General features: G+C 39.5%; 9 protein-coding genes and 3 long non-coding RNA genes across 25 annotated transcripts; 8 read left to right on the top strand and 4 right to left on the bottom strand.

The window, feature by feature from the left end:
- Window positions 1-378: 378 nt before the first annotated feature.
- sona (SON DNA and RNA binding protein a) lies at window positions 379-15,093 on the bottom strand. 2 transcript variants are annotated; one of them, XM_057851739.1, is made up of 10 exons: window positions 14,948-15,093; window positions 13,094-13,187; window positions 12,780-12,984; window positions 5,962-6,020; window positions 3,990-5,852; window positions 2,933-3,899; window positions 2,331-2,857; window positions 1,784-2,262; window positions 1,625-1,717; window positions 379-1,537 (listed from the first exon to the last, which is right to left on the bottom strand). In XM_057851739.1, the coding sequence occupies exons 2-9, from the start codon at window positions 13,119-13,121 to the stop codon at window positions 1,643-1,645; spliced, it is 4,203 nt and encodes a 1,400-aa protein (XP_057707722.1). In that variant the 5' UTR covers window positions 13,122-13,187; window positions 14,948-15,093; the 3' UTR covers window positions 379-1,537; window positions 1,625-1,642. The 2 variants fall into 2 exon arrangements, with proteins under 2 accessions (XP_057707722.1, XP_057707723.1); XM_057851740.1 differs by having other exon boundaries at window positions 14,944-15,089.
- An 8,073-nt stretch (window positions 15,094-23,166) lies between these two features.
- On the top strand, window positions 23,167-27,344 carry ercc1 (excision repair cross-complementation group 1). The gene is made up of 10 exons (XM_057851749.1): window positions 23,167-23,338; window positions 23,438-23,510; window positions 23,587-23,943; window positions 26,040-26,143; window positions 26,248-26,347; window positions 26,424-26,500; window positions 26,607-26,706; window positions 26,786-26,857; window positions 26,946-27,014; window positions 27,100-27,344. Exons 2-10 carry the CDS (start codon window positions 23,454-23,456, stop codon window positions 27,163-27,165), a joined length of 1,002 nt encoding a protein of 333 aa, XP_057707732.1. The 5' UTR covers window positions 23,167-23,338; window positions 23,438-23,453; the 3' UTR covers window positions 27,166-27,344.
- A 2,759-nt stretch (window positions 27,345-30,103) lies between these two features.
- On the top strand, window positions 30,104-41,092 carry prmt2 (protein arginine methyltransferase 2). 6 transcript variants are annotated; one of them, XM_057851744.1, is made up of 9 exons: window positions 30,104-30,343; window positions 30,767-30,955; window positions 31,046-31,207; window positions 33,359-33,523; window positions 33,618-33,793; window positions 36,193-36,322; window positions 36,403-36,539; window positions 40,531-40,687; window positions 40,781-41,092. In XM_057851744.1, the coding sequence occupies exons 1-9, from the start codon at window positions 30,263-30,265 to the stop codon at window positions 40,811-40,813; spliced, it is 1,230 nt and encodes a 409-aa protein (XP_057707727.1). In that variant the 5' UTR covers window positions 30,104-30,262; the 3' UTR covers window positions 40,814-41,092. The 6 variants fall into 6 exon arrangements, with proteins under 6 accessions (XP_057707727.1, XP_057707726.1, XP_057707729.1 ...); XM_057851743.1 differs by lacking the exon at window positions 40,781-41,092 and having other exon boundaries at window positions 40,531-40,741; XM_057851746.1 differs by lacking the exon at window positions 40,781-41,092 and having other exon boundaries at window positions 33,449-33,523; window positions 40,531-40,741.
- LOC130926682 (zinc finger protein ZFP2-like) lies at window positions 39,748-55,022 on the bottom strand. Its single transcript, XM_057851750.1, has 2 exons — window positions 54,968-55,022; window positions 39,748-45,977 (listed from the first exon to the last, which is right to left on the bottom strand). The coding sequence occupies exon 2, from the start codon at window positions 45,967-45,969 to the stop codon at window positions 45,085-45,087; it is 885 nt and encodes a 294-aa protein (XP_057707733.1). The 5' UTR covers window positions 45,970-45,977; window positions 54,968-55,022; the 3' UTR covers window positions 39,748-45,084.
- A 7,985-nt stretch (window positions 55,023-63,007) lies between these two features.
- sacs2 (sacsin molecular chaperone 2) lies at window positions 63,008-99,956 on the top strand. 3 transcript variants are annotated; one of them, XM_057851731.1, is made up of 9 exons: window positions 63,008-63,099; window positions 68,034-68,095; window positions 69,454-69,499; window positions 75,803-75,890; window positions 76,014-76,125; window positions 76,258-76,404; window positions 76,494-77,925; window positions 82,549-82,637; window positions 85,470-99,956. In XM_057851731.1, exons 3-9 carry the CDS (start codon window positions 69,471-69,473, stop codon window positions 96,230-96,232), a joined length of 12,660 nt encoding a protein of 4,219 aa, XP_057707714.1. In that variant the 5' UTR covers window positions 63,008-63,099; window positions 68,034-68,095; window positions 69,454-69,470; the 3' UTR covers window positions 96,233-99,956. The 3 variants fall into 3 exon arrangements, with proteins under 3 accessions (XP_057707714.1, XP_057707717.1, XP_057707715.1); XM_057851734.1 differs by lacking the exon at window positions 63,008-63,099 and adding an exon at window positions 64,800-65,968; XM_057851732.1 differs by lacking the exon at window positions 63,008-63,099 and having other exon boundaries at window positions 64,800-68,095.
- Window positions 96,608-197,135, bottom strand: dip2a (disco-interacting protein 2 homolog A). 4 transcript variants are annotated; one of them, XM_057851735.1, is made up of 40 exons: window positions 196,622-197,135; window positions 149,474-149,545; window positions 148,263-148,382; window positions 148,076-148,195; window positions 144,046-144,303; window positions 140,609-140,746; window positions 140,049-140,090; window positions 136,208-136,327; window positions 133,293-133,490; window positions 133,053-133,144; window positions 132,264-132,374; window positions 131,029-131,152; window positions 130,832-130,941; window positions 129,171-129,273; window positions 128,983-129,047; window positions 128,774-128,867; window positions 127,857-127,976; window positions 127,606-127,720; window positions 125,491-125,630; window positions 125,268-125,404; window positions 125,075-125,155; window positions 124,342-124,469; window positions 122,314-122,428; window positions 122,042-122,243; window positions 121,866-121,966; window positions 120,346-120,426; window positions 120,019-120,136; window positions 119,819-119,940; window positions 117,172-117,283; window positions 116,976-117,085; window positions 116,772-116,902; window positions 116,432-116,600; window positions 112,168-112,338; window positions 111,904-111,933; window positions 106,550-106,611; window positions 106,327-106,384; window positions 106,190-106,264; window positions 105,945-106,119; window positions 101,148-101,271; window positions 96,608-101,071 (listed from the first exon to the last, which is right to left on the bottom strand). In XM_057851735.1, exons 1-40 carry the CDS (start codon window positions 196,743-196,745, stop codon window positions 100,819-100,821), a joined length of 4,821 nt encoding a protein of 1,606 aa, XP_057707718.1. In that variant the 5' UTR covers window positions 196,746-197,135; the 3' UTR covers window positions 96,608-100,818. The 4 variants fall into 4 exon arrangements, with proteins under 4 accessions (XP_057707718.1, XP_057707719.1, XP_057707720.1 ...); XM_057851736.1 differs by lacking the exon at window positions 111,904-111,933 and having other exon boundaries at window positions 196,622-197,134; XM_057851737.1 differs by lacking the exon at window positions 140,049-140,090 and having other exon boundaries at window positions 196,622-197,133.
- Window positions 197,136-199,455: 2,320 nt separating this feature from the next.
- On the top strand, window positions 199,456-200,316 carry LOC130927542 (uncharacterized). Its single transcript, XR_009066449.1, has 4 exons — window positions 199,456-199,579; window positions 199,667-199,710; window positions 199,775-200,184; window positions 200,255-200,316. It is a non-coding gene; the product is annotated as an uncharacterized LOC130927542 (long non-coding RNA).
- A 3,485-nt stretch (window positions 200,317-203,801) lies between these two features.
- LOC130927514 (uncharacterized) lies at window positions 203,802-204,582 on the top strand. The gene is made up of 3 exons (XR_009066447.1): window positions 203,802-203,923; window positions 203,995-204,038; window positions 204,101-204,582. It is a non-coding gene; the product is annotated as an uncharacterized LOC130927514 (long non-coding RNA).
- A 3,903-nt stretch (window positions 204,583-208,485) lies between these two features.
- Window positions 208,486-214,248, top strand: LOC130926502 (zinc finger protein 615-like). 3 transcript variants are annotated; one of them, XM_057851420.1, is made up of 3 exons: window positions 208,486-208,791; window positions 211,336-211,377; window positions 211,456-214,248. In XM_057851420.1, exon 3 carries the CDS (start codon window positions 211,497-211,499, stop codon window positions 213,438-213,440), a length of 1,944 nt encoding a protein of 647 aa, XP_057707403.1. In that variant the 5' UTR covers window positions 208,486-208,791; window positions 211,336-211,377; window positions 211,456-211,496; the 3' UTR covers window positions 213,441-214,248. The 3 variants fall into 3 exon arrangements, with proteins under 3 accessions (XP_057707403.1, XP_057707401.1, XP_057707402.1); XM_057851418.1 differs by lacking the exon at window positions 211,336-211,377; XM_057851419.1 differs by lacking the exon at window positions 211,336-211,377 and having other exon boundaries at window positions 211,459-214,248.
- A 4,516-nt stretch (window positions 214,249-218,764) lies between these two features.
- On the top strand, window positions 218,765-220,359 carry LOC130926503 (gastrula zinc finger protein XlCGF64.1-like). The gene is made up of 2 exons (XM_057851421.1): window positions 218,765-219,086; window positions 219,205-220,359. Exons 1-2 carry the CDS (start codon window positions 218,960-218,962, stop codon window positions 220,086-220,088), a joined length of 1,011 nt encoding a protein of 336 aa, XP_057707404.1. The 5' UTR covers window positions 218,765-218,959; the 3' UTR covers window positions 220,089-220,359.
- A 1,763-nt stretch (window positions 220,360-222,122) lies between these two features.
- Window positions 222,123-234,215, bottom strand: LOC130927432 (CASP8 and FADD-like apoptosis regulator). The gene is made up of 8 exons (XM_057853253.1): window positions 234,043-234,215; window positions 233,515-233,857; window positions 229,997-230,102; window positions 229,755-229,890; window positions 227,980-228,023; window positions 227,824-227,902; window positions 227,089-227,596; window positions 222,123-226,794 (listed from the first exon to the last, which is right to left on the bottom strand). Exons 2-8 carry the CDS (start codon window positions 233,847-233,849, stop codon window positions 226,668-226,670), a joined length of 1,335 nt encoding a protein of 444 aa, XP_057709236.1. The 5' UTR covers window positions 233,850-233,857; window positions 234,043-234,215; the 3' UTR covers window positions 222,123-226,667.
- LOC130927433 (uncharacterized) lies at window positions 233,971-234,909 on the top strand. The gene is made up of 2 exons (XR_009066427.1): window positions 233,971-234,578; window positions 234,703-234,909. It is a non-coding gene; the product is annotated as an uncharacterized LOC130927433 (long non-coding RNA).
- Window positions 234,910-241,136: the final 6,227 nt, after the last annotated feature.

The following is a 241,136-nucleotide window of genomic DNA, read 5'->3' on the forward strand; positions in this document are numbered from 1 at the left end:
AATTATGGGGAATAGTACAGTATTCTTATTTGTCACCCAGTTTCTGATCTTGCTGCTCGTCTTTCATACTGGTCACATCTATAGAATCCTGCAATTGTTGGATTTGACCACATGATGGCGGTATGAATATGTGGCGACGCAGCCTAATAGTTGCTAAAAATGGAAGAATTTATTGGATTAACAAGATTGCATTCGCAGGGGCCATAAATATTTCAATATAAGAAAAAGGAAAATTTTACCAAAACAACAACAAAAAAAAACCTTATGTATATTTTGTGGCACTTAAGGCTCATGGTACTTCTTTTAAACTACAAAATACACGAATGGAAATATGCAGTCACATGTTGACAATTCAACATCCAAGGACATGAGAATGTGTACAGATCATTGAAGTTTTTAATAATCATTATCACATTTATATACAACGCAAGCAATGTCATATTCAAATGAGCCCCCCAAAAAATCTAAAATGTTTTCTCCTTTTATCTTCCCCCATCTTTAAAACAGCTAAAGATAACCTCGAGGGATTCCGTGTTTGATAGAGAAGCAGTTAATTTGACAATCAAGGTAGGAGGGGAAAAGATCTTTGCGTAATCTTCCACAGTTAAGACAGTCTTCTTGGTCACAAGAGGATTGCAGCATAAACAATTCCCACAACGCTTATTAACGATATTAATAGGCCACCAAAAACAAGAAGCAGTTGTCTGACCCACCCGTTGAAATCTCAGCTAGCTTTATCTTGAGCTTTTCAAATCTACTATCACACCAGATAAGCAGTCTCAAAGCTTGCAAAAGGAATTGTTTCTTGCGCAGATACATCTCTCTAGTTAAATTTCGCCGCCACTTTAAAATAAAGATAATCCCAACTAGGGCAGAAACAATTGAATTTTTATACGTTTTGTGGTGAGGGGGAGGTTCCCCCGTCTAATCTGCCTCTCTCGGTTATCCCAGAATTTTCACAACCCAACGTTACCCAAGCTTGTGTCAATCACGTAGTATAACAAACTAAAACAATGTTTAAAAAAAATAACTATAACTGGGGAGTACAGCAGAACAAGGAAGCGGTGTCCACTTAATGGAGTCCTTAAGAAAAGCTTTAGAGGAAAAACCAATTGAGACAAACTAAGCTTTTACAAAAACAGAAAACAAAAAGCGCCATTAGTAAGTTTGGTTTCAGTCTTTTCAACAGTGCCTGCTTCCATAAACAGCGACACTGAGGGGGATGTTTTTGAAAATCACTATGTACACTCATCTACACACACTCGCACTATATTCTTACAATCATGCACACAAGATGTCAACGTGTCCAGTTTTTCAAGCGTTAACCGGCCGCAAAAACAGAAGCAACGAGAAGGGAGAGTTGAAAGCAACTACTCTGCTCTTCTTTTGTGTGAGGCTCGGCCACGCCACGCGACTTCCAAAGGAACTAGCGTCCGCATCATCCTGAAAAAAAATCCTTAGATGTTCCTGTGTGGATCCTAAGAAGGGAAAAAAAGGTATCTTCACAGAGTTTGTCTAACTTCTAGTCAGTGAGTGCCTGCAGAAAAAGAAACATATTCAAGGAAATCTGAAAAAACAATAAGAAATTGGTCTGAAAAGTTGGAATAAAAGTTGGAGCCTTTACCTGGAGGGCTTGAAAAGTTTAGAATTCATCATCAGAGACATGAGGTTTAGCTACAGCCATCTCCTCCTTGCTGTTTGCAATCATCTTACATTTCTAGAGGGAGAAAAATGTTTTAGGAGTTCTCCAACGTTATACGCGTCAATCTCTTGCATCTTTTACCTCTGTCAGCTCCTTGATGGTGTGGATGTTAGCTTGCTGCGTGACCTTCCTTTTCGCTTCTTCGATGTGGTCCAGGTTCAGGGATGGGGTCGGCGGTGCCAGACTAGGAGGGGGCTTATTGGTGATGGTGGGAAGCGGGGCGAGGGGAGGCATGGCCGCCAGGGCGCCCATGTTGGTCAAGGCAGCCGTCATAGTGGCCGCCGTCATACTCGCCATGGCGGCGCTCATGGTGATGTTGGACATGTTGGGCATTCCCGGAATGCCGGGCAAGCCCATTGGACCCATGTTGGGCATATTCGGCATCCCCATGCCCATGGGGAGGGGCAAAGGCAGCGGGAGAGAGAGGGGGCCTGGAGACGGGGTGGGCAGCGGAAGTTGGAGGATGGCTTTTGGCCGCAGACTCTCGGGAATGGGCACCCCAGCTTTGGCACACATGGCAGCAGCGTTGGCCTTGGCGATCTCCAGTAACTGGTCTTTATCTGAAAGAGACGACAAAACAAATGTCATACGAGCTGCTCTCTTATAATGCTAACGTGAAATGTTTTACCCAGATCGGTCAGCCTCGGGGGCGACTTGCTGGCGCTGCGTCGCGTCCTGGACCCCGAGCGGCGCTGTTTGCGGAGAATCAGAACGGGAGAGTGGCTGGGTTCTCTCTTCCAACGGTCCCTTCGATCAAACGAACGACTGCGAAACACGGGACGTTTCCCTCGACCTCTGGACCTCGACCTGCGTCTTCGGTCAGAAGAACGAGACCTGGACCGCCTACCCCTATCGCCCGAGCGAGACCTTTTCCTGCGGGCAGCGGATCGGCTTCGAGACCGCTTGTTCCTATCCGCGGATTTGGATCTTTTCCTTCCCCTGGCGTTGGGCGTGCGGGAGCGTCTTTTGCGGGCCGGGGAGCGGGATTTGGATCGCCGTGCCCTCGTTCGAGACTTGGAACGGGACCGCTTGCGTCGAGTGGCTGACCGAGAAGGGCTGGATCTTTTGCGCCGGCCGGGACTTCGAGATTTTGATCGCCGTTTCTTTTTCTCTGACGGGGACATAGATTCCCTCTTCTTCCCTGGAGACTTTGACCTGAAGGCAATGAGAACAATGACATTGATTATGATTTTGCTTATAATTGGGTTAGACCATACTCAAAGCACAAACCTCCTTCGAGGTGAAGGTGAGCGGGAGGGTTCTCTGTGACGTGCTGGTGAAGGCGAAAGCTCTTCGCCAGTAAGAAGGATTGACAGATCCCTGAGAAGCCGATCACGTTCAGCATCTGCAGAAAGGCAGGGCAAAGGAGCACTTTCAACTTCTTCAGCTGAGGCCTCCGAACATCCAGAACCGTCTGGGTGGCCAATGTCAGACTCCTGGGGGGCGAAGGCGGGTGCTTGGGGGCCGAAGGCGGGTGCTTGGGGGCCGAAGGCGGGTGCTTGGGGGCCGAAGGCGGGTTCTTGAGGGCCGAACGCGGGTTCCTGAGGGCCGAACGCGGGTTCCTGAGGGCCGAACGCGGGTTCCTGAGGGCCGAACGCGGGTTCCTGAGGGCCGAACGCGGGTTCTTGAGGGCCGAACGCGGGTTCTTGAGGGCCGAGCGCGGGTTCTTGTGGGCCGAGCGCGGGTTCTTGTGGGCCGAGCGCGGGTTCTTTTGGGCCAAACTCGGGTTCTTTTGGGCCAAACTCGGGTTCTTTTGGGCCAAACTCGGGTTCTTTTGGGCCAAACGCAGGTTCTTTTGGGCCAAACGCAGGTTCTTTTGGGCCAAACGCGGGTTCTTTTGGGCCAAACGCGGGTTCTTGTGGGCCAAACACAGGTTCTTGTGGGCCAAACACGGGTTCTTGTGGGCCAAACACGGGTTCTTGTGGGCCAAACACGGGTTCTTGTGGGCCAAACACAGGTTCTTGTGGGCCAAACACGGGTTCTTGAGATCCAGTGGCAGGTTCTTGAGATCCAATGGCAGGTTCTTGAGGGCCAAACCCAGTCCCAGAAACCAACTGTTCGTTGGATATGCTGGCCTGCTCACTCTGTTCTTCTTTCTCGTCTTCAGCAGGGATCGTATCAGACACTTTAGGTCGCTCCTGCACCTCATCAGCTGAACATTTGGAAGCAACTAGTGAGGCCACTGGTTTCCAACCACCTGCAATGTGGACAAAATATTTCAAGCGAAAATACATTTAGTATTTCCACATTTATCATACAGGTAGTTGTAAAATAAAACTAGTGTCACCTGCAGTAGAATCGGGTTCTGCTTCTGCAGCCGTCCTTTCTGGGGATGCTTGGTCTGCATGGGGAGAAATCGTCTTCTCCTCAACAGGGGGTGATGCGGATCTGGCATGGGACGACCTATCAGACGGCCTATCACTTGACTCAGACGGGGTTCTGGACTTGGATCTGCGCAAGCCAACAGAGACAGATTTTGACTTTGACCTTCTAACGCGGCTCCTTGGCGATTTGGACTTCTTTCTGCTCAACAGAGGCGAACGTGACTTCGACCTGCGCCTTCTAGGCAACGAGCGGGATTTCGAGCGTTTGCTAGACCTCAGTGGAGACCGTTTTCTCCTTGCAGGGGACCGAGAACGCCTTCGGAAGGGAGACCTGCTTTTGGAGCGCCGGCGGGAAATAGGAGTTCGGGATTTGGTCCGTTTACGGGGAGTCCTTGATCTAGAGCGCCGTTGACGTTTGTAGGACAAGGGGGTGCGCGAGCGGCTCCGCCTGCTCCTGCGCACAGATCTGGAGCGTGAGCGGCGTGCTCTGGGAGGCGGAGACCTCCTATGTCGCGACAAAGACCGACTCCTTGAGCGCCGGCCACCAGTGCGCCTTGCCAAGGAACGCGACCTGGATCGGCGGTGAGGGCGTCGTGATCTGGAGCGACGGACCCTGCCAAAAGAACGTGAGCGTGACCGCCTGCCGCTTGTGGCACCGCGTCTAGGCGAGTGGGTCCGAGAGCGCCTTAAGCGCCCTCGCGAGCGGGACTTTGATCTCCGGCTTCTCCTCGGAGACCGTGATAAAGAGCGTGACCTACGCCCGCTGCGTTTTGGCGATCTCGAAGATCTTCTTCTTGTAGACAGGGGACTTCTATGTCGCCTCGGGGACGTGGACAAGGAGCTCCTCCGACGTTTTGGCGACTTGGACCTCCGCGGGGACCTTAACGACTTCCTTCTGGGGGTACGTGACCGAGAATTAGATCTTGAATGGCGGCGAGCTCTCTTGGGGGACTTCGAGCGTGGGGAGACAGATTTTCTCCTAGATTTAGGAGATGGAGAGCGAGAGATTGAACGCGAGAGCCGACGATTTTTTCGAGGAGTGGGTGATTTCTTGTCCTTTGAAGCCGATCTCGAATGATTTTTTGACGGTTCTTCTATCGCCATTACTTTTTGTTCATCATTTTGCTGCTTGGGAGGACTTGATGATGGTGACCGACTATGCCTTGAGTCAGACCGCTTAATATGTGTGCCTAAAACAGGGAGCGGAGACCCTGACTTTGGCGAGTCAGACTCTTTTGCTGTTGTTTTTTGTTGTTGCTTTAAACTGGATTTATCTATCTCTAATGGCTCATCTCTAGGTGTGTTACCGTCCGCTTTAGGAATAATGTCAGGAAGTTCATGGGCATGACTGAAATTGCACTCTCCTAGATTGGCTTCTTCCTTCACCTGAACTGTTCCTGTATGTGCTACCTCATCCAAACTAGGCGATGGGGATTTGATATCCTTTTCGGTTCCATTTGGATGACTATCATTTGTCGTCTTCTCTGCACTTTGTGAAACATCCATATCAGGTAGAACCTCTTTCTTCTCTTCAAGTGGTTCCGTTTGCGGCAGACTGGAAACAAGGTTCTCATCCCCTTTGTTGTTTACTGTTGAGATTTTGGATACTGGCTCATGCTGGTTAGGTGCTACCGCTGGAGAGGATTTGCAATCTCCTGTCCCTGCACGCCCCTCCGTTTCAGTATCCGAACCCGAACCGGAGCTGCTATCAGATGAAGAGCGAGATTGGGATTTCTTTTCATCCTTCTTCTTCTTCTTTTTCTTCTTCTTAGCAGCATGTCTTTTGTGTTTTTTAGATTTTGCATCTCCCTCCTTGTCCACACAATCTGACAAGACAATTAATGAGCTTTTTTTATTCTATTTTTCTTGTGATTTATTTGACATATGAGAAATCAAATCAAACAAAAACAAATCACCCTCTCAAAAGAGTTCTACCTGTTTTAATCTCTTCCTTCTGGCCGACCGAATCTCCAGCTTTCGCAGCCAGCCTTGCACTGTGAAAACAAGGGAAAGTCTGGTCAAAATTTGGCACCAAAATATTTGAACAAGACACAATAGTAAAATTCGGCAGATAATTATTCATACACGAGAAAACCGCATTCAAAAAAATATTTTCGACAGCATTTTCTAATCACTTTATCTAACTGCACATTATTTTCCAGTCTAATTTGCTCTTGTGTATAAGAACTGTATTTTCCAAAAGCGCTATCTAGTGGACTGTTACATAATTTTAGTTTTGTAAATGTTGGCCACAAGAGTCCTAATCATGGCATCGTATGTTAGCTTTTCCAGTGCCATCGACGATGATAGGCGTCAAGTCATGTGGCTGATCATCCTTTTGCACTGAATTTCAATTAAATTTTCACTCGTAGACATTTAATCCATTCGAACTGGAAGGGCTGGCAGTGAATGAACATTTGTTGATTTGCTGCCAGCACTCTCAATTTGAATGGATTGGACATCTATCGAGTTCAAAGGCGGCCAATGAGTTAAGACTGCTGCGCATGTAGTGATGTTGACGGATACGAAATAAACTCTCGTTCACCATGCATGGTTTGAAAAATATTTAAACATACTACTAAAACGACTAATAGTAAATCATATTTTCAGGTGCATTCATTAGATTCACATTTAATAGCACACACATGACGCCCACTAAGTTGATTCAAAGTGAGAAGTGAAAATGGCTATATATCTTTTTAAATATTAGGCATTACATACAATATATTGGAAGAAAAAGTCCCCCCCCCCCACAAAGTCTAGCTACTATTTAACGTCTCTATAGAGCTGTCTCAACTAGTCGACGTCATCAATGACGTAAGTGCGTCAACGAGCACACCATCCTGTCAACTGTCAATAAAGGGTTAAAAATATATATATATGCGTAATAAGTTGAGAAAGGCGGACGCTCGGGATTCAAGGGGCACAAAGCCAAAAAAGCGCACCAGAGTGACCAAAGCATGGACTTAATTCAACAAAACAAAGGAGCCTACACCGTTGTGTGCAGTCTCTTCAATGCAAAGCTTGCATTGCATGGCAGCACGTCAGCCGTGAATGAACACCTGAAGCACCATCACACAGGTATAATTTCGGAAGACGACAGGAGACAACAAGCTGGCTGATCGTAAGTCCATATAACGACATTTTTTATTGCAGTTGCCTTCATGTGGGTCGTACAAGAGAGTACTAGGGGCTTATGTCGGACTAATGTAGCTGAATAAGCAGCTACGTACTTTACGTAGCGCGTTTTCACCTCAATTAAAATCAACAATATTGAAAGGATATTTTTAGTATCGGTTTTACAAATAAGGATATCATTATTTTGCATCATCTACATCAAATTAAAATCAATAGAAGAATTTATACTAATGCTTCTTCGCAGCTCCCAGCAAACGTACATGTATGTAAAGTGTGTAGCGGCTCACAGCTACATTACCCCTACGTAATAATGCGACTTTGGTTTCTCGTAGCAATATTACGACTTTAATCTCTTTTTTTTTAATTTATTTATTTATTATTTATTTGGCCCTAATACTCTGTCATAGAGTCATATCGACGTCCATCATAAGCTTTTTAACTCCAGTGATACGTGACATTTATTTATCTATTCTGCTGGTGCTCACCCTAATGCAGAGAACAATATAGAGATATCACAAAAAGAGAAAGTAAGAATTGTTTTGAATCCTGTCGGAAAAGTGAAGACAGTATTTTGAATCAGTTTACATTTTATTCTTTTGCATTAATTAATGCCATCAGCGTTTGTCCTCATTGTTTGTGATTTATTATTGTTATTTACCGTAATATTCGCACTAGAGCTGAAACGAATACTCAAGCAACTCCAGTAATTCGAGTTTGAAAACTGTTCAGAGTAATTTTATTCACCCCGAGGAATTGTTTAATTTTGGTCTAAGCATCACGTTTTGCTCGAAGTACTTTTTAATGCGGGACAACGCGCTGATGTCATGTGCGTAGAGGAAGAAACAATTTTTAAAAATACCCTACTGCAGCCGACAGCCGCTACAGACTACGCCGACGTTGCTAAAAACTAGCCTGCATGATGCCTCGCAGAGCATGCTAAGGTGGTAGCAGGTAGCATCTGAATCGTCCCATAGATATCACGTGTGTGTTGAACTAGATGCGAAACGACAGAGTCAGCGGCGTTAGTAAACAGCTGCCATCTTAAAGCAGTAGACCTCTCAGTGCTAATAAATATGATTAATATTACTGTCACTCCCTCACGTAATGTTAGCCCTGCGGAGAGCTAGGTTTCTATTAATTTTTACTACTGTCGATGCGTGGCTAACGTGTCTTACATGCAGGCTTTATTTAATCTGTGAAAACATAGCGCTGTAGAGTGATGAGGGTGTAAAATAAAAACTTAATAATGCTAACTGTCAATTTTAGCTCGGTAGTCATTGCTAGATAACACACCAAGTAGCACTGGTCCCTAATGTGCTCCAATACACCAGGTATCATACTGTAACGTTGACAAAGAGTCACCCGCTTCGTTAAGTTGCAATTATTTATTTTTGGGGAACTTGTGGAACAACCAACACACAACTGCTGTCTGCAGCAGCCAACGCACGCGCACCTACCAGGACGACAACAACAACAGGAAGGCACATCTCTCGCTCTCCCGCACCTCCCTGACCTCCGCACGTCACGCGGTGCATTCAAGAATGCATGCAAATATCCCCGCCATATTATAACCTGATATTTTGAACCCTGCAAAAACTCAAAATCCTATCAGGACTTACAGTTTAGATTAACTTAAAACTTAACTAGAACTTAAAAATAGCTTGACACAAATGGAAATTCAATTGAAACACGAGGGAAAAACACCAAACTTTTAAGTGATGTGTGTGATCAAGCATAACGGCATTTTTAGGTAAGAAATATATTATAAGATCTAAAGGTTTTTTGAGTGAAAGCAGTGAATTAGTCTTTTTTTTTTTTTTTTTTTTGTAGTCACATCGGAGATGCAATTGTTGGCTGTTTTCAACAATGTACATCGAAAATAAAGACATTGATTGACTGAAAAAGGTTCAATATTAGACGAAATGTCTTGTTTTCTCATGTATATGTATAATTGCTCTGGACTCTTGCACTGGACGATAAGCCGCAGCTGTCCTCACTGTATTAAGGGATGTTTACACCAAAAGATATTAACCGGTAACACTTTATTTGACAGCGGCATCATAAGACTCTCATAAGACCAAATGAATCTTTGAACTAATTAGCTACAAAGCTTCATTGCTTCAAGAAGCTTCATTTGGCCATCACTGCTCCCTTGGGGGAGACAGTCAACCTCTTCTGCTACCTACTGTCTAACACTGTTTTTGTCCAACATGCCTACTAGCATGCACTGCAGTGCTATGGTTATACATTGTATCACAAAAGTACACCCCTTGCATTTCTGACTCAAAATATAGTCATTAATATTTAAACCCCTGGCAACAAAAGTGAGCACACCGCATGAGAACTATGTACATCTCTAAATGTCCAAATTGAGTACTGCTGGTTACTTTCCCTCCAAAATGTAATGTGACTCGTTACAGGAGTGCTGTCAGCATTGCTGCAGACATTGAAGAGGTGGGGGGCTCAGCCTGTTAGTGCTCAGACCATACAGCGTACTCTACATCAAATTGGTGTGCATGGCTGTCACCCCAGGAGGAAGCCTCATCTGCAGACGGTACACAAGAAAGTAGGAGTGGGAACCTCTTGGTACCTCACGATACGATACGATTTGCGATACAAAGCTCACGATAACGATATGGCTATACAACGATTATCGATATTTTGGTCAGGAAATCTTTCTAGAATATTCTACAAACAACTAATAAACAGAAAAACAAGCTTCTGCTTTGAATTAGAATGAGTTTATAACTAGTAGACATCCAATCCATTTGAACTGGGAGGGTGGCAGCCATCCCTCCCACTTCAAACGGATTGAACGTCTATGGCCGTCAGTGGCAGCCAATGCCAGGCAAAGAGGTAATTTTGGGTTATTTAATGTCATTTACATGTTAAATTTCAGTTACTGTCTGTTAATTTTGGGGTATTTTACAGCTCACTTCCTATTTGTTTTGAGTTACAGAACAGGAAGTGACCAGGGAATCACCCAAATGAATAGGCAGTGACTCAAACTCAACAGGAAATGACCTGTAAATGCCCTAAAAATCGGACAGAATAACTGTGAATGCTCTGGTTTCGAATTAACGAATGTTCCCAGTCTAAATGGATTCGGTGTCGTGCACCGCCAATGCAGCCTTAGAGTTAACTGAGACACTATTATGGTTGAAGATTTGGGTAGCAACTTGTTGGTTCCTTTAAAAAAAATTTTTTAGACACCTTTTTAAAACGATATCTCGATTCTTGGTAGGACCATATCTAACCTTTCGTGATACAAAGTATCACGATATATCACCATTTCGATATTTTGTCACACCCCTACAAGAAATCCCACAAACAGTTTGCGAAGACATGTCAACAAAGCACATGGATTACTAGGACAATGTCCTATGGTCTGATGAGACAGGCGGGCTCTCTGTAACGGGTCACATGACATTTTGGACTGAAAATGGGGATGTGCATTGTTTCATAACTTTTGTTGCCAGGGGTTTAGATATTAATTAGGGCTGTCAAACGATTAAAATTTTTAATCGAGTTAATTACAGCTTAAAAATTAATTAATCGTAATTAATCGCAATTACTCGCTGTTCAAACCATCTATAAAATATGCCATATTTTTCTGTAAATTATATCTATATTCTGTAAAATAAATTGTTGGAATGGAAAGATAAGACATAAGATGGATATATACATACAACATACGGTACAAAAGGACTGTAGTGGGCATTTCACTCTACTGTCATTTAAATCTGTGTATGCTGTCCTCACTCCGAAGCGTCAACTTTTTCCAAAGCTAGACAACTAGTGAACGATGCCTTAATAATTAGACTTCTTCCTTTTTCATCTGATTTATTAATAAAATGGCCTCAAACCATTGTCCTCTTTAGACCGTTGTAAAACTACAAAAAAAAGTACACAAGCATTGCATTAGCAACAACGTTAGCTTAGCACGCTATACAGGTTCACTAAACATAAACAAAAAGCGTCTTATACAAAAAATATAACATTTCGCTTACTAACATAATATGTACATTCTTTACAACAACCATACTTACGGACAAATCTTGTCCAAGGATCATATAAGCACAATATTATCAGCCCGAGACGTCGTGCAGCCATAATGAACTGGAAAGAAAACAATAAACCATGTCGCAAAGCGACCACAAGAGTTCGCTGTTGGACAGCACAAAAAGTCTTGCTGTAAAACTTACACAAAGGCAGAATACTTTCTGAGCGGGACATGTGCGTTAATTGCGTCAAATATTTTAACGTGATTAATTTAAAAAATTAATTACCGTGCGTTAACGCGATAATTTTGACAGCCCTAATATTAATGGCTATATTTTGTGTTATTTTGAGGGGAAAATAAATAAACTATTATATAAGCTGCAAACAGACTACTTTTCATTGTGTCAAAGTTTCATTTTGTCAGTGTTGTCCCATGAAAAGATATACTTAAATATCTGCAGAAATGCGAGGAGTGTACTCACTTTTGTGATACACTGTAAATAACAATCAGAATTCATGTTCTGTGCTAATTATTTCTTCAGTTGCTGTTGTTTCATTCATTGCTAGTTATGGTATTTGGTAAAACTTTATTTGGCAGTGGCGCCTTAAGAGTGTCATTAGCCAATCATACTTATGACATGACATCATCATGAGTATTAATGAATGCTTGTAACAGATGTAATTTAGTGTCTTCCGGCAAATTATCTCACTTTTGAATGGATGTAAAAGATCCAAGCTGGATATAAATAGAGTTAGTAACATACTTTGCTGGATGACACTTAATGACATCTGTCATAAGCATTCAGTAATGCCCATGATAGTGTCATGTCATAATTATGAGTCTTACGACAGTCTTATGAAGCTGCTATCAAATTAAATGTTACCAAATAGCATAACAAGCAATTAATGAAACAACTGGAACAGTAACTGAATAAGTAATTAGTACAGAACATGAATTTTGATTATTATTTACATCTGTAGCACTGCAATTCATGCTAGGAGGGATGTGTCACCTATTAACACAAATAAATCAACAAATAAGCCGCATTAGACTATAAGCCGTAGGATTCAAAATGAAGGAAAAATGTAGCGGCTTACAGTCCGAAAATTACAGTATGTGTTTATTTGTACTTTATTAAGGAATTTAACTGTTCCAAAATGTTTTTGTGAATTAATAATCGTCAACAAAACTGTAATTGCAAGATTAGTTAAAAAAAAAAATAAAAAATTATTAGACTAGTCGACTAATCGTTAAAGAGTCTGCAGACTAGTCAGGAGAAAAATATTCGTTTGGGACAGCTCTACGTCTCTACAACATGAACGATGCAATTTTTTGTATTAACGTTCCCCCCAAATCATAATGACATTTTTGCAAAAAATAATTGCACAAGAAATTACCGTAAATGATGAAAAAAAACAGTAACAACTTTTCGATGGTACTCTTATTGTGATATAATTATATATTCAAATCCTTTATAAACATACGCCAACTGAACGTTAACTTTCTCTCCATTCAGCATGGCGCGCACTCATCTTTGTTTGTCTAGGCGGACCCACCCAGCAATTACCTGAATGTGTCCACAAAGTATTACAGTAACATAATGTTGTCTGACCTGGCTCTAGTAGTCCGGACAGGTTTTGGAGGAGCTGCCTCTGCCTCAGACTCAGGACCAGACTCTGAACTGCTGTCTTTTTCACCCTTCTTCTTCTTTTTCTTCTTCTTGTTCTTGTGCTTCTTATGTTTCTTGTTTTTCTTTTGAGGTGTTTCAGTCCCTTCTTTACAGTTCACGTCATCTTTTTCTGTAGTCTCATCCTCGCCTGAACATGACAGCCAGAATTTGACGTGATGAAAATTATATTACTATGTCATCTCATAAACAAATGCAGAAAAGAAAGCTGTCATTTTTTAACCTCTGACATCACTCACCGGCAGGAATGTCCACTGCACACTCCATTTGATCTTTTGCTGGTGCTGAAAAGGTTCCTCTTGATGTGAAACAGCTACCTTCTTTTACACAACACTGAGGAAGAACCGGCACGGTTATTATTAAGGGCTTTCAATAATAATGAGTACAAGAACAAAATTCTAAAAATGAATTTTTTTCCCCCTTCTGCTTTAAATCCATCGACATGCAAGGTCGTAGTAGTAAGTATAATTCTTAGACGTTTTAAATTTACAGTTAAATGTAATCCACAATCGAAAAGAGTTATGTTGCTTTAATTTAATAAATGTGGTTAGCTACTACTAAAGGTGCTCAACAAATACATTAGAAAGGACGCAGAGGAATGTACAGCGATACATTGAAATCAAAAAGCCATTTGCAAAAAAAAAAAAAAAAAAACTTTATAAAAAATTTTGCAATCATTGCTGTAATTGTTATAAACTTTACAGAGCATTCATAGGCTGCCAATGAAAACCATTTCGATTGGGACAGGCAGCCTCTACCAGTCAAAACGGTTTGGCCCGGTCAATAACACTGAAAGATGAGCATTCACAGCCATCTTCCTAGTTAAAATGAATTGTACATCTATCGTTGTCAATGTCAGGCACAGTGAAATATATATTTGTCTAAACTTTACAGTTATTTGGTGGGGGCATTTCCAGATCTGTTTTATTTCCATTTTAGTAATTCTCTAAAAATACTGTATTCATTTATACATGCATATATATTTTTTTTAAAAATACAAATACAACAATGATTAATGAGTTTAAAACATAACAATAATAATTTTGGATAGTTTAGGCCACACTTGTATAGCCAATGTTAATATTGTGGCCTACGATATCCACCTATGTGGACGCAAAGTGTTTATCAGGTTGCTGTTGTTTTTTTTTTTTGTTTTTTTTTGAATGACCGAAATTAGTCACTAGCTCTGTGAATACTTAAAGCATCATTTGCAATCAAATCAAATCGAAAGCATTTACTGTCAACCTATGCAGTGCATTATGCATACAACGAAAGTGTCTAGTTAATATTCCAGACAACAAAAAAATGCATAAAAGTTTGAAGTCTGGAAATAATGAAAGGGCAATTAAATCCCAATGGTCAAACCAGTGCGTCAACATCTTGATAAAATATGGAGAAACCGCTAGTATGAAATTTACTGCAAAAATACACGTCAAACATACGCTTTTATAATACAACTACCATACCCACTACAACTTGACTGTTTGAATCAACATGCAAATGTTTCTGCTGCCTCCGGAATTGAATCAGGATGGGTTTTACTATGCACATGAATGGCGATAAGTCAACGTTGCCGCGCTACCGGCCAGCCAGCCATGTTGTTTTGACACTCAATTTGCCACATTGCCGAGACGTAACGGCATACAGATGCTTGATTAGGAGTGGTAACATGCATATACTTTGGACAAAATGAATAGAGGAAACGAGAAGTATAACAAGGATAACTAAAGGAACTACGAAGTCCTTCATCGGCAGTGGGCCTGCGTGGCTGCAAGCTTGCTTGAACATTCATTCAAAAATCAACGGAGGTCATGCTGCCATGGGACAAACACATCATTTACAGTTGGATTTTTCCACGAAACAAATGCAATTCGATTTGTTTCTTAAGCAATTTACGATGCAGGAATACTAAAATAAACAAGAAGTTAGATGATTGCGGCCTCCATTTATAAGCAGCCCAAGGAGCTAATACAGCTAGCTGGCTTAGCATGCTCATAGTTATTTAACAAGCGAGCGCCAAGTCCGCTTTCCGTTTTGACAAAGCATATTGGTCAATTTGTTACATTCGTTTAATTTGAGTGACGCGTACTTGCCCCGTTTGTGTTTAGAGGCCCGTGCAAGAGAGTAGAATTTGTCCAAGAGCCGAAAGTCGTAGTTTCCAAAACGTGCTAAAGCGAACAATCGCGCACTGACGACGTTAGCCAGCGAACTCTTCCGCCATGATAGGACCGTATCCCAGCATGCACTGCGGGGGCGCGCGTTGAGCTGAGTGGTAGCGTCACAGTTGCCCGGGCAACTGCCGGACCAAACGTATTATTATTATCAATCAATCAATAAATGTTGTTTCCCATTCATTCTGTGTGGTGAATTACAATGGCAGCAAAACTACAGGTGCAGCACCTGCGATTTTTTTTTAACAGTTTCACGCACGAATTATTTCTTTTAACTCTTAAAGAGCACTTATTCAACTCATTGGCTGGCATTGACAGCGCTGCACCTCCAACTCTTTTTTACAAGGGCGTAAGTTTGGTCTCAACATTGGGAGGGACAACATAACAGCATAACCGGCATGTACACTTTTTGCTGGGGACGGGACAGTTATAAGACCAAACAGACTGGGTGAACGGGGGTCAGGGCTACATTTCTCACCAAAATTAACCTACAGTGGGGAGAACAAGTATTTGATACACTGCCGATTTTGCTGGGTTTCCCACTTGCAAAGCATGTACAGGTCTGTAATTTGTATCATAAGTTCTCTTCAACTGTGAGGGACGGAATCTAATTTAAAAAAATAAATAAACAGAAAATCACGTTGTATGATTTTAAAATAATAAATATGCATTTAATTGCATGAAATAAGTATTTGATACATCACAAAAATGGAACTTAATATATGGTACAGAAACCTTTGTTTGCTATTACAGATACCAAACGTTTCCTGAAGTCCTTGACAAGGTTTGCACACACTGCAGCAGGGATTTTGGCCCACTCCTCCATGCAGATCTTCTCCAGAGCCTTCAGGTTTCGGGGCTGCTGCCAGGCAACACAGACTTTCAGCTCCCTCCATAGATTTTCTATCGGGTTCAGATCTGGTGACTGGCTAGCCCACTCCAGGACCTTAAGATGCTTCTTACGGAGCCTCTCTTTAGTTGCCTTGGCTGTGTGCTTTGGGTCGTTGTCATGCTGGAAGACCCAGCCACGACCCATCTTCAGGGCTCTCACTGAAGGAAGGAGGTTGTCAGCCAAGATCTGACGATACATAGCCCCATCCATCCTCCCCTCAATACGGTGCAGTCGTCCTGTATCCTTGGCAGAGAAGCAGCCCCAAAAAATGATGTTTCCACCTCCATGTTTCACGATTGGGATGGTGTTCTTGGGGTTGTACTCATCCTTCTTTTTCCTCCAAACACGACGAGCCGAGTTTGGACCAAAAAGTTCAATTTTGGTCTCATCCAACCACATGACCGTCTCCCATTGCTCCTCTGGATCATCCAGATGGTCAGTGACAAACTTCAGATGTGTCTGGACATGCACTGGCTTCAGCAGCGGGACCTTGCGTGCGCTGTAGGATTTTAATCCATGACGGCGTAATGTGTTTCCGATGGTTTTCTTCGAGACTGTGGTTCCAGCTCTCTTCAGGTCATTGACCAGGTCCTGCCGTGTAGTTCTGGGCTGATCCCTCACCTCCCTCATGGTCAGTGATGCCCCACGAGGTGAGCTCTTGCATGGATCCCCAGAACGAGGCAGATTGACCGTCAACTTGAACTTCTTCCATTTTCTAATAATCGCTCCAACAGTTGTTACCTTTTCACCAGGCTGCTTGCTTATTTTCCTGTAGCCCATCCCAGCCTTGTACAGGTCTATTATTTTATCCCTGATGTCCTGACACAGCTCTTTGGTCTTGGCCATTGTGAAGAGGTTGGAGTTTGTTTGTTTGAGCATGTGAACAGGTGTCTTTTATACAGGTAACAAGTTCAAACAGGTGCAGTTACTTCCGGTAATAAGTGGAGAAAAGGAGGGGTTCTTTAAAAAAGAACTAAGAGCCGAAATATTTACTAGTTGATAATGTATCAAATACTTATTTCATGTAGTTAAATACAAATTTAATATTTAAAAATTATACAATGTGATTTTCTGGATTTTTGTATTAGATTACATCCCTCACAGTTGAAGAGAATTTATGATACAAATTACAGACTTCTACATGGCTTGCAAGTGGGAAAACCAGCAAAATGGCAGTGTATCAAATACTTGTTCTCCCCACTGTAAATGATCAATGCAAAATAAATCTGGTATTGACTAATACTAACTTTCATGTGTATTGGTTCAGGTGATACACCGTTCAATTCAAACCTTTGTTTTAAAAAAAATACTAAAGAAATATTTTTGAAAACTTCCAGAATAAATGTCTGGAATTTATCAGCAAATTTAAATTGCAATATTTGAACACAATTTGTATTAACATACACAAGAAATACTAATTTGTTAATCATTAATTAACTATCTATAAGGAGGTAATCCTTAGTTCACTACATTTCTTACAGTTTAATTAAAGTTAACGGTAGAAAACAAACAGGAAGGTATTTCTCTCAACGCAACCTCCTCCTTGAGTTCGAGAAATTCACACAGATTAATGTTATACTAAGTCTGATGCAGGTCGGACTTTCAGTAGCAAAATTAGTGGCGTGTTCCCCACCTCCACAACACTGATGTCTTTTTAGATTACTTAGAGTGGCTGCTGCTGGCGGAAAAAAACTTCTAATATCCCTCGTCTTCGAAGGGGGCAGAGGAGGCGGCATGTTGTATTTCTGTCGGACTGTGAATGCATGTGTGTGTTAGGTTTTGTGTTTGGTTTCTCCTTGTGTGACTTGTCCCTGTGATTACCCATTGCTCTCACCTGTGTGTGTTTTCCCAGTGTATCCTGCAATCTGCATCCACCTGTGTTACCCAGCTGTTCCTCGTCTCGTTACCCCTTGTCTGCGTATATAATGACCCAGTTTCTTGTCACTCCTTGTTGCGTCATTGTCTATGTCAATGTCAGTGTCTGCGTCCAAGTTGAAGTCCTTTCCAAGCCCTCGTGTATTAGTCCCTCCGGTAAAGTAAGTTTTGTTTGAACCTTGCCTTTTTGATCCACAGTCCTTTTGTTTGTACTTTGTGCTTTTGGTTAGTTGTTATTAAAACGTGTTTTGAGTTCTCCTTCACCTGCCTCGCTGCCTCTTTTGTTTCCCTGCAATTGGGTCCACACAACCTACCTGCCTGCCCGCTCATTCCTGAAAGAATGACGCAAACACTAGTGGACCCAGCGGGAAAGATTCATTTTCGGCCGGCACGTCGACACCCTCAACCCACCCACAGACCACAACACATTTTTTTGGACTCTGATTTTTCAGATTTTGAGGAGGATCACAATTTATATGACCTCCTCTATTCTGACTCTGACTCCGACCCAGATTTTTTTCCCATGCCCTTTTCTTCACCCTCTCGGTTTTTTTCAGGCCTCCCTCATTCCATACCACCCAGTCTGTCAATGAACCCTGTCCAAAAGCCTCGGCGATCTCGTCCACGCCGACGTTGTGGGCACGTCTTGACGGCTCGGCTTCCCGAGGCTCCCCGCAGTCAAGTTCCTCCCGCGCCGGCTCCCCGCAGTCAAGTGCCTCCCGCGCCGACTCCCCACAGTCAAGTGCCCGCGCCGATTCCACGCAGTCAAGTGCCCGCGCCGACTCCACGCAGTCAAGTGCCCGCGCCGACTCCACGCAGTCAAGTGCCCGCGCCGACTCCACGCAGTCCTGTGCCTGGGCCGACTGCACCAACAGACTCCTGCGACCAAGCTGCTGTCCCGCCAGCAGATTCCTGCGACCAAGCTGCTGTCCCGCCAGCAGATTCCTGCGACCAAGCTGCTGTCCCGCCAGAAGATTCCTGCGACCAAGCTGCTGTCCCGCCAGCAGATTCCTGCGACCAAGCTGCTGTCCCGCCAGCAGATTCCTGCGAACAAGCTGCTGTCCCGCCAGCAGATTCCTGCGACCAAGCTGCTGTCCCGCCAGCAGATTCCTACGACCATGCTGCTGTCCCGCCAGCAGACGACCCCGCTGCTGTCCCGCCAGCAGACGACACCGCTGCTGTCCCGCCAGCAGACGACCACGCTGCTGTCCCGCCAGCAGACGACCACGCTGCTGTCCCGCCAGCAGACGACCACGCTGCTGTCCCGCCAGCAGACGACACCGCTGCTGTCCCGCCAGCAGACGACACCGCTGCTGTCCCGCCAGCAGACGACACCGCTGCTGTCCCGCCAGCAGACTCCGAAGTTCCTGACCCTCGCCCCGACGATGCTGCTCCCCGTTTCCTGCCACAACGTGGCGGTATGGACGACCTAGCACTACCTAGTCTGGGACGCCCGCCTGATCTGCCCGTGCGGTCACCCAATGTCTGGCACCCCGGGCGCCCTCCCGATCGACCCGTGCGATCGGCCCACGTCTGGCGTCCTGGACGCCCGCCTGACTGGCCGTGACGGGCTGGTGTTGCTCCCTCCTCCGAGCAACCTTCTGACTTTTTGTTTCCTCGGGACGTCTGGGATCCGTCCCTTGAGGGGGGGGTACTGTTAGGTTTTGTGTTTGGTTTCTCCTTGTGTGACTTGTCCCTGTGATTACCCATTGCTCTCACCCGTGTGTGTTTTCCCAGTGTATCCTGCAATCTGCATCCACCTGTGTTACCCAGCTGTTCCTCGTCTCGTTACCCCTTGTCTGCGTATATAATGACCCAGTTTCTTGTCACTCCTTGTTGCGTCATTGTCTATGTCAATGTCAGTGTCTGCGTCCAAGTTGAAGTCCTTTCCAAGCCCTCGTGTATTAGTCCCTCCGGTAAAGTAAGTTTTGTTTGAACCTTGCCTTTTTGATCCACAGTCCTTTTGTTTGTACTTTGTGCTTTTGGTTAGTTGTTATTAAAATGTGTTTTGAGTTCTCCTTCACCTGCCTCGCTGCCTTTTTTGTTTCCCTGCAATTGGGTCCACACAACCTACCTGCCTGCCCGCTCATTCCTGACAGTGTATGTGTGTGTTATGTCATCAGCTAATCAAACGTGCGTTTGAGGGGGAAAAAATGAGGTTATGAGAAAGGCAAAGGACATACTTGACCGTGCAGATCATCCCCCTCATTGTTCGTTTGAGGTTCTCCCTTCAGGCAGGAGATTTAGAGTCCCTTGTTTTAAGTCCAACAGGACAAAGAACTCCTTTTTACCAAGTGCGATTAGGCTGCTAAATTTGCACAATTCTTGCACCGAGATGTGAAGCTGTCTATAGCATGTGTTATCTGTTGTTGTGTTATCTGTGTGCTCACCAGCTGCAAGATAAGTTTCCCCGCCTTAGGGGACAATAAACTTGAACTTGACTTGACTTGACTTGAAAATGGACTGGCACATTTAGCAAGTGAAAAGAGGTGAATGTAAGTCTGAACGTAATGAAAGCACTGTAATGCACTTAATAATGGTCGGGTCAATTGTATCCTTACAACATAATGAAAGATAATCTAAATGACCTACAGTATATAACTGAAGTCATTATTTAATGCAAACAAGGTTGCTTAAAAGTTGATGAGGACAATTTGAGCATCCTGAAAAGTTGGTAGTGCTATGTCCCTACTGTCCTTATGCAAAGCTACGCCCTTGCTTTTTGATGAAATTCACTGTCAACCCAGCTACTGTATAGGTGTAGTCTGTGGTGTGGTAGTTCGTAAAAGAAAGAAATACATTGAAACAAGGGTGGAGGTTTGGTAGGGCCGAAATGGCATGACCTGCATGTACTCTTTTGCTGCTGAGGACGGGACATTCTTTGTGATCAATGCAAAATAAATCTGTATTGACTTAGACTAAATTTTATGTGTATTGGTTCAGCCTACACAATTCAATTCAAACCTTTGTTTTCAAAAATTACTAAAGAAACATTTTGAAAATTTCCAGAAAAAATGGCCTGATTGTATGAGCAAATTTAAATTGCTTTATTGGAACATAGATTATACTAACATAAACAATAAATACAAGCTTGTTAATCATCTCTTAACTATCCAGGAATTCAAAAAATAAACATTCGTCTTAAGGCCACTCATGATAGTCTAAATAAAGAAATTAAATTTAATTGAAAAAACTTCTTTCTCATGGAATAACAACAAAAAAATAAAAATGGAGCTGTCCTTCAGGTAAAACGCTACTGCTTTTGTCCACAAGCACAGGCAAAATCTTCAAAAAAGGCCAGCTCCTGTGGGTTGACCACATTAATAAAATAAAAAGTAAAATTGGTGAGAAGGGGCTAAAACTCCGTTCACTACATTTCCCACAGTTTAAATAACGTTAACAGTAGAAAACACATACAGGAGGATACTTCTCTCTCAGCAGCTTCCAACTTGAGTTTTGCAGGTTAGCAAGTTCACACAGTTTAATGTTATGCCAACGCTGATGCAGGTGGGACTTACAGTAGCAAAATGTGTGGTGTGTTCCCCACTTCCACAACACTGACGTCTTTTTACATTGACGTCTTTTTACATTTCTTACAGTGGCTGCTGCTGGCTGGAAAAACAAACAAACTTCTAATATCTCTAATATCGAATGTCTGTGTGTGTGTGTGGGGGGGGGGTCAAGTCATCAGCCAATCAAATGTGTGTCTAGGAGGAAAAAAATGGAATTGCACATTCAGCAAGTTAAAAGAGGTACATGTAAGTCTGAACATCATGAAAATAATTCACTTAGTATTAGTGGGGTCAATTATAACAATTAAAACATATGGGAAGACAATCTAAATGACCTGTATAACCAGGGGTGCACATAAGTGGTTCGCATGCGCGCATGCGTACTGGACGTAGACAAACGCGCTGGCCCTCAACGTCTTCCATACGCTTTTGCGTACCGATGGCTGACCACTGTATTTGCGGCGGACACGAGAAAATCGCTTCTCAAAATGTCAAAGAGGTAATTACTTCCGTGTTCCCCCACCCCCGTCAAAAGACAGGCAGACGACAGAGACGTCACCGGAGCTACCGAAAAAAAGGACTTTTGCTGAAAAGTGGCTGCAGGAGTTACCATGGCTAGAAGCAAATGATGCTCGCACGGAAATGTGGTACAAAATTTGCCGTGAGAATTCCAATGTCGCTAATAAGAGCAGCGCGTTTTATGTAGTAGGGTCAAAGAATTTCAGCCATCCAAACTTTGAAAAGCACAAAAAAAACAGAGCATGTGGCACTTAAGCAAACTATCGATGTCAGACAGCACTCCACTCGCCCTGAACAGCGCCATGCACTGACAAACGTGTTTTTGCTCGCATTTCACAAAGCTAAACATGCACGTTCAATGAGCTCTTATGAGGAGGAGGGCATCCCACTTTTACAAAGGCTTGGAGTTAATGTGGGAGCCGCATAATGCCCTTTATTTTGAATTAGTGCTTTTATGTTTATTTCTTTACTTTTCACTTCGAAGTAATGGCAATTTTGTTGTACCAGTTGATGTTAATCGAGCATTAATTGTTAATATAATTAATTAAAGGTAATTGGTTCTAAGTAAAGCTTGTCATAATTTTATCGCATCAGGCGGGTCGGCTCTCAAGCTCAATGAGGACCAAGTCACATCTCCAGGTCCTCCTCTGAGAACCTGGGCAAAAAAATTATGTGCACCCCTGTGTATAACTGAAGTCAATATATAACGCAAATAAGGTTGCTTAAAAGTTGGTGGGGACAATTTGAGCATCCTTAAAAGTTGGTAGTGCTTTGTCCCTACCATCGCTATGCAAACCTATGCCCTTGCATTGAAAACATCCATTAACCTTTCCATGCACGAATTATGACTTCATTTTTACCCTTATAGGGCAGTTGTTTAATTCACTGGCAACTACTGAAGGAGCGAGATGTGCAATTATTTTAACTGGGAGGAGCGAATAACCATTCCATTCGCAGATTCCCAGTCAAAATGAATTTGGATGTCTATCACCGTTGATGGCTTGCAGTGAGTTATACTATGAAAAAAACCCCCACTACTTTAGTGTTACTTGTGGTCATAACCAGAATATATTTCTGTTTATTTTCATTTAATTTAATTAATTTAGTTGTTATTAACATTAGGTTAATTCATACATTTATTTATCATAATATAGAAAATAAAACAGTAATGATTGGCTGGCAACCAGTTTACAAATTGTAAATTTTTAAGTTAAGTTTATAGGTCTAAATAAGAAAAATACAATTACTATTTTGCATGGTAAGTTAATTAATATGTATAACAATGACATATAAACTCTGACAAGACTACATTACCCATAAGCCCTCTGGGGGGCAGGGCTGGATATTACCAGGAAGTTAGTGCGTTTTTGGAGATGCGGTTGGAAACGGTTGTAAAATTGAAAACTTGTCGAATATTCTTTTTCTTTCTAGGAGTTTTACAACACGCTTTTTATGAAAACACCCATCTGCTAAGTTACACTTAGTTCTCAAGATCTACTAATCTAAATAGAAAAGGTTTGTGATCTTACAACGTGATACATTAATATGCAGAGTTCTGCTGTACCACAGCTCGCATTTTTAGTAAGATTCTTTTTTTTTGTGAATTGTTGAAAGCATTCCTTCTTGGGACATGAAGAGGTTTCATATCAATTTGGATGATTCTGCCTTTACAAAAGAGAGAGCACCAGTAAGTGGTTTCAATCACACGTTCTTCTATCATCTATGTTAAACAATCATTTTGAGTCGGACGTGTTTGTTTTCAGCCAAAGCAGCTCTTTCAGCCATCAACAGCTGGGGGACAAAGCAACACCAAAGCAAGTGAATCTCCAGCAAAGGAGGACCAGCCTTTGTCATATGCGCAATACATTATAGCGACTAAAGCTCAAAGTTCTCTTCAACGAGATGGCACCTCTGAAATGCTCCTCTCCGAAAATTGTGGTGCGCCCATCATTGCCAGTGTGAAGCAAAGCGAGCCTGTAGAAGGAACGAGTAAAAGTGACGAGTTGACTGAAACAGAGGAGACTCGGGGGTCCGATATGGGTCAGAAAGATTTAAACTGTCCAAGCCTTGGTCCGAAACCGGCAGGGTCTGGGAGCAGCATTGTTGTCAGTCCAAGACAGGTGGGCACTAAGATTTCCTTCAGTAAGAAATGTTAATGCATAAAGCTGCCACGTTTACCTGATTAATTAAAATTAACAGATAATAAGACAACTATTTTGATTATTGATTAACTATTGACATATCAACATTGCTGATCTAAAAAATGTCCAAATTATATGTATGTATGTTGTTCTTTTTTTTTTGTAAACTTTTGGATAAAAAAACAATAGACATGGGGTCGGCGTGGCTCAATGGTAGAGTAGTTGTCTTCCCAACCCAGAGGTTGTGGGTTCAATTCTCCACCCTGATGAACTTGCCTAAGCAAGATACTGAACCCCACATTGCTCCTGGTGCTGCATCACCAGTAGGTAGATGGCTATGTAGTGTAAAGCACCTTGAAAGGTGGAAAAGCACTATACAAGTGTAACACCATTTACCAAATATTCAAATTGTTTCTTGACATATTCTCTGAGTTCTGTCCTCCATTGTGCCCAAAATCACATCACATAATTTTGGTTCTAATGTTCATTTCCAGTTAAAATGTAAGTCCCAGAGTAGGGGTGGGCAACCCAAAAATGTTGAAAGAGCCATATTCGGCCAAAATAACAAAAAGCAAATATGTTTGGAGCTGCAAAAAAATTAAAAGCCTTATAGAAGCATTATAATGAAGGCAACACATGTTTTATGTACAGTATCTATATTAGCCTACTATCAAAATGACTAAGTTAGCTATAAATACATAATGAGCCTTCATAATTACAGTAAATGTTTATTTTCCTTGCAGTGCATTCTATAGAGAATGACGCAGCACGTGACTACTTCTTGTTGTCCGATGCAGCCTCAAGTTTAACTTCATTACAATAGTAATGAATTATGTTTAATTGCCTTGATAAAATTTAAAGAAATGCAATAAAGAAATCCGAATTTTGATGTCATTTGTATTTTGAAGATTTGAAAAAAAAAACAACAACAACAAAGAATGTGCATAACATGCCCCTTATCTAGGCAACAAACATAGTGCGACAAAACGCAGCCTGCATTTATAAAAAATAAAACGGCACCCTTTTGAAAAGGTAAAGAATATAATCGGAGTTCACGTTCCTGCATAAAAGCGCAGGGTGTTCAATATCGATCGCACGACTCATCACAAGGTATGCTGCCGCTGAATTAATGTCCTTGATTTGCTGATAGGTGATGTTGCCTGCCATTTTATGGCTCTTTCCTTAACTGTCTTTGTGCAAGAGGCATTTATTTGATTTTCTGTATTATCTCGGTTTTCGTTTTTGAAGTCTGCAAATAGATGTTCTGATATGTTGATGAATGCCTCCTTCATTTAACAGTCACCATCTGTGAATGGTTTTTCACGCTTTATTTCCCTGGTTGCAATAACAACTTGCAGCAGTAGTGGAGTTTGGAGATGCAATCCACTTTTTAAATCTATTTTTGCACTCCTATAATTTCTCCAGAAGTAATGCAATAGCACTTACTGGGTACTCGGCTGCAAAAGTAGGATGCCCTCCCTGGAATTGTCTTTCCACATTACTCCTTTTGTGATTTGACAAGTTTTCGCTACAGAGCAAACATTCATAAAACCCTTCCGGATTGGCAATGAATGCAACTGATTCGGCCCAAGAAACGTTGAATTCTCTGTTCTCAGTTTTTTTCTCGTTTCCCATTCATATAGCCGCCGGTTTGTTTACAACAGCCGCCCTGCTGATAGAAACGTGTGTCGCAGGCTGTAACTTAAATCTTGGTTGACAGAAATGTTGAAAAGTAATATATATTTTACACATTTTTACAGCATTGGAAAACGTTAAGATTGTTTGTCATGTTCATCCTACAGAAACCATTTTCAAACAAAAAATCAATTTCCTTCTTCCATCTAATTTCCATTTGCAAACATTTTTGAAATGCTCCAGGGAGCTACTAGGGCAGCACTAAAGAGCCGCTCTCGAAACACTGGTTGCCGACCCCCGTTCCAGAGTTATATATAAAAGTAAATAACACGTGATTTATATATGAACCGATTAGTCAATCACGAGACTCATCAGTGATTCATCAGCTATTAAAATAATCATTTGTGGCAGCCCTATTATGCATTTATTCATGCTTTCAGAGGGGAAATCCTATCCTAAAGTTTGTGAGGAGCGTCCCATGGGAGTTTGGAGAAGTTGTGCCTGACTATGTCCTGGGCAAAACAACTTGTGCGCTCTTTCTCAGGTTGGTGTTCATGCTTACCAAGTACATTGTTTTAAAAATCTGCAATATATTTGACTATCTCTCTGCCTTTTTTAATATTTTTATTGGGGGCGCATGGCTCACAGTCTGAGGTACCACAACCTGAATCCAAACTATATTCATGATCGGCTACAGCAGCTTGGACATAGCTTCACCCTTCGAGTTTTACTAGTTCAAGTGGATGTGGTGAGTGGTTTTCTGTTATTGATTTGTTAAACTGGGTCAATTTCTGTGTAAACGTCTTTGTTGTTTTACCACAAAGAAAGACCCCCATCATGCCTTGAAGGAGCTGGCTCGCATCTGCATCATGGCTGACTGCACTCTTATTTTGGCATGGAGGTAAGTCTTGAGAGTTAGTAGTGAATTATTATGTTTCTGTGCCAGTGATGACATTAGACAATCCAATCCAAATTTTTTACTGTTTTCGGGGGGGGTGACCTGGCAGTCCAGAGGAGGCAGGACGTTACCTGGAAACATACAAGTCATACGAGAAGAAACCAGCAGATCTTCTGAAGGAGCAAGTTGAAAAAAACTATTTGTCAAAGGTAATTTTGTGATTAAGGTTGTGAAAGTCTGGTGTACTTTATGTCATCTGCCACGCAAAATTGTTTGTTTGTTCTGAAGGTGACAGACTGCCTGACCACTGTGAAGTCCATAAACAAGACAGATGCCATGACATTGCTGTCAACATTTTCTGTGAGTGCCGAAAACTCTTTGTCACTGCAACAGGAATGTTGACTTTTGTCATTTCATGATTATTTTTATTTATATTGTTTCATGACAGTCTTTGGAAGGAATCATCAGCGCGTCTAAAGAAGACCTGGTTCTCTGTCCAGGTCTTGGTCCACAAAAGGTGAACATGCATATCATCATATTGTTAAAGAAGACTAAAATGGAATGTACATTAATTTACAGTGTTTGGGATTTTGTACTTGCAGGCAAGACGTCTTTATGATGTGCTTCATAAACCTTTCCTGAAATCCAAGACAAAATGTGACAGTTGAGGACCTTGGCGGGATAAATGTGGGATGACGGGATGGCTGATTTTTTTAAATACAAATTTACATTTTAAACTGTTGTCAACATGTGGATTATTCAGTGGCACAAAGTTGTTTTTTTAAACATTTTTTTCTTGTCTGTTAATGTATTTTCAGCATTCTAATAAAAAAAAAAAAAAGTCACTTAAATAAAATGAGTTTCGTAAAATGATTCGTGAAACTATTATGTGAAGTAGACAAAGTACTGTGCAAGCAATGTTTTGTTAGGTACAGCAACACAATGCAAATCTGATATGGAAAAAAGTTTTCGAGATACATGGGGTCACACGTTTTCATTTCTAGGGAACAAGAATTGTACTTTTTTTTAATAATTATTATTTCGTACCTAATTCAATCCATCAGTTTTCTTACACCAAAAGCTGGCTGCTGCCAACAAACACTTTTGTACTCAAATACACAAAACAATAAATGTGACATTCCTGACGGAAAGTGCAGAAAGAACCTAAAAGTTACCAAATGTATATGGTGGAAAACACTCAGGCGACTTGAAATGAATGTATGTGTGGCAGCTTAGCATTTTTTTTTTTTTTTTTTTACATAGTGTTTTGACGGTTGCCGTCATATTTTCGGAATGTACTGTGTACTGGAACAGCATTCCGGCCCGGAATCTTATACCAGAACTGCATTTTGGCCCTGAATCTTATACCGGAACTGCGTTCCTGACCGTTCTGGCTCACTTTCACCCCTGCATGTACAGTGCCTTGCAAAAGTATTCGGCCCCCTTGAACCTTGCAACCTTTCGCCACATTTCAGGCTTCAAACATAAAGATATAAAATTTTAATTTTTTGTCAAGAATCAACAACAAGTGGGACACAATCGTGAAGTGGAACAAAATTTATCGGATAATTTAAACTTTTTTAACAAAGAAAAAACTGAAAAGTGGGGCGTGCAATATTATTCGGCCCCCTTGCGTTAATACTTTGTAGCGCCACCTTTTGCTCCAATTACAGCTGCAAGTCGCTTGGGGTATGTTTCTATCAGTTTTGCACATCGAGAGACTGACATTCTTGCCCATTCTTCTTTGCAAAACAGCTCGAGCTCAGTGAAGTTGGATGGAGAGTGTTTGTGAACAGCAGTCTTCAGCTCTTTCCACAGATTCTCGATTGGATTCAGGTCTGGACTTTGACTTGGCCATTCTAACACCTGGATACGTTTATTTTTGAACCATTCCTTTGTAGATTTGGCTTTATGTTTTGGATCATTGTCCTGTTGGAAGATAAATCTCCGTCCCAGTCTCAGGTCTTGTGCAGATACCAACAGGTTTGCTTCCAGAATGTTCCTGTATTTGGCTGCATCCATCTTCCCGTCAATTTTAACCATCTTCCCTGTCCCTGCTGAAGAAAAGCAGGCCCAAACCATGATGCTGCCACCACCATGTTTGACAGTGGGGGTGGTGTGTTCAGGGTGATGAGCTGTGTTGCTTTTACGCCAAACATATCGTTTTGCATTGTGGCCAAAAAGTTCAATTTTGGTTTCATCTGACCAGAGCACCTTCTTCCACATGTTTGGTGTGTCTCCCAGGTGGCTTGTGGCAAACTTTAAACGAGACTTTTTATGGATATCTTTGAGGAATGGCTTTCTTCTTGCCACTCTTCCATAAAGGCCAGATTTGTGCAGTGTACGACTGATTGTTGTCCTATGGACAGACTCTCCCACCTCAGCTGTAGATCTCTGCAGTTCATCCAGAGTGATCATGGGCCTCTTGGCTGCATCTCTGATCAGTTTTCTCCTTGTTTGAGAAGAAAGTTTGGAAGGACGGCCGGGTCTTGGTAGATTTGCAGTGGTCTGATGCTCCTTCCATTTCAATATAATGGCTTGCACACTGCTCCTTGAGATGTTTATAGCTTGGGAAATCTTTTTGTATCCGAAACCGGCTTTAAACTTCTCCACAACAGTATCTCGGACCTGCCTGGTGTGTTCCTTGCTTTTCATAATGCTCTCTGCACTTTAAACAGAACCCTGAGACTATCAGAGAGCAGGTGCATTTATACGGAGACTTGATTACACACAAGTGGATTCTATTTATCATCATCGGTCATTTAGGACAACATTGGATCATTCAGAGATCCTCACTGAACTTCTGGAGTGAGTTTGCTGCACTGAAAGTAAAGGGACCGAATAATATTGCACGCCCCACTTTTCAGTTTTTTATTTGTTAAAAAAGTTTAAATTATCCAATAAATGTTGTTCCACTTCACGATTGTGTCCCACTTGTTGTTGATTCTTGACAAAAAAATTAAATTTCATATCTTTATGTTTGAAGCCTGAAATGTGGCGAAAGGTTGCAAGATTCAAGGGGGCCGAATACTTTTGCAAGGCACTGTATCACATCAATGCAACAGTAACAGAAAAAAAAAATACAATTATGCCATAGTTATGAGGTAGATATCCTTGACTTATTTACAGACACCAATTTTTTCATTGTTACTTGATTTGTTTAAAAGTTTAAAATATGCGAATGAATAATTTTTTAAAGTTTTTTTTTAAAACAAAATATTAGACATCAATTAAGGATTCTAAGCTAAAAATGACAGATATTCCGAATAATAAATATAATTACTTATTTTCATGGCTGGGTTGAAACAAAACGCAAAACGGCGACGTCTGTAAACGGGGTTTCCAGGGTAAAACGGAACGGATAAATTAAAAATAGTTTGGGGGCTTAATGCGCCATGAATCTGCTATGGCAGCATATAGACATATTGTTCTATCAAACACAACAGTTCATTTGGCTTAAAATACAGCAGTTTATTTTAAAGAGGGGTGCAAGAGCAGAAACTGCTTTTTCAGTCTTGTCTGTGTTTTCCGCCATAAACATTTCACGTGAATGTGTTATCCATTATTTCCGACTGTCTCTGAACGCAACACACGTGACGTTGTCACTTTGTCAGCAGGAAGTAATCGTTGCAGAAGAGATTTCCAGGTTTTCGAGCGACAAGAAGCATTGCAGTTTGAGTTTCCATTTAATCTGAACTTAATTAACATAGCTATAGCACAAATGTATCATATATGTTTAGAGAGTAACATTCATCCACCGGATTCATGTTCGTAGAGATGGAGGAGGAGGTGCCACCTGAGGAGTTCAATGTTCTTTGGAGCTTTGCTGGTCGCTGCAGTGAAGAGGTTATCGATTTGTCAGTGCAAAATTTACAGTAATTCATATAAATATTATAAAAACTATAAAGAGCAAAATGTAGTCGCAACCATACGTTTATGCAGACATGCAGAAAACATGAAATGTCAAATATTGTAACCTGAACATTATTCTTGTGGGCTATGTGCTCAAAGTAGGACTGTCATTATCAATTATTGTATCGATTCGATTAATTTTCCGTTAATTAATTGTGGGAAACACTTTGCATCAATATTTTTTTGTTACTGTTCATCAATCATTTTTTAAATATATTTTATATTTGTTACTAGTGCCATTGCCACATTGCCACAGAAACATGATAATCCACTGGTAGCCCTCCCAGTTCAAATGGATTGGACATCTATCACTGTCTATGGCTTCCAATGACATACTCTTCCTTCTTATGTGCTTAGCTTAGTATCAGAAGAGGAGATCAAGTGAATGTCCATGCCAAAATTTCCCCAGAGTGGTGGTGGGCTGAGCTGCGAGGGGTCTTTGGTTACGTCCCTGCTAGCTACCTCCATAAGGGATCTACTGAAGATGGGGAGGAAGAAGAGGACATGTGGCAAAATGAGGAGTACTATGATATATACGGAACACTGGTTGGTCTTTTTAAAGCACCGTAGTGTTGATATGACAGTCATTATTTGAGGAAATTTGTTTTGAAATGCTGTACTTGTACGTCATACTAGAATCTTCACTTGGAGATGTTGTCAGACAAGAGCCGCACGGAGGCGTACAGGCAGGTCATCGTCAACAACAGCGCTTCTCTTCACAGGAAGGTGGTGATGGACCTTGGTTGCGGAACGGGCATCGTGAGTCTGTTCTGTGCTCAGCTAGCAAAACCGACAGCGGTGAGATAGCATGGCTTATTTGAACTTAAATTTTTGAGTTAGCGGGGGCTTAATTCGTCGATGGAGTTGATTTCAACCACCATTGACTCAACCTAGCTTAGCCATTCCGGAGCCCTAAAACTAACAAATAACTGACAAACTGCACGAAATTTGTTTAAATCGACGCCAACGACTAATTAAACCCCCGCTAACTCCAAGATTAAGCCTAATGTAAAAAAATTCTGAACTTCCCCTTTGAAATAAAGACCTAGTCGTTAAAATGTTGTCTATAAAAGTTGTAAAGCAACAAAACAAAAAATAATGAAATGAACAAAAATCCTATAACGTACAGTTTTCATAATGGGTCAAAATCATTTTTCGAACAGATCATGTGACTAGCACCTTGGAGACTATCCTTCGCTTTGCTTAGCCAAAACTACTCCAGAGGAGACAAGATGGATATTTAGGATTTCTTTAAATCTTAGCTTTCAACCGCTACCAACAACAACTTGAACAGTTGATTGAACTCGAACAGTGTCAAGATGTCTATACATAGTACTGGCCAAAAGTTTGGAGACACCTCAAAGGTGGATACTTTGAAGAATGTAGACTACAAAACCTGTTTTCAGTTTCACTTTTTTTCGCCATTCCACATGTTCGTTAATAGTTTTGATGTCTTTAGTGAGAATTTACAATGGTAGTGAAAATATATAAAACACAAAAATGATGAAGTGTGTCCAAACCTTTGACTTTTGTTTCAGTCTTCAACATGCTTTTCCCCCAGTCCCACAAATGTAAAACTCCGCCTATGATTACAAACTCTTAACTATAAAATGTACATAATTACACATATTATAAAGGCTGGTTACAAGCTGTAGAAGTGCTGGCTGTCTCGTTACGGCTTTGTTTCGAGTTTTTTCGCGTTGTGCTGTAATTCCAAGTGCTTCCTTGTTGAATTGGATGTCGAGTTTTTAGCGGTTGACAGTCTTTCTGAGCCAGCGCAAAGTTTGCAACGCACAGAGATATTTTTGTCATCTTTACTGGACGGATATGTGAAGAAATGGCTGTATCTCCAGTGAGCAAATGCAGCAGTTTGTTGTATCTCTCCGGCGCCTTTACTGTTAGCATCCTGATTGGTAGCCAGGCTATGTTGTTGACCGCCGTGGCAGACGGCGCGCACACAGCATGGTAATACACGTGACCCGTTTTTTTTCCGATGAGAAAACGTGAGATGTGATGTCACTCCCAAACTCAAGAGCAGTATTTTCTATTCAAATGCTCTTCGTACATGAACACAGTTTTCTTCATTCTACATACAGTATGAGGCAACAACAAAATAGAAACGCACAGGCACTGAGGAGACTAACTTTAATCAGATTACTAGCTTAGAAAAATGAACGCGTTAGATTGCTCGTTACTAAAAGAAAGTAACCAGATTACAGTAATGCTTTACTTAGTAACGCTTTTCTGACAACACTGGCTACGGTGGACAGTAGCCGTGTTGTTGCACAAGTTCCGAAATAAATTAAAAACCTGACAAAGCTGGCGACATCCTTGTAATGTACAATAATAATAATTGTCACCATACCTTATAAAAACTGGCGAATGGGCGTCGGAGGAGGACCGTCGAGATCGTAGACATATTCTGAGCCAGTTCAATGACGCGCACACCGCGCTCACATTTTTCTACCATTTCCATCTTAATTTCAATGGTAAGCTTCACCTTTTTTCATCACCTGCACTAACCTTCTTGGGACCCATGTTGATTTCTCTCACAAGAAAATCTGCCGTGTTTCAGTCTTGTGGGAAAACAAAGAAATTGCGACGCTGTTCGAGCATGTCGTCATATGTCAAGACAAACGACAAGCCGAATTTTATGTCAGATATCGAAAGGATCGTGTGTGAGGTGTTCGTATGTCGAGGTACCACTGTATTATGCAACAGAGCCCTCTAGTGGTCGAGTTATAGCAATGAAACAAAGAACTCCAGCCTCTCCAAGGTTTGGTATCTACAGGAATATATGTATGGGTAGTAGAGTACTGTATTTGTTGCAGACATGAAAAAAATTATGGAAAATGAAAAAAGACCAATGGAGTGAGTCAGTGTCACTCTCACCAGCACTTGCTAGCTATTTGAACAAAGAATACGTGAAAATACACTGTACTGCTGCAGGTGTACGCCGTGGAAGCGAGCTCAATGGTGGAACACACCAGAGAGCTGGTGAAACAAAACGCTTGCGAGGAAGTGATCACTGTGCTGCAGGGCCGTGCTGAGGAAATCCAACTGCCCGAGCAGGTGGACGTCCTGGTGTCCGAGTGGATGGGCAATTGCTTGGTGGTAAGAAAACCACCCTGATTAATGACTTATTAACTAACCATTATGTGTATCATATTTTGAACCTGACCTGATCCCTTTTTCATTTTTGGTTTAGTTTGAGTTCATGGTGGAGTCGGTCTTGCTTGCCAGAGACCGCTGGCTAAGGGAAGGTGGCACGATGTGGCCTTCTTCTGCAGCTCTCACTTTGGTGCCGTGTCAAGCCCATAGATACTACGCAGAGAAAATGGCATTCTGGGAGAAGCCTTATGGCTTGGACTTCACCCCGCTACAGTAAGTAAAGAGTTGGAGAAACCCACATAAGCAAAAGATCAACAAACGGAACTCAATGCAATCATGCTGAGGGTGTCTTTTTTGTCCAAAATGTGAACATGTGAGAAATGTCTGTATTTTGAAATTGGTATGAATCTCAAGGGATACATGCTAGGGTTGTTCCGATCATGTTTTTTTTTGCTCCCGATCCAATCCCGATTGTTTTAGTTTGAGTATTTGCCAATCCCGATATTTCCCGATCCGATTGCTTTTTTTCCCCCTCCCGATTCAATTCCAATCATTTCCGATAATTTTTCCCGATCATATACAATTTGGCAACGCATTAAGGAAAAAATTAATAAAACTTGGACAAATATATACATTCAACATACAGTACATAAGTACTGTATTTGTTTATTATGACAATAAATCCTCAAGATGGCATTTACATTCTTAACATTCTTTCTGTGAGAGGGATCCACGGATAGAAAGACTTGTAATTCTTAAAGGATAACTTTGTATAATGTGACTAAATATTGCCATCTAGTGTATTTGTTGAGCTTTCAGTAAATGATACTGTACTATTTAACTGTTCTGCCCAAAAGCATGATGGGAAGTGCAACCATGACTGTGCGTAGAGTCACCAATTGATATATCTTCTCTGCATTGGGAAATAACATTGGGTGTTAAGAAAAAGACCAACTACTACCTTTCTTCCCCACGTTGCTTCCCATGATATTTCTAATTGTTGAGAGAGGGATAGTAAGGCTTTAATCAATTAAAAAAAAGACCCAAAGATTGCCTAAATTCACTCTACTCATTTTACGCTGCCTTTTAGCTATATATATTGGTAAAACGGCGCCATTATAGATTGAACGCGACGATGCGTGAGTGGGTTGTGCAGCGCATTCGTTAATTGCGTTAAATATTTTAACGTGATTAATTTTTTAAAAAATTAATAACCGCCATTAACGCGATAAATTTGATAGCCCTACTTTAAGCCAAAACTAAAGACTCTGAATGAGTGTAAGACAATTTGTCTGTAACGTTAAATGCCATTAGAAAACTGTTTATTTAAAATATATATATATATTAAAAAAAGGCATGTCCAATATTTATTTGCCGCTTCCGATACTTTGAAAATGACGTGATCGGGATGCCGATCGATCGGGACATCTTTAATACATACCATAATTCTCGAATTATACGGCGCGCCTGACTATAATCTGCCACCCACCAAATTAGACACGAAAACGGTATTTGTTCATAGGTAAGCCGCTCTGGACTATAAGCCGCAGCTGTCCTCACTGTAAGATATTAGCAAGTAACACTTGATCTGACAGCACCATCACACGACTGTGATAAGACCAAATGAACCATCATGAAGCTTCAAACCAATTGTCTGCAAAGCTTCATTGCTTCAAGAAGCTTAGTTTTGCCATCACTGCCCCCTTGGGGGAGACAGTCAACCATTGCTGCCACCTGTTATCAACACTGTTGTTTTCCAACATGCCTCCTAGCATGCATTGCAGCGCTACTGAGTTAAATAATAATCAAAATTCATGTTCCGTGCTAATTATTTCTTCAGCTACTGTTCCAGTTGTTTCATTAATTGCTAGTTATTGTATTTGGTAACACTTTATTTGACAGTGGAGCCATAAGACATTTGAACATCATAATTATGACATGGTACTGTCATGAGCTTTAATGAATGCTTATAACAGATGTCGTTTGGTGTTCAGCAATGCTCATGAAAGTGTCATGTCATAATTATGACGGTCTTTTGACAGTCTTATGACGCTGCTGTCAAAAGTGTTACCTATTAACAAAAAAAAAATCAACAAATAAGCTGCACTGGACTATAAACTGCAGGATTCAAATGTAAGGAAAAAAGGAGCGGCTTATCGTCCGAAAATTACGGTACCTGGTATTTAAATGTGTCGATGGGATTTAAGGGGAGGTTTTGGTCAAAAATGTGAAGTGTTAATTGTTTTGGGTATGTTAAAATGGAAATCTAATGAATCACAAGAGAAATAATGGCAATGATGTCAGCCTTGTATTTGAATGGGTCATAGGTCTTAATGGGAGGTTTTTGTGTGAACTTGGTGACCTTTTTGTCAAAAATGTGAACATGTCAAAAGTGTCAATTGTTTTTGGGTCAAGTTGAATGAAAATTATGTGATTCACAAGAAGAAGGTAAAAATATGATCTGGAATAAAAAACGGTTAATTTTTGTCCGAAAATTTGCTAAAGGAATTGTGAGTGGTGAAAAACACGTTAAAAGGAAATGGATGGATGTGAAGCTGTAATATTATTCGATCCATTGAAAGTTATCAATTTATTTAGTTTGGGGAGAAAAAACATGAATTTCAGCCAGGGTAACTGGATAATTGAAACAAGGCTATTCTTACTTCCTGCAGGCCACTTGCTCTACAGGAGTTCTTCGCCAAGCCAAAGTTTAGCCACTTGATGGAGCCAGGCGACGCCCTCGCCTCTCCCACCGACGTAATCTGCTTGGACATGCATACGCTGCAGGTGGCAGACCTGGAGGTGAATCGTCATCATCCAATCGGCGGCTATTCGTCATTCTTCCAATCCTAAACTAACTGTCACGTTTTTTCATTTCTCAGGAAATGCAAGGCGGGTTTCAGTTCAGCCTGGAAAAGTCCGGCATTTTCCACGGCTTCACTGCTTGGTTCAGCGTTTCCTTCAAAAGCCTGGAGGAGGGCGGCGCAGCAGTGGAATTGAACACTGGACCTGAGTCTGAGTAAAACTCATCCATTCATTCACTCCATATAGTATAGTGACTACTTTGGAACCTTCAAAATGGAATTTGGCAAAATTTGAAATGGATTCTTAGCTCTGTGAGCATCTGAAGCACAGGTGGGCAGAGTATGGCCAAAATGTTAGAACTGTCTTTTTAGTACTTGATATATTAAAACTCAATTTTAATTTTAATTTTTTTTTATATAAATGGTGAAAAATTTGGGGTGCATTCAGTATAGAAAATGGATTAAAGACTAAGGCTACGTTCATACTACAGGTCTTAATGCACGAATCCGATTTTTTTCGTGTTTTTCCGACTCGAGTGAGGCATTAACTTGACGGTCTGAACGTGACAAGTCGCATAAAACTGGACCATTTCAAATCCGATCTGGGTCACTTTCGTATGTGGTTCAAATCCGATCTGGGCCACATTTTTCCAGACTGTCGCGGTGGTCTGTACTGTCCAGTCTCTCAAATCGGAATTCATGTCGCAATTACGTCATCAAAAAGCGAGAGAGACGCCACGGCAGCGGTGCAGCTGTGCGTTATTGGCGCCTAGCTTGCCTTGAAAACGGCTTTTTAGGAAGAGTCGGACTTGACAACAGTCATTTAAAAAAATAAAAATGGGTTGAGGATGAGCCTGAGAATGATCGGTTTTCGGTCTGCTCCATATAAGCAATATTTCTCCATTGCTTACATGACCGAGAGTCGGGGCAAACTGCGCGTATGTGTGTGTGACATTCACGGACAGTGCGTGCATGCTATTGATCCATATACTTTGAATATAAGCCTAAACTGGGATTATTTATGTCTTATTTGTGTCCTCTTTTTAAAAAGCAAAATATGATATCCCTGGAATAACGGATGACAGCCAGCATGTGTGGTCATTTGTTTTGATGCTTCTGTGCATGCGGGTCGTCTTGCTCAGCGCTTGTCGGACTACGAATTAGTACGCATGCATAATACTTGAATAATCTCAATGGACAAAGGCAGTCTGAACGGGCACGCCAAAAAAACAGATATCGATAAATCGGATTCGTGCATTAAGACCTGTAGTATGAACGTAGCCTAATTGACTGGCCTACTGTAAGTAATAACATTAGTAAAATAAACGACAGAGTACATTTAAATCAGACATGTCCAAAGCCCGGCCCGGGGGCCAAATGCGGCCCCCAGCCTCTGTCATAAAATCAATAACGTCTGGCCCGCACACAGACTTAATAAATTGGTCAGCAGGACTGCTACCAGCACATGAAGCAGCTTACACACTAAATGCTGCTCCTCATTTACCCTCTAAAAGGCGGCAGCACTCTAAGCAACATTACCCCGAGTGACCCTTTAGTTCAAATTTTCTAAAATGGCGACAATCAACCAAAAAAAAGTTGACGGCTGACGCCTCAAGGATAGGTGGACATTAGCAGTGCAACGGTTCGCGGTTCAAAACCGAACCGAACGGTTCGCCCTGTTCAGTTCAATACGCCTTTATGAACCGCGCCTTTTTGGTTTTGCAATTACAGTAATTTATTCCGAACGCTTGTGGAATTAATTGGTCAAACTCTGTGTGCCTGTGTGTGACGTGAAGCGCAGCTGTGGAGAAATTCCCGCCCCACAAGTAAATGTCCAATCGCTGTCAAGCACCTGTGTAATAGGAGCCGAGTAACGCCCTCTCTCGCTTACGATCGAGGTGAAAGTGAAACAAGAAAGAAAACAAAAAAAGTTATGGCGAGCGGAGGAGTCGACAGACCGAATTTTGAGGAAGCACCGGCTTCTTTCAAATCTGCGGTGTGGCAACATTTCGGTTTCCCCGTGGACTACAATGCAGACGGAGAGAAAATATTGAAAAAAACATAAAACAATTTGCAAGCATTGCTCAGCGCTTGTTCCCTATGCTAACGGCAAGACTTCTAACATGACTCAGCAGTCAGCACTTCAGCCGGCATCACCCACAGACATCGTTTTCTCAGAGCAGGACAACCCCGAAGATGACAACAGTGAAAACACATGGGTCTATAGAAGAGGCGTTCCAAAAGCCTTACAATATCAGGTCAGAAAAACAAGAAAATAACCCACGCAGTGGGGATTTGCATTGCAAAAGACATGCAACCATATTCCGTGGTTGAAGATGCGGGCTTCGTTAATTTAATTACAAAGCTTGACCCGCGTTGTATTGTTCCCTCGCGGACATATTTCGCCCACAACATAATCCCCGACATTTAAGAAATGGCACGCAAAGCCATTGAAGATGATTTCACGAAAGCACATAGTTTCGCCCAACCCGCTGATAGTTGGACGTCCCGTGCTACAGAGTGCTACTACCTAACTGTGACGGTCCACTATAATTCATACCTGTCAAGTTGTACGGTCTCGTCGTAATTTGTACACGTGAGCACTGGTTTTTAAATGTGTACGCCGTCCGTTACGTTCAAAATCTGCACGTTTTTCGTGCATTGCGTTATTGTTTTTTTTTTCATCCGTACGGATTTGGTCACCGTTTCTGCAAGGAGCCAATGTTCGTTAATACTTGAATGACACGAGAAAAGTCAGACACGGAGAGGGAAGAGTATTTGTTGAGACGCTGTAGCAAACGCGATGCTAGGCTAGGTGGCTCCAATTTCCTGACCGTGGCCGACATCATACAATCTACGCCTAGATATCTCATGCATATAGAACTACAAGCGAAATGACACTCGGTAGCGTTCGTAAACAGCCGCCATTTTAGAGCAGTATACTTCTCAGAAAGGCTCTGTTGTAGTAAACCTTCCGAGCGAACCTAAGCAACTTTTTGTCCAAAATACTCCTAAATCGGCAAAATCTTGACTTGAGTCTATCTTTAAAGGATGAAACAGTTATAAAATTTTCTCATGTCGAAAGTAGACGAAAGGGAACTAAGGCAAAAACGGGAGCAATTTTATCAACTTTATCGGTTGATTCACAACATTAAATGACCTCCAAACATAGCAAAGGTTACTATGTTTTTTTTTTTTTTTTTTTTAAATGAAAAAAAAACATGAAAGGTATCACCAGTTACTTTGCCAAGTAACTTTTTTACTACTGTGTGTGTATTTCAGTAGTCAGTCACTACACTTGCCAAAGAGCTAAGAGGCATTTTAACAGTCTAAAACATTTTAAGTGTTTATTTCATTTTTTAAAAAGCAAAATAAAGGCAGTTTAAAAAAAAAAAAAAAAAATGCAAAACGAACCAAAACCGTGATCCCAAAACCGAGGTTCAAACCGAACCGTGGGCTAACTGAACCGTTGCACCCCTAGTGGACATTGGACTATTTCTTTACTAAAATATGCAACAACTGTGTCTGACTCATTTGCAAAGAGACAGTCGCTGTTTTTAAAGAGTTCAATGTGAGGCGATATTACCAAACAAGACATGTACGACAAGATTACAGGGAAGAAACGCAGCGAGAAATTGAAGCAACCTGAAGCTAGTTCAATTTCACAGCAGCAGTATTTCGCAAGAGGCCGAGAGTCAAAAGAGAACGCCACAAAGGCTAGTTGCGAGAAAAAATAAAGCAAATGTGACATACAGAATGACTTGGTAAAATTGGCTTGAATATATTGTTCTACGTAAAATAAGATTAAAGAAAAGATAGCATTAAGAACAGGTCAGCTCAGTAAACAGAATACTTTATTGTGATTAAATAATATCAATTATATAACAATAATTTCACAAACAGTCACGTGGAACATGCAATGACTTCAACAACACATATTTCTGAAGCAACTACAAAGCACATTAAATTATATAACTCTTGCAATACCTAAAAAAAATAACCAGTCGCTGTCACCCCTCCCGGACAAAACAGATGAGACATCTATCGCAGTCAATGCCAGCGAATTAGTTACCTTAGTTCTTTAACAATGCATGTAGCTAATACTGTAGTGGTTTTAAGTGAATTGATTAAACTCTTTTAAACTTTGGAAGTTCCACTGTTCAGAGTGAAAGCGAATCTAGACCCCCAAAAATGTATTGATTCCAGGCCAACCCACTGGAAGCAGACCCTGTTCATGCTGGATGTGCCCATCAGTGTGCACGCTGGCGACGCAATCAGTGGAACCATTATTCTGCGAAGGAACCCCATCTGGAGGCGCCACTTGACCGTCACCCTAAACTGGGAGATCAGTGGATACACACAAGTAAGGCAAATGAAACATTCGTTATGTATGATCATTTGAGGGCAATGGGGCTAAGCTAATATGACTATGTGCTTCCTCTTCTTTGATTTTTAGGCTGGGACAAAGAGCTTTCCTATGTGGCGCTAACAGCCTCTCATCAAACTAGATCGATACATCGACTGGTTAAGCAACGACAAATCGATCGAAATGCAAAAGTTCTATCGGCTTCACCTTTTTTAAATAAATATGCCGTTTTCTTAAAAGAATGGATTTCATTGAAATGTTTTAGCAGCAAAACTGTCAAAATTGCTTTTTACTTTTTTATTTCGGATGAACTGTTTTCCTTTCAGGGGTCGCCACAGCAAATCAGTTGGTAACTTTAAATGTGTACATATATTAAACTGTTGTAACAGCAGCAAATGGTGTATTTTTGTCTAAAAAAAAATCGATTTGCACCCCAAATGAGCTGTTACTTACAATGTTTCCTTTCACATATTGAATTTTTTTTTATTTGAAATTGAAAATTGAGTGAATAATACACTTCACAATACAATATTCAATACACTTCAGAACTTCCAAAATTGAACACAATCCAGCTTAATCTCTGATTAGCTGTTTTTCCACTCCACTGTAAATTAGGGTTTTTAAATCATACATTTTAAGATTATTATTTAGTTGATTCACTCATTCCCTGCCATTGACAGCAATAGACACCGAATCCATTCTAATTGGGATTGCTGGCATTCAATGATCATTTTTCAGTGCCGCATACGACAATAGACGTCCAATCCATTTTGACTGGGACGTAAAAGATTGAACAGTCACCACTGTCAATTTATGACGTGCGCTTTTAGTTTGTGTATTCAGTGTGCCAAAGTTACTGTGTGAGTTAATATTCCCCCCAGTGCTTTATAAGTCTGGCGGACTGCCAGGTTTTTCACCCCACTCCCATACTAAAACAGTACTATAAACTAAAGAATTAAAAGTAGAGTGGTACTTCGACATAATAGATCGCATCGCCAATCAATCCATTCAATATCCGACGTAAAATTTGATTGGTCTTATGTCTCGACTAGACATGTGCCATTACCGGTTTCAAGATATACAGTTGTGGTCAAAAGTTTACATACACTTGTGAAGAACATAATGTCATGGCTCTCTTGAGTTTCCAGTTATTTCTACAACTCTGATTTTTCTCCGATAGATTGGAACAGATACTTCTTTGTCAAAAAAAAAACATTCATGAAGTTTGGTTCTTTTATGACTTTATTATGGGTTAAACAGAAAAAGTGATCAAATCTGCTGGGTCAAAAATATACATACATGGATCTGAAAAAGCGAATCATTGACTTGAACGAGTCAGGAAAGTCACTTGGAGCCATTTCAAAGCAGCTGCAGGTCCCAAGAGCAACAGTGCAAACAATTGTAAGTATAAAGTGCATGACACTGTTTTGTCACTGCCACGATCAGGAAGAAAACGCAAGCTATCACCTGCTGCTGAGAGAAAATTGGTCAGGACGGTGAAGATTCAACCGAGAATCACCAAAAAGCAGATCTGCCAAGAATTAGAAGCTGCTGGAACACAGGTGTCAGTGTCCACAGTCAAGCGTGTTTTGCATCTCCATGGACTGAGAGGCTGCCGTGCAAGAAGGAAGCCCTTGCTCCAAAAGCGGCACCTTAAGGCTCGACTGAAGTTTGCTGCTGATCACATGGACAAAGATAAGACCTTCTGGAGGAAAGTTCTGTGGTCAGACGAAACAAAAATCGAGCTGTTTGGCCACAATGCCCAGCAATATGTTTGGAGGAGAAAAGGTGAGGCCTTTAACCCCAAGTACACCATGCCTACCGTCAAGCACGGTGGTGGTAGTATTATGCTGTAGGGCTGTTTTGTTGCCAATGGAACTGGTGCTTTACAGAGAGTAAATGGGATAATGAAGGAGGAGGATTACCTTCAAATTCTTCAAGATAACCTAACGTCATCAGCCCGAAGATTGGGCCTTGGGCGCAGTTGGGTGTTCCAACAGGACAATGACTCCAAACACACATCAAAAGTGGTGATGGAATGGCTAAATCAGGCTACAATTAAGGTTTTCGAATGGCCTTCCCAAAGTCCTGACTTAAACCCCATTGAGAACTTGTGGACAATGCTGAAGAAACAAGTCCATGTCAGAAAGCCATCAAATTTAACTGAACTGCACCAATTCTGTCAAGAGGAGTGGTCAAAGATTCAACCAGAAGCTTCTGGATGGCTACCAAAAGCGCCTAATTGAAGTAAAAACGGCCAAGGGACATGTTACCAAATATTAGCACTGCTGTATGTATATTTTTGACCCAGCAGATTTGATCACTTTTTCTGTTCACCCATAATAAAGTCATAAAACAACCAAACTTCATGAATGTTTTTTGTGACAAAGAAGTATCTGTTCCAATCACTCTATCAGAGAAAAATCTGAGTTGTAGAAATAACTGGAAACTCAAGAGAGCCATGACATTACAAGTGTATGTAAACTTATGACCACAACTGTACTGTGGTATGAAAACGTCAAGGTTTCAAAATCGCAAAAATTTTCCGTAATACCGTCCCTAAGGTATTAGCTATTTTTTTATGTCCCAAAAATGCATGGAGAAATCCCCCTCTTGCAGCTGTAAGGCTTAACCCTCCCCCACCGGTTGTTGCTCAGTGTCAGTGAGTGAGCTGTGCTCCACGATGGCTGGAGGAGGTGAAACCCCAGAACTTCCCCCTCCCCATTGAAGAAAATGAAATCGCTGGTATTGGAATACTTCGGCTACAGAAAAGTTACAGCTGGCCGCGGCTTGGAGAAGGGCAAACCGACATGTAAAACATGTTTGCGGAGGGTGGCTGCCGAGGAGGCAATACCTCCAATAAGATTTCACAATATACAAACTTAAAGGTTAGTAAACAAGGTCATGAATGTTTCCCACAAGCTACGAGAGTTAACTCCAGCATGTTTAGTGTTTATAGTTTTTTTCTCTCCGGCAACTGCCTGTGTTGAGAAAGAGTATGTGTGTATAATGTAAACATGATACGAGTCATACACACATGCTTTTTATGGAAAATAATTCAATTATTTTTGTTGTGACGGTAATAATCGAGCTGTGGCTGTGGGTTTCGGCTCACCTAAAGGACTGCATTATTTTCATTTTGTTATTATTTAAAAATTTATTTTAAGATTATACTTATGTTCCAATTTGCGAATGTTTTGAATAATAAAAATCCTGTTCAATGGGAAAAAGTTTGTTTTTTAAAAACCCAGATATCTCAAAGTAACACATTTCAGAGCTGTAATTGCGATACCGTGAAATGATATTTTTGGTTAAGGTTATCATACCGTCAGTATAATCTACCGGCGCATGCCTAGTGTCTACAAATGACTGAATGCTCGAAATACGATTTATGAAAGCATCGCAAATTCATTTTTTCCCCTGCAAGACGGACGCACGGCCGATTTTCTTGTGAGAGAAATAAACATCGGTCCCAAGAAGGTTAGTGCAGGTGGTGAAAAAAAAGTTTGCCATTGAAATTAAGAAGGAAATGATAGAAAAATATGAGCCCGGTGTGAGTGAACTTGCTAGACAACGCGGCTCACCGGCCCCCTCCACCTACACAAACGCTGACCTCTGCTCACCAGTAAACTGACCATTTTTATTTTTTCACAATTTGTTTTACATCTTATTTAATGCATTTGTTAAATTAGACAGCGATGTCTCACCGTATCCACATGTACCCGTCGTCCCCTCCCACCTGTTTGCTAGTCAAGTTAAAAACGCTTTTTAAAATTTCCATTTATTATTATTTGTAATTCATTTGTTTTGCAATGTGTAATTGCTATTAGTAATTGTACCCACAGTATTTATTAAGGATTTAGCGTAGGTTTTTGGGCTGCGGAACAAATTAATCAAATTACTTATGGGAAAATCCCGCTCGACATACTACTATTTCGACTTACAAACCACGTTCTGGAATGAATTCAATTCGTATGTAGAGGTACTACTGTTTACTTATTTTGACTGTGTATAGTGATACGTTTGAAAGAGTATTGGCAACATATTAAGGTTCATAATGTGAACAAAGCTGTCCCAGACCTCTGCCATTGCATTGAATTGCATTGTATTGTGTTATGTTATGACCGCCAACTGGCCTCTGTCAACTTAACATTTTTACATTTTATTAATGTATTTCCAAAGGCCCTCGTGACCCTTTTGAGCATAAGCAGGATGGAAAGCGATTATTTCCACCGGTCGGCCACTGTACCCATGAGCTTTGCAAGTTTCATGAGGGAAACCCTGTAGTCAGTGCAAAAACATTTTCAAGCAAGTCTGGTTCGTCTATCACTGTCAATGGCATGTGTATACTTTAGTTTTATGAAATGTCCAAGATATGAACACATTTGCTAACCCTAATGAAGACATGCGCTGGATTCTGAGGCCACAGTGACCTCATCGGACACCTGTTGGGAGACCTCTGGCAGTTGCGGCTTTGAGAGAGGGATAAACAATGGCGGTTTCAACACACTGTCCTCGTCGTCTTTTTCCCCTTTCTGCCTCAAATGTTTATTGCAGTGGTTGATAAATGTATCCAACTTGGCAAAGGTCTTGTTGCACACTTTGCAGTGATAAGGCCGTAGCCCTTTCTCAAGTCGCACGTGCAATCTAATATATGAGGACCGGATGAAAGTGCGGCAGCAAACGCCACACTTGAGGTCGTCCGAACGGGAGTCGGGCAGAGGCGTGGGCGCCGCTTTCACCCACTGGCCCGATTCTTGGATTTTGTCGTCGCCTTTGTTGGTTCGCTCGCTCGTGTGGATTCGGACATGCGATAGCAGACCCGCTTTCTGCGTGAAGGCCTTGTCGCAGAAGTTACACTTGAAGGGTTTCTCGCCGGTGTGGAGGCGGCGGTGAGTCTTGAGATGTGCGGCCCGTCCAAATGTCTTGCCGCACTCAGGACATTTAAAGGGCCTTTCGCCTTTGTGGATGGCTTCGTGGGCTATGAGGTGGGAAGACTGGTGGAAGTACTTGCCGCAAGTGGTACACTGGAACCTCCTCTCCTTATTGTGGGAGGCCAGGTGGAGGGTCAAGTGAACCGGGGAGATGAAGGTTTTGCCACACAGCGAGCAGCTGTGCGAGTCGACGCTGACGCCGCCTGGGGTCTGTCCACCGTCTTCCCGGCAGGACGAACATATGGACCCGCTGTCGGTTTTGTTCGTCTGCTCAAGGCCAAAGCCACGGCCACACACCGAGCACTGCTGATGCTGCTGACTTTCTGGGCAGCTTTTTTCCTGCATGGTGCCACCTTTTGACAGCAGAGACAACAGCATCAATTCCATAGCAAGTTTTTTCGTAAATCACAACAGTAGCACGTCTGCTTGACAATTCTGAGGCCTCCTCCCACATTTTCAAACATGCACACATTAACTCATTGGCTGTGCTAGACGTCCAATCTATTTTGACTGGGAGAAGCTTGCAGTGAATAATCATACTCGCGGAAGCGAGTGAAGGGGACGAAGAGGATTCATCAACTTCTGTGGAAAAACATGGCGGATGAACTACTAATTGCAGAGGTTCGCAAGTATAAATATTTGTATGATTTGGCCAATAAAGACCACTGGGATGAGAATGCTATTAGGGCTGCAGCTATCAATTATTTTGGTCGTCGACTGTTTAGTTCGAACAATCGAGTAATCTGATAATACGAGAAATTAAAATACCTGAGCTGAGCCTCAAACGGTATAAAAAGATAAATAAGTATTTATGTACAACTAAAGAACAATTGGCTAACTTAAATAGCAGAAGTGCGCTGGCTGAAATGCTATTAAACGGTAACATTTTTTTTTTTACAATGCTCTTAAATGGTTTAGACACATATCCCCACAAAAATGGCTAAATATACCTAGAAAACTAAATTACGAATGTATTAAAAAAACATTAGCTCAAACAAAAACTTATGTTGGTCTTAACATGGAGCAACTAGATTCAGCCATGTGAAATGAGGCAAACTAGAAGGCAGTGTATCTCCCCAAATCAATAAAACTAAACGCAAACTTTCAAAATAAACCATTACAACTTTAATTAAACGAATACTCGACGCAGCAAGATTTAATTCGAATCTTTTTTTCCTAATCGAATACTCGAGTTAATCGATTAATCGTTGCAGCACTAAATGCTATCAAACAATAAAGTTATTTTTCCTCCTTGATGAGAGCCGCGAGCTTTCCCCATGTTGCAGATAGGCAGATTCTACTTAGGCCTGTTGCGATAACAAATTTTAGTGAGCGATAATTATTCTCATAAATTATTGCGATATGCGATATTATTGCGCCCCCCCAATTTTTTTTTAACCAATTTACAATAACACAGTGAGAATAAAGTATATATTAATAGATTAAGTACACCCATTTAAACGCGATATTTACTCTTAAATTCAAAAATACTTTTTAAGAAATCACAACTAAAAACAATAGACCATGCCTCTTAAGTAAAAAACAACAATATTGATACCGCACAGAAACCCAGAATACATAAAATGTGTTTAAAAAATAAAAAATAAAAATGCACTTAATAACTTAAGCATTAAGGCAAATGAAAACCTTTCCCGTCATAGCTTCTGCAATGGTTTTCCATAAGGATGCAACGATACAGTTAAGTCACGGTTGGCTACGATTTTTGATACGGGGGACACGATTTTCGATCCGATTCAATATAACAATGATATTTTTTGTTTCGTTTTTTTGTTGTTTTTTTGTTGTTTTTTTTGCTAACGAGCAAAAATTAAATTGCCATTATATAAACATGCATTTTAGTGCATAATATTTATGTGCTTACTTCTTACTGATCTGAAAAAAATTTGTATAAAAGTGCTGAGAACAATCTTTACTGTTTGTAAAGTGAGGCTAGGGCACACTGTTGATTGCTACAGCTTTCTTAGCAGCTAAGTTTAATACATGAGCAAGACATCCTATTTGTGGTCTGAATCCATCTGTGTCACGTACGGAATTAACAATATTTGCAACATTATCTATAGTCACTGGCATGGATTGATTTGGCCTTCTTAACTTCCATTCAGTCATGACAGTTTAGAATTCATCGATGTAGTATATGGACTACTTGTCCCATAATCACTCTGGGCTCACGTAGCCAATGGCATGGGACGTAGCACATCTAGTTTGTGTTTTCATGTTATCTAGTGTGCGCGCGCAAACGCCGCGCATTAAAAAAGTTAGCAAGCGCCGCTGAAGTCACGTCTGCTCATTACTACACAACACCAGCATATGACAATCGACTTTCATAAACAGGACGAGTTTGAAGCACAGCGCTCTTAATTTCATTCAGGTTGTTCGTACAATCGACTTTCATAAACAGGACGAGTTTGAAGCACAGCGCTCTTAATTTCATTCAGGTTGTTTGTAGCAGCCAAGTCGGTAACAATGTTTTGGCGGACTTCGTTGTAAATATCCGGCGTTGTGCCGAAAAATAGCCGCCCCGCGTGAAATGTCACTCCTGATGAGAGCGCCCACACGTCAACAACACCGGCGCGCCGTAGATGGTCCACAGTCACTAGGGAGCACTGACGCGGCCGGTATAGGTTGAACAATAGGATATGATGGGAACGATTGGCTCCGGCACTAGTTTTGTCGGACCTGGAACGAAGATGCATTTTGCGCAGTTGGTAACGAGGAATCCGAACTTTTAACAGCACGTCTGCCGCACGCGCGCACGCACGTGCACGCGAGGCGATAAATCGCAGCAGAAAAATTACCGCCTTCGTTTTTATTTATCGCGCGATAAATAGAATTATTGCGACAGGCTTAATTCTACTATGAGTGTTATAGTATGAAGTTGCTTGTATGCTGTAGACACACGTTTTGCTGCTCGATGTAGTTTGGGAGAATATCGGTTTCACCAGAGAGACAAGCCGCACAGAGCTGTAAGGAGCAGCACATACATTTTAAAAAACGTATTCCGGATGGACTCTGTGCGTCTTTTTCCATGTGAAACGTTCAGCGCGTCATGTATTAACCAGCCTTAAAGCAACAATAGGTAACTTTTCAGTTTTGGTGGATTTAATCACGCTGGTAGACATAAGCGGTAGTGTTTTGCCTTAAGGAAGACCGTGTTTCCTATGAGGACCGGCGCACACCCACACAATGTCGTAAAATCATGACCTCACTGTCGCCTGCAGATGGATTAAACAACATTTCTGTTTCCAGCGGCTTTGTGAAGGATGAATAGTAATAATTAATCCAGTTGTGGCTAAACAATAGTATATGACAGTTAGCAACCGTGTGGCTAACATATCACATCACAAATGTTATGAAAATATTTAATAAAGGTTTAAAAGTTACCTAGTGTTGCTTTAAGTCTTCCCAGTTTAAATAAATTGGACCTCTACACTTGTCAATATCAGGCCGTGAGTTAAACACTCAAAATCACAGATGTCAAACTAAATCCAGAAGATTATGTGAGAGTAGATTGTGGTTTTCAGTGGTGTAGAACTGCACCAACATTAAAAGGGGGGAAATGTGTTTGTTGGGTTGTCAATAGTATCAAAAAGTATCGAAGTACTGATACTGAATTATTGGATTCAATGTTATATTCATTGCAAAAGTATCGATACTCAGTGAATTTTTTTTTTTTTAATCACTACCACAGACTACCAGAGATTATTTTTTTGTCATGGGGTAAATCTGATTTTGGCCTACTCTTTATAGTAATGAAAATAGGGGACATTTTTGCATTTTCTTTCTAAACTCATTGGTTTCCATTGACCGCGCTGGATGTCCAATCAGTTTTAACTGGGAGGTACGGCAGCAAATTAACCAATGTTCATAATGAACAATCATTTAACTAATTGGTCACCATCGATGGAGCTAGATATCCAATCCATTTCGACTGGGAGGATTGAAAATCTAGAGCCATCAAAGGCACTGAACGTTAAGATTTCATGGCCAGTCCTCCCAGTTTAAATGAGTTGTACATCTACATTGGTATGAAAAAGTATCTGAACCTTTTGGAACGTCTCACAATTCTGCATAAAATCACCATCAAATGTGATTGGATCTTTGTCAAAATCAAACAGATGTAAAAACAGTGTCTGCTTTAACTAAAACCACCAAAACATTTATAGGTTTTCATATTTTAATGAGGATAGCATGCAAACAATGACAGAAGGGGGACAAAATAAGTGAACCCTATGCCTAAGGAGACTTAAAGAGCAATTGAAACCAATTTTTACCAAACAATTTCAGTCAGGTGTGTGCCCAATCATTGATGAGTGGTATAAAGCTGCCCTGCTCACTATGAAACACACACCTGGTAAGAATTGTCTCGATGAGAAGCATTGTCTGATGTGCATCATGGCTCGATCAAAAGAGCTGTCTGAAGACCTGCGATCAAGGATTGTTGATTTGTATAATGATTGGAAAGGACAAAAAAACATTTCTGAAAGTCTGGATGTTCATCAGTCAACAGTCAGAGAGTTTGTCTACAGATGGAGAGAGTTTGGCATTGTTGCTTCTCTCCCAAGGAGTGGCCGTCCACCAAAGATGACACCAAGAGAGAACCGTAGAGTGTCTGCTAAAGACTTACAGAAATCACTGGCACAGTCCAATACGTATCTCTGTGCACACATCAACTATATGTAAAACTAGGGCCAAAAATTGTGTTCATGGGAGGACTCCAGGGAGGACGCCACTGCTGTCTAAAAAAACATTGTTGCTCGTTTAATGTTCGCAAAAAGGCACTTGGACAATCCACAGAAGTTTTGGCAAAATATTTTGTGGACTGATGACACCAAAGTTGAATTGTTTGAGAGGAACACACAACACCATGTGAGAAGGAAAAATGGAACAGCTCACCAACATCAAACACCTCATCCCCACCGTGAAGCATGGTGGAGGGAGCATCATAATTTGGGGCTGTTTTGCTCCCTCACGGCCTGGACAACTTGCAATCATTAATGGAAGAATGAATTCAAAAGTTCATCACGACGTGTTGCAGGAAAACCTGAGGCCGTCTGTCAGACAGTTGAAGCTGAAAAGAGGATGGATGCTGCAACAAGACAATAATCCGAAACACAGAAGTAAGTAAGTTAGTAAGTTCTGGAGAGGCCAAGTCAGAGTCCAGACTTGAACCCCCATTGAGATGCTGTGGCATGACCTAAAGACAGCGATTCATGCCTGACATCTCAGGAATCTGACTGAACTACAGCAGTTTTGTAGAGAAGAATGGGCCAAGATTAGTCCTTAACGATGTGTCAGACTGAACTGCAGCTACAGAAAGTGTCTGGTTGAAGTTATTCCTGCCAAGGAGGGGGGGGGGGGGGGGGGCGCACAAAATAGTAATGTGATGGTTCACTTACTTATTTTTCCTCCATCTGTCATTGCTTGCATACTATCCTCATTAAAATATGAAAACCTATAAATGTTTGGGTGGTCTGAGTTAAAGCAGACATTTTTTTTCATCTGTGTGATTTTGACTTATGCAGAAATGTGAGAAATTCCAAAAAGTTCATTTACTTTTTTATACCACTGTGTAGCTGTCAATGGCATGCAATCAAAAAAATAAGTCACTGTACTATTAAAAAAGTCTAATATTGAGTGTGTTTTTATTCCTTTTAATTTAAATAATTTAGATTTTATTATTAATCTTTTAAATGTATTCATAATAATATTAAAAAAAAAAAAGCTATTAAAAAATGATTACCGTGAATGCCCATAGTTAGCTAGAATAGGCTCCAGCACCACCGTGACCCTTGTGAACATAGGCATGAAAGAGCAGCATGAAAGATAATAACACTGATCTACAAGCAAAATGCTTCCTGGATTTATGTAGTGAGCCTTTACAAAATTTGGGTCACTAAAAAAGAAAGATGAGGTCAAAAGTGTCAATTTCTTAAGTTTTGAGATTCTGTATGTGGCAAAAATGTTAAAATCTAAGCAGTTTATGCAAAATGTATTGCATAAATCCTGTTGTTTTGGAAGTGGACAAAATGCATTAATGTCGACACATTTCATAAGCAGTGGCAAACACAGATATATCCATTTCATGTCAAATGTAGCAACTTGTAAAACAGATATTATACAATTACACCAATGTATGTTTGTAATAACTAACATTAAATATCTTGAATACTTCAGCCAACCAGCAATAAAAATCATTTATTGTCCAATTCATGTCACCACAGCAGGTACAATTTAGCCATATTTACCTCTGAAGCAGATATTTTCCAAAGGTTTGTGGACCAGTGTAATAATTGCTCATTTTTTTGTTTTTGTTTTAAGTGACCAAAAAATAGTCACTTGCCCTATAGGGTTAATGGTCTTAAGTGAAAACTTTTGAACAGGTGTCCACTTTAGTGACCAGTCCCTGAAAGGGTTAAACAATTAGTTTATATATGGGGAAAAAAACTCAGGTGACTTAAAGTTCCGCTCTGAGACCCCCAATTTGGCCAGATTTCAAAATTGTTCTATATGCAGGTGTGATACATCATTGGAAAGCTTAAAATTAAAAAAATTCTGGGGGAAGAAAAATTTTGAACAGGAGGGCATATTAAAAAAAAAAAAAAAAAAAAAAAAAATCAAACAGCGAAACCGTAACTGTAGGTGAGAGCATGAGAGAGTGTAATTAAAGATGCCATGATTTTAATGAGATATTGTCGAATACTAACCTTGTTTCGATACAAAAACTCCATGTAGCATATATCACTGAGTGTCAAGACACAGAATTGAATGGCCACAGCTGTTTTTTGGGGGATTTTACGGGTGAAACATGGTAATATAACAAGGGTCGCGATGCAGAAATCACAGACATCAAGGAGTGGTCGAGATTTTCTTTTTCATATATTTATATATATTTACCCTTTTAAATATTTTTTTCCCCCAATTTTTCTTTGTTTGGACCGAGTACTTATCATCTAAAATATTGGGGAAAATGCCAGTGACAGTAACAAAAAAAAAAAAAATACAATTAAGCGAGAGTTATTAGGTAGATATCCGTTACTTATTTACAGACACCACTTTTTTCATTCAAATTCAATTCACATCAATTAATGATTCTAAGCTAAAAATAACAGACCTTTCGAATAATAAATATAATTATTTAGCTTCTTTTTATAGCTGGTTTGAAACAAAAGCCAAAAGCATGGTGTCTGTAAACAGGGGTCTTCAGGGTAAAACGGACAAATTAAAAATTGATCAGGGGCTTAATGCGCCATGAAACTGCTATGGCAGCATATAGAAATATTGGTCTATCAAACACAAAAGTTATTTTGGTTTAAAATACAGCAGTTTATTTTAAAGAGGGCAAGAGCAGAAACTGCTTTTTCAGCCTTATGTTTTCTCCGCCATATGTATACAGTGATCCCTCGCTACTTCGCGCTTCGAATTTCGCAGTTTCACTCAATTGCAGATTTTTTTTTCAGTAAAAAAAAAAATATATATACATGCATTAAAAATTTAAATAATGGAGAAAATAGGATGTAAAATCTGCCCGTTCCCTAACAGAAGGCAAGGAGAGCCCGCCCAACTCATATTCCGCCGCTTCGATTCGCTGGCCAGCATCACTCGGGAATATCGCAAGCTGATTGGCCGAGATATTTAGCCTTGTTGCTATCGAAGGAAAATGGCTCCAACGCGTCCTCCATCCGCTCAATCCTCTAACGAACCCAAGAAGCAAAGAAAAACGATGACGGCGCACGAGAAAGTTCAATTATCGGACATGCTTAAAGTTGGCCACAGTTATGTGTCTGTTGCACGCCATTATGGACTAAACGAATCAACCGTTTGTTACATTAAAAAAAAAAACGAGGTGAAAACCCGAAACACCGCCTCAAAGCCGTTTTCCAGGGACACTAAGAGAGTCATGACTCCTCGCAACAAGACGACTGTAAAAATGGAAAATGCACTAACAGTGTGGATATCGGACTGTCGGGAAAAGAAGGCGAGTCTTGAAACAAACATGATCCGGGCAAAAGCCAAAGCGCTTTATGATAGCCTCATTCCTGAAGGAGAGTTGAATGAAGGTGGCGGCTATACCGACAACGACGAAGATGAACCACAGCCTAGTACAAGTGAAGAAAATTGTGGTTTTGTTCCGAGCAAGGGCTGGTTCAAAAAATTAAAAAAGAGGTTTGGACTTCGCAGCGTTACGTTGCATGGGGAGGCCTCCTCGGCAGACCATGACGCAGCTGTACGTTACTTCGAGGACCAATTTCCCAAATAAATTGAAGAGGGCGGCTATCTCCCGGAGTTAACATGGACGAGACTGGCCTTTTTTGGAAGAGGATGCCATCCACAACGGTCACAACTCCCCATCGCGATGTTCCTTGTGCGCAGGACACCTCCTACAGAAGCTTCTCAGTAAATCATCCTTAGCTTCATATCCATTGTTCTGGAGTTTTTTTCTTCATTTCTCAAATTTATCAATATCAGTGTGGTGAGTACATTTTATTCATCTTATGCATGTTATTGCATACAGTATTGATATTGCATTTACATTTCAAACTAGTGTACTGTATACACAAAAAAATATAAAGAACGTAATATATATATTTTTTTAAAATTGTCCTGTATCCAAGCAGCTGAACAGGGCAGGTAAATGTTTTTTTTTTTTTTGTTTTTTTTTTTGAGGGGGGGGGGGCGTACCTACTTCGCGGGTTTTCACTTATCGCGGTGGGTTCTGGTCCCCTTTAACCGCGAAAAACGAAGGATCACTGTATATCTTATTAATTTATGTAGTATCGAAAATGGTGTCGAGTATTTTTCTTTTAGTACCATTATCGAGCTGTAAGTACTAGTACCATGAAAACAACAGGTTACTAAGAATTTGGAACGCATCACGTAGCGATGTGTGATACAGGCACGGTAAAGAAACGGTTACTGGCAGCCAAACATTGACCTAACGGCCACAGCTGGAATCTGCAGCTAGTTCATTTAAAAGTCAGTCGAGTCGTACACCAGCATTACTGCAAATACACCATAATAATTGAGCTTTAATAGGGGTATACGTCATCATACTACTGGAATTTAAGTGTCATTAGGACGCGTTGGTGTACCCCATATTGTTTAGTTTAGCGAATAATTAGCAGTGAAGTAGCAAACGACAGAAGCTATACACCTTGTCATTTCAGTCATTGTCGTCTTAGAACACAATGCAAAGCTATTAGGTCGTCTAATAATCAATCCACGACGCACGGAAAATACAAACACCTACGAGCGCTGGCTTGTGCTAAATGCTACGACCTAGATATCGACTACGATGTGTTTAAACGAGTGATTTCCAACATACCTGTCAAAAGGCGACAAATTGTCAGTTCGCCCTGGGAAAAACTAAGGGAGGCGGAGTCACGTCACCGCAGCATGCAAGGGATGAGAGCACCATCTAGTGGTTGGAGGTCTCACAAATGCTTGAAAACACAAAATCGACAAATTTTCTGATTTGGTTTGGCATCACTTTTTAAAAGCTTACTTTTTTATTATTATTATAATTGTTTTTTATATATTTATTTTGGTTTTTAGTATGTGAAATTTAAGGCAAATATATTTCTCCATCCTTACGTAAGCGTAATGCTGCATTCAGGGAAGGTGGGAAGTCGGAGAGTTCCAATTTACGACCAGGAAAAATATCATTGGAACGCCATTCGACAGACCCGTCGAAAAGCAGACCTGCATTAGTAATGTTTTACCATAGTCTGCTTTTCAATGGCGCCACCAGGGGGTGGCCAGGGGGGCATGTATAAATATGTTGGCCACCCTACTCGCCATGTCAGATTGTAGTAGCTGTGGAACTCAAAATGTTGATTGGACTGTTATGGACTATGCACATTAAATCAATATTAACATGAAATATAACACAATAAACCAAAGGAAATCAGTAGGTGTGTCCTAAAGTTTTTCAAACAGTTTTCTACTAGTTTGTTTACTACAACAACATAATAAAAACCTGAAATTATGGCTTTTAGTTTGGGTGTGCCACTCCAAGATTTTAAGTTGACATTTTTGGCTCCCCTATAAAAAATTTCTGGAGGCGCCACTGGACTAAAACAAAAATTACACGATTATGAAAATACATTTATCTGTATCAAGGGCGTAGGTTTGCATAAGGACGGTAGGGACAAAACACTACCAACTTTTCAGGAGGCTCAAATTGTCCCCACCAACTTTTAAGCAACCTTATTTGCATTAGATAATGTGTTCAGTTATGTAGGTCATTTAGATTGTCTTGCCATATGTTGTAACGATAGAATTGACTGTACCATCATTAAGTGAATTATTTTAATTATTTTCAGCTGATGATTTGACCCCTTCCCCCTTCCACACACACACACACACGCAACTCTCACTGTACAGAATTACATGGGAGGGATATTAGAAGTTGTTGTTTTTTTCGGCCAGCAGCCTGCTGTAAGTAATGTAAAACGTAATTATTGTGAAACGCACCACTAATTTTGCTACTGAAAGTCTGACCTGCATCACAATTTAGCATTACCATTACATTAAACTGTGTGAACTTGCTAAAGAGTAGGAAACTGCTTAGGAGAAGTGTCCTTCTGTATGTGTTTTCTACTATGTTAACATTAACATTAATTAAGCAGAGAAATATAGTGAACTCTGCTCAGCTGTAAGAAATTTAGTGTACCAAGATTTACCCCCTTCTCCCCAGTTTTCATTTTTATTATGCTTATGTGTTCTTAAAGCAGCCCGAAGGAGCTTTCATTTTTTGTTGTGTTGGCTGTGCTTGTGGACAAAAGCAGTCATGTTTTTCCTGAAAGAAGGCTCAATTTTTATTTATTTTTGTTATTCTCTGACTAAGAAGTTTTTTCCTTTGTATTTAATCTATTTAGACAGACAATTTTGAGTGGTATTAACACAAATCTTTATTTATTTATTTATGTATTTATTTTTGCATTCCTGGATACTTAAGAGATGATTAACAAGTTTGTATTTCTTGTGTATGTTAATATAATTTGTGCTCAAATAATGCAATGTAAATTTCCTAATAAAATCCAGACATTTATTCTGGAAGTTCTCAAAATGTTTCTTTAGTAGTTTTTGAAAACAAAGATTTGAATCAAACGGTGTATCACCTGAACCAATACATATGCACTGCAAAAACCCACCTCCTTAAAACTGAAAAAAAAAAAAATATATATATATATATATATATATATATATATATATAAAATAACAATAATAAAATGAAATAAATAAATAATAGATTCCCTTGTTTTTAGTGTAAATCTAGTAGAAATACTTGAAATTATCTGTCAGTGCTTCAAGTAAATTTTACTCAGATTTCTTGAAATAAGAAAAATGGCTAGCTGAAAATAAGCTGAACAGACTTATTTTAAGCAAAAAGTTTGTATATTTAATCTAAAAAAAAAAACTTCAGAAATGTTCTTAATACAATAATACAACTAGCTAACGATAGCACCAACATATTCATAGTTAGTGTAGGTGTTGAATGTATTTGTTGTTGTTTGTGCTTCTTTCATTTCTCTCCTTCTTTTCTTCTGTTCCCCCATAACCCTTTCCTGTTCGCTGCTTTCTCCAAATAAATGAGGTACGTTGAATGATCACAATGGGAATATGTCAGACTCTCATGTGATATGTATTAAAACTCTTTAGACCAATCAGACACTCAGATCTCCATTCTCTGTGTCAATCAGCTGAACATGAGAGGTTAGAGAAAAAAAAAAGAAAGGAAAAAATGTTCTTAATTCAAGAATAACTATTGTTCAAAACATTATTTGCAGACATTTTTTTCTTGATTTCGGTGAAAAAATGAACGACTTTTAGATGTGTAGGCTTATTAAGAACAAATGGTAATATTTACTAAAAGTAACGCATTAATCCGTTAACTAGCCTTCAAAACTCAAAAGATGAAAATTATTCGACTAGATTTAAGAAAAATAAACAGATTAAGACGTTATACTGTAAATTTGTTGTGTGAAAGTTAGAAGGCTATAGGTCAATACAGATTTATTTTGCATCAATCATCAAGTGTATCAATTAATTAGGTTCTTATTGGAGAGAAATGTAGCCTTGACCGCCGTTCACCCAATCTGTTTGGTCTTATTAACGTCCCGTCCCCTGCAAAATACGTACATGCAGGTAATGCTGTTATATCGTCCCTACCAACATTGAGACCGAAACTACGACCATGATCTGTATCTATTTATTGTTAAATTCATTTAGTCATTCTAAACAACTACCAGTAACACTATATATTTTTTACTGCCTTTGCGTGAGGATAAGCTGCCATCTCTTTGCATGATCGAGCTGTCATCATCAAGTTTGTCAATAGAAAGCACAAAACCGCACTGTTAAAACAAGGAAGGAAACTGAAGGGAACCAACGTATTCATGAACGAGCATCTGACAAAACAAAACGCTGATATCGCAAGAAAAGCACGACTAATGAAAAAACAAGGGAAATTTCAACAAACATGGACATCGAACTTGTAAAATATTCATCAAACTAAATGGGACACCTGAAGAAGCTAAAACATTGGTCGTCAGGAGCATGGAGGAATTGGGCAGGTATGAATAAGCAACACGGACTTGTGAGGTATGAAGACACACACCATCATGACACACCCTTCACCATCTAGAGACAATAGGGATGTATTCCAAAGGATCATCAACATGGGGAACTAGAGCTCAGAACATTTCAACATATCAAACATAAATCATTCGAGCTGGAGCATGATATAGATCCGGGCAAGAATTTCTTTTTTAATACCAACATCAACTGCTGCTATTACACCGAGGAACAGTACAACTCTACCATTAAAATGAACAGTAAATTATCAATAATACATCTCAATAGCAGAAGTATGTATGCTAACTTCAGTCATATAAGAGAGTATCTGAATCAATTTATAAAACCATTCAAAATAATTGCCATATCAGAAACATGGCTCAAAGCAGATAAAGGAATGGATTTTGAACTGGATGGTTATGAATTTAACTGTGTAAACCGAAAGAACAAGAGTGGAGGAGGTGTCGCTTTGTATGTGGATAAAAATCTGAACTACAAAGTTGTAGAAAGTATGACGACTGTGGTTGATAACCTGTTGGAATGTATAACAATTGAATTAGATGATGAAAAAAGCAAAAATGTCATAATCAGCTGCATGTATAGAGCACCTGGCTCTAGCATTGATGCATTCAAGGACTGGATAGGAGAAATCTTTTTAAAAGCTATTCAGAAAATTGTGTTCATTTGTGGGGATTTCAATATTGATTTGCTCAATCCAAACAAGCACCAAGCGGTTGATGAATTTATCAATACCATGTACAGTTTGAGTTTGTATCCAAAAATCACCAGACCGAGCCGAATCACAACCAACAGTGCTACTTTAATAGATTATAAATATATTCTCCAATGACATTGAAAGTAATACAGTAAGCGGACTGTTAATTAATGATATTAGTGACCACCTACCAGTTTTTACAGTTTATGAAGGCACCCAGTTTAGAAATTTGCAAGCGCAGAATGTCAAATACAGGCAAGTGAGGACAGAGGAAACTCTGAACTCATTTAAAAAGGATTTACTAGAACAAAACTGGGAAAATGTATGCAATGGAAGTGACATAGACTGTGTATATAAAATATTTTTGAATATATTCACATCATTATATGATAAAAAAACTGTCCATTACAACAGTACAGAAGAAAACAAAAGCACAAAGATCGACTATGGTTCACGAAAGGATTACAGAACGCATGTAAGAAGAAGAATACACTGTACAGAGAATTCATAAAAGAAAGAACTACAGAGGCAGAAAATATATACAAAAAATATAAAAATAAACTGACTAATATCATAAGGGTATGTAGGAAACAATATTATAGTAAAATTTTGTATAACAACAAAAACAATGTTAAAGGAATATGGGATATATTGAATGGAATAATTAAACATGGTGCTAAAAAACAGAGTTATCCTCAATACTTTGTGGATAATGATATGAAGAATAATAATATGGATGACATTGTCAGCAGCTTCAACACGTTCTTTGTACATATTGGACATAATCTGGCAAAAAAAAAAAAAATCTAAATATAAGTTTATCTGATGAGTGGAATGACAACCTCATCAAAAGGAATCCCAGCTCAATGTTCCTTACAGCAGTTGTAGAAGAAGAAATAATCCATACTGTAAATAATTGTAAATGCAAAACATCCACTGACTTAAATGACATTGACATGACAGTTGTGAAAAAGGTCATTGAGGGGATTTCAAAACCACTAACATACATCTGTAACTTATCATTTCAAACGGGTACATTTCCAAACAAAATGAAAATAGCTAAAATAGTGCCATTATACAAGACTGGGAATAGACATCACTTCACAAATTATAGGCCTGTTTTCTCTACTTCCACAATTTTCCGAAATTCTGGAAAAATTATTCAGCAAAAGATTTGATAATTTCATCAGTAAATATAACTTACTTTTTGATGGTCAGTATGGATTTAGGGCAAACAGTTCAACATCACTAGCCTTAATAGAATCAGTTGAGGAGATCACTAACTCTCTTGACCACAAATTACATTCAGTTTGAATATTCATAGATCTACAGAAAGCATTTGACACTATTAACCATGACATTTTAATTAATAAACTTGAAAATTATGGGATCAGGGGGGTGGTACTACACTGGGTGAAGAGTTATTTAAGTAACAGAAAACAATTTGTGAAGTTGGGTGACTATGCATCATCATGCTTAGACATTGCGTGTGGCGTCCCTCAGGGTTCAGTGTTAGGTCCAAAACTGTTTATTCTTTACATAAATGACATATACAAAGTTTCAAGCAAACTAAAATTAGTTTTATTTGCAGATGACACTAGTATCTTTTGCTCAGGGGGGGACTTACATGAACTCCTGTGTAGGGTTTCTGATGAGATTTGTAAACCGAAAGCATGGTTTGATAGAAACAAATTATCATTAAACTTAAGTAAAACTAAATTTATGTTATTTAGCAGCCACAATAAATATAGTCAAGTACAGATACAGATAGACGGGGTGAATATTGAAAGGGTCCATGAAAATAAGTAACTTGGCGTTGTAATTGATGACAAGGTTAATTGGAAAGCTCATATAAAACATATACAAAGTAAATTAGCAAGAAGCATTTCAGTTCTGAATAAAGCAAAACACCTTCTTGATAAAATCACTCCACATTCTTTACTGCTCTTTGATCCTGCCATATTTACACTACTGTGCAGAGCTCTGGGGTAATACTTATAAATGTACAATAAATTCACTATCCATTTTGCAAAAAAGAGCCATAAGAATAATACATAATGCTGGTTATAGGGATCATACTAATATATTATTTTTAAAATCCAGAACTTTAAATCTCACGGACTTGGTTCATTTTCAAACAGCTCAGCTCATGTATAAGGTTATCCACATGTTACTTCCTGGCAATATACAGAAGTTGTTTTCTAACAGAGAAGGTCATTACAGTTTGAGAGGGGAGTTTCACTTACAGCATCAGAGAGTACGGACTACATTAAAAAGCTTTTGTGTTTCTGTTCGTGGAGTAAAGCTGTGGAATAAGTTGGATGAGGGGTTCAAGCAATGTCCAAGCATGACCCAGTTTAGGAAGTGGTACAAACACATGATTTTCACAGGGTATAGGGAAGAGGAAGGGTTTTAATATAGGGGGTTTTCGCATATCTGTTATTGGCTGGTACTTTGTTTTTGTCTTGCATCATATGTATATGGTTGCATTATTTCTTTGTTGATATGAGGCCTAATTAAATAAGGCGGACTGATATTATTGAGGAATAGAAAAGGGGGGTAGGTTTTAATAAGCAAATGCTTCATCCTACTCCTTTTTGGACACAATGAATAAATTCTAATATTTATTATTATTATTATTATTGTCTTAAATATTGTTGCTGTTATCTCAAGTATTATAATTGGTTTGTCTATTTTGTTTTTGTTTTGTTTGTTTGTTTATTACTTTTATTTTCTCATGTCCAAAATAAAGCATTCTCATTCTCATGATGTTATCCTGACCCCAGGGGCACCGTATAGGGGTGAAAAGTGATATTGATTCTAAGGGCCCATGCCGTAATGGGGCCCACTCAGAAAATTACGTAGAACATTAGTAATCGTTTGCAAATTTTAGTTCTATCAGGAATAAAACAAAATGTTTCTTTTTCTTGTTTTGTTTTTGGCAAAAGTAAACACCCAAAGAGCATATGTATTGCCAGCCCAAAAAAAATGAATTCCAAACAATAACGGCATTTTTTGGTCTCCTACAGATGTTAAAAGTTGGTGTGGAAATGTTCTTTTTTAAAATCGGCTTGAATCCAGTTTGTCAAGAATTTGTTGAATTTAGTTTGTCATCAATTGAATTTAATTTGTTAACAAGGAACCTCGCTTCGGTGTCAGGACAGGCTTTCTAGTCTTGCCATGCTGTCCATTGAAAATCAGTTGGCTAGGAAGCTAGACTTTAATGATTTGATCATTGATTTTGCTAACAAGAAGGCTCGGCGCTGGGCTCTTGGTGGGCAAGGCTGAGCAAGGGACCACGGATCATGCAGTTAAATGTATGGCTACATTAGATCAATACACTTGCTACAGTATGTATACAAGGTCAAAAAATCTGCTTCTCGCTTTGTTTCTTATATCATTCTAAAGATGATGTTATTTTAATTGTGGTTAATGTATACTGTTGTATAGTTAAGTTAAAACAAAACATTTATTCTAAGACATTCATTATGGTATTTGCTTTGAGAATATTTCTAATAAAAATATATTTAGATTGTAAAAGATGGCATTCAGTACATTTCTTATAGATGATATCAGTCTATTCATTATTGCTCTATACGCTGTATGTTTTCATAAACATATTTTCATCTTAAATTAATGCAGAAAATGCACAAATTAGTATGTAAAGATTCACCAGAATACAGGAAATTCCGTAGTTGATAATCTAAATGTGTGTGTGTGTGTGTGTTTCCCGGCACTGATGGTGGGGCCCAAAACCCCTGGCAGCGCCCCTGCCTGACCCTTTAGCAAATTATATACCTTACAACAGTACAGTTGCATATTTACAGGAAGGCAGGTTTGCTAGAGGTCAAAATGTCTTTTGATGGCCAAAATAAAAGATTTTGTCGCGATCACCTATCTTTGCGGTTTACTTTCGCTTGGAACGCTTTAGGGTCGACACTGGTACCATCCGAGTGGGATAATTCCGAGTGGGATAATTCCGATTTCCCACCTTCCTCGAACGCAGCATTATTCTCTAGTTTTTGTTTCTGCAATAAACGAAAGTTACCGTGAAATCGAAACCAAAAAATGCAACGTGTCGTCACTACTTTTGTTGTGGAGCCTTTAAAAACCGAAGCAGGCTCAAGAAAGCACCATTCGAGGAGGAAGAGAGCACGACTGAGGTAATGTCTAAATTTTCGTCTTCATCTTTCTAATCACTTAATCAATGTTAGCAACTAGAAAAGCAATTACTTTGCAACAATAACTGCCATTTCAGATCCATGATGCAAAATTAACAAGTACAAAAAATGTGATGATCCAGTTTTCTTTCCTCTTTAGATTTATACCAATAACGTTTTAGTATGAGGGTAGAAACAAATTCATTCATTCAAATGTTCTACATTTCCAAAGTTAGCTACAAATCTTATTTCACTTTTAAATGTGTTTTTAAAAAACGTATTGAGTTAAACTGGACGTTTTCAGCACTTATAAAATATAATGAAAATGTGTTATTTTGATGTACGATCGACCAAATGTATATTTATTGGACGTATTCCGAATATTGATGGATCAAATGTTTTCTATTAGGAGCTTTTCTGTGCTTTTATCGATCTTTGGAATAAGTTTCGTTTCTCCCGTAATCGAAACTGATCCTGCAACAGCGTCCCCCGTGGCTACTCGGAGTAGGGGTCTTTGGATCTCCATACTACATTCGTGACTTTGTACAAGTACTGTACTGCTCTTGATTTACATGGTTCAAGTCGTTCAAAAGTCAAGCACATAACGTAACTTGACCTCTCAAATTAATTATAAGTTCTTTGAATCAGCCAAGCCAATTATGGACCTGCACTGCCGGCCAAAAGTATTGGCACCCCTGTAATTCTGTCAGGTAATACTCAATTTCTCCCAAAAAATGATTGCAATTACAAATGCTTTGGTATTCATTTCATTTATTCATTTATTTTGCTTGTAACTAAAAAACACAAAAGAGAATGAAAAAAAAAAAAAAACTTATTATCATTTTACACAAAACACCAAAAATGGGCCGGACAAAAGTATTGGCACCCTTTGAAAAATCATGTGACGCTTCTCTAATTTGTGTGAAAAAAAAAAAATTCTGGGTGAAATTGAGCATTGTCTGACAGAGTTGCAGGCATGCTAATACTTTTGGCCAGCAGTGTAAATCAAGGCCAAAAGTATTATAATCTGGAAAAAAAGAAAGATTGAAACTGAAAGTTTTTTTATTTTGTTATTTTTTTTAAAATGTTTTTAATAAGAAAAACTGTTTAAGCTTGCTGGTTTACAGCAAAATGTACGATGTGCACCACATGCACGAGCATGCCAAATGTTCTTTCATCGAGTGTAAAGTTTACAGTAAAGACTTTCGTTGAACATTTCCAAAATAAAGCACATTAAGTCTGCAGTTACACGCTGCACCTCATGGGAAGAGTGTGTGTCCTTGTGTGTCTTGAAGAAAGTCGATTTGTGTCTTTATTATTCAATCAAAAAAAAAAGCTGCTTCAATCAAAATATATGATTTCAATTAAAAAATGTCACTTCAATCAAAAACAAATTTCAAAGAAAAAACAGTGAATGCAAAAATAAATTTGAGACTCAAAAAATGCATTTGAACAGTACTTTTTTTCAATTAAAATGTTTTTTTTTTTAAATTTTTTATTTTTTATTAATGAAGTTAAGTTATTTTTGATTGAAAAACTTTTTTGTATGGGAATGATGTTTTGCATTTGGGCCACATTTTGGGTTGGGAATTTGTGTCTTTATAATTCAATCAAAAAATTAGTGCAGAACCAAAAAAAAAAAAAAAAAAAAAAATCACTTTCATTTAAAAAAAAAAAAAAAAAAAAAAAAAAAAAAAAAAAAAAAAAAAAAAAAAAGGAAAAAAATATTTAAGACTCTATTTTTAATTAAAAATGTTTTGAAAAGCAATCCTTTTCGTGTTAGGGCCATATTATGGGTAGGACATTCAACCCCAAAAACAATCAAAGAAAAAACTCATATGCAAAAAAAACACCCACCCCCAAAAAACATTTTTTTTAAATTTCAAATGCTATTTTTTTTCTGATTGAAGTGGAAAAAGTTTTGAACTTCCTTGTGTCTTTCCCCTTAGCATTACATTATTTACAAATATCAAGAAAATAAAGTGTTTGGTCATAATCTATAAAGGTGCTCATATTTCCTTAATTCAAATTCATTTATATGGCCCTTTACAAAAACCAGAAAGGTCCTCAAAGTGCTTTACAACAATGCGAAAAATAGTACATAATAAAGGAAACATCATTTGGGGATGGTTTGCTAAGCTCTCTGTCAAGGCCACGCCCCCCACGCCATTACAAGGCTAAAAGTTTGAAGCTGAAAAAATAAAAAGGTTTGAAAGCGGGGGGATACGAAGGTTGAAAAAATAACAAACGGAAACCAAAATAAAAATATTAACTCTGTAACTGTAAAAAAGTGTTTTTATGTTTTATAAGATTCAAGAACAAACCTTCAAGTTTCAGTTTGATTTTTTTTTTTTTTTAGACTACAATACTTTTGGCCTTGATTTAGCTCCAAATGACAGCCAATCAATGCACAATCTACAGTGTAAATGCAGAAGATTATTTAATTACTATCATGGATACCTACAACACCTTCATATCATCATAATACAGCAGATGAATACAGCACAGAGCCTAAAAATGACAGCATTGTAATAATTCAAATAAATAAATGTTCAAATAAATCAAACTGAAATATTTGCATAAACATTGATAAAAATTTACAGTGGCATGAAAAAGTATCTGAACCTTTTGGAATTTCTTACATTTCTGCATAAAATCAGCATCAAATGTGATCTGATCTTTTTCAAAATCACACAGATGAAAAAACATTGTCTGCGTTAACCTATAAATGTTTGGGTAGTTTCAGTTTTCATATTTTAATGAGGATGGTATGTGTACTGACTAGACCCTGTTCCCAGTCAAGAGGAAAACAGCCCCAAATTATGACGCTCCCGCCACCATGCTTTATGGTGGGGATGAGGTGTTGATGTTGGTGAGCTGTTCTATTTTTCTTCCACACATGACGTTGTGTGTTACTCCCAAATAATTCAACTTTGGTTTCATCAGTCCACAAAATATTTTGCCAAAACGTCTGTGGAGTGTCCAAGGCCTTTTTGCGAACATTAAATTTAAATGAGCAACATTTTTTTTTTAGACAGCAGTGGCTTCGTCCGTGGAGTCCTCCCATGAACACCATTATTGGCCATAGTTTTACATATAGAGATACATACAGAGATATTGGACTGTGCCAGTGAGTTCTGTAAATCTTTGGCTGACACTCTAGGGCAGGGGTCCCCAACCTTTTTTGCACCACGGACCGGTGTTATTTGGGTCTTTTTTTTTTTCACGGACCGGTGTTCTGACAAATTTTGCAACCCATTAAAAATTGCAACGATGCGGTTCTGCGCATGCGCGTAACATTAAACATAGCCGCAAGATGGATTCGGGCCACAAATAGGATGTTTTGCTCATGTAGTAAACCTACCTGCTAAGAGAGCTGTAGCAATCAACAGTGTGCCCCGCCTTACTTTACAAACAGTAAAGATTGTTCTCAGCACTTTTATACTAAATTTCTTCAGATCAGTGAGAAGTAAGCACATACATAGATATTATGCACTAAAATGCATGTTAATATGATGGCAATTTAATTTTTGCTTGTTGCAAAAAAAAAAAAAAAAAAAAAAAAATACAGTTGTTATTTTTTTCCCAGAGCATTAAATGTATTGAATCAGATCGAAAATCGTGTCCCCCGTATCGAAAATCGTATCGAACCAAGACTTAACTGTATCGGTGCATCCCTATGGAACACCATTGCAGAAGCTATGAGGGGAAAAGTTTTCATTTGCCTAAATGGTTAAGTTATTAACTGCAATTGTATTTTTTTTTCTTGAAGAACACATTTTATTTATTCTGTGTTTCTGTGCGGTATTGATATTGTTGTCTTTTACTTAAGAGGCATGGTCTATTGTTTGTAGTTGTGATTTCTTATCGCGTTTAAATGGGTGTACTTGATCTATTGATATATACTGTTTTCTCACTGCGTTATTGTATATTTGTTTTGAAAAAAATTGGGGGAGTGCAATAATATCGCATATCTAAAATTTGTTATCGCAACAGGCCTACGAGTGACTTCCGGTCTGCCCGATCCTAGCTACCGGTAGTAGTAATGACGCAGGAGGGTCGCGTGTCGCGTCAAATAATAAACTCTGGCGTTCTTTACGCATGCGTCATGTTGAGCGGCTTCTGGGACGCGTCTAACACGCGGCCGCACTGCGACTGGTGTGCATTGGCTGATTGACTTTAACACCCGCGTTTCACTGCGTTCTCGCGTTGGCCACGTTGTCGCGCCGTTGACGTTTCTGGGTTATACTGTCCTATCGTGTTGGTCCTCATTATAGTAGAGAAGACGAAGTAAATATAATCTACACAAAGAGACTGTAACCGGATCGACTCACAGCCTCGAAAAGTAAGGTTTACATTACGTCAGAAGCTCGTTCGGTATGCCTCCGTTCCAAACCAAGCACCACGTACCGAAACGGTTCAATACAAATACATGTACCGTTACACCCTTACTACCCATAACAATGACTATTTCATACATGAAAGCACTTTGTAAGCTGCCAAAAATAAGTTACATCAACAAAGTTTTATTGAAATTACTACACATTATACTTTACAAATGTGCCATCGGGACATCCCTAGTATTCATATAATACAGTTTAATTCCAGGCTCAGGGGGTTTATCTTTGAATGATGTGGATGGGTGTATATAAAAGGGATCAAGGAAGCCATGTCCCTGCACATTTGCTGCTTTTATGAAGAAAAACAAAAGTTTACATGAAAAAAACATAAAAATCAACCGATGGGACTATTGCGCATGTGTCAAACGATTAATTGTACAGGCCTAGTTTGTTTCTCGTTCAATAAACAGCTGAAGCATATGAGAGACTGACTTTTTCTTTCACTTCACTCGAGCGGCAGCGTAATCTTAAACTCGAAATTTAAACCTTTTACATACTCTAGACTGACACTTTTTCTTTTTTTTTCCCTCTCTCCAGTTATCTTCTTATCCACGTCATGGTTTTCTCGATGACACAGGAATGACCAACTAGATTCTTGGGTAAGTCTCTAAACACCAGTTCAACTCAATTTGTCACCAGCAGTGTTGTTAATCACGGCGGCGATACTAACGGCGTTAATTTTTTCAGTTGTGAGTAATCTAATTAATTACTTTTCTCATCTTGGCAACGCCGTTAGCGTTACTGAGGCGGGAAAGGCGTGCGTTACTATGCGTTACTATGTTGGTTGAATGACGCGAGAAAAGTGACGGGCTCACGGAGACGAGAGAGCAGAGTGGGAGTGGGGAGGATGCAAGGGAGTTGGGACGCTGTTGCAAACGTGATGCTAGGTGACTCCAATAATGCCTGACTGTAGCCGATACCCTACAAACTACGCCCACATGATGCTATGATAGATATCACATATTATAGAACTAGATGCAAATGACAAACACGGCGGCATTAGCAACATGTATAAAGAACTAGATATGTTAGTAAACAGCCGCCAGCCATCTTAAAGCAGACTTCTCAGGAAGGCTCTGTTGTAGAGAACCTTACTAGCGAACCTAAGTAACTTTTTATTTAAAATGCTCCTAAATCGGCGAAATCTTGACTTAAATCTTTCTTGAAAAGATGAAACCGTTTTAACACTTAATGCAATAACGGAAGCAATGTTAACAACTGTAACGGTTGATTCACAACATTAAATGAATTCCACACACAGAAAAGGTCACCATCTAGTTATCGCACTATCCGCAATACCCCTGTGTCTAGCTAAGTTTGGGGTAAAGAATTGGGCTAGGGTCAATTGTCCCAAAAACCCTTCAAACTTCACATTATGTGACCCGTTTTTTTTTTTTTTTTTTTGAGAAAAAAAAAAAAACATGAAAATTATCTCCAGTTACTTTGCCAAGTAACTAATTACTCTTACATTCAGGTAACTGAGTTACTAACGCAATTACTTTTGGGGAGAAGTAATTTGTAACTAATTAGTTTTTTAAAGTAAGATTAACAACACTGGTCACCAGTCAGCGTAGGGTATCAGTTCTGATTGGAAAAAAAAAATGTTCCCGAGCCAGCCACATTTTACCTTTCACAAAAGTCACAAAGGTTTGAAAAAAGAAGTGAATTACTGTAAAATATAATAAGATATCGACGCAACAACTCGTACTCACACTTAACTTGCTTTTTATGACTTAGGCTTTGTACTTACCTTTTACCATTCTCAGTTCCATGGTTATCTTTTTTTTTTTTTTAATTCATTGGCTGTGAAATGCAGTGAAACATGATTACTCAATGCCAGCCATCCTAGTTGAAATGGATGTGATGTTTTTCATTATCAATGGCAGTGAATGAGTTAACATCCAAACCACTTTAAAAAATAATCCCAAAGACAATCTTGTGTCTTTTTTTTTAACAGAAGTCGTCTAACAAAAGATGAGCATGAGCTCCAAGAAAAAAACACGGTAAGTGACACAACGCTTTGTTTTGAGCCTTTTGACAGGCGTAACAATGTTTTGCTGAATTTTTATGCATCATTGTCGAGATACAAAAACAACAAGCTTTTAATGTGAATGGAATGCGACTTTGAAGTGATGCACATGCGCACAAATCACGATATCGTGTGGCGCAGTGTTTACTGAGGTAAACAAGGCACTCCCATGTAAGTCTGGTATTTTTTACACTCATATCTCAAGTCATCTTTCCCTAATGAAATGAATGGAAATGGCATTAATCCAATCCAACCCCCTGAACAAAAACAATCATACCTGAATGCGGCCGACAGCCGCTACAAACAACGCCCAGTTGCTAGTTGCTACAAACATACGGCTACAGTAGATATCATATATATGTAGTACTAGATGCAAAATGACAGACGATGGCGGTGTTAGAACATGTATTATTGAACAGAGATGCAAAATGACAGACTTGCCGGCGTTAGTAAACAGCCGCCATCTTAAAGCAGTAGACTTCTCTAGAAGGCTCTTTTGTATCGATCCTAATTAACTTTTTATCTAAAATACTCCTAAATTGGCAAAATCTTGTCTTGAATCTATCTTTAAATGATGAAACAGTTTTAAAACTTTGACATATCAAAAGTAGACAGAAGGGAAATTATGGAATGACGGGAGCAATTTTAACAACTGTAACGGTTGATTCACAACATTAAATTAATTGAATGTAGTTTAAAGCTTCTGATACAGAATGGGGACTGGAGTATTTTATTTACTGTTATTTTTGTATATTTGTTTACTGTTATATGTTAACTTGATACTGAAATAGTAGTTTGGTTTAGCCTGAGCTGAACGATTTTGAAACTAATGTACAAAACATTAAAAAAAAAAAAAAATCGTTAGGTGCCCAAAGATTCCCAGCTCTACTGAATAGTGTTCTATTTTATAAAAACATGGAGTAAATAATGTAATTAAATGGCGGACTGCACGTGACACGTCACTTTTGCTCATTGATATTCATGACATTAGCAATTGTTGCGAGGCAGGTCAAGCTCGCATTTGTCACTAATGCTAAATGCATGGAAATAGTGTACAAACGAGATGTTTACTGAGCTAAACATCACTGGTAAAGATGTGGAAGAACATACAAATGTTCATTTAAAGAGATGGCTTGAGTGTCGAGGGCTGAAAAAGATGGGGAAAAGAGCCGACCTGATCCAGAGGTAGCTTTTTTTATCAACAACTTTTTCTTGTGTGCATTGACCACGCCACTGACAATGATATTCTCCTGTTTCAACAATCTATCCTTTACCACCATATGCCCGTCTTTCTTATATATTATATCCTCTGGTTGTCTTACGTCTCTGACCGTTCTTAGGGGTAATTTACATTGCTATTTTTGTGTAGCGATCTTGAATTGAATCGAATTGAATTAAAGTTTTTCATTAATAACAAATCTTAATTCTATAATTTATCTACACTCCCCCCTTACTAAAGTTGTTTTTTACAACAGGAAAGGTAACAACAGTGGCAGTCAGATACCATTTTAATTTTTTTCAGGCCCTTCATTGTCAGACAGAGGCAGCATGGCAAAACGCCAAGCTAAAATATAAGTAAAAATACCGAAATGGCTTCGCTCTTCGTCCTCTGAAGGACCATGGCCCCCAAGAAAATGTTTACTGCATGTGAAATTTGAATGGCTTCACCTTGCTGGTGTTAAACTGGTCTTTTGAACTTCATTTTTTCCTCCCGAGTTTTTGGCTTTGGGAAACAGAAGAAAACATCCTTCATATGTCGTAATGTCTGGAGTCGTTTCTACAAGTTCCATAGCAGCAGTGTTTCCTCGGCATGTTCTTTTTTGAAAGCTTATAGGCAGAAAACAAGTAGTAATGACATGGATTGTATGCGAAGGCGTGTCCATGTTAAATCACTTCCGGGTGACGATCGCGACGTCACGGTCTAAAAATAGATTCCGTGCAATACGCTATTGCTCTTCTTTCGGGTGTGCCGTCCTGGGCACTGTGAGTCAGTACTATATAATACAGTGGCAGTGAAATTCGTGTCAATGGCAGTGAAACTTGATCACTCAATGCCAGCCTTTCCAGATGAAATGAATTTGATGTCTATAACTGTCAATGGCAGTAAATGAGTTAAGGGATTCAAGCAATAAAATTACCCAGAGGTATAAGGATATTGCAATATATATATATTTCACACTAATGAAGCAAGCTTCGCAGAACATTGAGAAAATGTCCAGCGACAGCAAAAGAGTCGAGAATCACTGGTCAATTTATCACATTATTAAGTTTATTCATTTAAAAAAAATAATAAAATACTGCAATTCTACCGTTTCCTACATTGATTTCAACATGTTAGGTTTTGATTCCTGACCTAATGCAAAGGCACTGTTTAAGTCACTCGCTCCATCTTGTGTTAAAGCTAAGAAGTGGAACAGAATGTGAGATTAATATAAGCAGCTTTTGCAGGCTTTATTCATGGATATTTTCATAATTCGCTGTGAGCTAAGAAAAAACAGATGTGGGTAGAGTAGCCAAAAATTGTACTCAAGTACAAGTAAAAAAGTATTTGGTGAAAAGAATACTCAAGTAATGAGTAAGTAACTACTTACAAATTTGTTTGATTTTTTTTTCTCAGCGCAAAGTTATCTACATTAACTGTTAAACAACAATACTGTACAATAACCCATTACATAATCACATTAAGCCAAAGACATACACACACACACACAAAAAAAAAAAAAAAATCATAGAATTCCGACGAGAGACGAGAGAAAAAAAAAAAATGACAGAAATAATGCATTATTCGTCCAAAGAGCATAAGTGCCCTCTAGTGGAGAAAATTGTTCCTAGTTTGAATAGTGAATTGCTCCTTCATAGTTACAATTATGAAATTAAAAGGATCATATATCCGGTTTTCAACGGTCAATCCTTGCCAAATTAAGACTGGGAGAGAGGTTAAAATCTTCGCTTTTGAGTCATGTTAAGGGCAGCGTTCAATGTCAAATACTTAATTTTTTTTACGGCGCTTTAAAGACACCACGTGATTGAACAGACTGGCGTGATCACAGAACATAAAGCTTACGTCGGATTGGTATAATGGAGTCATGTGATTATTGTTGCGGCGTCGCATTGGTGAAATTGGTAGAGCTACTCTTGGCATTGCTGGCAAAAAAAATAATACATCTAATATATAGAATAAAGAGAAAAAAATTTAATGACTCTTGTGTAACCCAAAGTATCGGAGTAAGAGTAGCGTTTTTTTCTTCACAAATCTACTCAAGTAAAAAGTATGGATCAGTAAAACTACTCTTAGAAGTACATTTTTCACAAAAAGTTACTCAAGTAAATGTAACGGAGTCCATGTAATGCGTTACTACCCCCCCTCTGATAAAAACTGAGCACCAGGCCGCAGTTTGGTACATGTTTTGTAGCGTTTGCCTTAAAACAACTATTGCGGACACTTTTAAAACAGTGACTAGTTATGCTAATTGTTAGCATGTCTTGGGGCTTTTTGTTGTATATTATCAATATGCTAGCAGATCTTTTTTAGGCTGTTTGAGGCTTGTGCTGTTGTAGGAAACAGGAGCAAATGGTTGTTGTTTGTATAATGAATATAAGGAGTAAAAATGTTCGTTTTAGATGTTGTTATGAATGATTACTTCAAAGGGATCCACGGATAGAAAGACTTGTAGTTCTTAAAAGGTAAATGTTAGTACAAGTAATTATAATTAGATATTGAAAGCCCTCTTGATGTTTTCGTTTTTATACAATTTGTAAAATTATTTTAACTAGTAGGTCGACATTGTTGTTGACGTTGCAGGGCGGTGACGTCACAGGGCCACGTTGCCAGAATTCCACTAGTCACTTAAAAAAAAAAAAACTCACTTTTTAATTTTGTAAGGTAGTGATTTAAATACGCCACAAGATGTCAATGGCGAGTTATACATAAATTAGGGATGAAGCCAATGAGTGCATTTCCCCCCCCCCCTTGACTGACGCTGTTGTTTCTTTAATCCACAGTGGGAGAGAAAAAGGAGAGTGGACACAGGCATTCAAATTCGTAGCTCGGACAGCGCCGTTTATTGGCATAAGCTTCGGCAACTCTTTCACAACACACATAAGTATTATGTAGTGAAAATACTACAAAACTAATCCCTCTCAAAAAATGTCACCAAGAAGAAAAGTGCTTCAATCTGTATTACTGAGGCCCTATTCTATTAATGTGTTCACACAACAATGCAAAGAGAACTGGCATTCACAATCAAAATAGATGCGCAAAATACACATAAACCTTACTCCGACTTTGGTCAAACTATATTTAACCATTTTAGCAACTCCTTTAGCTCAACAAATACACTGGATGGCAATATTTAGTCACAATACACGAACTATGATGCTGGGAGCCATTTTCAGGAGTCTCGTGAAAACAACACTCAAATAAAGTGAATCACATTGGACCCAGTCTAAAAAAAACTGGGAGCTAAGTCAGTCGAGGGACAAAACGCACTCATTGGCTTGATGTCTTATTAAAGAGAATTACAATACTGAGGGGCTGTGAGATATCAATATGGCAAGATAACAAATATTAATAAAGTTAACAAAAAAAAAAATCACATTCATGACCAATTATCGAAAACAGATCGAAAATTACGAACATTTCCGAATGTAGCCCGGAAACAGCCGAATGGGGCTGTGACATCACAGCGAGGAAACAAAAGGTCGAGGCAGGTGCCATCGTTGTTTATCGACGAGAGAGTTGCGTTCGTGTTTTATCAAAAAATCGCTAAAATGGTTCAAACCTGTCGTGCTATGTGGTGTACAAATAGCCATTTGTCGCAGTGTAGTACCCATGAGTTCCCGAATGCGAGAAAAAGAGCTGGACTACGTAGACAATGGGTAAAGTTCGTCGGTGCAAAGAGGGCTAATCTTGCAGACCCGACAGTTTTGTGTGGTGTGCATTTTACACCTAAAAGCTATTCGAACTATGGACAAATTAAATCAGGTTTTGCTAAGAAATTGCTGCTGAAAGCAGATGCGGTGCCCGCCATACACGTGCAGCCACCTAAATGTCCCGAGTGAGTACTCTTTTATAATAAAAAACATTATGCATTGCATATAGGACTGGACACGTATAAATTATCGCTTGTAAAATATATACAACAAATCCTTTAATCCCATTCATATTTGATTCTGTTGGCAGAGCGAAAACCTATGATAGCACAATAAATGATAATTATTCTATATATTACTTTATTTTGCGGTCATGGTGTATCAGCTTCACAAAAAGAAATGCAAAACAAACCATTCGGTGTTTCCCACACGATCTGTGGCCGGTGTTTCATCAGTGTGATTGCTCCCCTCAATGATCGTTTCATTAGGCTACATTGGCTTTCGTTTGGGCTCAAAATGATAGCCCGAAACACCAAAGAAAGGTTCATAACTCTCCTCGTCACTATTAGAAGAACGTTCGTTATGTCGCATTCGTCGCTGCAACTAGAAACAAAATTGTCCGCCATCATCGCTGCCATTCAGTACTTTGTCAGGACCCAAGCACTGGGCCATGTGTTTCCTAGTTGTGATGTCTCGCACACAATAGGCTAGTTTCGGGGATATCGGGCGCCAGTCGTTTTAGCTTTACAATCGATCCAAATTTCTATCATTTTCTTGGTGTTGCGATGTGTGTAATTACACGAAGTGGCATGATATGAATCCAAAAGGCATGTGTTTATGGATAAATGATGGAATATTAGCATTTCCCCAGGTGTTGTAATACTCTTTGATGTAAAACTCGCCATTGACACCTTGTGGTGTATTAAAATCACTACCTTACATAGTTAGACTGACTGTGAAGTACGGCAGCGTGGCCCTGTGACGTCACCGCCCCGCGACGTCAACAACCATGGCGAGCTACGAGTTTAGTTTTTAATTTAAAATTGTACAAAATGTATTCAAACGAAAACATTCAGAGGGGTTTTTATATCAAGTTATTATTACTCGTACTAACATTTAACTTTTAAGAACTACATGTCTTTTTATCCCTTTAAAAAAAAGTCATATATAGCATTATGCTTCCAACAATGAGGCACAATATCGTGAGGTAATGTAAGTCAGTGAATGTCTTTTGTCTTGTAAGATCACCGCATCAATTAACGAGTGTTTTGGTGGTTTGGTGAAAAAATGCAATCAGTGCTTTCAGTATTTTGACTTAAAGAGACATTTTACCCACAGGAACAGATTTTATATATGGAATAAATGTGCTAAATGTCTGATTTGAATTGTTCAATGTTTGGTGAAGGACTTCTTTCGGGGCCACAGCGCCACCCTTCATTGACTACTTGAAAGATATCCTACGTCGGTACCCAGACGGCGGACAAATTTTGAAGGTGGGTGAGTTGTATTAATCAAGGGTGAAATATGATTAGCACTTGTCATTTTTCATGTAAATTTTTGTAGTTCTGTAGAAGGGGACATGATTGATTGCTGATTGGGTTGTTTTTTTGATTCAGGAGCTGATTCAAAATGCAGATGACGCTCAAGCCACTAATGTGACTTTCATCCATGATGAGAGAAGCTATGGGACTCAAAGTCTTTGGACAGATGCTTTAGGAAAATTCCAAGGTAACCTTGATGAAGATGCTCACACTTTAATCCATTTTTTTCTGTATGACATGATGTTGCTTCCATTTTTTATGACCTTAACTTTTGATTTGCAAAAAAAAAAAAAAAAAAAAAACGTTTTTTTTTGCACAGGACCTTCTCTGTACAGCTACAACAATGCGCCATTCTCTGATGAGGATTGGGAAGGAATTCAAGCCGTCGGAAGGAGCGTCAAGCGTGATGACCCCGCCACCGTCGGGAGGTTCGGAATTGGTTTCAATTCTGTTTACCACATAACAGGTAAACCTCTTCTCAGATGTTTGGGATATACCTCCATAGATATTTTGTGGTAAGTAGACTAAAGGCACAACATATGTTTTTATTGACAGATGTTCCTAGCATATTCAGCTCTGGCTACCTTGGCTTCTTGGATCCCCAAGAAAAAATATTTGGAGAAAGACAAGGCGGATTCCGTTGGGCGTTGGATGATACGGAGCACCAAGAAGTTCTGACGAGTATCTGTGATCAGTTTCAACCATTCCGGGACATTTTAAAGCTTGTGAGCGGTCAAGAGTGGTCCAAAGTCATTACAGAAGATCAGCACTTTGAGGGGACAATTTTCAGATTCCCTTTGCGTGCAGAAGTGTCGGATATTTCCGATAATTTGTACAACGCAGATAAAGTCGTTGAGCTTTTTGAAAGCTTCATTGCAGATGCAGAATTGAGCCTGCTGTTTTTGAGAAACGTCACCACGGTGACATTGTTGCATATTGACGTCGACGGGTCTGTGAGTAAACGACTCGAAGTCAAGTCCTCAGCCTCCGCAGACGTCGTTTTGGAACCTCGAGACAACATTCCAAACGAAGGGTCGACGAGACTCAAAGTGATAACCATTGATTCCGAAGACCACATTGAAACAAAATGGCTCGTCACGACTTACACTGTAAAGGAAGGAACTACGGAAGAACTGGACATCCTTGCACAAAAGTTGAGCTTCGTCCCGCAAGTTGACTTGGCGTTCCCTTGCGGTGAGACGAGAGCCGCCAGCGGGAGCCGGCTGAGCTGCTTTCTCCCACTGCCCAACAACGAAAGTAACAAGACAGGATTGCCGGTCCAGATCAATGCCTGCTTCGGCCTCACGGATAACAGGAGACACATCAAGTGGCAGGAGGAAGATCAGCTACATGATGAACACGCCATGTGGAACGAATTGCTAATGAAAGAGGTGCTACCGCAAGCGTACAAAAAGATCATAGGAGACGCCGTTAGACATGTTCAAAAGGGTTTTCTTCCTGTGTCTTCTGTGTATGAGCTGTGGCCAGATCTCACTCGCATTCAGCATAAGGAAAAATGGCACGCCATTGCCGTAGACATCCTCCATCAGTTGTTCCTAGAAAATGGTGCCAGACTGTCCCTTGCCAGAGACGAACGAAAGTTTATCAGCCCAATGGAAGCTGTTCTCCCCTGTCAAGGCCCAATCAGGCCTGACATACAGGCTGCCATTCATACAACTTTGCTTTCCGGCGGGGAGAATCTTGTCATACTCCCAAGCAATGTTGCAACGGCCATAGAAACAGTTCACCCGCATGCCAGCATCCTAATATATGCCACGCCAGCCTTCCTCAGGGATGTTCTCCATCGTGTCGACATGAAGAACATGTCTAGAGATGACAAACTCTCTATTCTGGAGTACATTCTGAGAGATGGAGAATACAGCGAGCTCCAGGGTCTTGAGCTTCTCCCACTTAGTGATGGCTCTTTTAGAGCATTCACAGATGAAGAGGAGGACACTGCCTTGATTGACAGCGAAGAATTTCCAAGGTAATTTGAGACTGTGCTTTTGAAAAGCCGCTAATGCAAGGGTCCCCAACTTTTTTGCACCACGGACCGGTGTTAGGTCTTTTTTTTCACGGACCGGTGTTCTGACAAATTTTGCAACCCATCAAAAATTGCAAAGATACGGTTCTGCGCATGCGCGTAACGTCAAACATGGCCACAATTGTAGCGATTCCAAAGTAAACACTACAAACTTTCTTTAAAGAAAGGAATATTAACTTACGTTTGATCATGGAAGGACATGTAGAAAAGTTCTCCTCTGATACATCCTACCATGTTACACCACCACACCGCTCTCTCGCCATTAATGACTTCGCCTTGTCGTTAAGCATTAATTAAGAAGCTCGCTTCACAAAGATACGATGATGGAAATTTTGGCAAGGTTTTCAATGCTCTCGTAGCGATGTCAGGATATTCCGGAATGACTTTAATCCAGAGCCTCGATTGAGTTGTTGTTTCAAATGTACGTTTCAGGTCGCTGTCATTTGCTATCTCTACAAGCTGATCCTCCTGTTGCACAGACATGCTCGAATCACTCGGTTTATTCACAAACGGGTCACGAATCCACTCCTTCGCAGTTCATGGGTCTACGAGGTTGTAAGCTCATCTTCTGGCTCGTCAGGTGCCCTTTTTTCCGTAAAAATATATCCAAAGATGTCTGTTTTCCAGTCATATTCGCTCGTGTGGGGGCTAATTATTTCCAGGAACAAATGTGCAGCGCCCGCGGCCTTGTAATACGTTATTATCGAGGACAAGCGCCCATAGATATATTACATACACAAAACAAGATGTACTGCTTGCAGTCCAATCAGTGGATTTCTATGACGACATTCTAATCTATCCTGTAGTATTATATCTAGAGTAGACAGGGATATCGGTGTGTTAAACAGGGGCACAGGGTTAATTCGGCCAGAATGCGGTCATTAATAAATTATTATTTCTGTGCGGCCTGGTAGCAAATGTGCCACTGACTGGAACCGGTCCGCATCTTGGCAGATGGGGACCCCTGCGCTAAAGTATATAAATTTGTGCATTCACTGAGAAAATGTTCATTTTTGATTGGTTATGAAATTAAAGTTCGGGTATCGCCAGTGGTATGTAGACTCCCTCTTGCGGTATACAAAAATTGACTGAATTTGTTATTTTACCCCTTGATATCTGAATTTAGATGTTCATAAAGCATTGGAGGAATACATAAGCCTTAAATAAGGTATTAACAGAAATATATATAGAAAATACAACTAAATAATTACAAGATCCTAAAGTTAAAAAAAACAACACAATAATATAAAACAGAAATAAAAGTAACACTTTCATAAATATTTCTCCAAAGTAAAACAGAAGTAAGTTATTAACGAAATTTCCCCTTTTGTTCATTCTGTATACGTTCCCCTAAAATATTTTCTTATTTTAGTTACGTGGAAATACTCGTTTTATTCAGTTTTTTGCCCCACTGTTACACACCAGAAAAATGAAATTCAGTGTTTAAATTTTCAATTTACTGAAAAGACTAGGGTTTGACATGTCGCTCAGTCAGTGACAGCCAATAAGTTACATGTAAATTCAGGCATCAAGGGGTTAAACAACCTTTTTAACTCATCGGCTGCCATTGACAGAGATAGCTATCCGATCCGTGTGAACCTGGAGGTCTGGCTGCAATGAACAAAATCGAAAATAAAAACACTGGATCATGTTTAATAAATTGAAAAAAGAGACAATTTAATTTTTCTTATGTGTAATAGAGGGGGGGAAATAGTAAATAAAAAGCAGTATTTCTGGGAAGCCGCCATCGTAACTGGTGGTAACCATTTCAATGCTAGTATCAGTGCCAGTATTGTAGCCATTCAAATGCGAGTATCCCAGATTGCTTGCCCTTTTTTGCGATGTCAATAACATTTTTCACAAGCACAATACTTTTCTCAAGTACCTGTGCTCGTTTATGAGTAGGTATGTGCGTGGGTATAAATCTCATGTCATTTTTTGTGTGTTAAAACATGTTCTTAACTATCGGAGGTCTAATTTGCATTTTACATCTTTAAAGCGGAAGTTCAGAATATTTGACATTTTGACGGAGTGGCTAAGCTAGCGCGAATCAATGGCACCTTCCTAGCATGCCACTAAAAAAAACAATACAGATCTACGAACAGATCCAACATGGTCAACTAAATTCAAAACATAGATCATTGTTCCAAAACAACATGATACCAAACTGCGGTAATTCATTTCATTCTGCAGGACAATTTTTTTAGATGCGTTCTACAACCGCAGTAAAGAGGAGTGCTTTGGCCACTCGTGCTAACGCTGCATTCGAGGAAGGTGGGAAGTTGGACTTATCCTGCTCGAAGCGTACCAGTTGTGACCTCAAAGCGTTCCAAGCAGGGGTGAAAGTGGGCTACAACGGTCAGGAACGCAGTTCCGGTATAAGATTCAGGGCCAGAACGCAGTTCCGGTATAAGATTCAGGGCCGGAATGCTGTTCCGGTACACGGTGAATTGATTCCGAAAATATGACAGCAACTGTCAAAACGCTATGTAAAAAAAAAAAATGCTAAGCTGCCACACATGCATTTCAGCTGCAAGAAGAAAAACAATCTACCAACATCAGATTTACATACACAAGTTTTGACAACAAGCATAATAAAGTGCTTGTATAGCGTAATCAGTTTCCACCAATATTTATTATTGATTTTATTCCACGGACGGCATGGAGGTTTCCCCAGCTGCTGCAGTTATCTGAGTCTGACGATGATGAGTCACGTCAATGTGCAAATGCACGCAGCAAAGCAAAACGCCTGGACTCATTTATCTGTTCAATTGGCTGACATACTGACAAGTGATCAGCAGAGATGGTTAGCTCTGATTGATTCAAATGTGCATGTTTTCTTGAAAAGCAAAAAAAAAAAAAAAAAAAAAAAAAAAAACTTGTTAAATTGATCCGACAAAAAAAGTAAGCAATGCAACATAAAATGGATCAAATCTTTAAGAGCAACGAAAGAGTTGAGGAGGCTTATTTATCATATTTAGTTTTATTTGCTCTGATGGGGAGGTTCAGAACATCTTGGCTGTCAATGTGGATTTTGGACTTATATTTGTTCATTTATGTTAGGCTACTTATTCATTTCCTTATGATTTCAAAAAGTCAATGTTTGCGTGATCTTCAAGCTATATTCCATTTAATTCTGCATAATATAAGTCATTTGTACTTATTTTTCTGAATGTATCTTACTTATATCTTTATTATTAAAAAAAAAAATTAAGTTAAATGTTTACATTAACTTCAATTTTAATATATATCCTATGTTGTTAAGTAGTTAAAATTGAGATTTGGCATTTAGTATGTGAGGAAATGAGGGAAAATAAAAATTAGGAGATAAAGGTTGGAGTTATTGCTGTTTTTTTTAAACTTTTATTTTGCAAATCATTGAAAAAACACAATTTTGAATGAAAAATAAATAAAATTTCTGGCTCCGTGGCGACCTTTAATCGGGGAGTTCCGGCAAGAAATTCTAGCCACTTTCACCCCTGGTTCCAAGCGAATATAAACAACAAAGATGGCTGACTGCGACAAGTTGTTTTTTATTTTGGCCATCAAAAGACATTTTGACCTGCAGCAAAGCTGCCTTCTCGTAATCGATCAAATAGTGGAGGCGTTACAATGATATATTTCTAGATTGGAGTTAGGAAATTTTGACTTTCCACCTTCCTCAAATGCAGCGTCAGTCTGCTGAGTTGACTGACGGCCAGCAACATGGCAAAATGTGCATTTAGAGGCTGTGGAAAACAGAAGAAATGGGCAAAGGAAAGTTTCCACAAATTTCCCATGAAGAACGGGGAACAACATAAACTGATTACTTGCTGCTGGTTTCGACATAAAAAATCGGCGGTGAAAAAAACAAACTGTGATATCACTCCTCCCTGCTCCTCTGCAGAGCTTCTGCACATGTTGCTGTTCAAACTGCAATTATTGACATGCAATGATAAGTTTTAGTAACTTCATCCTCAAAACAAAGCCAACACTATTCATTGCATGGGTCATCGATGATTTTCATGTGTGCATATGTTGTTTTTTATTGGCATGCTAAAACAGCCCAATTGACTCGCACTAGCTTAGCCACTCCGGAGCCCTGATAATAACAAATAACTAACTACACAGAATTTGTTGAAATCCACTCCACCGACTAATGAAACCCTCACTAACTCGAAGATTAAGCCTGATGTCAAAAATCCTAAACTTTCCCTTTATAACTCAAACTGTGGTTTAAAAAAATAACTGAAATGTAAGCCTTTTTTTTCCCTGAACATTTAGTGTACTGCACTAACATACACACATTGCCATTGACCCAGTTCAATGAATGTTGACTGGGAGCGTTGGCAGCGATCATTCCTTCCCGTAAAAATGGATTTGACGTTTTTAGTCTACCACTGTCAATGGCAGCCAATGAAGTAATCCTGGCCCTGATGGTTGTACTCTTGCTGTAAAATGTTTGAGGACAACTGCGGCATTACAATGAGTGGTTCTAAAAATGTGTTTTACCGTCATTAGCGCATACTGAGAAGTGAATTCATTCTTCTTCAATAGTGATTATAATAAGTTTAATTTTCTCTGCAGAGTCCTGCTACCATTTTGCAAACACCTTTTCATACCAGAAGATCTAAGCCCAGCCTGCACTGCCCACTTGAAACAACTGGCTCGTGAAAGTAAGAAATGATTTGCCTAATTTCATATCAATCCTTTATATGGCAAGTCATTATTTAAAAAAATAGCCTCATAAATACCTGGCATCCAACATTTGTGGACTTCACATTTTTGGTCATGTAGGTCAAACTTGTACTACTATACAAAACAAAACTGTTTACGTTATGCTTTTTTCAGCAGTTCTGGCAGAAATACATTTTATATTATTTTAACTTGATTTCTTTTCATAAATACAATATGAATATAATGCAGTTGGGTTATTATAAAATACTGTATATATTTTGAAATATTTGATACATTTCTTAATCAGAATCATAACATGTATATTGCCGAAAAAAAATAAAACAGGTTGAAAATACTTACCATGAGCCAATAATCAATAAAGGTTAATACAGTGATCCCTCGTTTTTCGCGGTTAATGGGGACGAGAACCTGCCGCGATAAGTGAAAAATCACGTAGTAGCGCCCCCCCACCCCCCAATTTTTTTTTTTTTTTGTTCTTAATGTTTTTATTCAGATTTAGCATCGGAAAGAGATACATATAAGAAATGTTTTTTCACTTTTTGAAGTACATATAATTTAAAAAAAAAAAAACATTCAGTGAGGCAAATAAGTATTTAGTCAACCACTAATTGTGCAAGTTCTCCCACTTGAAAATATTAGAGAGGCCTGTAATTGTCAACTTGGGTAAACCTCAACCACCTCAACCATGAGAGACAGAATGTGGGAAAAAAACCCAGAAAATCACATTGTTAGATTTTTAAATAATTTATTTGCAAATCATGGTGGAAAATAAGTATTTGGTCTATGCCAAAAGTTCATCTCAGTACTTTGTTATGTACCCTTTGTTGGCAATAACGGAGGCCAAACGTTTTCTGTAACTCTTCACAAGCTTTTCACACACTGTTGCTGGTATTTTGGCTTATTCCTCCATGCAGATCTCCTCTAGAGCAGTGATGTTTTGGGGCTGTCGTTGGGCAACATGGACTTTCAACTCCCTCCACAGATTTTCTTTGGGGTTGAGATCTGGAGACTGACTAGGCCACTCCAGGACCTTGAAATGCTTCTTACGAAGCCACACCTTTGTTGCCCAAGCTGTGTGTTTGGGATCATTGTCATGCTGAAAGACCCAGCCACGTCTCATCTTCAATGCCCTTGCTGATGGAAGGAGATTTTCACTCAAAATCTCTCGATACATGGCCCTATTCATTCTTTCCTTTACACAGCTCAGTCGTCCTGGTCCCTTTGCGAAAAAACAGCCGCAAAGCATGATGTTTACACCCACATGCTTCACAGTGGGTATGGTATTCTTCGGATGCAATTCAGTATTGTTTCTCCTCCAAACACGAGAACCTGTGTTTCTACCAAAAAGTTGTATTTTGGTTTCATCTGACCAAAACAAATTCTCCCAGTCCTCTTCTGGAGTAGCTAAATGCTCTCAAGCAAACCGCAGATGGGCCTGGACGTGTACTTTCTTCAGCAGGGGGACACGTCTGACAGTTCAGGATTTGAGTCCCTGGCGGCGCATTGTGTTACTGATAGTAGCCTTTGTTACTGTGGTCCCAGCTCTCTGTAGGTCATTCACTAGGTCTGCCCGTGTGGTTCTGGGATTTTTGCTCACCGTTGTTGTTATCATTTTGACGCCACGGGGTGAGGTCTTGCATGGAGCCCCAGATCGAGGGAGATTAACAGTGGTCTTGTATGTCTTTCATTTTCTAATAATTGCTCCCACAGTTGATTTCTTTACACCAAGCGTTTTACCTATTGCAGATTCAGTCTTCCCAGCCTGGAGCAGGTCTGCAATTTTGTCTCTGGTGTCCTTCGACAGCTCGTTGGTCTTGGCTATAGTGGAGTTTGGAGTGTGACTGACTGACATTGTGGACAGGTGTCTTTTATACCGATATTGAGTTAAAACAGGTGCCATTAATACAGGTAACGAGTGGAGCCTCGTTAGAAGAAGTTAGACCTCTTTGACAGCCAGAAATCTTGCTTGTTTGTAGGTGACCGAATACTTATTTTCCTCTCTAATTTGGAAATAAATTCTTTAAAAATCAAACAATGTGATTTTCGTTTTTTTCCCCCACATTTTGTCTGTCATGGTTGAGGTTTACATGTTAACAATTACAGGCCTCTCTAATCTATTCAAGTAGGAGAACTTGCACAATTGGTGGGTGACTAAATACTTATTTGCCCCACTGCATATATATTGTTAAATGTGTTTTAAGCACTTCAAATTTAATAATTATGATAAGTTTTAAACATGTTAGTGTCCCACCGAATTATTTTAAACAAGAATAAAGTAGAAAAATACTTGTCTTTATTAAATGCTTCATTGAGTGAGTTCACTCAAATCCGCTTAAGCTGTTCACCTACTCACAATGAGTTGCCACAGGAACTGTTTAACAAGTTAAACGTTGATTGACGCATGCAGCGCTTTGAAGCTTCAGCTTCCAAGCATCTGTGGCAAGATCAAACATTAAACGTCTGTCAATCATCGTTAATTTTAATAAGCAACTCCATAAATTGGGGGTGGGGGGTGGGGGGGGGGGATCCTCGATGGATTGAGGGCGCGAAGTTTTAAGCAAAGGGTCACTGTACATGCCTATTAGCATCGTCTTGATCAGGTGCCTCTTCCAACAGAAATATTTCAATAAATTTATCTGAAAAATATAATCAGCAGTTACATATTAATTAGCATGTAGATATTAACGCTATCCTGATGCTATTAGTTTACTCACATTACGCAACTGTGTTGGCGCCGCCAATGACAGCAAATTAGTTAAATGAGTGCTCTTTAAAATGCATATATTTACATTTCTTATCACTCTCCACAGATTTATTCAAGATAATGGACATTGACGCCGAGGAGGTGGCAAAGTACACCAGGAGATATTTGCCGGAAGAGTGGACAGGATTGAACACAGCGCTTGTCAAGTGGGACCTCAACGAAAGTCTGCATCCGTCTTTAGATTGGCTCCAAGAATTCTGGAAATTCCTCAACAATCACTTCACAAAGTTAAATTCTTTCATTGGCATTCCATTAATACCAGTGGGCCCCTTTGATTCCAATCAATCTGTATTACTTGCGAAAATGAATGCAAACACAACTCTGGTATTCCACCAAAGGATGCAAGCCCGTTTGCCGGATAGAATAGCCGAGTTTGTGCAAAAAGTCGGCGGCACAGTGGTGTGGGGAAATAAATGGCTTAAGCATGATGACCTTGATTCTTATGTGCTGTATCCATCTGCGAGAAGTGTTGTGACCATCTTGATGAACGTTGAGTATGGCCGCCTCTTTGAAAACCTTGAGACAATGAGTCCCGAGACTCGAGAAGAGCTGAAAGATTATCTGTCGTCTCTGGATTCACTCTCGAACAGTGAGAAGGAGCTCCTCTTAAAGATGCCTCTGTTTCAAAATACAAAAGGCGTGCCTATCCCAGCGCAATCAAAAAAGGGTGTGCTCTTAGGATGCGGTCCAAAAATACCGACGGATCTTCCAATGCCAGACTCAATAGTGCTATGTACCACAGAGGCTGATCGCAGACTGTTGCGTTTGCTTAACGTTCATCTTTTGGACACAGCTGAAGCAGCTCATCTGCTAATTGACAACATTGAAGGCAAGGTATGCAGCAAGGAGGACACTACAAAGATTATGACTTGGATTTTACAGCATGGCAGCATCCTTTTCTCCCAAAACAAGACCTTGAAATGCCGTTGTCAAGAATTAAACTTCATGGAAGCAAACGGTGTCCTGAAAAAGGCCTCACATTTCCTCCATCCAAGGATTCCAATTTTCCAAGTCATTTTTGATCCCAGTTTCTTCCCACCTTCTCCATACTTGAAAAGTGAGCAGATGCTTGACACCCTAACAGATCTTGGTGTGATTAAGAGCGAAGCGGATGTGTCCCCTGAGCACTTGCTGCATGCTGCCACTGAAATAGACTCGCTGCATTTAGTCTCACAGCCTTTGAAAAGAGCTCAGTCACTCCTAAACATGCTCGATGCTCACTGTCTCTTGCCCAAGTTTTCCCAAAAACAACTTGACGTACTCAAAATGCTGAAATGGGTTCCATGTGCTAACCCTAGTAATACCACAGAGCAGATTTCTCTCTTCTGCCCAAATGAAATAAGACACACTCAGTATAAGGATGTTGTTGGCCATGTTATGCCTCTCATTGGAAGCCTGAGTGACAGAGCTAGCAACAAACTTGGTTTCAAATGCTGTCCCCCACCAAACAAAGTGATGGAAAATTTGTATTTCTTGATTGCAAGCACGGACAAAATGGAGGACCCTGACACAAATGGAGATTTCAAAAGGAAGTTGCATAGCATTTACAAATACATGCAAGATCAAATTTCCAATTTTACAACGTTGCTGGATAAAAACGCGTGTTGGCTGTGGTGCGGTGACCAGTTTGTCTCACCCGGGGATTTGGTTCTCGACTACCCACGTAATCTAGATCTGAGCTCCTGGGTGAAGAATTTGCCAAAGGAATTCCTACCATACAAGAAGCTCCTGACAGAATTTGGCATGAGATTATCTCTTACGGAGCATGATACAGTTGACATTCTCCATTCCATGATGAAAACAATTGAAGGAAAGAACCCGCCCATTGCGAGTCCCTCTGAGATCAAAGCCTCAGTAGAAATTGTCAAATGGATATGGAAGGAAAAGATGATGGTTCCGAAGGACATACCAGTGCCAGTCACCGCACAAGGGGGTCAGTACACCCTCAAATCACTGTCGACAGCCATTTTCTGTGACATGAGCAAAAAAACTTTAGAGGCTCTTCAATACAGCAATGAGCAAGTGTGTTTCCTGCATGAAGAGATTCCAAAAGCAGCTGCTGAATATCTTGACATCCAATTCCTGAGTATGCACATACTCCGACCTGAGCTTGTGGGGATCGAGCAGTGTGGACAATCTGAGCCCATAACAATGAGGATTAAAAACATTCTCAAAGAGTATGATGATGAAAGTGATCTCTTTAAAGAGCTCATCCAAAACGCGGAAGATGCTGGAGCAGGCACTTGTAAATTCTTAGTGGATTTTAGAGTACACAAAAATCCACCTGAAAATCTCATAGATCCTGGCATGATCCCGTGCCAGGGCCCTTGCCTTTGGGCATTCAATGATGAAATGTTCACCAACGAGGACTGGGAGAATATTGTGAGAGTAGGCTCTGCCTCAAAAGAAGACAAGGTGGGAAAAATTGGCAAATTTGGACTTGGGTTCAATACTGTGTATCATGTGACAGATGTTCCTTCCGTCCTAAGTGGAAGCAAACTCCTCATACTTGATCCAAACGTGACTCATCTTAAAAAGTTCATCAGAAACAAATCAAATCCTGGAATCAAGTTGGATCTCTCCAATGAGAATCTCTGTCATTGTTTTCCAGGTCAGTTTGGACCGTACGAAAACATTTTTCAATGTAGTTTCACTACACAAAGTCCTCCAGACCCTTATCAGGGTACTCTAATCAAGCTTCCTTTCCGAACTAAAGAAGAAGCTCTCATGTCAGGGATAAGTACCAAAGTATATGACAGAGAACGTATTATAACTTTACAGCGAGAGTTTACAAACAATTCTGAAATGCACATCTTGTTCCTAAAGAACATCAACACATTGTCTTTGCTAAATATCTCAAAAAAAGCAGCAACTCCTCCAAGAGATGAAGAAATAGAAACCCTCCTCAAGGTCACCAAAACTACTTTGCTTCCAATCCAGATTCCAGGAGACAGTCATTCAAGGCAGATTCAAGCTGAAATGTTATTGCTGAAATGTGGTAAAAATTGCAAGGATGTCATTGACTGCTCGACCGTCAACATTGTCCAAATAAGCAGTGAACAATCCAGCAAAAGAAAAAGCCAGTCTTGGCTCGTATACAACTGCTTCGGGACAAATCAGTCTTTAAAAATGACCCTGCAAAAGGAAAAGCAAGCCAATTTCTCCTTGCCCATTGGGGGAGTAGCTGTGCCTTTGAAAAAAGATCAAGAAAGTGTGAACTTTACCACATCGGATACCAAGCTAAATGGTCAGGCTTTCTGCTTCCTACCACTTGCTATCGACACTGGTCTCCCAGTCAATGTCAATGGAACGTTTGCTGTAACAAGCAATCGTAAAGGCTTGTGGGAAAGTGGCGTGAAACACTACTGGAACAAAGCACTTCTCCAGGATCCCATAGTAACAGCCTATGTCACATCACTTTTGGTATTAAAGAAGCTGTGGGAAAACGGGCAACTGAAAAGTTACTCCTACCACACCTTTTGGCCTGACAGGGAAAAAGTAAGTGACGCATTCAAACCGTTAGTTGATGAATTGTACGCCACCCTCGCACAGAAGGGCTCTGCCCCAGAGCTCTTCTGTGATGGAAAAAACTGGTGTTCCATGAAGAATGTCGTATTTCTACATGAAAGCATTGAAGAAGATGAAAAGTTGTATCCCCTTGTAACACAGGTCTGTCAAAAACATGTCAGGGAGCCAAACCATGTTGTTCCTCTTCCACGCTGGTTGAGAAATAGCTTCATACAGGCTGGCCTTGGAAATGTTTTGCAGGAGAAAACATGGCATTGGGAGAGATTCTTTCAAGAGGTAGTGTTTGAGAACCTTGCCACCTTGGACATTAAGACTAGAGATACTCTTTTGTTACATGCCATTGACCTTAACGCCGAGGGCATTGACCATCTATTGGCCAGGTATCCGTGCATTCCAACAAAGGATGGACACCTCCAGTATATCAAGAAACTTGTGAATCCTTCAGGCAAACTGTCTTGCCTTTTTGAAGATGAGATGGGGAGATTGCTTGAAGGCACCAAGAATGACTTTTGCTCCCCAAAGAGGATTCAACGTTTGCTTGAACATGGGATGTTAAATGACCATCTTTCACTAGAGGCTATTGCTGAGAAAGCGGAAACAATCCAAACCCTTTGGAAGACTGACAAAACAAAAGCATATAGGCATTTGAAGTGCCTTCTTGAACTCATGAAGGATCACATCTATGACACAGTCTCCTGCCACTGGAAAGCATTAAGGGAGATCCCATTTCTCCCAGCATTTTACCTCAACGTTGCAGTCTTGAGAAAGCCAGTTGACATCTTCAATGAAAGATGCGCACCACTTGTTGACAGGACACAACCTGTGCTTGACCATTCTGGCTTGAACATACATGAAACAGATCCCATTCTACAAATTCTAGGAATTTGTGACAAACCAGCACCTGACATTGTGCTCCAGCAACTGCAAAAAGCAGCTGAGCAATGTCAAGATATGGATGGATCCAAACTTCAGAAGATTGCCTATGAATGCTACAGTTTTTTGGATAGATGTGTCTGTGACTCAGAAATTTCTGAATTCGTTACAAAGACGGCCAATTCATTTCCATTTATCTTTAATGGCAAAACATTTGTCAAGGTGGACCGTGTGGCTCTTAAAGGGCAGCAATTGGAAGCAAAGCCCTATCTCCATGTGCTTCCACCCGCATTTGCTTGTTTTAGGAATCTCTGGGAGAGTATAGGTGTTAAAGACACGTTTACTCTGCCGCAATTTCTTAATGTTCTTCAGGAAGTCAAGTTAAAACATGGTGACGAACCTTTGTCAAATGATGATCTCAAACTGTGTCTCATGATTTTATACAGAGGCATATATAGTACCAGTGAGACCCCTACAAAAGACTGCCTCATTCCCAATGAACATGGGGTTTTGGAACCTGCCTCCCAGCTTGTCTTTAATGACAGTCCATGGATGCCAGTTAGTAAGGATCTAACTCTTTGCCACAAGGATATCTCACGTGCTATGGCACTCCATTTTGGAATCACAACAACCAGGCACCATAGTCTGGAAAGGTATGCAATTAAAAATCCCTCACCGTATTCCTTCCCGTTTGAGCAAAAGGAGGACCTCACTGTCAGGATCAAAAATATAATTTCTGCTTATCCGTCAAAGAAGGATATCCTCAAAGAGCTCATCCAAAATGCTGATGATGCAGACGCAACAGAGATCCACTTTGTTTGGGACGGACGACAACATGGCACTGAGAAAACCTTTGGCGACAAATGGAACAAGCTACAAGGCCCAGCACTCTGTGTATATAACAACAGTGTGTTTTCAGACGCAGACCTGATTGGCATTCAGCAGCTGGGAACAGGAGGAAAGCGCCATAATCCAGATAAGATTGGAAAATATGGACTTGGATTCAATGCTGTTTTTCATCTGACTGACTGTCCCTCAATTCTCACTGGGGATGACAGACTGTGCATTTCAGATCCCAATAAAATTTACATTGAAAGCCACAGCGAGCATGTGGGTGCGGGCATTGGCTATGAACTAGATGACACTTTCAAGGAGATGTACGAGGATGCTTACAAATCCTATCTTCCGGACAAGTATTCCCTTAAAGATGGAACCATGATTAGGTTGCCTCTAAGAACTCCTTCCATGGCAGAGACCTCAAAAATATCGCAACAGAAAGTTAGTGAGCGTGACATCAAAGAGCTGTGCTCCGCCCTCTCTGAGGACCTCGAAGGGCTCATTCTCTTCCTGAAAAATATCCGAAAAATTGAGGTCTTTCAAATCAATAATGACTCTGATGAAATGACAAAAATCTTTTCAGTACAAAAAAATCCACGACTAGCAGAAGAAGATGTTACAGTTGATGTCTCAGTCTTAAATGGAGTATTTTATAAAACCATTATTTCAACTTCAGACAAAAGACGGAGTGAATGGATCATTGCAGAGCAGTTCGACACATCCCATTCCGCTGCAGGAGAAGGAAAATCCACACAAGCAATGATAGCAGCACGAGTAAAGGCAAAAGGACAATCCAGTGATTTCAAAGGAGAAGCCTTTTGTATGCTTCCTCTACCAGGTACCACTGGTCTACCTGTGCACATCAATGCAGACTTTGAGGTTGACTCAGCTAGGAGAAGCCTTTGGAAACAAGATGGCTTATGTCTGAAAACAGACTGGAACGAATCCTTGAAAAACAAGGTCATTGCACCACTCTACGCTGATCTTCTTTATTACATCAGCCGAACCATTTCGGTGAAGACAGCCAGTAGGAAAGAACTGGACACATGTTTTACTAACTCATACTTGCATTTTTGGCCAACAGTGTCAGAAAATGTGGATCAGGAATGGCATGAAATGATACATGAGGTGTACAGATCAATCAGCAAAAGAAGACTTAATGTTATTCCAGTTTTAAGGCGCACAACACAAGTAACTAATAAAAAGCCATTAATCACGATCACAAAGTACTCTATTGACTGGCGGGATGCAAAAGTAACCTCACCATTGACCGAACCTTATATGGAATCACCCAGTACGGAGATAAACGACATTTTGATGAAACTCGGCATGGATTTGGTTCCCATCTTCAAGGACATGAAGAGGATATGGGACAGCTTCAAAACTGCTGGCGTTGACGTAAAAGATGTGAATCCTCCAAGTGTGCGGACTTTCTTAAAAACAAAGCCTGTTCACAATCCAGAACAAACGAGAGATGGGTTACCGCTTCCAATAACTGACACATTAATCAAAAATCCAAAAATCTGCTCAGAGCTTCTGCAGTTCTGCCTAAGTGATATTTCCCAGGAAAAGATCACAGATGATCCAACTCTACTCAACGGACTTCCTCTTCTTCTCACAGCTGATGAAGTTTTGAGGGTGTTTGACGTGAAAGCACCAAAGATGATAACCATATACACTAAACTTTTCTCTGGTTATGAGCACAATTTTGTGCATTATCAGACTAACTGTGAGCATTTGAAGAAGCTGGAAGCCCTGAGCCTCGCCAGCAAATTAACAGTTTTTGACGCTTACAACTGGCTGAAGGTCTTAATTAACCAGAATCTAGCAAAGTGTGAGCTTGACCCACTGTGTGGTCTTTATGTTCCAACTGAGGAAATGCTAGCCTGGCTGAAATTGCTGTGGAGATTTTTATCAAGCCATATTAAAATCAAAAGTGGTGAAAGTAAAATTGAAACCAAGAGTGGTGATAAAGATCTGATGTTCAGTGATTTTAAGGAGCTCTTCAGTGATTTCCCCATTTTGCCTGTCGTGTGCCCGAGGTCAAAAAAGCACCTCCTTAAAAAAATTAAAGACATGCCCAGCGTCATTCCCTATAACCTGGACAATGATATATCAGGACTCTTGTCCAAACTTGGATTCATGACGCGTCACAACGTTTTTTTCACAGATTGTGACCAACAAAGATTATCCTTTTTACTACCGGAACTCATGAATGTGAGAAATAAAAGTTCTGTGCTTGACCAAGTCGTCAAGGTAAACCACTCAGAATTTTCCCGGCTATCTTCTGCTGACATGAAAGAACTTCAAAACTACCTGCAATCTGGAGAGTCCATAAAGTGTCCCACATATCAGAAAAAGCTCCGGTCATTGCCAATATTTGAAACAATAGAAGGCAATCACGTTAGGATTGACGACCATCAAGTTGTTTACATCCTCGATATGAGCACACAGTCATTGCTTAAATTTCCAGACTTGTTTAAACCTCCCGAGAACAACAGCATTTTTCTCAAATGCAGTCATGAGAACAACAGTGTGTCTCAAACTTTGAACATTGAGACCTTGGATGATCTGCAGTATTTCATGAAGATCCTTCTGCCTGTTGTGCACAAACTCAGCCAACATCAGAAGATTCAGTGCCTAAAGCTGTTAGTGTCACTGCAAAATCACGACTGTTATGATCAGCATAAATCCAACATAATTTCCAAACTAAAGAACGTGCCAATGATTGTTAATGCTAACGGCCAGGTGAATCCTGCCTCCTACTACTTTGATGACAAAGTTGCCTTGTATCAGGCAATGTTACCTCCAGAAATGTTTGTCCCTCAGGTAGTTTGGACTGAATTGAGTGAAGGAAAACAAGGAAAACTCCAACTGGCACAGCAGTTACTCAAGGAACTTGGAATGAAGCATGTTGTGTCAAAAAACGATATCGTAGACTTCGCAAAGAAGTTAGCGTCCGAAGCTGAGTTAAAAGGTCACTCCAAGGAGCTGGAAGAGAAATCCAGCTTTGTTTTCGAAGAAGCCTTGAGAATTGCAGGAGATGAGGAAACAATGCTGGAGAGCATCACCAACATTAAGTTCATTTTCCCTGTCAAAGTCAAAAAGCAACTGTACGATTACCATTTGCCATTTGCACAAGAGACCACTGCTGTTCAAATCAACGGTTCTTTAATTGACAACATTGACTTCAATCAAGAATTAATTTGGTCTTCAATGCCAATCATTCACGTTAAAGGAAGTAATCAGTTGCCTCTGGATAGGCTTAAGCAAGCAGGAGCTCATTACCAACCACCTACACATTGCGTTGCCAAGAACATTGTCAACATCTTCCAGTCACCCTGTGACACCGACGCTAAGATCAAAACCCGCGCCACGGTATTTCGACGTTCTTATGCCTACTTGCAAAACAACAATTTCAACAGGCGATGGCTGGCAGGTCTTCCAATTGTGCTGGTTGAGAAAGACACAAAATTGGTGAGAGCAGACGAAGTTGTTTTTTCACTCCCCGATGAAAATGACTTCAGGCCGTACTTGTACCGTATTTCACTAACAGACCTTGAGTATGTCCGATTCTTCGAGAACATTGGTGTGAACAAAAAACCAACTGCACCACAGTACTGTAATGTTCTGGCAGCAGTTAACGCAGATTCCAGTGCTAAATCCCAACTAAACCAAAACCAGCGAAAAACGGTTCAGCGTGCCGTGCAGCATTTGTTTCTGTTACTAGAAAACGCCAAGCAGTCTCTAATGGACAGTGTAGAGACTCTTTACCTTCCTGCTGTAGATGGAAAACTCTACCCATCATGTGATCTGTACTTCAACAACACGACATTTGACCCCCAACGGTTGGAAGAGTCTCTAGACAAAGAGTTCATTTTGCTTGAGAAACTATCCTCGTGTCATCTGGGCACAGACATCTATGAACTTTCTCAACTGCTGCAATTGCTGCCTCAGAGACTCCAACCTAAAATGTTATCACACGTCACTGAAGAAAAAGTCGTACAATCGCAAATGCAACTTTGTGAGGTTAGTCCGGCCTGTGAATTTCTTGACTGGTTTAATAAACACCTGAACTCAGCTGCATTCTTACATGGACTGATATGTCTTTTGAGAGAGCAGTCAAACGGGAAAACAACTCCAAAGGAGGCTGCAGACATATGTAAGAAAATATTTGGCAGCATAAAGATCGTGTGCTGTACGAGCCTGACAACAGAGCTGCGGCTGAAAGATCGAGCTCTGAAGAACACAGACCGTGAGACGGATGTATTTGTCGAAAAAGTTGAAAGTGGTTGCGTCTTTTATCTGAAACACAATGACACCATAGTCCCAAAAGTCATAAGTGCAGTGAACATGACTTTGACAAAAGAGATCACGTCTCTATTAGGTAACAGAATTTTGTCAAAGCATCTTCTCATCCTCGGACAGCTGCTCATGTGTGACGACCTACAAGATGTTCGTAAAACTCTGGCCAAGAATGACATTCACGACAGTGCTGAGGTTTGGTCCGCCAGCCAAGAGGCCCCAAAAGGAGAGATACCAGAAGAGTGGCTTGATTCCTTAGACATGAACGTCCTCAACAACTTTGAAGAGGGAGAATACGTAGGATACTGCATAAACGACAAATATGTTTATGGAGTAATTGTGGAGGAAATACCTGGACAATCGGGACCGTACTCAAAGAGATACAAAATAAGAATTGGCGAAGACGAGACCATCGAAGTCAGTAGTGTGGATCTGTATCAGTTCAAATCTGAAAGCGTGGCCAAGCCCGAGTTAGTCTCACCCATAGAAGACAACGATTTGAATTCACAAGAAACGACACCACAATACACTTCAATTAGCTCAATAGCAAGAGGCTTACCGGCAACTTACGAAGAGGCAGTGAAGGAAATTGACCAAAGCTTGGAAGAGATCTGGAGTCTTCCTCAGGAGGAGAGGTTGAAACCCAGCAAGCGACTGTACCTCAAATGGCATCACGACAAAAACCCTCAGTGTTACTATGCAACAGAAGTGGTTACGTATGTGAGAAGTAGAAATTGCTTTTCATTTGGAGATTTCTACCAGCAATGGGATGAGGAGGCTCAGCGCCACAGAAGTGGCCGGGAACGTGTTTTCCGACAATACCATTCCTACAACTTCTGGGAGCACAATGAATTTATCCCGAGGCCTAACGCAGAGGAGGCGCGGCGCTGGTATCGGCAGGCTCGCTGCGATCTCAATGCGGCGCACAGTGAAAGCAACGGGAGCGCGGAATGGTGTCTGTTCAAAATCCACCAGGCGGTGGGAAAGTCCCTCGTAGCCATCGAGTACAAAACAAACGGCCGGAGTCTCAATGGTACAATTGTAAACATGTCTGGGAAAGTCTCGCGCTACAGCCCCCTGCTAAGTGTCCTTCCTCGAAGCATTGCCAATCTGCAGGCCTTGGGCGTGGATGGTAAAAAGACCCAATACCCCAACTGCCTTCCTTTCCCCAGCATTCCAAATGAATGCTTCTGTTCGGCTGATGTAGGTGCAGCGCTCGAAATAGCTACTGAGCTTCTCGCTGTGGTAAAAGCATATGTGAAATAAATCACTAGAATGAACTGTACCGTCTTAAACACCAGTTTTTGTTTTTCAATTCAGTGGACCAATCCCATTACCCTTTAATACAGTCGGGTTTGATAGCATTCTTTCATCTTTTTTATATGACTACAGTAATGTTGTTATGCTTTACTCTTCAAATATGTCACCCTTAGGTTATAAACAGTAGATATTACGTGACTGTCATTTACATTAGCATGCATTTACTGGTTATGCTTAAGTCACAAATGCTAAAATTATATGCCACACTGTTCAAATATTGAAAATTTTGTGAAAAATGACCAAAATAAATCATTCTTACATTAATATTGTCTTTTTTTTGTGGAGAGTTTCCCTAAACATTGTGATTGACAAACAACCATGTTAAGTTAAAATCATTATTTTATTCATTAAGAAATAGTGTTATGAAAATAATGACACCTTATCGTATATCAGACAAAATGTATTTCCACGTTATACAACATGTATCTCATCACCTGAGCAGAAGGGTCGTCTGCTACTTTGCTAGCTTCCTGTATGTTCGTCCTATAAAAAACACTTTGTATCCTTTCCTCGAATTGGGATTTTGTTGTGGACATATTTACATATTCGTTCAGTTTGTGTTACATCTCCCCGTGTTGATTAGCCATTTACGTCAAACTTGTACATACTTGGCGCATGCTCGAGGCCTTTTCGAAGTCACAGCAGCAACAAAGGAATTTTTACAAAGAGGCAGAAGGAGGCACATGCAACGTGACAATCGCTCGACCTTCATGGCACTGAAAACAAAGGCTGTGAAAATTGTGCATCAAACTGCCTTTCACAAAACAACACACATCGCAGTTGGTAGTAAAAAACAAAAGTACACTACTTGGAAAATGTTCAGGATTTAGAAAATGCTGCTTAGTCCAAATGAATTGGATGCCTAGAACCGTCAACAGATGCCAAAAAGTTAATATATAATGCTGTTTCAACAGTAGCCCATTTCCTTAGTTAGTGTTAAACACAAAAAATAACACCGCAGCCATTTAATGTCAATCCCAACCACCGGGGCCCGGTATACTGTAGGTCCGTGGCGCCTTTGCTACCGAGCTGCAGAGAAATAAATAAATTTGTTAACGACCGCAATCTGGCTTGTGCCTCTCGACTAATTCTAGTAGAGATTTGCTTGCATCGCCCTCTAGTGGTTGGTCGCCATTACTGAGGTGTTTGCACATCTACAGCAGCCCAGTGTCAATGTAAACTGTAACGTTAGCTACTGTTGGCTGTGTGCTGCAGGCGGTGACGGCTTTGGACAGCTTTTTGACGGGAAAAATTGTGCCTGCGACCAAGGATATTTGCTGAAAAGTTTTAGGAGAGGCCGCTGTTAAAAAAATATGGTGAGTTACATTTTTCCTGCACTTAATGTTACTTTTTAGCCCAGTTGTAGCCCGGATTTACGGAGGAAAGGCGGGCAACTTGGGACACGCATTTCATTGGCTAAAAAGGTAAAAAAAAATGGCTGCCCACGTGTCGGGTGGCCACCTGGAACTACTTATTTTCACAATGACATAAAAATGAAATTGTTATAGATTTTTTTCCGTTGGGATGGACATGAAATTTCCCCCCTCTAATGTAATTTCATATTGGCTGCAGTCAGTGGCAATGAATGAGTAAATTTCATCCTGAAATATCACCACAAAACATGAAATCCTGAACCATTTGCACGTAGTGTAATGCATATAGTTTTGCATGTAGTGGCTGACTGAGGATCAAGTATGCTCACATTTGCATGATTGTACACTGCTGGCCAAAAGTGTTGGCACCCCTGCAATTCTGTCAGATAATGCTCAATTTCTCCCAGACAATGAATGCAATTACAAATGCTTTGGTAGTAATATCTTCATTTATTGTGCTTGCAATGAAAAAATACAAAAGAGAATGGAGAAAAAAAAAATGAAATCATTATCATTTAACACAAAACTCCAAAAATGGGCCGGACATTAATATGGACACCCTCAGCCTAATACTTGGTAGCACAACCTTTAGACAAAATAACTGCGAACAACCGCTTCCGGTATCCATCAATTATTACCTGGGTCTTTCCGAAGTTGTTAGTTGATGTTAGTTTCTTACAATGCTCTGCTGGAATTTTAGACCATTCTTCTTTGGCCAACTGCTCCAGGTCTCTGAGATTTGAAGGGTGCCTTTTCAGATCTCTCCACAGGTGTTCTATGGGATTCAGGTCTGGACTCATTGCTGGCCACTTTAGAAGTCTCCAATGCTTTCTCTCAAACCGTTTTCTAGTGCTTTTTGAAGTGTGTAATGGGTCATTGTCCTACTGGAAGACCCATGACCTGTGAATGAGACCCAGCTTTCTCACACTGGGTCCTACAGTAACAGGGTCCTGCTGCAAAATTAGTTGGTAGTCTTCAGACTTCATAATGCCATCGGTCAAGCAGTCAAGTACCAGAGGCAGCAAAGCAACCCCAAAACATCGGGAACCTCCCCCACGTTTGACTGTGGGGACCGTGTTCTCTTCTTTGAAGGCCTAGTTTTTCCCCCCTGTAAACTCTTATCTTGATGCCTTTCCCAAAAAGCTCTACTTTTGTCTCATCTGATCAGGGAACATTCTTCCAAAACGTTTTTGCTTTCTTAGGTAAGTTTTGGCAAACTCCAGCCTGGCTTTTTTATTCCTCTGGGTCAGAAGTGGGGTTTTCCTGGGTATCCTACCATGGAGTCCCTTTTCATTCAGACGCCGACTGATAGTATGGCTTGACACTGTTGTACCCTCGGACTGCAGGACAGCTTGAACTTGTTTGGATGTTAGTCAAGGTTCTTTATCCACCATCCGCACAATCTTTCGTTGAAATCTCTCATTTTCTTTTACGTCTACATATAGAGGGGTTAGCCACAGTACCATGGGGGTTAACACTTATTGATGACACTGCGCACGGTAGACACAGGAAAATTCAGGTTTTTGGAGATGGACTTGTAGCCTTGAGATTGCCCATGCTCCCTCACAATTTTGCTTCTCAAGTCCTCAGACAGTTATTTGGTGTTCTTTTCTCCATGCTCAATGTAGTATACGTGAGGACGCAGGACAGAGGTTGAGTCAACTTTAATCCATTTTAACTGACTGCAAGTGTGATTTAGTTATTGCCACCTCCTGTTATGTGCCAAATGTAAGTAAAAGGTTCTGTTATTTACATCAATTAGATAAGCATCACATGATTTTTCAAAGGGTGCCAATACTTTTGTCCGGCCCATTTTTGGAGTTTTGCGTAAAATAATAATGATTGAATTTTTTTCCCATTCTCTTTTGTGTTTCTTCATTGCAAACAAAATAAATAAAGATATAACTACCAAAGCATTTGTACTTGCAATCATTTTCTGGGATGAATTGAGCATTATCTGACAGAATTGCAGGGGTGCCAATACTTTTGGCCAGCAGTGTAGGTGCCACAGGGGCAAGCGTTAAATACAGAGGGTCCTCATACATAGAAAATTTCAAGGTTCAAAATGAGAAGCGAAGAAAGAATAAGGTCACGAGGGGAATGGAGGCCTGCTCATTTGCTGCCAGAAAACCAAGAACCCCCTGTATTTCTTTTCTGCATACGTCGTCCTCGCTAAACTGGACAAAATCAAATTCAAGCAGAACTGGGGGAGAAGAAACACTTCAGGCATGGCTGGTCCTTGCCATCTGGACACTGCGTCATTCCAAAGCCACATACTTTTTTTTTTTTTTTTTTTTTACATCAGTCATATTGCATTGAGTGTACAATAAAAAGGAACAAACAAAACTATATCACACAGATTTGAGTGAGACCACATCTGTCACAGGGATGGGCATAACACACAAGGTATTTATTCCTAAGAATTCAGGCAAAAGTGGAGTGTGCGGTAGTGCTGTTGATCCATTCTCAACTACTTTGCATCCTGAAGAAGGGAAAAACTTATGTTGAGCTAGGCCTCCGCTATGGCACAACTCCAGGCAGCGTTAGTCTGTGAAAAACTGGCATGGAAACAGCAGCAGAACATTCCGAGTCATACTCTCCTATCCCAATACAAATAAAAGAAAATGTAGTTAAATGCCCATCCCTACGTTAAACTCTTTCCTCATTGCAATTGTCGGTGATAGACGCCCATTTCATTTTAAATTGAAGAGTGGTGCTAATGGATTGGACGTCTACTCGTGAAATGAGCCACGATTGGACGTCTGTCACCTTCAAAGGCAGCTGATGAGTCAAACACAAAAGTCTACATACTGCTGTTACAGAGCCTGAATTTGGTGATAAATTCAACCTTAATAGATCTTTTCATATAATTTTCACCATTAGCTCAATGCTACTGAAACATAACTCTTCACTGACTGCGATTCAGCCTGGTTTGCTGGAGGAGTGTTTTTACTTCCCCTCCTTAAAAAATAAGAAGTGTTGTTACAGTTCATATACCGGCATTCAACAGGGGTGTGTAGACTTTTTTCTCCACTGTACCTGGCAGACAAAACCCTAAACAATCCCACGCAACATTGTCGCCAGTGTTCTGTTAACTAATGAATGCAACCGTTGTGGTTGCGGCGTCATCCACGCTTGGGTCTTGAGGAATCACTGGCTTCACATGTTGTATGCAACATAAATCGGGTCCAGTTGGTCGGCTAAGAATCCGTCCCGCAGGTGCATGCGTTGCTTTTCCCCTCTGGAATTAATGGGGATGACGCCGGGGTCAACCACCACCACCACGCCCACGATGAGGTAGTGCTCCTCCAGCACCACGTTGGTGACAAGAGCTACCAGGTCCAGGGCCTCTTGCTCGGAGCCCTCCAGCTCCACCACCACCACTAGCAGGTTGGTCCAAGTGAACACAGCGCTTTCACACATAAGATTGGAAATGTTTAAAATGATAATTCATTAAAGAAACATGCACTAAATCATTTTAGCCTCACCACTCAGCGATGCTCTTATGGGAGCGGATGACGGAGGTCTCGATGTCAATTGGGTGGTACCTCATTCCTCTCAGTTCAAGCGTCTCGTCAACAGAGCCCACCACGTAGAGGGCGTCGTGGCGCTCTGTGACATGTCCGCAAATAATATGTAACAGCCTACCTGACTTTCAATACACACTAAAACAAGTTGAGCACAAAGCTGAGACACACATGATCTTTAATACAGTGGTACCACTACTTATAAAACTAATTGTAGTTTCTTAACTTGAAAATTCTGTAAGTAGAGACGCCTTTTCCATGTAAATCCCCTAATCTGTTCCAAGCACCCCAAAATTCAGACATACATTTTTTATAATGCATCAGAACATGTCTCAAATACATGTTGCAATTAATATTATTGAACAATTCACATAAAATATGAATTGTGCCTAATGTAAAAAACCAAGAATAGACTAAAGAATAAAAGTTAATATACTCGTAAAGCAAGGGGCGAATGAAGACGACACTGGGATACAAACATACAATAGAGGTCCCTCTCAGTCAGGATGCCAGGAATGCTAGGCAATAGCTTCGACTGACTTTTGACCAAGCCTGGGTGTCTGTTTTAATGGTCCCGGCATGTGAGCAGTGAAGTTTGCCCCACCTTTTTAATAGGCTATGTTTTGGGGAGGCCATGAATAAGCATTATGAAAAGAATTGACTTAAATAATTAATTAATAAAACATATATATAAAGGGTGTAACGGTACATGTATTTGTACTGAACCGTTTCGGTACTTGGTCCTCGGTTCGGTACGGGGGCGTACCGAGCGAGTTTCTGAAGTAATATAAAGTGCTGTCAAATTTAGCGCGTTAACGGAGGGTAATTAATTTTTTGAATCAATCACGTTAAAATATTTGACGCATTTAATGCAAGTGCGGAATGCCCGCTCATGCTTCCCATAATCCCACTGTTAAATCCCCAGGACAGCTGCTAAGGGCGTAACATAAAACGAGCCACGCACACAAGTTGCAATCGGACACAAATTTATTCACACAAGTCGAACTCGCAATGAACAAAATGTACAAAATGCGGAAGAAGCTGGCTTCAGCGTAAACCCAGGCCAAAACAACAAACAAAATGAAACTACACTTGAACCCCACCCGCTAAGTAAACCCTGATCGTAAAAAAGAAAAACAATACAGCCACTACCCTGGCTTCTACACTAAACAAAACGGGTTGAACGAAAACGGCAGTTTACCTCTACTGCTGCGATGCGCTTATTTACAGCGGTGAACAAAAACGATCCAATAACGAATGAACACAAAATACCTCACTGAAAAAGCGGGAGTGTAACAAAATAGCGATCAAATGCACAGGTGAATGAATGGCGAGCAAACAGCTGGCGAGGAGGTACGCGGCACGTTTGCTGTCAAATGCAAAGTTGCGAACTCTGAGTGTTGACTGTAAAATAACAAGCGGTCAGATGACTTTTGTAAACGCTGCCTTTATTTGGTTAACAAGACTCAGCACAATACAACACACACGCAGGTATGCAAGCTCAAACAACGGCCTAATAGTATTACCCAGAGCCGTATTACCGTGTATCAGATTAGCTGCCGTAGAGCAAGTGTCGTTATTGCCGCAAATGTAAACAAAGCGCTGCATAATGGATACATGTCAGACAGCTGCTAGTTCGGGTGGCCCGTCAGCGGCAGTGACGTAGTCTGCCCGTCCGGCGTCAATCAGAGTACGCCACGTTGGGAGGGGAGGCAGCCAGCTGGCGGACGAGGTGATCAGATGACTGACAGTCTCAAAAAAGATAAAACAATTAAACGGCCAGGGCCGTCGCACCACTCAGAAGTGCAGTGAGCAGCGTGGGTAACGGTTAAATGTTAACATGGAAAAGGTTGGCCCTCTGGGTGGGGAATTCAAATAAAAAAAGAATATAGATGGAACAACTCTTCACTTCAGTGTTGCAACTGTTCAGTTTTGCACATAAGATATCTATCTTAAAGAAAAGGTCTTAGCCAAAGTTATTTTTATTTTGTTTTTCAAAATATCTACATTTCAGAATATTGTATTTTCTATTTTTGAGCAGAATTTTAGCTTTGTGTAGGCTAATGTTCCTATTGTTGAAAGCACAAAAGTGTAATAAACAACTAGCACATTTATATTTTGCATTTTGTTTTCTTACTGTACCGAAAATGAACCGAACCGTGACTTCAAAACCGAGGTACGTACCGAACCGAGATTTTTGTGTACCGTTACACCCCTAATATATATATATATATATATATATATATATATATATATATATATATATATATATATATATATATATATATATTTATATATATTTATATATATATATATATATATTTTTTTTTTTACATTTTTCAGTCTGTCATATTTTCTTTTTATTAAATACAAAATAAATGAGAGAAAAACACAAAAACAAAAAAAATATATATATCCCAAAAGGTAAAAAAAAATATACATACATACATATATATACAGTGGGGAGAACAAGTATTTGATACACAGTCAATAGGAAAACCCATTGGCAGTGTATCAAATACTTGTTCTCCCCACTGTATATACATATATACATACATATATATATATATATGTACATGTACATATATGTATATATATGTATATGTACATATATGTATACGTATATGTACACATATATATACATATATGTACATATACATATATACATATATGTACATATACATATATATGTACAGTATATATGTACATATACATATATATATATGTATATATATTTAATTTTAAATCTTATTTACTTTTTAGAATAAAATATGTTAAAATATTCCCTTTTTTTCTGTGGTCCGCAATTAAAGATATTTAAGTAAGTATTATAAAACAGATACTAATATGCATGTTTTTCTTTCTTTCTTTCTTTTTTTTTTTTTTTTAATTTGTTTATTAATTTATTTTTGTTAAATGGTAAATACAGTGGTACCTCTTCATACTAAATTAATTCAGTTCTGGAAGTAGTTTTTGTAACTTGAAAATTCTGTAAGTAGAGGCGCGTTTTCCATGTAAATGTGCTATTCCGTTCCAAGCCCCCCAAAATTCCAACATAAATCTTTTATAATGCATAGAAAGGCATCAAAACATGTAACAAACACATGTTACACTTAGGTTATTGCACAATAAACATAAATGAATCAGAGTTGTGCATAATGTTAAAAAAACAACAATAACAACATTAATAGAGTTAGGAATAAAAGTTAATACACTCATGTAAAGCTGTCAGAACACGAGGTGGGGCGAATGAAGAGGACGCTAGGATACACACAGTAGAGGTCCCTCTTAGCCAATTGGATGCCAGGAAAGCAAAGCAATAGCCAATAGTAGAGCAGCTATAAGTATGTTACCTTCAGTAAATTCTAGGAGCTGCGAGTACCAGCCATACTGTCAGTGCTTAATTTGTAAATCATAAGGTGCCGGAACGCAAAGTACATATGAGCGCAGGGATGACGAGACGGGCACAGGTCCCGTAACATACCCAGAACATGGTGCTGAAAACGACACACAAATGCCTACTTCCCATGCTGTCGGACTTACAAGCCTCAGTTTCAGATAATATCCATGGTATAAATATTATTACAACAATTTACAATTATTTAGGCTATAGTCTACACAGCATGGGCAATTGACCAAATAACCACAGGTGGGACTTATAGTACACAGTCAGCAATTAGTTTCTCAACAGGTCTAACTTGTAAAACAAAACAAAAAATCTGAGATTACAATAAATAACACAACTCTCCCATTATTATTATTTATCATAATAACAGGTGGGTGTGAGGAAGCTCTCTGATTGGTCAGTTGCCGTGCATTGACCACGATATGACATGGCTAGATGATTAATACATGGCTAGGGCCTCATCACCAAATGTATCAGTACGCCGTTATATTCATGCTTTGAGTCTGTGGTTTACAAACATATTTATCCGTTAATTCATTAAACTTCTATTATAATTTATTCCAATAACACAGTTAGAACTATTGTATAGGCCCATGTACAGTATATCCTGGCTGCTTGCTCCCCAGATGCCGCAAATTTTCAAAGGTTTTTTTGTCAGGGGCAAGATTTGTTGGTCCAGCTTTTCAGTGCATCAACAAATCTCCGACTCTTTCAAATTAAGTTTTTATAAACAACATTTGTTAGCGTCATCCCCAAGGGGCTGCTGTCCCGTTTCAGTGTGACCGGCATTGCCAATTTGGCGTAGAAGACGAAGTGGGCGAGCGTAAGGGGGAGAGACAGGGAGCGAAAAGGAGAGTTGCGTGGAAGCACAGTGTTGACTGGCTGACTGTCCCCCGCTGTTTTTTGTTTAGTTGATAAAAGTCTCCATGCAACAGCCATCCGAGGCGTCTCTGTGTTTTTATACACTACTTCCCCGAAGGAAGAACCGGACGTAGGAGGGACGACGAGCGAGCAATCACATATTATTATTATTATTATTATTTTCTATACACGAGAGGTGCCGGATTTGCCCAAATAAGTCCTGGAACACAGGGAGGCCAAAATCAAGAAGTGCCGGATCTTGTTCCGGCAGGATCCGGCACAAATTAACCACTGCATACTGTATTTTTGCCTTTTGTATCCTAAAATTTCTTTCTTAACTAGAGGCAATATTTTCCCGTTGAGGCGTGTCTTAACCTGAAAATTCTGTATGTAGAGACGTTCGTAAGAAGAGGCACCACTGTACTTTAACTGAAACTAGATAATTTACCACTGATCGAAGATGAGAGTCAACAGTAAGTAGTGGATCTTACCTCCGCTGGCGTCAGTCAACTCTGTGCGCCGCAGGAAACCCAAATAGCCCGTTCTTGCCCACACGGTGTGCGTGTCCCCAAAGCTTAGCTTGGTGTTAAAGTGGTCCGCGTGCAGCGCCTCCTCTCCGTAGACGGTGTAGTAGCCCGTCGCGTTGTGAGGACTGCTCACCCAGATCTAGTACAAATATGTGAAAAAACAGCATGAGTATTCGAGTATGTCGGCAATGTGTCAAGTTGCAGCTCACCTCTCCAAGATGAGAGTCTCCCAAAGGCCCCTTAGTTTCAGTGTTGGCGATAATCACTTTAACTCCAGGAAGGATCTGCAATCACAGCATGAGTAAGCTTTCTGTAGTGTTTCAATATATTTTTTGTGACGCTTTACCTTGCCGGATTCCATTAGTGGTAAACTGTGCGGAGACCCCCTCTCAACTAGACGAACTCTACAGAAGATAAACTCAATAAAAGGCTTTTTTTCCCCTAAATGTAGGTCTGGCATTGACGGCGATAGACGTCAAATCCATTTGGACAGGGAGAGGCTAGCAGCGAATGATCCCAGTCCAAATGGATTAGATGCCTATTGCCGTCAATGGCAGCCAATGACTCACCTGTCGTGTCGCAGAGCCCTCATGTCCACGTAAACTGTAGTGGGGTCCGGACCGGCTGTGCCCTACGGAACAACAAAGATGACAAATGAGCTTTCATTCAAGTTTGACGTCAATAGATGTGAATGGTTTGTTTCCATTAACACTTTAAAGCACATTCACTTATCTTGTTAGACAGGGGTATTTTAATGACGTGTCTTTATTCATTAAATGCCATTTGGAAATGAAAGACGTCCAGTCATGTGACTCTTTTCATCCTTCTGCTGTGAATTTAAAATGAGTTTGTCACTAGTAGATGTCCAATCCATTTGAAGTGGGAGGGTGGCCGCGACCAAATGTTCACTGCCACTTTCCCACTTCAAATGGACTGGACGTCTAGGCCATCAATGGCAGAATGAATCACATGGTTCTATAGCCCAAAATCTTAAGTTACTTTTTAAAAAGATACACTGAATACAGTACATACATATTGAACATAATACAGTGGTAACTCTACTTATGAAATTAATTAGTTCGGGAAGTAGTTACTTAACTTGAAAATTATTTAAGTAGAGATGCATTTTCCATGTAAAAGCCCTAATCCATTCCAAGCCCACACTGGTATTTTGGCCCATTCCTCCATGCAGATCTCCTCTAGAACAGTGGTGTTTTGGGGCTGTTGTTGGGCAACACAGGCTTTCAACTCCCTCCACAGATTTTCTATGGGGTTGAGATCTGGAGACTGGCTAGGCCACTCCAGGACCTTGAAATGTTTCTTACGAAGCCACTCCTTTGTTGCCCTGGCTGTGTTTTTGGGATCATTGTCATGCTGAAAGACCCAGCCACGTCTCATCTTCAATGCCCTTGCTGATGGAAGGAGATTTTCACTCAAAATCTCTCGATACATGGTCCCATTCATTTTTTCCTTTACACAGATCAGTCGTCCTGGTCCCTTTGCAGAAAAACAGCCCCAGAGCATGATGTTTCCACCCCCATGCTTCACAGTGGGTATGGTGTTCTTTGGAAGCAATTCAGTATTCTTTCTCCTTCAAACATGAGAACCTGTGTTTCTACCAAAGTGTTATATTTTGGTTTCATCTGACCATAACACATTCTTCCAGTCCTCTTCTGGATCATCCAAATGCTCTCCAGCAGACGGGCCTGGACGTGTACTTTCTTCAGCAGGGGGACACGTCTGGCAGTGAAGGATTTGAGTCCCTGGCGGCGCATTGTGTTACTGATAGTAGCCTTTGTTACCGTGGTCCGCGCTCTCTGTAGGTCATTCACTAGGTCCCCCTGTGTGGTTCTGGGATTTTTGCTCACTGTTCTTGTTATCATTTTGACGCCACGGGGTGAGGAGGGAATTGAAAGTCCGTTTTGCCCAACGACAGCCCCAAAACATCACTGCTCTAGAGGAGATCAGCATGGAGGAATGGGTCAAAATACCAGCAACAGTGTGTGAAACGCTTGTGAAGAGTGAAAACCTTTGGCCTTCGTTATTGCCAACAAAGGGTACATAACAAAGTATTGAGATGAACTTTTGGTATTGACCAAATACTTATTTTCCACCATGATTTGCAAATAAATTCTTTAAAAATCAAACAATGTGATTTTCTGTGTTTTTTTCCACATCCTGTCTCTCATGGTTGAAGTTTACACATGTTGACAATTACAGGCCTCTCTAATATTTTCAAGTGGGAGAACTTGCACAATTAGTGGTTGACTAAATACTTATTTGCCCCACTGTAAATCTTTTATAATGCATAAAAATGCATCAAAACATGTAACAAATATATATATTACAGTTAGATTATTGCACAATAAACATAAAATCTGAGTTGCGCATTATATAAAAAAACAAGACTAGAGTAAAGAATCACAGTTAATAAACTCATGTAAAGGTGTCGGAACTCGAGGGGCGAATGAATAGGATGCTGGGATACACACATAATCATACAGTAGAGGTTGTTCTTAGCTAACTGGACGTCAGGAATGCTAGGCAATAGCCAATTGCAGAGCAATTATAAGTATGTTACGCTCAGTCAACTCTGGGAGCTGCCAGTATCAGCCATACTGTATTTTTGCCTTTCCTATCTTGAAAATTCTTTCTTAACAAGAGGCCAAATTTTCCCATTGAGGCGTGTCTTAACCTGAAAATTCTATATGTAGAGATGCTCTTAAGTAGAGGTACCACTGTAATACATTTATATATTGCAACATACAAGTTTTCTTTAGGTGCAATTCATGAAACATTTTCACTGGGTTTATTGACGGGGACAAGTCACATGGTGAATTTACATTGGTGAAAATCACCACTATACGGTAATTTTCGGACTATAAGGCGCACCTGACTATAAGACACCATCCACCAAATTTGATACGAAAACGGCATTTGTTCAGAGATAAGCCGCACTGGAATACAAGCCGCAGCTGTCCTCACTGTATTTTGGGATATTTACACCAAAAGATATTAATTGATAAAACTTTATTTGACAGCGGCATCATAAGACCAAAGGAACCACCATGAATCATTGCTTCAAGAAGAACTGTTCCCTCGAGGGACATAGTCAACCTCTGCTGCCACCTGATGTCAACACTGTTGTCGTCCAACATGCCTCCTAACATGCATTGCAGCACTACAGATGTAAATAAAAATCAAAATTCATGTTCTGGTTAATCATTTCTTCAGTTAATGTTCCATTTGTTTCATTAGTTGCTAATTATTGTATTTGGTAACACTGTATTTGACAGTGGTGCTATAAGACTGTCATAAGACCACCATAATGATGACATGACACTGCCATGAGCATTAATGACTGCTTATGACAGATGTTATTTTGTGTCACCCGGCGAATTATCTCACTTTTGAATGGATGCAAAAGATCTGAGCTGGACATCAATGGAGTTAGTGACATAATTTGTCTGTCATAAGTGTTCATTAAAGCCCATGATAGTGTCATGCCATAATTATTACAGTCTTATGGCAGTGTTATGACGCTGCTGTCAAAAAAAGTGTTGCCTGTTAACCGAAATAAATCAACAAATAAGCCGCGCTTGACTTCAAGCCGCAGGATCCAACATGAGGGGAAAAAAGTAGCGTCTTATAGTCCGAAATTACGGTAATTTTATTTACAATGTCACGAGAATATATTGTTTTTTACCGTGATTATTTTTTTCAATTCATATTTGAAAATTTATTTATTCAATGTACACATTCTTCTCAACTTTAATGGCAAATTGCCTTATCAAAAATTTTAAATACAATTGCATTTACAATAATTCATTCTCATTACTATGTATTTTTCTTTCAGTATTTATAATTTGTAATTATTCTTATTACCTGTCTTTGCTAAATGCCTGAATAAATCACGTGGTTCTACTGATTAAGAGTGTTGTTGTGTAAGATGTCAATTTTGAGGGTATCATTACCCACTAGCGCTACTAAGACTAACAAATTACTAATCAGCTACAGTATAACGTGAAAAATAGAGATTTCCGATCAAGGAATTGCATAAATTGAATTTAGCAAATCATCTTTTTTGATCAATGGCTTTTGCTTTGGATTTTTCGTGAGAAAGTTCACTCCTCTGCCAGAGTTAATGCAAAGCACCAGTTAGCCATGAGGGCAAGTGAAAGCCAGCTGCAGGGTGAAAGCCAACACACACAAATAGAGCAGAGCACTAAGCTTAGCATTCATTCAGTATGGCATTGGCATCACTTACAGTTTCTAAAGATTAGGCCGTATCATCAACCCATGCCAAGCGCTTTTGTGTTCATGATCAACCAAAAAGACCAAACTGTGTGTGCAATGCGCTAATGGGAAATTGCTGTAACATTGATATGCTTGCAAGTATTTATTAATTCATTGGCTGCCATTGACGTCCAATCCATTTTGACTAGGAGGCACCGTCATCCCCTTAGCCTGGCAAGTCAGCCTGGCAAGTCAGCCTGACTTTCACCATGTACGATACCTTCCAAATCAGTCTGATGTAATGTGGTTTAGGCTTGATTTCATAATCGATGGTTGAGGTGGGGCTACCTAGCACGGACCGAATCAGATAGAATTCGGTCTGACTGTGCAAATCAGTCTGCATAGTTTGGTGTTCTTTCGCACTGAGCTTTGTACGAGCGAAAATAGGGCCATCGAGTCACCTACAGCAGCTTATTTGTCAGGAAAAAACATGAGAACGCACAACACTTAGTAAAACCCCCAGGAATGTAAAAATGATTCAAATTTGTTCCCCTTCAAAACGCATCACCAAGTCCCGTATCACCTGCTGTGATTTGTCGGTCCATATTGGACTGGAGATTAAATCCAATTGAAACCACAGAAGACCAGACGGTCATGCCATGTATTTTGTACTTGGTGAAAGTAAGGCTAACAGCCCCTCCAAATCAAAATGGATATAATGGATGTCCATCGCTGTCAATGGCTGTGAATGAATTAATGTAAAATACCTAGATCTACACATAAACATTCATTGACAAAACTGAATCAATTTTGGAATTGACTGACTCTACTATAAATTTGTCAAGGATAATTAGTAAATAGGGAAATGCCAATCACATATTTTTCATCCAAATCCATGTCAGAGACACATAATTTTAAGGATTTTCTCAATCTGGTACAGCGTGCGACAAGAAAAGCATTTTTTATTTGATCTTTTCTGCATTTGTTACTTTTAATTAAATAAATGACGGGGAAAAGGGCAAACCTTTTTTTAAAGATTAGATTTAAATAAAAACAAAGAAATAAACCGTAAATATTCCATTTAATTTTTAAATTCTTTTCATTAATTTTGATAAAAATGGTAGAGAAAAAAAACTATTCAACGATTTATTGACTACGGATATTTTACTTTTATTTTTTGAAAAGCATGAACTCTATGCACATGATTTACACCTGCAATCAAAAGTTTTGAGACACTTCACCATTTAGTCGGATGAGTCTCATTGTGGGTGTACTTTTGCGGGGCATACACTCTTGCTGTTACGTTACTGAAAACACTATGGTTTCACGATAGGAGAGTCATTCAACGCCCCATGTTGGACCAAATGGGAGGTTGCAAAGTCTTGGGATTTCCCATTAACGAACACAAGTCATTATATTTGCCTCCAAGTGCAAATCCCAGGTAATGTTTTGACAGGGTGCACACTTTACACTAGGAACCGTCCTCAACAGCCATGCGCCAGGCGTCCATGAAGGGCAGCCGATGCAAAGAGAATAGCAGACTTGGGCGCAAACTGGTTTGTGCAAAGATGGTACTGAAAGCTTATCACAAAAAACCATGAAGGGGCAAACACACACAGACTCACACGGATGAGAAAACAGCAACAGCCCCCCCAAATTGCAAACAACCACTCTTGTCTGACAGTACCTGCTCCACCAGTTTCCCTAACCTGTTGGGCTGACGGGACACAAAAATAAAAGACATTTTCATGTGTTTATGTTTACATGTGGACATACTCTCCAACACATATCATGCACAGAAAAACTAAAAGGGAGAATTCAAAGGTGAAAAGGAAACGAAAATGTTTGTACTCCCAGAACAATCACATTCAAACATTGGCACAGAGAGACAGTGACTTCATGAGGCAAACCTGCACAATCTAGTGATGCGTGCTGAGCGACGGATGCTTACCTGCAAACAGATGGCAACGTTCACCCTGCAGCCAAAGGTGGTGCTGACAGCACGCGCAGAAAGCCCGAGGTCCTTAAAGATTTTGGAGAACGACTGTGTGAGCGCGATGCGAGGACGCTCCTCTGCGACCACCATGCACGTGCGCACGCACGACAGGTTGACATTCCGCAACTGTACATGGGACAAAAAAAAAGTAGTGTATAAAGGCTTCAACTGATGGCAACAAAGTCCATGTATTATTTGGACAAATATCCATTTCAAAATTGAAATTGAACACAAATGAGAGATGTTAGCATTCTCCATGTAATGAAATGAAATCGCCCAAATTGCTTTGATTTAAAATTTTTCAATCTTTTGCTTTTACTAAAGAATATTATTTAAAAGAAAAAAAAACAAAAAAACAACAGGCTTTCAAGCGTAAATTTAACAAATTTTGGTGTGCGTGTCGTTGTTTGGGTTGCACTCGTAAACTATTTAATGCAGTTAAAGGGAGAGACAATGCGTTTATAATGTGCATCCCAGTGGAAATAATCTTTTTTAATAAACTGGTAGAAGGAAAAAAAAAATATACAAAATTTCACGTTTTCTATGTTTAAAGTGGAGAAAAACTTTAATGCAGTGGTACCTCTACATACGAAGTTAATTCGTTCCAGGACCTTGTTTGTAAGTCGAAATTGTCGTATGTCGAGCAGGATTTTCCCATAAGAATACATTATAATTCCATGAATTGGTTGCACTGCTTAAAAACCTACACTAAATCCTTAATAAATACTGCTATTACTATTGCAAATATCAATTACAAAGAGCAAAACAAATAAATTATGAATAAAAATCTGAATATAATAACAGCAATAACAATAATACCTGTAATAGTGTAACAAACCGGGTTCTAATTTGGCGAATGTGTTTGCATGTGGTAACTGAATGCATCGCGTGGCTGACGTGATAGAATGAGCCTATTTAGTTTCACTTTCTTTACTTGCTGTGGGGGACACTAGGTGTGCTGTGTTGCTCAAGTTGATAGAATAAATGATTAAAAACCTGACGAAGCTGGCAATGTTACCACAATAATAATTGCCACCTTAACTTGTAAAGACTGGTGAACGGAGGAGGACCGTCATAGACCGTCTACAGCTGTATTGTTGAGCGAGCCATATCACGGATGCGCACCCCACGCTCACATCTATCTTCATGTCAATGGTAACGGTAAGAATCACCTTTTTTCCACCACCTGCACTAACATTGTTGGAACCCATGTCTATTTCTCTCACAAGAAAATCTGCCATGCATCCGTCTTGTGAGAAAACAAAGGAACTGCAGTGCTGTCATAGATCGTCATATTTAGAGCATGTAGTCGGATGTAGAAACAAATATCGAGTCAAATTTTACGTCGGGTGTCGAAGCGATCGTATGTCGAGGTACCACTGTACAAGCAATTATTTTCAGGAAGAGACAAGCCTCAGTTAGTTAGCCTTAGTACATTTTATCAATGCTGGGACTCTTTTAGCCAATAAAATAAGAGTATCCCAGATTGTGTTTTGTAATTAATCCCCATTATCCAGTGACGTGCGGTCAGGGGAGGCAGGTGAGGCAGAGCCTCACCTGTCATCATGACAAAAAAAAAAAAAAATAGCATCAAATTTATATTAATATTTGTCCATTGCTCTTTATTTATGACTCATTTCAAACATTTTTTATAGTCAAAATCGCTGAATTTGCCTATTTCCTGTTCAAATAAAGAAATGAAACGAGAGGTGCGGCAGCAATGAGTAAAGCCTCACCTCTGATTGCGCAATCCTTAACAAACTGGGTTGATACATGGAATTGGAGCGTGCTGGTTGCCGTACATCTGCATGTCGCCATTATAATGTTTCCAGATACGTTTATTTGACCTGATTTTCCTCAGTCTGGCTAATGTCTTTAACCCTTAAAGTTTAATGTTTGTTAGCGACATATTTAGTTTTGCTGATGGGAAATAAAACCGCAGTGAAAAGACACAGGCTGCGGCAGATAGTACTCTGCCGCACTGCAAGGGGGCGTACGTGAAACTGGACTTTCCGTTAAAAGTGGATGCGGTTAACACAACGCCGGTGTTGTCCGGAGCTAAAAGGTTTGCTTCAAACTACGGGACCGAGGATAACTCGCGCTTTTCAAACGGACTGGTACACCCGAAAAGACTGTCTATGTGGCTGTCCTTCGAAAAATCGCCTTTGCTGCTTTCCCTGCCTTTTCTTCTCAACTTGTGCCAATGTCTGGACTAACACGAGATATTGTGACATTAAAAAACTACCACGAAGCCTCAGCAAACATGAGAGCTCGACCACTCACATTCAAAGCCTGTTTGCTTTAAAAACTTTTGGAAGCTCAAGGATCGATTTGGCTTTGACGAACAGCGGAAGCTCAACGGTAGCATCCTCAAAAGCTAAGGTAAAGAAAAAGAGTTTGAAAGACCTCATTAATGCAACCTGCATCCTAGCTAAACAGGAGTTAACATTTGGTGGTAACGATGAGCGTGTAGCTCTTCTAAAAGTGGCATATATGTAGAACGATTACATGGTTTTGCTGAGAAAGATGAAAGGTTAGCTAGACATTTGGACACATCCACTGTGTTTTCTGGCTTGTCAAATAGAACATAGAACGATCTAATTGAAGCAATCCTCTCCATTGAGGCGGAGAGATTTTTTTTTTTTTAAAGTAAAGGAAAATAAGGAGGACTTTTACTAAAAGGGCGTAGGTTTGCATAGGGACGGTAGGGACATAACACTACCAACTTTTCAGCATGCTAAAATTGTCCCCACCAACTTTTAAGCAACCTTACCTTTTTTGCATGATATAATGTTCAGTTATATAGAGAATTTAGATCTTTCAATAGTTCCGTATGTTGTAAGGATAGAATTGACCCTACCATTATTAAGTGAATTATTTTCACTATGTTTATGTTTGCTAATAAAAACCAGACATTTATTCAGGAAGTTTTCAAAATGTTTCTTTAGTATTTTTTGAAAACAAAGGTTTGAATTGAACAGTGTATCATCTAATGCACGTAAAAGTTATTATCAGTAGATAAGGATTTATTTTGCATTGATCATTTTGCCAATTAATTAATTAAGTTCATATACATTAGAAATGTGGCCCTTTGCCCCCTTCATCCAATCTGTTTGGTCCAATTAATGTCCCGTCCCCAGCAAAAAGTGTACCTACATGCAGGTTATGCTGTTATATCGTCCCTACGAATGTTGAGACAAAACCTATGCCCTTCCAAAGTAACGCCGGTTTTTGTGGTGAAGGACAGGCGCAAGACCACAAACAGTTTTCATTTCAATCTTATTAAAATTTTTTTTTTAAAAAAGAGCTTGGACCAAGAAAAATACTGTACAATAGAATATTTAAAAACTAAATTTTGGCCTTAAATAAAATATTATTTTTCTTTTCACACTTTTTGTTTAGCAATCTGTAATAAATTGATTAAAGTTTCAGAATTAAAAGTTTTAAAAACAACTGAATATTTCACTAAAGGTCAGAATTGAATTCTGTGGTTTTGTACACCACTCTTTACTCTCATTTATGTTGCATTAATTATAGAATGGTGACGGCCAACACATTGAGGGTGTAGAGCAAATGCATGTTATTTTCTTACTTTTACGTATCGATAATATGTACCGTGTGTGCCTGTTTTGTGAAGAATGCTGATGAGATATGAAATAACCAGTAGCCAATTGAATAAGCTACCCTTTTTGGTTTATATATTTGGAAATCTGACACTAAAGGAGTCAGTGCCTCACCAACCATGAACCTCACCGCACGTCACTGCCATTATCACATACAGGTAGTCCCCGGGTTACGATCGACCCGACTTACGTGATTTCGACTTTACGACGCCAGAGTTTTTTTTTTTTTTAATGCTGCCATGTCTTGTTGACTTTTGTTTTGTGATGCATGCTTTTATCTTGGCGCAGGAAGCATAGAACAAGCGCATGCACAGACGCGCTGCCCACCCCCCGCACACATACAGCAGCCGAGTGACAGGCGTTTACAGCCTGCGCACACATTTGTCGCTTGTGAAGCATCCATATGTGACAGCTGTATATAACGCCTTTTGTACTATTAATTGTGTGTTTTCAATAGTGGTCGAATACTTGGGGCGAGTTTGCGTAGGTCAAACAGTCGCTGCTAACCCTCCAAGGCAAATGAGTTTGGACATCTATCACAGTCAATGGCAGCAAAAGAGTTGAGTCCATTGTTAATCTCCTTAATAGTCACTTACCCGCAATGCTTCCGTCTGCGAGCCCAGGCCTTTTGTGCACATTTCCATAACTGAGTAGGAACAGAAGGTAACGCGTACTTTGTACTGGCTGACTGCCGCCAGCCACACCGATACATTGCTTTCCAGCTCTAGAGGGGGAACCAAGATGGACTGGTGGCCAGAGTACACACTGTAAATCACCAACATATGAAATTGGTAGAAGTTACATTTTTCAAGTTAGAAGTGCCAAAACTTAAATTATAAAAACTGCGATAGCAGTCCATCAATTGCTGTCAATGGCAGTGAATCAGCTAATGAGCTGACACAAAAATAAATGATAAGATGTATGAACAAGACACACCTGCACAGGCACCAGAGTGCAAATCCCAGGCCACAATAAGGGTCCAGACAGATGGCTATCTGGCGGGAAGGGTAGAGCTCACACTGCAGTTTGATGGAGCGGCACAAGGCACCGGTGGCCGCATGGGACATCTATGGCATGGGAAATATTCAATATCAATCCAGCAAAATCAGAAAGAACAACTCTTAATATCTATGTACACACCTTGACTCCTGCCAGGATGCCTGTGGTGGAAACGCTAAAGTCCAAGTAGGCTAACATCTCCGGGGTTGGAGGCTTATAGATCTGAGGACTTTTTTTCCTGGGGAGGTCATCTGAATGGATAGATGAGACGAAAAACCAAGTTTGGTCCGCATTAAAACTTGACATAAAGGGTTAGTGGGTGCACAGGTGGTCTCACCTGTGTCCAGCACCATGGGCCAGCTCTTTACGTCTACTGCAGCAGCAGCCTCTTTGGATTTCAGCAGCTTCATTATTGCTTGAGTAGTCAAAATACATACCGACTTACTGACCTGGAAAATGCAGATAGCATATTACCTGGCTTACTACATCATGCAATACTGTAACTGTAGCTTCAATTGACTTTTGACCAAGTCCGGTTGTCTGTTTTAATGAACCTGGCCTGTGAGCAGTTAAGTATGCCCCACCTTTTTAACAGGCTGCGTTTTGGGCAGGACACGATGAAGCAATTATCAAAAGAATTGACTTAAATAAAGACTTCGAAAAACACACACACACACGCAAACACACACATATACAGTCCCTGACAAAAGTCTTGTCGCTTATCCATTTTGTAGAAACAATTGCTAATAACCTGACTTTTAATTATTTAATTGGTTTTAGAAATGGCTCATATGAAAAAGCTAAGACCCTCTCAAATGATGTTGAATGTACAAAAATATATTTGTTTCACTGAAAAAAGATTTATCATTTAATGAAGACATAAAGGTCCTCCAAGATCCTCCTGGACTGGCCAGCCCAGTCACTAGACAATAACATCATTGAAAATGTCTGCGGTAGGATGAAAGAGGAAGCGTGGAAGACGAAACCCAAGAATATTGATGAACTCTGGGAGGCATGCAAGACTGCTTTCCTTGATGTTCCTGATGACTTCATCAATATATTGTATGAATCCTTGCCAAACCGCATGGATGCAGTCCTTCAAGCCCATGGAAGTCATGCAAAATATTAAATTTGGATCTCACAGCACCACTACTTAATTCGCCTATGTTATGTAACATATTTTTGTATTTGAAGTATATTTTTTGTTCAATTTTCACACACTTTCTTTAGGCGACAAAACTTTTGTCTTGCCAAAATTTGATCTTTATGTCTTCATTAAATGATAAATCTTTTTTCAGTAAAATAAAATTATTTTTGTACATTCAACATCATTTGGGAGGGTCTTAACTTTCATATGAGCCATTTCTGAAACCAATTAAATAATCAAAAGTCAGGTTATTAGCAATTGTTTCTACAAAATGGATAAGCGACAAGACTTTTGTAAGGGACTGTATATATACACACATAAAAAAAAGTTCTTTTTTTTTTATTTATTTATTTTTTTAAACGTTTTTTAATCTTTAAGTCATATTTCCTTTTCATTAAATACAAAATTTAAAAAAATCCGTAATTGCCTCATTCATTTTAAAAAAAAAATCCTTTTATAAAAGATAATAAATAAATCAAGAAAGGTAAAAAGTAATTATATATACAGTGGTACCTCTACATACGACGTTAATTCGTTCCAGGACCTTGTTTATAAGTCGAAATTGTCGTATGTCGAGCAGAACTTTCCCATAAGAATACATTATAAGTCCTTTAATTAGTTCCACAGCCTAAAAACTCACACCAAATCCTTAATAAATAGTGCTAGTACCATTACAAATGGCAATTACGCAAAGCAAAACAAATACATTATTAATAAAAAACGGAATAATCAAATAATAATAACTCCTGTGATAATGTAACGAATCGGGTTCTAATGTGGCAGACATGTTTGCTGTACCTAAACGCACCACGTCGCTAACGTGACAGAGAGAGAGAGCGGTGCGGTTGAGAGTTTACTTTCATTTTTAATGTTTTGTTGAGAACACCGTCAACTGCGGCGGACAGTAGGCGTGTTGTGTTGGACAAGTACTGAAATAAATGACAAAAACCTGACGAAGCTGGCGATTTCTTTGGCAATGTTACCACAATTGACACATTAACTTATAAAGACTGGCTAATGGAGGTCAGAGGAGGACTGTGGAGATTGTAGACATTCTAAGGCTGTAATGTTGAGCCAGGTCATGTTCATGTTCATGGATGCACACCCCACGCTTACATTTTTCTATTGTTTGCGTCTTCATTTCAATGATAAGCGTCACCTTTTTCCTTGTTTCACCAGCTGTATCAACCTTTTTGAAACCTGTGATTTCCCTCACAAGAAAATCTACCATGCATCCGTATGCGGCGACGTCATGTCGTCGTATTTCGAGCATGTCGTCTGATGTAGAAACAAATGTCGAGTCAAGTTTTACGTCGGATGTCGAAAAGAGCATGTGTTGAAGCGATCGTGTCGAGGTACCACTGTATATATATTTAAATTAAATCTTAATTATTTTTTACAATAAAAAAATGTTAAAATATTCTCTTTTCTGTGGTCCGCAATTAAAGATATTTATGTGACTATTCTAAATTAAATACTAATATGAATATGTATTTTTATTTCATTTTTATTTTGTTTCTGTTGTCCTCAATGAAAGTTTATATTTGTAGTTCATCTAAATTATGGTAGATACTTGTAAACGTCCGATTTTTTTCTTTGGAAGTTAGATATGTACTGTTCATAACATTCAACATCCAAAGTTTCTTGCGAATGTTTTTTTTTTTTTTTTTTTGCAAGCACATTCCAAGCTGTTAATGTAAAGCATTAAAAGGCGATTTAACACATAAAATGAATAAAGTGATTTTTATATGAGCTGGTTAGTCGACTAATCACAAAAATAATCAGTGATTAATCAACTATCAAAATAATCGTTTGTGGCAGCCCCTCTGTGTATTACCTCAACAATCATCTTGACGGTAGGAAGGGTGGTGGCAAGGTTCTGTGGATGTGGAGGTCTGACCGTGACCGGTACACAGCCGGCATACAAGCAGCCATAAAAGGTGGCAATTAAGTCAATCCCTGTCAATAAACAACATCAATTAGAGTTTTCTTCCCATCTGTAGGTTGCTGAAATAATAGAGGCTTTGTTGTGAGTACCTGGTGTGTAAACAAGTGCAACATGATCCCCTGTGTTGAGGCGTCCCATCAGAGCCGCAGCCACGCGTTCGGCGCGTTTGTGAAGCTGCAGACAGGACGCCGCACTTGCCACCGTGCCCTAGAGAAGCACACATGAAAAAATATGTTGTGTCATAATCACACCCCAATTCGTTGACCAGTCCAACAGAGGCCATCTAATTCCACTAGATGCCAGAAGCCATTAAGACCGTGTATTCACCTGATGCCATTTGTAATATAAAACAATGACTATATGTTCATCCGTCTTCTTTTAATAACTGAGATAAGTAAGTGGACATGATAGAGTACCTTCGCATTGAGAACAAGGAATAGAGGATGGTCTGGAGTGGCCTGCGCTCTCCACTGTAGCACATCTTGAATGTAGAGGAACTAGCAGAGACAAAACAGGGACATGTAAAAAGTATAGGTGGGACTTTAAATTATTAACTGGAATTTTTAATAGAGAAATATGTAACAAGTAAAAAAAAAAATTCACACATTTTAATCACAGGTTAAATTCCAAACACAGGACCTTTGTCATTGCACAATTTTCTGTTACACCGACTAAATTGACGTACACTAAATTAGCTCAGCTAACAGTTATCGAAATAGAGACATCTGATTAAATGAGCACATTTCATCTAAAAGAAGATGCCTTGATGAAAGAGAAATGTAAAATTGTGCAATAATATATAATGTGCTAGTCTTTACATAACTCAACCATATCATTTTTGTGAACTCTTTCAGTGCCATTGACAATGATTAGCATCCAATCACGTGGCTCTTTTCGTCCTTCAGCTGTGAATTCAAATGATTTTGCCACTAGTCGGCGTGCAATTAACAATCGCTGCCAGCCCTCCCAGTTCAATGCTATAAACCAGCAATTGTTTGCCCCAATTTTTAGTATATATAGCATAAACCTAAACCCATGAGGCAAGGGCATAGTTTTGCATAGGAACGGTAGGGACATAACACTAGCAACTTTTCAGGATGCTCAAATTGTCCCTACCAACTTTTAAGCAATGTTATTTGCATTATAGAATGAGTTCAGTTATATAGGTAATTTAGATTGTCCTCCCAAATGTTTTATAGATAGAATTGACCCTACCATTAGTATTAAGTGAATTATTTTCATTATGTTCAGACTTACATTGACCCCTTTTCACTTGCTGAGTGTGCCGGTCCATTTTTTCCCCTCAAACGCACCGTTGATTGGCTGATGACTTGCATTTATTTAAAAATATATTTATTTTCTACATCATTTATCTAAAAATACTTTTATTTGCAGCCTATACAGACATTTTTGTCAGATAATCCTACTTTAATCATAATCTAGGTAAAAAGTTTTCAGTTTTTGTTGAGTTTGGCTGTGCTTGTGCACATAAGCAGATGCGTTTTACCTGAGGATGCTCGATCTTTATTTATTTTAATGTTAATACAATTTATGTTAAATTATTGTAGTTTAAATTTTCTAATAAAATCCAGACATTTTTTCTGGAAGTTTTCAAAATATTTCTTTAGCAGTTTTTGAAAACAAAGGTTTGAATCGAACGGTGCATCACCTGAACCAATACACATGAAAGTTAATACGGATTTATTTTGCATTGATCATTTATCCTATCAATTAATTAGGTTCATATTCGTGAGAAATGTTGCCCTGACCCCCCTTCCCCCAATCTGTTTGGTCTTAATAATGTCCTGTCCCCAGCAAAAAGTGTACGTGCAAGTTATGCTCTTATATCGTCCCTACCAATGTTGAGACCAAACCTACGCCCTTGCCATGAGGACAAATTCGATAAAACAAGAACATTTTGCCCGCCTGGTGATACCTGCTCATTGTCTTCCAACTGGGTTACGTCTCTCCCACAGGCCTGCGCTATTCTCTTCCCTGCCACCAGGTTGCCAACAATCATAGAAGCGGGGCCGACCTCTGCGCAGCACAAACACACCCAGTCGAAATAAGACAAACTCATTATTTTCCCACAAACGTGTTACGACTCCATACCCGGCTGCTTTTGCCTCGGCTTGGGCAGGTTGGTGACGCACGTGTGAGGGCACATTAGGACGTTGCAGGGATGCAAGGCGCCCTCCAGGAAGCGCTGTTTGGTCTCCGATATGTGGATGCCACCCAGGGGAGCCTTGGGAAGTGTGTTGGCAGGCACCAGTGCCAAACAGTACACACCCACCTGATGGATGCTATCTATGGCCTGGAAGCAGCACAGACAACTGTTTTTGCAGTCCAAACATTGTAAAAAGATTAAGAAACAGAGTAGGCACCTGGAGCACACGGCTCATCCACTGGAAGCTATCTTCCTCTGAAGCATCCGGTCTCTGCTCTGCCACGACGACAATTCTCTCGTCGTGCAGCACCGACACGGAAAACACAGCTATTCTGCAGCACACCAGGTGAAAAATATTTAAGACAATTTCTGGATTATAAAATTCACCTGCCACAATGAACGATCATGCGTAGACTTCACTTTCAGTTGACGAGAAAGCTCTACAGATATTGCGCCACAGCTTCCTGTAGGGGGCCAGGCAGGCAGAGCGTCGTGGAGGCTTTCACTGCGATAAACTAAAACAAGCTGCATTCTAACGCTGAATTTAGGTGGAAACAGGACAAATGCATACAAGTGCATACAAGCAGGCAGGAGTGTCTCGAGTGATTTGGTCGAGGATTCAAGGTAATTATTATATAACATATCACCATGCATGCACTTTTAAATGTTGTGAAAGAAATGAAATGAATGGAAAAAATTTAACTCTAGCTTGAAATATTTACGTAAAATGAATGATAAATGCCAGTTTTTTTGGCTTTTAACCAAGAATCTAGACTGTTTTATGTTCATTTCTATAAAAATTCCGGGATTTACACATTTATTTACAAGAATTTTCAACTTAATAAGCTCTTTTTTGTAATGGCCACCATGTTGGATTTTGTATCCATACAAAATAGCGTAACTTTACATTCAAATAATCAGGTCATTTTCAGCCAACTGCCCATTTTTTTGGCAAAAAATTAGTAATTTAGACATTTCTGCATCCATAAAAAAAAAAATCGGCTTTTACGTGTTTTATTTTATGTAACATTTCAATCTAAAAACGGCGAGAGCCAGCTAGCCGGGCAAGACGTGCTGAGGCAATAGTGATATTGGAATTCAACCTAAATAAATTGTGATTGTATATAGGAAAAATGCAATATTTGCTTTTGTTGAGTAAAATTAAAATGATTCTGCAAGCTTTCCTAAAGTCTTAAGTTGCTGATGTAAAAATTGAGTGATTTATTAGCTGTTGAAAAATTGCACTAAATAAAAACAATTTAGATCGCTATTTCGGTAAAAACCTATTATGTTAAATATTTCTATTGATCCTGAAAATATAGGGGATTATCTCTACAGTTGGTGTTTTTTTTGTGCATCTAGCATAAAATCTGAGAATTTTATTGCCATTTTATGTTTCGTTATTATTAGGGAACGACAAGTTTTTTGATGCCGATGCTCAAAGAGACACCTCTTCTGAAGACTGTACACAAGAAAGCCCGCCCGTCTCATCAGACCATAGGACATGGTTCCAGTAATCCATGTGCTTTTTTGACATGTCTTCAGCAAACTGTTTGCAGGCTTTCTTGCACACTAATTTGATATAGAGTGTGGCGTATGGTCTGAGCACTAACAGACTGACCTCCCCCACCTCTTCAATCTCTGCAGCAATGCTGACGGCACTCTTGTAACGAGTCACATGACATTTTGGAAGGAAAATGACAAGCAGTACTCAATTTGGACATTTAGGGATGTACGTGGTTTCTAAGGGGTGTACTCACTTTTGTTGCCGGGGTTTAGATATTAATGGCTATATTTTGAGTTATTTTGGGGGGAAAATAAATTAATTCTATTATATAAGCTGCATTCAGACTACTTTTCATTGTGTCAAAGTGTCATTTTGTCAGTGTTGTCCCATGAAAAGATATACTTAAATATCTGCAGAAATGCGAGGGGTGTATTCACTTTTGTGATACACTGTATATATGCCTAAGGGAGGCGCCTGTTTTGGTTTTAGGTCACTAGCGGCTTTGGCTTTGAAAATATTTGAATTTTAAGTTTTTGAAAATAGGTCCCTTATGGAGCGTCCCCGTTTCCCGTCAACTGATAGTGAAGTCTATGGATCATGTTTTAGTGCCATTAATGGTGATAGACGTCTAATCCTTTTGAACTGAAAGCTGCTGGAAGCAATCCTCCCAATTCAAAAGTGTTGGACGTCCATCGCCGTCAATGGTAGCCAGTGAGTCAAGATGTCGCATTGTCTAACCTCCCTCTGTAAACAAATTTCATGGGTTCCACCGCCAGCGCTGTGGCAACCACGTCATCAGCGTTATGTCTCCGCCCACTGACCACCATCAATCCATCCATCTTCCCGACAACAAACACGAGGCTGTCCTAGAAAGAAAAGACAAAGTTTGGCTCAATTTCTCAAAATTATTTGTCAAAAACATAAAAAATATTATGACACGCTCCAAACACCCATCATAAGTGTATGAAAACTTCTGGTCAAAGCTCATTCATTTTAAACTTGAAAGTGCCATACTGTGTATACATCAAAGCAAACGGACGCCTGGACCCAAATCAATGCACGAAATCTGATTCTCGGCGTCAATGACTTGGAAAAAGCCAAATGGTGCATTGATCCTCCTGAGTTATTTGCATATTCCATTTCACAAATTTTCAGGAGCACAACAAAGTCATGAGCGTGCTGCTGTCAGGGCTGCCCAATTCAATTACAGGTCAACTGAACCATGAAAGAGGCCTTTTATAATCAGCATGCAAAAGTAAGGCTTTTAAAGTGTTTTGGGAATTCAATATCAGTGCATGTTAGTGATTTAAAAAAAATAAAAATAAAAAAGCTACAATTGTTGAAAACTGGAAGAATATGAAGCAACACATTGGGACTTTTAATTGAGTTAAAATTACAACTTGTCAGAGACACTATAAGTTTGAACATTAAAATGTATTGTGAATGTTTCAATTTGATTACGACGACTTACTGGTCCCACAAAACCAAGCAGTGATGTCCTGGTGAACGTTCGGTCACTGACTGGAATGCCAGCCGACGTGACTGGAATGGTCTGCAACAAAGGGTTTAGTGCTTTAATGACACACTTTTTGATTGCTACTGATGGCATGATATAATATGATATGATGTAGAAGCACATTTATGGCATATCGATAAACACTAACCTCAAATATGTTCTTGGTCATGCCCTGAAGGCCGTAATAGGCCGCACCCGTGCACTTCGAGCTCACGCAGATTTCTCCTACCTCGTCTGTCTGACACAAGTATGGCGTTCCTTCCGCCCGCACCACGCACACCAAGGCTACAAAATATGAATCAAGCATCACCAAAATTTCATGTTACTTAACACATTTATAGATAGTGTCAACACACGACTGCGTTCCACACCTCCAGGCATGACCTGCCCAACGTCCTGCACTGTCAGGACAGAGAGCTTCTCCTCGGTGTCCACGCGGATCACACTATGGCTCAGCCCACCCATAGACAGCACCGCCTTGCCTGGTGAAGGGACGCTCATCTCTGGAGGTCTAAAGATGCAGTATATTCCAATAATTTATATCAAAGCAAACAATAAGATTACAGTATTTTCCCCACTATAAACCACGACTTTTTTCTGTCCCTTTGAACCCCGCTGCTTTACTGAAATACCTAATTTCAGAAATTTTGGGGGCTAACTAGCATCATGATTCCTTGTTTCATTCATAGTTTTTGCCTAGCTGCCTAGAGCAATATGGTGACATTGTCACTTTGGCTGCATTCAGTTTTTACTAACTAGCGGCAGTGTTAAATTATCCAAGTGGAGCAGCGCACGCTTGGAGTGCATTGTCGAATGCATCTTAAGAGAGCCGACGGCATCATTCAAGCTTGGTCCCATTACAGAAGAACTAGTTAAAGGGACATTTGACATTAGGCTTAATCTTCGAGTTTGGGGGTTTAATTAGTCGGTGGAGTTGATTTCAACAAATTCGGTAAAGTTAGTTAGTTATCAGTTTCAGGGCTCCGGAGTGGCTAAGCTAGCGCAAGTCAATGGGCCCGTCCTAGCATGCCAATCAAAAACAACATGTGCACGCATGAAAATCACCGATGACCCATGCAATCAATGGTGTTGGCTATGTTTTCAGGATGGAGTTATTAAAACTTACAATTACATGTCAATAACTGTAGTATGAACAGCAACATTCGTAATCCAGCAGTTCTGTAGATAACAGGCTGCAGAGCGAAGTGATATTTTTTCCACCGGTGTGTTTATGTCGTAGCCAGTAGCAAGTATCCACAGTTTGTATTGTTGCTCGTTCTTCATAGGGAATTTGTGGGAACTCTCATTTGCCCATTTCTTCTGTTTCCATAGCCTCTAATGCCGTTCTTCAGTCAAGACCCCGTAGAGTGCATTCGTGGAAGGTGGGAAGTAGGAGTTTACTAAACTCCGACCAGGAAAAATATGATTGGAACACCACTCGAACTGGGAGGCCTTAGTCGCGAAGTCAGTAAAAAAAAGGTCCCCGACTTTACGAGTTGCTTCCGTTGAAAAGCAGACCGTCAATCGTAAAACTAAAGAAGGCAGTTTACAGTGTGATCTATTTCCCTTAGCCGTCATTTTTCCTCCAATATTTGACCGCTTACGAGAAGGCAGTTTTGCTAGAGGTCAACATGTCTTTTGATGGCCAATATAAAAAAACGGTTGGAACGCTTTGAGGTCGCAACTGGTGCTTTGGCCTCAATGGTATTTTGAACAACGATCTGCAATTTTAATTTACTTGACTATGTTAGATTTGTTAATATAGTTTTGTTATTGACATGCTAGGATGGGACCATTGACTCGTGCTAGCTTAGCCACTCCAGAGCCCTCCGGAGCAAATTAATAAATAACTAACAAACTACACGGAATCTGTAGAAATCTACTCCATAGAATAATTAAACCCTCACTCACTTGAAGATTCAGCCTGATGTCAAAAATTCTGAACTTCCACTTTTAGGTTAAGGCTAGCCATGAGTGGTTTCAGTGAGCTATGACAAAGCTGCTATGTCAGGGATAACGCTGACAGTAATTAGCACCAATTCATAAAGCACTAGGGTGATTTTAAGATGACACTGTCTGTTGCGAGCTAAGAAATCATGGTAAAAGAAGATTAGATTTTTTTTTCTTATTCAAAATTTGCAGTTTTTAAAGTGAAGTGCTTTTGTTTCAGACTGGCTGTCAACACACCTCTAGGACTATGACACTATATCATTGTTTGGCTGTTCCTATGGGCGTCTGCAAATGAGTGACAAGGACGCAACTCGGGGTGTTGATGCTTATTCGGTTGATAAAGTGTTTTTTGATCGATTTGGTAGAACATCTTTCGATGTTTGTAACCCATATTAAAATATAGGACGTCTGGCTTTTAGTTGGTTGCTGCTTATATCTTGAATTTTATTGAATTTAGCTGGTGGTTTAGAGGGGGCTGATTATTTAAAAAAATTTTTAAAAAATAAAAAAAGTTACCTGCAGTAACGTCATCTCACCTGCGGATGGCGACAGTCATAGCTTCTGAAGAACTGGCACATGGACAGATCACTTCAGGTCGCAGCCCACGTGCCTGGAACACGTTGAGAAAGGCATCGCAGGAAGATATTGACCCTGCAGCAGCATGGCATCGTTGGCAACATGACACACACAGAGTATTGACCCACACAAATCCATTAAGTCAGTATGTACTTATGGACATTATGACAAATCTTGTGTGCTATTCAATCTTTTTTTGATACACACTCACATGGGTTGGCTCCATCAGCGACAATCAGCATGCGGAGTGAGCTCAAGCTGATATCTCTCTGGTCCCTTTGAGCCAGCAGTGACCAGTGCATATCCCTTGACTTCACTACGGCCACCCGTGCTGCACAACAGATACAAAAACACCACGTCAGACACATTGCGTAATCCTACCATACTTTTTTGTGTGAAAGACTTCATAACACAAGGTCATCTTTATTAGTGTCCAGGGAACCTGTTTACAATTAATGGGGGTAAGTCTCCATTTCATTTAACAAACTACAGTGAGCCTTGCTAGGGACTGCCTTTTTGATTAGCAATGCAGGTCAGGTCTGTCAGAGGATTTTTTTCCCTTTATTGTGAGGAAAGAATGCACTTAGTCTACTAGTACTAGTTTTAAGAGGTGCATAAATCAACTAGGTCAAATTGGGAGGAAGAGCCAACACTTGCATGAATATGGTATCAATGACGACTTAATTTGATTGATACTGTGTACAAATCTAATATTACGAATAACACGTTATCTACATAAATGTATCTGTTCTTACTGTTTGCTTTAATATTTTATTTGTATGGACTTGACATCATTAAAAGTAAGGGCTTGCCCTCAAAGTGCTCTCGAGATTTCAATAATGGTTTTGAATTGATGTGAAAATATGTTTTGGATACTTCAATAAATATAATAACAGAATGTTTTTTCACTGTAGCCTATTACATTTTTTGGGGGATAGATGTTTATTATATTTCTAAATTGGTTTGTTCTGAACATATTTGCTGCCATTGACAGAGATAGACGTCTAATCAGTTTTTTTCACTATTCAATGATTGCTAAATGGCAGCTAATAATGAATTACCTGGATGTCATGACTCATAATAATTTAAGCTTTTATCAAAAAATGGCTCACACGGGTCAAAACTCACCTTTATACGCATGAACTTTCTGTATCCATGAAAGGGGGTTAACTTTCATCAGAGAATAAGGAATGCTGATCACATGCATCCTATTCATAACGCTCTGCAACAAGAAAATAAGAAACTAATTCGGCTTCATGCATATCATCCCTGTAAACAAGCTTCACAATTTCTAATCATACAAGCAGACTAATAACACAAGATTTTAAAGCACTCACAGTGAGAACCCCATGCCATAAACCTGCTTCTCTTTTGAAGTCCAGCACATTGGTTATAGTTTCCGCTACAAGTCAGAAAATGACATTCCATCATTTTTATGTACATTAACAAAGATTTATTGTTAGTGCAGCTGAAGCTAATGCAATTGGGGGGGGGGGGGGGCATTTAGGGTGATGTTGGAGCTTACCTTCAGTGTAGCCGCAGGCTTGTGTGAGAGCGTGACAGTGAGCGAGCATAGCTGAATGGCTCACTGTGATCCCCATGGTGCTTCCCTCCTTGCTGGTTTTATACTGTACAAGAAAGAACACGTCAAAACAGCACGCCAGTTTGCATCCGAACTACAGTAATCCAATCCATTCCTTCCTCTGCACCGAATATGCTTTTCAGTAAAAATTATCTTCAATGTCAGATTTTTGAGCAGACGTGGGCCCAAAATTAACCCGAAAGCACGCAATCAACAAGCGTCCCTGTGGATACTGTGTGAATTCCAGGTGTCTAAATCACCAATGATACGATATTTGCCGATATTACTAAGTCTGCCACGATGCAATTTTATAGGTTTATATGTACACAATTAACACAATAAATTACAATTCACATTACAAATACAATTCACAAGAAATAAAATATAAAGCAATTTTTTTTTTTTTTTGCTGAAACATTCAAATGAAAACCACTGTTTTTAACCCTTTAAAAGACAATTGACTATTTCTGGCAATTAAAAAAAAAACCTTAACTTTAATATTATTAATTATTGTTTAGTTATTTTATTATTCATTATTATCATATTTTTTATATTCGTACAAATATCCAGTAGTTTATTAATAAATTTATTATAAAAAATATTATATTATTATAAAATTATAATATAATATAATATAATATAACATTAAAATGGTCAGAAGAAAATATAAATAAAATTATAAATGAATAAAAAACAACTTTGGCCATGGCTCCTGGTAAAAATCTAAAGTAGATTATTATGAATTTCATAGTGTTCAAAGCAACAATAGGTAACTTTTCAACCTTTATAAAATATTTTCATAACATATGTCGACTGACAACTAGTTGAATGACACCTCTTTTATATCTTGAGACGGTCTTTATCACTTTCACCGGCACTTATTAACTTTGAGGAGGGACCCTGCCACACAAAAAAACTACAAATAAGCTGACTGTTTTACCGCATACGTTACTTCCCCCTTTCATCATTCATGCAGCAATAGATGAGAATGCTTTTGCGCGAAATTTGCAAAGTTGGCAGAGCAACAAAAGAGACAAAAAGTTTTTTCTGGGGGGGGGAAGGGATAAAAGGACACTCAAGAATAAACATTGACCCCCCCCCAACCGAACTCATCAGCGCTGACGATTTCGGGTAGGGAGGGGGGTATTATCCACACGGTTGCTAACCATCATATGCTATTGTTTAGCCACAAATGGATTCATTACCTTATTGCTATTCATCCTTCACACAGCTGCTGGAAACAGGAATGTCATTTAATCTATCTGCAGGCCACTGGTAGATGAGGATTTTATGATACTATGCGCTCATGCGCTGGTCTTCATGGGAAACACAGTCCTCCTTAAGGCAAAACACTACTGCTTTTGACCACCTGCATCGCTAAAATCGGCCAAAACTGAAAAGTTACCAGCTGTTGCTTTAAAGGACAGATGATGAAAAGATGACCATGTTGATCAATGTTTTGCGTTCGGATTTATTTGATTGAATCTGTTCTTTGTACAGCAATACAAAATTCGCCAATATTAAAAAGTCTCCCAATACTCAATTTGATACGGTAGTTCTGATGATGTACCGTTAATAAAAACTATTGTAATAAATTCCCTCACTTCTATGTAGGCTATGTCATTGCTTGCTTCGCGTATTGGAGGATGCCAGTCTTTAGGAGGTTTCACAACGTGTTTTCCATCTGTCACAAACCACAGCAACCTCGGCCAGCCTGAAGAAGCCAAGATGAGAAATCGGTTGAAAAACCAAATTGTAGCAAAATCAAATTGGGAGTGAAAAAAAAGCGAGCAGGCTGTACCTTTGAATGTGGCTACCTCTCCCGTTTGTGCTTTGGGTAAACCTTTCTGACAAGCGTCAGTAGTAAGAGCCAGCGTCACCCCGCAGCTGCCAAGCAGAAAGCCAATTTGTTGACTTCCAGCATCCTGTAAGACGAATATATATAAAAGGTTAACACTCACATGTTCAACTCTTGGAGAAGAAAATGAAAAGTTTCAGAAAGGAGAGGTGCTAAGACCCAAAAATGATTTATAAAATAAATAAATTCATCTCAGGAACTGTGGGCGTCTGATGACATAGCTGGAGTGGAATAACAATCCTTTCACTTCACTTCAATCTCATTTGTTAGTGAACAGCTTCCGCAAACAGCATGCTTATAAAGGGCAATCAAGTACACGAATTAACATGCAGCACGTACAACTCATGATGGTAAATTTGCTCGCGATTGTTGCGCTAGCTGACTCTCAATGCATTATAATGCGCTTGAAATAGAACACCAAACAGATGAGGCGACTTTGACAAATAACAATGACGTGGCCCCAAAAACAAGATGTTCTTTGCAACAAATTGTACAAGGGTATTAGAATTGAGACCAGAATAACAATAACAAGCAGTAAAAAGGAGAAGTCCATGTGATCTGAAGTAAACCAGGTCTGCAGCTATCGATTATTTCATTAGTCGATTAATCGATGAACTAGTTAGTTCGAATATTCGAGTAATCGGATAAGGAACATGGAAAATAAAAACACTTGATTTGAGCGTCAAAACGTATTAAAAAAATAAATAAACAAGGATCTATGTACAACAAAAGAACAAAAGTCCGCTAGCTTAAATGCTATAAATGCTAACTTTTTTATTTATTTTTTTATTTTTACAATGCTCTTAACAAATGGTTCAGACACATATTCCCACCAAAAAAACGGCTAAATATATCTATAAACTAATTTACAAATGCATTAAAAAGCTTAGCTTACATTGGTCTTAACAGGGAGCATTTGGATTCAGCCATGTGAAATGAGGCAGACTAGAGGACAGTTCACTTTTAAAAGAAACCATTCCAACGCCACTTTAATTAAACGAATAATCGAAGCAACAAAATTGAATTTGAATATTTTTTTTCTAATCGAATACTCGAGTTAAATGATTAATCGTTGCAGTACTAAAGTAAACAAATAACCAATAAATGCCATTGATTTAAATATACAATTGTTCTCTCTCTTGATTTTAAAATGCCAAGAAGTGTCTTGTGACCATTACCTTTCTGGTTAACGGCACTTCAATGGGTACAGGCACCAACTCTGCCAGTAGACAGCCATAGAAAGCCACCATGAACATCACAGGGTCATTGTTGGGGAACACAAGTGCAACCTGTGGATAAAAATCCAAATCTGGTAATGTTTTGTGCGTCAAAAAGTTTAATCTTTCCTCACAGAGATCTGATACTGGCTTTTGAATGAATGATAAAAGAGAGGACAGATCAACTTTAGAGCACAGATGTTAAACCTGCGGCCCAGGGGCAACATCGGGCACGCCACAATTTACGTGGACCTCGAAAATTCATGTTTCTCGCTGAAATCAAATTCAAATAAAAGTTCGGTAGCCATTCATCTTTCATTTAGGACTAAGTAGACGATATCTAAACAACTAAGAGACTATCAAAATAGTTGTTGATTGATTTTATAGTCTATGAGTTGTCGATTAGTCAATGAATGGTAGCAGCACTTGTTGACATATATAATGGCCCTCCGAAGAAAACCAGAATCAGGATGAAGCCCACGACAAAGATGAGTTTAAAACCCTGTTTTAGAGGTCGAAAATGAGACCAAAACATGAAGAACACCAAAATAATACAGAGAATACATTCTTACGGTAAGATTTTTTTTGGTTAATGCTCATGGTCTAAAACAGAACACTAAGGCTATATCCAGACTGCAGGTCTTAATGTACAAATCTGCCCCCATATCTGATCTTTTCATAAGGGCCTGCGGTCCGGCATTTTCAGATTGTCAGGAAAAACTCAATTGTCTCTGCTGTCTCAAAACATACCCTATCTCCTGGCATAAGCAAAGGTTCATTCCTTGTGCTAAGCTTGTTGAGAAGGGTGTAGGCCAGTTTTTGACTGCGTGTCCATAGTTTACCTGCAGTGAAAAAACAAAGTGCAACACAAATATTTGAAGATTTAATGTCAGGTGTGTTACGAATGCATTATGTTCCACATAAAAACACTCAAAAAAGCATGTAAAACAGTTATCAAAGACATTGGACAGTTTAATTAACAATACCTACCATAGGTGAGAGTGTAGACAGGTTTGCCGGCGTTATCGAGCGCCGTCAGACAAGGGCTCTTGGGCTGGGTGGTTCCCCATCGTTGCAAGGCTGCTGTCAATGAGGGTGGCCAGTTGGTGACCACTCCAAGATGATCTCCTTCAAGGGGGCACATCAGTTGTCCTTCTGGCTTTGGCTGGTTTGGATTGGGTTGTTGGACTGAAAAAGTAATATTCATGCTGGAAAATCTAGCAGGAACACAAATAAACCCACAACCACTTGAAGGCAACAATGGTGCAGTGTCCCAAGCACATAATTGCTTTGACAGCAGATACCATTGCTCTGTGCAGCAATTCTGCAGGAGTGTTTTATAAGGTAGTGGTAAATCAGTGATTTATACATTCCTCAGAGGGAGGCAGGGATAGTTTGATGGCAAGATAGCAAGGACTGAAATAAGGCTAGTGGATTGAAGCCGCATATTCATTCCTTAACACTTTTTGGGGGTGCCCAACTTCTTTAAAATTCCATCTCATTTGTGCTTTCCAGATAAAACACTTCAACCAGGAAAGTTCTCCTCGCACACAACACTCATTCTGCAGAGGTTCACTCTGCTCTGCCAGAGTTTAGAGTGCTTTACAATGACCTGCTGGTGTGGTACTAATCCTGCTGTGTTTTCATTTGCACAGTGTTTATTCAGCCTGGCAGAGTACCACCCAAAAGTCACGACGGGCCGATGAGGAATGGAGGAATTCCACGAGAAAACAAGACCGGTCCACAATGTGTGTCTGTGTTTCTGAGGCCTGGCTCTGCCTTACCACTCCCTGAGCACACCTGGTGGTCTCTGATCCACAGTAGGAGGTGGGCGGACAACAAAGAAAAATAATTACTTATCTAAACGCTTACTTGGACTGTTTATTTGCAAGGTGTGGCAATGGGCTTGGTACAGCAACAACAACAATGGCACGCAGTCGACAAGTTTGGGCGAGATGGTAAAAATCTTTTATTACGATATGGGCCATTTAATATCATATTAACGATAAACTACGACTTAGTATATTTTTAATTACCTAATGAAAAAAAGGTTATTAATAATTCTGTGTTTGTCTTTATCAGTGGCTGTTTCTTTGCCATCGTAGTAATGATGGCTATATGTGTCCATTTTCATTAACTGTTTCATTAACAGTGGTACCACTACATACAAAGTTAATTCGTTCCAGGACATTGTTTCTAAGTCGAAATGGTCATATGTCGAGCAGGATTTTCCCATAAGAATACATTATAATTCCATTAATTCGTTCTGCAGCCTGAAAACCTACACTAAAGCCTTAATAAATATAGCTGGTACTCTTACAAGTGGCAATTACACATAGTAAAACAAATAAATTATTAATAAAAACCGGAATAATAATATAATATTGATAATAATTCCTGTAATAATGTAACGGTTCGGGTTCCAATGTGGCAGACATTTTTTGCATACTGTACTTGAACTCACAGTTAGAGGGAGAGGTGCGGTTGAGATTTACTTTGTCTTTTAATGTTCTGTTGAGAACACCGTCAACTGTGGTGGACAGTAGGCGTGTTGTGTTGCACAAGTTCTGAAATAAATAATAAAAACCTGACAAAGCTGGTGATTTCTTTGGCGATGTTACCACAACAATAATTGTCACCTTAACGTATAAAGACTGGCGAGGTCAGATGAGGACCGTGGAGATCGTCAACATTCTACGGCCGTATTGTTGAGCCAGTTCACGAATGCGCACCCCACGCTCATATTTTTCTATCATTTCCATTTTCATCACCATCTTAATGGTAAGTGTCACATTTTCCTTGTTTCACCACCGGCACTAACCTGCTTAGAACCTGTGTTGATTTCGCTCACAAGATAATTCACCGCGCGTCCATCTGCGGCGCTGTCATGTCGTCGTATTTCGAGCACGTCGCCGGATGTAGAAACAAACGGCGAGTCAAATTTTACGTCGGATCTCGAAAAGATCGCGTGTCGAAGCGATCGTATGTCGAGGTACCACTGTATTTATGCACCACGTGCTTGTGCTGTGTGATAATTTATCACACAACTGGTTTGCTAGTACAGGCATCTCTAGTAGCCGTACAACATCACTGATTTACGAAGTATCAACACTGGAGAGTTGAGCACAGTGTATTTAGGTTATGTATTCGGTTCCGAATTTCTGTATGTTTGTGTTCAAGACAACTCAAGAACAAAAAAAGGAACTACTGTAAAACTTGCAGGATATGTTTTTAATATGAAACGAAAGAGGTGATTACATTTTGATGTAACAAGGTCAAAGGTCGCAGTGGTCAAAAATATGTGTTAAAGATAACCAAAAACAAATAAAGAGATTATTATCAAACTTGCAGGATGTTTGTAATATGTAACGGAAGACGTCATTAAATCAAGGTCGCAAAGGTCAGGAAAAGACTTTCGCGATACCTTAATAATAAATTTGCCTATTTAAAACAAAATAGAATAGCTGAAATGATGACAAGAGAAAGAGTGATCACACTTTGGGGCATGAGGGAAGGGAGCGCCCACTCTCACAAATATGGGGATGCTTGGAATTTGGCTGCTTAGGTGGAGGTCTTCTCTCACAAGAGTGCTCCTCTAGGTCCAATATAGTATTGAAATTTACGTTAGAGATGACAGAAGAAATTCATGATTATACATAATTTAATAACATCATATTGCCCAGCACAACAGTGGACCTCAGAAATAAACCAAGCTACTGTTCACTGTGCACCAACCTATATTGTAGGGTGTGCCGAGGCAAATATGGATTTGCATTACCAAGGCAAATACGGAACCTGGACTATGTCGGAAACCTAGTATAATAATAATACATTTTATTTCTAGAGTGCTTTTCACGCCACTCAAAGACGCCTAAGTATAGTGGCAACTGTGAGTATAAACTCACCATCCATGAGCTCCTCGAAGTCGTCCACAAAGAATTCTCGCAAAGGTGGTCGCTTCGGTCTTTTCAGTGTGTTGAGCAATTGCTGGATTTTGGAGGACACTCGGCTGTTGACTGGAACACCTAAACAATGATGTTGCGAAGAGGATGGCGTGTGAAGTCAAATTCGTTAATGAGGAGAATGGATGAGTAAGGAGAAAACATACAGAAGATCAGAAGACTGCTTCAAGGCATTGAGGCACACTGGTGTGCCAAAGTTAGTGTTTTTAAGTCAGCAAACTCTCCAATAACCCTTCCAGGATGACTAATCAGGTTGTGAGGATCTGCCTGCTGCCTAGCAACCATCTGTCGTCTCCGAACCAGCATCTGAGACTTGAGGTCTGTCATTAGGTGTATGTGCTCAGCTCACGGCAAGTGGTTGGAACTTAAGTTGACAATAATGCAGTTCGATTTTGGTACTGTACACAGATAAATCGAAGTGTTAATATTACCACTTAAGCTGGTATTATAATTGTCTTTGACTATTGCATGGATGAAAAATAATGTTGATTTTAACTGATAATTATTGCGTAAAAAATTGTGTTGTGGATTAGGTATTTTTGTATTTAAAAAATGTGTTGTTGTTTTTGTAAGTGTACATTCTTACATTTTTGTGTGTGTTAATTTTGGAACCATCAAAAAGTGGTCATTTTGGCCAAGTTAAGAAGTGACGTGTCAAGCATGATGTGGCATTGTTAACAACTGGGCATCCTCAAAATATATATTAATTTGACAAATGAGCGAGCACTATTAGGTAACATTGCCTATTCTGTTAACTCAGCTAAGATAGAAAATATCAGTGGTGCTCTGTCAGGGTCTTCAAAACCTTATATGCTAGCCAAAACAAAATGTACAATTTAAATACAGTATATCATTACCCGTTGGAAGACATTTGTGATGCTTATTTATAGAAATCATTATGTCCTTGTCGTTTAACTCACTGCCATTGACAGTTGTCCAAGCCATTTGAACTGGGAAGGTTGGCAGTGATTTGAGGCCAGCTTCTCCCGGTTCAAATGGATTGGATTTCTATCACCGTCAATGGTACTAATTGACCATAAACTCAACTGGTCTGAACTGCCCAGTAGAAACAGGCATTTGTTAGCTATTTGTAACATGGTTTTGTCCAAGTGAATTGATTCTATGTTGGGGAGGGGCAAGTGTCAGACATTCCAGCCACAGGAGACGGAGACCACAGCTGCACACAGCTTGCCTGATGCGTTTTTGTTCTATAATAAGGTCGGCTCAGACAGCCTCAGTCTGCTCATAGAAAGGCAAACACATATTGGGCTCGCACATGTTAAGGGGCAGCGCAGCACCTGGTGGGCCAATTAGACAAGTTCGACAACATCTGATCGCCCTGAGTCCCATGCACTCAAAGGCTTCGATAAATTAATGGACTTTAATTGCAGATGAGGACTTGGTTGTGATAATTAACATATTATGGTTCTGAGAATCAGGCCATTTTTCTCTACAACCGAAACATCCCATCCATTACATTGCATCACTGTCATGCAACATTTTTGCATTTTATTAAGTGGAAATTTGACTTAGCATACAATTAATCGGATATCTATCTGTAGAGCGTACTTGAATGCTTATACGCAGGAGAGCTGATGATGAATTGTTATTGTTTTATCAAATTATCATCTTACTCATTCGTTAAAAGACTAATGATTAATAATGAAAAATATAAATATCTGATAACAATTGAGACTAGGCATCTACGTTAAAGAGTATTACAACACCTGGGGAAATGCTAACTTTCCATCATCTATCCATAAACGCATGCCTTTTGGAATCATATCATGCCACTTCGTGTGATTACACACATCGCAACACCAAGAAAAAGATAGAAATTTGGATCGACTGTCAAGCTAAAACAACTGGCGCCCGAGATCCCGGAAACAAGCATATTGTGTGCGTGACGTCACAACTAGGAAACACCCGGGTCAGTGCTTGGGTCCTGACAAAGTACTGAATGGCGGCGATGATGGCGGACAATTTTGTTTCTAGTTGCAGCGACGAATCCGACGTAACAAACGTTCTTCTAATAGTGACGAGAAGAGTTATGAACCTTTCTTTGGTGTTTTGGGTTATCAATTTGAGCCCAAACGAAAGCCAATGCAGCCTAATGAAACGATCATTGAGGGGAGCAATCACACTGATGAAACACCGGCAACAGATCGTGTGGGAAACACCGAATGGTTTGTTTTGCATTTCTTTTTGTGAAGCTGTGACCGCAAAATAAAGTAACATATAGAATGATTATCATTTATTGTGCTTTCATAAGTTTTCGCTCTGGCAACAGACACAAATATGAATGGAATTAAAGGATTTGTTGTATTTATTTTACGAGCGATAATTAAGACATGTGTCCAGTCCTATATCCAATGCATGATATGTTTTTTATTATAAAAGAGTACTCACTCTGGCCATTTCAAGCTTGGCTGCTCCCCTCCTTTGCTTTAACTGGGGTGGTGGGGTGGTCTCATCAGTGGCAGTCATCGTCCTCTTTCTTGATATGTCGGGACATTTAGGTGGCTGCGCGTGTATGGTGGGCACTGCATCTGCTTTCAGCAGCAATTTCTTAGCTAAACCTGATTTAATTTGTCCATAGTTCGAACAGCTTTCAGGTGTAAAATGCACACCACAAAAAACCGTGCCGGAGGCTGGGTCTGCAAAATTAGCCCTCTTTGCACAGACGAACTTTACCCATTGTCTGCGTGGACCAGGTCTTTTTCTCGCATTCGGGAACTCATGGGTACTACATTGCGACAAATGGCTATTTGTACACCACATAGCACGACAGGTTTGAACCATTTTACCGATTTTTTGATAAAACACGGACGCAACTCTCTTGTCGATAAACAACGATGGCACCTGCCTTGACCTTTGTTTCCTGGCTGTGACGTCACAGCCCCATTCGGCTTTTTCCGGGCTACATTCGGAAATGTTCGTGATTTTCAATCTATCTTCGATAACTGGTCACGAATGTGATTTATTTTTTTTGTTAACTTTATTAATATTTGTTATCTTGCCACATAACGGTTCTATTGATATCTCACAGCCCCTTAGTATTATAATTCTCTTTAATGAACATCACATTTTGAGTCATGTACTACTACTGTACCAAATGTTAATATAGTGGGCTATGACGCATAATATGATGTCCACATATGTGGATACAAGATTTTTATGAGTTTTTTTAAATTACCAAAAATAGTTAGTTGCCTTATGAAAGATTAAACAACATAAAATATATACACGGGTTTGCTATTGTCACGCACATTTCCACCACCTTTCATTTTAATTTCAGTTTGACAAGTGAAAGTAGAGCAGGAAAATGTTGCCTCTGGTTGGCTCTTATCACTGAGATCGACCTCAATTTTTTCACGATAAACAATCACAGTCAAATTATTAGACGGCCTTATCTAATATATTGTCCCACATTTGATGTTTTGAGATGACACTCAAAAAAACTCCAAAAAGAAACATAAAATACTCATGCACATATGACACGTAATCGGCCTTTTTACATCAACTGTTGTGTACAACAGTATCGAGCACGCAGATCAGGAAATAATAATCACAATGCCACAGATGCAAACGCACTGACCTTGTCAGCAAGACTTTCAACAATATGAACAACATCAAAAACAGATGGATCAAATGAGTGACTTCACGTCTCTTTTTTTGGGAGGAACATGGCTGGCGGAGGGGTGCAACACCTGACAGTCGTCATGTCACATGCACAGAAAAACGCACAGGCTGCCATGGTAGCAATGGTAGCAATAATAAATACCATTTATCAAACTGAGGGATCCCTCACCTCTCCATTCACAGCCTGGAGGAGAAACAAATGAGGACGTCAATGAATATAATCCTCCACCAACGCAGTTTCTAATCAAAAAGAGATGCTAGCTTCATCTTTTTTTTATCCTCTCGATTGATTCGACAAACATGAATTAAAACACTGTCCTTGTGATCCAGAGCCCTAAGACAAATGTTGCTTGAAGGCTGTTTTTATAACCAATAAATAACATTGCAATTTACCACGGAGTTAAATGTTTCACACTCAAGAGTCCAAAATTTATCAGTAGAATGATAATAAAACATTGATTAGTATTGAAAAAAACTAATAATGGAAACTGTTTTATCACAGAGTAACTTAAGAGTCTATTGGAGATTTTTTTTACAAGGGGCAAAGGAGGAGAGGTGTTACCATAGCAACACATAGAGGGTTCGCCGGCAGCTTGTGCCAGTCTGATTGGAAGACTGACTAAAGAGGAAAAACAGAGGGACAAACAGCAGGGGAGGCAAACCGGAAGGAAGCGCGTAGCAGTGTGCTTGCAGGACACTAACCATCTGCCGTCTCCATGATGCTGGTGTGGTGGTTGTAGCTACGGGACACGCCCCGTATCGAAGTGACGTGAGACTGCTCTGCGTGGATGGATGAGCGCTCCGAGAGGCCCGTCACATCTGGAGGAGCTATGTGGTTATCTGTGATAGAAGGGGTGACAAATGATGTGTCAACTAGCAATCTCTTCATTCATTCATTTTAAAAGAGACTTATCCTTAGATTCTACATACTCAGAATTTTACCAGAGAAACTTTACTTTGTTTTTGGATGATTCACTATGGAAAGCAGTACAGCGAGAATACAATTAAAACTATATGAATTAGAAGATATGGAAAACTAACACACATTATAACAGATTTCTCAAACTCTTCCCTTTTGTTCTTTTTTTCCTGGATGTTGCTGGAATGCGTTTGTGTCTAGAGATGTCAACTTTGAATGTCAAGCAGTGGTCGCACACTGCCGCGTGAAGATTGAATCTAATTGGACTCAGCAAGAACTGTAATTTTCGGACCATAAAGTGCTATTTTTCTCCCTGCTTTGAACCCTGTAGGTAATAGTCAAGTGTGGCTTATTTATGGATTTTTGCATGTCGGCAATGTGGTCTATATGTTAGCAAAGAAATTTCTTATAAATTTGGTGGGTGCGGCTTAGGCCTGCAACTAATGATTATTTTTATAATCGATTAATTGAATAAATGTCACTTCTTTCAATTATATTCACAATTTTCCTTGAAGTTGTTTTCGGCATTTTGTTAGTTGCAATGAAGACAAAATGGATGACTATTTCCTTCAACTGTATCGATTATCAAATCCGTTGGCAAATAATTTATTAATCGATTAGTTGATGCAGCCTTATTAGGAAGCTAGTTTAAACAGTAAGATGTCCGAAAATTGGCAAAAATGTGAAGTGTTGTTTTCCAAAGTAAAAGCAGATATTTGTTCAAGTAAGAATTCGACTTAACGAAAGTATAATGAAGAAATCTGTTTCAGTTGAAGGTCCTAGACGATTAATCGTTGCACCTCTAGTGTGGCTTAGCTATTGTAAGAGGGCTAAGTTATAGAAAGCTATTGTATTTGTATGTGTAGAATTTTAAATAATCTCTGATCAGAAATGCATAAATTGATGTAATTTTGATGATGAAAAATATTTTTAACTGTATGGAATGAATGAAAATGTAAAAAATAAATAAATAAATAAAAGCCTTATGAAGGCATTTAGTTAAAAATATGGAAATTGAATTAATAAAATTGTAAATATATATATATACAGTAGGACAAATAAGTATTTAGTCAACCACTAATTCTGCAAGTTCTCCCACTTGAAAATATTAGAGAGGCCTGTAATTGTCAACATGGGTAAACCTCAACCATGAAAGACAGAATGTGGAAAAAAAGAATGTCACTGTTAGATTTTTAAATAATTTATTTGCGAATCATGGTGGAAAATAAGTATTTGGTAAATACCAAAAGTTCATCTCAATACTTTGTTATGTACCCTTTGTTGGCAATAACGGAGGCCAAACGTTTTCTGTAACTCTTCACAAGCTTTTCACACACTGTTGCTGGTATTTTGGCCCATTCCTCCATGCAGATCTCCTCTAGAGCAGTGATGTTTTGGGGCTGTCGTTGGGCAACACGGACTTTCAACTCCCTCCTCACCCCGTGGCGTCAAAATGATAACAAGAACGGTGAGCAAAAATCCCAGAACCACACGGGGGGACCTAGTGAATGACCTACAGAGAGCTGGGACAACAGTAACAAAGGCTACTATCAGTAACACAATGCGCCGCCAGGGACTCAAATCCTGCACTGCCAGACGTGTCCCCCTGCTGAAGAAAGTACACGTACAGGCCCGTCTGCAGTTCGCTAGAGAGCATTTGGATGATCCAGAAGAGGACTGGGAGAATATGTTATGGTCAGATGAAACCAAAATAGAACTTTTTCGTATAAACACAGGTTCTCGTGTTTGGAGGAAAAAGAATACTGAATTGCACCATACCCACTGTTAAGCATGGGGGGGGACATCATGCTTTGGGACTGTTTTTCTGCAAAGGGACCATGACGACTGATCTGTGTAAAGGAAAGAATGAATGGGGCCATGTATCGAGTGATTTTGAGTGAAAATCTCCTTCCATCAACAAGGGCATTGAAGATGAAACGTGGCTGGGTCTTTCAGCATGACAATTATCCCAAACACACAGCCAAGGTCCTGGAGTGGCCTAGCCAGTCTCCAGATCTCAACCCCATAGAAAATCTGTGGAGGGAGTTGAAAGTCTGTGTTGCCCAACGACAGCCCCAAAACATCACTGCTCTAGAGGAGATCTTCATGGAGGAATGGGCCAAAATACCAGCAACAGTGTGTGAAAAGCTTATGAAGAGTTACAGAAAACGTTTGGCCTCCATTATTGCCAACAAAGGGTACATAACAAAGTATTGAGATGAACTTTTGGTATTGACCAAATACTTATTTTCCACCATGATTTGCAAATAAATTCTTTAAAAAAAATCAAACAAGGTGATTTTCTGTTTTTTTTCCCACATTCTGTCTCTCGTGGTTAAGGTTTACCCATGTTGACAATTACAGGCCTCTCTAATATTTTCAAGTGGGAGAACTTGCACAATTAGTGGTTGACTAAATACTTATTTGCCTCACTGTATATACATACAGTATATATACTGTACAGTACAGGGGACCTAGTGAATGACCTACAGAGAGCTGGGACAACAGTAACAAAGGCTACTATCAGTAACACAATGCGCCGCCAGGGACTCAAATCCTTCACTGCCAGACGTGTCCCCCTGCTGAAGAAAGTACACGTCCAGGCCCGTCTGCGGTTGGCTCGAGAGCATTTGGATGATCCAGAAGAGGACTGGGAGAATGTCTCTCATGGTTGAGGTTTACTCATGTTGACAATTACAGGCCTCTCTAATATTTTCAAGTAGGAGAACTTGCACAATTGGTGGTTGACTGAATACTTATTTGCCCCACTGTATATACAAAGACAATTTTGTCATTACGTCTTTTGGTGGCAACACATAAATAGTTGGCTACACTGTCACTGAGCATTAGCAGTCTACTACATGCATGGAGGAGCTTTGACAGCAATGTGGCCCAAAGCCTTTTTACATGACTGAATGACAGTGATGGCAGACAGAGATAACAGAGTCCAAGCACATGAATGAAAACTCCTAACGTTCTTTGTCTTGCCTCGTTAAGTGCTTGTGTGTATCTTGATGGTAACAAAAGCAGATGTGTGAAACACTGATTTCAGTGTTTTTTCAATGGATTGCTGGAGATAATTGAATGCTCCAAACCTCTGCTGAATTCAGCAAATGGAAGACAATAGCAGCTGTGGTTACCCCTTGGTTTAAATGGATTGGATGTCTATCGTCAACAAGGGGAGCCAGTGGGATAGTAAGTTACAAAAAATATCACACACCTAGGTGTGTATGTGCCATAAGGTCAGCCAGCGCTGTAGCTTTGGTGTTGGCGTTGAGAGGAGTGTTATTAGTATTGGTGGCTCTTCCTCCCGGGTGGGACGAGGTGGACGAAGCAGACGATGACGTGGACGAACCCTGGATCACCCGGTTAAACCAGTGTTCGACAGCAGGGTGGCCGTGAGTCTGGTTGGGCGTGGAGTTGGTCAGACGTCCCTTTCGCCGCAACGAGCCCTCGTCTTCCGACGCCGAGGAAGTGTCTGTGTTAGGCAGTAATACAAGAAGCGGCTCAGATTCACGTATGAGTAGTCATACAAAGTGTTGTTAATCTTACTTCAAAAAAGTAATTAGTGACAGTTACAAATTACTTCTCCCAAAAAGTAACTGAGTTAGCTCAATGTAAGAGTAATCAGTTACTTGGCAAAGTAACTGGCGTTACTTTTCATGTTCTACACGTTATTACATGATCCAATCTATGACGTCTTTCAAATCAAATACGTTTATTTTAACTGATTGAATTGAACAGTTTTTTTTTTCATTTTTTTTTTCTTTTAATTTCACCTATATAACAGTGTAATGGTATACAAACTTTCAAATGCTGTGAGAAAAAACTTTTTGTTTTTCATGTTGTATTGAACCCGCACCGAACAGTGACCTCCGTACCGAAGTAGGTCCTGAACCGTGACTTGTGTGTATGGTCACACCCCTAACGTATATGGCGGAAAACACAGGCAAGGCTGAAAGAGCAGTTTCTGCTCTTGCACTTCCTTTAAAATAAACTGCTGTATTTTAAGCCAAAAGAACTGTTGTGTTTGATAGAACAATATGTCTATATGCTGCCATAGCAGATTCATGGCGCATAAAGCCCCCGAAATATTTTTAATTTGTCCGTTTCACCCTGAACACCCCCGTTTAGACACCGCGTAACCGCTTTTGTTTCAACCCAGCCATAAAAAGAAGCTAAGTAATTGTATTTATAATTCTAAATGTCTGTCACTTTTAGCTTAGAATCATTAACTGATGTTTAATATTTAGTTTAAAAAAATAACTATAAAAAAAATTATTCACTCGCATATTTTAAACTTTAAATAAATTATGTCACAATGAAAAAAATGGTGTCTGTAAATAAGTAATGGATATCTACCTCATAACTATCCCATAATTTTTTTTTTTTTTTTTTTACTGTCGCATTTTCCCCGATATGCTAGATGATAAATAATCGATACAAAGAAAAAAGAAAAAAAAACGTTGAAAAGGGTAAATATTTGGAAAAGAAAATCTCGACCACTCCTTGATGTCTGCAATTATTGCATCGCGACTTTTGTTATATTACCATGTTTCACCCATAAAATCACCAAAAAATCCGGCTGTGGCCATTCACAGCTGTGTTTTGACACTCAGATATACATGCTACATTGAGTTTTTGGACCAAAAAGAGGTAAGTACGTGATAATATCTCATTAAAATCGTGGAGTCTTTAATTATGCTCTGTCATGCTCTCACCTCCAATTAGGGTTTCGCTGTTTAAATTTTTTTTTTTAAATGCCTTCCTGTTCAAAATTTTTCTTCCCCCAGAAAATTGAGATTTTAAGCATTTCAATGCTGTATCACACATGCATATCGAATAATTTTGAAATTTGGTCAAATTGGGCATCTCAGAGCAGAACTTCAAGTCACCTGAGTGTTTTCCGACATATAGATATATTTTTCAATATGCAGGTGAGCCTCTGAATCTCTTCCCCCCCTAAATTGGGCGTCTCAGAGCAGAACTTCAAGTCACCTGAGTGTTTTTTGCCATATAGATATATTTTTCAATATGCAGGTGAGCCTCTTCCCTCCCCTATCTCTAGTCGTTTTGATTGAATTAAATCACACAAGGCTTATGGATACGTCATTCAAGAAAAGTTTAGGGCACGTGACTATTTTTGGTGAAAAAAAAAAAAAATATTAAAAAAATATATACAGTGGTACCTCTACATACGAATTTAATTCGTTCCAGGACCTTGTTTGTAAGTCGAAATGGTCGTATGTCGAGCAGGATTTTCCCATAGGAATACATTATAATTCCATTAATTCGTTCCAAAGCCTAAAAACATACACTAAATTCTTAATAAATACTGCTGGCACCGTTACAAATGGCAATTAAACATAGAAAAACAAATAAGTTATAAATAAATAATTCAGAATAATATAAGAAGAAGAAGAAGAATTAATAATTATTCCTGAAAATAATGTAACGAATCGGATTCTAATATGGCGGACACTTTTTACTGTCCCTGAACGCACCGCGAAGGTGACGTCTCCAGTGAGATAGGTCGGTGCGGTAGAGATAATACTTTCGTTTTCCTGAGAGCAGTCAACTGCTTAAGACAATGAGCGTTTTGTGTTGGATAAGTTCTTAAATAAATGATAAAAACGTGACAAAGCTGGCGATTTCCTTGGCAATGTTACCACAATAATAATTGTCACCTTAACTTATAAATAGTGGCGAACGGTGGTCATAAGAGACCATGGAGCTGTATTGTTGAGCCGGTTCAGGGACGCGCACCCCAAGCTCATATTTTTCTATAACTTGCATCTTCATTTCAAAGGTAAGCATCACTTTTTTCCTTGTTTCTCCAACTGTATCAACTTTTTTTGAAAACTGTGTTGATTTCTCACATAAGAAAATCCACCGTGGGTTCGTTTGCAGTGCTGTCATGTCGTCGTATTTCGAGCAACTCGTCGGATGTAGAAACAAATGGCGGCTCAAATTTTACGTCGGATGTCGAAAAGATCGTGTGTCGAAGTGATCGTATGTAGAGGTACCACTGTATATATTGTATTTTTCGGACTATAAGTCGCAGTTTTTTTCATAGTTTGGCATGGGGTGCGACTTATACTCTAGAGCGACTTATGTGTGAAATTATTAACACATTATATCATTTCACTTGTTATTTGGGTGTTTTGGAGTGACGCTGATGGTTTTGCAAACTTGTTAGCATGTTCTTTATGCTATAGTTATCTGAATCACTCTTAATAGGTATGTTACGTTAACATACTGGCCACGTTCGCATTTCGTTGTTCATGCATCATGTAACACTTCCTAACATGCATTCACAGCAGTTCAAGTAATTCCATAATGAAATATCCTGGCCTTGAAAAACTTGCCCCTCAAAGCTTTAGGCACAATTCCAACAAGCCCATGTTTACATGTGTGAAAACAGCGGTCTCGGAGGGTGTGCTTAACAGTGAATAATCTGTTCGTTATTCCTCTGGTCATTCCTCCTATATATCAGTCTCAGTAACCATGGCAAAGTGAAGCAGAAGAGCATAGTAAGGATCAGAAAAACCAGAGAAAAAGAGTTGGCATTCATCACTTGAAAACAGATGAGAAGTGAGTGAGTTGCTTGGATTTAACTGACAAAAACAGCAGGATATAATTGGGAGGCAGTGCTTAATGAGCTATACATTAATGACTTGTCGGGTCTGCTAATTACAGCAATGTACAGCGTTCCAGTGATCAAGTGCAATCACAACAAGTCTGATGTGTTAACAGTCATTATATATCATATTCACAAAAATTAATGGATATTGGACTTCCTGTTTAAATTACGACAAACAAAAACACTAAAACCTATTATGCAAGATAAATTTGACCTTCTCTATAATGTCACAGAGTGAGCAGATCCTGTTTGTTTTCCAATTCCAAAATGTCTGGCATCAACATATCACAAACTGTAACAGAATCAGGTAAAATGTTAACATTCTAAAACAATGCAAACAATGTCATCTAGTATGCAACTTGTGGGAAGGCCTGACTGGGAATGCACTCGTGATAACTGAGTTCTTTGTAATCCCAAACAATAGCTACTTTCATCAAACTGAACTTTTCTTTTTCATGAAGGAGTATTTTACAAAACAGTCATGGATTACGAGAGTGCTACACTGTGCTGTTTCAGTGAGGCAATAGGAAGGGTGATCCGTGTACAAAGATAATTAGCATTAGTTTGGCAATCCACAGCGCTCTAAATATAGACGCAAAAGTCTCACCTGGCGGAGTGCATGTCTCGACAGAGGACTGTACTAGCACAGATCGTCTCTTGGATGGCATTGGCATCTTCCTTTCTTTGTATTTGGCCAAAGCTGCTTGGACGGCTTCTGTGTGTAGATCTATACCGCGCAAACACAATGCATCGGTAAACCTTTAAAACAACTCCAGCAAGATTTTTCTGATTACCGGAGCGGAAGCGTTCATCCCTGGTGTTGGCTGCCCGAGATTTGTTGTGTTTGGAGTCGGAGAGAATAGCCTGGGAAGAGGCCTGGATCCGGCTGTCGATCTGTAGAGAAGGATCTACACCTGCAGAAAAAAGATGAGTGAATCATCATTACAGCATGTAGTGTATTTCTATTTATTAGTCCCTGCCAGTCATCAGCTTCCCTGGCCTTTCCGTGGCAGCAGCTTAGCGGAGGATCATTGAGCTCCACATTGTCAGCAACTCTTAGACAGCAGTATAATTCACCTGCTGCAATGCTGAGCAATAGTCTTACACACATTCAGTCAATCTACTGAATAGCGCAAGCTGCATTAAGTGCATCAGGCTCAATTTCGTCTGAGGACATTCCAGGACACTGCGAAGAACGAGCGTGACACCAAACTGGTGAGCGAGGACAAACACTTGAATGGTGGCCCCTAACACAAAGTAAAACAATGGCTGCTCTCCAGCTTTTAGATGAAAAAGGTTTTTTTTACACACCAGGGCCTCAGACTGTGTTGCTGGGCAGAAGATGCTTAATTTAAACCAATCGGTTGCATGCCCTGCCACAGGAGACACATTTCTTGGTCCACAGCCAACAAATGATACTTTAGCATCTTTTCAGTCCATTAAACTGATAAGTACATCTTAGTTTTTGCCTATTTTCACAGCACTGCACTCAATTTGCTATCAGCATTAGCACACTAACAAAACCAAGCAAACTCTGCATCATTCGTGTTTTTTTTTTCTTGCTGAAATAAAATCACCTATTCACATTTTTGCGCTATTAAGGTAACCAAGACGCCTCACTGTGACACTATTGTCATGACTTGATAAAACTTATTACAAAAGTAGCAATTTGTGTCAAGGGACACTGTTAAACAAGTGATGCATCTTGACTGAGACAAACTTTTTAGGTCAGGAAGGAACTTAGTTTACTGATATTTAGTTTTTTTCTCATAAAGGGACAGGACCGCTGCATGAAACATAGAGTGAAACATCTATAAATACTATGCCACAGAACTAAACTAGAACTAAAAACCACACTACATGTCGCACTTTGACAATTAGCTATACAGTATATTTGACATGCATTTTTTTAAAGTCTTTTTTTTTATTTCTGATTTGGTTTTAATGGAGATTTTTCTAGATTAATGTATTATCAAAATCGCAATCATACACTAAATATCCTTACCTTGTATCTGTGGGATAAACGGTGCCAACAGTTTGCTTCTTTTCTTCTCGTACCCCTTCTGAGTGATGTCCCCTGTACAGAGACGAAGAACAGACGGAGTAGGGAGAGGGGCAGAGAGAGAAAGAGAGAGAGAGAGATGAGTCATTAGCTGTGATGAGTCCTGTGTGTGTGCATATGTTTTTGTTATTGGTGTTCAGCGCATTTTCTTACATTAAAACTGGGGTTAAGTGCATGGGGAAGAGTGCACACAAGCCATAGTCAAGCTGGATTTAGACTTCAGGTCAAAGTGCCCAATTTCAATATGATGCCTATATTTGACACTTTTAGCGTAGCTTACCCTGGATGTTGCAGTGACTAGAGGGCAATATTACCTGTACGCTGTATCAGTATATTGTGATCAGAGGTGACACAATATGCACATCACAATACAAGGTTATGTTCCCAATATGTTGAGTGAATATATTTTTGAGAAATACGTAATTATTCATTGATTTTCTTTGTCAATTTTCTCACAGACGCCATCTTACCATGTGACGTCATTGGTCAAAGTCAGGTGTAACAGTGATTCAGGCCGCAAACATGGACAATGGATACTAGACGACTTATTGTATTGGGCGTATTACACAGGTAGCTATATTTCCTGAAAATTGTTGTTAGCTGCAATTAATAAATAAAATTAGTTAAACATCTGTTCTTCATTTATCTGTTGACATAAAAAAAGTTTTGACGAGCCAATATATTGCAATATGTATTGCAATTAGGGCTGGGCGATATGGCCTTAAGTACTATTCACTGTAAATTCAGTTGTAGCGTTAGCGTACCGGTTGATAGCATAGAATAAAATGCCATTATTTGGTGAATTTCACTGTTGGCAACAAAATCTTTTGGAAATACTGCATGAATTACATTTGCATGGATTGAATGAGCGATTTTGTATATCATCTTTAGAAATACATGGTTTTAAGCTTAAGACTTACATCAGCAATAATGGCCATCACATTATGACAGTAGTTCAGGAAAGTGGAACTCAGTTGGTTTTAAGATGCTGAATTTTATTCTATATTAAAAGAAGACCTTTGACTTTTGACGTTAAAGAATAGGCGGCATAAAGGTTAACAAGGTTTGGCTTACCAAAAATACCAAATCTTTCGATGAGCATTTTAACTGAAACATATTCAGTAATACTGTGTTTAATAATACTGTTTATAGTCACACAACATGCAAAACAACACGTTTTTTAATCCACATTAGGTAAAGGCTGTTTCTAATCTGGCGATTTCCAATCCCAAGGGCAATTCCCTCCATTTACGCTGCTATTACCAATCTTGTATTGCATTACTAACCAGCTGATACTAACTATACCACCCGTGGCTGGGATGGAATTAAGGAAAAGGTTATCAGCAAAGCTATGATGAGATAGTCAACCAATTCATCTAGCAGGAAACAAGAAACATTTGCCAAAGATCAATACAGCCCAACGGTATTTTCCACTACATTCTGATAAACTCATGTCTGTTGAATCGGAAACACGAACATCAACAACATCAGCATGACTCTGAATCGTAGATACACTCATAGCAGCGGTCAAGTGGAGAGGAACGTTCCGCTTTATTTAAATTGATACTAAAATACATAAATGACAGCGAGTCGGGTGTTGTGTCGCTATCGTTGCTGTGACGCTCCAGCATGAAGCACAACAATGCAGTAGTGTGAAGGCAGGTGTTGTTGTTGTCACACTTCTCCTGAGTCACCCCCTGACAGCTAAATGGCTCCACTGTTTAATGTCCAACAATGCCCAGCTCTCCATAGGCTGCGCCTCCTGACCCAACACTGACTCTTCTGTTGTGACACCTCTCTATCTGTGTGCGTCAGTGCACATTGGCGTGTGTCTATGTGCATACCGGGGCGTCAGAGTACACGCACTACAGCATTACGCCTTGACAAATACACAATGGTGGTTCTTTTCTCTGCAGCGGGCCCAAATTGGAGCTTCGGTGGCCAAGCATGGGCTCACGTGCATCCTGATCTGTGAAGTTATATCTCAGTTGAATCTTTTGAGTTGCAAACCAACAACTATGTCAAATTTGGAAGAATGCATAGCTTCTGGCCTAGCAATTATCCTTGACCACAACCACAGCAAAAACACAAAAAGGTTTGGCGCATCAAAGATCGCATTAATTCTATTCAAAAATGGGGTTCAACCAGTGTCTAAAATCACTTTAGACTTCCTACCATAGTTTCCTTAAATTGGTGCTTGGAGTTCTGTTCCTATGGTGACATTGTAACCCTAATTTGTATGTAAATCGGATAGGTAAGCTACACTCACACAGCGGTAATGCAAGTTGTAAATACAGTTAAAACAGTATTTGTAAAAAAAAACACTATTAAAAGAAAACAATTAAAGCAAGTTCAAACAAACTATGTCTAATCAGACAGAATGCACTTGAGCTAACGTTTTGTGATTGATTAATCAGGCCCAAAAAAAAAAAAAAAAAATCAGACTCGGGATCAATGCGTATGCATCCCTAGAATATGAATTTCATTCCGATTCATTCACGAATAACGGAGTTGTACCAATTTTAGCTAGTGTCCTAAGCAATAACAACAACAATAAAGCGAGTGGCCTTTTGACCCCACCCCCGGGCGGTCTAAAAATTGCAAGTACGTATAAACTCTAAAAAAAATCCACTGGCTACTTAAAAAAATTGTTGTAACAATTTGCATTAATTTTTTAAAGTAAATTCAACTAAGCCAAGATTAAGTACTTCCCTTATAATTTTTATAACTGGACTAACTCAATTAGTATAGTTGAACCAGCATTATTTATTGCCCTCCACAAGCTTTATTGTGTAGAACCAACTCAATCTTTAAGTCCAAGTTTTGGCATTAATAAGAGGTAAAATTACTTCATTTAGGTTGCTATAAATCCTTCATTTTAATCTCTCAACTCAAAAGTTGATGCAAAATGGTACTTAAATTTATTTAGTAAGAGTAACTTATTCTTCTAAAATAAATTGGACATGGCAACTCCAGTTTCATTTGAAAAAAAAAAAGTATTTTAATACTCAAAAGAATGGACAAAATGAAAGTGCAGAGCAAAACCAATATAAACATCCTAAACATTGTCAACAATTCACTTCAGGTGCAGGTATAAACGAAAAGTGTACTTCCAGTACTTTGATACACAGATATGGCACAACAACACACAGTGCAAAACAAGTGTACAACAAAATGTTTGCAAATGTACAAACAATATAAGGTGATTGAAAAGTAACTCCTATTTTAAGATAATTTATTTAAATGTTGTAAACATTTTTGTAATTTGTTTGAGTATGCTGCTTGATGTATGGCAATGAAATCTATGTTTTCATTTTCTTTCTGACTGCAAATATTGTCGGGATGTTCCAAACCAGTTCAGCAGTTTCTGCAAAAGAAAAAAATGTTAGTCCCTTATAAATAGATAGTTGATCAACAGTTAGAAGAAAAACAAGCTATCACAGGTGGGCAGCCATGTCTAGTGCAGCAGTTTTATAGTAATAACTTACTGTCTAAAACTTTCTGAACAGTTGATTGCAAATATTGGCAGGTTGTTTCAAACCAGTTCAGCTGTTTCTGCAAAAGAAGGGGAAAAAAGTTAGTCCCTTTATATGATGCAAATTGATTGTTGACCAACAGTTAAGAGGAAAAACAGGCGATCACTGCAGAATCATCAGTTGCTCTGGTTTCATTTGCAGAATATATTAACTGTTCAACTTTTACCGTAGTCTGGAGGTTGTCCGTAACCTACTGCACAGTACACACTGTGGTAAGGAACTGCTGCACACTGCCACCACTGAGCAGAGAGCTGGAAAACGTTGGATGAATAACACAATTATTGCAAAAGGTTGACCCCCCCCCCCCACCCAATTTTTTTTTATTGCAAAGCACTCCTTTCTCATCTATACAAATCTTTAAATAAAGTGGCTTTATTATTTTCAAACAACTTTGCATACCCTTTATTTACATCACTCAAACACTGTTTGACTCAATAAGGTAAGATCAATAATGCAGAACCCTTTTTGGACATTGCTATCACAAACAACTCGCACAAACAAAAAATATGAACATTGACATTCTTTGTAATACTAGATAAATTCATTTGAACACCGATTTTCTGGATTAAAAAAACAAACAAACAAACAAACAAACGGATAGCCAATTTTGCCTACTCCATTAATTTTATTGTCAGGGGTAACTTATTCAATGTGGTGTTGTGATATCTGAAGTCGAGGATAACACGACTTAAACTTGCCAATTTAACAAAGAATATCTTTACGCACACACAAAACGACAATGCTCGCATATGTGCTAGCGGACTGATGGTCACTGTTGTACATAAAGTTCAGAAAATAAATTAAAAATATATTTACTCACCGAGAGAAGTTTATCCAAGGGTGGATACGAGGTTCGTCCTAATTGCCGTTTCTTCCACTTGTTGGCTGGCGCAAGCTCGAGGCAGAAAATGGCCAATTCTTTTCCCGTGGTAATATGCACACGTGATAGAAATTTAGGAAGCTGCACCAACTTAATAATGGAATAGAAATTAAATTTCACTCACTTAATCTTTCCCCTTTTTACGTGAAAGCAGAAAAGCATATTCAAAAACAATATACTTTTAAGTTAATTCGTCTTTCTTAATATTTGATTTTGATTAACTCCATAAAAGAAGTTATCAACTTAATAAAACAATGAATACTAAAAAAAAGTAATTTTTATGTTGAAAAAACTCATGTTTTCAAGTCACACTAACTAGCCTCATGAATCATTTTTTAGAGTGCTTGGTTTTTGTGCAACCGATATCTCATTTCTTACATTCCACAGTAGTTTATTGTGTGCCATTTACAAACTCATATGTTTGGGTGTGAGTAAACAAAGAAACCCCATTAATAAATAAAAAATAAAATAAAATAAACTGTACACTTAATGCATATTTTATGGTTCCCACAGTCACAGCCTACAAGTTTTACTCCATGTGACTTATTCACTTCATACTACTACTACTACTAACCCCAGGTCAAAATGGATTGCAGGTCTATTGCCTTCAATGGCACTTAAACATGACCCTTCACTGCCATGGTTTCTAAAAGAATACAGAAGAAAAAGTGTAGCAACATTTGCAAGGTCAATAAATAGACAGATTTGTGCTTGGGGAATAACAGGAGGGAGGTTATCTGAGGATACAGTTTGGAAATGCAAGGATGGAAAGAGGAAAGGGCGGAGCTTAACACCTCCATCAAATGACAGTCTCGAGGGACACACTGCAGCGAGGGAGTCGACACAATGGCTCAACGTAGAAAGAAAACCTTTGCTTGACCTCCTTGCTCCCTTGTGCTGACTGAAGGCTTGATGATGTAATTGAGCTGTGAGAAATTGTTAAATCTGCGCAATCAGCTCAGTGGCTTTAAGCCAGAGTGTTTGTACAAAATCATGAGAGGGCTCAGGTGGAAGCTGTCATTTTTCTGCTCTGTCCCAATCAAAATATGCTCATTTGACCCTCTCTGATGCCTATAATCGAAACACTCCAACATCCTGTCTTCGCTTAAAAGCTACGTGTCCACACATATTAAGTGTAATGGTTGTCTTATGACCTCCAGACAGTCTCTAATTAAGCACATTCAAAAGGTCTTTAATAAGGAAGAAAAACAGCAGGACCGGGGTGATGTCATGTCCACATTTTTTGGCCGGACGAACGCTGAACTCAGAAGATACAATGCAATTCATACTCCGGGAGACCAAAAAGGCAGCTTGGGTCTGGCACCTTTTCTGAGCTTGTTAGCGTAAACATTCTTCGGCCTGGCATTTCCCAATTTCCCCAAGTGCTCTTTAAAGAGTGACAGCAAGAGTCACTTTGCTCTGTTCGTTGTATTCACTTTAATTGACTGATTGCTACTGAGTAAAACTGGCTTTGATGTGAATTTACCAGATGGATCACTTCAATCTAAACCAAGCCAAACCAACCAAAATCTCAAACCAGTCATTGAGAATGGCAACCATGTCATATTTACAGGTTCGATATCTGGGACCACTCGGACTCCTTTTTTCTTGTATTATTAACATTAATTATTATTACAATTTACAATAGTAACTGTTACAGTGCCATTGGAAAAGCGCTATATAAGTATAACACCATTTACCATTTACCATTGACGCTAGTAGACGTCCAATCATGTGGCCCTTGTCCTCCTACTGCTGTGAATTTAAACTAGTTTGTCACGAGCAGATGTCCAATCCAGTTGAATTTGCGGGGCTGGCAGTTTAGAAACTAAATTGTCCAAAACATAAAAATTGCTAATTTTTTTCTCTTTAGGCTAAATTTAACTTATTATGGTAAATATCTACGTAATATCATATCGAATCAATTTAAATGAATGGAATTGTGGCAGACTTTGTAGTATGGCTAAATATTGTATTCCTGTCCAAAGAATTGATGTCATATTTTCTTGGTAAATTGCACTCCTAGTTTTATTAACTCATTCACTTCCATTGACAGTGACAGACGTCCAATTCATTTTAACAAGGAGTGGTCGGCAGTGAATAATCACTTCATTACAATGAAGTCTTCCTCCATCTACAGTTTCCGTGCCAGATTGACTCTCAATCTGCCAAGACTGCTGCCAGGGCAGCATGCGTGCATCCTGCCTGCTCTTCTGCCATTCAAAATAATTGTTTCATATTTAGGCAGAACAGCGATTGGGCTCGTGAGCCAATAGACACAGATGTGTCCGGCTGTTATTGCATGAATTCCCCTAACAAATCAAATGTTGATTTTACGCTTCAAAGTTCATACAGAAAGTGCTTGTTTTCCCCAAAGCAAACATACATCTGACAGATTTGAACACTACAGTTGACCTACTTTACATGTGCCCAGTGAGAAAAGGTTAATGTTCTTGTTATTGTTTGACCCTTCTCTTGTCACTGCACAAAATAAACCCATCTATAATTGCTGAGCAGAAACTAAATTCCTGACAGAGGAGAGATCCAAACCAGAGATGCGATCATGTCAAGATGAGAAAATAAATCACGGCTGCAGACAGATATAGAAGCGCACAGGCTGAATGACTCACATGTTAAGGAGGAAGCAGAGGACACATGTTCAACACAGACGGACGCACAGATGAGGATAGGCACCAAGTACTCTCCGGCTAACAAGAACAATCTAAGGGGGTGCTCCTGTCAGAAGTCAGCATCCTTTGTTTCCTTAGCAGGGGACTGAATGAACCCCATCTCTCTAACTCTCCCTTCCCATAACTCCCCTCCCTTTCATTCACTCCCTCCCCTCTCCAATACAAAGCTTGCCTAGGCTTTAGGATTAGGGTGTCAAAGCAGACCCCTGCCCCCCTACTTCACATACACATTCTGTCTAAAGAAATTCAAGTTTACATACAGTGGCATTAAAAAGTATGTGTGTACTCTGGGTGTCCCAATTTTTGCACTCCAGTTCAATCTGAAGAAAAAGAAAAAATACAAATGTTGCTGCCATCCTCATTTATATATACAGTGTTTCCATATATGGCATTACATCCATTTAAATTTCTTAACCATGAATATTTTTCTATCGCCATCGGAGAAGAATCCCTGTTCAGTGTCACTGGAGCTGGGTGTCTTACAAAAAGCCCCAGCTGGTATGCCACCCTTTTTTGTGTTTTATGCCTGAAATTACAGGCCTATTCACCCTTTGGCATTAACTTCCTATGAAGAGCTTGATATAATTGGGCTCAATTATCGCAATAGTAAGCAGAATAAATGAGTCTGAGCACACACACTCCAAACAGAAAACACAGCGGATGTCTCCCTGCTCAATAAAATGTCAAGCCGTAGTCTATCACTATCTTATGCTAATGCAGTCATTAAGTCGTAATTACAGTATGAAATTTGTATGGAAAAACCCTCCTGAGGGCCATAAATAATTTTAAAAATGCAATGAAAAACCACAAGGACCGTGGTAACTGAGCATACCTACCACATCATTCTTGCACCACTGCGCAAAGTAGTTCATTGTGTGCCGTTTGTGAGCATGGAACTGCATGCTGAAGCTGTCATAAACTGAGGGCCCCGGGTATGTTGCCGGGATTGAGTTTTATTTCACACCCAACAGGAATGGAAGATTATAAAATCTCTTTAAATCCACCAGATGTTTTTTAACCTTGAGGGCAAAAACCAACATGTGACGACGGAGATATTTTAAATAACTCAAGTCATTCTGAACAACATAAATGTAATACTGAACATTGGGGAGAGGTGAGAGGGAAAAGGGGTTGATTGACAATGACGTCAGAAGAAGAAACCTAAAAGGGGAAGAGAGGATGGATTAAAAATCCATTTACATAAACGATATAATTATAAGGCCATGTCCTGGATTAGTTCTCAATTCTGTCACTCACTCATACTAAGGACTCTTCCAAAGTCACCATTTGTCAACACTCGCTGACATCCCTGTTAATTAAGCGGTGCCGACGAATTAGGAGACTTAACGAACATTCCATTACCACGTTGCTAATACATAACCTGCTCATCACATTATGCACACACACAGTCCAAATTCCAGCCCCCCCTAGGCTTGTGAGTAGAGAGACACTGTGAATAATGAGTCATTAGGAGGCAGCGCTGCCTGGAAGGCAGCTGCAGCTGTGCTCCGATTTGCAAAAGAGACAAGAGGAGTGGGTGTGTCTTAATTAAACTCTAGAAATACATACACCTGATACTGTATGCAGATGACACCAAATGACACCTTCCTAATCATGTCAAATGCTTTTGCAGTTGCCAGATCATGTCAAGAACAAAAATAACATAGCGATGCAAACTTCAACTCTACTAATTTCTGCGTATGTATGTGCAAGTGTTTGTGTGTGATATGCATCTGTGTGTCCTGATGAACCTAGTGGAGCACCTTCAGGAGAGGAGGTGCTTACCCATAGGACACGACTGAGATTGTTTTATACAAGTTGGAAACAGGTCAACAGTAGGGGACCCTAATTCCTCAGTTCTGTAACAAATGGTGTCAGAATTTGGATGCTGACCCATTGGATAAGTTGCTAGTCTGATCTATGAACAGGATAAGCTAAATTACTCTCATACTTCAATTTGAATTTAATACAATAGATACAGAATGAAACAAACAATATATTTAGGCTTCATACAAACATATCTAAAATAATGATTTAATCAGGCTAGAATATTGAGCAGCAGTTTGATGGCGTACTTAAATATAAATTCATAATTTTGACTTCAAAAACAGTAAAATCCTTTTCTTAACCCCATTAACACTACATAGTGTCCGATTTCTGTGGTCTTGGATGAAAGCAGACTTTTGTAATTTATCAAAGCAAGATATTTGCGAACATCTGTTTTCACTTTGGAAATCAATGATAGTCACACAAGGTTTATTGTCCAACTTTTCTAAGTGCACAGTGTTTGGTTCCAATGCACTTTCACAGCTGATGTTTATAGACCAGAGTAATCCAGCAGGAAATAACAATACTGTATGAGCTAACTAATTGCAAAAATCATTTAAAAAAATAAAAAATAAACAAGCAAATGGTCGTTAGTCGACTATCCAAATAATTGTTTGTGGCAATGTGTTATTTCAAACAGCTCTCATGATTATCCTAAAGTATTGTCTTCAAAAGTGCTATGTGTGGAGTGGAACATCTGCGTGACAGGTGTGACCAGTGGAAGAGAGTCACACTGTCAACATCGCTAGAGAAATCTGTTAAAATTACAAATAATCTTATTATCTAACCCTGCGGAATCTTCGCGTTAGCGAGGGTTAAATAAGTCAATGGAGTTGATCTGAACAAATTCTGTGTAGTTTGTTAGTTATTTGTTAGTTTCAGGGCTCTGGAGTGGCTTATCGGGCCGACTTAGCATGCCAATAAAAAACAACATAAGCATGCACACATGAAAAGCATCGATGACCCATGCAACCAATAGTGTTGGCTATGTTTTCAGGATAAAGTTTTTTAAAACTTACCATTATATGCATGGGTGCACATAATTTTTTTGCCCAGGTTCTCAGAGGAGGACCTGGAGATGTGACTTGGTCCTCATTGAGCTTGAGAGCCAACCCGCCTGATGCGATAAATTTATGACAAGCTTTACTTAGAGCCAATTAACTTTAATTAATTATATTAACAATTAATGCTTGATTAACATCAACTGGCACAACAAAATTGCCATTACTTTGAAATGTAAAGAAATAAAAAGCACCAGTTCAAAATAAAGGGCATTATGCGGCTCCCACATTAACTCCAAGCCTTTTTAAAAGTGGGATGTCTTCCTCATAAGACCTTATTGAACGTGCATGTTTAGCTTTGTAAAATGCGAGCAAAAACACGTTTGTCAGTGCATGTCGCTGTTCATTACCTTTATTCCGCCACTTGTCCATAGGGCGAGTGGGGTCCTGTTTGACATCGATAGTTTGCTTAATTGCCACATGCTCTGTTTTTTTCGTGCTTTTCAAAGTTTGGATGGCTGAAATTCTTTGACCCTACATAAAATGCGCTGCTCTTATCGGCGACATTGGGATTCTCACAGCACATTTTGTACCGCATTTCCGTGCGAGCATCATTTGCTTCTAGCCATGGTACCTCCTACTTTTCAGCAAAAGTCCTTTTTTTCGGTAGCTCCGGTGACGTCTCTGTCGTCTGTCTGTCTTTTGACGGGGGTGGAGGAACACGGAAGTAATTACTCAGTGTGGCCTGCCTCTTTGACATTTTGAGAAGTTATTTTCTCGTGTCCGCCGCAAATACGGTGGTCAGCCATCGGTACGCAAAAGCGTATGGAAGTCGTTGAGGGCCAGCGCGTTTGTCTACGTCCGGTACGCATGCGCGCATGCGGACCACATATGTGCACCCCTGATTATATGTCAAAAATTGCAGTATGAACAGCAACATTTGTAATCCAGAAGCTTGCAGAGGAGCAGGGCGGCGTAATATACATCGTTTTTTTTTCACCGCTGATTTTTTATGTCGTAGCAAGCAGCAAGTAAACAGTTTATATTGTTCCTTGTTCTTCAGAGGGAGATTGTGGAAACTTTCCTTTGCCCATCTCTTTTCTCTGTTCCCACAGCTTCTAAATGCACATTTCCCCATGTTGCCGGCAGTCTGTTAACCCAGCAGACGAGTGTGCATTCGAGGAAGGTGGGAAGTCAGAGTTTCCAACCACCGATCTGAAAAAATATCATTGGAATATCTCCACTATTTGATCGCATACAAGAAGGCAGGTTTGCTGGAGGTCAAAATGTCTTTTGATGGCCAAAATAAAAAACAATTAGTCGCGATCAGCCATCTTTACTGTTTACATTCGCTTGGAATGCTTTGAGGTCACAACTGGTACCCTCCGACCGGGATAAGTCTGACTACCCACCTTCTTCGAATGGAGCGTGAGCACGAGTGGCCGAAGCACTCCTCTCTATTTTGGTCAAATTATGCATCTTAAAAAATGGTCCTGCAGAATGAAATAACGGCAGTTTTTTGTTACATTATTTTGGCTGCATGGGTGTTTTGGAACAATTATCTGCATTTTGAATTTATTTGACTATGTCGGATCTGTTCGTAGATCTGTATCGTTTTTTATAGGCATGCTAGGTTGACTCGCAGTAGCTTAGCCACTCCAGGCCCTGAAACTAACAAATAACTTACAAACTGCACAGAATTTGTTTAAATCAACTCCACCAACTAATTAAATGCCTGCTAACTCGAAAATTAAGCCTAATGTCAAAAATTCTGAACTTCTGCTTTAACTCTTTTGATGAACAGCAACTATCCGACACTTAAAGTGAGAGAGGACACTCCAGCAAGCGAATGCAACATCATGGCCAGCTCCAATCAGTTCCTGGTGTATGAGATACGAGCAACCCCGTGGGCTCTCAATGCTCGGCACATGGACAATACAGACAGATTTATTGTCTTTTTTTTTGCATGGTCATTAGCATATCAATGAGCATGTTTTCCACCGGCCTAACACAGGCTTAGTCATTGAGCGCCCTGAATCTAAACACACACACATATAAGTACCTTGACTATAGCAGGGGATCGCAGGGTGTGTGGGAGAGTCAGGATGTTTTGCACCAATCACACAAAAACCTCAACATCTACACATGGACACCATGGTGAATCCAATTAAGGGTGCACAAACAGATAGTCACTCATATTTGACCAGGCCAGTCACCCACTGCGAATGGGTTTGTGCGAGTAGGAATGGGGTGGCGTGCCTTTTGTCCCTCATCCAGACTTTCACTTTGGAGGGAAATTCAGCATCAGTGTTGAGTTACACGTGTGTGAGTGGTTTAACTTTTACATCATTGGGAGCATTTAATGGTTAAAAAAAAAAAGGTCAATCAATTAAAAATAATTACATTTAAAATCTTGCCCACTATTGAACACAACTAAAACGGTTTGTATGATGTTCACAAAGCGACCTGTGGAAATCAAACATTCAGGTGTATTTTTGGGAGGACAGGAATTACAAATAGTCTCTGAATTCAAGTACCTTGGAGCGACACTTGATTTCAGACAGTCTTTTAAAAGCCATATTAAAAGAATATGTAATACAGTGAAATTCGACCTGGACAATTTTAAACAAATACAGTACAACCTTTCATAACACTTGGGGCAGATATAATGTTTCCGTATTCAATGATTGTCCCACACTTTGAATAGTGCATTACATGTTGGTAACTGGCAGGTATAAAATACATGGGATTCCTTGTTTTTCGCAGTTAATGGGGATAAGAACCCGCCGCGATAAGTGAAAATCTGCGCTGTAGCGCCCCCCCTCCCCCCCCATTTTTTTTTTTTTTTTTGTTTGTCTGTGTTCAATGTATTTATTCAGATTTAGCCTTGGAAAGAGATACATATTAGACATGTTTTTTCAGTTTTTTCTCGAAGTATTATAATTTTTAAAAACTTTTCAGGATAAATACTTTAATAAATGGTTTTTAAGCACTTCAAATGTAATAATTATGATAAGTTTTAACATGTTACTGTCCCATTAAATTATTTTTAAACAAGAATAAAGTTGAAAAATGCTTGTCTTTATTAATTGCTTCATTGAGTGAACCCACTCAAATCCGCTCACAGCAACTGTTTAACAAGTTAAACGATGATTGACACATGCGGCATTATGAAGTTTGGGCTTCCAAGCATCTCTGGCAAGATCAAACCTTAACGTCTGTCAATCATCGTTAACTTTAATAAGCAACTCCAGTGCACTGCTTGACCAAGAAAAGCAGGAGGAGGGGGCGTGAGACTACCTGATCGGATCGGGACAGCTCATCTGTATTTATTTATTTATTTTCATTAAAAAAAAAAAAAAATCGGCTATAGACTGAGGACGTGACGTTTGAAGCGCGAAGTAGCAAGGGATCACTGTAATACCATAGAATTGCTCTATTAAATAAATCGTTAAAGGTCTTTGCCAGAAAACCAATGTCATTCCAGGTTTGTAACATGTTTTAAAAAGTACAATTTATTGAGCCTTGAGAATTTAAAAATTTTAAAAATGGCTTGTCTGATGTACAAGGTATTACATGGACTTGCCCCACCTCCCATGTCCGACTTTTTTCTTTCTTCCTTCCTTTTTTTTTCTTTTTCTTTTTTTTTTTTTTTTTTTAAAAGGTCTCAGGACCAGGGCCTCCTCTAGTGGGGACTGTGAGGTGCCACTCAGAAAAACAGCATTTGGTCAAAACTATCTCTATAAAGGCCAGTAAGATCTAGAACAGTCGACCACTCGCCATCAGGGAGTGTCCTTCATTCCAAACCTTCAAAACTCATCTCAAGCAGCAGGAAGTACCCTTTTTGTTTCCCTTTTGTCTTTCCTGTAAAGGTAGGGAAGGAATGTGTGTGGATACAGGGAGGCAGTGGCAATAGACATAGGCTGTTTGAGTTATTTGTAGAGATAGACCAATTATCGGCCGAGCTGATTATCGGCGACGATATTTGGAAATTTGACATATAAGGGTATCGGCCTTTTTTTTTTTTTTTTTTTTTAATCTAGAGTTACTCTTGTTTTGCGCCTCAGGCACTTCTGGAGGTATTATTTTCTATTTGTGTTATTCAATAAACATGCTTTAAACATTTCAATGAAGTTCAGTGCTGGCATTATTCTAATTTTTTACGCAAATTTTTACACTTTTTCTGCAAATAAATATCGGCTCCAAAATATCGGCCAAAAAAATCTAACTACTAATAATCAGTATCGGTCCTGAAAAAAACATTTTGGTCAGTCTCTAGTTATTTGCATGAATAAAACACACACGCTAAAGTGTAAGTAGGTTGCAGTGCAAACAAATTAGAATACCTTACTGGTAAGCACGTCCGAACCACCATTCTAAGGCTAATTTTTGTTTTTTAATGGATCTCAAGCAGTGGTTGTAAGTAAACCAGTCCTGTAACCACTAACTTTTAACCTCTTAGTAATTAATTGTACCGTGCTGCGTTTTATTGTTCTCTCTTATGTCTTGTTGAGTCTTACTGTTCTGTTACCTGCCTAGGGACTGCAGATGTACATTAGCATTTTTGCTAATTGCAAAAGATGCATATTTACATGTTATAGATGTGTCTAAATAGAGGCTCATTAATGTCCACTGTCCCAAACAAATAAATAAATAAATGAATAAAATAAATTATGGTCATTGATGGCTCAATTCTTTCAGCTGTACATTCTCATACCAGATAAGAGTCATCTGTTATTTCTCACGAAAAAAAAACACACAACAAAACACAATAATTCATGTAAAGGCTAGCATTTGGAATCACTTTCGGACTGCGTAATTTCCAGAATATATTTCCGCAGTAGAGCTCTTATTATTCTTCTGGAGCCAATTCCTTACCAATAACATGACTGCGTAAAAGCTATAAAATCACGGTTAATGATACAATTACTCATGTCAAGTGTCATTCAGCCAAATAAATGAAACTATATTATGGTAAATCTGACTTGAATAAGTGTCTCTGGATTGTATCCATGGTTATGCCTCCCTACCCCCCACCCCCTCCACACACACATACAAGTAAATAAAATGTTTGAATAAAAATCTCTCAATAACAAACTGGCAATTAACAGGGGTCCACTATACATCCAAATTGTGTGCTATTTTTAGTAAGTAGTCAAGTGATCAAAGTCGGTACTTGGTACAATGGAAATAAAAGGCAAAAAACCCACATATTACGAAGTAGAGATGCTCCACAATTTCAAATAGTAAGGAAACACGGGGAAAATTCACAATTGGCTCCATTAATAGCTACTGACTGCTTCAAACAGAAAATTTTGGGGCGAGACGGTGATAATGAGAACATTTGGGGAGAGTAGAATTAAGGGTGGGAGGCTGAAATGAGATCTCCTGTATGAACTTTGTTAAAAGATGGTCACAATGCCAAGTTTACATTTAAAAAGAATTGCTATAATGATGAGCACATCTGCCCCAGTTCTGAGGCTCATGGTTCAACCTTCCCGTGTACAATTATGAACATTTCTCATCCTTGCTTGGTTTTTGGTGGGTAATCCCTCTCACAGTCCAAAAACAGAGAGATTAATTGAAGACTTCATTGTTTTGAAGTGCGAACATGAATTGCTGTTTGCCCAAATATGCCCTGAAATAGACTGGCATCAGCCCAAATATCAGACGTCTCCTATTTTGGTTCTAAAGCTATGCATTCGACCTACAGTAGAGCCTAGAAAGAATCTGGGTAGTGCAATCTGATAATGGAAGCATGTACAGTAATTGTATGGTAAACTCTGAGGGGAGATAATGAACTTCAAGTCCTTACATAGCTTTTCTGTGCTGCCTGTCTTTTGCATAGTTTGCTATTCCTAGCAGATATTTTAAGTATTTCTTCAAAAGTAGGAGGCTCCTCTAAAAATAGGACTGAGGAAGACGATAAAACTACATAAAAAGAGCATATAGTCATTTTAAAGATTATAGCCTCTCACATCTTATTTTCTTCATCCCACCCAAACAAGGCAGTGGATGCATTCCACAATGTATGACCTCAACTATTTGCAAAAAGGCCTTTACTTTTTTCCATCCTGTGTCCGATAAGGCACAGAGTACTTCCATACTGCTCTGTATTTCCCCTCGTGGGTACCTGGCCTTGAGGTGGAACCGACTGTTGCAAAACGGGGGAGACAACGAAGCTTTGAAGTGCGAGAAGATGGGATGGAAGGAAGGAAGGAGGAAGGGCGAGAGCTGGAAACGGTGCATAGTGCTCACTTGAGGTTAGATATTGATCCAGCGATGGGAAACAAAACAGACAATCTACAAGCCACCTCCTACTTCTTTTGATTTTTTAGCAACCTCTTGTCTCGTCTTGTTCTGCCTGGTTACCCGCCCCAAGCGACCTATTGGGAGGCAGTCCCGTGTTGTTTTGCACATGGGCAATTGGAATGAATAGAAAAGAGTGAATAGCTTTAAGTTATCTGTGCGTCATCATCAAAGTCCAAAACAAACACAGCTTTCAGGAAATGGCAGAAGGTATAAGAGAAAGATGTTCATGTAAGAGTAATTTTACTGTACATCAAGGAAAAACAGAGGCCAGGTAATAGCATCATGGAAAATAGTGCTTTTAAACTGAACAATTTTATACAAACAAAGAAATCTATTAAATTTCCTCTCCACTTGTACTCTTCCTTACAGTTGCAACTCACTTCCTGCTCTATTGTTTAGCACAGGAAGTACCCTTTTTGTTTCCCTTTTGTCTTTCCTGTTAAGGTAGGGAAGGAATGTGTGTGGATACAAGGAGGCAGTGGCAATACACATAGGCTGCTAGAGTTATTTGTAGAGATAGACCGATTATCGGCCGGGCTGATTATCTGGGCCGATATTTGGAAAGAAAGCCCCAAAACAGTTTGTTGAAGACATGTCAACAAAGCACATGGATTACTGTAACCATGTCCTATGGTTTGATGAGACGGGTGGGCTTTCTTGTGTACCGTCTTCAGAAGAGGCTTCCTCCTGGGGTGACAGCCATGCACACCAATTTGATGTAGAGTGCAGCGTATGGTCTGAGCACTAACAGGCTGACCCCCCCTCCCACCCACCTCTTCAATCTCTGCAGCAATGCTGACAGCACTTCTGCAACGAGTCACATGACATTTTGGAGGGAAAATGAAAAGCAGTACTCAATTTGGACATTTACGGATGTACGTTTTTTCAAATCGGTGTACTCACTTTTGTTGCCAGGGGTTTAGATACTAATGGCTTTATTTTGAGTTATTTTGAGGGAAAAATAAATTAACTCTATTATATAAGCTGCACACAGACTACTTTTCATTGTGTCAAAGTGTCATTTTGTCAGTGTTGTCCCATGAAAAGATATACTTAAATATCTGCAGAAATGTGAGGGATGTACTCACTTTTATTATACACTGTATATCGGTATTGGCCTTTTTAAAAAAAAAAAAAAAAGAAAATCCGGAGTTATTCTTGTCTTGCGCCTCACGCACTTCTGGAGCTATTATTTTCTATTTGTGTTATTCAATAAACATGCTTTAAGCATTTCGATGAGGTTCAGTGTTGGCATTATTCAATTTTTTTACACCAATTTTTACACTTTTACTGCAAATAAATATCGGCTCCAAAAATCGGTTATGGCCCCCTCTAACTACAAATAATCGGTCTCGGTCCTGAAAAACCCATTTTGGTCAATCTTTAGTTATTTGTAGGGCTGTCCCAAACGACTAATTTCCTCCCGATTAGTCAGCCGACAATGAGGTCAAATGCTGCTGGCATTAACTGTTGAAAAAAAATGTAAACGGAAACACTGTGACTTCACCTTTTTAACAGGAGTCAAAACAATTCTTACTCTTTTTGCGGTATGTCATTGTCTATATTGTTCTAAATGTTAAAATGAATTGCAATGTCCCGGACAATCATTTTCAGAAAACTTTGTGTGAGTTCAGATGCTCTTTCCGGTGTGCATTCCGCATTTTCTGGGGAGGGGAAAAACTGTTCAACTTTTGTTTGTTTTAACCTGAACATAACGCAGAGGGCACACTGAAATATTACCACAATTGTTTTGAATGAAAGGCACACATACCCACAGTAACAAAAATTAACTATATAGTATTAATTTTATAGTATACTACTATATGTAAAACTTTATAATATTAAATAACTAACATTAGTGCAGTCATTGATTACAGTAAGCAGGCCAGAGGTGTTTCCATATATATTTTTTATATTATGTATATACAGGATATACGTATATATTTTCCCTAAGTGGGAGCTTCCATGATCCTAATAAATTTAATAATAATTTTAAAAAATATATAATTATATTAATTATTTTAATAAAATAAAAATGCGCGTTGATACGACGCACATAAAGGCAACTTCCATTAAAAAAATCGTTAGAGAGTTGTATGGACTTACAATCCGCTAGCTTGTTGTTTCTTGTTGTCTCCGAAAATTATACTTGGGTGACGGCGCTTTAAGTGTTCGTTTATAGCCGACGTGCTACCGTGGTATGCGAGCTCAGCTTAGCAAAGAGTACACAGAGTGGCACCCTCCATATTTTCCTTGAAATAATTCCAGGCTCTGGTTATTTTGCCCCGCTTTTTTGGCTTTATGCCGCTTTCACGTGTAACCATCTCTGTCCTTTTTGGAAATTGGCGGTGTTTTCAACTCCTCACCGGCGATTCACTTGGCTCGTTGTCGTCGGTTCGTCTGGGTTCATCCGATTTTCTCCTCGGGAAGGCGGCGGCATAAAAACAACGAGAGGCGTCGGATGGCTCTTTAAGGATACTTTTATTGACCAAAACAAAAACGTGGGGGATGAAGCCACTCAACTCGGCGCTACCCGCGCACTTTTCCAACTCGCCGATCTCGCTCCCTCTCTCTCGCTCGCTCGCCCACTTTCTTCCTCTTTGCTCAATCTGACAACGCCGGTCACATTGAAATAACAGCGGCCCCCTTGGGGGTGCCAGTAACAACCGCTTGTATCGCGAGCGCCTGCCATTCTAAACTTTATCCGCATGTAAAAATTTTTAACCTGTCATTACCCGTCGACGGTATGTTTTGCCCGTCGACGCATTTACGTCATCGATGACGTCGACAACGTCGACTAGTCGGGACAGCTCTAGTTATTTGCATGAATAAAACACATATTCTAAAGTGTAAGTAGGTTGCAGTGTAAACAAATTAGAATACCATACTGGTAACACGCCCAAACCACCATTCTAAGCCTAGTTTTGTTTTTGTTTTTTAATGGCTGCCACTGACAACGATGGACATAAAATGCATTTGAACTGGAAAGGGCTGGAAGTACCATTTTTAACCCCACCCCCACCCCACCCCCCAAAAAAAGGAAAATCGTGAGGCATTATTTGTCAAATCAACAATAAACTGCAGTACATTTTAACTGTTTTACAGAAAATAACAGCGATAAATATGTATTTATAACAAGTGACATCACTACTCATTCTACCCCCTTCAGCCAAGGTTTGAATATGCATTGTAACTGTGGCAGTTAGGCGTGCTGACTACTGAGCCAACAGTCTAATCTCGTTTCAGCTACCAGTACGCCGTTTTGATTCTCAGGGGGTAAGGTTTTCCTAACCCTCTATACACATAGCACTTCCTTCAACCAGCCAGTAGCTCAGTAGGGAACAAGTTTATTGTGCTGGTTTGAATCCCGGTTGGAAAAGGGAAATATCAAGAAAGGAGTGCAGAATTGTCACCACCACTATTAAGACCAGTTACTTATGGATCACAGTATAAAATAATTATAACATTACATATTTTCTACCATAATTTTCAGAGTTACCGAAGCACTATACCAGTTTAGGTGTATTTTACAGTTTTCCCATTTTTTAAACAAAAATATTCTGGCACCAATTGCTGCCGGTATTTAATCAATTTATTTATTTTTACAATGTATGCGTACAACTGCAGCACATACTAGTTGCAAGTTATTTTCAAGCTAAAAGGAGCCAAATGAAGCGCACACTGCTAACACCGTCAAGGACAAGTTCGACCTGACAGACAAGTTTCTAGTGTATGACTGAAACAAGAAGAGAGGCAGGGAGGTGCCAGAATAGAAAAGATCGATTTGTCCAGAGTAGTGCATAAAATTCTTTGAGGTGAAGGGAAAAAAAAGTCAAATGTCAGTATTCTGTTTCAAAGACCAGTGACATAAATAGAGGGCACATGCAACCAAGTATTTTACTTGATGATGTGAAAAATTGCAGCTGAACAAGTGTCTAAACAATACCAGTCAATGAGAATTTGGTCATCAGAGTAAAATATTTTTTTCTTATAAATAAGTTGCATCCGACTGTGCCTGTCAAAGTGATCATCTGTTACGGCACAATTTCTTTTTGAAGACAAGACTGTCAAACTAGCAAAAATTAGCAAAAGAAGAAGACCCACAACTCACAGTTTTAAAAATGCATTTAACATCAGCAGTCCTATGTTGAATACATGTTTTTTGCCCAAGATGATCATCACATGTCAAACCTGCTCTGCGTAATATGTGGCAAGAGGGATGCAAATAAGGCAAAACTGCAAAAGAAATGCAGTCCTGCATTAAAGTCCTATATGCTGTCTTTATGAAGTAGGATTTTCTGTTTTCTTGACAAAAGATGTAGAAGTAATTGGACCTAACACACTTGGGGTGTCATCGCCTATATTCCAATTTCTTGTTGTCTCTATACTAGTCCGTCAAAAATGTTGCTTTGCTTGAAACTAGTCTGAGCCTTAACAAAATAAATTTAGCAACTGAATGTCTCATGGCTCAGTGCAGGGATCACTTTAAACGCAATCACATTTGACTAGACAGAGAGGATGAGGAAGATCAGTATGCGTGGATTACTATGGTAACGACAGCTGAGGTCCTGATGTCTTGCCACCGCAGCTGGTCACGAACCTTTAATGGAGTCTGACAATAACTAATATCCAACACATTGAAGCAGGGCACAACAGGTCAAGTGTCACTGACTGAGATGGAGGGGGCAAAAAAAACATGAGGAAAACTGGAACCACTGCAGCACAAATGGAAGAGTAGGGATGAGATTTACAAATGTAGAGTTTGAGACAGCTTGGTGGTTGCTGAGCACCTATATGCTTATTTTATGATCCCTGTGAGGCCAATCCCCTCCTACATTACAAATGTGGAAAACAAGCAGATCCATTTCCTTTTGCTCATCCGTCCTGCTTTTCTTTATGCTTATCTGTGTTAACCCTTCACTGGCCTTTTCCACCTCCACTGGCACCCAAAAAAGGCCATATGCTTAAGTAAAATTATTTTTAAATCTCAATGAAGTCACATTTGCACAGTGTGTCTTTTTGAAGGCATAAGTCATCCATGGCGAGTATTCAGAATGATCATTTCAAGACACCAGCTGAGCCCACTCATAAACCAAGCTAGTTACATCGCAGACAGTCATGGTTTATCAAGGTCTTTGTATCATTTTGCTCTGTAAACGTATAGCTTAGTGATTTGAGGACTTGACTTTTTTAAAAATTTCCAACTCACATATAAATATGGTTTCCATTTTCTAAAGCCTACAGAGCATTCGTTCTTGAATAGGCTAAATAGGTTAGTCAAAGATATCCTCATGGGTGTAATGACTCTCTAGACCAGGGATCAGGAACCTATGGCTCGCGAGCCAGATCTGGCTCTTTTGACGGCTGCATCTGGCTCGCAGACAAATCTTTAATTATTTAAAAAAAAAAAGTTTCGATTTAATCTTTTGTCGCTGTTACCGGCATCCCCATGGGGCCGCTGTCCTGTTTCACTGTGACCTACATTGCCAATTTAGTGCAGAAGAAGCAGTGGGCGAGCATAAGGGGAAAGAGAGACAGGTGTAGAGAGAGAGTTGCGCGGAAGGGCTGTGTTGAGTGGATGGGTGTTCCCCACTGGTTTTTGTTTGTGTTAACAAAGTCTCCGAAAAAAGCCATCTGAAACGTCTATGTGTTTATATACACTACGCCACATCCCCAAAGGAAGAACCGGACGTAGGAACGACAACCGTTTTTTTCTCTCGCTTTGGATGACTCAACAGACGTAAGCAACTTATCCCAGTTCGGCATGATTGCAAGGTTTTGACTATAAAAGGGGACAACAAGAGTGGAGGATTTGTTCAAGTCCCTCACTGAGTTCGCCAAAGAATAAAATCTACTAATGGATGAACTTGTTTCGTGAACATGAAAAGAGACGCATCCTGAGTTTCTCAACGCCTGCGTGACGCTTAACCCCACCAGGTATCAACCAGACAAAGCCATCAGCAAAACCATGCAGCACAGAAGTTGCATCAATGGTAAGAAATACTCATCATTGATTAGCAACAGCATAACAATGTAATTAAAAAGAATTCAGAGACTTATCGTACTTTAAAAGTGTTAAAATTACATAAAATGCAAACATTACTTGTATTTTTAGTTTTAAACATATTGTCTGGCTCTCACAGATTTTAAAAATATGTGGTCTTCATGGCTCTCTCTGCCAAAAAGGTTCCCGACCCCTGCTCTAGACCATGTTGTCTAGAGCAGGGGTCCCCATCTGCCGGGCCGTGGACCGGTACCGGTCCGTGGCGCATTTGCTACCGGGCCGCACAGAAATAATAATTTAATAACGACCGCATTCTGGCAGAATTAACCCTGTGCCCCTGCTTAACACACCAATATCCCTGTGTACTCTAGATATAATACTATGGGATAGATTAGAATGTCGTCATAGAAATCCATTGATTGGACTGCTAAGTGTACATCTTCTTTGTGTATATAATATATCTATGTGCGCTTGTCCTCGATAATAACTTATTGCTAGGCTGCGGGGCAGCAGCAGCACATTTGTTCCCGGAAATAATTAGCCACCCCACACGAGCGAAGATGACTGGAAAACAGACGTCTTTGGAGATATTTTTACGGCGAAAAGGGCACCTGACGAGCCTACAACCTCGAAGACCCACGAACTGCTAAGGAGTGGATTCGTGACCCGTTTGTGAATAAACCGAATGATTCGAGCATGTCTGTGCAACAGTAAGATCAACTTGTAGAGATCGCAACTGATGGCGACCTCATTAAACGTACATTTGAGAAACAACTCTACCGAGGTTCTGGATTAAAGTCATTCTGGAATATCCTGACATCACTACATGAACATTGAAAACCTTGCTACAATTTCCAACATCGTATCTTTGTGAAGCGGGTTTCTTAATTAATGTTTAACAACAAGGCGAAGTCGTTAATGGTGAGAGCGGTGTGAAGTTGTTGTGTGCAGCTTACATGGCAGGATTTATCTGAGGAGAACTTTTCTACAAGTCGTTCCATGATCAAACGTAAGTTAATATTCCTTTCTTTCAAGAAAGTTTGTAGTGTTTACTTTGGAATCGCTGCATTTGCGCAGTTTGCGGCTATGTTTAACGTTACGCGCATGCGCAGAACCGCATCGTTGCAATTTTTGATAGGTTGCAAAATTTGTCAAAACACCGGTCCGTGAAAAAAAGACCCAAATAACACCGGTCCGTGGTGCAAAAAAGGTTGGGGACCCCTGGGCTAGAGTGTCTGTTGTCACCCTGAGACATGTATTTTGCTATTGTCCTAAGTCGGAACCCACTTTTATGAAAATGTAGAACAATAAGAACATTCAATATACAACAATAGCCCTTGAAAATATTATGGATATCTTTTAACCAAAACTACACATGCTTAACAGCACCTTCTTAAACAGCTGAGGATGAACATGCATCTACAAAGCCCTGATTTTGCGGCTTTACAACCAAGGATGACAAAAGTCAGACAATCTTGTTTTATAAAATAATCCCATAAGATTATCCAGTGATCCGAGGTGTGTTAAGAATGGATTTGTCCCAATAATAGGGTCAGAAACAGGTCAGTGCTGACTGTCTTACGATTTACGACAAAATACAGTGTATCACAAAAGTGAGTACACCCCTCGCATTTCTGCAGATATTTAAGTATATCTTTTCATGGGACAACACTGACAAAATGACACTTTGACACAATGAAAAGCAGTCTGTGTGCAGTTTATTAATAGAGTTCATTTATTTTCCCCTCAAAATAACTCAAAATACAGCTATTAATATAAACCCCTGGCAACAAAAGTGAGTACACCGCATAGGAACTACGTACATCCCTAAATTTCCTAATTGAGTACTGCTTGTCATTTTCCCTTTAAAATGTCTGTTAGCATTGCTGCAGAGATTGAAGAGAGATTGAAGAGGTGGGGGGTCAGCCTGTTAGCGCTCAGACCATACAGCGTACTCTACATCAAATTGGTGTGCATGGCTGTCACCCCAGGAGGAAGCCTCTTCTGAAGACGGTACTCAAAAAAGCCCGCAAACAGTTTGCTGAATACATATCAACAAAGCACATGGATTACTGGAACCATGTCCTATGGTCTGATGAGACAAAGATTAATTTGTTTGGTTCGGCGACCAGGTGAGGAGTACAAAGATAAGTGTGTCATGCCTACAGTCAAGCATGGTGGTGGGAATGACCCCCCCCCACCTCTTCAATCTCTGCAGCAATGCTGACATCACTCCTGTAATGAGTCACATGACATTTTGGAGGAAATGACAAGCAGTACTCATTTTGGACATTTAGGAATGTACGTAGTTCCCATGCGGTTTACTCACTTTTGTTGCCAGGGGTTTAGATACTAATGGCTATATTTAGAGTTATTTTGAGCGGAAAATAAATGAACTCTATTATATAAACTGCACACAGACTACTTTTCATTGTGTCAAAGTGTCATTTTGTCAATGTTGTCCCATGAAAAGATATATTTAAAGGGTATGACAACACCTGGGGAAATGCTAATATTCCATCATTTATCCATCAACGCATGCCTTTTGAATCCATAGCATGCCACTTCGTGTAATTTCACACATCGCAACACCAAGAAAATGATAGAAATTAGGTCGATTGTTAAACTAAAACAACCCGCCCCCGAGATGCCGGAAATCTAGCATATTGTGTGCGTGGTGGTGGTGTTATACTTATATAGCGCTTTTTCCACCTTTCAAGGCACTCAAAGCGCTTTGACGTCACTATAAGGAAACAACCGGCTCAGTGCTTAGTACTACTGAATGGCGGCGATGATGGCGGACAATTTTGTTTCTAGTTGCAGCGACGAATCCGACGTAACGAGCATTCTTCTAATGGTGACGAGGAGCGTTATGAACCTTTCTTTGGTGTTTTGGGTTATCAATTTGAGCCCAAAAGAAAGCCAATGCAGCCTAATGAAAGGATCATTGAGGGGAGCAATCACGCTGATGAAACACCAGCGGCAACAGAAACACTGAATGGTTTGTTTTGCATTTCTTTTTATAAAGCTGATACACCGTGACCGCAAAATAAAGTAATGTATAGAATAATTATCATTTAATGTGCTATCATCGGTTTTCAATCTGCCAACCGACACAATATGAATGGGATTAGAGGATTTGTTTTATTATCACGAGCGATAATTTATACATGTGTCCAGTCCGATATCCAATGCGTGATATGTTTTTTATTATAAAAGAGTACTCACTCTGGCCATTTCCCTCCTTTGCTTTGCCTGGGGTGGTGGGGTGGTCTCATCAGAGCCAGTCATCGTCCTCTTTCTTGGTATCTCGGGACATTTAAGTGGCTGCGCGTGTAGGTGGGCACCGTATCTGCTTTCAGCAGCATTTTCTTAGCAAAACCTGATTTCATTTGTCCATAGTTCGTATAGCTTTCAGGTGTAAAATGTGCACTACACAAAACCGTGCCAGAGGCTGTGTCTGCAATATTAGCCCTCTTAGCACTGACGAACTTTAGTCATTGTCTGCGTAGTCCAGCTCTTTTTCACGCGTTCGGGAACTCATGGGTACTACATTACGACAAATGGCTATTTGTAAACCACATAGCATGACAGGTTTGAACCATTTTAGCGATTTTTTGATAAAACACGAACGCAACTCTCTCGTCGATAAACAACGATGGCACCTGCCTCGACCTTTTGTTTTCTTGTTATGACGTCTCCGCCCCATTCGACTGTTTCCGGAATACTTTCGGAAATGTTCATAATTTTCGATCTATTTTCGATAATTGCTCATGAATGCGATTTATTTTTTTGTTAACTTTATTAGTATTTGTTATTTTGCTACATAACGGTTCTATTGATATCTCACAGCCCCTTAGTGTTTTCATACCCTTTAAATAATCTGCAGAAATGCAAGAGGTGTACTTACTTTTGTGATACATTGTATCTTAATATTTAGTGAAATCCGACTGCTCCCAAATCATGACTCAATGAATTCTGAAGTGAAACAAATTATAGCCAATCACGAAGCACTCTGAATGAGGACCAAGGAAGTGGATACAAATAAAAACAAACAATTCCCAACAGAAGCAATTTTTTGGGTGAGTGGGATCACCAAATTTTTTTTCCCCCGAGAAAAACCTTAACAACATTACCTTTAACAACACTGCCTGAAATGGGGAAGCTAATTAGGGGTTAGACTTTTATCAAATAGTCTAATTTGATATAATTATTATAACCGCCCGCCCCCCAAAATTGTTTTTTTCTCCAACCGGTATTTTTTTTTTTGAAATCCAACACGACCCTCAAGGGCAAATTTTTGCCCACCCCAGATGAAATATAAATGCATTTTTCACTCTGCTTCTTGAGTGGGTTCCACACAGGAAACAGCTGTACTGGTCGTTGTTTTCAATGTGTTTAAAACACGTATGTGTCAAAGCTGCACTGAGCTGATGGATGGTCGGCTGCCGATCACATGATCCACAGGAAGAGAGGAAACGCTCTGCCCAATGTTTGTGCGTTTGTTGTGGTCTGTGCGTTTTTCATGCAGTGAGCGCACAGCTGCTGCCCTCGTGGCCCGTGTCTGCATAGTCACAACAACTTGCAACATTGACATGGCGGGCCCATTGCAGTTTTGAAATCAAAACTAGTCCATCCTGGATTCCTTTGCCTTAAGCAGACTTCTCCAAAAACCCCACCCAGCACGCGAGCATGAACTCCAGATAACAATGTAGGTTTGTGTTTGTTTTGGGAACCTGCGAAGCCGGTTGTGTTTGTTCTGGAGCCCCTGTATCTCCCCTTAATGGACAAAGTGGGAGCACAGGCTTTCACTGTGAACTCAATGTTCCCTTCGTAAAAGATTTAACACTGCATACCCACATATGCACGTGCTTTTACTTTTTTTCACTCCCTGTGTAAATAATACCAAAGCAGATATGAGTGACCTAACCTCAAACAAAACAAAGACATACTATACAATATTTTCTAATCCCAAACCCATAATCCACCCTGATTCTCTCGATTATACATAACCTAAATAGCATGCATCTTACTTTACAAATCCCTTTCCAACCTGGGTTGTTGGCACTCAACTGGTATTATCTTCTTTACAATACATCATTAATGTCTAATGACAAAGATAACATAAAGCTAAAATGCCAATAGGATTACTTCATTTTCCATTCTTCCATCAATCCATTTTCAATAGTGCTTTTTACACTGCCTGTAAAAGCAGTCTTCTCAAATCACTAGTCCATACTGACAGGACCAAAACAGAAATGCTAAAGAAGTTGACCCGCCATTTTCCGCCTTTGTAGATAGTACCATGCTATAACTGAAGTGGGACAACACCTGGGTGCAAGGAGATTCCACAATCCTATGGCGCTGGTGTGAAATTTAACGCCCGACACTCAGTTATCCAGTACTGTTGTGTTGAAAGCAATTGAAAGAACTTAGGTGAATACCCCAATATCCACTTTCAGAACAGGATCTAGTAAAATTGGTGCATCAGAGCTCTCCATTTGATTGGCATTTCTTTCCACTTATTTTTCCACACAGAAATCAGCAAAATATGAAATGGAGTTTTTGCTGTTTTTTGTTTAGGAATGACCGATTACTAGCTACAGTATATCGTACGATGATGCATATATGCAAATATGAAAAGTCCATAAACAAACATCTGAAAGACTTTCAAAGAGTGACAAACTTTGTATTACTAGTTAGAATTTCGCCAACTCCAAATATCAGTTACCTTCTTGACATTGCATAAGGCACAATCATATCAGATATGCAAATGTGCATGTCTATCAATTTATTTTCTTTAGTGCTTATCCTCAATGGGTTGGCCAGTGATTGGAGCCTAATGTAAATGATTTTGGGTAAAAGGTGCGATAAACAATAGACTCACAGGGCACAAAGACAAGCAACTACTCCAACCTATGGACAATTTAGAGCAGGGGTCTCAAACTTGCAGCCCAAGGGAAAGTATTTTGCAGCCCAGTTTTTGCTTTTAAATCACTTGCAATACAAACTAGCATAGCTCAGGCTTATGACAATTTTCAGCGGTGTTTCTGATTGACCAGGTGGAAGGAAAATGTATCCTGTCACTCAGACATTCCTGCCATGAAGACAAAGGTCTGCAACCAACTTAGTCAACTTCAGAAAAACTTACTTGCTTTACTAGTATACATAATAACAGAGAAATGTGCAATACATAAGAATTACAACATAAGACATCATTACTCAGCTAGACATGTTTAGGAAGATATAAATAATCAAAGGAATGACAGCAGGCAGTGCTTAATTTGTAAATCATAAGGTGCCGGAATGCAAAGTACATATGACAGCGCAGGGATGACGAGACGGGCACAGGTCCCGGAACATATGCAGAAAACGATGCTGAAAACAACACGCAAAAGCCCACTTGCCATGCTGTGGGACTTACAAGCCTCAAGTTCAGATAATATCCATGGTATAAATGTTATGACAACAATTTACAATTATTAATTATTTATTATTATTATTTTATAACTTGTAAACCATTAAAAAACAAAACAAAACAAAACAAAAAAAGAAAATCAGAGATTACAATAAATAACAGAAACCCATTCATTTGCGAGTTTCCTCCCCCCACCGTCTTCTCTGGCCCCAAAGTTCCCACCGCCTTACAAATTGTGCAGCCCAAACCCGAATTTCCCATAAGGGTACTGGCTTGTTGCTCCGGCTGTTCCACCTGGCTGACTGCTGGCGCTGTAGCTGGCACTCAGTCCGGGTGGCGCTGAACCTGACCAGCTGCTGCCACGGTAGCAGCCTCCTGCCCCGGCTTGGTTGTCTGTCTGTGAACCTGGCTAGCTGCTGCGGCGCTAGTCTCCTGCTGCACCCGGTCCTGTTCGTTAGCATGATCGCTGCAGCTGCCCTCATCGCCGGTTGCTGCTTTTCTGACTCGTTCTGAACCATCTTGCTACTTTTTGAAAAAAGACGGTAAACGCAACTGTCTTTTTGGCATGTCGAAATACCGTTTGATCCTGGCTGCCTGCTCCCCAGATGCTGCAAATTTTCCTTTTTCTTTTTTTTTTTCTTTTTTTTTTTTTTTTTAAATGTTAGGGGTGTGATTTGTTGGTCCAGCCTTTCAGTGCATCAACAAATCTCCAACTGTTTCAAATGACGTAAAAGTTCTTGGGATTTGTTCTGTCAATGAATTTATGCATTTTATTATTTTATTTTATACAGTAATGTCCATAACTATGCACAGTCCCTTTAAGAGACGCTGGGACTGGAGAGCTGTGAGATAGTAGAAAGCGAAGGGGAGACGGGCGAAAAGCAAAAGTTAGCGGTCGAATGTGGCGGCAATCCGCTGTTATTTCGTTTATTGTTTTGTTATTGTTGCCACAATAAAGTGGAGAAAACCATCAACGACTCTTCTCCTTCTTTCACCCCCATTCGGGGCTATTACATAATTTTTATCTTATTATTATTTTCTATACACGCGAGGTGCCGGATATGCCCAAATAGGTCTCGGAACACAGGGAGGCCAAAATCAAGAGGTGCCGGATCTTGTTCCGGCAGAATCCGGCAAGTCAATAATCTTTATGCTCATAACTCCACTGCTCATAAGGTTTGAAAAATCTGGATTACTTACACGGTACTCTTTTGAATACATGAAAAATTTTGGGTGGAATATTCGATGTGGCCCGCACTCCCCCAGAAGCTCCAGTGCCCCCCAGATCAATTAAGTTTGCCACTTCTGATTTAGAGTCTTCAATGAATCTAACATGCATGATTTTGGACCCATTCTACCACGATGCTGCTATAAATTAAGAGGCACCAGAATTTGACAGTCAAGATCTGCACTGTAATTCCAGAATTGTAGTGAATGTATTTTTCCATGAATATTTCTCTTGGTTGGACAGTATTTGAAAACAACAACAGAACAAGCAATAGAAGTTTCGAGTGGAGAACTATTGTAGTGCCTGGTATTGAATACAACAGGAAATGTGAATGGAACAGGGCCGAGGAAGGCAGGAAGAGTGACAGGCGGAAGGGGGTTGGTGACGATAGAAGGAAAAGAGTTGAAATACAAAGCTAAAGCAACAATCACTCACAGTTTGCATGTGAATTGCAAACACACATTTAGTCTTAAATGAATAGAAAAAAAGCAGAAGAATTCCTTGTAGGGTCGTTGTGTGTGGGGATGTTACACTCAGTTTAAAAAAAAAAGTACTCATCTAATGACCACATTGTTGGCTGCTAGACAGGATGCAAGCCGAGGTCAGAAACATGTTAGATGACATCAGGGTAAAAAAAGGCTGGAGATCTGCCATATTTGACTACACAGCAGAAGGGAGGAACATTGTTTTCTTTCTTGACTTGCCTCCTTCTGAGGTATTTTACTGTAAATTAGGCTTTGTTCCTGGTGTCCTAAAAGAAGTTCTGCTTTAGATCATCATTTGTAAGCAACTTCCAGAGTAACCACTTTGAAGTGCAATGGCAGTGAAAGATCACTTTTCAGTGCCACTGTCAGCAAAAGATGCCCAGTACATTTTGACTGGGGGGGCTAGCAGTGATCATGGCAGCCAAAGAGTTAAGTAGGTGCCATATATTTCCATACTGATTATTCTAATGATAACAATGTTCCATTAATCTTTCCCCTCAAAGTTAATCATGGGCTCATCTGGCTTACTTACAAGCTGCATAATGGATATCATGAATCCAGCTTGCCTTTAAGGTGAGACCTTGTGTCAGTGGTGTCATTGCAAAAGCTAAAGACATTTATCCCAGCGAGATTATGCATCCCTAGTGGCCTCGAGTTCAAGCACTAAGGTAGTATCAGGCTTAGAGGTGTACGTAATTGTGTGGGTGTGACATAAAGGTCAGACTTAGGACAGACGCTCTTTTGAAGCTTGAGGCCCCCAACTGAGGTTAAATGGGCCAGTGGCTCCGTTCAGGTCACATATGACCTTAGCACGTAGACGGAAGCAGCATGCATTCAGTGAACATCTGAAGCAAAGCTGGCCAGCTGACCTAAAATAACATGTGGTTGCAAATGGCACAGGGACAGATCGATAAATCCACAGCATTGGGTATACCTGCAAATGTACAAAACTGAGGGTTAGGTAATATGGACAAAAAAAAAAAATTCAGAATTTTTTACAAAAAAGTTTGATTCACGATTTTTTTTTTTTTTTTAAATAGGATGTGCAATTTAGCTGACATGCTTCAGAAATTTAAGTCAACATAAGAATTTGTTTTCTGTTCATAAAATAGTGGGGGAGGGGGGGCAAGTGGGTAAATCATAACGTTTTATATTCTTTGCAACCCACTTCTTCGGGGTTCAGCATCAAGTTGTCGGATATACTGTAGAAGCCCAACAAGACCCAAGGTTTGACAGGTTAAGTAGTTGAGTGAAACTTCCTCCTGGAGCTTGCCTGATAACACTATTTACTGTACTCTGGTTACCTCGCAGGAATCCCCACCTATAATATGACTTTACTACTCCGCCAAATTTTAGCCAAACAGGAAGCAAGCCCACATCACTAAGCAACTTGAGTACGCTTCCGCACAACATGTTACACGAGACAGGAATAGCTCCACAAAAACAAAAATAGCTTAACACTCAACTGCCACATACATCCAGCAGCATCAAGTGAGGTGATTCACAGTTTGCTAGCATGACTTAAAGATCGGCTTTCTCATGTTTTCACCTTTTATACTTCACCTGAGCTCCCACAGAAAGTCTACCAGGCCTATCCCATAGCATTCATAGCCCAAAGGGCTCTTCTCTGCTATGAAGGTATGCCGACAATGAAATTAATACTCGTGCTACATTTACAAGACAAAGATGTTGTGAAAACAGGAATGTTACATACTGTACAAATATTTACTAGAATTTTAATTGATGCGTTAACATAGGTTGGTTACTGGCAAAATGTGTTCCAATGTGCGTACCAATTTGTCGCTTCAGGATTAAGAAGAGAACTCCATCATAACCTGCTATACATTTAGTTTTACCAAAGTCCAATCATTCATAAAACATATAACACAATATATGTAATTTTATGTCTCTTACATTTTTTTAACAATCTGAATAAGGTTAGATATCATTGTTATTGCATGCAACTTTAATTCGGGCCTCTATTGATTACAATTCATCACAGGCTAGTATATGAGGTGAGCTAAGGTAAGTGTCTGTCTACAAGAGCAAGATTTAAAACAGAGCTCGAGTACAACATCTGAATCGCAAAACCTAGAAGGAATGTCCTCCGGGGCAGCCAACATTTCCTGCAGCTCAATAATTCTTAATAGAGAACCACACAGCTCTGCGCCCCGTATGAGCACTTACACTGTTGAAGGGAGTTATTACAACATGCAAATACACAAGTCATAGCTGTCAGGCCAACAATAACCTGCCAGAAGCACGTCTGTTGCAGAAACCGCTCGAGGTATTCAAAGCTCCACAATGATGATTCATTTGAATAATAACGTGTATGTGTCAACAGACACTCCCAGGCATTTTCCCAAACCGCCCATTTTGTGTGCAGACAATGTCACACATCCTTTGGACCAGATATTTGCTATCCGGCTATTACTCACTATTAAACAGTGTACTGTAGTAGTTATCGTTTTGACAATTGTATGACAGTTTATGTTTATGCATTGAACCCGTCAAATGTAGACCTTTTGCTAAGATTAATTTTTGATCTGCCAAAATGAATGAATTAAAAATTAAAAGATAAATCATTCAGCATCATTAACTATCTTACAATTGGACAAAGCCTGTATTTCCAGCCTCTCAAATGGAAATATTTCTCTAATGTTTGTGGTTCTCAATGAAAGCAGGCTGATTAATTATCTATGTAAGTAATCAATGTAAGACATTTGCAAACATCTGATTTTGCAATGAAAAATCAATATTTTTCCCTAATTTCTGACTTTCACAGACCAAACAATCATTAAAAACACAAACATCATTAAAAAAGAGACAGAAAATTGTTAAATGAATCTACTGAAAAAATTAATCAGCCATCGTATGAATGAAGTGCAATTTACATTACCGTTGTACTTGAGGCAGCCTCAAAAGTGTTTATCAAAATCGTAGCACTTTGAATTATTTTTTTTGCATTTAATAATTAAGTAATACCAAATAAACTAAGTAATACCAAATAAACAATTACATGTGGTTAATGTACGTTAATAGGAGAAATAATGATTCCAAAGCATATTGTCCGATTAAGTTAATAGAATAGAAACAGAACAGAAACTCAGCCTGTGTGCCAAAGCAACCATTCTACGAGAAACAATTACACAGGACACCACCAAACAAATATGTTATAAAAAGCATGAAACTGAAATGAATGATTTAATCTCAACTTCTTCACAAAATGATGCTCGGCCAGTGGAATTAAAAGCGCCCGACTGGTCTCTCATGACACACGCGTCGCGTGCCAGGGAACCCTAGTTGGGAATTACTGCTCAAGACCTACCACCACTCAGCAGAGGAAAATAAGCTGCAAACGTGATCAACTGGTCAGTTCCAAGGACAGCACAAGGTCTGCTTTTGCACTTATCCTGTCACTTGTGAGCCAGGAGCCAAAGCCACACTCTCAATTCAATTAACAGGCTTGAGCCAGGAAGGAGTTTGGTATGTGCGATGGTGCACAGGCGGTCCGGTCTGTGTGTATGATCGCATGCACGCATATGTGCAGCAGGCCAATGCCAAAGAACACAAAGCTGAGTAAGGGGTCCTACACGATGATTTAAGCAGACACAGAGGAAGCGGTACAGTTTAAGAAGGGCGGAAACGTAACCTGAATTTGTACGCAAGTAATGGTGTTGATACCATCTTAAACCAGAGGCTCATGATAAATGGAAAAACAGTTCTTCAGTTTGATGCCATTATCGAACACATGCCTTGCTGATGACGATCTGTCCAAATGTTGGTTAAATATTCGAGGCCACCCACCCCCTGGGAAATAGACACCGCAAAGAGTGGACAGTAACCTTTCAGAGCTTCAACAGCTGAACTCCAAGCCAAGGAATGTCTCACAAACATTTTACGGGACCGCTGCCATGAATCTCAACCACGTGCAAGTGAGAGCTGACACATCTATGTCAAGAATGCTGGAAGTCGGAACACGGAGGTGTTGATGCACGTGTTTGTTTTGGATGACATGACCCTTAAACGTGTGTCACGGTTTCTTACAGAGTGCTCCAGATTCCATAGTTCATTAGAAATTATCGGTGCCTGGATAGCCCATATGATCTTTGCCACATGGTAAAAATGGACTAAATATGTTTCTAAAAATTTGTACATAAGATGTCATTTTAGGGAAAGTTCACCTGTTGTCAGCGTGAAATATCTTGACAACCACTTACCTTTCTCTGAACTCGTTATCAGTAAAACATGTGTTCTGGTTGGAGCGCCAGAGAAAACATACTTGATCAGGGAACTGGAAAGACTGAGCGTTTCTAGTATGAGCAAGGATGACATTAGAAGAAACCACTCTTTCAAATGCAAAGATACTTAGTATATCATATATTGAGTTAAGACCTTTCCAAAACATTATGCTACCTGAAGTTTGAACAATATCTGACTAAGAGAATCAGGCAGGCTTTAAATAGGCCAAATGAGGAAAAATGTAATTGCAGTGTAATCACAGTTTGAGTTGATGTTTAACCAGGAAGCAGGACTGTTGACTGTGATAGAGCTTTAATGGCAGTTGTGTATGTGATATAGCAAAGCAGGTTCTTTATAACAACCAGCTGCACCTCTTTTTGCACGTGCCTTTATTCTGATAACAGCAATTAGCAAAAAAGCACCAACCTCTTAGAACATTTTGAAATAATAATTAACTCATTCACTGTCACTGACAGCGATAGACGTCCAATCCATTTGAACTGGAAGAACTAGCAGCAATCATACGCTGAGTTGACATGATGTCAGCTATATTGGTCATATTATTTCAAAACACATAAGGAGAAATTGCATTGGATTGCTTTCATGTTGATGGTTTTGGTGTAAAACAATGACCTCTTGATCAAAGTGTGAAAAAAAGTGTCAATTGTTTTATTAATATGATGTAATATAAGTGTGAAAAAAAGTGTCAATTGTTTTATTAATGTGATGTAATATAAGTCATGTGATGAGGCAAAGATGTGTTCCCAGAATCTGAATGTGTCAATAGGATCTAATTTAAAGTTTCTGGTCAAAATTAATGACTGCCATTTGAGTTTTTTAGAGGGTTCGAGGAGAAACTTAATAGGAGCCAATGGGGAATGTTGGTGGGTCACCGTTCAAAGTTGGGAACCAATGGTATTCAGTTGGCATCTTACAAATGTCGCTCAGTACAGTATTTGCAGCATTATGGTAATGGTGTGTTCGCTTACTCACTGGTTCATTCCCTCCAGTGAATCAAGTGAATGTAGACAAATGCCATTGCAGCAGTTGGAGTAAGGCCCTTTTCCATTCCCGCATGGCTGTGCCTCATTGCAATAAGTACGAGTAACGAGTACAAGAACTTAATGCAATGACTGGTAAACCAGAACTGACATTCCGCACGAGATCTTCTCTCAGAGTCAACGTCAAGAGACTTGAGACAAGGCAAATGTTGTTCTTTATAAATGGACAAAGGGTGTGAAGTGGGGCAGTAAATAGGCATGTGCCGGTTACCGGTTTCACGGTTTACCGTGGTGTGAAAACGTTGTGGTTTCAAAACCACTAAAATTCTCCGTCAGACCGTAGTACGGTATTCGCTATTTTTCATGTGTCAAAAACGCAGCCAGAAGTGGCGCGGCGCGGCAGCGCTCACCCCCTCCCGTTTGTTGCTTGTGTGTGAAAGTGACGCTATCGGCTGGACAGCCAGCGAACCCTAAAACAAATACTCCAAACATAAGGCGTACTTTTCTTCAATTTATTGAGCTCTCAAACCGTGGTAAGTGGAATATACAAAATGAATACATTTAAAACGTTGTACAATTGTATTTTTCCATGTGTGAGTAGCTTCAACAGATTAGCATCATGAAAAAGTTTGCCAAAAACAAAACACACATTTTCCTTTCAAATTCAATATACAAACTAACCAAAAGCTTACAAAGACGAATGTTAGCCTAGGCCAGTGCTTCTCAATTATTTTCTGTTACGCCCCCCCAAGGAAGACGTAAATGTTTCGCGCCCCCCCCCAACTCTCTGCCGCCACTGTAAATAGTATCATTCGTCTATATTACTATTATTAGTACGCCTCAGCCTACCATTGTGTCCTTTTTTTTCTATTAAAGAAAAAAAGTAACATAGATCAACTTATAATAAAGTATAACTTTTTTAATTGTGTTGCTTATAACAGAAAAGACTTAAGGCGCATCAATTTGCCTGAAGTTTAAAAAAAAAAAAAAAAGTCACATCCAAACTGTAAAAATACACTCAAGGTACATTTTTGACCATTTGATACTGAAAAATAAAATGTAATAAAATCAGTAAATAACAACAAATTCAAATTGATTAGAAACATTTACTCTTCAGGACAACATGCCAAAAAATTTGACCGAAAAAAAACAAAACTGAATAGAAGGGGGGGGGAAAGTCTTTGGACAGAAGGAAAGTTTTTATTTTCGCTGATTCACCACAGTGCTCACTGGTTTACTGATATAACACTGACAAAGCGGGACGATTGTGACAATTGGCAATATTCGGCACATTTTCACTGAAAAACAATCAAGCGGCTTATCAATGAGATTGAGGTCTAATGTCTTTAAGTGGCGTCTTAACTGATTTGGCTTCTCCGCTATAATCATTTTTAGACTCAGTAAACAGTGGTCTTTCCTCATTTCCCACTATATTAAAAGTCAAAGGCAAACGGCCCGAAAAAAGCGCATTCTCGGCGGCCGAGGGAGAACCGTAGGTGAGGGCGGTGGTCGTGACGATCCCAAGCCGAAAACGGCACTTCTCGGCCGGACACGTGAGAACCGAAGAAGACAGTGGGTCGCTGCGTGAGTCCAGCTCTGCATGAGTCTCTTCCGTGTGCTCTTGCTTACTTCAAAAATACTGCACGCACTTTGAAAATGAGAGCGCCACTGCCACCCACGGAGTGGATGTGCAAGTACACTTTATTCTATCTAGTACGGCAAAAAAAAAAAAAAAAAAGCATGTTCCCCGAGGTCACTCGCGCCCCCCCTGGCATCGCTCTGCGCCCCCCTGAGGGGGGCGCGCCCCACCATTTGAGAAGTACTGGCCTAGGCTTAGCTGGGAGAGCAACTTCGTCGAGTGTTACAGCCGCAGAGTGAGAAAACAAGCTTGATTCGCTTGAATGAAGGGGAAAAAGGAATAGCGTCAAAGATCGCTAATTGCGAATAATGATCTTGCCCTAAGCACAAATCCTCGTTCGCTGGATCAAGGAGAGGTCTCACTCCCATTGTTTTTTTGTTGTTGTTTTTTTTAGATGAAACCTTTCCACAACAATATTTACATTTTAACTAACTTATACATTTTAACTAACTTATTAACTTATGAATTATTTATGTTCTTTTTCACACAAAGGCATGACATCAAGTAGACCAGAGTTGACACAGTGGCTGAAAATGGCGAAACTTCAATTGAGCTTTTTCACCTCAAAAAAAAAAAAAAAAAAAAAAAAAGTTATGCAGAATAATTTTAAAAAATTTTTATTCAGGAGTGTTTTTACTTTTTTATAGAAATTATTTTGTTCTTGCTCTATTCTTGAGCAACTTGAGCTGTGGCTGTGGGTATAGTCTATAAGTTATATTAATTTTAATTTTATTTAAAATATTTGTTTTATCATTGATTATTTATTTTAACAATATATTCATGCTCCAATTTGCAACTATGTTCTGAAAAATAAAAAAAAATCCTGTTCAATGGAAAAAAGTTATTTTTTTTATACCATACATCTAAAAATATCACATTTTTGAGCTATAATTGCAATACCGTGATACCGTGAAACCGCGGTATTTTTGCTCACGGTTATCGTACCGTCAAAATCTCATACCGGCACATGCCTAGGCCAGTAAATGTATATTTTTCTTCCAAACTCAGTTACTGTTTAGGTTAGGGTTAAGTGTAGGGTTGAGTAACTGAGATGAACACATTTTAGCAGGGCGCAAACTCAAGTTGTGTGTCATTACTGTAAACAGGCGAACTTCTTCAGCATGATCACACACTGAAAAAATCTATTCTTTGCCTCCAACATTCAGTTGTGACACCTATGGCAATGATGTAAGGGGAGTAGAAAAACTTCCTGAGCTAACCTTAACTATATGCCTATGCGTGCTATGTGTCACCGTGCCTCCCAGCAAATCTCGAAGTTTGAAAGCCCCTCTCATCACGCTTTAGTTGACAGGTCCAAACACATTCCACAAATTTTTTGGGACTGTTTGTTTTCTGCCACGGGTGCTCATAATGCGGGCTGCTGCACTCCAAGAGGCCCTCACTTATCTTTGATCAGAACGTCACACCTGAGTTAACTAAACACTGCAACAATAAGCAAAACTGTTCTTCTTTTGTTTTCACTTAATTTCCAGCAAACTTCAACATTACAAGCATAACATATGATTTCTAATCAGTCAAAGTAATCAAATGACAGCAGATCTCCTAAGACTTCAACTTGGTGACCATCTGAAGGTTTACCTCCAACTTTCTTCATTTTCTTTTTCCAACTGTTCTTCTTCGAGAACTGTGTGACCATAAATGAGGCGAAACCCGTCATGTGCGAAAAGCTTAAAATAACACCTCCACACATCCAAAGCGGAACGGAATGTAAGACCAGAAAGTTTTCAGTGTAAAGTTACTTGGACAATGAAAATAGTCTCCATCACTTTGGTTTTTATGTATGACCATAAATTCACTAAAAAATTCACAAATACAGTACTGCATATAGTACTGTTCAGTAGAATTAAGAATGTAAAATCCTTTATATACAAGGTGGCTTTCAAGTAGGGCTGCAGCTATCGAATATTTTTGTAGTCGATTAATCGATGGACTAGTTAATTCGAATAATTGAGTAATCGGATAAGGAACATGAAAATGTAAAATACCTGAGCTGAGCCTCAAACGGTATAAAAAAATTATTTAAAATGAGGATTTATGTCCAACAAAAGAACAATTGGCTAACTTACATAGAAAAAGTCCGCTAGCTTAATTGCTATAAAATGCTAATGTTTTTACTTTACAATGCTCTTAACAAATGGTTCAGACACATATTCCCACAAAAAAAACAGCTAAATATACCTATAAACTAAATTAAGAATGCATCAAAAAACATTAGCTTAAAAAAACACTGAGCTTACGTTGGTCTTAACAGGGAGCAGTTGGATTCAGCCATGTGAAAAGAGGCAGACAAGAGGGCAGTATATCCACCCTCATCAATAAAACTAAATGCAAACACTTTCAAAATAAACCATTACAACGCCACTTTAATTAAACGAATACTCCAAGCAACAAAATTTAATTCAAATATTTTTTTCTAATCGAATACTCGAGTTAATCGATTAATCGTTGCAGCACTACTTTCAAGTAATAATGCTTTCTTCCTAACTATTGTTTGTGTGTCACTCGTCATAAAAATGATGTTACATGGCATAATTAGCATACGTGTCACAGAAGTCTAAATGAGGAAAAAAATGCGACATTAAATATATTCAGAGTAGAATAGAGTATAGTATAATCCTAGCCTGGTACACCAGACTCAACGCTGTTCCAGCTATTGAGTCTGGCCACCATTCCCACGGAAACAATTTCCAGGGCGGAGCAAGCCACAGTAAACAGACAGCGGAGTGGACCAATCAGCGACGGGCAGACGTGACGTTAGTAAAATGGCGACCGCAGGACGATGGACTTGCGCGCAGAAGTAAACATACGAGGAGAGCGGAGTTTATTCGACATGGCTAGCGCGAGACAGACTGTTGTCAATGACTCGTGTCGATGTGTTTTTGGTCATTTAAAACTGATTTTACCGTGGATTGGAACATATTCTCGGCTCTGCCGTTCACCATCTGTGCTGCTGAAGAGACGACTTTCGACGCGCAAGAGTGACGTTGCTCGTGAAGAACACGTCACGCAAATAAACGAATCTGATTTGTCGATTGATTTTGTACCTGCTCGAAAAGGCCGTTAATGGGATGGTTTCCAGACTATACTATCAGTGTTTGAAAAATACAGGGAGAATAGTCTGGCAGAGCCAGGCTAGTATAATCCATCCTCAAACGGTACTTTGTGTTATGACACCCTTTTTAGCCACAGATATGAAAAAAAAATGCCTGACAAAAAAAGAAGATGTGGCTTTTCAGTCTTACCAAATACCTGGTAACTGCACCACTGAAGGCCCTTTCAGACATACGCTAAACTCCATTTAAATCCCGGCATGTAAACGGGTAGCCCTTATGTCTGAAAGCAATTTCCCGGGCCAACTGACACAGACATTAACTGGGTCACATCCTAGTATAATGTCCGGGGTTTACCCGGGACGTGGCATGTGGGAAAGCAGCCGTTTAATTCCCGGGTCACAGCGCAAAGGCTGATGAAATAAATATCATGGCGGGCTGATCGTCATTTCCACTTTCTTCGCAGTAAGACGAAAAGCGGTAAATAAACATCGCAAATATGAAAATGACAAACTGGAATTAGCTAAATTAAACTGGAAACATAACAAAACTAAGTTGCTACTGGATCTTAGAGCTGAGGAAAAGAGAGTCCATCATCCATCTTTGGAAAAGTGTGGTTTATTTTGTTGCTGATGCCGAACAAAAATGATGTAATGTGAGGGTTATAAACTCCCGCCACCCCACTACTACGCACAGAGAGCGTCGAGTTGCCAACAAGGGACATGTCTGAAAGTGTCCAACTCTAGTAATTACCGGGAAATTTCCCCATGTCTGAAAGCCATGGCATGGGTAAATCCCCGTCACCTTACATGGGAATTTACCGAGATATAGGTCTGAAAGGGGCTTGAGTGTCCTGACCCTAACAGCAGCTGCCGGTTAAAGGTCCCAATAAGCTAATTAGGTGTTGATAGTAATGACTAGCCCACGACTACACCAGCCATGTGTAATGAATTATAAACATTTAAGGTTTCAATTAAACATTGATGACCTGCTTGTTTTCACTCAGTCTAAATGGATTACATCCGAATCAAGCAGCCCAACAGCACAGCAATATTATACGATGATCATCAAATATTATATGATCGGTTAAAAGCTAAGATATTATAGGCCTTAATTCTTGAAGGACCAACAAGTGAAAGAACCAGATAGAGGAAGTTAAATAGAGCGCATCATTAGGATTGGGTCTCAAACTTCACCAGGTGTGAAAGGCAGGTACTGCATATTGTCACATCAGCTCCCCGGTATGACATTGTCTGCTTACAAATGCAGAAATGTGAGTCGTGAGCATGGTGAGCTCAGCACCATTGGTTAATGTGGGGGGTGGGAGGGGTCGATGTGGCAATTTGTTGCCTTTAGAGAAAGTATTATAGGTGTAACAGCACCAGTCTGTAAAGATATGATGGTGGTATCAGGCACCAAATTACCAGAGCAGAGCCAGTCGTAGAGCCGATTGAGAAGGTGGGGGCAGTACATCAACACTGTCCAATTTTCATGCTCTTTTCAACCAGATGGACACAGGGAGGGGTCAGGGATCAAAGACGTGGACTCAGCTGTGTAACGGGACTGCGGGGAGTTAGCCGAGGCCAAACAGTAAGCCACGCCGGGTAGAAAAATGAAGAGCCTAGCACGTTCTGATTTTGACGTCCTTGATGAGGGTAAAGCGGTCTGTTTAGTCAGCATCTCACAGCAAGGACACACACAGAGTCATCATTGGCATTGTACCAGACTCAGTACCTGGCAGCCATGATAACTAAAAATACGATAAACCTGAAAGGTCGTTGCACATTTTCTCTGTTTTTAAAGCAGTCCTTGTGATGCATGACTAAAAACCTGCTGTTCGTGGAAAGCTCACTGCTGTGTGACAGGAAGGATAGGATAGTGGCCTTGCCGGAGACAACCCACAGTTTCCTAATGTCCTGTGATTAAAGGTCCATGTCAGTGCTTTTGTAAGACAATGCTGTGGTTCAACTTAGTAACTTTGCATGCCTTAAAGCAGAGATGCCCAATTCGACAATCGCAATTGACTGATAGATCTCAAAGATCATGTCAGTCTATCACATACTTGTTTGAAAAAGATGAAAAGACAAAGAGATTTGGGATTTTGGGTTGGTTTTTAGAAAAATAGCTTGCAGGCATGAACGTGTGGACAATCCCGCTTTGAAGTGTAAACAGTGTCCCAAAGAATACTTTGCTTTAGTTAAATACCTCAATAAGTGTACAAACCTCAAGTCTTATTTTGAACAACTATGAGAGACACCACTGAATTTTGACTAGCAAACAACCCACTCCCCATTGTTTAACTTCAGTAACATCTTATTAAAAAACAGAGGCACACTCAGTGAAGAGTGAACCTTTTCAGGCAAATCTGAAATTATATACGCTTCAAAATAATAGTAGAGTGTGTTTTAAAAAAAAGTCATTTCCCGACAATCCAGCGCAATGGGAACACCACATAGCCTATTTCAAATCAAAACAAATTTTACGGGCAGTGTTTCAAGTGCATTTGCAAGAATAGAAATTAAGCTTTTTGGTTTTCAAACATGCTGCTTTTATTCTAATGTGAAGCCTGATAACAACCTACTTTGTGTTTCTCAATTCTGTTACCAAACTTGAAATCTCAGAATGTTAGGGCCCCACCTTTAACCACATCCACCACAAGTGAGTTCTAACTAGCCTAACTCATTTATGAAATTACATGAATAAAACAAAGCATAATGAACAAACAAATGGAAAAATGTGTGTCCTTCTCCTATATGCTGTTTATAAAAATAATAATAAACAAATAAATAACACAGCAAAAGCTGAAAAGGGCAGCCCAAGAATTTGTTCTGCTGTGCTCAGAGGCACACCCTTGAAATATGCATGACTCTCCAGTAACACTCACCACTGTTACAGACACAATGGTATCTGCCAACTGGACTTTAAAGCAGCAAAAGTAGAACACTCATACCAGGACTCGACATTATTTTCCTGTCTGATCCTCGGATCGTTATTCCTGCTAAACAGCAGCAATCATTAATCTTTCATGCTCTCAAAACTCTGGGTGTGGATTTTTAAAGCACGTTCATCAAATGCTTGATTTGGCTCATCAATATGCCGGATTCCCAAGAGCGCTTGATGAAAGTTTTTACTTCATGACTTATGAGGGGAAAGTGGTCTCCAAAACGGAATGTGCTGCATGGCCTCACCCTCTATTGAATGGTCTGAGCATTCAGTACAGTGAGAACCAGCTTCATCTCAATACTTTGTTATGTACCCTTTGTTGGCAATAACGGAGGCCAAACGTTTTCTGTAACTCTTCACAAGCTTTTCACACACTGTCGCTGGTATTTTGGCCCATTCCTCCATGCAGATCTCCTCTAGAGCAGTGATGTTTTGGGGCTGTCGTTGGACAACACGGACTTTCAACTCCCTCCACAGATTTTCTATGGGGTTGAGATCTGGAGACAGGCTAGGCCACTCCTGGACCTTGAAATGCTTCTTATGAAGCCACTCCTTTGTTGCCCTGGCTGTGTGTTTGGGATCATTGTCATGCTGAAAGACCCAGCCACGTCTCATCTTCAATGCCCTTGCTGATGGAAGGAGATTTTCACTCAAAATCTCTCGATACATGATCTCATTCATTCTTTCCTTTACACAGATCAGTCATCCTGGTCCCTTTGCCGAAAAACAGCCCCAAAGCATGATGTTTCCACCCCCATGCTTCACAGTGGGTATGGTGTTCTTCGGATGCAATTCCGTATTTTCTCCTCCAAACACAAGAACCTGTGTTTCTACCAAAAAGTTCTATTTTGGTTTCATCTGACCATAACACAGTCTCCCAGTCCTCTTCTGGATCATCCAAATGCTCTCTATAGCGAGCCGCAGATGGGCCTAGACGTGTACTGGCTTCAGCAGGGGGACACGTCTGGCAGTGCAGGATTTGAGTCCCTGGCGGCGCATTGTGTTACTGATAGTAGCCTTTGTTACTGTGGTCCCAGCTCTCTGTAGGTCATTCACGAGGTCTCCCCGTGTGGTTCTGGGATTTTTGCTCACCGTTCTTGTTATCATTTTGACGCCACGTGGTGAGATCTTGCATGGAGCCCCAACTCGAGGGAGATTAACAGTGGTCTTGTATGTCTTGCATTTTCTAATAATTGCTCCCACAGTTTTCTTTACACCAAGCGTTTTACCTATTGCAGATTCAGTCTTCCCAGCCTGGTGCAGGTCTACAATTTTGTCTCTGGTGTCCTTCGACAGCTCTTTGGTCTTGGCCATAGTGGAGTTTGGAATGTGACTGACTGAGGTTGTGGACATGTGTCTTTTATACCGATAATGAGTTAAAACAGGTGCCATTAATACAGGTAACGAGTGGAGCCTCGTTAGACCTCATTAGAAGAAGTTAGACCTCTTTGACAGCCCGAAATCTTGCTTGTTTGTAAGTGACCAAATACTTATTTTCCACTCTAATTTGGAAATAAATTTTTTTTTAAAAATCAAACAATGTGATTTTCTGTTTTTTTTTTTTTTCCCACATTCTGTCTCTCATGGTTGAGGTTTACCCGTGTTGACTATTACAGGCTTCTCTAATCTTTTCAAGTAGGGGAACATGCACAATTGATGGTTGACTAAATACTTATTTGCCCCACTGTATGCTAGCCAGAAGCATATTTTAGGGAAAATGTTGTGTGATTTAAAAAAACAAAATCTGGGTTTCTGGCCCACCCCTCACATAAGGACTAAACACCATCAGTGACTCAGCACAAATACAACTTTCTCATTCATTACTTGGCCATAAACGATCATCCCCCTACACATCAAAATCATATTTCCTCAGGTGTTTATGTGTTGTGTGTTATTTGGTCTTTGTGTAATAAAGAAAAACTACCACATTACTAGCCTGTCAAAAACTAGAAATGTTCTTTTTGTAGCTTTATAAAGTCACACATCTTGCCAACACTTGAAACAAGCTACAACTGTATGTAGCTCATTTTAAAGCAAAACAAATAGGTCATATAAGCATCAGTTTAACAACCAAAAATCTCTGTAACTATTTGCCACAGAGCGGCAGGCAAAGAAACTAATCAGTCTGATAGTTGTTGACTTTCCACAGGAGGGAGGTAAAAATGGAATAATAAAAGTAGTTTGTGATCAGAGGGTGCATTGAACTAACATAGAAGGGAAGATACCATTTGAGGAATGAACTAAGGCGATACTATGATTTTTCCAGGCCGACAAGACCAACCTACTCCTTCATCCCGGCAGGATATAATGGGGTTCATCTGTCTTCTTGCCCTCCTTTTCCACCCCATCTTTGGACCTGAGAGTTAACCCACATCCTACCCTCCACTGTGCTATGTAATATTTGGGATGGGAGGATTTGGTCATTTTGGTGACAGTTAATCAAAACATAAATCGGATTTATGGCCCGTACCTTTTGGGTTCATGAGTGTGCACAGATTGTTTATTTCACACATCGGCAGGTCTAGACTGCTGACACCGAAGTATTATCGAGCTGTGCTGCTGCTTGCTTCCGCCGCTAGACTGCTTAAGAAAACATACAAGACACATTCATTCCGACGCATGAATTATACAGCCTTTTTGCAAAGGTTAGTCACATACTCTCAGGCATACTAAGTAGAGATGCGATGATTCGTGTCAAACGTGAGAGGCGCTCATTGACGAGAGTGCATCCTATTCTATGCGACAGTGAAGCGTAGTGGTGGGGAGCAGCTGACCGCAGAACCGCGGCAAGAGAAGAATGGGCAGAAAGCAGAGGGAAGTGCTGTTATCAGAGCTCGAAGAAGGCAGGATGTGTCAAGCAGAGAGCAGGATGAGGAAACTGGACACATATAGATTTGGTAGACACATTTGTTCCATTACCAGGTTAGGGGTAGTTTTGTATTTGTATTGGTTCACATTTCATGAAGGGTTAACTTATTTTTAACTCATTCGCTGCCATTGATGACCAATCCATTTGAACTAGGAGGCATATCCCAATTCAAATAGATTGGACGTCTACTGCCATCATTGTCACTGAAACATAGTCATTTTCTGTGAATTTGAGTGAGTGCTTTGATAAGCTATGAAGATTTTTTTTTGATGAATTAGACTATCGAAGCCTAACTGAAAAAAAAGAATGAGTCAACTTTTTTCGTTGTTGATGCAATGTCACATAATTGCCGCTAAACCATTACTTGTTTTCTACAAATACTGTATATCTTTCTTCACCTATCTTTGCCAGCGACATACTGAAATACAGAAGGATAAAATTTTCTTTCACTGAAAGAGTGTCCATCTTTATTCATAGGTATTTAGTAATATATACTTTTTAATATTCCTGCTGCTGTAATAAATAATGTGCTGCTTAAGTCTGGGAAACACTAGTCTACCGCAGTGATTCCCCAATTTTTGCAAGGACATCACCGAAATAATAGTTTCTTGATTTTGTGTTTTTCTTGAATGTGTTTGTTTGCAAAAAAATAATATTTAACTTTGCATTTGATTAATATACTAGACTTTAATCAAGTCTGACTGCATGTATTTCATTTTAGCCTTTTCATGTTATCAGCCAGATTCAGATGTTACATACATAAGTCTATGACAGCGACGTATCGTGACCCACACAACTTATTTGTCAGCAGAAGGTACATACGTTATTGACCTATGTTTCCACTTTATGGAACATTTTTTCTTGGCTTGTTTGTTTTTTCTAATGTCAAATATTTTATCAAATTGACATTAAAAAGGAACAGCGATATGACAGCTTTCAAGTTACCTTCAGAGAGCTCCAACTCCAGCTCGGCCAACTTGGCCCGGACCTCCGCCGGCAGGGTCATCGCGACAGCCGGCGTGGGCTCCAGCGTCACGGTCAGTAGTCCGGCAGAGGTTCGCTCGGCCATCACGGTCCAAAACCCACGAATGTATCCAAGGGTTCGCGTTCTATGACTATACAAATGCAGGCGAGCACCTCCAGCAAGATAGGGTTTCGGTCACCGGTGTGGTGAGAAAACAGGGTGCGTCTCGAAGTAACCGCGGACAGATGTGGAGGAAATCTTCGGCGGCGTCATGACATGGCACGGCTAGCCGCGACGCTAGCTCACGCGTCACGGCAACGTGTTGCCAGCGTCTGGTGGTGGTGCTCGGGAGGCTGCTGTCTTTTCCTCCGCGGCGCCACGGGCTGCGTCCCGCAGTGACGGCTGCCTCACTTCAACTGTGGCGAGAACTCATTCAACTCAATGCTCGCCTCGGCTCGCCCATCGCGCAGCCGCCATGGGATCCTAGCAACAGTGAACACCTGCTGCAACATTGCGGGACGTAACTGCCCTCTAGAGGGCAACCTTTGGAACTGCAGAAACAACCTGTCAAGCAAGTTGCAAAAGAAAACATTGCAGTTGTCCCATGGCCTACGAGTTTAAAGCAAGCCATGGCCAAGTCATAACTCAAGTTACTGTTATTAAATCTATTAAAATCTCTTTCTTTCGATTGTTGGTCACAAAGGAAAATGTTTCGGGTTTCTATTCTAGATATAAGACATTATATGACATGGCATGCACATAACATAACTTCATTTATTCATTCATCTTCAGTACCGCTTATCTTCAGCAAGGTTTCGGGGTTGGTGGGCTGGTAGCACCTATCCCATCTAACATAAATGAAAAGACAAACTGGCTTCATGACGTGCAGTTTATGCCCATTAGACAGGTTTTAAGTTAGTACCAATAGCTGGTGTGCCAAACCACAAGTTGAGAGATTCAAGTTAAAGCAAGAATTCAAGGTAGGGCACCACTACACTTCAAGCAAGTCGAATTTACTCTGTTGTGTGTGTATGAACACACACTGACCGACCGACTGACCGACCGACCGACCGACCGACCGACCGACCGACCGACCGACCGACCGACCGACCGACCGACCGACCGACCGACCGACCGACCGACCGACCGACCGACCTACCTACCTACCTACCTACCTACCTACCTACCTACCTACCTACCTACCTACCTACCTACCTACCTACCTACCTACCTACCTACCTACCTACCTACCTACAGGGTGTCCTAAAAAAATGTATACACCCTTTTGCAGCTAATAACTTGACATGTTCACAATTGAACTGCATTTTCATACTTTCAGTAGCATTTGAGAAAGAATTTTATTTCTTAAAAATTTAATCGGGCTGCTGCCATCATTGATTCAATGGGTTTAATCTACCCAAAAATCCATTGACAGTTTTGTTACCAAATGCAAAAGAGTGTGAGGTTAATGGTGTTGGGACACCCTGCATATAGACACTGTATACATACATACATACATACATACATACATACATACATACATACATATTTGTATATGGCGGAAACACAGACAAGACTGAAAAAGCAATTTCTGCTCTTGCACTCCTCTTTAAAAGAAACTGCTGTATTTTAAGCCAAAATAACTGTTGTGTTTGAGAGAACAATATGTCTATATGCTGCCATAGCAGATTCACAGTGTATTAAGCCCCCGAACTATTTTTAATTTGTCCGTTTTACCCCGAAAACCCCCGTTTACAGACGTCGTGCAACCGGTTTTGTTTTAATCCAGCCATAAAACTTAGGTAATTAATTATATTTATTATTCAAAATGTCTGTCATTTATAGCTTAGAATCATTAATTGATGTCTAATATTTCGTTTAAAAAAAAAAAACGACTTTAAAAAATTATTCACTCGCATATTTTAAACTTTCAAACAAATGACGTCACAATGAAAAAAATGGCGTCTGTAAAAAAGTCACGGATATCTACCTCATAACTATCGCTTCATTGTATTTTTTTTGTTAGTCACATTTTCTCCAATATATTAGATGATAAATAATCGATCCAAACAAAGAAAAATTGAAAAAAAACTTTTAAAGGGGTAAATATATGAAAAAGAAAATCTCGACCACTCCTTGATGTCTGCGATTTCTGCATCGTGACCCTTGTTTTATTGACCCTTGTTTTATTGCCATGTTTCACCCATAAAAATCCCCCCAAAATCCAGCTGTCGGCATTCACAACTGTGTCTTGACACTCAGTAATACATGCTACATGGAGTTTTTGGATCGAAACAAGGTAAGTACGTGATAATATCTTGTTAAAGTCATGGCGTCCGTAATCCTGCTCTCGCGTGCTCTCGCCTCCAGATAGGGTTATGCTGTTTAAAAAACACTTTTTTTTTTTTTTTTAAATAAAAATGCCCCGCTGTTTAAAATTTTTCTTCCCCCAGAAAATTGAGATTTTTAGCTTTACAATGATGTATCACACGTGCATATTGGACAATTTTGAAAGTCGGCCAAATTGGGGGTCTCAGAGCGGAACTTCAAGTCACCTGAGTGTTTTCCGCCATATTCTTTTCCCCAATGATAATACTATGAGTTAATACACATACACATCTTAAAATGAATTACATACGTAGCAATTTAGCATTAAATGATTAATGCATGATTATATCACTTATGTATATTAAAAAAAATTTTTTTTTTTTTAAAACAGTCACAGGAAGCATTTTCAGGAAATCATCATGGTCACACCTGGCCAAGCGCACCTGAATGCAATTACGTGGTGCAGCATGCTCATTGGTGCACAGCACTTAAATACAGCAAGTGTACTCAAACCAAGCAGCAGCAAGATTCCAGAGCAAATTGAAGTTGCATAGCCAAGTAAGCAGAAGCCAGGGACCATATTTACTGATGGCTTGTGACTTGTATGTGAGGTATGTATGTTTATGATGTATATCTACTATTTCTCTAATGTTTGTTGAAGGTGACATTTGTTCTTCTGACCTTTTTTTTTTCTTCAGAGTTCTTGTGCTTTGGCTGATAGCCTTTGGACACCATGTAGAGGGTACGTACATGTGAATCGGTGTTCCTCCCCAACTAATGTAACATGTGGTGTTTGTTCATTTTAGGAGGTGGTCCAAGGCATGGAACTTTTGCACAGTTCCAGTCTGTCGGTAGTTCCCCCAGAATCCACAGAACTAGTTGGGACCCATGGCAATATAGTCAAATTGAGTCTGGCACAGACGGAGTTCTAAAGAATGAAGCCGTTGCGCAGCATTTGGCTCTGCCTCCAACGCAGTATGGTAGGAGTTTGTCCCAGAGAGGTGCAGTTCCTAGTCCCAGTGGACGGTCGTACCCAGACCTTCCACATAAAACCATTTGCCCTGTTTGTCCCATTTGTCCTGAACCCCTCCCTTGCCCACGACCTTGCCCTCATCCTTACTGTCCAAATGGCTATCGACCTTGCCCTTGCCCGCCATCTTGCTGTAAGCCTACTCGCAAGTGTCGTAACTGGTATTCCTGGTAGCTCCCTGAGCAGGTAAGATGAAATGTAATGCAAGTTTGTCACTTTTTTTTAACCCACTTTTTTCCCCCCCTTCCCCCTCTAGGCTTTTGTGCAGTTATCACTTTTTGGCAGCATATTGGCAACTATTAAAGCTATGAAAATGAATTCCTGTCTTTTTATTGTACAGTATTGCACGCTAGTTCTCATGATCCAGAACACGAAGGCTGTAACTAGTTTTTCAATCTTCCGTTAGTGTAAAACAATGGCTCTTAACCTGGGTTGGATCGAACACATGGGTTCAGTGAATAAGTCTATGGGGTTCGGCGAAGGTAAAACGCAGAGCCCTATTTTTGTATTCTGGTTAAATCTAGGCAACGTGGCTTTTTAGACCAGGTTTTGGACTGGTTTGCTCCCAATTTATAGGCTTAATCTCTTTTAAGTGCTAGTCCTCGATCTGACGGGAGGAAAAGCTGGTTTGCGCAGTGGAAGGTTCTCACTTGGTATGAGGGGAATACAAGACCAATGGGCAGTGTGGTCTCAAATTTTGACCTGTTCATAAAATGTGCTTTACAAAAGAATTTTGAATGGAAATGTGCTCAATTACTGGCTTGCTATCTTTGTTTTGAATTTCAAAAAATGGCTTTACCCAATTCTGAAGAGTTCGGTGAATCCACATGTGGAACTTGTGGGGTTCGATACATTTAGCAAGATTAAGTAGTGATGGAGAAACCGAAGCAGTGAATCAATGTCTCGAAATGGTTCAGTGTTATGAAGCATTTGCCAAGAATCGGTGTGGTGAGTCATGACACTGCTTCACTGCTTTCTGTATCACTGAAGCAAATGTGTTGAAATGGGTCAGTGCTACGAGGCATTTGACACACTTCAGTTTGACATCTGTTGGACAAAAATATATTGAACTTTCATATAACCAAGTGTCATCTGAGCAACTAAATATGCGGGTCGTATGGTGGTTACATACTTTGCCTAGTGTGTAAGCAGTAGTGAGTTCGACCCCTAGCATGAAATTTATTCTTCCCCAGATTAATAAACTTTTACTTTTAAATGAAAAACGGAAATGCTTGTGGAATAGGGAACTCTTGATGGTAGGTGTATAGAATGCTAGTGACACTGGGATGGGGATTTGGGTGTGTCACACATTTTTATTAAAAAAAAAAAAAAAAAAAAAATCGTTTCAGCCGGTTCCTTTTTGCTAAAGACCTCTCCAGCTTTTGAGAATATTCTCACATGGCACGAACAAATATACAAACTGGCAGATAGACAAACACAAAAACTGACTGACGGACACAAAAAGTAACTTGTGTGTTCATCAGGGCCGGCCCAGCCTATACGCAGACTATTTAGCTGCTTAGGGCCCCTGACCACTAGGGGGCCCCCCACTCTGGCAATTGTTTAATATATATTCTATTTTGTTTACTAGTTTGCTTTATTTGACTTTTGTGAGTTTTGATACTTGATTACGAGCTTAAAAAAAGTTATTTCTCTTCGAAAAAGGTTTGGCGCTATCTACTGTAAGTACTGACAATCATTTGGGGTGAGAAGTTTGAAGTATGCAGTGCACCAAAATCTGATTACAAAATATGGACATATGGGTTGGATTGCATGTATATATTTCACAGTACACTGTGACAAAATGGTGGGCCAAAAATATGAGCCCCTTTGCATTATTCTGCTTAGGGCCTCCTAATGGCCTGGGCCGGCCCTGGTGTTCATATTATATAAATCAGTGTATAGTGTGTCAATGAATGCCTATACTATGCATTTGCAAATGAATGTGTAATCTGATTTAATTTCACTTTACTCTCCCTCGTTTTCAATATGACGTGATGCGCGCAAAAGCTCTCCTCACAACCCACAACATTTTGAGGGATATATCCCCTTTTTATAAGCATTGTGAGTTTGAACCAAATTGACTGACTCGACCCCTCGCTGCCTGAGTGAAACGTCCACGGTCACGGCCGACACGCGTGTGGCATCACAACGCTTTGCTTCCGCGGCCAGGTGTTTTTCCACTGAATGAAGCGAGACATCAGCACAACGTATCGGAATACTTGTTGCCGCGAGCGCTCGACACTTGTCGGGCGTCTGCTTCGAGCGTGACGTCGCGAGCTGTTGCACCGGATCCAGCGAGACATCGGGACGACTGATTCGGGATACTTCTGCCGCCAGCGCTCGACACTTCTCGAGCGTCTGCTTCGAGCGTAACATCACTAAGATTAAGAACCACAGGTGTAAAAGGAGCTTTATAACATTTGATACTTGGCTTATTGACAACGGCAGCAGTCAAATTCATTTTGAGTAGGACAGGCTAATAAACATTCGCTCCCACTGCCAGTCAAAATGGATTTGCAGTCAATACTGTTGAGGTTGTTGTCTCAATAGCTTGCTTTGCGTTTGGGCTAGTCTACACTATATGGAACTATTTGAGTCTGAAGAAAGTCAAAAATGTAAACCATGACAAGCTTGAGCAGTTGAACCACCCCCCCTAGTTTTTAACGTCTAAATATTTGACAGCGAATAGTGACGTTTTCTTTTGAAACGTAACATTGACATTGGGGTCTTTGTATTTTATAATTTAACACAGGGGTGTCCAAAACGGTCCTCAAGGGCCACTGTGGGTCCTGGTTTTTGTTCATACCAATAGAGCACAGAAAGTTTAACCAATTAGGTTTTTCAAAACGAGCAGCACCTGACTGCAATCAACTGATTACACTTGTAAGACACCAGATTGGTGTAAAGGTGTCTTGTTTTGTTGGAATGAAATCCAGCACCCACTGCAGCCCTAAGTGGGATGGTTTGGACACCCCTGATTTAACAGAACTTGTATTTAAGAACATTTTTGTGACTTAATTGAACAGGTCATGTTAAATACCATCTTTACTAAACTGTTACAACATGGTTTATTACATTACATGGCAGGAGGGAGTATAACAAGGGGTGTAAATCAGTTTCATGATTCGAAGTTGCCGGTATTTTGATCAATTAAATACAATATATGGATGTACCGTACGTTACATTTCACCTAAAGCGGTAAAATAAAAACCTATTTTGATGGTTTTGACAAGTACTGAAAAATTAAACCATTAACAAAATGGTGTCTATAGGAAAGATACATTTCGATGGATTCTAATTAATAGGTGATTAATCTAAAACCAGACTTTTCTACCGAGGGCACTCAAAGGGATTGCAGTGGCCATGCTGCTATTGTTTGCATATACTGTAAGCTCTGTTCAAATCGCCTTGAAGTGGAATATGCAGGGTATGGGGCCATCTCGAGAGGCTCCAAACCACAGGGAACCTTGAAAAGGGCACTGCACAGGCTATAGGGAATAAGTGAACTGTTGTTCACTTTCCAGAAGTTGATGAGCAAAACCCCCCATAATGTAATGCATAAAAAGCAATGCATACAAAGTGCACGTTTCTCAAATTACATTGAAGAGTACGATATACAGTAGTTTGTCATTAAACATTTTGATGCAATAACTGAATAAGGTTCATGTTCATGATGCTGATGGGTGGTTCCAACCAAATTTTGGTGGTATAAGGTGTTGCCTGTACGGGGAATAGGGTGTCAATTGGAACGCAGCCCTACTCTCCAAATTAACACACCTGAATGCAACCAGAGAGAGCGGCTTCTGATTGGTGCAAGGGACAGCTCTTAAATAGAGCCAGTACAGCAACCTTAAACAGCAGTTGCCAAGCTAAATTGGACCCAGCAACTGCATTACCTGATGGCTTATGACTTTTGTATCAGGTAATATTTCATTTTTGTGTGTCTTAGATGACTTCTTCACTTTTTTTTAACTTGTCATTTTTTCTTTTCAGGGTGCTTGTGCTCTGGTTAACAGCTTTTGAACACCATGCAGAGGGTAAGTAACTACCTGCAAATAAGTGCATCGGAATAAATGTTTTTTTGTTTTTTTCTTCCTAGGAAGTGGTTTTAGTCATTTTCAGTCAGCTGGTAGGTCTCCCAGGAGCCAGGCAACTAACTGGGATCCATGGCAATACAGTCAACTTGAGTCCCTTACGGATGGAGTTCTCCTGTATGAGGCTGCTTTAATGCCAATACTGTATGGTGGGAAGTTGTCCCAGGAAGGTGCAGTTTTTGGTCCCAGTGGGCGGTCGTACTCGAAACCTCCACTTAAAACTATTTGCCCTATTTGTCCCAATTGCCCTAAACCCCTCCCTTGCCAACGACCTTGCCCTCGTCCTTGCTGTCCACGTGGCCATCGCACTTGCCCTTGCCCGCCATCTTGCTGTAAGCCTACTCACAAATGTCGCAAAAGATTTAATTAGTAGGTAAGATGAAATGTAATGGAAGTGTGTCAACTTCATGGATTTTTTCCCCCCTGGCTCAGTTTTTGAGCTGAATAGACAATGACTAATAAAACCGTAAATTTTGAATTGGTCTCTTTCTTTGCCCTCAGTACGGTTTTGTTTTTAAAAGTGAATGCCAATTGCACAAAATGGTTGTCAGTTGCTCCGGATGGTACAACCGTAGGCGGAGTTTGACTTTTGTGGCAGTGGGAGCAAAACATGTTGATGACTCCAAAATGTAGTGTTGGCAATAAAATTAAAAGATATATGCTCTGATAAAGCTTAGCCCATGCTCGTACATACTGGCCTCCCAGCTGTGTGTGTACATGCGTGAGCGCGCATGTTTTTCTGTCTTACCTAGTGGAGAAGTAGACGCCGCATCCTTTTCGATTGAATATTCCAGCCAGAATCCGTCCCCAGGTGGTTTTGGCTAAGCAAAGCAAATGGCTGTCTCTAAGGTGCAAGTCACATGATGTAGTTGAAACATAATTTTGATACATTATAAAAAATATATTTTTGGTGTTCATTTTATTTGTTTTCATTCTTTAAAACTCATATAGACATTTTACCGGCATGTTTTAATTTTGAATTCATATATAGGAAAGTCAATTACATGCAATGACTTTTTCGGCTACATGGGAGGGCTCTGCCCCCCGGCCCCCCTTAATTTCCGCATATGGTACAATCAACATTTTGAATCACTGGTAAAGTAATGAAATTAGTGTTTTAAGTACGAGTGTCTGCCAACTGATGGGTAATTGTGACCTGGTAAGATGGTCTTAAAGCAACACTACATAGCTTTTGAACCTTTATTGAATATTTTCTAGGGCTGTCAAACGATTAAAATTTTTAATCGAGTTAATCACAGCTTAAAAATTAATAATCGTAATTAATCGCAATTCAAACCATCTATAAAATATGCCATATTTTTCTGTAAATTATTGTTGGAATGGGAAGATAAGACACAAGACGGATATATACATTCAACATACTGTACATAAGTACTGTATTTGTTTATTATAACAATAAACAAGATGGCATTAACATTAACATTCTGTTAAAGAGATCCATGGATAGAAAGACTTGTAGTTCTTAAAAGATAAATGTTAGTACAAGTTATAGGAATTTTATATTAAAACCCCTCTTAATGTTTCGTTTTAATAAAATTTGTAAAATTTTCAATCAAAAAATAAACTAGTAGGTCGTTATTGTTGATGTCAATAATTACACAATTCTCATGGTCATAAAATCAGTCGCACCCAAGCGCTAGCAGAGGGCGACAAAACTCCAAAAAACACAAGTAACAAGTGCACATGACCCTGTGTTGTCATTTTAATCTGTTTGAGCGGGGCATGTGCGTTAATTGTGTCAAATATTGTAACGTGATTAATTTAAAAAATTAATCCCCGCCCGTTAACGCGATAATTTTGACAGCCCTAATACAGTATTTTCATAACATTTGTGATACGTCGACTGAGAACTAGTTGAATCACACCTCTTTTATATCTTGAGGTGGTCTGTAACACTTTCACCAGCACTAATTTACTTTAATGAGGGTGGCAGGAACCATGCCACATAAAACTACAAATGTGCTGACTGCTTTACAGCATTCGTCACTTCCCCCTTACCCCATTCATTATAAAGACTGAAGTTGATGCAAACGCTTTCGCGTGAATTCTGCAAAGATGGCAGAGCAACAAAAGAGACAAAAAGTTTTTTTTAGCTCACCTTCATATGCCATTGTTTGCCACAACTGGATTCATTACCTTGTTACTATTCATCCTTCACACAGCCGCTGGAAACAAATTTGTTTAATCCATCAGTAGGCAACCGGGAGATTGATTTTTGATTGATGATTTTACAACACTGCTGGTGTGTGCTGGTCCTCCTTAAGGCCAAACATTACCGCGTTTGTCCACCGGCGTCGCTAAAATCGACTAAAACAGAAGCACCAAGTGTTTCTTTAAATACACTAGCGTTCAAAAGTTTGGGGTCACATAGAAATGTCCTCCTTTTCGAAAGAAAAGCAGTTTTTTCAATGGAAATAACATTAAACTAATCAGAAAAACACTCTATACATTATTAATGTCGTAAATGACTATTCTAGCTGGAAACGTCCGGTTTTAATGCAATATCTACGTAGTTTTGTAAAGAGGCCCATTTACAGCAAACAGCACTCCAGTGTTCTAAGGGTACATTGTGCTTGCTAGTTGCCTTAGAAGGATAATATATGATTAGAAAACCTTGTGCAATTATGTTGGCACAGCTCAAAACAGTTTAGGTGGTTAGAGAAGCTATAAAACCGATCTTCCTTTGAGCTAGTTGGGTATCTGGAGCACCACATTTGTGGGTTTGATTAAACTCTCAAAATGGCCAGAAAAAGACAACTTTCACGTGAAACTTGACAATCTGTTCTTCGAAATGAAGACTTTTCCATAAGAGAAATTGCCAAGAAATTGAGGATTTCCTATAACGTGTACCACTCCCCTCAGAGAGCAGCACAAACAAGATCCAACCAGAGCAGAAAGAGAAGTGGGAGGCCCCGCTGCACAACCAAGCAAGAAGACAAGTAAATAAGAGTCTCGAGTTTGAGAAATAGATGCATCGCATGTCCTCATCTAGCAGTTTCATTAAATAGTACCCGTAAAACGCCAGTGTCAATGTCGACAGTGAAGAGACGACTCCGGGATGCTGGCTTTCAGGGCAGCGTGGCAAAAACAAAAACAAAAAAAACAAACAAAGAAAAACAAAAAAAAACTGACAAAAAAAAGCCATATCTGAGATGAGCTAATAAAGGAAATGATTAATATGGGCAAAAGAACACAGACATTGGACAGAGGAAGATTGGGAAAAAGTATTATGGACAGACGAATGATAGTTTGAGGTGTTTGGACTTTGGATCAAAGAGAAGAACATTTGTGAGATGCAGAACAACTGAAAAGATGCTGGAAGAGTTTCTGATGACATCTGTCAACCATGGTGAAGGTAATGTGATGGTCTGGGGTTGCTTTGGTGCTGGTAAACTGCGAGATTTGTGCAAGATCAACGGGATTTTAAATAAAGAAGGCTATCACTCCATTTTGCAACACCATGCCATACTCTGTGGACAATGCTTGATTGGAGTTAATTTCATCCTACAACATGACAATGACCCAAAGCACACCTCCAAATTATGAAAGAACTATTAAAAAAAGAAGCAGGCAGCTGGTATTCTATCTGTAATTGAGTGGCCAACACAGTCAACAGATCTGAAACCCATTGAGCTGTTGTGGGAGCAGCTTGACCGTATGGTACGCAAGAAGAGCCTATCAAACCAATCCGAATTGTGGGAGGTGCTTCTGGATGTGTGGAGTGAAGTTTCTCCAGATTTCCTCAACAAATTAACTGCTAGGATGCGATAGGTCTGCAAAGCTGTAATTGTTGCTAAGTGAGCATTCTTTGATGAAGTTTGAAGGAGAAAATTATTACTTCAAATACAAATCCTTATTTCTAACTTTGCCAATGTCTTGACTATATTTTCTATTCATTTTGAAACTCATTTTAAAAATAAAAGTGTGACTTTTGAAGGAAAACACAAAATTGTCTGGGTGACCCCAAACTTTTTAACGGTAGTGTACTTGTTTTGATCACTGCCTGCCCCACTAGTCAAAATGGACTGGACGTCTATCACTGTCAATGGCATCCAATGACTGAAAGACCATAAATCATAAAGCATCAGGGAAATACCTACATAAAAATCATTTAATGATCTGTTTGCATAGGAAAAGAGAATCCAACTAAATAGCTTGGGGGGATTGCATTTGAAATGCAAAATTTCTAACAACGGTAATGTTTTTAAAATCGTACAAGATCACCTTGAACTGGCTTGATATTTTTCATTGGATTTTACTATAGCATGTAATGACACATCATCGCCTACAAGTGGCAGTAACAAACTTGTGTGTTATTGCTTCCTCGACGGGCGGAAGCGTTTCCCTCTTTCGCTTGTCTACAATGAAAAATAAGAATGAAAGCTATCAAGACGACGCAGTCTCGAACTTTGCCTTCATGATAATATTTCTCTTTTATTATGTACATATAATAGAGTACGAGAGCAAACTAACGAATTATCGGTGCACTTTTAAGCATCTCGTGGAATTTAGCCACACATTGCCTAGCAGACATCACATGAGATATTTTGTAAAAATGTGAAAGAAGAGTACGACGAGGAATTTTGTGGGACAAAACAGGAGAGCGAAAGGCAACGTCGAATTCTGGAAGCTGCAGTTTTTAAGAAGACGTCTCAAATTGTACTGGATAACGCGGGTTTGTTCATTTAATACTCACACTCGTATAGTAAAGTATTTTGGACCCGCTTTTCGGATCACTTTAAAGGGCTTTTCATCCCATTCACCGAACTGCAACCCCTTTTAAATATTCCAACAAATACCTATACAGCTGATTGAAGGTAAATGTTTTGGACTTCATCGCCTAACTAATTATGATAGGGTATACCAAGGGTTAAAACAAAAATAATTATTAGTACTCTGCAAATTTGTAACATCTTAATCAGATTAAATCTAATCAAATGATTTTCTCCATTTTTTTTGAGTGTTAAAGACTAGTTAACAGATTAATGCGTCAGATTATTCCACTTACTTGTTGCAAATATTACGATTTGTTCTTATGAAGTCTTTACATGTAAAAGTTGGTAATTTTTGTCACCTAAATCAAGAAAAAATGCTTTCAAATAATCTTTTAAACAATATCTGTTCTTGAATTAAGAACATTTCTGACAGAATAAGTCTGTTAGTCTTATTTTCAGCTCGTTATTTTTCTTATTTCAAAAAAAATCTGAGTGAAATTTACTTGAAGCACTGGTCGATAATTTCACTTATGTCTAGTAGATTTACACTGAAAACAATGGAATTTAACTAGTTTTAACAAGGTGTTTTTGCAGTGTACAACTGTATTAGAGGTGTAAAAATAAATCAGGAAAGGAAAAACAGCAACAACAACAAAAAAAAAACTGAAATAACTGATGGAAATTAAATAAAAATGCATTATTTGCCTTCAAAAATAGCTATTTCGGCAGAGTAATCAAGATAGGCGTCTGACAATCCTCAGAACAAAGGCGCGTGCCATTGTTTATTTTCTAAAATTCAGTGTACTTCTGGGTTGTAAAATCCCCTTGCGCACTAAAGCTGCCGCCCCCCCCCCCCCCCTCCAAAGTGGGAAACGCCGCTATGAGTGTTAAAAACAAGACACCTAGAACATTGGTCCCCAACCATAGGGTCGGGGACCAGTACCAAGTCCGTGGCACATATGCTACCGGGCCGCACAGAAATAATAACAAAAATACTTTTTTTTTTTTTAAGGTGCCTTTCTGGCACTCAAGGTCGCCGTACAGTCATTTAAAAAACAATTAAACAAAGACTAAAAAGAGTAAAAATATTTAAGTATAGAAAAAATAATTTATTAACGACTGCATTTTTGCCTCTTGACACACCAATCTGCCTGCCTACTCTATTAATTAATCCGAATAGAGATATGTGAACACCGCTTTATTGTAGTGGCCGCCATTACTGGGGTGTTTACATGCCTTAGTAGCAGCCCAGCGTCAGTCAATGTAAACAGTAACGTTAGCTGCTGGCTGTGTGCTGTAGGCGGCACATCTGAGCAAGCAGCAGGCGGGGTACTTCCATTCATTTTGCTCAGATTAGTCAATAGATATAATAAAAAAAAAACTGGAAAGGATTTCTTCCGAGAAATCAAGTGGAGTTAGCATCTTTTTTAAAATATTTTTTTTTATATACAGTATCTATGTGCCCTTGTGCTCAACAATGAAGAATGACGTAGGTGCATCAGGTTTGTTCCTGGAAATAATAAGCCCACACGCTAGCGAAGATGCCTGAAAAAGCAGACGTCTTTGAACAGATTTTTACGGGGAAAAGGCTACCTGACGAGTCAGAAGAGGCGCTAAGTCCCCTCTGAGTAAGATGTGACCAAAAGTTAGCAAAAGAGGCAATGAAGTCTTCATAGCTGTTTTGGCACATAGAGCCAAAGCACCCTGGAATAATAGATAAGCCTTTTGAATTTTTGAAACAAAAAAGTGTGAGCACCAAAGATAGAAACAATCAGTGAGGGCCACCACATCAACAAAGCAACTGCACTGAGAGCATCATACCTCGTGGTGAACCGTAATGCTAAAGCTGAGAAACCTTTCACGACTGGAGAAGAACTTATTATGCTTGCGAACAAGGATATTTGTCGTTACGTTTTAGGAGAGACCGCTGTTAAAAAAAGGCTGATTCAGTGTCTAGTGACTTACATTTTGCCTGCACTTAACGTTCCCTTTTACACCCGTCGTGTTATTTTGTATTTACTGTATTTTTCGGCCACACATTGCCGGTCCATGAAAAAGAGGCCCACATCACACCGGTCCCTGGTGCAAAAAAGGCTGGGGACCACTGCTCTAGAAAGCATTTTGGCATGTAGAATGCAGTTGCAGTGCATAATAATGATGGTATTAAGGTTTATAAGCATAAAGCGTGTCTTAGGTTCAGTGGCGTTACACATAACAGGTGAAGTGGGGGGGGGGGGGGGGTGAATGCTATTTTTAACAGCTGTTTTCGTGACGTAAGCATTTTGTCACCATTTTCAATCGTTAAAATTTGATGCTACTTTGAAAGCAAGAATATTGAGCCGCTTTTGTTTAGCTCTAGAATAGATTCCAAGATGTTTGCTGTCAGTTCGAAATCCATAGTATAGAATTTTTTTTTTTTAATTTGAGTTATTACCGGTATTTGTGAGATTTTGCACCTGGTGATTTAATTTTTCCAACTTTTTTGCTGCAATTGATGGCGACAGACGTGGAAGAGGCTCAGCCCTCCCAGTTCAAATGGATTGGAGGTCTGTCGCTGTCAACGGTAACAAAAGTGTTAAATCTCATAGGATCTTGGCATGTCACACAATTTGTCTTCTCCTCAGAAGATATTCTGCCTGAACGGTTGGAGCTGGAGGTCCCCCAAATGAAAGAGGAGGAAGAGGAGCCCCCTCCCATGAAGGAGGAAGAGGAGGAACACAATATCACCGAGCTGATTTTGACGAGAGTCCATGTAAAGAGTGAAGATGAAGAAGACAGACTCTTAGCTCCTCACTCGGATTGTGAAGACCCAAAGTGTGACACTAACTATGAAAACCTGGCAAACCCCAACAACAAACACTGGAACTGTTCTCAGTGCCACGAAACATTTTTCAGTAAGTCAAGTTTAAACAGACACACCAGAACACACACTGACAAGACACATTTTTCCTGCTCAGTTTGTTGCAAAACATTCACTCAGAAAAAATACTTAGCAACACACACAAGAACCCACGTTGTAGGGAAACCTTTTTCCTGCTCGGTTTGTGGTAAAACCTTCACTTGGAATGCAGAATTAGTACGGCACTCAAGAACACACACAGGAGAGAAACCTTTCTTCTGCGCAGTTTGTGATAAAACCTTCTCACAGAAGGGACACTTGAAAAAACACACCAAAACACACACTGAGAAGAAACATTTGTCATGCTCGGTTTGCGGGCAAAAATTCCCCGAGAAGAGAAACTTGCAAAGACACATGAGAACACACAAAGTGAAGAAACTTTTTTCCCTAACCACTCGGGAAGAAAACTTGAAAATACACAATGTGGAAGATCCTTTTAGCTGCTCAATTTGCGGTCAAGTATTCGCCCGAAAAACAAGTTTATTAAGGCATGTACGAACGCACACTGGAGAAAGACCCTTCGCCTGCTCAGTTTGCGGGAAAACCTTCTTGATGAATTCCGATTTAAATCGACATAAAATATCTCACACCGGAGTGAAACCTTGTTCCTGCTCCATTTGTGGTAAAAGTTACGTTTGGAAAAAAGACTTGATACGGCACACCAGAACCCACACTGGGGAGAAACCTTTCGAGTGCACGGTTTGCGGGAGAAGATTTTCTATGAAAACTGATTTGGGACAGCATATAAGAACACACAGTGGGGAGACATCTTTTCCCTGCTCAGTTTGCGATAAAAGATTCACGATCTCTGATTTAATAAGGCACAAAAGAACACACATGAGCGAGACATTTTTTAGCAGTTCGGCTTGCAACTCAAGTCCAAGATTGGAAGATATTACAACCAAAAAGGAAGACGGTAAGCCAGAATCCCTTAAAGTTAAAGAGGAAGGAGAAGAGGAGGGTGTCACGAGGCTGCTATTGACTGATTCCCTTTTAAAGAGTGAAAATGATGATAACAAAGGGGAAGAGACTCAAGGCTCCTCAAGTCAACACAAGAATCCCAAAGGCGACTGCTCCCAAACGGACAACCTCTTAGCACCACTCTCAAATAGTGAAGAGATTACATCATACTCCTCGGACACCGACGAGAAATACTCCCACACTAAAAAGAAACGCCGTCAATGCTCTCAATGCGACAATACCTTTTCAACCAACGCCACCTTAAAAAGACACATGAGAACACACACTGGGGAGAAACCTTTCGCTTGTTCATACTGTGGAAAAAGGTTTACCGGGAAGACTAATTTAATAACACACACAAGTAAACACACAGGAGAGAAACCTTTCGCTTGCAGCGTCTGTGACGAAAGTTTCACTTATAAGCAACAGTTGGGAAGACACATGACAACACACACTGGGGAGAAACCTTTTGTCTGTTCTGTGTGTGGGAAAATATTCACATGGAAGATTGATTTTAATAGGCACACCACAATACACACGGGGGAGAGACCTTTTGCTTGCCCAGTTTGCGATAAAACCTTCACGAGGAAGTCGAGTTTAATCCGACACACAAGGACGCACACTGGGGAGAGACCTTTCGTTTGCTCACTTTGTGGTCAGCGTTTCACACAGAAAGCACATTTGGTAACACATGCAAGTACACACAATGTGCTTCCCTCCAGTGTCACCATTTACCTGTCAAATGTGTAACTACTCAAAGTAAGCATTTATGACTGGTTCAATAGATTCAAACAGGCTAGACAGCTGCAAACGGTCTTAAATGTAAATAATGTGACTTGTGTTAAGATTTGAAAGTGTTTTTGTGTAACTCAGTAACCTGCTGTGTAACTGGTCAAACTGTGGTTTTTTTTTTTCGTGCACATTTAACTTTTTAAAAATAATTCCATCCAATATTCTCTTAGCTATCATTATTCCAATAATTAACTCATCAGCTGCCTTTGATGGTATAAATGTCTATTTCATTTGAACAGGTCTATCATCATCAACGGCACCCAGTAATTTATTAGTACAATTTAGAATTAAAATATGAAACATTACATGTCTGGTAACATATATTAATATGATTTGATTCGCAGTGTTACATCAGTAAACCAGCGAGCACTGTTAGCATCATATAAGGTGGCATACCAAGTTGCTCAATGCAAAATAGCAAAAATTAAAACTGTTCCTCTGTCCAATGATACTGTTGTTTTTGTTCTATTCTAATTTTTGTTTTTTCGGTCAAATGGTTGATTGAATTTATTATTCATTTATTTATTTATTATTATTTTTTGTTACATTTTATTTTTCACTATTAAATGGTCCCAAAAATATGCCTTGAGTGTACTTTTACAGATTGGATGTGACTTTTTTTTTTTTTTTTTAATTATGGCAAAGTGATGCACTTTAAGTCTTTTCTATATTTGATTGTAAGTAGAGCTATATTATTTTCTTAACTATTAAAAAGGAGATAATGTTATGCAAGGGTGTACTTAAAATAATTTAGAGGCAAATTATATAATTTACAGTGGCGGCTGAGAGTTGGGGGCAGGGGTGGGGCGCAAAACATTTTCAACTTCTGGGGGAGTAACAGAAAATAATTGAGTAGCAATGAACTATTGTACACAAAATGGGGGGGGAAATACCAACATTAAGCTACCATTTTATGATAAAATTTAACTAATTTTAAGTTTGACATCAGGAGGTTTCGGCCTGACGGTGTTTCCTGATTCATTTCAGTATACGCTACCGTTCAAAAGTTTGGGGTCACCCAGACAATTTAGTATTTCTTCAAAAGTCACACTTTTATTTTTCAAATGAGTTGCAAAATAAATAGAAAATATAGTCAACACATTGACTAGGTTAAAAATAAGGATTTTTATTTAAAACAATAATTTTCTCCTTCAAACTTTGCTTTTAACAAAGAATGCTCATTTTGCAACAATTACAGCTTTGCAGACCTATGGTGTACAAGCTGTTAATTTGTTGAGAAGATGAGAAAGAAGATAAGAGAAACTTTACTCCACGCTTCCAGAAGCACCTCCCACAAGTTGGATTGGCTTGATGGTCACTTCTTGCGTACCATACGGTCAAGCTGCTCCCACAACAGCTCAATGGGTTTGAGATCTGTTGACTGTGTTGGCCACTCCATTACAGATATAATACCAGCTGGCTGCTTCTTTCCTAAATAGTTCTTGCATAATTTGGAGAAGTGCTTTGGGTCATTGTCATGCTGTAGGATGAAATTGACTCCAATCGAGCGTGGTCCACAGGGAATGACATGACGTTGCAAAATGGAGTGATAGCCTTCCATATTTAAAATCCCGTTGACCTTGTACAAATCTCCCACTTTACCAGCACCAAAGCAACCCTATACCATCACATTACCTTCACCATTGTTGACAGATGACATCAGGCACTCTTCCAGTATCTTTTCAGTTGTTCTGCATCTTACAAATGTTCTTCTCTTTGATCCAAAGTCCAAACACTTCAAACTATGATTCGTCTGTCCATAACAGTTTTTCCAGTCTTCCTCTGTTCAATGTCTGTGTTCTTTTGCCCATATCAATCGTTTCGGTTTATTAGCCTGTCTCAGATATAGCTTTTTTTTTTTTTTGCCGTGCTGCCCTGAAAGCAAGCATCCCGGAGTCGTCTGTTCACTGTTGACATTGACACTGGTGTTTTACAGGTACTATTTAATGAAGCTGCTAGATGAGGACCTACGACGCATCTATTTCTCAAAATAAAGACTCTTATGTACTTGTCTTCTTGCTTGGTTGTGCAGCGGGGCCTCCCGCTTCTCTTTTTACTCTGGTTAGATCTTGTTTGTGCTGCTCTCTGAAGGGAGTGGTACAGTGTTTAAGGAAATCTTCAATTTCTTGGCAATTTCTCTTATGGAATAGCCTTCATTTCTAAGAAGATATTGTCAAGTTTCACGTGAAATTTTTTTTCTGGCCATTTTGAGAGTTTAATCAATGTGGTGCTCCAGATACCCAACTAGCTCAAAGGAAGATCAGTTGCATAGCTTCTCTAACCACCTAAACTGTTTTGACCTGTGCCAACATAATCGCACACGGTTTTCTAATCATCTGTTATCCTTCTCAGGCAGACATGTCCAAAGTCCGGCCTGGGGGCCAAATGCGGCCCATGGTCAAATTTCATCCGGCCCCCAGCCTCTGTCATAAAATCAATAACATCTGGCCCGCACACAGACTTAATAAATTCATAAAAAGCATATGAAGTAGCATACACACGAAATGCTGCTCCTCATTTACCCACTAAAAGGCAGCAGCACTTTAACCCTTTATTGCCAAATGTATCACATTTGATGCACCTAAAATTTCATGATTTTCAGACTAATTTAGAATTTTGACATTTCTTTTTGGAAAAAAAAAACGATGGATGCAAGTCAACACATGCATCTGCAGGTTCCATAAGAAAAAAACATGATTTAGCATGGGTTATAGATATTAGAACGCTCATTACCAGTGTTGTTAATAACGGCGTTACAATATAACGGCGTTACTAACGGCGTTATTTTTTTCAGTAATGAGTAATCTAATTAATTACTTTTCTCATCTTGGCAACGCCGTTACCGTTACTGAGGCGGGAAAGGCGTGCGTTACTATGCGTTACTAAGTTGGTTGAATAAAAAAAAGTCTGAGAGAAACGGACTCACGGGGACGAGAGCAGAGCAGGAGTGGGGAAGACGCCGTTGCAACCGCGATGCTAGATGGCTCCAATAATACCTGACTGCAGCCATAGCCGACAAACTACGCCCACATGACACGGTAGATATCATATTATAGATCTAGATGCATATGACAGACACTGCTGCATTGCCAACATCTTTTAAGGACTACATTCGTTTGTAAACAGCCGCCATCTTAAAGCAGTAGACCTCTCAGGAAGGCCCTGATGTAGAGATCCTTCCTAGCGAACCTAAGTAATTTTTTTTTTAATCTAAAATGCTCCTAAATCGGCAAAATCTTAACTTAAATCTATCTTTAAATGATGAAACAATTTTAAAACTTACACATGTTTAAAGTAGACAGAAGGGAACTAATGCAATAACGGGAGAAATTTTAACAACTATTGATTCACAACTTTAAATGACTTCCACACATAGCAAAGGTTACTAGCTAGTTATCGCAATACCCTTGTGTCTAGTTAAGTGGAGGGTAAAGAATTGGGCTTGGGCCAATTGTCCCCCAAGCCCTTTAAGCTTCACATTGTGTGACCTGTTTTTTTTTTTTTTTTTGGGAGAAAAAAAAAAATATCACTAGTTACTTTGCCAAGTAACTAATTACTCTTACATTCAGGTAACTGAGTTACTAAAGCAATAACTTTTTGGGAGAAGTAATTTGTAACTGTAATTAATTACTTTTTTAAAGTAAAATTAACAACACTGCATGGCACTAAATGCGTTAGTAGACAGCCGCCATCTTAAAGCAGTAGACTTTTTAGGACGGCTCTGTTGTAGAGAACCTTCCTAGCGAACCTAAGTAACTTTTTATCTAAAATACTTCTAAATCGGCAAAATCTTGACTTGAATCTATCTTTAAATGATGAAACAGTTTTAAAACTTTCATATGTCGAAAGTAGAGAGAAGGGAACAAATGCAATAATGGGAGCAATTTTAACAACTTTTAACAGTTGATTCAGGGTAAAGGGTAAATTAGGGTAAAGAATTGGGCTCGGGCCAATTGTACCAAAAACCTTCACAAAAAACTTCACATAGTGTGGCCAATGTTTTTTTTTTTTGTGTGTTTTTTTTTTTGAGGGAAAAAAAAAAAGTAATTATCACCAATTACTTTGCCAAGTAACTAATTACTCTTACATTCAGGTAATTGAGTTACTAACGCAATTACTTTTTGGGAGAAGTAATTTGTAACTATAATTAATTACTTTTTTTCAGTAAGATTAACAACACTGCTCATTACACATGTTCATTTTGACTTTTCTTTTCACAAGTTTGGAAAAAAAAGGTTTCATTAGGACCTTATTTTTCAAATTTTGGGATTCTCTGATAATTGCTTCATGTTGCAGGTATTTAAGGGCTAAGCAACATTACTCCGTGTGACCTTCTACTTCGAATTTTCTAAAATGGCAACAATCAACAATAAAACGTTGACTGTGACGGCCGACGCTTCAAGGATAGGTGGAAACTGGGCTATTTCTTCACTAAAATACGCAACAACTGTGTCTTGCCTCATTTGCAAAGAGACAGTCGCTGTTTTTAAAGATTTCAATGTGAGGCGATATTACCAAACAAGACACGCTGACATGTGCGACAAGATTACAGGGAAGATACGCAGTGAGAAATTGAAGCAAGTTGAAGCTAGTTTAATTTCACAGCAGTAGTATTTCGCAAGAGCCCGAGTCGAAAGAGAACGCCGCAAAGGCTAGTTGCGTGATTGTTGAAATGATTCATTAAAAAAATAATAAAGCAAATGTGACACACTGAATGGCTTGCTAAATTTTGCTTAAATATATTGTTCCACGTAAAGGACGTCAGCCAAGGTCGGCCCCCCACATTTTTACCACGCCAAATCTGGCCCCCTTTGCAAAAAGTTTGGACACCCCTGTTCTAAAGCAACTAGCAAGCACAATGTACCATTTGAACACGAGTGATGTTTGCTGTAAATGGGCCTCTTTACAAAACTATGTAGTTCTTGCATTAAAACCGGACGTTTCCAGCTAGAATAGTCATTTACCACATTAATAATGTATAGAGTGTCTTTCTGATTAGTTTAATGTTATTTCCATTGAAAAAAAAACTGAATTTCTTTCAAAAAGGAAGACACACACAAACCAACAGAAAAATGACATAATAAAACACAGGAACAGAAACTAGAAAAAAAGAACATTAAAAAGGCAAGAACTATTTAATAATGTCAAAGACACTGAATTACGGTTTCATACTTTCTACACTGCTCTTCCTCACCTAGAGGTGTCAGTTAAAGCACCAGAAAATACAAAGAGTGTGTCTTCAACCGGAAGTGTATCGACTCCACTTCCGCTCCCTCCAGCGGATAAAATAAACCCGTAAGACGTCGGGTGTCGAATCTCGCGTACATTATAAATTTTAAAAATGTTAATAGAAAAATGCTGCACATTCTAAACTAATTAATGAATTATTTTTGGTGCACAATTAGCTTCTCGTTGGGTTTACCAACACATTGCTAAGCGGAGCTCGAATTTTCGTCTAGTGTTGTGGTTGTGTGAAAATGTGTGCAAAACGTGTGAAAGAAGAGTACGAAGAGGAACTTCATGGGACAAAAGAGGAGACCGAGCGACAATATCGACCGCTGAGTGAAGAAGAAGCTTCAAATTGGTTTGATCATTTCGCACACAGTGAGTGGCTCTTTTATAGTTAGCATAAGTTTCATAAAATAACGACAAAAAGACGTGGCGTCTAGATAAATACGTGTAATAAAATTAAGCTTTTTTTTTTTTTTTTTTTAAATCACAGACGTCGTTGAAGAACAAGTTCAGTCTCACCTGGAGGAATTTTTGAAGCAAGAGGAGCTACAATCCTCCCAAATTAAAAATGAAGAGGAAGACCTCTTTCCTATTAAAGGGGAAGAGGAGGGATTCAAAATCAGTCAGGAAGATGAGAATGTTCAAGACAAGCTTGCACTGACAATTGAAGAATTCAACAGTTACAATGATGAAGCTGATGGAGGATCGCATGCGGACAACTGCTTAGCCCCATTATCAGACAGTGACGACATCACATCCCACTCCTCTGACACTGATGATGAACACTCCAAAGTCGAAAGGACATGTCACGTTGACAACAAACGATGCCAATGTTCCCAGTGTGACAAATCTTTTTTCAACAAGTCCGAGTTGAAACGACACATGAGAAAACACACAGGGGAAAAACCTTATGCCTGCTCAGTTTGCGGTGAGACATTCACTTGGAGATCAGGTTTGGTAAGGCACTCAAGAAAACATACCGGGGAGAAACCGTACGCGTGCACTGTCTGCGATGAAAAATTTGCTCATAAGGAACAATTGGGGAGACACACGACATCACACACTGGAGGGACACATTTTACCTGCTTGGTTTGTGGAAAAATATTCACTTGGAAGACTGGTTTGATAAGGCACACGCGATCACACTCTGGAGAAAAACCTTTTGCCTGCTCAGTTTGTGGGAAAACTTTTAATCAGAAGACAACTTTGATGAGGCATACAAGAACACACACTGGGGTAAAACCTTTTGCCTGCTCAGTGTGCGATCAAAGATTCACTCAGAAGGGAAATTTAGAAAAACACTTAAGACAACACACTTTGGTTCTCCCTAGTGTCAACTTTTGCTTGCTTAATCTGCCGCCTGATTTTCATTAATTATACAGAATTGGTTGAACACGCAAAATGACTCACTGATTCTCAGATTGTCCTAAAGGCAAACACAAATATTTAAAAGAAAAAAATATGAGGCAAAAATGTGATTGTGAAAAGTGCAAAGGTTGAAGCTCAGAAAAAGTGCTTTTGATGTGTAAAAATTGTAGGTAAAACTTAATTTAGACCAGTTTTCAACTGAAAAATGTGTATTTTTAATTTCCATTTCTGCCTTTAACTAAAATATAAAAAACAGTCAGCTCTATGACCTGAGTAACACAACAAAAATATGTTAAAAAAAAAAAATAAAAAAATTATATATATATATATATATATATATATATGTATTAGGGCTGTCAAACGATTAAAATTTTTAATCGAGTTAATTACAGCTTAAAAATTAATTAATCGCAATTAATCGCAATTCAAACCGTCTATAAAATATGCCATATTTTTCTGTAAATTATATATATATTCTGTAAAATAAATTGTTGGAATGGAAAGATAAGACACAAGTTGGATATATACATTCAACATACGGTACATAAGGACTGTAGTGGGCATTTCACTCTACTGTCATTTAAATCTGTCTATGCTGTCCTCACTCCGAAGTGTCTACTTTTTCCAAAGCGAGACAGCTAGTGAACGACGCCTTAATAATTCTTCCTTTTTCATCTGATTTATTAATAAAATGGCCTCAAACCATTGTCCTCTTTAGACCGTCGTAAAACTACAAAATAAAAGTACACAAGCATTGCATTAGCAACAACGTTAGCTTAGCACGCTATACAGGTTCACTAAACATAAACAAAAAGCGTCTCATACAAAAAATATAACATTTCGCTTACTAACATAATATGTACATTCTTTACAACAACCATACTTACGGACAAATCTTGTCCAAGGATCATATAAGCACAACATTATCAGCCCGAGACGTCGTGCAGCCATAATGAACTGGTAAGAAAACAATAAACCATGTCGCAAAGCGACCACATGAGTTCGCTGTTGGACAGCATAAAAAGCCTTGCTGTAAAACTTACCAAAAGGCAGAATACTTTCTGAGCGGGACATGTGCGTTAATTGCGTCAAATATTTTAACGTGATTAATTTTAAAAAATTAATTACCGCGCGTTAACGCGATAACGTTGACAGCCCTTAATATATACACATATATCTATTATATATAATATATATATATATGGCGGAAAACACAAGACTGAAAAAGCAGTTTCTGCACTCCTCTTTAAAAGAAACTGCTGTATTTTAAGCCAAAACAACTGTTGTGTTTGATAGAACAATATGTCTATATGCTGCCAAAATTTGCCTGTTTTACCCTGAAAACCCCCGTTTACAGACGTCGCGCAACCGCTTTTGTTTCAAACCAGCCATAAAACGAAGGTAATTAATTATATTTATTATTCAAAATGTCTGTCATTTTTAGCTTAGAATCATTAATTGATGTCTAAATTTTAGTTTAAAAAAAAAAAAAAAAAAACTACTTAAAAAAATTATTCACTCGCATATTTTAAACTTGTTAACAAATTAAGTCACAATGAAAAAAAAAATGGTGTCTGTAAAAAGTCACGGATATTTACCTCATAACTATCGCTTAATTGTATTATTATTATTTTTTTCTGTCGCATTGTTCCCGATATGTTAGATGATAAATAATCGATCCATACAAAGAAAAATTGGAAAAAAATGTTGAAAAAGGTAAATATAGGAAAATGAAAATCTTGACCACTCCTTGATGTCTGCGATTTTTGCATCGCGACCCGTTATATTACCATGTTTCACACATGAAATCCGCAAAAAATCTAGCTGTGGCCATTCGCAGCTGTGTTATGACACTTGGTGATACATGCTACATGGAGTTTTTGGATCAAAACAAAGTAAGTCCGCGATAATATCTCGTTAAAGTCATGTCGTCTGTAATTCTGCTCTCGCGTGCTCTCACCTCCAGATAGGGTCTTGCTGTTTAAAAAAAATGTTTTGTCCCCCCCCCGAAAAAAAAAATGCCCTCCTGTTCAAAAATTTTCTTCCCCCAGAAAATTGAGATTTTAAGCTTTCCAATGATCTATCACACATGCATATCGGACAGTTTTGAAATTTGGCCAAATTGGGGATCTCATAGTGGAACGTCAAGTCACCTGAGTGTTTTCCGGCATATATAGAGTGGTGTGAACTATATTTCGTCAAAACATACTGTGTCCTGGATCGCTTTTTTCAAAGATAGTGACTGTAATGCAACCAATGAACAGTGAAGAAAAAAACTGTCAAAAGGACCAATAATAACTCACAAATAAAAAGGAAAAATAATAAAATCCTGAATGAAATGGTGTTTTTTTTCTTTCTTAAATAATACACCCCCCCCATTTTTACTGCATAAAAATATTTTAATTTTACATTTTATATTTATTGTGTCTATAGAATACACATTTTCAGCATATTGTTGGCTCATATCACACTTAAAAAACAAAGATGAAGCACAATTTCCAAATGATGCACCTCCCACACACCTGAGTGCAATAATTGAAATCACCACACTGATTGGTGCAGGTGTCACGCTGTCAGCATTTAAATAGAGCCAGTGTGTTGTTAGCCACAGTAACAGCAGGACACAAGAACTGAAGTTGCAAAGCTGAGTAAGAAGAACAAGCACGTGTGGTCAATAATGACTTTTGACTTTGCTCTGAGGTAGTATTCTCTTGTTTAGTTTTAGTTTGACTTTCATGATGCAGATCTTTTAAATGTTCTTTCACTGGTTAACTCCCCTTTTTCAGGGTGCTTGTGCTCTGGCTGTTGGCCTTTGGACCATATGTAAAGGGTAAGTGCCAGCAAATTATGTATATGTGACCTAGTTAGCAAACCCAAATCTCTCCAGATACCCAATTTTTCAAAATTGGCATAATCAAAATGCTTTCCAATGACTATTTTGCAATGGTGTTTCATCTCTTTTGAAACTTGCCACTTAAAGTTTGGTGGTCCTTGCCTCCTTGTATGTCCAAAATGATGTGTTAGTTGGGGGCAAAACATGTCCTTAACTACAATATTAGTGAGGCTAACCCCAAATTGTACGTCATTGAACCTCAACAACTAAAGGATGTTCATGAGTAAATCTGAACCATTGTAAATTGCTTTGATTTGACAGCATCATTCTGACTCCTCCCAGTCACTGGTTTTCCACTGCCATGCATTTGCAGCACCATCCAATTTGCAAATGGCTGACTCTGTAATTTCAATCTTTCATATCTTAACCCCAAAACTTGAGATGTCATTAGTCTGTCAAATTTTTTGACAGTAGACTATATCCTGCACTGACGTGTGAAAATGGACAACAGGCTTGTATATCCAGAGGGCCACGCTAGAATTAATGGACTACTCTGGGGAAAAATCCTTGTTTTGCCCAATTCTGAGCTTGTAATGATGAGTGGGGGGTGGTACATAATGGGAAATCTTTATGCTGGAAATTGTGAACAAAAACGGTAAGGCAATTCTTGGCATGTTAAGTTTTTAAACATTTAGATCATGATGGCGCTTTGAATCTCATGGGCTGCCATTGACTGATATCAGTTAATTTGAAGAGGCCTGGCAGCAGTTTACTGGCCACCGCCCACTTTCTATTCAAATGGAATAGATGCCAAAGTGATTTAAATTGACAGAATTGGGCATAGTCAATGTCTGACTTTTTTTTTTTTTTTTGTACTTTTGACTATATTTTTGACTCTTCTTTAGGACATGGTTCTAGACGGGGAGGTTTTGCACCCTTTGGGTTGGACAGGAGTTCCCCGAGAAGCCTGGCACCTAGTTGGGATCCTACGTATTACATGCCAGTAGAGTCAGATATGGAGCGATTGGGCCTACCCGGTGTCCAAGCTGGTGAACACAATTTGGGACCTGAGGCTAATGAAGACATGGGTGGATCTGGTGAAGAGTCGTTTGCACTGATTGAACATAAGTGTCCGCCTTGCCCTGGCTGCCCCAGAATTCCTCCTTGCCACGAACCCAGCCTTTGCCCTCTGCCTTTCTGTGTGCCCTATTATGTACCTTGCCCTTGTGGAAAAAGTTGCTGTAAGCGTGGAAGCAGGTGTCAAAAATGGAACAATTTGTAGTCTCCAAGGTAAGGTCGAAGGTGGTGCCATTTTATTTTTTGTTGAAGCTACTGATCACCAATTTGTACATTGTTTGCAGGTTACAGCTTGTTCATTGCAGCAACTCTAATAAATCATTGAAATTGAATCTGCCTTTTTGAATGGTCATCACATTTGACTTCTCCCTCTGTCAAATGGCATCCTCCTGTACAAATACATTCTTATATTTACTAATCTGAGCTGGGGAAAATGCATTTACTCAATTCACCATAGTTTCTGAAATTACATATACTTGCTCAGGGTCTCTCAGGGCTGCCCAATAAGCAAAAATTCCGTTTTCAACACATTTCAAGAATGCCTTCATGCAGCAGGACTCGCTTTAGTTTTTAAATCTCTTATGGCAAGTTTTAATTACTGTGGAAAGTGTTTTTCTCTTATCACATTGGTTTTATTGGACTTTGCAGCAAGCCTACTGTGGTGCAATGTCAAATATTGCCTATTTTCAGCTTTTTCACATTCCTCAGTGCTGTTGGCTTCAAAATCTATAATGGTTTCAATTTAAGATGTCAACAAATCTTGGCGATACATTTGGCTATTATAAATTGGTCAATGTTCTACTGTAATCCTAAATGGTGGTCAATGTTCAAACTAGTCCATTAGGAGTCAAGCTATTAAACAAATTTGCCCTTGACTTTACAAGTGCCATGTAGGTACCAGATGAGCTAAAAATTTTGCTTAGGTTCAAAATCTTACTGGGGAGGGAATAGCTTGACATTTCTAACCCAATGTGGATGTTAGGGATAAATCTTACAATTTTTAGTTGAATGCAAATTGTGCATCGTAGTTTCATATCTGTAAAGTTGTACGGTTTCCGCATAATTTGTACAAATGAGCACTGATTTTTAAATATGTACATTTTCGTGCATTTTTTTTGGGTCTGGATTTTGTCAGTTTTGGCAATGAGACTGCATTACGATGCGTTACTACGTTGGTTGAATGACACGAGAAGAGTCAGACACTGAAGTGTGACACTAGCAAACGCGATGCTATGCGGCTCCAATATTTCCTGACTAGCTGACGGCCTACAATCTACGCCGAGATATCAAATGCTTATAGAACTACATGCAAAATGACAGATGACATTAAACAGCTGCCATTTTGAAGCAGTAGACTTCTCAGGCTCTGTTGTAGTAAACCTTCCTAGTGAACTTATCTAAAATACTAAATCGGCAAAATCTTGACTTGAATCTTTAAATTATGAAACGGTTTCAAAACTAACACGTCGAAAGTAGAAGGGAACTAATGCAAAAACGGTAGCAATTTTAAGTTCACATTAAACTATTTCCAAACATGGCTAAGGTTTTTTTTTTTTCAAATGAAAAAAAGGTAACACCAGTTACTTTGCCAAGTTACTAATTACTTTTAGGTAAGTTACTAAATTTTTGGGAGAAGTAATTTATAACAAATTTGTAAAAGTAAGATTAACAACACTGGTCATAAAGATGTCTGCAGAATGAAAAGTGACGAAATCGGAGATTTCATTCTGCCAATTTGTTGCCGAACACAATTAGCAACTATTGCTGATCACTTCTCAGAATTAGCAAAAGAAATGTTCCCTGACTCAAAGATTGCAACGGCAAGTTAATTTTATCAATTGACCTTTTTAATTTATAATTGGACACACTACCTTCAAATCAAACTGAATTGCGAGCTGAAGTGCAGCCATCAAGACATGATAGAAATTGCCAAAAGTGCTACATACAATAACAAAAGTCAGTTAAATTTTAGTATTCATGATGTAGCTGAATGATTGTTCTTTGATTGCACCAGGTTGTTACTATAATACCAATAAATTCATATTTTAAAAATTGAGTTTTTGTTTCATATTACACGCTACATACATACGTTGTAAGGTTCATCACCAATTTGTAAGGGCATACGTCTCCATTTGTAAGATTGCCAACGGCCTCGGGTTGACAGGTATGATCATATGCATTTGGTCATAAGTACACACTTGTAGCAGTTAAAACGCACTCCAAACAAAACTGACAGTGAATGTTACTATTTTAATTGCATATTAAGGTGTTCCTTCAAACACTGCACTTGCATTACATTTAAAAAATCTCACCTTTCACCAAAAACCCAGACTAGGCACCCCCCGCCCCGACCGACAAAATGTCAGTCAAGCTGTACCTTCATACGGTACTTGAGACCAATTTTTTTTTTTTTTTAATTGGGGTATGTTACATGTGTACTATTCATCTTCAAGCACATTCAATATAGTAATTTGTCTAATCATACATTGCAGTGCTAATGTAGTGTATTGCATGCTATTAAAACTAAAGTTTGGCTGTATAGTTGATCACATACAGTATTACATTCCAAGCAAAGAATCAAATACAAATGTTTTTAGCTGCACTGTGAAATTGGCCAAGTGTATGATATACTTGACAAAAAGTGATCAAATACGTAAGTAGAGTAGGTACAAGTCTTATAAGTACAGATTTTTGGTCAAAGTGTTTTTTAGGTCTATGTGGTATTCTGCTCCAGGATGCCTGCTGTTGTGCTCCATGATCACTTTATCCACCTCCTCGTGTAGATCAATCACATGTCTGCTCCTGTCAGAGTATCATAAAACAATATGAAAAACTGAAAAAATGGATAAGAATAGGGACAAGATCTACAGAAACAGGAAAGAATATAAATATGCTATGTATTATCGTTAAAAAAGTCATCTTCATTTATTAAGGGTGAGGACGGAATACACCAGCTAACTGATATGACAGGAAGCAGGAGGAGAGGAAAGACTAGAGTATGGCAGGTATACATTGTTGGTATTGATGTGAAGTATGGAATTAATGTGTTGATATCCTAATGCGAAGTACTGTATAGTGAATATTAGGTCTCCATACCTTCTTTGGCATCCACTTAAAGCTCCTGTCAAAGCCTTAAGATACACGGAGTGATGTTGACCTTCCTGTAGTTGCTGTTCTCCAGTTCGGCAGTGACTCCACAGCACATCTGCATCAAACGGAGTACTATCAGTTTGCAACTGACCACCCCCGCCATCCGTTTCCAGTTGCTCATCATCCCAGTAGTTCCCTCCGACAAAGGGTTGTAACGCTGGTACAGTGTAACTCTGGACAAAGAACAGCTTTGGCTTGCCAACCAACGCCGAACAGCCAGCCCCGGTAAAGAGTCGCCGAACATCTTGAAGACGGAGCCCTTCGCAATCCGAATCTGTGGCCAGGAGGTGATTGTCAGTTGCACGACTGACGATGCAGCAGACGTGGCCGTCGCCTCTGTGGTCAGAACCTCCACGAAAAACGCTTTTGAGCGTCGTAACGGTCTCAATCAGACCGAGCCATTTATGTAGAGTCACGTCAAAGTTCAGCGACTTAAACGTGTGCTCCAGCATCTCTGAGAGAGAAGAAAAATGTCACTGGAATGGCATCCATCTTTCCAAAATATATGTATGTATATTCCATTATATTTCTATACGTATTGTTTTTGTTTAGAAAATACGTTGCTTGCTTGCTTATATCACCATCACATGTATGCTAGTTATTATCCTAACTTGTTTTTGCTTCCAATTTACGTACAGAATATGTAGTCGAATTGTAGCTTGAAGATACTTGGTGTCTCACCTCCATCGTTACCCACACAGTCTATAATAAGACAAACTCCTCTGGGTTCGCTGGTAAAGGTGTATCGATTTACTGGATTCTAGTAGATAGAAGAGTAATCTTGATTTAATCACTGACGCTGATACATGTAGATTGAATCATGAGTATGTATCTTACCTGGCAGGCGTGGTGTACAACTTCTTCAGTTGTTGGCAGGTTTACTGTAATCAGATGGAAAATCAATCAGACGAAGGAAAATAAAGGCTGTCACTGGCTCCAAAGATCATGGAAGTATATAGCCACTAAGCTATTTCTACTTTCATTTAGGCATTTTCAAAAGGGATGTGAAATTGAAAGTGCTTCACCGATACAATTTTTTTTTGCCCCCGATAAAGATTCTGATACCTGGTTGTGATACTGCTTGCCAACCACGTTTTTTTTTTTTTTTTTTTTTGGGGGGGGGGGGGGGGGGTTGCTTTAAATTCTAAATTACTGCATAGTCACTTGAATGTCAAGTCATTGCTATCATGGCTTGGCTGCCAACCCTCCTACTTCAAATGGATTGTACGTCTACTAGGGATGAACTCATTGAAAAACACATCAGAAGGATAATTGGTCGCCACATGATTGGACCTATATTATTGTCTTAAGAGGACTTGTCGCCCTTCCTATCTATACGAAGACGTGCATAGCAGGTGACCATCTTGGGTAGGGAGAACGGAGGTTGGAAACTAGATTTTGAAAAGTACACTATGCGCACCATCGGCGCAGCAATTCTTACTACTCTCTATACCGATGATGTACAATAATTTTAGTAGCATATTGGTATCCATACTAGTACAGTGGTACCTCGACATACGATTGCTTCGACACACGATCTTTTCAACAATTGACGTAAAATTTGACTCGCCATTTGCTTCTACAACTGACGACACGACTGCGCCGCAGACGGACGCACTGCAGATTTTCTTGTGAGAGAAATCAACACAGGTTCCAAGAAGGTTAGTGCAGGTGGTGAAACAAGGAAAAAGGTGGTGCTTGCCATTGAAATGAAGATGGAAAAGACATAAAAATATGAGCGTGATTGAGGTGCGCATCCGTGAACTGGCTCAACAATACGGCCGTAGAATGTCGACGATCTCCACAGTCGCCCTCCGACCTCCGTTCGCCAGTCTTTATATGTCAAGGTGACAATTACTATTGTGGTAACATCGCCAAAGAAATCACCCACTTCGTCAGGTTTTTATCATTTACTTGAGAACTTGTGCAACACAACATGTCAACTGTCCGCCGTAGTTGACCGTGTTCTCAACAAAACATAAAATGAGAATAAAACTCAACCGCACCTTTCCCTCTGTCACATCAGCGACGCAGTGTGTTCAGGTACAGCACGAAAAACACGTCTGCCACATTAGAACCCGATTCGTTACATTATTACAGGAATTATTATTATATTATTCCGGTTTTTATTAATTTATTTGTTTTGCTATATGTGTAATTGCCAAATGTAATATTACCAGCAGTATTTATTAAGGATTTAGTGTAGCTTTTCGGGCTGTGGAACGAATTAAATGGAATTATAATGTATTCTTATGGGAAAACCCTGCTTAACATACGACCATTTTCGACTTACAAACACGCTCCTGGAACAATTAACTTCGTACGTAGAGGTACAACTGTATTGGTGCAACCCTAAAATTTACAAAAATTCCTAATGCCGTTTTCAAGTTGTAATGCACGGCTTCTCCCCTGGAGGGTACTAGTGGACCTCAGTGAGTTTGTAAAGGCAAATTATTTTTTAAAGTTAAAATATATATTTTTAAAATTAAGAAAACGGAAAGGCAACATAAACCTGTTTTAAGGTAAAATTTATTTCATGGATTTTTTTTTTGTTTTTGTAAACATACAGTAACTTGATTTACATTTAACATTTAAATGGCACAAATGCTCACCTGACATCTTGAACATCTTGAGTTTTTTGGCGAGATCAATTCTGCCCACAATCCTTAAACATTCCTCCAAAAAGTCCACTCGTTTGGGGGAAATTTTACCCAGCTTCTCTAGCTCTATAATCACGTCCAGGAAGTTCTGCAAATATTCAAGATGTTGTCATTGGGAAGGAAAAATGCTTATTCAAATTCAACCACAAAATTTCTCGCCATGGCAGGAATGTACTGTCTAGTTCTCCTCTTACCTTTGCAGATTCTATTTTCTCACGCGGTAGCATGTCACTTAGCAGAAATTTCACACTCTTAATATCGTCGTTGGTCATATCTTCGCTTATATGCGCCATTAGTACTCTAAGGGAGGGAGCATGGATAATATAAGGAACAATTGCATGATTCCGTGCAATGCAAACATACTACATAATCATATACAAGTGTTATCATGAACAGAGTTATTGGAGTCCAAAAATACTACTTTTTATTAGGAAAGTATTATATAAAATATAACATGAAGAGTTGATTTGTTTATGACGAATATAAAAATTAACACATTGTTTTGTTAACATTTTATAAATACATTTTAGGGCTGTCAAACGATTAAAATTTTTAATCGAGTTAATTACAGCTTAGAAATTCATCGTAATTAATCGCAATTTAAAACATCTATAAAATATGCCATATTTTCTGTAAATTATTGTTGGAATGGAAATATAAGAAACAAGACAGATATATACATTCAACATAAGGTACATAAGTACTGTATTTTTTTTATCATAACAATAAATCAACAAGATGGCATTAACATTATTAACATTCTGTTAAAGCGATCCATGGATAGAAAGACTTGTAGTTGTTAAAAGATAAATGTTAGTACAAGTTATAGAAATTTTATATTAAACCCCCCTAATGTTTTCGTTTTAATAAAATTTGTAAAATTTTCAGTCAAAAAATAAACTAGTAGCTCGCCATTGTTGTTATTATGTTGTTTTTATGTCAATGATTACACAATTCTGAAACCGATAAAATCAGTCGCACCCAAGCGCCAGCAGAGGGCGACAAAACACAAGTAATAAGTGGACAAATACAATTTTGTAACTAATGCACGAAACATTAAAAGCATCTAATAGCTTGGGGGATTTGTGGGATTTTCCACTGAGGTTGTTGGTGTGTTTTGCTTTTTTAAGACAGTTTACAATATTATTTGCTCGTTTTACTGACTGACTATGCAATTTCTGTTTGTTATTTATAATGTTTTGTGTTTGTCACTGAATAAACAGGTCAGTTTCTTGTTACCAACCGTTGTGTGTTATTCAAACTCACCTAATTCAGCTGGCTAGTTGTTATCAAGGGTAATAAAACCGTTTTCAACATGAGTCTGACAACTAAGTAAGGAGGCTAAATAACTTTAAACTTTAACACATGCTCAGATAGGTCGGTATCGGCCAGTATCAGTATCGGATCGGAAGTGCAAAACAATATCGGTATCAGATCGGAAGTGCAAAAACCTGGATCGGGACATCCCTAATTAGAACACTGGAGTGATGTTTGCTGTAAATGGGCCTCTTTACAAAACTACATAGATATTGTATTAAAATTGGACGTTTCCAGCTAGAATAGTCATTTTCCACATTGATAATGTATAGTGATTTTCTGATTAGTTAAATGTTATTTCCACTGAAAAGGAACTGATTTTCTTTCAAAAAGGAGGAAATTTCAAAGTGACCCTAAACTTTTCAACGTTAGTGTATATACATGTTCCTCAATCGTTGTCAACATCAGGCTATCATAGTTGACTGATTTTCACATATTTGAGCACTTTGGCAGGAGCACCACTTCACATCATTGGTATCCTGTGTCTGCAGTTATCTAACCATGGCATAATTTTTTGCTATATTTTATAGTATAATAATTATTATAATATTAGTATAGTATAATAGTATAATATTTTTTTCATTGCACAAATAATGCAATCTAGACTAGCAAAAAAATACTTACAGTGTATCACAAAAGTGAGTACATCCTTTGCATTTCTGCAGGTATTTAAGTATATCTTGTCATGGGACAACACTGACAAAATGACACTTTGACACAATGAAAAGTATTCTGTGTCCAGCTTATATAATAGAATTAATTAATTTGTCCCCCCCCCCCAAAAAATTAACTCAAAATATAGCCATTAATATCTAAACCCCTGGCAACAAAAGTGAGAACACCCATTTGAAAAAATGTGCATCCCTAAATGTCCAAACTGAGTACTGCTTGTCATTTTCCCTCCAAAATGTCATGTGTTTTGTTACAGGAGTGGTGTCAGCATTACTGCAGCGATTGAAGAGGAGGGGGGTCAGCCTGTTAGTGCTAGGACCATACGCCGCACTCTACATCAAATGGTGTACCGCACGCATGCTATTTTTAGACCGTGACGTCGCATCATAAACCGGAAGTAAAGCTGAAGTGGGACATTATAGACCTGCCCTTGCATAGAAACAACGTAATTGGTGCTACTTTTCTCCGCTAATCTTTCACAAACGAACATGCCGATCACACATTGTTTTTTTGGAACTTGTAGAAACGACTCTAGATATTACGACACTTGAAGGATGTTTTCTTCATACGTTTCCGGAAACCAAAAACTCGGGAGGAAAAAATGTGAAGACCGAATCTACTTGCACGGACTTTAACACCAGCTCGGTGAATCCATTCACATTTCATACGCAGTAAACATTTTGTTGTTTGGCATGGTCTTTCAGAGGACAAAGAGGTAAGCCATTTTTATATTTATACTTATGTTTTTAGCGTAACCTTGTGCCGTACTGCTTCTGTCTGACAATGAATGACCTGAAAAGAATTACAATGGTATCTGACTGCCACTGTTACCGTTTCTGTTATATATATATATATATATATATAAACAACTTTAGTAAGGGGAAGTGTAAATAAATTATAGAATTAAGATTTGTTATAAATGAAAAAATTAAACGTGTTCGTTGGCTGTCACTGAGTAGCATTTGCGATCGCTACAAAAAGCGAACTAAATTACCCCGAAGAACGGTCAGAGACGTAGGACAACCAGAGGATATATAAGAAAGACAGGGCTGATGGTAAAGGATAGCTTGTTGAAACAGGAGAATGTCATTGTCAGTCGCGTCGATAAAAAAGCTAAGGCTATGCTTAGGTCGGCTTGTTTTTTTCTTCTTTTTCAGCCTTCGACACTGAAGCCATCTCTTTCACTGAACATTTTTATGTTCTTCGACATCTTTGCCAGTGAATTTGGCACCAGGCACATCATTTTGACATCGGAGAGAATTGGTAGGTTTAGCTCTGTAAACATCTCCTTCGTACACGATTTCCATTCATTTCCTATTAGGGACAAATGGTGGCTTGTCCCTACTTAGCAACAGTAGCTAATGTCATGAATATTAATGAGCGGAGGTGACGTGTTGCTTGCGGTACGCCACTGGTGTGCATGGCTGTCACCCCAGGAGGAAGCCTCTTCTAAAGACGGTACACAAGAAAGCCCGCTAACAGTTTGCTGAAGACATGTCAACATGGAACTATATCCTATGGTCTGATGAGACGGGCGGTACTTATGCAGTTTAAATAGTTCTTTTTCCTTGATAACACACACAGCAGTCAAACTAAAGTCAATATTAATAGTACAGAAATATTGGCATGTCATCTCTTTTAGGGTGAAAAAATGAAATCTAATCTACTTTTCTTGGTCTCAAATATAAATAAAACTCTTAAATCTTTAAGAGAGCTAGCTCACCTGAATCTGGGTAAAACCTGCCTGGATCCCAAAGCCCTCTCCACTTCATCCTTGCTGGACCCCAGGACCTTTCTCAGGATGTCATACCTTCTCAAATGGAGCATGAGCTCAGCCAGGAACAGACTGTCCGCGTCATAGCTCATGACTTTGGAGGTAAGCGTCTCCTTCACACGGACAGCTGTATTATCCGTGTCCAAAATTTCGCACAAGTAGAAAACCTTGGCGCGCTCAATGCTACCAAGAGACTCGGATATTTGTTGTATGACACAATGCATATCTGAAGGCTTATCAGATGCAGGAAGTCCGTATAAGGCTCTTTGACGGCAAACATCCATTTGTATTCCTAGAAAATATATAGATAAAAGGAAAGGTGTTGTCGGTTTAAGTTTTCAAATCGTTTGAATATAACGTGGGAAATAAGCGAAAGCGTAGGTTACTGATAAAGGGCGTCACGATAGCGGAATTTCCGCAAACGAATTGTGAAACTGAAAAAGTGGAAGAAACAAAAGTCATACACTTATGACTCACTTTTCGGAGAAGGTCGACGTACTAGGTGTAAAGTTGTATCAGGATTCCTATGATGAAGAGAAATTTACAACTGAAGTTTACTGTGAGGACAAAAATTGAAAGCAACAAAGGGAGAGGCGGGGTTTCTTGGAAAAGTACACAAACAGGATCTAACCGTCAAGTCTTTTATCAATAGGGAATGGGACGTACTACGTCATTGTTTGGACCCGCCTCCATGCTGGCAATATAATTCACTTCCGGGCCGGCAGAGTCAATGCGGATTGTAACGTGTGGTAGTGCTAAGCTAACTCTTTCGGTGTTTTAGAAAGAAAATATGGGTGCTTATTGTTGCGTTACCGGGTGCAACAGCGTCTCCTACGACAAAAAAAGGGGTTAGGAAAAATGGACTCACTTTTCACCGTTTTCCTGAATGGAGGACCAAATATCAGATCACGAAGGTACGACGGATGGCTGGATTGCAGCGGTTCGTCGGAAAAGCATTTCTTATGATCATATTTCTGCTGGAATGAGAGTGTATTCCCCTCATCTCTACTCTTGTAAGTTGAACGATTTATCCGTTTTGGTTTCAATACGTTTTTTGTTTTTTTCTTTACTGTTGTGTAAATCTGCCTCGGTAGCAATGCTAACCTACTCCTCCTCACCTACCTGTTGTGTTACTAGGAAAACCTGCATATGAAATGCTGACAACACATCCCGATTGGTCACCATATCTCTTCTTGGGTTATTCTGAGGTCAAGCGCACCACATCGGAGCGTTATGAGAGGTTGGAAAGGCGAAGAGTGCACGCTGAAACTTCAGTTTGCTCTGCTCTTACAAACACAATCCCAAGTGTTGTTATGAAAAGTCAATAAAATATGAATACCAAAACATGACTTGAACAACTTCTTGACAAACTGTAACTGCTTGTTGTTTACTTCAGGTCTTCATAATAAACAGGTGTAATAATTACAAAGTCAGGTGACTTAATTTTGTTATTCTATTTGGAATATGCATTGACAATTTTTGGACAGTGTTGTAGACAAGAACTGGGACTGATAAGTTGCAATAGATTTATTTCAAGTAATGCAATTTCTCCAATACGATATTTGAATTGACAGTTTAAAATCTTTAAATTAGTGCAAACAAGGCCCACCCTCTGACGGTGGCAGCAAATATTATATAATTATAAGTAATACACAAATACAAGATCACAATAAACGTGTCTTTGTCAAAGCAGTTTAAAACACTATTTACTGGCCTTGGGTAAATTGCCAGACAGGATAAATATGTGCTTTAAAGTTCTTGCATTTCCATTTTAAGTATTGCAAGTACTAGTCTCCAACACAGTATTTGAACTGACAGTTTAAAATCCTTTTAGTACAAAATGGCCCACACTCTGGCAGGGGGCAGCAAATATTATAATACATAATACATTATAAAAAGCTATATACTATATAAATACAAGATCACAACAAAACCTGTATTTTTCAAAGCAGTTAAAAAACATCCAGTGGCCTTAGGTAAATAAACGTGTATAAATATGTACTTTACAGTTCTTGCATTTCTATTTTAGGTATTGCAACTTTTCCAACACTATTTGAATTGACAGTCTAAAGTCTACATTATTGCAAATAAGAATATTATAAATTTAAAAAAATAATAGAATATATAAATTCAACATTACAATGAAACGTGTCTTTGTCAAAGTGGTTAAAAAAAACGTCACTGGCCATAGTTAAATAGCCAGGCAGAATAAATATGTGCATTAAAGTTCTTGCATTTTCACTAAGTTAAAAGCCCGCAGTTCATCGACGAGAAGGGCAGACCCAGATGGCGTCTGCTGCAGGGGCTTGTTTGAGTCCGACACAGGACAAATGGAACCACTCCATTGAACAAATTTTCTTTGTCAAATGATCCAAGAAGAGAGATGGTGACCAATCGGGATGTGTTGTCAGCAGGTTTACCTAGGAACACAACAGGTAGGTGAGTCGTAGTAGGCGAGCATTGCTACCGAGGCAGATTTACACAACGGTGTAAAAAAACAAAAACGTATTGAAACCAAAAGTGGATAAATCGTTCAATTTACAAGAGTAGAGATGACAGGAACACACTCTCACTCCAGCAGAAATATGATCATAAGAAATGCTTTTCCGACGAACCGCTGCAATCCAGCCATCCGTCGTACCTTCGTGATCTGATATTTGGTCCTCCATGCAGGAAAACGGTGAAAAGTGAGTCCATTTTTCCTCACCCCTTTTTTTGTCGTAGGAGACGCTGTTGCACCCGGTAACGCAACAATAAAGCACCCATATTTTCTTTCTAAAACACCGAAAGAGTTAGCTTAGCACTATCACACGTTACAATCCGCATTGACTCTGCCGGCCCGGAAGTGAATTATATTGCCAGCATGGAGGCGGGTCCAAACAATGACGTAGTACGTCCCATTCCCTATAAAGGGAAACACTCCAGTCGCATTAAACCGCTTTAAACATTTGAAGTGTTTCGCATAATTATTTATTTGTTTGTATTTCGTGCTATAAGTCGTCAGTTTTTTTTTTTTTTTTTTAAATCATTTAAAAAATTTTCTGAGAAACAGTCATACCGAAAGTGGCGTATAACCATAGATATTACACATAGAGAGCGCTAGTCACTTGGAGTAGGCGGCGTTAGTAAGTGGCGACCATCTTAAAGCAGTGGTGTCTTTTGCAGCGAACCTATTCTCGCAGTCGGCGTGATGTAACGATGACGTAATCTCGCATAGCAGCGTGGCGCCATTTTGAGAGGGGGGCACGCACAGGTAAACATCCGTCGACAAACGTCTGAAATTCATATATTTCAGCTGTGTTTTGTGTCTTTTTTTCATAAAAACATCTTAAACATGACTTATTATTATCACGAGCCACTGCCGACAGACGCGAGGAGGCGATACAACTTTACAAATAAAATTAGCGTGTATTGGCCTGCAAATCTGCCCATACAAAGTACCAACTGATAGCTGGATAAACAATCCAAAGGAATTGCCTGCAGTGGAGTTCGGAAACACCTACAACTACCTCATAAAGTCACCCTGTAAGTTGACCTTTATCAATTACGTGGAATATGTAATGTGTAGAACTAAGAAAACTGGTAGTATATACTGAGTGAATATTTCTGCCGTAACCGGTAATTTGCCTCCAAGCGTTATTTAGCCGTGAACGCGTCACGGCAAAATAACCAATTCCCACCAGGCCAATATTATACCGAATGCCTGATCAGAGCAGTTCACGGCAAAAGAAAAATCACGCTTTGCAAATTGTCGGTTCCGGTAATAATAACCACTGCCTAGTCTATTGAATCCTAGCAGCTAATTGGGGAAAAAAAAAATCGATTAAAGTTTACTCACCAGTAATAAAATGTCGGCGGCAAACGTAAATGTGCCTGGTCCACGGAACCGTCTTCTTTTACTGTTCCTCAATTGATTGCTTTCAGCCATTTGCTTGTCCTTTTCTTCTCACGAGGAAGAATGAAGAACTTCAAATGCGCCTCCGAACTCTTCCTTATGTTACAACCCGCAACACAGCAGCTTTTAGTCATTCCGACGGAAAAAAAGACAGCAAATAAGACTAAAGTTCAGCGCGTTTGTACTACAATGCACGACAGAGCAACTGCTTGTGACTCGTGTTTTGCCCCCATTTCAATATAGCGACGCTTTGTTGTGGCTGGTGACGCCATTAATGCCCGGGTGTCCGACTGCGAGAATGAAAATCTTGACAGATTCGAAACTTGTCATACGGTTTGGTTTTTGAAAAAACGTATTTTAACATTTTTATTTTTAACGTTGCAATTTTCTTTTGTTTTTCTTTTTATAGTTTTGATTTTTTTTTTTTTTTTGAGATTTTTATTATTTCTATTCACGCTACTGTACCTATGAATTCCTTAATGTATTTTTTACGTGTATTTGTTTACTCATTGGATTCCATTGACGGAGATAGTCGTCCATTCCATTTTGACTGGGAGGGGTTCGCAGCGATGCATCTAATTCTTTGTAAGTGAATAAATTAAAAATTAAAAATATACATGTAATAATAGGTGTGTAAAAGAATCAGAATATTTGAATCGGCGAGTTACAACTATGAATGTATACAAAGCAAGAAATAACAAACTCCCTTTAAATATAGATTTGATGCTTTCAGAAAGGGTTATAACTTGAGGGGGAGTTAAATTTGAAAACCAAAATTGCAAGGACAACATTAAAATTCTTCTGTATTTCAGTATGTGAAGTGAAATTATGGAATGGTACTTATGTGGAGACAAAGCAATGCTCAAGTACAATAGAGTTTAAAAAAAAAAAAGATACAAACATATTTTTATGAGGTACAAAGCGGAAGAGTTACTTTGATAGTATTAAATATAGTTATAGAATACAGTAGATCACTATCGGAAGTGCAGAAACTAGAATATTTAAGATTACGTTATACTCAGGGGTGAAAGTGCGCCGGAACAGTGTTCCGGCATGAAAGTCGGAGCTGGAACACTGTTCCGGCGTACGGTGTTTTGATCCCGATAATATAATGGCAACTGTCAAAACCCCAATCTACTATCGTCAGATTTATATACACAAGTGTTAACAACAAGCCTAATAAAGAGCTAGTTGAGCGTAATCCGTTTCCACCGCTATTTATTATTCATTTATTTATACTACGTAGTTCTTCCTAGTGTCTCTCTGTATCTGAAAAGTCGCTCTGCACACGCAGGTAGCAAAAAAAAAAAAAAAAAAAAACAATAAACTGGACTCTGCTTTCTGTTCAATTGGTTGACATACTGACATGTGATCAGCATGGATAGGGTACTTATTTATTTTCTTATAATTAAAAAAGTCAATGTTTGTTTTGTCTTCAAAATATATTACATTTTACTGTGCATAATGTAAGTCATTTGTACTCATTTTTTTTGTTAATGTATGTTACTTATATCTTCAGTATTAAAAAAAAAAGTCAATGTTTACATTATCTTTAATTCTAAAGTACATCCTATCTTCTCGAAGAGTTAAAATTAAGATTTTGCTTTTAGATTTGAGGAGTTTTAGATGGAATTTTGTAAATCACTGACAAAAATACAATTTTAAACGGAAATCAGTTGCTCATTTATGCCTTGTTCCAGTGTAATGCAGTAGCCTAATGCAAACCTTTCATTCATTCATTCATTCATTTTCCGAGCCGCTTATCCTCATGGGGGCGCTGGAGCCAATCCCAGCTAACTCTGGGCAGTATGCGGGGTACGCCCTGAATCAATTGCCAACCAATCACAGGGCACAAGGAGACGAACAACCATTCACGCACACAGTCATACCTAGGGACAATTTAGAGGTGTTTGATCAGCCTACCATGCATGTTTTTAGGATGTGGTGGGAAACCGGAGTAACCGGAGAAAACCCATGCAGGCACGGGGAGAACATGCAAACTCCACACAGGAAGGCCGGAGCCCGGGATTGAACCCTTGATCTCAGAACTATAAGGGGAATGTGGCTAACCACGGTGTGTACGTGTGTGAAACCTGTTGTGTTTTATTGTGTGTTATATTTATAACTGAGACAAAAGCAGTTTTTGCATTTCGGTGGTTTCAGAGGGTTTAAGAATCCCCCGAGCCTTGAAAAACTAGGCCTCCGTGCCGAACTTTATGTCAGGGAGTTCCGGGAGCTCCACCCCTGGTTACACTGCAGTAATATTTTGTTCATCTGTGTTATGTGTTAATAATGACGGGAGCCAAGACTGCTGGTGTGATGAGCTTTTAGTTGCTATGGCTGACGAAGTCACAAAAAAAGACAACTTTTTTAGAACAAAGGTTTTTTTCAGACACGTGGTGGTGGCATTTACCTTCACATTGAAGGAAAAAAAAGTTTTTGTTTTTCTTTTTACAGGTTCTTTTCTTCTCTTAACGAACGGGAGATGATGTAACAAAATTCAGGAACAAAAAGAAAGCAATAATCACCTAAGATATACATTTATTAAGGAAAAATAAGGAAAAACGCTGGCTAGCCAGGACATTCCACCGAGACGCCTTGAGCAGAAGTGCCTCGACCTTCAAAATCATAACGTATATCTTTGCTGTAACAAACAGTGTAAAAACCCAGGGGGCACCCTAGTGCCACCCCATACCTAGACAAAAACAATGGAAGAAAAAGTCCTTGTACGCAAGCAGTACGGTTGATAAACACAATAATTAATTATGTAAATAATTATGTGCAACGGTGTGAAATGAACAGATATACTGTATGTTCAAGTGAATAAATGGAAATATATATCTACACCATCGATATCCACCCATATATATGTATGTATATAAGTATACAGTATATATATATATATTAGGGCTGTCAAAATTATCGCGTTAACGCGCGGTAATTAATTTTTTAAATTAATCACGTTAAAATATTTGACGCAATTAATGCACATGTCCCGCTCAGAAAGTATTCTGCCTTTTGGTAAGTTTTACAGCAAGGCTTTTTGTGCTGTCCAACAGCGAACTCTTGTGGTCGCTTTGCGACATGGTTTATTGTTTTCTTGCCAGTTCATTATGGCTGCACGACGTCTCGGGCTGATAATGTTGTGCTTATATGATCCTTGGACAAGATTTGTCCGTAAGTATGGTTGTTGTAAATAATGTATATATTATGTTAGTAAGCGAAATGTTATATTTTTTGTATGAGATGCTTTTTGTTCATGTTTAGTGAACCTGTATAGCGTGCTAAGCTAACGTTGTTGCTAATGCAATGCTTGTGTACTTTTTTTTGTAGTTTTACGACGGTCTAAAGAGGACAATGGTTTGAGGCCATTTTATTAATAAATCAGATGAAAAAGGAAGAAGTCTGATTATTAAGGCGTCGTTCACTAGCTGTCTAGCTTTGGAAAAAGTAGACGCTTCGGAGTGAGGACAGCATAGACAGATTTAAATGACAGGAGAGTGAAATGCCCACTACAGTCCTTATGTACCGTATGTTGAATGTATATATCCATCTTGTGTCTTATCTTTCCATTCCAACAATTTATTTTTCAGAATATATATATAATTTACAGAAAAATATGGCATATTTTATAGATGGTTTGAATTGCGATTAATTGCGATTAATTACGATTAAT

Source organism: Corythoichthys intestinalis, chromosome 12, assembly GCF_030265065.1.
Source record: "Corythoichthys intestinalis isolate RoL2023-P3 chromosome 12, ASM3026506v1, whole genome shotgun sequence".
Taxonomy (NCBI): Eukaryota; Metazoa; Chordata; class Actinopteri; order Syngnathiformes; family Syngnathidae; genus Corythoichthys; species Corythoichthys intestinalis.

Bases quoted from the DNA above. Each gene is read 5' to 3' on its own strand.
- sona (XM_057851739.1), bottom strand. From the start codon at position 13,121: ATGGAGTGTGCAGTGGACATTCCTGCCG. The intron at 12,985-13,093 runs GTGAGTGATGTC...TGTCATGTTCAG, and splicing joins TGCAGTGGACATTCCTGCCG to GCGAGGATGAGACTACAGAA. The intron at 2,858-2,932 runs GTTTGTGCTTTG...CATTGCCTTCAG, and splicing joins TCACCTTCACCTCGAAGGAG to GTCAAAGTCTCCAGGGAAGA.
- ercc1 (XM_057851749.1), top strand. From the start codon at position 23,454: ATGAAGAGGTTTCATATCAATTTGGATGATTCTGCCTTTACAAAAGAG. The intron at 26,348-26,423 runs GTGAGTGGTTTT...TTTACCACAAAG, and splicing joins TACTAGTTCAAGTGGATGTG to AAAGACCCCCATCATGCCTT. The intron at 26,858-26,945 runs GTGAGTGCCGAA...GTTTCATGACAG, and splicing joins CATTGCTGTCAACATTTTCT to TCTTTGGAAGGAATCATCAG.
- prmt2 (XM_057851743.1), top strand. From the start codon at position 30,263: ATGTTCGTAGAGATGGAGGAGGAGGTGCCACCTGAGGAGTTCAATGTT. The intron at 31,208-33,358 runs GTGAGATAGCAT...GTACTGCTGCAG, and splicing joins AGCTAGCAAAACCGACAGCG to GTGTACGCCGTGGAAGCGAG. The intron at 36,323-36,402 runs GTGAATCGTCAT...TTCATTTCTCAG, and splicing joins TGCAGGTGGCAGACCTGGAG to GAAATGCAAGGCGGGTTTCA.
- LOC130926682 (XM_057851750.1), bottom strand. From the start codon at position 45,969: ATGCAGGAAAAAAGCTGCCCAGAAAGTCAGCAGCATCAGCAGTGCTCG.
- sacs2 (XM_057851731.1), top strand. From the start codon at position 69,471: ATGAGCATGAGCTCCAAGAAAAAAACACG. The intron at 69,500-75,802 runs GTAAGTGACACA...TGTTTGGTGAAG, and splicing joins AGCTCCAAGAAAAAAACACG to GACTTCTTTCGGGGCCACAG. The intron at 76,126-76,257 runs GTAACCTTGATG...TTTTTTGCACAG, and splicing joins TGCTTTAGGAAAATTCCAAG to GACCTTCTCTGTACAGCTAC.
- dip2a (XM_057851735.1), bottom strand. From the start codon at position 196,745: ATGGCCGAGCGAACCTCTGCCGGACTACTGACCGTGACGCTGGAGCCC. The intron at 140,091-140,608 runs GTTAGTGTCCTG...TTTCTCCTCCAG, and splicing joins CATCATGGAGACGGCAGATG to GCTGTGAATGGAGAGGTGAG. The intron at 122,244-122,313 runs GTGCCTACTCTG...TGCTGCTTCCAG, and splicing joins GGATGAGCCGTGTGCTCCAG to GCCATAGATAGCATCCATCA.
- LOC130926502 (XM_057851420.1), top strand. From the start codon at position 211,497: ATGAAAGAGGAGGAAGAGGAGCCCCCTCCCATGAAGGAGGAAGAGGAG.
- LOC130926503 (XM_057851421.1), top strand. From the start codon at position 218,960: ATGTGTGCAAAACGTGTGAAAGAAGAGTACGAAGAGGAACTTCATGGG. The intron at 219,087-219,204 runs GTGAGTGGCTCT...TTTAAATCACAG, and splicing joins GTTTGATCATTTCGCACACA to ACGTCGTTGAAGAACAAGTT.
- LOC130927432 (XM_057853253.1), bottom strand. From the start codon at position 233,849: ATGGATGTTTGCCGTCAAAGAGCCTTATACGGACTTCCTGCATCTGAT. The intron at 230,103-233,514 runs GTGAGCTAGCTC...TCCCTCCCTTAG, and splicing joins CAGGTTTTACCCAGATTCAG to AGTACTAATGGCGCATATAA. The intron at 226,795-227,088 runs GTATGGAGACCT...ATACTCTGACAG, and splicing joins TTAAGTGGATGCCAAAGAAG to GAGCAGACATGTGATTGATC.